The 288,358-nt window shown below is 37.4% G+C and overlaps 2 protein-coding genes across 8 annotated transcripts; one reads left to right on the top strand and one right to left on the bottom strand.

The window, feature by feature from the left end:
- Window positions 1-55,570: 55,570 nt before the first annotated feature.
- Purg (purine rich element binding protein G) lies at window positions 55,571-89,988 on the bottom strand. Of its 7 annotated transcripts, none has more exons than XR_006151127.1 (5): window positions 89,912-89,988; window positions 88,749-89,630; window positions 65,052-65,115; window positions 59,345-59,449; window positions 56,361-56,792 (listed from the first exon to the last, which is right to left on the bottom strand). XR_006151127.1 is itself a non-coding variant. In XM_042701952.1 (4 exons), exons 2-3 carry the CDS (start codon window positions 89,622-89,624, stop codon window positions 65,095-65,097), a joined length of 897 nt encoding a protein of 298 aa, XP_042557886.1. In that variant the 5' UTR covers window positions 89,625-89,630; window positions 89,912-89,988; the 3' UTR covers window positions 56,372-56,455; window positions 65,052-65,094. The 7 variants fall into 7 exon arrangements, 3 of the variants coding, with proteins under 3 accessions (XP_042557871.1, XP_042557886.1, XP_042557858.1); XR_006151131.1 differs by lacking the exon at window positions 59,345-59,449 and having other exon boundaries at window positions 56,361-56,455; window positions 56,721-56,792; XM_042701952.1 differs by lacking the exon at window positions 59,345-59,449 and having other exon boundaries at window positions 56,372-56,455.
- A 628-nt stretch (window positions 89,989-90,616) lies between these two features.
- On the top strand, window positions 90,617-224,362 carry Wrn (WRN RecQ like helicase). Its single transcript, XM_042701966.1, has 35 exons — window positions 90,617-90,789; window positions 116,478-116,592; window positions 117,639-117,751; window positions 120,937-121,082; window positions 121,633-121,781; window positions 122,726-122,875; window positions 124,618-124,687; window positions 133,977-134,091; window positions 143,404-143,821; window positions 146,913-146,993; window positions 149,169-149,307; window positions 150,770-150,848; window positions 152,719-152,786; window positions 153,643-153,751; window positions 155,559-155,627; window positions 158,397-158,479; window positions 161,722-161,828; window positions 171,615-171,802; window positions 175,186-175,360; window positions 178,990-179,171; window positions 182,975-183,076; window positions 184,679-184,771; window positions 189,657-189,798; window positions 194,513-194,683; window positions 194,760-194,857; window positions 195,356-195,428; window positions 196,244-196,329; window positions 199,172-199,247; window positions 199,488-199,600; window positions 200,905-201,019; window positions 209,489-209,596; window positions 211,892-212,054; window positions 218,096-218,310; window positions 219,166-219,297; window positions 222,150-224,362. Exons 2-35 carry the CDS (start codon window positions 116,494-116,496, stop codon window positions 222,267-222,269), a joined length of 4,347 nt encoding a protein of 1,448 aa, XP_042557900.1. The 5' UTR covers window positions 90,617-90,789; window positions 116,478-116,493; the 3' UTR covers window positions 222,270-224,362.
- The last annotated feature ends 63,996 nt before the right edge of the window (window positions 224,363-288,358 follow it).

Below are 288,358 nucleotides of genomic sequence, written 5' to 3'. Positions count from 1 at the left end.
TGATCCACAGCTCCTTTAATTGGAGGTAAGAGTCACGTGGACTTTCCTGCCCAGGCTGGCTTTGAACTATAATTCTCAGATCTCAGTCTCTTGAGCAGCTAGGATTACAGGCATGAGCTACCAACATCTAGTTTGGCCTTTCATGTTATGTTTTATGTTTGTCTTTTTTCCCCCTTGCAATCTGTGGAATCTTTTCAAGATTTTTCTGTATGCCCTCAATTCGTTCTATTTAAAAAAAACATTTTTCAAAACTCAGTCTCAAGAAGACCAAGAATTTTTTTGTTGTTTTGTGGGTATTGGGGCTTGAATTCAGGGCCTCTTTCTTGCTTGGCTCTTTTGCTCAAGGCTGGTGCTCTACCACTTGAGCTATACCGTCATTTCCAGTTAACTGTATATAAGAGTCTCATGGGCTTTTCTGCTAGAGCTGGCTTTGAACCACAATTATCAGATGTTAGCCTATTGAGTAGCTAAGATTATAGACATGTGTTACCAATGCTTAGCTAATACCAAGAATTTTTTGTGTACTCTCATTGGACTTAACAATTGTTATAGTTTGACACACTGGCTTAATCAGATTATGGACACATCATTATCATAATGCATGTTGTTATAACTTGTATTCCTTTTTTTCATTGCTATGATAAAGATCTGGCATAATCTTACTTTAGCTTACAGTTTGCAAGGTTTTTATATAATGATGGTAGGGAGGATATGTAGAGGGCAAAACTGTTCACTTCATGGCAAAAAGCAGAGAGAGAGACCAGAGAATATATAGACTCCAAGGACACGCCCACTGACCTAATCCCTCTGATTAGGCTCTACCTCCTAAAGTTCCATACATCCCAAAATAGCACCATCAGCTGGGGACCAAGCTTCTAATATGAGCAAACTATATAACATTGTGCATCCAAACTACATAACATAGTGCCCTTGTCTCCAAAAGGCTTGTGTCTATCTTACAAATGCAAAATGTCCATAACCAAGAGCGCCCATAGTCTTCACAGTTCTAGTATCATTGATAAGATCAAGTTTAGTAGGGTGAAATGGCTCAGCCTTGCAATCCTAGGCGTTTAGGAGGCAGAGATCAGAAGATTGCAGCTTGAGGCCAGTCTGGGCACAAAAGTTCAAGAGACTTCATCTCACTGAATGGTTGGATACAGAAGTGTACACCTGTTATCCAAGCTACAGGGGAAGCCCAGTAGCTGGATGTAGCAGTACAAGCCTGTCATTTCCACTAACATGGGGAAGCAGAAGTAGGAGAGTCACAGCCCAAGCCAGTGTGGGCATAAAGGAAGAAAGGAGAGATGAGACCAAAACAAGACTAAAATACAGCAAGGCAAATATTAAATTCTGTAGCATCATGTCTGGAAGCTGGGGCAAGTGGTATCTTGATGTGAACTACAGCAGGCTTGGGAAGTCCTACCCCTATGGCCTTGCCATTTACAGCCCACACGACATACTCTTGGGCTTTGCAGCTTTTCTCTGCAGATGTCCCATGTTCTTGGCATCTCCAACATCCTAGCATCTCTATTATGCTTAGGTTTTACCCTGTGCTTAGATATCAGCCTGTTAGGGGAGGTCTTTCATCCAGCCTGGATGTGATCCTCCTACTTCCTTCATCTCCTTAGGAGTTCCTACTTCCTTTACCTCCTGAGGAGTTGGGACCACGGGCATGCAGTGCTTGCTATGCCTGGCTTAATTTTGAGATAGAGTCTCACTAACTTTTCTCCTAGGCTGGCCAGAAACTTTGATCTTTCTTTCTCTGTTCCCTAAGTAGCTGGGATTACAGGTATCACCATACCTCCTCCTCATCTTCCATCCCTTCTTCTTGCTCTTACTTCTCTCAAGTGCTTATTCTTTTTCTTCTTTTTCAGTGATTCTGGTATTTGCACATAGGGCCTTGTATTTGGTAGGCAAGTGTCCTATCACTTGAGCCAGGCTTGCAACTCTTGGCTTCTTTTTTAATGGCGTTAACTCTTCAGAAACCCTGATTTCCTTACCCTCAATTTTAAATGTTCTCTTTTTCTGACTAGACTACATGCTGTTCAAGTCCTTCCACTCTGATTTTTTTTTCTCTCAATGTTCATTAATGCTTAGATAAAAGCATCCAGAATAACCATGTCATGGGTTGCCTTGTATATTCTTCCTCCATATTTATTAATCATCTTTACATTCAGTCTCATGGGAAGTCTGAGGACACAGTCAAAATGTAGACAAATTCTCTGCAGAATGGACACAAATGGCTTCTAGCCCAGTTCTCAATACACTTATCATTTCTTCCTGAAAACTCACGAACCTGGTCTTCACTTTCTGCATTTATATCAGCATGCTGTTTCTCTAAGTTCCAGAATTCTCCACTCAGGCATGCTTATACCATTTTAGGTTTTTGCTAGCTTGCATTACCAAACTTTTGAAAATTCTCCTTAGTTCTGAAGGCCTAAGAACCATGTAGTCAGGTTTAGTTGAACCACAAAGTTCACTTCTCTGGCACCAATTTTCTGGGCTAGTCAGTTTTTCATTGCTATGACAAAATATGTGACATAAACAGTTTACGGGAAGAAAACGTATTTTTCCTCACAGTTTCCAAGGTTCAGTCCATCCTGGAGGTATGTATGTGTGGAAGAGGAGACTGTTCTCATGGCTGACAGGAAACAGGGAGGACACACCGAGTCTCCAGACAAGGACACAGACTCCAATGACCTGCTTCCTTTGATTAGGTTCTACCTCCTAAGTTCCAAGAACCTCCCAGAATAGCACTACCATCTGGGGACCAAGCCTTCAGTACATGCATCTTTTAAAGGAACATTTCATATCAAATTGTAACATCAGCTGGGTATGCATGGCTCATGCCTGTAATCTTAGCCACTTAGGTGGTTGAGACTTGAAGATCATGATTTAAAGCCAGACCAGGCAGGAAAGTCTATGAGACTTGTATCTCCAGTTAACCACCAGAAAAATGGTAGAGCCTTGAGCAAAAGAGCTCAGGGAAAGTGCTCAGGCCCTGAATTCAAGCCCTATGAATGACAAAAAAAAGTCATAATGCTAATATTGCAGAAACATGTGTATCCTGGCACTTTATCCCTTCAAATTCTATCTTTGGAAAGCAAGGCTATTTTCTTATATATTCATACTACCAAACTATAATATTATATTGTAGTATAACCCATATTCACAGTTCACCAGTGGCATCAATAATGCATAAATCATTTGCATTTCTAATGCAAGAACAAATCCGTAGCCACATTTCCTTAGTTTCCTTAAGCCTAGAATACTTCCTTAGCCTTGCTTTATTTTTCAAGGCTTTAATATTTTAAAATATTTATACCACAGCTAACATCAGACTTAATGGTGAGAAACCTTCTAAGTGGTGAGAAGCTTTTAAGATCAGGGAAAGGCAAAGACGCGCCCATCCTCTTACCTCTGCTTTTCAGTTTATACTGACAATTCTAGTTAAGGTGGTAAGAATGACTATGCTGACTAAATAACATCTCTGAGCCAGGTGTGATGTCTCCCAGTTATAATTCCAACGTTCAGGAAGCTGGGATCCAAGGATTAAGTGTTCAAGGATAGTATGGGCTACATATAGCACAACCATGGCAAAAAGGCAAATATGCATCTAATTCTCTAATTGATGACTTAAAAATCAATGCATCTCTTAACAACCTCTTGATGTGAGAATCTTCACACTCTGGAGTAAATGTGCAGACCTATTTCAGAAACAGTAGCATTCTGAAAGCAAAGAAAGGGAGATACTTTAGGGTCAAAATTATTGAAGCTTCTTTGATGAACTCAGATGATCCTCACAAGGATGTGGTGGCAGAATGTTTCCCAGGATGACCTTCCCTCCAAAGTATAGACAGCATTAAGAAAGGAAGTGTGTGGATATGAAATCTAGCATCAATACTTAGCTTACATTGGGCTGAAAACTCTTCCTGAACCAACTACTGCTGTCTGAGCTGCCGCGGACCGGCTCTGTCGGGACGACGGAGGATACCTAGGGGAGGAACCTGGAATAGGGGGGGAGATGGCAAACAGACAACTCACACACATTAGGAGTGGATGCTGAGTGCGATTTAATGCAGAGGATAACAAACTTTTATAGCAAAAATCTCCAGGAGAAAGGGCAAAAGGTTACACAATCTTGCTGCATGGCTTCATTCTTGGGTGGTCACCAGTTGGTCGCCTGATAGGCACTTGTTTCCGGCTTATCTCTAAGAAATACAATGGGTTTCGATGTTTGTCACCAATTAACCATTACCTATTTTTATAGAGGCCTTAACTGTCCCATAAGATCTTTCCTGTTTCTTCTTTAATAGTAAGTGCCATGGAGGCCTAGATCTAACAAGTCTCTTAGTAAACAAAAGAGAGTAACAGGAAGTTTTTTCTCCTAAGTAGTTATCTCAGCAATTGCCATACATTCTTTCTGTTCTAGCCGAGCCTACAGCTTCTTGTAAATCTCTTACAAACAATTCCTTCTGCTGAAGTGACTTCATGAAACCCCCGATACTTTTATATTTACTTATATTTGTCTACTAGCCTCCATAAGAGGGGCTTTCAGGGTAGCACTTAACTCTGGTGAGTTAGTCATATTTTTAAGACACTCATCAAATGTTGGAGTCGTCAACACTCTTAAGAAAGAGCTTTGAATAAGGGAACATTGACAATGAGTAAGTACAATGAACAGCAGAAACAGTAAAAGATTAATAGGCACTCTTATACAGTGAAGAAAAGAAAAGCAGAAACACATCTTTCCCAGGGGCTTGCCAGCCTTTCCAGGAGGTAGGCCTCTTTGAAGCCCCATTCTCTGAGGTAGACTTTGGTGAAGTCCCATTCTCAGAGATAGGTCTCTGTGAAGCCTCCATTCTCAGGTCTGAAAGCTGGTTTCCCATGCTAAGCAGACTCCACCGGCGTAGGCGTGGCACTGAGCAATCCAGGGTTCTACCAACATGAGCTTGGAACACATAATTTGAGAAACTGAGTCTTCTTACATTGGGACTGTTGTCCCAGTGACAAGATGGTGCAATCAGTTGTAGTAACTGATACATTGGTTCAGAAAAGAATACACTATTAGACTGATCATTCTCCTCTTTCTCCACAAAGCATTTGGAACATAATTTGTTCCATTGGTACTCACTAAGCCTACCTGCAGGCTTGGACAATTCATAATTATAGATACAGACTTCAAATAGGGCTGTCAGATTTACATTATGAATAATTTTAAAAATCTAGGTATATTCTATGTATTTTTTTTATCAGAACTTTTTTTTTTTTGGGTCCGGTCGTGGGGCCTGAACTCTGGGCCTGGGCGCTGTTCCTCAGCTCTTCAGCTCAAGGCTAGCGCTCTACCACTTGAGCCACAGTGCCACTTCCGGCTTTTTTCTTATGTAGTGATGAGGAATCGAACCCAGGGCCTCAGGCATGCAATGCAAGCGCTCTACCACTGAGCCACCTTCCCAGCTCCTTTATCAGAACTTTATCTCAAGGTAAAGTTAGTGAGTTCTTTGAGCATTTTGTTAGAAGAAATCTCAAATAGGGCTCATACCAGTTAACAAATCAAAGTAGGTCATAAATAGTATTTTCTCAGTAATCTTCTGTATATGTGCCTACCACTGTTAAGGCACCCAATGCTTACTATGATCATTGATTTTATTATGAGTTTTCCACAACTTTTTATGAGCTATTTTAAGACAGGCAACATGGGTTTTCTCTACATTTGCATCCCAAAGCTCAAAATAATGTCTGAGATAAGTATTTGTTGGAAGCTTGGGCAAATTAATTCTGGTTTCAATGAATTGGGTAAATGGTTCTTCCATCCAGCAGAGGGCAGTTGTGCACACAGAACTGCAGAAAGCAAGTCGTATTTTAAGCTGAGCCAAGCAGGCCTTTGAAAAAATTGGCACCTGCTGCTCTGTACTCAACAGCCCTTTTGCTCCCCTCCACCATGCCCCAAGTCTGTGCGGATACAGGCAGAATCAAGATCAGAGAGCCAGTGTAAATTATTTTTACTGCTCTATTGAAAAACTCACTCAAAAATCCCATTTCATCCCTTAGAAATGCACAATTCTCTTAATGTGAGAACATTTGAAAAACAGATCCATTAAGGTGAATCTTTTTTAAACATTAGCAGATAATCTGATGCTTTTATAGAGAATTTGGAATATTCTAGCCATTGCCATACACCTTTAATAAATTCCATAAATATTATCTTTAAAAATTATTTCCATATGATTTTGTGGGTCATATTACATACTAACCTGTCTCTCAGGAAAATAAAACCAAAACAAGTTTGCAGATGAGGAAGACATGATTATTTCTTTTGAGTGTCTTTCTCATTAGGGCAAAGAAATTCTTATGAGCTATAGTAATTTTATGAATATAAAAGGTAGTATTCCTGTATGGTTGGACCTCTATAAGGTATTCTATAAAACCAGGCCAGGTGTGTTTACACATACCTGTCAGTATGTCTACACAAAGATTACATATGAATATTCATGATGGAATTATTCATAATAGCCAAACAGCAAAAACAATCCAAATGTATATGAGCTGATAACTGAATAAAGAAATGCGTATAGTCATACAATGGACTTACTAGTTAAGCCTAAAAATAGACTGAAGTTCTGATTCACTGGGACAATATGGATGGACATGGAGAGAGACAGATAATTGATTAGTGGTTGTCAGAGACTGTGGGGGAAGGGAAGATAGTGAATGATTGCTAGTGGATATGGATTTCTTTTAGTGGTGATGAAAAATATTCTGAAATTAGGTAGTGCTCCTACTTGGAAAACATAGTGACTATACCAAAAGCCACTGATGTGTATATTTAAAGGAACATATTATATAGTAGGTGGGTTGGATCTCAAAAATGTAGTCAAAAAAGTTAATTGTTTTTGGATGCGGTATTGATCATGGGGCTTGAATTCAGGGCCTGGGCACTCTGTCGGAGCTTTTTCACTCAAGGCCAACACTCTACCACTTGAGCCACAATATCACTTCTGGTTTTCTGGTAGTTAATTGGAGATTCTTATCTCACTGACTTTCCTACCAGGGCTGGCTTCAAACTGCAATCTTCAGATGTCAGCCTCCTGAGTAGCTAGGATTACAGGTGTTAGCCATTAGTACCTGGCTCAAAAACATTAATTTTTAAAATCTTGAAGGTATGTATCCTTTTACCTAAAACCATGATAAAATAGTACAAAAACCCCAAGATTTTAGCATGTCTTTATCCATAGGGTTGTTTCTCACCAGTTTGAAAAGAAGCCTGCTTTTATTATTGCTGCTAACCAAATAATGTGGGTGGTTTGTTATTTGTTTTTGGTTTTGTTTTGTTTTTTGCTATATCACAAAGTTTGGAGCACACACACATACATATATCACAATGAAAGGTCTATGTAAAACTACTTCATGCTGCTAAAAAGTTAAAAACTAATTTCATGCACAATTCACATATTCAATTGATCAGAATAAATAAGTGTATTTTACTTTTACACCAAGGTATAAAGTGAGTGTTAACATAGCTCCTACCTTATTGAGTAGAGACTATACCATTTCTATGCACACATGGATAAATATGAAAAAAAAAAAAACCTCAGAGCCTAGCACAAAGTAAGCCCCCAATAAATACTTTGAGTTAATGCATGAGCAACTGAATAAATTAACTGCAGTGTAATTTGTGAGAGAGAAAAGAGGGGGAGGAAAGAAACAAAACACTCATTAGCAGGAACATAGAAAGCATTTCTATTCATTGTAATGCTACAGAATCATGAAATGAGAAAGAAATTTTTTTATTGTATTCACTCACATAGAAGGATGTTATGATATTCTGAAACTTAGAAATAAAAAGAACTACCAGATCTCCACATATCCATTTTCAACTTAAACAATTATTAATATTCTTCAATTCTTATTTATCTCTTTTACTTTTGTTTATGTTTATATGTGTGGAGTAAATTATATATATTCATACACATAACATGGTAAAATTTTTGTTAAAGAGTAATAAAAGCTTTGTGTGTATGTACTCTTTGTACAACATCTGGATGAATACGCTGAGTATCCTCAGTATTGGAGAAAGGCAAGTAAGTATAGGTAGGTAAGTTTTAATTTTTCACTTTCTATTTTTGGATTATTGAAATTATTTTTCTTTGTGTAGTACTTAAACTTGTACTCTGCTTCCCATTCTCCCTTTACTTTTTACTCAAGGCTGGCTCTCTACCACTCAAGCCACACTTCTATTTCTGTCTTTTTGCTAGTCAATTGGAGATAATAATCTCAAGGGCATTCCTTCTTGGCCTAGCTTCAAACATGGTCTTCAACTGAGATCCTCAGATCTCAGCCTCCTGAACAGCTAGGATTACAGGTGTGAGCCTGTAATCCAGAGCCTGGCTTGGAATCTTTTTTTTAGAATATCATATTCTACTTTTGCAACTATAGAAAATCAAAACATTGCTTCTACTCTCTGAGAATTATGTTGATATAAGACATGTTAACAGAAGAAAAGTCCTTCTTAAATTTTTTTTTACATGTAGAAGTCTGCACAAGAAAATGAGGACCCAGAGAAATTCCAAAACCCAAATATTTATATATGGTATATTGAATTATGAAGTAACTAAAACATTTGGGAAGGAAAAGGAAATGTTATTATTTATTTATCTATTTATTTTTGTTGATCATGGGGCCTGAACTCTGGGCCTGGGCGCTGTCCCTCAGCTCTTCAGCTCAAGGCTAGCGCTCTACCACTTGATCCATAGCACTACTTCCAGCTTTTTCTGCTGAGGAATTGAATCCAGGCCCTTATGCATGCAAGGTAAGCACTCTACCACTGAGCCACCTTCCCAGCCCGGAAATGTAATAAGATTTGACTGTATATATTTTTCTTGGCCTGGGATCCCTGTCTCTGGTGATAAAAATGTTTCTTTTATCCTCGTATAGGGAGAAAAAAAAGCCAAGTGTCCATTTTATATGTGTTCATTTTGATAGTGTTTTTAATTAATTAATGACATCAATGGAGTTGAACTTAGTGCCTTGCACTTGCTAGACAAGTTAATCCACTAGACCACTAGCTAGACCACTTAATCCACGTTTACAGTCCTTCTTGCTCCAGTTATATTTCAGATATGGTCTCATATACTTTTTCCCATTAGCCTGGACCATTATTCTTCTCCTTAAGCCATCGGTGTAGCCAGGATCACAGATACGCATCAATATACTCAGCAACTTTTTTAAAAATCTGAGATAGAGTTTTGCTAATTTTTTGCCTGAGCTGGACTCAAACTATGACTCTTCCCATTTCTGCCTCCCAAGTAGCTGGGATTACAGATACAGCCTTTAAGTGCTGTTAGCTCAAAATAACCTGTATGCCAAAGAAGTATATTCTGGGGTAGCCTATTTTGCTTTCCTGCATAGCTAAAATTTTTTAAATAAAAGCATACAAAAAGCTTAGTAAAACTAGCACAGTCACTGCTATTAACTTTAGTGTCCAGAGGAGATATTTCAAAGGAGATATTACTTTTATAATCTTTTCATTTTTCTTTTTTTTTTTTTTGGGTCCGGTCGTGGGGCCTGAACTCTGGGCCTGGATGCTGTCCCTCAGCTCTTCAGGTCAAGGCTAGTGCTCTACCACTTGAGCCACAACGCCACTTCTGGTTTTTTCTTTTTGCTTATGTGGTGCTGAGGAATCGAACCCAGGGCCTCATGCATGCAAGGCAAGCGCTCTACCACTGAGCCACCTTCTCAGCCCCTCATTTTTCTTTTATATCAGAGATCAACACGCCATCAATCTAGTTTGAGTATTTATGCCATTAATGTAACCATATGTAGAAAACTTACAACATTGCCAAAAAAGAGAATAATACCAATCCATGACAGCAGGGCCTCAACAAAATTATGAGTAAGATTGGAAGTTGTTAATAATTGATTTGGTCAATGCAGGGTGAGTTGACAGAAGAAGATGAAGAGGCCAAATCCTCTGGGCTGCATTTGGTATAGACTGGGAGGTGAACTCAGGTTCTGCTTTCTCCCTAGAGACTGGTCAACTTATTGCTCACACAGAGCACATTGTATCACAGAGGCCCTGACAAATACTAATTCTTTGTTGTCTCTCTCTTGTGAATACAGAACAATTTTTGAGCTAAGAAGAAATTGAAGGAGTGCTTATTAAGAGCTGAATCATGTCCTACATTCATAAATTAAACCTCTCAGGTACAATATGACTATTTAGAGACAGGGACTTTGAAGAGGTGGTTAAGTTTAAATAAGATCAGAAGGAAGGGACCTTAATTATATATGCAAATCAATTTGAAAACCGGTGATACTCCTTACTGGTTTATTGAGATTGTCCTCTATATTCAAGCAGAATTGATAAAGCTGTTATATTTTACCAATCTTAGTAATTTTAACCTATAGATGATATATGATATGTATGATACATGACAGAGATCAACACATACTAATGAATTATACACCTACTTACTGGATGTATACATATTAATTCTCAAATTTCTCTTAGGTTGTTATCCAAGATAACAGAATAAATGTGACTTAATAATCATACACAAATTTTATACTATATGTGAAATAAATATGTTTTTGTGGAGGAGGGGAGAAAAAAGGTACTAGGGCTTGAATTCAGGCTTTCTTCTAGCTAGCTAAGTGTCCTTTCTCTAAGTAATTAATCATAACTGCATAAGACTTTTGACAGACTTTTTAACCTCTGGGTTTTTTTCCCTATCTATAAGAATGAACTTTACAACTTTGGAGGGTAGATGGGAGGAAAGTATGAGAAAAACGAGGGAAGGGATAACGTTTGACAAGAAATGTGCTCATTATCTTAATTGTAAATCCTTTGTACATCACCTTGACAATAAAATTAAATTAAAAAAGAAGAAAACATCACTATTTGTATGCTACTTGTGTTTTCCCCTCAGATGTACTCAAACAGTTGAGAACCATAGGACAAAATAATCTCTAGGTAGAAATAAACTATGCTAATACATTTTTTAAATGATCTTTATGACTCCTTCAAGTTGTGACAGTTCCTCATTTGTCTGTCACAACTCACAATGTGAGCTGCCTGGCATGCTAGGATATTCCAAATAGGAGATCCATGAGCCAGAACCGGAGAATGGCAGTGCCACGGAAAATTCTCCAAACATATTAACTCCTCTGGGAAAGGTGTGCTGATGAGTTAGTAAATTCATGGGGATGTCACAAACTCCAGGTGAATCTAGGTCAGCAGGTCAACAGTACTCTAGGAGGGAGTGTGATTCTGAGAGCCATGGATATAGCAATAGTGGGCAATAGTGGATCTTAGTGTCAGGCAGGTTTCCAGTCTCATAAACTGGAGAGGACTCAAGGCAGAGAATTGCAAGGAATACTAAAACTCCTGGAAGGAAGAGAGTGGAACAAACTCAGTGAAGGAAATGTGAAAAATACTATCCTAAGCTGGCATTCAGGGACAAAGTTTACTTCCAGTGGGTAAGTTGCATAGAGGCCAAGAATGATGGTAGAAGGAAGGTAGATTGCTTTTCAGTGTTTACTCACAACATCTAGGGCTCTCTTCATTTCTGGTAAGCCATTTATGAAAATGTGAGTTTAGTATTTCTTGTCAAACTGAGTTCTCATGGGTTTCAGAAATGAGCAGGATTGATTCTGTAAGGCTAGACTATGAGCATGTACTGACTGGCACTTGGACATGAAAAGGAAGCAAATTTTTTCAAGTCCATTTCAGAGATGGAAACCAAGGAAGACGGAATAGAAGTCATAAGAGATAGACTCTTTACTACAGAGGACTTGTATTAATTAGAATTGTCCCTAAAAGAATCTATTTCCACTTGAGTATTGAATTAGAATTGTCTGAAGACCAGTAAGAGGAACACGAGAGAATGTCTATGTTGAGTGACAAATAAAGGTAGAAAATCAGAAAAAGATAAGTCAACTGTATTCTCTTTTTTTTGCCATTTAACAAAGTATTTTATGAATATAATGCATCTTGATCTCTGTCACTTTCAAAAATTTCACCCCCCTTAGGCCCACTCCTTCCCTTGATTTTCTTAATTTGGTGGCATGTACAATGAATTCTTGACTGTGTTCTCCCTGCCTTCCCTATTCCCTTGGCCCTATCCTCCTCTTGTGAGTGCCAATGCTTATTTCCCAGTGCTTATTTTGTTAGGCTGTGACTTTATCTTTCTAAAGAATTATACTATTTGAGTTCTCCATGGAGTCTATTATATATACTTCAGTTAATTCATTTGTAGCCACTGCATATTGTATTTTTAATTTTTACCCCAGTCTAGTTCTTTTTATTCAACGAATCAACTAATCCTCTGAGGATGAACCAGGAATAGGCAAAAAAAAAAAAAATGCTTTTGCTGTTAACAAGAATACAAATATAAAAATGTAATTCACTCATTTGGGGGTTTTTTGTTTGTTTTTTGCTGAAAACACTTTCTTTCCAAGATCAAATTTTACGATAGGACATTTACATATGTTTATTAAAAATGCAGCAGTTGAATGTATAGTTCAGAGGCTTCCTTGAGTTTGGGCCTTCTATCACTGGTGAGCTGGTGTCTTCAAAAGACTCTCTAGCCCATCTGTCCCATGATAACTTGGCTTTTGCTTGGCCCATTTTCAATTTCTTTCTTTCTTTCTTTCTTTCTTTCTTTCTTTCTTTCTTTCTTTCTTTCTTTCTTTCTTTCTTTCTTTCTTTCTTTCTTTCTTTCTTTCTTTCTTTCTTTCTTCCTTTCTTTCTTTCTTTCTTTTTTCTTTTGTCAGTCGTGGAGCCTAAACTCTAGGCCTGGGCACTGTCCTTCAGCTCTTGAGCCTAAGGCTAGTGCTTTATCACTTGAGCCCAATGCCACTTCTGACTTTTTCTGCTTATGTGGAATCAAACCCAGGGCCTCATGCATGCAAAGCAAGTTCTCTACCACTGAGTCACCTTCCTAGCCCCTCCCCCCCAATTTTCAGTTTCTTCAAACACCTTCCAGTAGTTTGCCTTCTTCTTTGTTCAGTTCCTACAATTATGATTTTTAAATTTTTTGCTACATGTCTTAGTGATCTGATACCCCATATTTTATATATATATATATATATATATATATATATATATATATCTTATTATTTATGAGATATGATGCTAGGGACTAAATCCAGGGCCCTGCATAGATAAGCACTCTACCACTGAGCTACATCCTCAGCCTACTTGATCTCAGCCCAAGCTGAAAATCTCCCTAGATACAATTCTAATGTTCATATTCTGCCCCTCAGAGTATTATCTAATGGGACTCTGCCTGTGTCCCCTGTGGTATATGAGACAAGTCTGTTTTCCATTCAGCCTTACTGCTGAGAGAGCAAAATTGGAAATAGTTCTCCATTATCATGCTCTCCTTTTGTGCAGATTGTAAATGAGGCAGGAAGGGACCTGAGCTAACTATGCTTCCGAAGCTACATTTTTCAAGAAGGAGTATTTAAGGGCAAAAAATTAAATTAGAGGCATAGAGAGAAGAAAATGAGATGAGGCTATTTTTGAGCAGTGTCTGGGGAAAGGAGATGACTGTCATAAGTTTGAGTTCCCAGAAGCAGGCCTTGTGTCAGGGCTTCATAGGCAAGTGATTTATTGAAGAAGTGCTTCCAGACAAACTCACAAGGGAATAGGAGGTGGAGGAGAGAGAAAGAAGCTAAGCAAAATTAGGAATTTAGTACTATGCTAAGTGATCATTGCTGTAGATCACAAACCTGTGAGTCCCACAGTGATTTGTTATCTGACATATTTTTAATGTCAGAAGACACAAGTGGCTGGTTCTCCATTCAGTCTCACAGTGCCATCTGAAGCTACATCCTTCCCTGAGGCTGAGTTTTCGTCTAAGTTCATGTGGTAGATGGCAGAATTTCCTCACAGCTGCAGGACTTGCTTCTTCATGGTATATAACAGAACACCTCTTTAATCTCTGGAAATTCATGAGCCAACTTAAAATTTTTACCTAGTTAGCTGGGTACCGTGGGCTACATATGTGATTTTATTAGCTGCTTTGGAGGCTGGCATTGGAAGAATAGCAATTTAAGGTTAGTCTGGGAAAAAAGTTACAAATAAAAACTCATAAAGCAATAAAAATCTGGACCCGATGGCATGTGCTTACCAATACAGCTATATGAAAAGCAAAAGTACTAAGATCACTTCCAGACCAGTGGGCATAACTGCAACATCCTACTTTTAAAAAATAACAAAACCAAAAAAGGACTCAGGTGTGACTCAAGTGGTAGAGCATCAACTAGCAAACACACACAAAAAAATTCACCTAATTTGGATCAGGGTCATCCTGGATAATCCTCCCCCCAGCTTTTTTTTTTTTTTTTTGGTTGGTTGTGGGTCTTGAACTCTGGGCCTGGGTGCTGTCCCTGAGCTCTTCAGCTTAAGGTACGTGCTCTACCACTTGCGCCACAAAACCACTTCTGGTTTTCTGATGGCTAAGTGGAGATAAGGGTCTCATGGACTTTCCTGCCCAGGCTGGCTTTAAACCATAATCTCAGCCTCTTGAGTATCTAGGATTACAGGCATTGAGCCACTGGTACCAGCTTCACTCCAACTATTTTATGAATCAGTTTTTATGATTAATGACTTTAGTTATATCTGCAAATCCTCTCACCTTTTCCAAATAATGTAACATAATTATGAGAGTGCTATTCCATTATAACAGGGGAATGATAGAGACCATTAGTTGCCATCTTAGTATTTACTCTACCACAGGTATATCATGAGCCTCACTCAGCATGACCCCATAGGAAGTTTGAGTGTAGAAATGACACCGCAGAAATTATGGAAACTTGAGTTAAGGTAGCTTGACTTCCATATCAGCACTTGCTGGTTAAAAAAGTTCAGGCACTTTGCTCTCTAAAGCCATAATCAGAGGATCTAAAAGTTCTCAGACAGTTGTACAAAGTTACAAGTGTAAGTTATTTCTAAAAGACAGAAGAGCACACCTTCTTGGCTGGGATTGGTTGCATGACAGTTTTAAGCCAGCTCAGGAAAATAGTTTGCGAAAACCCTTTCTCAAGCAGTAGCTGGATACGGTGGTATGTACCTATAATCTCAGCAATTTGGGAGGCTCTGACCAGGAGCATTGTGGTTCCAGGCTAGTCCAAGCAAAAAAAAAGTTAATGAGACTCCATCTCAATGGAAGAAGATGCGTATGGTGATGTGCATCTGTCATCTCAGTTATGGTAGGAAGATGAAATAGGAGAATTCCTCCTCAGGTGTGGGTATGGAAAAAAAATGAGATCCATCTCAAAATAAGCAGCATGAAAAAAGGGGGGAAAGAGGCTCAGTGGTAAAGGTCTGCTTAGAGAAAGAAGACCCTGAATCCAAAGCCCAGTAACACCAAACAACAAAACAAACATACAAATAAGCAAACAAAATAACCCCCTCAAAGAACATAAAAGATAGAGGTAGAAGACACTGAAAGATAGAAGGTATTATAGGGGACCCAAGTAAAGTACCAACAATAGCAACTAGCCATTCATTCTCCCAGATCTACTGGAATCTCACGTTAAGTTCACTCCATCCTGTCAAGGCTCCTCCCAGGTTTGTCACATTTGATTTGTCACATTTTGCAGGGAGGAAAACTTATCAGAGGGATGTTGGTGCGATCAGCTAAAACTTCCATTACAGAAGTTGGTCTTGAGGGCATAACTGATCCTCCTTCATAAAGCTTTTCTTGTGCTATCCCTCTAGTTTTTCTCACCCTCATCTGCCGGTTTACCAGGTGATCTGAGGCCCTGGCCACCAGGCTCTTATATGTCATTTCTGCTATAATTGTGCATTTAGAGCTACAAGTGGGCACAAGAACACAGGAAGTATCCTTGTGGGTCCTTTGAGGCCTCAAGACACTTTTCTCTGTGCCCTGTTTTGCAGCAGTATACTCTATCTCATGATGAGCAGAGTCAGTTGCTCCTTTCTTTCCTTTTCCTTTTCCTTGGCATGGAGAAAACTGTATGACCAGGTGACAGCTATAGCTTAACACTAATTAAGACTCATGTAATGTCCTCATAATGCCTAAACTTGTAGAGATAGGAGGGATATGTTCCCCAGGTGAGCCACTAGAAGTGTCAGTAGCACTACTTGAATTTCTTCTTCTTGGCTTTTGGGCTCTTGTGCTATTTCTCTGTGTCGAGGGGCATAGCACCTTGTAATGTCCATCAGTTTCAAGTACATAGCCCTTTCTGAAGGACTGTGGCCTGATCTTTCAGGATGCTGTCTTTAAACTCATAAGACAATCTTTGAGAGTATTCCAATTCTCTCTCAGACTAGTCATGCCTGAATTATGCAGTCTCTGGAATGACCAATGAACTTATGGCTATGGGTTCATACTATAGACTCATGCCTGTAATCCTAGCTACTCAGGGGGCTGAGATCTGACAATTGCAGTTTGAAGCCAGTCCAAGCAGGAAAGTCCATGAGAGTCTTATCTCCAATTAATTACCAGAAAGCCAGAAGTGCAGTATGGCTCAAATGATAAGAGTGTTAGCCTTGAGCAAAAAAGCTCAGAGACAGTGTCCAGGTCCTGAATACAAGCACTAGAATCTGCAAAAAAAAATCCTCCATCAGATTAATAGGCCCATTACCTTAAAACTTGGCCTCCCATAAAGTCTCATGACAGGAATAAAATGTAGGCAAATTCTTTGTCGCAATGTAACTACCTTAGTCTCTCTTCTAATTGCCCAAAGAGTCATTTTTCTTATCTGAAACCTGGCCTTTGCTATCTCTATTTCTGTTGGCTTTCTATTCTTCTGAGCTCCCACCAGAATCACTCACCAAACTCTGCCTACAGCTTTGTAGGGCTTCTCTGATCTGCTTCACCAAACTCTTGCACCAAATTCCTCTTGCAAACCAGTACCAAAGTCTTCAGAATCATATGTGCAGATTTAGTCACAGCATGGTCTTAGGTACCAATTTTCAGTATTAGTTATGTTTGTATAGATGAGACCAAAACTCCAGTAGAAACAACTTAGAGGAGGAAAGATTTATTTTGGCTCAGAGTTTTAGTGCTGTCAATCCATCATGGTGAGGAAAGCATGGTATGGGATACCAATTTACCTCATTCATAACAGACAAGAAACAGAGCGAAAGGAGAATATGAGAAGGGGCCAAGGCAAGATATAACCCCCAAGGACACATCCTGTATAACCTGCTTCCTCTGGCTGGGTCTAAAGTTTCTACCACCAAACAAATATTGTGACCAATTGGGGACCAAATGTTTGACATAGAGCCTGTTGGGGACACTTTATATTCAAACCATAACAGCCACAGTGAGACTTGTCCTTTGTTATTTAGCCAGGTGCTCAGGAGGGGATGAAGCTGCTGAATTCTAGGAGAACAAACATTGTCTGAATAACACAGTGCACCTGCCTCTTTTTGTTTGTGTATTTTATCGTTAATGTAAAGGTGATACACAGAGGGGTTACAGTTACATGTCAAGTAATGAATATTTTTCTTTTTGAACAGTGTCACCTCTTCCCTTCTTCTCTCTCAGTTTTCCCCTCCTGATCCCCCTCCCTCACAAAGTTGTGTAGTTCATTTTCAACATAGTGTCTAGTGAGTATCACTGCTGCATTTGTTCACCCCATGTCCCACTATTTTTGTGTTCCCCTTTACCCTCCTCAAAACAGATAAACTTACATACAAGACAAAACTTACAGAAATAAAAAACAGTGACAAAGGGGCTGGGAAGGTGGCTCAGTGGTAGAGCGCTTGCCTTGCATGCAAGAGGCCCTGGGTTCGATTCCTTAGCACCACATAAGCAGGAAAAAAAAAAAGCCAGAAGTGGCACTGTGGCTCAAGTGGTAGATTGCTGGCCTTGAGCTGAAGAGCTGAGGGACAGTGCCCAGGCCCAGAGTTCAGGCCCCACGACTGGACCCGCCCCCCCAAAACAAAAAACAGTGACAAAGGAGAAACAAACAAAACAACAACAAAACCCCCCAAAGCAAAATAACCTCGTTTCCATTTCTTCGAGTTCATTTCAATAAACATCATTTTATATGATTATATGCATGTAGTTATTGAGCCTTTGTGATCCTTTCCTTAGAATATCCTCCTTTGGTTTCACCATATGAATGTTCTAGAGTACTGTCTGATTTATCATGTCCAAGTTTATTTTTCTGTCTTTTGCCATCTATTGTGTTTACTTGTAGATTAATAGGCACTGCACCTCTTTTGAAGCCTCTATGTCATCTTCCAGGGAGGGGTGGAACTCCTGTAGTCCAGAAGTTCAAGGATCTCAAGTGCATCTACCAGAAGTTGTTCTCCAAAGTCTCAGGCTCGTAGTCCCTCCTCACTAGGCCCTATCTCTAATCTACAAGATATGATGAGGCTAAAAATGGTGCCTTTTCTGAAGTTGTACTACTGTTAAAACAAACAATGCATTTGTCCTTATCACACTAATGCCTCTGGTTTCTGGGTGTGAATGTGTCTTCAAATGGTGCTCAGGAAACTTGTTGACTTTTATATTTAAGCACACCATTTTCTTTTCAGTGAATCAGTGATGCCCAGGAATAACCCACCAGTTCCACAGTCTTCATAATAATTTTTCTCATCCTTCTCAAACAACAGAGAAATCACAAAAGTCAGTGCATTTCCTTCTGCTGTGTTCAATCCTAATTCAACAAATGGAAGTTGCAGTGGTTGCAATGATATGGTAGGGAGTGTCTTCTTTTCCACTTAACCACTAGTAAGGGAGTCCTATCTGTCTGGCAAGTGATCAAATATCAGCCCCTTATCTTAAAGTCAGTTTCCATATGGCCCTTTTCAGACCCTACTGCCTTAGGTTCAATTTCCATTAAAGCAGACTGAGACAAGGAATTGTAAGCTAGTGACCTGATAAAGTGTACCAGGAAAAACTTATCAGGAAATGGGGAAGCAGGGAGGAATAGGAGAAGTGAAACAAATGTGCAATTCTAAAGTCTCAGCTTCACCACATCTGTATTGGCAATTCTGGGTGTAAATTTTCCCAAAGGTAGATTCATATAAGATAAAGGAGATGGGCCTTCACATGCATGAATGTGCACATGCACATGTGCACATCATCTGATGTATATAATATGTAGTTGCATTGTGTGCTACATATATGTATATATGTGCACACATTCCTGTTCAAATGAGATTACATAGTTACTTGGAGGATACCTTAGTACAACCAAGAATACTTGGTGGAAATGTGGTTATGAATGATAGACAGAAGACTCCTGGGTCTCTGGTTTTTCCTCCGTTAGAGTTGGGCTGGAAGTATTGAGTTGTACCTACCACACAGTGCTTCATTATGATCATGGAGAAGACAACTTAATCACAGTATCTGATAAATTATTGTTAACTCTTGAAAGGGCAATCACTACGACCACCTGCAAGCATTTATTTACTGTGACATACTCTGTGTGTGTGTGTGTGTGTGTGTTGCAGATGAAAGGAGCTTAAAGGCTGCTTCCTCTACAAAGCTTTTACTGCTCTCTTCAGCTATTTTTTCCTGCACTTTCTACCTCTTCTATAGCATTTATTACTCTATATATTATATTGCAATATCTACTATTTCTCTAACTCAAGTGTCAGAATGTTGGATGTAGAACTTATGCATCATTTATCTTGGGTTCTGTCGCTGGTATTAAGATTGACATGTAAATACCTTTTACTAAATGGATGAATAAATAAGTGTCAAAACCTTCCTATGGATTTGAGGTGATAAATTATGTGCTCATGAAAAGTAATTGCAATATCACAAGTTCAAGTCCCCAGTATATTTAGAATAATAATGGAATGCTTTGTAGTTATACCATCAAATATAGACAGAATAGAAAAAATAAGGATAACATTTCAGAATGATGCATGAATGAATTGAGCATCAACTGCCCTCAAGATACTGTATCAGGGTTCGAGGATGCAAGTGTAAATAAGACTGATAAAGTACTGCCCCTCATGTATATACAAAAGAAGTAAAGACAAAATTATAAGATAAAAATTATACTTTTACAAAGAAAAAGTATACTGAAAAGTCTGTTTTATATTAGAATGATCTAATTTGGGGGACCTCTGTTGATATGACATTTGGGCAGAGACCTGTAGAGTGAGTTGAATAATTTTCTGTAACTGGTATAAGAAATGACCACAAATATGATGGCTTAAAATAATAGAATTTCTTCTCTCACAATTTTGAAGTTTAAGATCAAGGTGTTGGTAGATGAGCTTTCTCTAAAGACCCAAGAAGAAAATCTTTCCATGCTTCACTCAGCTACTGAAAAATGTCATTATCCTTTGACTCTGTAGAGACTAAAACTGAAAAGCAACTCAGAGGAAGCAAATATTGCAAGGAAGAAATGAGAACTTTATAATTATTACCCTAAGAGAAATCAGAGAAGATTCTCCATCTATAAAACAGTAACAGGGTCCTATAAAAACAGTATCAGAGATAAGAAAGAATATTTAGAAACTAAATATGCATAATAACTATCTAGAAGTTAGAAAATAGAATCAAGAAAATCTCCTAAACTATACAACATAAAGATAAAACATGGCATAATTAATCTGATCTAATCTAAAGAAGTTTCAGGGCTGGGAAGTTGGTTCAGTGATAGAGCGCTTGCCCTGCATGCATGAGGCCCTGGGTTCGATTCCTCAGCACCACATAAGCAGGAAAAAAAAAGCTGGAAGTAGCGCTGTGGCTCAAGTGGTAGAGTGCTAGCCTTGAGCTGAAGAGCTGAGGGACAGTGCCCAGGCCCAGAGTTCAGGCCCACGACCCCAAAAAAAAAGAAAAGAAAAAGAAGTTTCAGAAAGAAAATAAAATTTGAATTAACTCTCAAGATTGAACCCATTTTCTGAATCCCCAGGAAAAAAATGAATGAAGAAATATGTGCCAAAAAGTCTAGGTGTGGTGGCTCCTGTCTGTTATCCCATATATATTTTGGAGGTGGAGATCAGGAAGATCACAGTTTGAGGCCAGCCCAGGCAGAAAGTTGACAAAGATCTCATCTCAGCCAATAAAAGTTGGGTATGTTGGCACAAGCCTGTTATCTCAATTATGCAGGAGGGGAAAGTAGGAGGATCAGAGTCTGTGCTAGCCTAGACCTTATTTGAAAAATGACCAAAGAAAAAAGTACTGGGGTTCTTGCTCAAATGGTAGAGTGCCTCTTGCTTAGCAAATACAACACTGAATTCAAACCCCAGCACTGCCAAATAAAAAGAACAGAAAAAAAAAAGGTGGAAAAATACTTGCATCCAAAGTATAGTGTGTTAGTTATCTTTGGACGCTGTCACAAAATGCCTGAGAAAATCAGCTTAAAAGTAGGAGAGAACTTCTTTTGGCTCATGGTTTTAGAAGTCCCAGCTCGTTGGTGATTGGCTCTGTGGCTTTTGGGCCTGTGGTGAGGTAAAACATTGTCGCTGGGAGTGTGTGATGGAGCAAAGTTGACAGGAAGCAAAAAGAGGGCAAAGGACTAGGGTCTTTATGGTCCCATTAAGCTTGCTTGCTTTATTTATTTAGTTAGTTAGTACTGGGGCTTAAACCAGGGCCTGGATGATGGTGCTAAGCTTTTTCATTCAAGGCTGGAGACTACCACTTGAACCACAGCAACACTTCCAGCTTTAGGGCAGTTTATTGGAGATAAAAGCCCTGCAGACTTTTTTTTTTAAACCACTATTCTCAGATCTCAGCCTCCTCAGTAGCTAGGATTATAGGCATGAGTCTATAGGATAGGCTTTACTTTAAAAGTTCTACCACCTCCCAATAGTAACAAGCAGGTGGTCTTCAACAGACCATCTTCAACACATGGCCTCAGGGGAACTTTTAAGAACTAGTCCAGGGCTGAGAAGGTGGCTCAGTGGTAGAGTGCTTGCCTTGCATGCCTGAGGCCCTGGGTTTGATTCTTCAGTACCACATGAGCAAAAAAGAAAAAGCCGGAAGTGGCGCCGTGGCTCAAGTGGTAGAGCGCTAGCCTTGAGCTGAAGAGCTGAGGGACAGCACCCAGGCCCAGAGTTCAAGGCCCCACGACCGGACCCCCCCCCTCCCCCCAAAAAAAGAACTAGTCCATAGCCAACAGCATCAGCATCTGAGGTTCTTCACACAGATTCCATCTGTCTAGAGATTCTATCTCTATTTATGCTGACAGTTTGATGCGTGCTCTCCGGTAGAACCTGTAAGAAGAACCAAGGGGAAAATATGAAAAAAAAAAGCCTCTGAGTTTTTATGTGTTAATAATTGTTTGCCTCTCTTCCTTCATACTTGAAAGTAAGTTTTATCAGATATAAAATCCTTGATTCACATTTTCTTTCCTTGAAATTTTCTCTTTAAAGTCTTGCAATTTGGAGGGGGGCAGGTTGTGGATAGAAACTAGAGTCTCATGTGTGCTAGGCAAACTCTCAACACTGACTTACACCCAACGCTTAGAGATGATATTTTTAGCCTTGGTGTTGATGATTCTCAAATTGATATAGTTGGGAACATTGACTGCTGTGGGTGGGATTGGGAATGGGCTGGGTACAGTTGTTAGGTTAAATGGTGTGGATATCATCCTGCAGCTCATAGGAATTATCTGAGTTGCACAGAATAATTAGTAGGGTTTCTGCTTTTGTGTTTTGACCACTATCTGGAATCTACCCATTTATTCGGCCATGAATGATTTAGGAAAGAGGGGATGTCTTCACCAGTTTGAGCTATTATTACAAAATATCACAGAAACAACAGAAATTGATTTCTTATAGCTCTGAAGTCTAAGAGGTCCAGGAGGGAGCAGATTGGCCAGGAGATCTGGTGTCTCATGAGGACTCTCCGCCTCTTGTTGCCAAGTCAGGGACCAGGGCACAGAAGCTTAGGGGTACACGGGTATACACACGACCACCTGGCAATTACAAGACAGAGAGGAAGTTTCTAGGAAAAAAGCACCCATTCCTGCCTACACTTCAGATTGATTGCTTTTTCTCCTGGACACAATAATGAGGAAGCTGTGTTTAAATTAGAATTACTTCTCAGTATTATGGGGGAATAAAAGACACCTTAGAAACAAAAAGTCATTGCATTTTTACATGTAAGCCCAGCTGTAATGCAATGATTTGCATTTATATAGCAATATTCATCTAAGGCAGAAACGTGCTTCCCTAACATTAACTCATTAATCCTTACAATGTCCTTGTGGCGGGCATGATTATCCCTTCACAAGTAAGAAAAATGGAGCCATGGAGAGGGTAAGTGATTTGGGAGAGAATAGGTTGAATCTATGGAAGGAATTTCTGCTGGTATTAATACAAACCTCTTGGAAATGAGTTGTAAATGATTTGGTTCAACACTGTTTGGTGTTCAGAATCTTCAAAAATATCTAGTAAATGAATATCACACTTTGGCTTTTATAACCAACAAAATCTGATTATTAAGGTTTTTATTCATCCTGAATAATTAAATTTATCTCATGAGATTTCAAGTCACTTTTCTCCCTGACTAATATAATTTTACAGCCCAGGAGTCAAAGACTTCATGAAAGGAATGACAAGATCAGGGTAATGATAAAAGAAAGGATCTTGGTTTAAACAGGTTATTAGCAATTTGTTTTAGTTTCTTGAACTTCTAATAGCTAAGTTTATAATAAGGTTTGAGGCCAGAGGCAATGTAGTGGTGTGAGTCTTTACTCATAGCTACTTGGAAGGCTGAGACAGAGGATGACTAAACCCAGGAGTTGCAGTAAGACGCAATCTCTAAGTAAATGAACAAATAAAAATTAATAACGACAATGATGATTTGGGAGATAGTAGTCTATTTAGAAATTATCTCAAGAAGCGTGTTGAAAAACTGGAGAAATAGAAGAAAGTTGATGAAGGCTCCTTAATGAGCAGGTAATCGTTGTGAATAATAAGTTCTATTTGCCTCAGATCTTCTGTGAGTCTCTAGAATAACCTTTAGAACTGTCTCATGGGTTGAAGATTTTTGTTTTGTTTTAGGACATGGCCTTGGTATCTATTTGAAGTTGGTCTGAAACTTGTGATCCTCCCGCTTCAGCCTCTCCAATGGTAGGATTATAGGAATGTACTACTGTAACTGGCAATTGTTGATTTCCTCCAGATTCACCTTCAGGAGTTCAGATATGTTTCAACTGCTATAAGAGGAGAAGAGATGCACAGAACCTTGTAAGCTGGAGACAGCAAAATATGGAGCAATCTGTCTTAGCATGTTCTTCTTAACTTAGTTTGACTAAAGCCATAATTCCCCAGCTGGCTTCTCAGTTTCTTCCATGGTAGAACAGGGTAGAGTTTCCTTGCTTTATGAACTATCTTTAGACATATTTCTATGATTTCCCCCTAATTAACTATTTCAGAAACCTATTTGGCTTTAGTTTCCTTTGATCATAAATTGACTTACAAATATATACTTTATTATTTTTAACTACTTTTCTTGCCTTTTCTCTTTTGACCTAATTTTGCTTTAAAAAAAATAACCAAAACTTTCCAGTGACTGTGAATCCATGTGCCATCGCCTTCCCTCATAATAAATTTCTCTTCCTGACAATTTCTCACTTCAAGATTTACCACAGATCTGGGCATGGTGACACACACCTGTAATCTTTGCACTTGGGAAGTATAGACAGGAGGATTGAGAGTTTCGGATCAGCCTTGGCCACACAGCAAGACCCTATCTCAGAAAGAAAAAGAAAAGATAAGGAAAAAAGAAAAAAGAAAAAAAGATTGACCACTATTGTTAAATAATCTTGTTCCTTTCTGATTTCCAAGGTAAAGTGAGGTGAATTTTTCCTCTGGTCAGTAAGTTGTTAATGAGAAAATACAAATCACTTTTGGTTTTATACTATAAATGTAACCCAGGTAGCATTTATGTTTTTGAAGTAGGACTCTCAGTAGCCAGCTTTCTCATTCCTGATTATTGTTTGTCCTGATGGGTAGTTTATATAGTAAAAGACATGATTTGCCATCTAGACAGGCGAGTTTTCTGCTTGGCACTTACATCATGTGAATTGTACTTCTAATATGTTTTGTGAAGAAAGAAAATAACGAGGGGTGGTGAGTATTCAAGTGGGGTCTCTGTTAACTATGTACTTAGTGTCTGCTTACTGTTGTACAGCTCTCTTGGGAACCTATGTGCTTTATGATCAGCACCAGACCTCAGTATGTGTGTGTGTGTGTGTGTGTGTGTGTGTGTGACCAAGTGAAATGGACTCAGCTTATTAGTCATCTTAAATTATTGCTACATTTAGGAATTCAAAAGATTAAGATTTAATTGCATATCTGCTTGGCATGCTCACTTTCTTCTAACATGAATAGAAACATCAAGAAAAGATGCAGATGAACTGGGAATTAATCACAGTAAGTAGAGTGTGGCCTAGCATGCTTGGGGACTTGGGTTCCATTCTCAGCACAAACACATGCACGCACGTGCACGCACACACGCACACACACATACACACACACTGCATGCATAGACATATGCATGTGGAGATCGTGAGGCATTGGTAGCTCACATCTATAGTCTTAGATACTCGGTTCAAAGCCAGACGAGGTACAAAAGACTGCAAGATTCTATCTCAGTCAGCAAAAAGCCAGCTTAAGTGTCATAGTGACATCAGTATGAGGAAAAAGATGAGCAAAAGCACAAGACCTGGAGCTCTAACCAGTGAAATTCAACTTCCTTCTTCTCCCATGGTCACAATCTGAGGAAATGATGAAGAATGAGTTCAAAGACATAGACTCAGTCAATAACAAATACAGAATATTGTCATTCTGGCAACATTTGGTAGTTCCTCATCTGAGTTAATGAGGAAAGAAGAAAGGGATTGTAACTTTCTCACCTGTGAAAACAAGTCTAAATGAAAATCACAAGAGTTTATTACTTTTTTGAGAATCTTATGGAAAAAGGAAAGGAAAGAAACGGAATGGTAGCTATTGGATCTAAAAAGGATAGCAAAATGATCGAATCTAGAATACTTTATTTATGTCTTTAGTTCTACATAGTTTCTTTGTTTCATGTTCTGACAAGAACTCTCCAGTTCTTTTATTCTGAATCTTTCGCTCTTGTTCCCTGTGGGTAGATGAGTCTATCCCTCTAGAGGTGAGAACACATCCCTTGCATGAATAACCACAGCATTTTATGCTCCTAGTCATGGAAATTGATCTAACCCAAGCCAAGCCAAGGCAAGTCAGCTTCAGGAATCTTTTTAGGAGTGCATGGATATGGGGACTTGAATTTAGGACCTCAACAATAGCTACACTGGCACTTTGCCACTTAAGTTATACCACTAGCCCTGTTTTTCACTCATTATTTTTGAGATAGGGTCTCACTTGCCATTGGGGGCACATGCATGGATTGTAATCCACCTATTTTAGACTTCCCTTAGGTGTATGGGATCATACCACTGTGTCTGCTTCCCTCAGTTGAGAAATGCTTTCATGAACTTTTCTGTCTGGCCTGGCCTCAAACTGTAATGCTTTTATTTATTTATTTTAATTTAATTTTATTTTATTTTTGTGAACATACTGTACAGAGGGGTTACAATTACATGGGCAGGATAATGCGTACATTTCTTATCAAGCATTGCAGCCTCCTCCTTTGTTTACCCTTCACATCCCTTCCCTACCTCCCTCCTACCACCCCCCACCCAATCCTCCCCCCCTCCCCCCCCACCAACGTTGTAAAGCTCCTAAAACTGTAATGCTTTTAATCTCAGTCTCTCAAGTAGCTAGGCGGGCATCGGCCAATGGCAGCAGGCTCAGCTTTAGGATATTTATTGGAACTGCTGGAAGAGAGTTGGTCTCTTTCTTAGTGGTTGCTAAGGTGATAGGAAGTCATCAGAGATGACCTGGAGCTGCAGGTAGCCATTTTTAGCATCATCTAGGGGAAAATCTGCATGAGAACGAAATTAGCCTAGAGGAAAGAATGGCCAATAGCAATAAAAATTATGATGATATTAAATATCTGAGTTCAGCCTTGTCAAATATAAAATTTATTCTTTGACTTTGTGATTACATTTGCCAGTATGCTCATTTTTTGTATCAGATACCAGGATATTACTGCATTTTGATTAATATAATTTTTTTATTTTTCTTTTTTACTTCTTTCCATTGTCTTGCTTTTAAAAAATATAGCATGAGGGGTTGGGAAGGTGGCTCAGTGGTAGAGTGCTTGCCTTGCATGCATGAGGCCCTGGATTTGATTCCTCAGCACCACATAAACAGAAAAAGCCGGAAGTGGGGCTGAGGCTCAAGTGGTAGAGCACTAGTCTACAGCAGAAGAGCTGAGGAACAGTGCCCAGGCCCAGAGTTCAGACCCCACAACTGACCAAAAAAAAAAAAAATATATATATATATATATAGCATGATAGTTCCCATTTTAACCTCTTATTTTATTTTTTCACTTATCCATTTATTTATTATTTACTGGTCCTAAGGCTTGAACTCAATGTCTGGGAGCTATCCCCGAACTTTTTTTTCCCCTTTAAAGCTATTGCTCTACCACTTGAGACATAACTCCACTTCCTGGTTTTTGGTTTTGGGTGGTTAATTTGTGGTATGAATCTGATGGACTTTCTTGCCTGGGCTGGCTTCAAATTGTGATCCTCAGATCTTAGCTTCCCTTATAGCTTAGATAACAGGCATGAACAACTGGAGCCTAGCCCAATTTATTCTTTGTAAGTGTTCGATCTAATGGCATTAAGTGCTTTGACAAAGTTGTACGCCCCTCCACCACTATTCATTTAGCTCAACTTCTCAAAGAAAGCAATAGTTCAGTTAATTTTTTTCTTTCTTATCTGCTTCCTAAGAGGTCTAGTCAATTACAGTATTGGTGGATCAAAACCATTATATGAAATTAACTTATAAAAGCAATAGTTGTGAGGGCAAAGAAATAATCTACCCACAGATCACAAAGGAGCTGTTTCTCCTGATACATATTGAATGGACATACTTTTATATCCTGAATATCCTTTAGTTTAATATTAGTACTGTACCTGAGCCACATACAAAGAAAATCTCAATAGGTAGTTAAGCTAGTTTGAGACTCCAAGTTAGAGACACAAATGGATGTATAAACACCATTGGGTTCCCACTGGTAAGTTAAACCACTCTAATTACTTGCTCCTCTGATCTGTTATTTTCTCACCCTTCAGTTTAAAAAATAATTTTGAAAGCATTTAAAACTTGAAGCAATGGAGGATACAAAGCACTGCAGTGAATTGTTGATGGAAAATATATATGCTAGTAATATGGCCTTTTGGGATGTGTAATTGGGGGTATCATTTGGAAGAGTGAGGGAAGAGTATATAAAAGAGATTGATAAGGGCACTAGCTCTAGTTTTATCTTGGTTAGACCAGTGATAGTTTTCATTTAGAAGACTAAGGGAGATACTGGAGATGATCGCTTCTTCACAGAATTCTAATAGGTCTCTTTCCTTTTCCTCTAATGTCCTTATCCTTGTAGTGTTTATTTTTTTCCCTTTATTTGGTAGTGCTGGGGATCAAACCTAGGACTTTGTGCATCTGGGCATGTGTTCTATCATGTGTTAAAACTCTAACCCTTTCCTTATATCCTGATTGATTTCACTTCTCAATATGCCCCTCTCTCTCTCTCTCTCTCTCTCTCTCCCCTCTCTCTCTCCTTCCCTCTACCACCCCCCCCATTCTATCTCAGCCCCAGAGACATCAGCAGGCACCACTTATGCCTGTTCCTAAAGCTCCTTACAACTCAAGTGGATACAATTTGCTTAGGAATTGTCTTAATTTTTCCCAAGGAGATTCAAGACTTGCCTTGAATAAGGCTAACTGCATGGGAGTTTTGAAGTCAGATTTCCTCTTCCATATGCATATGCATGAATTTCCTTGTAGGTATTGGATTGCTGTGATTTCAACAGTTCAAGCCCTTCGTTATCTTCCTCTTAAAAATATAATTTTATTGCTTTCTTTTTTACCCTCTTTTTAGTAGCATATATTAGCTGAATAAAGAAGTTAAAGCGATATGTCCAAACAGGCATACAGTGCCCAATTTTAATGGGTTTCATGTTCTATTTTCAAACACACACACACATACACACACACACATTCAACCAGATTCATCCTTTTTTACCCTCTCCATTCTCCTTTTCTCCTTTCTCCCTTCCACTCATCTCCCAACAGAACCAATTTTACATTCCTGTCATTCATTTCCTTTAGTGTATACTGATTGTACAAATGGCATTTCACATGCACATATTTTATGTTGCTCAAATTAGCACCTGGAGACATGACTTAGTGCTATAATGACGGCCTCACAAAATAAGAGCAGGGATTTCACAGTACCCTTTTATCAGTCAGGAGAGGTAATACTACCTAATATACTAGACATCACCCAGTGGTGCAATGGATACTTTTCACTGGTTTAATAGAAGTTTACTTCTAATGCATAGCACCCTGAGATGCATAAGTACCAGTTGAGTTCTCTGGGTTATTGTGGGGCCTACTACTTATTTATTCATTGACCTGAGGTCCTTCCCTTGAGCTCTGGCTTACTTACAATAATATGTTTTAATATTGGTTATTGTATTATTTATAGGAAGCTATGATCTGTAACAAAAAATCCTCAAACCCAGTGGCTTACAAAAGCAGTAATTTACTGTTTGTTCACAAAAAGCCCAGTTTAAGATTTTGATTGGAGAGCAGCTGTCCATGTGGTTAGTTTGGAATCCAGAATCCTTATATTTCAGGTTCTACCTTCCAGCCCCCTACATAGCCTCCCTAATTGCTCTACTAAAGGAGTCAAAAGGGGACAGAGAAGAGAATTAGATACAGGTGAGTTCTATGAGTTAGGATTTCAAAGAGGGAATGTTGTGCTGCATTGCACAGTGAAGAGCTCATCACTGGGTCACAGCTAACTACAAAGGGAAGCTGAGGATGTAGCTTGCCCGTGTTCATAAGAGGTAGAGAAGGTGGTTGGAGAGCATCTAGCTGATCTTTATTACCAATTCCAGTATTTTCTACTTTCTTTTCTTTTTTTGGGGGGGGGGGGCCTCCGGTCGTGGGGCCTGAACTCTGAGCCTGGGCGCTGTCCCTCAGCTCTTCAGCTCAAGGCTAATGCTCTACCACTTGAGCCACAGTGCCACTTCCGGCTTTTTTCTTTTTGTTTGTGTGGTGCTGAGGAATCGAACCCAGGGCCTCATGCATTCAAAGCAAGCGCTCTACCACTGACCCACCTTCCTAGCCCCTCTACTTTCTTTTCTTGCATAACATTTTTTCCTCTTTTTTATTGGTACCAGGGCTAGAGCTCAAGGCCTTTCTCCCTCCCTCCTTCCCTCTCCCTCTCTTCCTCCTTCTCTCTCTCTCTCTTTCTCTCTCTCTCCCTCCCTCCCTCCTTCCCTCTCCCTCCCTCCTTCCCTCTCCCTTCTTTCCTCCTTCTCTCTCTCTCTCCTTCTCTCTCTCTCTTTCTCTCTCTCTCCCTCCCTCCCTCCTTTCCTCTCCCTCTCCCTCCTTCCCTCTCTCTCTCTCTCTCTCTCAGCTTTTTTTTTTTGCTCATGGTTGGTGCCCTAACATTTGAGCCATACTACCAGTCTGGTGTTTTTCTGGACATGGAATCTCATGGACTTTTCTGCTCTGGCTGGCTTCAAACCTCAATCCTCCAGGTTTCAGTGTCCTGAGTAGCTAGGATTTATAGGTGTGAGACACAAATACCTTGCTTTTTGTAAAACACTTAACATCATGTAATTTACTATATATTTCACTTGTTTATTTTGTTTATTGTATATTTCTACTACTATAATGTAAATTCTGTAAGTAAAAAACAAGTTTCGCCGGGCACCTGGTGGCTCACGCCTATAATCCTAGCTACTCAGGAGGCTGAGATCTGAGAATCTCGGTTCAAAGCCAGCCCAGGCAGGAAAGTCCGTGAAACTCTTATCTCCAATTAACCACCAGAAAACCGGAAGTGGCGCTGTAGCTGAAGTGGTAGAGTTCCTCACCTTGAGGTGAAGAGCTGAGGGACAGTGCCCAGAGTTCAAGCCCCATGACAGACAAAAAAAAAAAAAAAAACCAACAAAAAATAAAAACAAGTTTCTTTAATTGTGCATGGTGAGTGACATGCTGTAATTTCAGCACTGGAGAGTAGGAGTAGAGGCTGAGGAGATGGGACGATTATACCCAGTTGTGTGTGTGTGTGTGTGTGTGTGTGTTACTCGTGATTGAACCCATGGACTTGTGCTTGTTATGCAAGCACTTTACCACTAGATTTATATTTCAGGACTCCCCCCCCCCCCCCCCCCCCCCGTTTCTTTCTTTTTATATCTCAGCTTTCCCAGGCTGGTCTTGGCTGAAAGATCTTCCTGCCTGTACCTCATAAGTACCTGGGATTACAGGTGTGTTCCACCATATCTGATTTGATTTTGTTCTATTTAAAAAACAAATAGGTAAAATAATTTTTACTGTCTTCTGAGCCTTTTGGAATTTTTAAACATTTTGCTATAATTTAGTTAAGAGAACCAAATTTAGAGCTAGGCTTAAAATACATATTCATATATACCTGTGTACATAATTACATATATGGCTAAGCAGAGTATGATTCTAAATAAGGGACTGCTTAGGAAGAAAGTAAAAGGGGAAAAGGAAAGAGAGAGTGAAAATCTGGGTGCTAGTGGCTGACTACTGTGATCCTAGCTACTCAGGTGGCTGAGATATGAAGATTGCAGTTCAAAGCCTGCATGGGCAGAAAAGTCCTTGAGACACTTATCTCCACTTGACCACCAAAAAGCTGAATGTAGAGCTATGGTTCAATTGGTAGAATGTTAACCTTGAGTAAAAAAGCTCAGGCTCCATCCAGGCCCTAGTTCAAGCCCCATGACCTGGGATGGGGGCAGGGAAGGAAGGAGGGAGAGTGGGAGGGAAGGAGGAAGAGGGAGAGGAAGAGAGAGAGGGAGGGAGCGAGAGGGGGAATGGGGATGGGGAGAGGGAGAGGGGAGAGGGAGAAGGGAAGGGAAGAGAGGGAGGGGAGGGGGAGGGGGAAAGGGGGAGTGGGAGAGGAAGGGGGAAGGGGAAGAGAAAGGGGGAGGAGGAGCGAGGAAGGGGGAGGGGAGAGAGGAAGGGGGAAAGGGAGAGGGAGGGGGAGAGGGAAAGAAAGGGGGAGAAGGAGAGGGAGAGGGAAAGAGGGAGAGGGGGAGAGAGGGAGAAAGGGAAGGAGAGAGGGAGAGATATGTATATTTTCCAAATAGATCACCAGTAAGTCTGAAAATAGAACAATGAAACCTCTTGAAGTTATACTAAGAAGGGGGCAGGTGGGTAAAGGAGAGTGATAGAGGAGGATTGATTGGAGTTTATTGTATACTTACGTGTAAATGTCACAATAAAATCCTCCTGTAGAGCTAATGGTGTTAACCAAAAAATGTAATAAAACAAGGAACCCAAATTAGGCATAAGCATCAAAATGGGAGTCACTTTTGATCAAAAGTGTAGCTTGAATTTTGTAAAAGAGCAAAGACGGTGGTGGCTGTGGCTTATGTGGTAAATGGAGGCGCTGAGTTCAACTCCCCCCACTCTCCTCCCCGTTCATAGAATTTACAGGTCAAAGAGCAAAACCAATCTACTTTATCTTTATAGAAAGAGTGAATGTTGTTTAAAATAATCCTTTCAAGGTAATACTGGACAGAGTTTCAAGCTTGGATAAAGGCTTTTAAAAAAAATTTCTTAATGAATGAATTTTCTTTAACAACCCTCCACTGTTTAGTGAGGGAGCAGTGAACCAAAGCAAGCCTCAAAGGCAGCCTCTAAACCCATACACTGACCTGTTTCCAATGCTACCTAATCAGCAGGCTATTAATGCTCAGAACAAGATTTGCCTGAAAGACCAGAGCCATCCCTTGCTGTTTGGAAGACTATTCATGCTGGCAGCAATTTTAACAAAGAAAAAAAAAACAACACTGTCTAGAAGGGACAAAAAATCCCTACCCCCTGTGTCTATTCTTCTATAATACCAAAACTAATCTGCTGAAAAGTAGGAGTTAGGAGGCTAGGGAAACCTAACAGACAACTGGTTCTTTGGCTGTTTAAAAACACATTTTTTTAAAAAAAGACTTTTGTGAATAATTGTGTTGCATTGGGTAAGATAGTAATTTAAGATTTACCCACTCTCAGACTCTTTTAGTGCAGTGACAATAATGGTGGCAGTGGTGAAGGGAGCTGTGACTTGTTCAGTGTTTGCCATGTGTCATCAAATCCCACCACATTGTAATGAAATAGGCACTATCATTGGCTTTGTTCTACAATGAAGACCTGAATCTGGGAAAAACTCCAAAACCACATACTTTGACATCAAGACAGATCTGAAATATGAACCTGGAGCTGGCAAGTTTCAAAGTTATGTAGAAAACATACCACAACGGAGCTCAGTCGGGGCTGGGTGTAACAGGCAACAGTGTGGAACACAAGTAATCCTAGCTATTCAGGAAGTGGAGGCAGGAGGATAGTGAATTTGAGGCTAGTCTGGGCAAAGTTAGTGAGACCAATATCTTTAAAACGAAATATAACTGAGAGAGAGCGAGGGAAGGAAGGGTTACGTTGTCCAAAAAGAAATGTACTTTTTACCTGACTTATGTAACTGTAATTCCTCTGTACATCACTTTTATAATAATAATAAAAAATTTAAAGTGGAAACAGAAAGGGGGGGCATTGAGGAGTAGTGATTAAGTGCGTGTCCTGGAATTAAATCCTCAAATTGAAAGGTGAAGGAAAGAAAGAAAAAGAGAAAGAAAGGAAGGTAGGAAGGAAGGAAGAAAGAAAGGAAGGAAGGAAGGGAGAAAGGAAGAAAAAGGAAGGAAGAGCAAAAGAAAGAAAAAGGAAGGAAGGGAGGGAGAGAGGAAGGAAGGAAGGAAGGAAGGAAGGAAGGAAGGAAGGAAGGAAGGAAAAAGAAAGTTCAATTTTGTTAAAATTAGAATTTGTAAACACTAAACGTTTCTCTTTCCTCCTCCTTTTCCTCCTCTTCCTCCTCATCTTCTTCTTCCCCTTCTTCTTCCTCTACTTCTTCCTCCTCTTCTTCCAGTTCTGAGTTGCTAAAGCCTCACTCAGGGCTTATTGTGCTTGTTGCTATGGACCTAATGTTTGTTTGTGTCTCCATCAAATTCATCTGTTGAAATCTTATCACCAATGTGAAGGAATTTGAAAAGTAGAGCCTTTATAAAGTGATTAGGCCATGAGAGTATAGCCTTCAGAAATGGAATTAGTGCCTTTATAAGAAGAATATTATAAGAAAGCTAACCAGCACCCTTTGCATTGTGTGAGGATGCAATAACCAGACTTGGACTTTCAGCCACTACATTTCTGGGAAATACATTTCTGTTGTTTATAAGCCATTCAGTTTATGGTACTTTGCTATAGTAATCTGAACTGAGAAATCTGTTGTATACCCCAGAAAATCCTACAAGGAGGCTGTTATTATTATAGGTTTCTGAAGAAGCCTAGAGAAAAAAAATCAATATTTTGTGCCTGGTTTATTGTGTTATCTCTCCCTGGGCATGATGCGTGTGATAATAAGAGAATAATTTAAGGATAGGGAGAAATATCAAATGAAAGTCAAAGAAGTTAAGAGCAAAGAATTTTAAGGGACCTATAGGACACTGAGAAGAGTTAGGAGAGAATTTCAGAAAGACATTCCTGCCAGGGACTCTGAGGGGAACTGATAACCATATCATTTTCATATCCGTTAGCGTAGTGGAAAACCCACAGCATTGCTTTAGGTATCATGCAGCTGCATATTTTTTTTTCTAAAATGAATTTTCAGACCTTGATTTATATTTGATTAGAGAAAACCATTAAATCTATTAACTTGCCATGATTACCTATGTATTTGCAGAAATGAAGAAACACACACACACAAAACTTTTTATATAAATGAGGCAATGATTTCATGCTGCATGAATGAGTATTGATTCCACTTTAATGAAATATCTAGAATTGACAACCTAAGAAGGTAGAAAGTAGATTTAGGACTATGAAGTAAAGAAAGAGGAACTGAAGTATTGATGCTAATGACTCTGGAGCCTCTGTGTGTGTGTGTGTGTGTGTGTGTGTTAAAAATGTTCTGAGGTTAAATTCTAGTGGTATTTGTGATCTACCCTTTTGTTTCCATTTAAACCCTAACAAGTTTATGCAAGTACCTGCCAATATAAGTATTGGCATGACAAGTTCTCATGGTTGCATTTTGAGTGGTTCAGTGGTAAGACAAGCTACAATTAAAAATCCATTTTGTACAAAATTGGAGTGTGGCCAGTGATTCAAATGAAAACACAGAATGCATCATTTTCTAGTATAATTAACATGTAAGGATGTAATGACTGATGCTCTGTATCTAAGTTTGGCTCAATCTCAATCATAAAACTGTGTTTTGAAATCAGGAACTACAACATAAGGAAGGAAATTATATTTAAATAACAATGCTCCATCAAAGCAAAATCAAAGCCAATTACACGAATCCTTCATTTTCTCTATCTCCTCATTGTTGGTGACTCAGGCACACAAAGAGACCAATCCTTTAGTCTTTTCTCCAGTTTCCAGTTGGACCAGGAATGAATAAATGCACAAGAAAGATACATTAAGGAGATCCCATATGTGAAAGAAAATAACAGAGTGTCTAGCATATGGTGAGTATGTGATAAATAAATGATACAGTAGTTTCTTAATAAATGGGAAGGAGTTGGTTCCTGGGAACTAGAACACAGTCTTCAGCTTGAAGCTTTTCACTAATGCATAATTACTATTTCACTCAATGAGAGATTTGGCTTATAATTAGTGATTTTTCAGTGGTTAGGCTTTTGCTTATTGGGGGAGGAGCAAGAAAGTGCAATGTGGAAAGAGGATGATCTATCTTTTGTTAGACCCTACACTTTGTTAGCAGGGGGAAAAATGCTCCATCTACTTGGTGAGCGTTGGTGTTTTCACTCTTTCATCCTCTCATCCCCTTAGAGAATTGTCAGGGAAATTTTTAATTCTCACTCTCTGCTGTGAGACTTACTCCTGAAGATGTAGAAATGTCCTGGGAGACAAAGACACTTTCGAACTTAGCAGCACCAGCCTTCATGCTGATTTGAGAGAGGTGTCGCGTGCTTACATAGCATGGCAAATTGCTTTGAACTGCAGCAGTAATGGGACACTGAAAGATTAGAGAATTCCAAAACCTAAATCCATGAAACACGGCAAACCCACCTCTGCAATTTTATTAAATATTCCCCTAGTGGGCAAGTGTCTAACACATGTGTTCCTCCATTCAGGAGGGACACCACCTCCAGTCACCTTTTGGGGAGTCCTGAAGGCAGACACACGGTCTGTCACTTTCCTAAAATCAGATAGTGATAGTCTTTGTTTTTAAGATTGCTCACCTTCTTTGGGCAAAGTATCACTCATTCATTTATTTGCTAATTCCATCCATTCATTTAGCTAGAGCTCCATGTATATGCCAGGCCCTATAGGGATCAGAAATAATGTATTAAATTAAGGTATTTAAAATTAATAGTGATACTGAAAAGGAGGTGCAGAGAGAAGGAAAGAAGATACATTGAATTACAGCTGTTCAACTCTTCTCTCACTTCAGCTTCTAAGAAGTCTACATTGTTACTTGTTCAAGTTAATAGAGACAATGGTGAAAGTAACAATAAGCAAACAATCTGGAAACACAGAGAGATTAGTGGGCTTGAATCAGAAAATAGAAAGCTTTATTGAAAAATAAGAAAGAATAGCATTGGAATAGCACTGGGTGCCAGTGGTTCATGCCTACAATCCTAGCTACTCAGGATACTGAGATCTGAGTATCATGGGTCAAAGTTGGCCTGGGTAGGAAAGTCTGTGAGACTCTTATTTCCAATTAATCACCAAAAAACTGGAAGTGGAAGTGTGGTTCAAGTAGTAGAGCACCCACTTTGAGCAAAAAGCTAAGAGACCACTATCCCTTAGCTGTCTAGACCCACTCTTGGGCATTGGAAAGAGGATAAAGGAAATAGGAAACTGAAACTAATTCTGAAAATCCTGAAGGAGGATGAACATTTCTGTGGAAATTTCAGTGAGTGTAGAACTGAAAAAAGAAAATGCGATAAGGAGGAAAATTGTCAAAGAATAAGTGACTTCCTTTTTTGGAAGTACTAGGGATTGAACTCAGAGCTTCAGGCTTATGAAGCAGGGGCCCTACCACTAGAGCCACACCTCCAGTCCCTGTTGTCTTGGTTATTTTTAAGATAGAATCTTGTTGTATACTTGGGCTAGCCTGGGCTTCTATCTTCCCATGTTCTCCTTCCTACTGTTGAGGGAAGACAAGCCGTTGCACTCAGCCATACTACTTCCCAAGTGGTTAGGATGATAGGCCTTTGCCACCCCACCCAGCCATTGATTGACATGGAGTCTCATGAACTTTCGTGTTTGGGCTGGCCTTGAATTTCGATCATCTTGTCTCTACTTCTCAAGTAACTAGGATTACGGACTTGAGCCACCATGCGTTGCTTTATATTCTTTTATGAGTTGATAACATAGTACATAGTTTTAGGCAAAAGTGAGAGCCCATTAAGTAAAATCCACTCTTTCCTAATCTACCACAGTTTTTCTTCCACAAGGCACCAATTATCATTTATTTCTTGTATGTCCTTCCAGGAATATTTTGTGCATTAAAATATAATAATAAATATAAATTCATAATGCTTTGCTTTTTCACACAAAATGGTATTTACAATGGAGGGGAAATACAACTCAGTTCTGAGGTCAGAATTACATTGTTGGGTGAAATTCACAGTTTGATCATTTATATGATCAGTTAACAAATCAAAGACTGCGTTTATCATATAGTTCAGTTTCTTAAAGGATGGCTCCGAGACTCTGAAACGGGTGTAGGTTATTGTAGCCTCTTACTTGGTTGGTATATTCTGTAAGCTATTACAAGCAATACAAATCTATTCAAATCTCATGATTCCTACCTTTTATCCATCCACCAAAGTCTTCCTCAGACCTCTTTTTCCTCAGTGCTCCACTCTTTTCCAACTCTTGACTAAGAAACCCAACCATTTGCCACTATCTGTGAGCCTTTGTAATCTTACCTCTAGCCACTTTTCTTTGACCCAAAGGGGATGATGAGTGCAACCCATTTTCACTGCTGATCTCCACAGCCATTGTTGAAAGTTTGTGAGGCAGAAAGAGTCCATTGTTGACTTGGACCCACACACTCAGGTGATCTTGTCTTTTACCTCCCCGGCTAACTATTCATTAGGGCCTTCATGTCACCATCAGTGTGAGCTGAGATGGTGCTTTGTGACAAATGACATGGGTGTAGAGCCTCTTCCTGTGCAGCTTGCATTTGCTCTTTGGTCTTATTTGTGGCCAATCCCAATGGCATCCATCATCTGTCTTAGGACAGATGCTGATGGACTTATCCAACCTTGCAATATTGTGGACCTCACAGAATCCAGTTCATGATGGCAGGTCTAGATCCATGATCACTTCATGTCTGTGGTCAAGTATCTTATCTGTAGCAGAGCCTAATAGTATTCTAGGAGCTGTTTTCCGAATGGCCTGCAATTTACTTGTTGCATATAGCATGATCTAGCTTTAGAACCTTAAAGGCACCTGGGCTTTGTTCTTTTCTTTGGCCTTGCTATCAAATCCATCTGGTGTCTTCCTATCATAGGTACTTGTTACACTAAAGGCTTGGCTGGGCCAAATGGCAAAGTGACAAATCTGCTTCCACAGTAGCTATTTGTGAGCAAAATACACAAATGTCAATTGCGTTTTTCAACTAAATATTGATGAGGAAGGGAGGAATTGCAAGTGGGAACAGAAAATTAAACAACTACTCTGGAGAAGAGTAAAGCCTATGTTTACCATATGATCTACTTGTTCTATTTTCTAGATATTTCACAAAGAAAAAAGAAAGCAAATGTATATAACAGTATTTGAATGCAGTTGTTCTTTGCGTTTGTTGGCTAACAACAGCTGGCTCTATAAACCTTTTCTTCCCTCTCAATTACAGATAGAATCTCAGAGGTTTTGTTTTTGTTTTTTTGTCTTTGGTTTTTGTTTTTTGCCTAGGCTGGCTTTGAACAGTGAGCCTCTTATTTGATGGAAAATACAACACTATACTCAGTTATCTGAGTATAAATAGGATTGTCAGAGAGGGAAGGATAGTGTGTGTGTGGCCTTGGGGAAGGAACTAAACTGAACTTTCATGCATGATAGAACATTACTGTACCACTGGGACCAACAATTAATAGGTACAGAGTTATTTTTGGAGGAGATGAAAGTACTCGGGATGTGTGATAATGGATACATAGTTCATCTATTAGTAGTACTGAGTTCACATGTTCAAATAGTGAATTTTATGTTACATGCAATATATCTCAAATTGATTTGCTTTGTTTTTCTGAGAATTAATCTTGCGATGCATACAGTCTGGTCTCAGACTTATTTTTCTATTGCTTCTGACTTCTTGGTTCTGAAATGACAGGTATTTACAGCTGTAATCTCACATGCAAGCTTTATCTCAATTTCTAAAAAGAGTACTAAAAAGTTAACTGAGCATAAGGCATAGTTCAAACGTATAATTCCAGCTACTTCGGATATGGAGATTAGGAGGATCACAGTTCAAAGTCAATGTGGGCAAAAAGTTGAGACAGTATCTCAACAAACAAGCTGGTATGGTCATTCATGTTTACAATACAGCTACACAGAAAGAATAGATAGGAGGATCATCACTATCTCAGACCAACCAAGTTAATTTTCAGAATCTATTAATTAAAGAAAGAATATGGCTAAAGAGGTAAGCACTTGCCTAGTATGTTTGAGGCCCTGATTCAAATCCTAGTATTGCCAAAAACTAAAAAACAAACAAAAACTGAAAAGAATCCATTGTCATGAAAATACTTAAAAAAATAGAGATATAGTATCATCAGGTGTAGTAGAATACTGCTTTTGTTCAAAAATCATGAATGTATTTACATACGGATTAGAGCACTGTTCACTCAACTCTACAACATAGTTATGTTTGAGGAGTGAGATTGAGGGAATACTAAATGATACATTTAAGTATTGTTTACATTATTTATTTAAAAACATATATTACTTTTGTGATTAAGTAAAATAAAAAAAACTTTTGAACAATGAAAGAAACAAATTAACAGAGTTTGCCATTAAATTCTCCAAATAGGAAATCATTTTCTTAACAATCCCTCTCCTTTTTTTTTTTTTATGGTCCTGGGGCTTGAACACAAGGTCTCATATATGCTAGGTCCTCTGCAACCTAAGCCATACTTCTAGCCTTTTATGCTTTGTAAGTCATCATTTTTCCAGATAGGGTTTCATGGTTTGTCCAGGGCCAGCCTCCGACACCAACCTATTTATGCCTCCTGCAGAGTTGGGATTACAGGTAGGTCCCACCATGCCTGGTTTACTGTCTGAGATGGAAGTGTGCTGACATTTTTTGACTTTGAACAAAGATCTGTGCCTCCAGAGAAACTAGGATTCTAGGATTCTAGGCCCGAGTCACTGGTGCTCAGCAAAACAATGTTGGATACAAATTTAGGGTTTTTATATATTCAAAGAAATATTTTTTTGTTTTAATACATGTTTAATACATAAGAAATATTTGTATATTGATTTTTTAAAAATAGTGGACCAAGTATTGATTTTATGCAGAACAGCCTGAATCTTCATGACCTGACAATCTAGAGTTTATAGTGTGTCCATCACAACAGTGTGGTTCTGGAACATTGGGAATCATGGAGAGCCAAGAAAGAGTGTTTTTTTAGTATATATATTTTTATTGTAAAGATACTGTACAGAGGGGTTACAGTTAAGGTAATGACATTTCCTATTGAGCATTATTATTGCCTCCTTTGTTTTCCCCCCTACTATCCCTTCCCTCTCAACATCCCAAACTCTTCCCCCTCCTCCCCTCACCACCCCCCCTCAGCAAAGTTGTAAAGTTCATTTCCAACATAATGTCTTATACATCTCATTGTTACAATGGGTCAACCTGTATCCTTGTTTCAGCGTTTTGTTATTTCCCTTCCCCTCCCCAAATTAGAAAAATGTATATACAAGATGCAGGGCACTGGAATTAAATACAATGAAAATGGGTTATACCATGGGGAAGAACATACAAGAGAAACAAAATAATCACATAGGACATTATAAAACAACAGCAAGAAAGATAAAACCTATTGTGTTCCTATCATGGGGTTCATTTCACTTAAAATCATCTTATATGGTCATTATGTACATAGCTTTTGACCTTTTCTGCTTGTTCTAAACATACATTAGTTATTGCAAATAAGGGAAACCATGGGACTTATGTTTCTTAGGGCCTGGCTTACTTCACTTAATATAATTTTTTCCAAGTCTTTTCATTTCCTAACAAATGGGGCAATAACATTCTTTCTGATGGAAGCATAGAATTCCACTTTGTGTGTGTGTGTGTGTGTGTGTGTGTGTGTATCACATTTTCTTTATCCATTCATCTACTGAGGGTCATCTGGGTTGGTTCCATCTTAGCTATGGTAAATAATGCTTCAACAAACATAGTTGTGCTGGTAGCTTTAGTATGGTCTTGTTTGTGACCATTTGAGTAAATGCCCAAAAGTGGGATTCCTGGGTCATAGGGGAGCTCTATGTGGAGTCTTTTGAGGAACCTCCATACTGCTTTCCAGAGTGGTTGAACAAGTTTACACTTCCACCAACAATGCAGTAGGGTTCCCTTTTGGCCACATCACTCCAGCATCTGTTGTTATTAGAGTTCTTGATTATAGCCATTCTAACTGGGGTGAGGTGGTATCTCAATGTTGTTTTGATTTGCATTTCTTTTATGGCTAGGGAGGTTGAGTGTTTCTTTATGTGTCTATTGGCCATCCTTTTTTCCTCTTCAGAGAAGTTTCTCTTTAAGTCTTTAGCCCATTTGTTGAAGGGGTGGTTGTTTCTTTGAGGATTTGTTGTTAGATTTAATTTTTTGAGTTCCAGGTATATTTTAGATATGAGACCCTTGTCTGTGGTATGGCTAGTGAAGATCTTCTCCCAATCTGTGGGCTTTCTATTGATCTTGCTAGCTATATCCTTTGCTATGCAGAAGCTCTGCAATTTCATGCAATCCCATTTGTCCAACCTTTCTTTGATTTGTTGTGTTTCTAGGTCTCTATTAAGAAAATTTCAGCCTGTGTCAAGGAGACCTAGTGTTTCTCCTATTCCATCCTGTAATGTTTTCAGAATGTCTGCTTTGACTCCAAGGTCTTTGATACATTTGGACTTGATTCTGGTACAGGGTGATATATATGGATCTAGCTTTAGTTTTCTACAAGTGATTAACCAATTTTGCCAGTACCATTTACTGAAGAGGCTGTCTTTCTTCCATTCTATTTTTTTAGCTCCCTTATCGAAGATTAGATGGCTATAGGTCTGTGGGTTCATTTCTGGGTTTTCAATTCCATTCCATTGGTCCTGAGGTCTCTTCTTGTGCCAGTACCAAGCTGTTTTGATTACTATGGCTTTGCAGTAGAGTTTGAAATTTAGTATTGATACTCCTCCAGCACTGTTCTTTCTGTGAAGGATCATTTTTGCTATTCGGGGTCTTTTATTGTTCCATATAAATTTTTGGATTGCCTCTTCTATTTCCCTGAAGAATGAGGTTGGGATATTGATAGGTATTGCATTGAATTTGTAGATAGCCTTGGGAAGCATTGCCATTTTCATGACGTTAATCCTTCCAATCCAGAAGCATGGGAGGGTTTTCCACTTTCTTAGTTCTTCTTTAATTTCCTTTTTCAAGTTTCTAAAGTTTTTATCATAGAGGTCCTTCACATCTTTAGTTAACTCTTAGGTATTTTATTTTTTATTTTTTGTCGGTCATAAATCTTGAACTCTGGGCCTGGGCACTGTCCCTCAGCTTTTCAGCTCAATGCTAGTGCTCTACCATTTGAGCCACAGGGCCACTTTTGGCTTTTTCTGTTTATGTGGTGTTGAGGAATCAAACCCAGGGCCTCATGCATGCAAGGCAAACACTCTTCCACTGAGCCACCTTCTCAGCCCCAGTATTTAATTTTTTTGTGGGACTATTACAAAAGAAGTTGCTTTCCTGATTTCAGCCATGCTCTTCTCCTTATTGGCATACAGAAAAGACATTGATTTTTGAGGGTTATTTTTTTTTTCTTTTTTTTCTTTCCGTTGTGGGGCCTGAACTCTGGGCCTGGGCACTGTCCCTCAGCTCTTCAGCTCAAGGCTAGCGCTCTACCACTTGAGCCACAGCACCACTTCTGGCTTTTTTTTTTTCTGCTTATGTGGTGCTGAGGAATCAAACCCAGGGTCTCATGCATGCAAGGCAAGCACTCTACCACTGATCCACCTTCCCAGCCTATGAGGGTTAATTTTATACTCTTCTACTTTGCCAAAGTTTTGGATCAGCTCGAGTAACTTGGGAGTGGAGTCCATGGGGTTCTTTAAATACAAGATCATGTCATCTGCAAAGAAGGAGAGTTTTACTTCATCTTTCCCAATTTGGATCCTCTTTATGTTTGTATCTTGACATCCTTGTCTCATTCCTGAATTTAGAGGAAATGGCTTTAGCTTTTCGTCATTAAGTATAATGCTGGCTGTAGGTTTGTCATACACAGCCTTTATTGTATTGAAGAATGTTCCCTGGATTCCTAGTTTTTCTGGAGCCTTCATCATAAAGGGGTGTTGGATCTTGTCAAATGTCTTTTCTGCATCTATTGAGATAACCATGTGGTTCTTATCCTTGCTCTTGTTGATGAGATGAATTATATTGATTAATTGAGATTGAACTAGCTTTACATCCCTGAAATGAATCCTGTTTGATTGTGGTGTATTTTTTTTTGTTTGGATGAGTTGTTGAAGTTGATTAGCCAAAATTTTGTTGAGAAGTTTTGCATAGATGTTCATCAAAGAAATGGGTCTCTAGTTCTTTTTATTTGATGAGCCCCTGCCTGCTTTTGGGATAAGGGTTATGATGCTTCATGGAAGCCTGAGAGATTTGGTAGTGAACTTTCACTTTCAATTTCATTGAAGAGTTGGAGGAGTATTGGTGTGAGTTCTGCTTTGAAGGCTGTAAATCCATCCTGTCCTGAGCTTTTCTTGGGTGGGAGGTATCTTACTGCTGTTTCTATTTTGACACTTGTTATGAGTCTGTTAAGTTGGTTTAAATCATCTTGCTTTAGTTTGGGCATGTCAATATTTACTAGAAAGTTGTCCATTTCTTCGAGATTCTCAAACTTATTAGTATAAAGGTTTAAGAAGTATTCCCTTATAATGTTCTGAATCTTGGTTGTTTCTGTGGTGATGTTTCCATTCTCATCTTTGAGTTTGTTTATTTGGGTGTGTTCTCTTCTTTTTCTGATAAGATTTGCTAGAGGTCTGTCAATTTTGTTAATCTTTTTGAAGAACCAACTCTTTGTTTTGTTGATTATTTCTTATTTTTTGGATTCTAATTAATGTAATTCTGATTTAATTTTAATTATTTCTTTCCATCTACTGGATTGGGGTTTAGCTTGTTGCTCGTTTTCAAGGAGGTTCAGGTGCTTCATTAAATTGTTGATTTGAGATCTCTCCAATTTGTTGATGTAGGAACTCAGAGCTATAAACTTGCCTCGAGTACTGCCTTTGCTGTTTCTCAGAGCTGCTGGTAATTTGTGTGTTCATTTTTGTTAAATACCAAGAAAGAGTTTTAAGAAAATAAGGAGTCAGAGAAGGGTTGCATCTAACCCTTTCTGAAGGAAAGGCAGTAAAAAATTTCAAGTTCCCCTTGCCTCCCAACCCAGGCAAATGGAATGTCTAAACACTGTCCCAGGAGCTTTTGGAGTAGGCACAAGAAACAGACATGGATAAATGGAAGAGCATTTTTGTTTCTAATTTAGTCATTTATTTTATTTTCATGTCCATTTGAACTTATTTTAACCTGATATATAAAAATAAAAATTAGGGCTGGGAATGTGGCTTAGTGGTGGAGTGCTTGCCTAGGATGCATGAAGCGCTGGGTTTGATTTCTCAGTACCATATACACAGAAAAAGCTGTAAGTGGTGCTGTGGCTCAAGTGGTAGAGTGCTAGCCTTGAGCAAAAGAAGCTCAGGGATAGTGCTGAGGCCCTGAGTTCAATCCCCGGGACTGGCAAAAAAATACAAATTAATAAATAAATTATTTATGTTAATGGGGAATCATGTAATGTGTTGGTTAGATATATACATTGTGAAATGCTGAAATTAGGCTAAACATAACCACCTCTCCCAATTCTTAACATTTCCTTATAGTGACAATTTTCTTTTTGTTTTTTCTTTATTCTTTTTTTTTTGTCGGTTGTGAGGGACTGAAATCTGGGCCTGGGCTCAGTCAGCTCTTCAGCTCAAGGCTAGTGCTTTACCACTTGAGCCACTGCACCACTTCCAGCTTTTTCTGCTTATGTGTTGTTGAGGAATCGAGCCCAAGAACTCGTGTATGTAAGGCAAGCACTGTACCACTGAGCTACCTTCCCAGCCCCTATAGTGATAATTTTCAAAGAGCATTTCTTCTGTGAAAACAATGCACAGCATGTAATTTATAATCTGTGGTCCCCTTTGTACAACAGCACATCTGAGCTTCTTGCTCCTACCTGTGACTTAGCCCCATTGGCCAGTCATCTTCCTTCTCTCCCTGCCCAGCCCATCTGCCCAGTCTTTTCCTCCAGCCTCTGGTAACCACCCTTCTGCTTCAACTTCTGTGTGATCCACTTGTGAGATACCACATGTGAGTGAGACCCTGAAACATTTGTCTTTCTGGGCCTGGTTTCTCTTAACACATGATCTCCAGTTTCACCTATGTGGTTGAGGAGTGTGTGTGTGTGTGTGTGTGTGTGTGTGTGTGTGTGTGTGCGTGTGTGTGTGTGTGTGTGTGTGTTAGTATTTTGAATGCTTCCTAGTGCCAGGACCTAATATTCAAAGGAAATCATGTCCAGTCGCATTATTTTTCCTGTTCTAAAAATAATTGGTGCTGGTATCTTTAGAACCTGAGCCCCCATGCATATTCAAAGGTGCTTGAGGTCCATGTATGTCTACAGCTTAGTTCACATTAAGTACTAATAAGTAGTTAATCTTAGGAAGATGACAATCAGATAGCACAACTGAAAGAGATGTCTACTAGAGACCATGAGGGTGAGGTCCAGAGCATCTTTGGCTTGAGGCACATCAGGCATACAAAACTGGATGGAAGGTGAATGCTAAAGTAATGGACAACAACACCATTGAAGCTTAGTTTTTTTGGAGTAATCCCCTTGCCCCTCACACTAAAGCCTGAACTCAAGGCCTCATACTTCCTCAGTTTACTTGCTAGGCTCACACTCTGATATTTTGCTGGCTATTTTTGGAGATAGAGTATCAGAGACTTTTCTGCCAGGGCTAGCTTTGAAATGTGATCTTCCAGATCTTAGCCTCCTGGGTAAATAGGATTACAGGCAAGAGCCACTAGCACATGGATAATGAGATCATTTACAAAAGAGAAATAAAATCAAACTCTGGTTATCACAGATGCCACGCCTTTGTAGTTAGTTCACCTAGTAGCAAAAAAATGATTGCTAAAGCATTTGTTCTAGCAATAAGCCTTGCTAGGGTGTGTTTGTGAGCATGAGAAGAACCATAGAGCCTGGCACGGCTGACAACACAACACAATTCCTACAGAAATAGAGGTCAGAGTCCTGCTTTACAGACCTATTGAGGGCTGGGCAGAGTAGAGGCAAAAGCTCCAGAGTGACTACAGCTTCTCTGCACCTAGCTTTAACCCAGGGAAAGAAGATCCAGTTTCTCATTGTGGAGCTAGTGAGTATCATACCTAGCTACCCAGCATGCATCAGGCCTTGACATCTCACAGTTCATGGGAAGTCTGTACCAAGCAGGGAAGGGGACTGGTTTCTTTTAATGTATTAATTTATATTTTAGCCTCAAAAATATTTTCAGTGTCTCAAATAAAATTTAAGAAGTATATAATGGCTCCCTAAAATAAGACCAAACTACATATACATACATATATATATATATATATATATATATATATATACACACAGACACACACACACACAAATGTAAACACCCATATATATATTCACATACATATAGGCATATATATATACATATGTGTACAGCTCCATTACTTTCTGGTGGTCATTTTCCTTCAAGTCTCCATTTTTACTGACTCAGAGTCCACAGCCTTCTTCAGTCCAGCTGTGGTCATGAGCTTGGATCTCTCTGGAGGGAGACCTAGGGCTTGGTTACAGTTGAGCTGAGATAGTGCCCCCAGAGCCTATGCTCTCTATCCAGCCATGGCTCTGAAACAGCTAGTTCCTTGCCCGAAGCCTCTACTCTGGGCTGAGGAGCATTGGTCTCACTTACTCTAAAAGGATGGTGGGCACAATCTTGTGCAGGTGGGCAAGCAGCATAGGCATGGGTCACCTGGGATTTTGGACCGGGGTTCGTTGGTACTGAGGCCTGGCCTGGCTTAGCCAATGCTGAGTGTGGCCTGGATGTAGTCTCCTCATACCTCTGCCCTCTTCCTTCTGTAGTTGTATTACCCAGACAAGCACTTCCTGATGTGTTAATTCTCCTACAGGTCCTGCTGCTCCTGTTCCTGGCTGCTGCAGAAGTCGTGTGAAGGTCTGGAAAGGTATTGTCCATTCTGTGGCTAGTACAGGTGCCGACATTGCTGCCCTCAGGGTCACTTTGACAGTGAGGTTCATGTGCATGAGCTCAGTGAGCTGAGTATCAGTGCAGCTTGCCATGCTGGTAAGCTTGTGGGAACCTTACAATTGAGGGTCTGTGGCCCCAATACTGCTATTCTCCTGGTCATAATTTCAGTAGATCTTTGATGATTGCTTTGTGATCAGATCCATTCAATCTTCATAGTTCAATTCCCAGTATGTGATTTGGTTACCATACAAGGTTATTTTCTCAGGGGAGAGTTATAATAGAGCCACTGGGCTGAGAGGTTGAGTATAGACTGGTGAAATGATGAAGTATGGTGACCACACGTAGAGACACAGCTGCCCTACTGTTTCCCTCCCACCATCTCTCCCTCCCTCTCTCTTTCTCTTTATTGATGGTGTCTTGGTATAACTCAGCCTTTGAACTCACAATCCTCCTTCCTCAGATTCCTAACTAGCTAGCTAGTATGCATCACAGTACCTAGCTTTTCCTACATTTTTTTTTTTTGAGAGCCAAGATATTTGTTCCTCTGTTGGGCTCTTTCCAGTTATCAACAGCCAAAATAAGCCCTCAGGCAGGGGATTCTTTCTGCTGCTTTGGGCAGCAGATTCCACATTCAGGGACCCTGTGGCCGGGGTAACAGATGCCCTCCTCAAGATTAAGAGCTGCTTGTCTTAGAGCAATTCCTGTATGCCTCCTGTGCCACCACTGATCATGTCCACAGCCAGCCAGCCCCTGGTGTCTTGCCTTGTTGCTGCCTACTAGACCGAAATTTGGCCTGCTCCTTTGGTATCAGGTCAGCCAACACGTCTTCCAAATTTGTGGAGGAAACACTGGCCTATGAAACAGAAAGAACAAGAGGGAAGCAACAGGGGCAAAGCCATGGTGTGTGAGCTCCAGGATTTGGTGGAGAGAGCACAAGGAGAGGAAGCTGTGGGCTTGAGTGAAAAAACTAAGGGACAGTGCCCAGGACTCAAGTTCAAGCCCCAGTAACAACACAAAAAAAAAAGAGAAAAAAGAATGAAAACTATGCAGATTGGTGGGCAGGCTTCTTGCAATATACATGTTTAAAAGTTTTAAAGTATTTATGTGTGTGTGTGCTGAGGATTGAGCTCAGGGTCCTCTCACTTGGCTTTGTTGCTCAAGGCTGACATTCTACCACTTGAGTCATACCTCCACTTCTGGCTTTTTGCTGGTTAATTGGAAATAAGAATCTCATAGACTTTGCTGCCTGGGTTGGCTTTGAATCTCAATTTTCAGATCTCAGCCTGATAAGCATGAGCTCCCAGGGCCTCATTAGCATTCGTTGTTTTTAAAATACAAATTGACTAAATTTTAAGTTCATTTCTAAAATCAGTCTAGATTTATAATAGTGTAATTCTTTACCCACCTCCCCACATTCTGCAAATCTGATTATTAGGATAAAATTATTCCCTTTTGAAACAGCAAAATAAGCCACCAGCATTTCAGCTGTCTCTCTATGTCAGAAATGCCTGCATGTCATGCCTGGAAGTACAGCATTGTGTCTCTCAGATCTGCCACTGAGGGGAGGATAACTGAGCCAAGGCATCAGAGGTTCTGCTGAATGTTGTCAGTGTCCAGTCCATCTGGACTGCTCCCATGGTGGGTTACAAAGGCAGGCCCATTCTAAACATCCTGGGTCTCTTCTGAGGGATAACATTAGCTTGAGCCACTTTCTGCTGGCTTTGCTGAAGCATCTTTAGCTCGGTGCTGGAGGATGAGATCTCCCTTCTCTCTTTCCTAGGGGTCAGCACAGTACATAGTCTGGTATCTCCTAGCCTCTTTAGCTCCCCATTTTCTCTCAGCATTTGCCCAACAAATACCTCATTTATCAGTCTGGGACTGATGCACTGCCATCTTGGGTGCAAAGGGGATGGGATGATTGCTTGGTTGGCAGTAGGGCATGGCCAGTCCCTATCTGCATGATGGTGAGTCAAATGTAAAAGCTCTCATGAATGGTGACCTGGGAAAATGCCATAGAAGAAAGCGTAAATGTGGTGGCTAAGAAATTTCAAAGCTGTGGAAAGAAAAAAAATATGTCCTCAAAGACAGCAGAGGTGGGTTGATTATTGCTAAAATCTATTGATGTTAGCAGAGGTTTTAAAGAAAGCAGTTAAACAGTTAATTGCTAACAGTGTGAGGCACATGATCTCCTTGGCAGATGGCACAGAAGTCTTTACCTTCTTCAGGGTGGCAGATCAGACAATTTGAGGGGCCTGAGGATCAAATGGTTAAAATGCAGAGACTTCTAGATGTATGAATGTTTGGCTAGGAGCAGAGTGCTGAGGAAGATGGAAATGTATATGGACTCAGGGACTTTGAAAACTGAGAGGCAGGCATGCAGATACTCTGGAACATGTGTTCTAGGCAGACTGATTCAGCCTCTCCCGAGCTTTTAGGCTTTCAAAAGTGTCTTGTCCTTCCTGGTAAAACCTTGTATGTTTATGGGCCAGAAGATACAGCAGGGGCCTCAATAAGCTCCCTTATCCCCTATCTCTTCACCTAACTGATAATTAAGATCAGTGCCAGGAAAACCTGGGCAGGGGAAGGAGGTATGTGCTAGGATTGAAAAGCTTGAAAAGCTTCAAGAACTAGCTGGCATATACTGGCAAAAGCCAGAGGATAAAAGTTGGGGCTGTATTTTGAGTGTCTAATCAAAAAGCCTGACATCCAACTATCTCAGGGCCTGAGATCTAATACTTAGGCAAGGAACTGGGAATCGGGAAAAAACAATGGCCAATGCTCAGTAACGATTTCCAAGTTGCTCCCAACAGAAAAGAATTCTGCAGGGGGGTCTAGACTGCGTTATAAATAAATATGATCATCAAAGAAAGGGGTAAGGTGGGGAAAGAAGGGGAAGTTCTAGAATGCACCCTATGAACATTCAGGCTCCTGACATTTCAGTGAGTTTTCAGGTGTGCAATACTTGGGAACAGGCCAGGACCTCTCCTCCAAAGTAAAAGACAAAAAAATGCACCTTGCATTCCACTTACCTAAAGGAAGATAGTCATTTTGATAAGCCTCTTTAACCGTAGGAATAGTATATTCTGCCGATGTTTTGAAATGCCCTTAGAAATTCACTGTGGTTATTTCCCCTGCTTTTTCTCCCCTCTCTCTGAAGCTTCTTTTGCTTTTTTGTTGTAGTTGGTCATGGGGCTTGAACACAGGGCCTGGGTGCTGTCCCTGAACTCAAGGCTAGCACTTTATCACTTTGAGCCACAGCACTACTTCTAGTTTTGTGGTGGTTAATTGGAGATGAGTCTCATGGACTTTCTTGCCTGGGCTGGCTTTGAATCACGATCCTAGATCTCAGCCTCCTGAGATCTCCTGGCTGAAACTTCTTTCTTCTCCTTCACAGAAGCGCATCATTGTTTGATGGCTTCTCTATTAGTTGCTCCTCCATTTTCATTGGCACTTCCTTTAAAAAATAAATGTCTTAAACATGTAATCTCTCCTGGGAGTCTGCTTGGAGGACCCAGACTAAGAGAGATGCTGGTGGCACCTAAGATAGAATGACAAATGCATCAATCTCGCATGGCAAGTAGTGGCTCCCAGGAGAGTGTTGTGTTGAGAAGGATCCTAGAGTGGTATCTGGTCCACCGTAATGAGTGCCATGGTCTATGAGGAAGGTCTAGGGAGGCAAGGGAGTGGGTTTTCTCTTATTTTTCATTAGTCACTAATGCTGAATTGAAAAGTTGTCCAGCTGGGCGCTGGTGGCTCACACTTGTAATCCTAGCTACTCAGAAGGCTGAGATCTGAGGATGATGGTTCAAAGCCAACCCTGGGCAGGAAAGTCTGTGAAACTCTTATCTCCAATAAACCACTAGAAAACCGGAAGTGGCGGTGTAGCTCAAGTGGTAGAGTGCTCGCCTTGAGCTGAAGAGCACAAGGACAGCGCCCAGGCCGAGAGTTCAAGCCCCACGACTGCCAAAAAAAAAAAAAGGAAAGTTGTCCAAATCTCTATTAAGAAAAGCCATGATCAAAAAGCTATTATATGTGAAACTTTTGTTGTGATATCCTTAATGATGATTAACTAATAATAATGATGGCAAATGAATAGTAACAATTATAAAATGATTATATAATTATACAATAGTATGTGGTTATCTAATCATGAATAATAATGCTTAATGATGAATGATAATTATAAATGGTATTTATCATTAAGGATCCTAACATGATACTACATGTTAAGAGACTGATATTTTCATAAGAGCAATGGTATTTTCATACAGAGAGATGGTGACATCAGAAAAAATCCAAGGCATAAGGATTTGCTAGTGTTCTTCATCTCTGGCTTGGGAAATTGTACTCTGGTGAGCTGAAGTGATTATTCCAGTTTCCTTGGCAGGCTTCCCTCCTGGAGCCCATTCTATCAGGATGCTATTCATGAATATGACTCCTTTTCCTTTATCTTATTTTATACTAGCTCACCGCATTCTGATATTCAGCAGACTTCAGAAGTAGATATTCCTGTTGAAAAATAATAAACTGACCTGTTGATTAAGGTATTCTAGACTATCTAGCATTTTTCCCCTTTAAAAAGCTGTTTTAAAATTATAAGAACAATAAAGCTTATCATTAAATAATTAACCAGCATAAAAGCAGAATTCAAAGTCTACTTTTTATACACCGCTTCTTGCCATCCTACTCCCTGGGAGTAACATTTTATTTCTTGCTGTAAATTAATTGGTTTCTCCATTGGACATCCGGCACCTAAGATGTTTGCTTTGTAACCTTGTTTAAAAGGAATCTCTTGTGAATCACCCAGAATGAACCAATAGAACTTAGTTTCAAAATACACAAACTGGGGGCTACTCCTTTTGTTCACATTCCTTTCTTTCTTCGTGTGCTAGTCTTTTGAGAAGCTAATGACAACAAAATTATGCTGTGCAAAAGTATAAGCCTTACCTACCATTCACAAACCAACTTGTAAGAATACATGTAGTGTCAACCTTGCTGCAGTTTGGCTTCTTCAGCCCTATTGTATTCACTCATTAAAAAAAAACAAACAATACCCAACTTATTTTCTAGAAGTATTTTCACTTTGGTTCGAGTGCAAATGAACCTACTATGTTTTCTTTTTCAGAAAAACATTGGAAGGGATGTGACACTGTGGCTTAATTGGTAGAACACTCACCTTGAGCTGAAGAGCTCAGGGACAATGACCAGGCCCAGTGTTCAAGCCTCATGACAGACAAAAAAAAAAATTAAAAAAAAAAAGAAATTTAAAAAAGGGCTGGGAAGGTGGCTCAGTGGAAGAGCGCTTGCCTTGCATGCATGAGGCCCTGGGTTCGATTCCTCAGCACCACATAAGCAAAAAGAAAAGAGCCGGAAGTGGCGCTGTGGCTCAAGTGTTAGAGTGCTAGCCTTGAGCTGAAAAGCTGAGGGACAGCGCCCAGGCCCAGAGTTCAGGCCCCACGACCAGACCCCCCCCAAAAAACAAAACAAAAACATTGGAAGATGAAGGTAAAACAATATTTAGTGCTTCATTCTGTTTGCTTCTTTATCAAATACATACATATTATACAAATATATATGTGTCTACACATGAATTATATATTATATAGAATGTTTTTGCAGTGTGGGAGTATATATGTGTGTATGTGTGTGTGGATATATATATATATATATTTATATTTATTTATTTTTTTGCATTATTGGAGTTTGAACTTAGGGCCATACTCTTGCTAGCCAGCTCTACCACATTATATTAAAACTACTGGCTATAGTCAAACTCCAAGTGAGACCTAGGTAAGAAAAAAATTAATTCTCTAAAACAAACAAGTTTAGGTTTTCAGTATTATTTGTGGAATCCTTTTTTTTTTTTGTCGGTCATGGGGCTTGAACTCTGGGCCTGGGCACTGTCCCTCAGCTCTTCAGCTCAAGGCTAGTGCTCTACCACGTGAGCCACAGCACCACTCCTGGCCTTTTCTGCTCATGTGGTGCTAAGGAATCAAACCCAGGGCCTCACGCATGGAAAGCAAGGATTCTACTACTGGGCCACCTTCCCAGTCCTTGTGGAGTATCTTTATCTTATTAAAAATACTTCTCTGGCAAGGGAAAACATTTTAAGTTTAAGATCCTTAAGAAAAATTACTGTTTTAGGATCAGTAGTTTACCAAAATAATGTTGATAAAAGTATAAAGATAGATATAATTGCATGACTTTATAAAAATTTAAATAAAAGAATGATTTAATAATTACAACATATACTCATTTTATAAGTCAGATGAGCTTTAAAAATAACTTAATACTCCAAAAATGCTATACATTTTTGAGCATTTTTTAGATGCACAGATGTTATGGTGGGCCTTAATGTGATATCTGGTTGTGTGATTAAAACAGAAGATCTTTTCCTCTTAAAAATATATCTATCTGAGTCAGGTGCCAATAGTTCATACTTATAATTCTAGCTACAGAAGCTCAGACCTGAGGATCATGATTCAAAGCCAGCCCAGGTTTCAAGGCTCTTATCTCTGGTTAACAGCAAAAAGCTGGAAGTGGAGGCAGGGCCCAAGTGGCAGAGCCCCAGTTGTGAGCAAAATAGAGGATCAAAAGCATGCAGCCCTGACATCAAGCCCTACTACTGGCAAAAAATAGATTAGTTTTCCAAAAGCAATACATTTCTTCTCTCATCCTTTCATGGAATCAGAATTAAGTACTCCTTATATAACAGACTAGTTATTACTACAGAAACAAAGATTCTATAAAACATTGATTTACTTTCTCTCTTTCATTAAAAAGCTGTGGAATTACTTTGTGGCACATTTATTTTTCATCAGTTTTTATAAAATGGAATATAAGTAATTTCAAAATACACTAGAAATGTTTCTGGGGAGAGCTGTGAGGATGTAAACATTGCATTTCTCAAGGTAGACAGAGAAAAGTGAGCCTGCTATCCGCAGATTCTATTCTCCAAACTTTCCTTTTCTGGTAGAAGTCAGACATGAGTTAATTAGTATTATGAATATGCCTTAAACTCTTTATGTAATCAAGAACCATAGCATTATGGGTATGTCATTTCAGTTATCAGGTCCACTCCATTAGACTGGTAATATGATACTCTACTATGTAAGGTCAATGATTTTTGCTTGAGGAGTACATTTAATACATTTGTTTCCATTTTTTCCTTTCTTTTTAAAATTTAATGTTGCCTGTGGTTAGGCAAGTCTGGAATGAAAATTTACACACTCCCTTGGTCTTGAATTTATCTCTGGCCTGGGAGAAACAGCCTCATGAAGATATTAGCAGCCTGGTTCATTCTGCTGCTGTGATTCTTATTATAGATGGTGAAGCTTGAATTTTCATAAAAAACATTGGCATGACTTTATTACACGATTCTTACACATGATGTTGGTTTGTTCTAGCAAATCACAATTTGAGTATTTATTTTTGTTCTTATTTTTGTTCAGGCAGAGTAAAACTTTTTTATTTTATTTTTGCATGGTGGAAATTGAATCTAAGGTCTCATGCATGCTAGAAAAGCATTTTACCACTGAACCACATCCCCATTCCAAAACTTTTATTTTGCATATGATCCTGTAGGAACAGCCTTTCCACAATAGTTTCAGCTGAAATAAAGTGTTTGAAAGTATACTTGCTTTCATGCAAATGTTATCTTATGGCTCAACCAGATGAATTAAATACTAAAATAGACAAAGGACCCTATCAGCACATCTTCTCAATTTACTTATTTTCAGGTCTGACAGAGCTAACTTATACATTTGATATAAACATGCCTTCAGAAGCTGGACGAACTGGGTTTAAATTCTTAAAGACATCACAAATGTGAAGTCCAAATGAAATCACAGAATAACATAGTAAGATCAACATGTGGGGCTCAGAAGAACTGAAATAATTTCTGAAAAATAAGAATCCAAACTAACGCCACATATAAACCAGTTTATTAGATTGTCAGTGATAATTTGAGACAAGTTCAAGTTATTTATTTTACTTCATAGAAACAGAAGGGAGGAAAGTTTTAAACTTCAAGCTTTGTTCAGCATGTGTGCAGTTAGCATCCACAAAAGCACCATTGGATATGGGAGAATTAGCACCACAGAATTTTAGGACCTAACTGTTAACATGCATCACTGAAAAACTTGGAACATGAAAACTGAAGTAGTACAATGTATGGTCCATTATAAACAATACAAGGCAATTTATAACTCTTTTTATACAGTACGATACAATCACAACCAGTGAGAAGCTTTTAAAGTACAATACAGGACAAAAAACACCTTGTACCCTGTTAACACTAAAGCAGTTACAGCTTTTAAAAAATGTTTCTTGTAAGAGGCAGTGGGTTAAAATGATCCCTCCCCTCCTCAAATTTTAAATTCAGACTAATATAGTTACATGATCTCTTAAGAAAGTATTTTCAAATCTATATGTCTTCTACTCAATGCTGACGAATGGTTGTTTGAAACTGAAATGTTTGATGAATTAAAACAACTCTTGCAAACTCAAACCCAGTAAGAGTGGAGAAGTGTTGCAGTGTGGTGGAAAGTGTTCCAGATAACATCAGTTAGAAAACGATGCCAATGGTGTTGATACTTGTCTTCCCTTCCATGGAGGAATATCAGGTACAGAAGCCTTGCATTCATGATGAACTTTGGCTCATTTCTTTCATCAAATCCCTTTATTCTGGAGTGTAACATAAGAGATTTATTCCTCAACTGTTTTTGAAGTATCATAGGGCTGTTCCTTATGGTTGATTTGATAATAGTGAAAAGGGTTGATATTCTCTCTGGATTTAGGGTAATTTGTGAGCTAAAGAAAAAATATTAATTTAAATTTAGCAAATATGAAATCTTAAAAAGAATTCCACTATTTTCATAGTACAAATCCGTAACTAATATTATTGAAAATCTTTCTATTGGAAAGCATGTAACAAACTCTCAATTTTTAGTTGTGCCTAAGCCAATTCTGGCATATGAGAAATTACTGTATAAGAAAATGTGTAATAAGAATCGATAGATACAGGTATATTCAGATCTCAATGCACTGATGCCAAGGAAAATATATTTTTACTCACCAAGAGAAGAATATACCTTGAAGCATCTATGCAGACACATGAACGGATCATGTATCTGCTCAACTTCTAATTCTGGAATAGTGATAACAGGGTCATTTAAGAAAAAGTCAATTATAGTACTCAGCAATTTTACGTTGTCTATATTTAACAGTGAAACAGTTTTGAAAATAGAATCAGTAATATACGTTTGTTTACATTTCATCATTTCTATACTTGTAATACATGCGTTGGTTTTCCAAGTTTTAAAAATCCCACTAGGACTGACGTCTTTCAGAATAACAATCTAACATCAAACAAAACTTTCTAAGGAAAATATTTAGCATCACAGAGATTTGAGAAAAGTCTATTACTCAGCATCACAAAATACTCAATAGATCTACATTTAAGATTGTTCATGCCTTGACATTAACACACCTTTGGATTAATATATTTTATTTAAAAAAGAAAATAGCAAAACAATTGACGTGGACTTTTGCTTTAGTCTCTCCTTGGTAAGGATCGACCTCCAATAAACTTGACTTTTTCTTACGTCATGTAATGATGACTGTTTAGGAAACCGCATTTACATTTACTAAAACACTTAAAACTAGAGAGAGATAAAAGGCTATACAGAGACTTAAATATAAGTAACACTATGGAAAAACGTTTTATTAAAATGTTTCCTCAAAGAATACTGCTTTCAAATAAAACAGGATAAAAGTTAGCCTATCCTTATATATGTCGGAAAGACATTTAACTTAAGATGACTGAATCCTTTTGTAAAATTTTTCTGCTGAACTAAATCCACTATGTAACTCAATCACCAGTTTCCTGAAAAGGAAACCCATCTCTGGATGATTTAAATTTGATCATTTCTTAGGCATGGCTGACTTGATCAAAGAATAAATAAAACTGATTTCTTACTGCTTGATGGTTATATAACACAAACAAAACATCCCTCAACTGAAACACAATTGAATTATGATATGCTAGCTTAATAGTTATGATTGAAAGACAAAATAGTAACAGCTAAAAAGAGACTGAAAAACAAAAACTAAAATTAAAAACTGTTTAATGAAAGTGTTCAAATTTGATGTTTTAAACTTCAAATTACAGGCTTAGTTTTCCCACTGTCACATATACCTTTGTTACTATTTAATTTCTGTATTGTTCATTGGTTATATTATATAATGCAATATTCTATTAAATTAAAATAACTTGATTTATCACATTATAGTCTAAGTGGCTTTAGAAAAACACACAAGCAGGATAAATTTATAAAAGGATAAGGAATTTATTAAGGGGTTTTAGACATTCTATACAGACAAATATCTAGTTCACGGTGATAAAGTGCCTTCTTTCCAAGTAACTAATTCTTCACTAAAATATGTTAAGGCTTTATAAGAAACCAAACATTATCATAAATTCGATAAGATATGAGGTTACATTATTAATTAGCATTTTTGTAGCTCTTATGTCTCTTTTAATCCATACAGTAACCATTAGCAGTTTAATTAGCATAAATTCTAGTTGTTAATTTACATTTACTTTGTAGGGAAAGGGAAAGATGCATAATTTCTAAGTGCTGTAGTTTGTATGGAAGACTCACATTTTGCTTGTGAGAACAGTTTGTATCATAATATACAACAGCCAATATCTCTCAAAAAGTTAACAGTACAGTGAGTCCCATGACAAACAGGGCTGTAATTCCATTCATTTAATCAATATTCTGTTGTTTTTACATTTAAATCAAATGTGAGGCCTTAAATTTAAAAAAAGGCCAGAAACAAAACCAATGGTAATTCTTAAGATATAGGCACAACGAATAGCTTTTATTGCAACAGTTTATGCATAAAGTGTATTGATGCCAATATGTGATGTTAAGCATTTCTATTCATTTTGCTTCTATTACTCAGGGCTGTATCATAGTAAAATACTGATAATCTCACAGAAGTTCTTTTATATAGTAGCCACACTATACAGGATTCTATTTATTATACATATTTTTTTTTATCATTTCTCTTTGGGAGACAGAGTGTGTTTTAAGCACATCTGTACCTAGTTGTCTAGGCAGGTCAGATTTTGGGATGAATTCTGACTACTTAGTTATCAACTACTCAGCCAATACAAACTAAATAAAATGTCTGAATATTTATTTTCAGGGATTTAGTGTTTCTTTTTCAAATGAGGAAAAACTATTTAATAATTAGGCACAAGATTAGATGGCCCATGATGCCTAAAATATCTTTCTGATTGCCAATGGATTAATCTAAAGTGTTCCTTAAGGTTAAAGATTTTGAGGTTTGATAGAGAAGGATAGGGAAAACTCACTGAAAAGAATGATTTATGAAATGATTAATGAAACATTGCACATAATTAGAAAGTTGGGAACTCCAGAAAGGAAAAAGTGCTCGTTTTAGGATTGAGTTTGGTTTTGAATCTAAAGCCTACTAAGAGTAATTCTAGGGTTCAAAAAAATAAGGTGGCATAAACTTTTATAATTGCACATTCTTTAATCAAAGTGCTACAAGTTACCACATTTTTCTAAAATGTACAGGATTCTACTTTTAAAAATCTAAATATATTTTTACCTTTTTTATTCTAGTATAGTACAATTTCACAAACAGCACAAATATAAGTTATACCTTTCTAAAATCAGCATCCAGTTTGTGTGTGTTTAAAATAACTGCGAAGAGCCTTTGATATTATCAAGAATCAAGTCCAAGTATAGTCAAAACATTCCATAAAACCTAGAAGCATCAGGAGAGCTTGTTTAGGCCAAATTTAATAATAGTCTGCCATGCAATGCACAGAACTCATATGCTTTAGAAACCTACTGGTTTAGTCATCTGGTTCTTTGACTGCACTACATATTATACTTACTCTCTCCAATTGCTGAAGTGACAGTATTATATAGAAATCAAGTTTTGAAGACAGTGTGACACACTGAAGGTTCTAGTCTTAACTGCTCATTCCTAAGAAGTATAGCAAAAATGTTTGATGCATGGGTTACTTATTTTCATGCTTTACCTCTTTAATCTAAGTGGAAATATCAACTGGAAATGTATAGAGGTAATAAAAGAAAAACAAAAAGACAATAAAGACCAAAGATGAAGACATGAAACAAACAAAAGCAACTGGAGTTTTCTACATTACCGATTTGATTAATCACGAGAAGATAAAAGATGGAAATCTCTTTACTATGTAAAAGCTACATTAATATATATTCAAAATCAATAGCATTCACATGAATTTGAATTTTGAATAATTTGATTTTTCTGAGTGTAATGAAACTGAAGTAGAAAGTGTCTCATTATAGACTGAGAAAAATTATACTACTCAGGGAAAGTGAAAATGTAAGACCAGCATTCTCGGATAATGGCAGGTCATCTGGGTTCTGCCATGACACAGGCTGCACAATGGGGTGCTGTGCCTCATTTCATTAGTTAAAAATACTGATACATAAAAGTACTCTCGTTGAACGGTAAACCAGTGTACAGTAACAGAACACTAAATGACTATTAAAAAAGTGTCATTTCCTTTTCCTATGGCTGGAGAATCTCAATCTTAGGTGCAAGAATATCTTGATAAAAGCATTGGAAAGAGACACCTAACTATAAAAACTCATTATCTTTTGGGAATGGATTAAAATCTATATACTAATCATCAAAAAAATTAACAAACTTTGAAAACATAAGAAAACCAGAAACAATCAGGTATTATAAACCATGGGTAGGAATAACTCCAGACTCAACATACTGAAGGTTAAGTGAAGGCTGCATAGATATGCATCTACAGAATCATCTCATAGTTTTTGAGTATAAAAACAAAATTCTATACTTTCAACCTTTAAAATGTTAAATACTTCAAATAAAGATTGAGATGGAAAAGATTCTATACTGTACATAATATTCCACCTATACTTAGCTGTGCAATTCCCCGAAGAATTTAATACTCCACAATCCCTCCTGTTAATTTACACAGATACTTTTGGCTTTGCAAAAGCTGGGCAATTTTATTTCCCTAAAATAGGCTTTGTTTTGTTTTAGCAGAATAGGCTTTGTTTTGTTGGCAGAAATGCTGAAGACACCTCCAAGAATCAAGTTCTACTACAGTATTTGATTCCCCCCTGCTCTCCCTTATTATTTGGCTGTTTCATAGAACTTAAAAAATTTACAAAGTGTCTCACAATAGTTTCAGCAGAGGAAGACAAAGTTAGGAAGTTGCCTGTGCACAGAGCCAGTCAGCTTTATGTGGCTTCTCTGTTCTGTAGGTTGTTTTCTGGTATTGCTCTACCCTGAACATACTGTATGCTCTAATACTCTGACTTAACAGCATTTAGCTCATGAAGTGTGCAAAAATAAATATCTGATTTAATGATATGAAATAGCACTGAGAAAAAAGACAGATAATATCGACATAATATTGGCAACCTAGCCCCAGTTCATTACCCAAAGTCATGCTGGCTTCCTTTTGCTTCTCTACTACAACATACTAGGTAGCATTACTTGGCTTAAATAATAGGTATTGCTCATTCTTTTCTCCTTATATTGTTGCAGTGCTGGTGACTGAACCCAGGGCACATGCTTTACCACAGAGCCACATCCCCAGCTTTGTTTTTCTGAGACAGGGTCTCAACCTGTAGCTCATTCTGTTTTTCTTTTTTGGTCAGTCTTGGGGTTTGAACTCAGGGCCTGGGCACTGTCTTTGAGCTCTTTTGCTCAAGGCTAGCGCTTTACCACTTTGAGCCACAGTTCTACTTCTGGTTTTGGGCTGGTTAATTGGAGATAGAGTCTTATAGACTTTCCTGCCTGGGCTGGCTTCAAACCCTCAATCTCAGCCTCCCAAGTAGCTAGGAAGACAGGTGTGAGCCCAGCGTTTTTTGTTTTTAAAGGCCAGAATAACCCAAAATTTGAAATCCTTCTGCTTCTGCCTCCCAAGTGCTAGATTACAGTTGTGTACTACCATGCTTGGTTATACTCATTATTGAGTCAACAAGGCACAGTCCATTAAAACGTATTCCCCAGACTACCAAGTACACCATGGATTGTTACTAGAACTGATCTCAAAAGTCTGAATTATTCATTATTGTCTTTGTCATTTGGTGCTGGAGTTAAAAGTTGTGCTTCTGCATACAGTATACAATTTCTTTTTTCATAAACTAATTCAGAAATAGTGAATCAAGGAAATATTCCATTCAGGTGCAGTCATGGAAAACATTAGAAGGGAATGAAAAGACAGGAATTGGAATCTGAAGACTAGTGGTTCTTCATTTATTTGGTAATTAAAGCAGGAAAGCCAAGACCCTTGAGGAAACAGGAATTTGATTGAACTGGGGCAATGCTGAGGAAGTTAGACTAGATATTAAGTCTTTTCTAGCTCTAAAATTATTGTTAATAAGTTCTTCCAGTGATAAGATAGGATGACTCAAAATCATCCCACAATATTTCCAATGTATTGTCTTTCCGAGAACGAAGAATAGTATGTTTTGGAACTCTTATCCAATTTTGAGCAGTAAATGTTTTCTCTAAATCACTGGTATTTCTTCGGTAACATGTCCATGCAAGTGTTTAAAATCCTGTGCCATCCACCTTAAACTAAATCAATATAACATGGATATCGTAATAACTTACACTGTCAGCCAAACTAATATGTGGGAATTTCTATTTATATCTGCCTAAAGAATTGCTTTGTTTCATCAACGAAGAACAATTCAAGACTCCATTTCTCATTTTAAAGTAGAAACTATTCCTTACAAAATTCAGTTACGCTTTTACATTCTCAGTGGGGAATTCCATGAGTCTGATATTAAGTTTTTGGATCTTTATTACTATACAGGAAATAAATACTACATTGGTAATAAAAATGGCACTGTTAATGATAATACAATATTTTAAGAAACAAGAAACATAATTGAATAAAAACTAGGAAACAAAATCTCTTTCTTTTTGATGCTGGGTTGGGCTAGGGTCTGTGCATGCTAAGCACATCTACCAAGGAGCTCTAGTCTCAAAAACCTAACTTTTATTATTCAGAACTCTAAGTAGATTAGAGGACAAAAGATGAGTTGGTGTCATCTTTAACTTCAGCTAAGGTACAACTTTTCAAAGCCTTGCAAGCAGTGTTTATGAATTATTTGACAATTTAAGGTCTCTTTACCTAACATCAAGCTGTTATCATTTCTCATGTTCAAATGGGAATGGGGGTCATGTTTTCATTTTTTTCCAGCTGGCAAGACTCAGTATTGGCAGCTAACTAAAATTAATTACAAAAAAATAATGATGGGCTGTTTATTCAATTTATGCATATGATTTAAATGAAGTTACCAATCTTAAGAGTTGAGAGCATATATCATTGAGGCTTAGTATGACAGTGCTGTAGGCTCTCCTTATGGGTTAAATAACTGATGGGGTTCTCTTGGTAATTCAAATCTAACTATCTTTTATTAGGAAGGCCAAATTTTACACTAAAGTAGGTCATATTAAAAAGAAGTTTCATTTCACCATTTTGGGAATGAAGCGTGAACAGAGTAAAATAACTTAGAAACCAGAGGGGAAAAATATGAGGAAGAAGGAAAGTAGGGGTTACTTAGCGATACGTAAGGAAGTGTAAGAAAAGAATAAACAAGTAGGCAAAAAATCTAGAAAATGAGAAAAAGAAACTTTGTTAATATTGCTAATATTCTTTTCATATTTCTGGCTAAATTTCTGACTTAGGTGCCTTTTCCAAACATGAAAAATGATATGTTAACTTTCCATAAAGTTAACAAAGGGGCTATTGTGTATGCTACTGATGTGTAACAATGTACTGGAATCCCTTTGTGTTCCTGCACAGTCTTGAAGGTGAAGGTGGTTAAGAATGTGGGCCTACTAGTCAAAGGCCAGCTCAATCCTTTGCTTTAGTTACATCAAATTTAGCCACCTTTTGTGTACGAATATAATTCTCTTGAAAAGAGAGCAAGAAATAAAAATTTACCCTTAAATCTATTGGGATACAGAAGATAGTACTAGGAACGCCCTGGAATAGCAGTATAAGCTCTGCTCAAATTTATTGCTGAGCCACAGGATCTCAATGAATCACTGTAGAAAACAACAAAAATTTAGGCAAATTCACAAATGTAATCTGAGTGATGTTCTTACTGTACATACTTATATTTGGTTTATATCTTTGTCAGGATTTGTGGGCCAAATTGAGCTTCTAACAAAATTACACATGAGATTCATATTGTATCATTTTAAGAGTACATGACAACTACTGAGACACTACCATTCTGATGAACAACTCAAGTATTCTGCCCAGAATGATCTGATAAGATGTATCTCTTCACCTCAGATTGTTCCATACTTAGGTTCTGAAGTCACAGTAGAACTATGAAGTGAAGGGAAAAGATGTTTTTTTTTCCTGGCAATTCCTGACCTTTCCTCATCTAGTGCCCATTTTTATTAGAAAAGTATTTCCCAAGAAAAGTGCCTAATCTCTATAACCCTGATTAAGTGTATGAGTATTTAGGAGGACTGTCACTTAATAGTAACATTTCAGAGTATTTTCTCCTCCAGCATTCTTGCTATCGGTTTGCTGCCATGATTTCAAAAGTAGTTATGTGTCAGTTCAGATTCTCAGTGAAGTTCTTTCTTTCCTATTTAAAAGTATCATCAGCATTAGCAGAAAACTATCTACTGTGAAACTCAACAAAATGGATAATTTAAGAGCCTGAAGAAATCAAATATAAATGAAATTAATGAAATCTCAGAATACATGAAACTAACCTGTGGTGATAAAAATCAGAGAAGTGGCTAGGAAGAGGTTCATGGGACCCCCTTCTGCTGCTTCATGTCAAATCAAGTGTATAGACTGTCTTTCACATTTTAAAATCACTTTGAATGCCATTGGTTGGGGTCTAATAAAATGGAACACATCACATGTTCATCAGCTTTCAAGAGCTTACCTTCAGTCATGTCCAACAAATATCTAGTTTCCTACAGAAATAACCTCATCACACTAACTGACAATTCTACAAAGTGAAAAAATTATATGGGTTCTGAGACAAACCATAGAATTTATTCATAAGTGATGCTAAGTATTCATCTGAAAGTTAAACATGTAATTAAAAGCCAGACAACTTTTTTAATGCATTTCTTTTTGTAATTTTAATTAAAACCTATCAAAGACTTGAATATCATACCAACATCTAAATATGTAATTTCACTATTTATTATTATCTCCACTTGAAATTAGAGGAAAAAACATGCAAAAGTAAAAACAACACTCTTGTAACAAGGCTTTGCCTATGAAAAGAACACTGTTAGTACTTGTTGAATAAATGGTCTCATTTCCCTTACATTTCTTTCTTACCTTGCATAGTGGCTTTTAACTCCACATTAAAAGTTCAGATTGATTAAAATGCAAAAGTGTAGACCTATAATTAATTAGTAAAAGAAAAAAGAAAAAAGAAAGTTATGAACCCTCTATAACACATTACTATCATGGCTACTGCTAATATTAAAAATTGTATAAATATAAACTGAAAACAATAAACTGATACAAGAGAACATGGATTTTCAAATAAAAATTTTTTCTTTTAAAGCTTTGTACTGATTCACAGGTTTGAACTCATGGTCTGAGTTTTTTTTTTTGCTCAAGGCTAGTGCTTTACCATTTGAGCCACACCTCCATTACTAACTTTTTGGATGGTTGAGATGAGTCCTATGGACTTTCCTGTCCAGGCTGGCTTCCAACTGTGACCTCAGACCTTAGCCTTCTGAGTAGACAGAATTACAGGTGTGAGCCCTGATGTCTAGCAAAACATCGTTGTTTAAAATGTACACAGCCAATAAAATGAATAGTCATGTGATATTTCATGTAAGCTTTTCTGAGAATGAGAAGTTTAAAGGTCCCAAAGAATAGAGGTTCATTGCCATAGACTGAAAAAAAATCATAGTTGAGATATGAAAAAGGAAAAAGTTGTTGATCTGCAAGATGTTCTTTATATCTGTTGCTGAGGTCTGAGTATAAGGTTATTTACTACTAGAAAGCCAAGAGGTTACAATTGTGCATCTGCTTTCAAAAGCATCCTTGAGTCAGAATTTCATGCAAACATAAACTTGTAATAATGTGTTTAATTTTAGAATACACAAGTGAGAAAACTCTTTTAGTTGATAGACAAAAACAGACCTATTACATATGAAGCCCAGGTACCACTGACTTTGAAGCAAGGTGGTAGAAGCAGACACTGGGTAGTAGAAGCAGCAGTAATGGTTTAGTTCAAGTTCGATAGTGAATAAATTAAATGATTTGGGAGCAGTCACATAGTATCTTTAAGAGTTAAGGTGACTCTTTTAGGAAAAAAAAGCAAAGTTGATTTAGACAAAAAAATCTTACACTGTCAACCCACTTTACCAAATAATTCTTTTAGCATTAAGCAAGTTAGGCCCAAATCACGCTAACTTCCTAATGGGCATTTTTTATAAAAAGGAGACAAAGTACTTCTCATTTTCTCCAGGAATAAACTATGCTTTGATGTTCTGCTGTTTGTAGATAACTTACTCAATTTCTTAGTGGTATCTTTGAGCAAATACAAAGTTTTAATTTTGGTGGGGTTTGCTTTAATGAATACTTTTTTTTTTTAGAGTAACTGCCTTTACTTTTCTTTTTTGTCGGTCATGGGACCTGAACTCTGGGCCTGGGTACTGTCCCTCAGCCCCTCAGCTCATGCCTTTTGTTTTTCATTTAAGCAATTTTCTCTTATGCATTTTTGTTCTTTTAGATTTGTCTGAAAAACACCTTCAAGATTACAACTAGCCTAATTCCTAAGCCACTGATATATTTGGGAGATTCCTTTCCATTTTGTTATACTTTCTGGGGAATTATCCACTTTATGGGTTGAAAAGAATTAATAATGATGTTAATCAGTAATTTTCTATTGCTATTATAAAGGTGATCTACAAAGAGTTATTGTTTCACAAGTCAGGTAATGAGTGCATTTCTTTTTGGACAATGTCATTCCTTCCCTTGCTCTCTCTGTTTCTCCCTCTTGTCCTCACTCACAAGTTGTATAGTTCATTTTCCTTCCTCCTTCCTTCCTTTCTTTGTCAGTTGTAGGGCTTGAACTCAGGGCCTGGGTGCTGTCCCTGAGCTATTTTGCTCAAGGCTAGGACTCTACCACTTTAAACCCAAGTTCCACTTCTGGTTTTAGAGTGGCTAATTGGAGGTAAGAGTCTCAGAGACCTTTCTGCCCAGGCTGGCTTTCAACGGTGATCCTTAGATCTCAGCCTCCTGAGTAGCTAGGATTACAGTCCTAAGTCACCAGAGCCTAGCTTATAGTTATTTTCAACACAGTGTTTAGTGAGTACCACTGCTGCATTTGTTCACCTTGTCCCTCCATTTCTATGCCCCCTTTTAATTAGTATTTCTTAAATGTTTATATTACGTGACAGATATTTTGCTTAGAGGCACACACGCACACACACACACACACACACACACACACACACACAAGGACATTTAATTTTCTTTAAGAGTGGGGGCAAAGAATCTATGCTTTGTTACTGGCACAATCCCCTGGACTTAGAAGATTTCTCAGCACATAGCATGTGATCCATAAATACAAAACTGAATGTTAACTGAACAAATTTTCTGAACAACACTATAAATTACCTCAAATTACTCAACTGATAGAATTTAGACTTGAACTCAGGACTGCTGACATCACAGTCTGTGATATTTACTACTCCATATGAGGCAAGAGATAACCTCATAAGTCTATTGTAGTCCAGAACCTAAAAATACAGTGGAAATTATGGCTACTGCTTAAGGGAAAGGAGGATGCGATTGTAATTATTACTGTGTTATTCCACATAGCAAAGACAAATGTAGAACTTCCTTTAACCTCTTCCTTAGGCATAATGATCTTTTTGAATCTATAAATATGATACTTTGGCAGATTAGGTCAAAGTGTCCGTGAAACTTCTAAGGACATATGAGGTTAGAATTATTCAATCTCCATGCAATAATTCCAACTTCTACTTTTAGGACAACCCAATTTTTTACATCCTGAATCTATTCCTGGTTTTGACATTTCTATATTGAGATTGTAACTGCTGATTTAGTAACACAAGCAGAGTAGAATCAGGCTTATTTCATTGTTTAAAACATTGGTGAGAGAGCTGAAAATAGTTAAGAACACCAATTGATTTTGTGCAACCCAACTGTTAGGAAAAAAGAAATCTACATATATTGCATGTACAGTGAATGCAATAAAATTAAAAGGAAGATGCATATAAAAGCCTAGGGCAGAGAAGGTAAATGTGATATGTACATTACTACTACAGAGCTACCTCATCTTCCTAACTGAACTTCTTCCTCCATTTCCACATCAGAAATCACATATGTGTTTTAGGTTGAACTGTGTGTTTTCTTAATCATCTCCAAACTGTGGGGACTTGGGAAGTCATTACATTTGAACAGTAGGCACAGGAGATGAAACAGAATAGGACATCACAAGAGATTTGGAATGGGGAAGACAAAATTACTGTTTAAAACAGAATCATTGTATCTCTCTAAATCTGCATCAATAAAACATACTTTGAAGACTATGAGAGAATACAGACAATCACATTTAAAGAATAGACAGCTAAAATAATATGGCTTTTTAAATAGCTTCAGACACACTTCTCAAATATACCAACACACTGCTTGGCACATGACAGATGAATGAAATCTGTTGACTGAAAAAAAATAGTTTGACCTGGCCCCACAAGCTGTTGAGAATAAAGTAATTTGGGCTTGGCACACTTAACGCTAATAACATTTATTTGTTTTTGCAAGTTACCTGTACCTCAGTATTTAACAATGGGCCTGGCCCAAAGTAGTCACTCTATGTCCACTGAATGAATAGAAAAACGGTGTCATTTATTAACTAGACAAAAATTTTGGAAGTAAAACTTAGAATGTACAAGAAACAAGATCTCAAACTGTACTGTAATTTGTAAGTATTCTCTGAAACAAAACTGAAATAGTGCTTGCCAATTTTTAATGATCACTTTCATCACGGCTTGTTTCATTTAAATTTGTCTGTTAAGTATTGTGATTCCAGGGGGACAAATAGAACAGGAAGAGGAAGAGTAATGTTAAGAAAGAGGTGATTTAAACAATCCACACATTGCATGTGCAGAGGTTAAAGCAAAGGAGGAAAAGTCTCTGGTTTTAAAGACAAATGGCTTCACATGATAAACTAAGTTTAAAATATATTTACTGAAGACTTAGGTTGCATATCTAAAATAATCTTTTAGAACTGGAAGAATCATGTATTTAAACCTTTTGTGCACAGGGTCAAAAGATAAGTCTTACTGAATGTGTGTGTGTGTGTGTGTGTGTGTGTATGTGTATGATCACCATGAGCTAGTTTGTTAGTTCCAAGACATAAACTACTTTCCATGGAAGGTAATAGCCAGGACTGGGTAACAATGTACTGATATGCTGTAAAACAGCCATAACTAATATAAAGGGTGACAAGGATAGGATGTCCAATAAATGTCAGATGAACTGAAGATCAGCTGCATAAAAAGGAGATAAGCCATAAAAATGGAAAATAACCTCAAGAAAGGGTTCTTAGATATCACTTTGATATCTAAGATAGCCAACTTGAAACTGGTAGATGAACAAGCCAGCAACTGAACCCTCAATGGACTTGCCCCAGCCCTTCTAACAGTGGCTTAATTTCCATTCTACACTGCCACACATCATGAGGTAAAGATAAGAGTGAAGGATGTTGTTGTTGTTGTTGGCTGCTTGACCTCAGGGCCTGGGTACTGTTCCTGAGTGCTTTTGCTCAAGGCTAAAGCTCTACCACTTTGAGCCATAGCATCACTTCCAGTTTTCTGGTGGTTAATTGGAGATGAGTCTCACAGACTTTTCTGCCTGGGTTGGCTTCAAACCACTATCCTCAGATCTTAGCCTCCTGAGTTGCTAGGATTACAGGGGTGAACCAGCACCTGGCTTGAAATTAAGTTGCGTGAATGCTTGAAATAATAAACACTTTTTAAATTAATTACAGCACAAAAGGTAATTTAGCACTCATATTCATACTTTGTAAACATCTTGTATTTATTTACTAAAAAATCTAGTGTAAGGGCCAGGCATGATGGCATATGCTTGTAATCCTATGTATTTAGGAGGCAGAGGCAGAAGGATCTGGAGCTTGAGGCCTGGGCAAGGGAAGAACATACCTCAAAACAAAATAACAACAAAAGGGCTACTTCAGTTCTCAAAACTGAAAAAAAAACTAGTGCACCAAATTCTGTGTTTACCTAAGATTAATTTTTTCCATATATAAAAATTTCTACCAATAGTATAGATTTTATAAAATGTTGCAAGTCAGATGTATACCACCATAAATGGAAGCTACTGCATGAATTATAGCATGTGTATCCTGAAATGTACTATTTAGACCTTTTATAAAGTACATCAAACAATGGTGACTACAAACCAAATTGCACTTCGTTAATCGAATGACTGAAGATTCTCCCATATGTAGCACAATTTACTAATGCTTGAAGGAAAATAATGAAAATATACTTTAATTATTGTAAATTCCACATTCTTCAGCTTAAGTAAACTTGATGTTAGAAATGATAAAATACTCAAATAATTATGAAATAAAGGCTTAGGATTTACAGAATTTTTCAGGCTGAAATTCACTATTACTGGTAGAATATAAGGGCCTACCTTATGTAAGAAACATAAGGCAGAGAAGATTAAGTTGTGGATGTTGGGGGCCTGTGCTGGGAAGAGTGCAGGTCACTAAATGAAATTCTGCGATTTAGGGACAATAATGGTGAATGATGAAGAAAAGCCTTAAGTAGTGAGAGAACTTTAAAGAAAAAAAGCAACTGTTCATTTTGTTACTGAACATGTCAGATTCCACTACAATTCTTCCATGCAATCTTTTCAATTCAAGGAATCCCTTCCCCTAACCAATTTTAAAAAGGAAAACAAAGGAGTAATGAAATTCACTTGTCAAGGATTTTCTGTGAAGCAAATGGCAGATCATTAAAGAAAAACTTGAGTGTTATAAAAGTTATGAAAACATTAAAATCATTTTAAATAAATACCATGTCTGAAAAACTCACAAGATAGCATTCACTGATACTATAAATTTTAACTTTATAAAATGATTGATTATAAAATGATGATTCAATTATCACTGTCAAATAAATTTGATCAACTAGATTTTGTGCTAGCTTTTAGATAATTTAAGACAAAAAATTATTTCCCCTATGACAAATTCATAAGCAGCACATCCATAACTCTATCACTGTGGGTTATTAAGATTATAGATTGCATGTCAGATTTTAAATGTCATTGATTTCTTTGAAAAAATTAAGGAAGTGATTTTTGAAGAAAAACTTTTAAATAATATTTTTTTAACTTTTTCTTGGCTTGAGCTTTTTTCTTACTACCAATAATTTTTGAAAAAAACTGTTTAAAAGAGATCCTTTGCAGAAAATTCATTTTAATATCAATTTCCTCCTAAATTATGTTTCCTTAGGCTGTCAAAAGCCTTTTGTAGTGAATTTAAACTAAGATTCTGAACATTAGTACTGTCAAGTTTCAGACAAATGTCCAGTCTACTAAACTGAATTATATTATGAGAAAATAAATCTGGAATGTATGTAGGGAAAAAACCATGGAAATTCTACTATTTTAACTTAATTCTAACCTGGAAATTCCAATCTTCAACCTGCAATAAACCAGCACAAAGCATCCATCAGGAGTTCTGTAGTCTCAGGAGAATAAATGCTTACTATTCTGTGTCCATCACTGGAAAAGCTTTCAGGATATAAGATCATACCGTGTCCATCACTGGAAAAGCTTCCAGGATATAAGATCTTTCCCTCATCATTACACAGATTATACACATTATCTTAAGTATAAACCTCTTTGTGTAAATCTTTCTGCATGTATAAATTATGAGTAATGGAGGTAAGGTGTATGTATAATCTAGAAGTGACATTACAATTGCAAATATTATTGCATATTTAAATAACAGCTAAGAAGTAGGACTTTTGTTATGGGGTGGAGGGATGGGAAAATGGGGGTACTTTAGTGGCTATAAAGTTCTAGTTTAACAAGATTAAAAACTTCTAGACTGGCTGTAAAGTAAGGCAAATAAAGCAACTAGAAACTAAAATGGTAAAATCTGTGTTATTTTTTATTGCTACAAAATAGACAACAACTAGAAGTTAGGCATTTTTCTTTAAGCTTTAGAGTCAATTCGTCAGAGACTCAAAAGACTAACCAGTTCACCTCAATAAAGGCTGTGTATGACAAACCAACAGTCAGCATCACACTTAATGGTCCAAAGTTAAAACCATTTCCTCTAAAGTCAGGAATGAGACAAGGATGTTTGCTCTCTCTACTCCACTTCAATTGTATTGGAATTCCAAGCAGTAGGGCAATAGACAAACTTAGAGGGGATCCAAATAGGGAAAGAAGTAAAACTCACTCTCTTTGCAGATGATGTGATCCTGTATATAAAGAAGCCCATAAACTCCTCTCCCAAGTTACCTGAGCTAACCCAAAACACTGGCAAAGTAGCAAGGTATAAAATTAACCCACATAAAACAGTAGCTTTTCTATATGCCAACAATGAGAAGCGTGAGACAAATCAGAAAAGCAACTCCATTTATAATGGCCTCAAACAAAAACAAAAACAAAAACCTAGGAATTGACTTAACCAAAGAGGTGAAGGATTTCGTTAAAACTTTAAAAACCTAAGAAAGGAAATGAAAGCAGATTTAAGGAAGTAGAAAAACCACCCATGCTCCAGGATTGGGAGGATTAACATCGTGAAAATGGCAATACTGCCAAAGCTACCTACAAATCAATGCAATACCCATCAATATCCCAACAATATTCTTTAATGAAATAGAAGCAATCCAAAAATCTATGTGGAATAACAGAGGACCCTGAATAACAAAAACAATCCTTAGCAGGAAGAACAATGATGGAGGAATATCAATACCATACTTCAAACTCTATTACAAAGGTGTAGTTATAAAAACAGCTTGGAACTGGCACATGGAAAGGCCTGAGGACCAATGGAACAGAATTAAAGACCCAGACATGATCCTACAGACCTATGCCACCTAATCTTTGATTAGAAAGCTAAAATCAGCAGATGGAAGAAAGACAGCCTCTTCAACAAATGGTGCTGGCAGAATTGATTGGTTATACAACATGTAGAAAACATGTAGATCCTTATATATCATCCTGCACCAGAATGAACTCCAAATGGATCAAAGACCTCAGGGTAAGAGTAGGAACCCGGAAAATATTACAGGAAGGGACAGGGGGTACACTAGGACTCCTTGGCACAGGTCGAAATTTCCTAAATAAAGATCCAGAAACACAACAAATCCAAGAAAGGCTTGATAAATGGGATTGCCTGAAACTGCAGAGCTTCTGCATGGATGGCAAAGCACACAACTAGCAAGATCTAGCCCACAGATTGGGAGAAAATCTTCACTAGTTATATAACAGACAAGGGCCTCGTATCAAAAATGTACCTAGAACTCCACAAATTAAATTCCCCAATAAATAAAATCCTCAAAGAAACAACCACTCCATTAATAAGTGGGCTAAAGAATTAGAAAAAGACTTCTCTGAAGAGGAAATCAGAATGGCCAAGACACATGAAGAAATGTTCAACATCTGGGCCATGAAAGAAATGCAAATCCAAACCACATTAAGATTCCATCTCACCTCAGTTAGAATGGCCATTATCAAGAAAACAAATAATAGGAGATGCTGGTGGGGATGTGGCCAATAGGAAACGCTACTACCCTGTTGGGGGATGTAAACTGGTTTAACCACTCTGGAAAGCTGTATGGAGGTTCCTCAGAAGGCTAAATATAGAACTACTCTATGATCCAGCAGCCACCAGCACATTGTGCTCACTGCAGCATTATTTATCATAGCTAAAATATGAAACAAACACAGATTGCACTCAGTAGATGAATGGATCAAAAAAAAATGTGGTATATATACACAATGGAATTCTATGCTTCCATCAGAAAGCATGACATCTCCCCATTTGTAAGGAAATGGAAAGACTTGGAAAAAAATCATATTAAGTGAAGTAAGCCAGACCCAAAGAAACATGGGCTCCAGGGTTTCCCTCATTTGTAATCATTAGTATATATCTAGGATAGTCTTAGCAGAGGATCACAATAGGTCAAGAGCTACGTACATATGACCATATAAAATGATCAAAATGAACTCCAAGATGTGGATACAAGAGTTTTTTTCCTTGTTGCTTTTAATGTACTGTGTGAAGTTATTTCTTTCTTTTTCCCTTTGGTTTATTCTCTGTTGTCACTGTTTTTGTTTTTGGTACTGTGTCCCCATATATGTTTATCTGACTTGGGGAAGGGAAAGGGAACAACAAAATGGTGAGACAAAGGGCAAAGGTTGAGCCAATGCAACAGCAATACTCACAAAACACTAAGTTGGAAATGAATTTTACAACTTGGGCAGGGGGAGTTAGAGGGGAGAGAAGGTGGGAGAAAATCAAGGGAGAGGGGTAACAATGTTCAACAAGAAATGTACTCATTATCTTATGTACATAACTAACTCCTCTTTACAACACTTTTTCAATGAAATAAAATTATTATTATTAATAGTAGTAGTAGTAAAAGACTAACCAGGTCAGGCTAGAGCCTTCAGTTTTTGTTATGATATCTTGGGTGCATGAAATCACTGCTCAGTTGTCAAGAAAGAATAGTTTGAACTTGAGTAGATTTGAACTTGAGTATAATGTGGGATACAAAATAACATTCTTAGTAATCATTGGCTGCTCAGAAAGTTAGAAAATATGATAGAAGAAAATCTTGGATGAAATACCTGGAATATACCTATGTTTAATGGGAGGCCTAAATTTTATACCTTCATTTTGTAATCAAGAAAACCCTAAACAAAACCCAAAACAAAGCAAATGAAAACCAAAACAAATCTCTTTCATACCACGGTGTCATGAGATGCTGATAGTATTAAATTTTAAAACAATTTCAGCTAGAAAAATGAGGGCAAAGTTTCATTGTTTAAACCCACAGCAAAAAGAGGCTTCTACATCACTTTTGACCAAGACAAAGATATGAGTTTCTGAATTCCACTCCAGACCAACCAGATCAGGGAATGAGGACTAGAACCTACATTTAAAATATGCCATATGCCTTAATGGCTGTACTTAATTTAAAGGGAGAAATATTTTATTTTTTATTAATTTTTTAATTTTTTGATTATGTAGTACTGAGGAATTGAACCCAGGGCCTCATGCATGCTAGGCAAGCCACATTCCCAGCCCAGGGAGAAATATTTTAATGGCAGTTAGTATTCATTAGGAACAATTTAATGCTTAAGTACCTTTGCTGGCCTGACTACAAGAAGTCTTTAGGAACATGCAGAGATTCTGTGTTTATCAGTTGGAAACAATCTCTTTGAAGTACCTAGGTGAGTCATATGGTAGTATGTTCTGCAAGCAGCAGCTAGTTGGTTAAACTTCATATTTTTAGAGCTAAAATGAAAGCTTTTATAGCTTTAAAACAGGGATGACGAACAGCAAATATGTGTCATGAATGATCTCTCCTATACAGATTTAAATTCTCAACACAATACTTTGGAACAAGCAATCAACTGTAGAGATAAGATGAAATCAGGTTGTTATTATATCAGGAATAAGAAAAGATGGGGCATGGGGCAGGGTCAGGCTGACTTTCTATCTAGCTGTCTGTCTGTCTGTCTGCCTGCCTGCCTGCCAACCTGCCTGTCAGTCTGTCTGTCTATCTATGGTGTATTACATTTGTGTGGATTAGTAAAATTTGCTTATTTGCGAATGTGTAATATGTTTTATAGAGCTTGGTGTAAAGCATTTCAACTACTCAGGTCTCTCCACAGAAAGTACTATTATTTGTTCATTTGAAATTTGGAAAAGCTAAAATCTCACAAAAAACAGAAATGAACTGAAGAAATAAAGGAACAGTGGACATTACCATGAAAAACAGAGTTCATATTGGATCAGACTACATCCTGGAATGAGATATGACAGCTAACTGTTTGTGCTTAACAAGACTTGACAATAATATATATATATATGTATATATATATATATATACACACACTTTGCAGTAATAATTACTTGGAAACATGTTCTCTGAATCAGAAAATTTAAAGCAAACTATTTGTTTTTCATCTTAATTACTATTGCAAGGAAAAGATGACGATGATATATGTGCTTAACCTTTAAGCAGAACTTCTACAAAGAAAAATTAGTTTGATAGTATTCGCTAATTTTGTCTTCCACTAATGTCTTTTCAAAATCCTTACAAAGGTACTCTTGAGATGGAAGATAAATACCAATTTCTTTCATGTAACACTTCCTAAAAAAATTAAAAGCGAAACTTTTAAAATATAAAAATTTACAGTTTTCATGAAAACATTTTTAGCTTAATTAGTAAAGCTTATGACAACTTGAAAAGTATTTCTTATGTTGTTGACAAGAGGTGGAAGAAAAGGATAAATTTGAAGTCATACTTCTTTATCCAATCTGGAAAATGAATAGGCTTGAATGTGAAAGATCCAAATATTATTCCTCATAAATTCTGAGTCTCTCAAAGAGTGGAAAAGAAACCTTGTGGTAGAAACAATTCTTTAAAAATTTTTTTATTGTAAAAATACTGTACAGAGGGGTTAGAAATATTTCTTTTCTGATTATTTTATGCATGTTATGTTGTGGGTCTTATTTCTGCATTAAATTATTGCAGAAAGAGTTGTATTCTTAAAATTTACCTTCGTGTTGAGCTGAAATCTATTATAAATTTACAAAGATTAAAATCTTGAAATTTTTAACCTGAAATCTATATTGTGAATTGGGCATTGTGATGCATTCCTGTAATTTCATTATTTGTGACACTGAGGCAGGACAAGTCAAGGCCAGCCTGGGTAAGTAAGAATCTGTCTGACAGAACAAACAAAACAACCACGTGGCTAAAATAAAAACAGAACAGCAAATTTTTTTTTAAAAAGTTACACTACCTATAGTGATTCTTTTGCGCTTACTTGTCGGCAACTAACCTTTCTTTCTATTTTAGGCAAAATGGTTGCATTCATTTTGATCAATATATTAATTATATTACAGAATGTCTACCAGGTAGGAAACATGATATAAACTGTGTCTAAATATTAGTTATATTTCAGACAACATGTTCAGTAAGTTCTCAAGGAAACTATCTTTCAATGGGTCCAGATGTTAACTAAGAAAATATTTTAGCATAATATATAGTTCCTTCATCCTGCACAGAGAAAATATGGAAAGATAGTATAAATATTGAATGCTTTTCAACATTTATCCATTTCAAGAGATAATCAACCTTTTAAGTCTTGGTATTAAGTTCTGTATACTTAAGACTACAAACCAGTTTCACTACATGATATAAGGAACTACTAAAGTAATTCAAAGGTCTCTTCAAGTCTGAATATTTAATATCTACCAGATTTGTTAATAATCCAAGTGGAGAAGTTGTTTCCTTTCCTTTATTAAGATTCATATGGCGGAACTGCTTACGAGGTTAAAATATATTTCTCATCTTGCTTACTTTGAAAGGTAAGTTTTTCAAGTCATTATAATTAACCATTTTGCCATTTATCTTGAGAGCTTTTGAAAATGGAGAGGAAATTAGAAATGTAATGATAGCTTATAGTTTTTTTAAAAGCCAAAACTCTAGACAATTTAAAATTTATTTTTTGCTTTGATTTGTAAATAGGGACTGGGAATGTGCCTTAGTAATAGACTAATTGCCTAGAATGCATGAAGCTCTGGAATCCATTTCTCAGTACCACATAAACAGAAAAAGCTGGAAGTGATGCTGTGACTCAAGTGGTAGAGTACTAACCTTGAGCACGAAGAGGCTCAGGGGCAGAGCTTAGGCCCTGAGTTCAAGTATCAGGACTGGCAAGAAAAAAAAAAGATTTGTAAATCAAGGCAGAATTTTTCTACCAAGATATTAAGAGTTATTTGACTAAATTTCCCTCTGTTATCTTTCCTAGCTCAGATAAAATCTTACTAGCATAGAACAGTGGTTCTTAAAGTGTGTTCCCCAGATATGTAACATCTACTCTCCTGGGAATATGCTAGAAATGCAAATCCTGCCAGTCTTACTGAAGAGAAACTCAAGCTAGAGCACAGCAATTTGTTGTTTAAGAAACTCTTAAAGTTTGAGTGACATTCAAAGTTTGAGAACTGTTGTCATAAAATCAGGATAAAGGTATAGAAAAATACCTGGTTGTAAGTGGAGCATTCCTCTTAGTTAAGGGAAAGAGGAAACCTGGTAATTAAATGTGAAGAATGATACAATGTAGGAAGCATATGGCAAAAGCTTGTAAGAAATCAAAAGGCAGAAAGAAGTTATGAGAAATTAATGAAACTCAAGAATATTGATAAGGTTTATTTCCAAACTAACAATGCAGATGCTTGTTTTTAGTTCATGAAAGTGAAACTGTAGACCCACAGTGACCAGTAATTTTCTTTTCTCTGTTCATGACAGAACAGGGGTCATCCAGCTTAATTCTACCATTTGAGCCTTTTGAAAAAGCACTGACAGTTACTTGAAACAGTTAATCAGGATTAAAAGTTCAATCCACAATCTATACAATAGATCAAAAAGTTGTGTTTATTAACAGCTAATTTAAACAAATAAATCAAAGCAATTATGCCATCTTGCTGAGACTACTCTCATTCAAGAGGATAGTCTGAGATACAATGATTCTTGGTAATTGAAGGCAGATTTGAGTGGCAGTGGTGGTGGGAATAGATTGGTGCTTGTCTAGGGATGGGGAAGGGTTGACGTAAGTGAATCAACACAATCTTTGGCCTGGGTATCAATTTGGTTCAAATATATTAGTTTAGAAATACTGAACCAGATTTAAATCTCTAGAAAATTATATAAAATGAGGATAGTAGAGTTACTGTGTGGATTAAAAACAATAAATATAAGAAGTTTTCTAATGCCCACTAAGGGGTACATATTTAATAAGTAAGTTATTTGTAGCAATAAATTTCAACTTTTTTCCTCATTACTACCTTTAAAAAATAGTCTTGGTGCAACTTTTCTAGAAGTGAAATTGACTTCTAAAATTATCTGCCAATCTGGGTAGCCAAATATATATTCTGAAGATCCAATGTATATTTAAAAAGTTAGAGCAAGTAAGTTTTCATTTTCAGTCTTTATCATCCCAAGTGGAATCTATGCTCTAGCCATCTAAACTGTTTCACAGAACCATGGCAAGTGTTCACATGAATTGAGCAAAGTAGTTGCCTTTTTTTCACGCTATCTACATCTAGCCCACAGAGCATGCTTTAGATATTCAAAGAGCAGCTCCAGTCTTCGTTTTGTTAACACCTTTGCCTACTTTTAATAGTGTACAGTGTATGGCGGGAGAGGGGGAAAATTATGATTAGATGGAATTTGAGGATCTTTCTTTTATATTTGATTATAGAATTGATAATTTGAAGAATTTTTACTAGGCAGCAAATAGATTTTATGCAGCTGACATTGTAGATTTTTAATTTATTGGTATAAATCTCAGCACTAGGTCGATGAATCTAGAAATACTATTTTTCATTCTCTGAAGTAAATTAGCAGATGATAAAGATGGTACAGGTTCCTGTACATATTTTCATTCTTTGTTTTTTTTTTTTTTTTGGGTCCAGTCGTGGGGCCTGAACTCTGGGCCTGGGCGCTGTCCCTCAGCTCTTCGGCTCAAGGCTAACGCTCTACCACTTGAGTCAAAGCGCCACTTCCAGCTTTTTTCTTTTTTGCTTATGTGGTGCTGAGGAATCGAACCCAGGGCCTCAAGCATGCAAGGCAAGCGCTCTACCACTGAGCCACCTTCCCAGCCCAACATATTTTCATTCTTAAGTCACTGTCTTACAATTCTGTTGCTGCAATATGTTGGGTAGTTTTTGCATATAGGTGTGTTCTTTTGGTGAAGTTGCTTGGAATGTTTGTTTGACTAGAAGGAAATTTCTACAAAATGAAAGTGCAAAAAACTAACAAAATATTTTCTCACATCTCACTTTGATTCCAAACATTGAAAAAAGAAGCACTCGAGAACCTAAAATGTCTTTGCTAATTTGAGGAGAAAAAATTTTCTATGATAGCCAATTCATTCTATAGAATTTGTCCAAAAACTGTGAATTATATAGAATGCTATAGTAATACATATTTTTTCTTTTTGTTGGTTATGAGGCTTGAACTCAGGGCCTGGGCGCTATCCCTTAGCCTCTTTGTGTTCAAGTCTGGCTCTCTACCACTTGAGCCACGGCATCACTTCCGGTTTTTGAGTAGTTAATTGGAAATAAGAGTCTCATGGGGACTTTCTGCCTGGGGGTGGAGCTCTGAACTGTGATCCTCAAATCTTAGCCTGCTAAGTTGCTAGGATCATGGTCATAAGCCACAGCACATGGAAGCAATGGAATTTTATGTATACTGATATTTTTTAAATTGTCAAAATACTATGTGCATATGCATTTGAAAATACACATGGTTAATAACGATTTTCTTTTTCTTTTTGTGCTGTCCTGGTCCTGGGGCTTGAATTTAGGAATTGGATACCGTCTCTTAGCTTTTTTTTTTCTTTCTCAAAGCTATGCTTTTCCTCTTGAGCCACAGCTTTACTTCTGGCTTTCTGTATTGGAGCTAAGGGGCTCATGGACTTGCCTGCCTGGGCTGGCTTCAAATTGTGATCCTCAGATTTCACAGGCAGGAGCCACTGGTGTCCAGCACGTGGGTTACTCTTAAACACTATCTGTGACTGAAAAAATAAACCCGTGGACACCAAGAAGGGTTGTGTTGAAAAAAGGTGTCACTCTAAAAACTCTTTTATTAGCAGAGGTTGTGACACTGTCGTGGAGGACTAGGGCACTTAAATAAATGCCCCCACCACAGAAGCTTGTGTGCTGCTTTTCTTCTCCAATCATTGACCATCATATTTCGTCAAGGTTTAAACAACAAACTAACCATTAGGATGTTTTATAGTTACACACTTTAGTAGTTACAGGTTGTATGAAACAGAACCATATATATTCACAGGTCAGTAGCCTTCCTGATGTTCTTTGTTAAAATTTGTAGAATACAATAATCACCATTACAAAGAAAAAGAGATCAAAAGCAGTAGTAGTTGATTACTGCTGCAATGACAGCAGTTGCAGTTACATCATTTAGTGCAATTTCTGGTTATTTGCAGAACAACAGCATTTGACAAAATGTTAGTTTAAAAAGTTTATGCCATGCAGAATATAAGGGATGATTATAGACTGTGTTGAAAAAAGTCATGTTCTTTCAAAAGAATGAAACTTGGCATAGGTCATAAAAATATGAACTTTAAAAATTAAAGAACAAGATGATTAAATACATAGTAGATAACATGGTTTTAATATGAGCCAATTATTTTTTTGGGATGTGGGAGGGACTGGTGCTATGCATTGAAATCAGGATACTACTTGAGCCACAACTCCAAACAGGTTTTTGGCTTGTTGGAAATAGTATTTACCTATTATTTTTTTTTCTTTTTCCACTGATGCAGAATTTTAAAAGCTTAGTAAGAATAGAGATACTTAGTTTCTAGCCTAGCATTGTCCTTTTTCATATGAGGAAACTATCCAACAGAAGCTACATACTTCCTCAGAACCTGGCCATAGATTGGTAGATAAGGTCTTTTTGTCCCTTACCTCTACATTTTTCACTCACGCACTTTAAGAGGATAAATAGAATATTCTAAGTTTTGAGTATGATTTCTCTTCATTTTTGTTAAGACTGATTTGTTATATCAGCTACTACCTTTCTCTTCTGTCTCTTCTTTTCTGTTTATTTCCATGCAACAATGTCATCAATCTATAACAAATAATAACATTTTCTATAAGTAAAATACCAACTATTTTCCAATAGGAGTTTGTAATATAAGAAATTCTGACTATAATCATATAAAAATCAGATTTATACTTTTAGTGTCATAAAGAGAAAAAAAAAACCAATAAAAGCCTTTCCTTATCTTACACTTTTGAACATCTTAAGTCAACAGTATTGAGACCATAAACTGGATTTAAAATTGTCTTACACAATAGCAGTACTGATTCAGTATGCTTTATTTATTTTATTTTTACTGGTGCATTCACTGTCTTCAAAAGAATAAGGGGTTTTTCTTAGGGGATACTCTTTAAGAAAGGTAAAATTTGAAAAACATAATTCACTAGAAAGGAACATGGGAAACTTTTGGTTAAGGATGGGAAATTATTAGTGTTTTGCAGCCTAGATTTAAGCAGAATTCTTGATTTTATTTTTGCCTGTATGAGGCCTTTCTTCCTCAGGGCTGCTATTTTACCATTTAAGTCATGCCTGTAGTCAAGCATTTTGCTGGTTAATTGGAGATGGAGTCTCTCATATTTTTCTGCCAAGGCTGGAGTCTATTTTCCACATCTCAGCCTCTCAAGCAGCTAAGAATACAGGTATGAGTCATTGGTGCCTGGCTGTAAAATTCATTTTTGGAATAAAATTCATTTTTTTCCCTTTCAATTCCTCCTTTTAAATAGAATTAAAACCTATATATACATCATTATAAGCTTATACAAGTTTATAGAAATCTTTCCCAATTTTATAGATTAAATAAGGACAATAAACTATTCATTATTAAAACAGAAAAACCAAAAGTCTTTTATGCTTTAAAAGTATGTTTAAGAGGACTTTCTCTGTTTATAAACTAAAATGGTGCCATAAATCATGGAGATTTGTAAAATTTAAATAACTAATTTTTAGGTATTTATATCATAACATTTTCATAAAATTTACAGATATTCTTCCTCAATCCATAAGTTCTTAATTATATTTCTAACTGAATTGGATCTTTTAATCTGGTTGCTTTAATTTATACAATTGAAGGATTCAGCGTGGGATCTTTCATTTTTCACGTCTTTTTTTCTTGGTAGGCAACAGAAAGATCTTAAAATGCACTCTTGATGAGTGGAAGATTTTGAGAATGGTTACCTCTTTATACAATTTAAGGATAATAAACACATAACTATAAAAGACTGATTTTTTTCTGGTGTCGTTGTGTGTGAACTATTAAGATAGTTTTGTTTATATTTCCAGGAATAGTGTTAATGCTAATTTCATTTAAAAATAATACATGGATATGATTCAGTTATATTGTAAATTCTTAGCATCCTAATTTTTACTCTTTCCACAAATCATCACCGTATCTTCTGCTCCCAAGGACTTCTAATAGGGTCTGAATCTTTCAAACAATGCTTTAAACAATTAAGACCAATGCAGTGTTACCTCTTTGCATAGATCTGAACTGGATGAAGTTTAAATAAGCCTTATACCTTTCTTATAATAAAAGCATTATGTTAATAAATGAAAAGATTCCAACCAGGTTGTAATGATCATTTACTACAGTTTTAATACTCATTGGCATGGTCTTAGGATAAAAAATAATAGCAACAGAATTAGTTAAAAATCAAGTTATACTTTGAATATTAGTGGTTTCATTAGAAACAGTTAACACTGAAATAAAAACTTGGTTAAATTCTTTGATATCTTGTGACTCCTGTGCTGTGTTACTTTAGGAAAAAAAAGGCTAGTATTTTGTGTGTGTGTGTGTGTGTGTGTATTTGAATACCGATAGGCAAGATGGCTAGGAATGGAGAAGGGAAACTAGTAGGATAAACTGTGCATTTTACATATTTAAAACTAATACACATGTCCATAATTTAAGAAAATGCCATTCAGAATTTCTTTGATATTTCCTTGGTGTAATAATATTGCATAAGGTAAATGACATTTTAACCAAGGTATGATATTTAAGAGGAAAAAATTCCCTTAAATACCAGATCTATGTTTTGAGATATGGACAGTGTATATGTTTTGATTTGGGAATTTGAAAATACATATGTACATGTTTGTATATTCACAGAAACTCTATGACACACAAGAAGCTGATAACATTGGTTACTACTTTTCATTCTCTATTCTGTAGCATTTAAATTTTGTGGTATATATGTATATTTTTCCCTATTTGGAAGTGTTAAAACTCAAATAAAATAAATTTAAATGATTTAATATATCAAATTAACAATGAAGACCAACTCTTTCCCATTATACAAGAAAATATACTAACACATTATTCTAAAGTCTACCTATAGACATTGGCATGTGTTTTAAGACAAGCATTACTGTGATTTAAAAATTCAATTTTCATCTGACTTTAAATTGGGAAACACATTTTCCCCATACTTCACGTTATAGTATTGTGGAGTGTGGATTGTCAACAGCATGTTAATATCTTTATCCTCTTCCTCTGCTGGGCTAGCCATTAGCTACCATTTCTCCTACGGAAGTCAAAAAATCTTAAAGGAAATTCCAGAAAGATTTTAAGAATCTTATGTGGCAAAGATAATATTATGTCCGAATTATTTTGTAGCAAGAGAGTCAATGTTAGTTTTTTTTTTAATATCCTGCCAAAAGATGTTTTGGTAAAGATTGCAAACTAAGTGGTGCTTAAGCAGAGCCCTTACATAAAGCTTGGAAGAGGATTTCATAAAGTTTCAATGAAAGCCATTTGGAAACAAACAGGAAAAAAAAAAAACTCACATGAAAAACCTTATTTTCAGACAATCAATTAAAATTTAAATTAAGCCATATTCATTTAAATAGTAAAATAAACTATAAACCAAAGTTTAAAGAAATGACAATACATACAACAACTTTCAGTGGTAGCTGCTTATTAAAAATGAGTATCTGAGGGTGCATTTCAATTTCATCTTCAAATTGTGCAGATAAATATTTATTTTACTGAAAATATCTGCAAAATTACAAGATAAATACATGATTATATTAAGATAGGATGATTATATAATATATTCTTATCTATAGCTATAAAATGAAGTAAATATAGCACACTCTTGATGAAATGTTAGTACACAGTGTTTCTCAGTAAAGTACATACAATCTGTTGGTAAGCAACAATTACTTAAGTTTCAAATGTACACCTTAGGAAATTTTTAGGATGGAAGGATATACTAAATCCCCCACTACCCTTTTTACTTGGTCAGGGTTAGTACTTCTGAAAATTTTGAAACATTATTGTTACTTTGGTAAAGTATTAGGCTCTTTGTATTTTAAGTTGAAATTTTATTTCTTTAGTCTGTGTGATTTTTCAAAATTACCTAACCATACTTTCAAGTCTGGTGCAGTATTATTACTGTTTATTAGTTACTTAAACATTTCAACAATAAAATAGAATCATTAATTCCTTAAAATCTGGACAAATTCTCAAAATTAACTTTCAGAGTATTATGGGGAGTCTCAAGTAGATATAGTCTCAACTGCAATACTAATATGGATCAAACATAGTTTTATATATATTCTAGTCCTTAGGAATACAAATATGAAGTCTACTTTAACTTCTTCTGTTAAATACATTGGAATTTGTTTTAAAAGCATCTTCTACCTTTCTCCATTACACTGATTTAATGGAAACCTGTTACAACAATTCAACACAAACATATACATGCAAGAGATCACCCTACAGATTCTAACTACACAGTTACTGAAACACATCCCACCTGTCAAGTGGCATAAATGTACATCTTCTATATACAAAAGGTAAAGTGCATTATTAAATTAGTGAACTGACAGATTGTCTGCCTGGACCATACAGCTTTCAAATAGACAAATGTGAAATTCTCCCATTAGAACCAACTATTTCAAGAGGTTCCAACTAGCTTTTCCACCCTGTCATTTATTATTTTTTTTGGCCATGCTCTTTAGTGCAAATATGCTTGTGTTTGACTCACGTTAAGGGACATGGCAGTTTGGGGCTTTACCGAGGATCATTAGAAAATGTGGCAGAACTTTAATACCTTTATAATACATTGCATCTTTTGCATATAAGCAACAGACTAGTGCTGCTTTTAATTGCTAGGAGCACACTGCCAACTACTATGAGAACCCGTTTCCAAATTTCATACAATTAGCTTATATTATTACAGTTTGATCTGTACCACATTACGCTTGTATTATTATGTGCAAACATCATCAATGTTTTAGCATTAGTGAACTAGTTATTTTGGTTACTAATATTAGTGCTCAGTTTTTACTTCTAACATCCATTTGCCTTAAGAGTTTAACGTCTGCAAGGCAAGGATCCGTTATTTTAAAGAATACCATGTGCACTTGTAGTTCCACTTATGTTACAAATGACAATAAATAAAATTTATATTGCACAGATAAAAATAGCTTATTTTATAAGATACATGGCAATTCATTTTCTAATACCAGAGGTTTGAACTGGATCATAATTATGGCTAATGAATTCTTGGGAATTTTAAGTATCAAAAAATCATAGAATCAATTCCATTTTTCAATGAATACATTAACTATGAAAAGGTAAAATAAAGAACTGAAAGAAGCTTGAATGATTCTATAGTCTATTCAATTGCCAGTATATAAGCATCTGCAGCTATGAGATGGTGATAACTTGGAAGTATACATACAAGGTAGAAAATTTGGCTTTTTAAGTAATTCTTAAATAATCAGTGCAAAACTAATAATATGTATATACAATGATATTTAAGTCTGACATAGTATTGTGTATATACATCTATATATAGGTGTATATACACACATGCTCAAATCTTATCAGACTAAATAAAAACCAGAAGATAAATCATTTAGTCTTAATGGATATAAATATTTTAAAAAGAAAGATTTTAAGAGAGCATTCACTCATAGCAATAGTGATAGGAACAATGGATGACTGGAATATTCACAGCTCTAGTGTGCCAAAATCTGACAGGTTGATTATTATTAATAGGCACTATGATGGGCAGCAATAGCAATCGGTAGTACAGTAATTCAAGTGCACATCACTCCTTCATATACCCAAAACTACTTTTTAGCAAGCCTACATAGTTATGTTATTTTACAGTAAGGACTGTTTAAAAATCCTTGCTACTTTTATAATGTTAACACCCACCATGTGCTATTAACTCAAGTACCAACATCATATTCATTCTATCCTTCATTTGTTCCATAGTGATCCAGATGGTCTACAATTACAATGAAATGAGATTCCTTTGTAATACTGGAGGAAATGTAAAATATAATCTGCAAATCAAGGCCAGTATAAATGTCTGGGTTACTGATAACTTGTTTGTAAGTAAAATTATTAGTCTTAATTCATTCTGTAAGGTTTTCTTTGTGACTTTACTGTATATGGGGTAAATTTCTAGAGGAAAGTTGTTAAAATGATTTTGAATTTCAAAAGAAGAGCTACAATCTGATCTCAATCCATGAATCCATCTCTCATCAATAAATTACCTTTGGGGGGCTGAAATCAGTAATCTGTAGATAGAACATAATTATATAGACTTAGAATGTGGGAGCTAAGATAAAAGACAATTAATTTCATTCAGAAAAAAATTTAGCCCAATAGTTGAAATTTCAGTCAGTTGATATAAGGTGAGTGGGTTGGTACACACATATACTACATCTACTTGTTTAAAAAATTACTTAGGTGTTAAAAAATTGATTTTGTTCTTCCTGGAGATTAATTCTGAATACAGGTAACCTTTAGTAAAGTAAATCTCTTTAAGTATCATAATGAGCACCTTGGAAAATGACTGAATTTTCCTTTCAAATGTCTATAGTCTTATTTCCGAATAATATTTTCCCCAGATTGAAAATCTAAATTATTTAGAAAAGTTTTTTCTTCTTTTGGAATTAAGGTATCTGTAAAAGTCAGGTTTATATTGGAAGTTTGACATAGTTTTACAAGCAGAATTGCAAAAGTGCTACTAAAACGTGTAATTACAGGCCTATTTTTATATCCATGACTTGGTGCACCAACCCTTCTGAAACACTGTTAAAGAATTATAATAAATAATACCTTGAGTCCATGATATTTTTAGGGAAAAACTTATCACAAGCTCCAAATTACCACAATATGCTGAAATACCAAGATTTCCATAGGAAAGCCATTGGATGAAGCCTTCCCCTCAAATGTGATGTCACTGTAACTCCTGAAACTTTGTAAAGTCAATAAAACCATATGGTACAACAGAGGTAACCAGCTTAGGATAACCAATGAAAACTTTCCCATGGCTTTGATACCACAACTATAAACTGTAGGGTTACCACAAAATTTGAAATTATAGAATACTATAGTAATTCTTAAGAAATATTTTGATACTGCATTTTGAACGGTTAGTTATCTAATAATATTTGCTCTTTTAGTGGCACTCTTTAAAAGTTACCCAATAGACAATGTATTTCTCCTTGTACTTTTATAAATACATACTTATAATGAGGTTAATTTCCGTTTCTGTGGTAACTGTCCTACAGGTATGCTTAGCAGACTGAATGAAGTAGAAATGGAGTACTTTTCTGGGGAATTTGTTAAAATAGAAATTCACTCTTCCATATTAAGTATATATGTATCTTTTTTTCAAGATTATTTCATAGTGCAATGTTATGATATTGAAAAGGTCAGAATGTCACATTTTGTGCTGATTTGCATACTTCAATAGTCTGGAGCAGTTGAAGCATCTAAACTATTTAGCTCTGGGAAGGTTGGAATTCCCATGAGAATTATAGTGAGCTATGTGTAACATAATATGGGAATCAGACTTCTTAAATTATAAACTACTAAAAGTATTACTAATAATGTAGGGCCAAAAGAGGAAATTTTCTTCAAATGATAATCGATCAGTACTTTTAGCCAATTTAGGATTATAAATTTTGCCTGGAGTTCAATTTCACTCTAGTCGAGGCATTCTTGTTCTTCACCACTGGCCCTTCTGCCATCCATTCTCTTTTCTTTATGGCTGTTGCAAATTTTCCTCATCTCTTCTTCATACTTGATAAAATTCTCCCCAAACCTTGTCCAAGCTTTGAATGGAACAGTAATAGTATTACGGTAAGGTGGCCTCACCTCACTTACCTTCAGGAAAATTCCATATTTATTAGAGCCCACATCAAAGTAGAACCTTTTATTGTCCACTCTGAAAGAGGTCCCCTCTGGGAGTTCAACTGGGTCATCATCTCCACCTCTTCTTTCTTCTATATCTCCTTCGCCATAGTCTTCAATCAGCTGAACCAAGGCATCTCGAAACTCAATCATTCCTTGTGCAGGGAGGACTATAGTCTGTTCTTGACCCAAACTGTGGCCAAAATAACCTATCATACCAGTCCCTCGCATCATGGTTTGTCTAATCCTCAGGAAGCGACCTCGTTGATTCTCTTTCAGGTCTAGGTAATATTTCCTGTTGTCCCTCTCTATATAGTCTGTTTTGAGGACACTGTGTGGATGCTCTTCTGACCCCACGGAGACTGGTGGGGAGGGTGCTGAGTGCTTCTGCCTCCTTCGGGAGGGGACTTGCTCTTTGCTGTGGCCATGCTCTGGCCTGTGGCCTTTCAGGCCCAGGTGGGCATAGTGCTCAATGAAGTCCCCTAGACAGTCCTTCAGCTCTGCTGCCACAGACAGGGAGAGGGTCAGTTTACTCTTTCTGATATTGTCCTGCCGGCCTCTTCCTATCCAGACTTCGGCTATCTTTAGGAACCGGCCCCGGGAGCTTTGCTTCACGTCTAGGTAAAACCTCTTTTTCTGGATGTCCACTCGTTTGGAGGCCAGCTCCTGGATCTCGGCTGCGCCCCCAGCCTGATTAGGGGTGGCCGAAGTGGCGTAGTGGGGGTAGTGAGAGTGCTGGGCCTGGGGATAGAGTCTAGTCTTGCTTAGGCCAGGGCCCCCTATATTCTTGCCTCCACGGCCGCGGCCGCCGCCGCCACCGCCGCCTCCCCTTCGCCTGGCTCTTTCCATCTTCAGCTGCAAGTGACAAACACACACGGGGCGGGGTGGGGGAGGGGGTTGAGAACAATCGTAGACGCTCCTCGGCCTGAGCCTCACCCCGCGGCCCGGAGCCCCGCACTCGAGCCGGGCTCGCTCGGCTCCGGCCCCGGCCCGGGGATCGCAGGTCCCGGGCTCGGCCCCGCGCACTCAGCATCCCTCCGCCGTCCCCCGGCCTCCCGCTCCGGTTCCCACACGGCGCCGCCGGGCCGCCCACCCGGGCTCAGCAGCCCCGGGGTCCCCAGTCAGCGGACACTCACATCATCTCTGCTCTCACAGCCGCCGCCGCCGCCGATGCCCTTCACGACCACCGCCGCCGCCAGCTCTCGGCCCCTCAGCAGCCGCCGCCCCCGCCGCCGCCCCCCGCCTCCTCCCCCGCCGCCGCCGCCGCCGCCGCCGCCGCGCGCACTGCCCCCCGCCGGAGCAGCGGGGCAGGGGCATCGCCTGCGGCGCCCACCGCCGCCGCCGCCCCTCCTGCGGCCGCTGCCTCGATCCCGGCACCGACACCCGCGGGGAGGGGAGGAGGGAGGCGGGAAGGCTGACGGTGAGGGGCGGGCGGCGGACCCCGCCTCCCCGGCGCAGCCGCCAAAAGGGAGGGAGGGTGTGGGGAGGGAGGAATGGAGGGAGGGTGTCTCCGGACTCTCCCTCCCGCCGACTCCTGACAGCAGCCCAGCGGGAGGACGCGTGCGAGGTGACTAGAGAGGGTGAAGTTGGGATGGGGACCGGTGCGGCGGGAGCGCTGTGACTTCGCGGGATTTCCGCAGGGATGCAGGACCCTGGCGGCTCGCCGGCACCTGCATGGAGACTACATTTCCCGAAAGCCTCTGCGGCCGCACACGCGCAATACGCCGCGCCCACCCTGCTACTTGAGCCCGGATGGGCGGGCCTAAGGGCTGGGAGCGGGAACCTGGAGCGGAGGGGGGCGGGGCCGGAAAGGTGAAAGGAGAACTTCCGTAGCGGAAGTGTGTGCCTTGTTACCCCGTAATGTTCTCTTCTGCCAATTAGAGCGCGGGAGCAAAGTTGGTTGGTTTTGATGGCTCGCTTGACTCTCGGTGCTGCAGTCCCTGGTGTATCTCTGTGTTGCAGGCCCTGGTGTAGGGTCGTTCCCCAAGTCATTCAGCTGAAGACCCGTTGAAGGGTAAGTCGCTCTTTTCATTTCTGCTAACCTTCTCGTGCACCCTTGACCCCCCACCCCAAGCTCGTTCTACCTTGGGCTTCTCGCCGCCGTGGAGTTGCTGGATCTCAGGGCTCTGGGAGATTGCTTAGAAACAAGGCTCCTTCGTGCCCCTGGTAGAAGACCAAGACAGAGACCCGGACGCAACCCCGCGGCCTGGCCTCTGAACTAACGTTTGTTAGAAAGTGGGCCTCCGCTTCCTAGTCTTGTGGAGCGCCCCTACCCAGGGTCTGTCCGATGTGACCCATTGCAGAAATGAGCCACTCTTAGTGTGCACAACAAAAACCAGGGAAGTAACTCGGTATCTATACTGGATTTATTGGGTCTAGATCACTCTATTAATGGTATTTTTTTTTTTTCCTAGTTGAATAGTACTCTGGATAGATATGATGTGTCTAAATACTACTACTACCTGTTGTAGAGTAATCAAATGGTTAGAATGCTTAGAGTCTGAAGAAAATCAGTAGTTTTTAGGCTTTATATGGTTTACTAGAGGGGGTTAGATTTTGATAATTTGATGTCTTTGAATGGTTGTCTATTGGTTGCTGTTGAGGATAGTACTCAAGACCTCTCTCATGCTAGGCAAGCACCCGTGCCTAGCACCCTATATCTCTATGTATTAATTCAACATGGACTTATTAAACCCTGATCCTTAACACTAGAGAAACAAGCAAGTGAATAAAACTAATCTAAGTTTAAATTTTAGTGGAAGGTGAAAGGAATCCTTCACATCCAACGCAGGGGACCACGCGGAGGCAATCAGGCACAGAAAAACAATTATAAGGCTTATTAGAAAGGCCCATATCTCTCCGGGAGAGCGAGCACATGGCAACCATCCCTATCCAAGTAGTTGGAGGTTCAGAGGTAGATGCGTGGGCAGGTGGGTCTGGGCGCAACTCCAGGGCTGGGAGGAGCTCAGGTATTGGTGGAGTTGAGGACCAAAGGTGTGGATAATACTAAAGAAAGAAATGTGTAAAAAATAAAAAAGTGTTATAAAGGTAAGAGGTGAAAATCCTATAGAGAATAAGAGAAAGAGGAACGACTAGGTCCCGGGAAGAGAAGGTTGAAGTTATAATTTGACAGTGCTGGAGAGTTGAATGCTATTAAAATGTACTGTACACTATGGGTCTGCTACACTCTTAGTGTGTATGTATGTGTGTGCTAATGTTTTTGTAATACTTGGGATTGAATCTAGAGCTTAGTGCATGATAGGCCAGCTTTCCACAATAGAGCTTCCTCAGCCTCCTCTTTCCTACTATTAAGATAATCAGCTTCCTTTTCCTCCTTTTGTCACCTGTGGGAGGTGAGATTTAGTGAAGTTTCCCTTTCAGTATAGTAACTCTTCACTTAAGGTTCTTGACTTTGATTGCAGAATAAGAATTTCTGGACAAATGACAATGTTAAGAAAACTTGGTAGAGCTTTATTGAGTAAGTAAACCAGCAGACAGACAGACAGGCACACTTCAGCAGAGGGCACTTCAGCAAGGGCACACTTCAGCAGATTGTGGGTACTCTCGTAGGGAGATAAAGACACAGAGAGAAAAACAGGCAGAGAGATACTCAGACCCAATGAGAGACACTCACAAACACCCACAAGGAGATACCCAGAGAGACACACAGTTCTTGGGCTGGTCAGTTATTTATAGGGTAAAGGCATTATGGCTTTAAAGTTTGCTTTGTCTTTGCTTTAACAAGTTTCCTGGTAAGATTGCATCCTGTCATGAGACACCTTGCTATCTGCATTTTGGGGCTGGTGGCTTAAGTTTGGGGAAGCATATTTCTCAGGAAGACATACGTAAATGCATCTCTCAAAAATGAATGCATCCTGTTGTCTCTTTGAAGCAAAGATAGCATTGCTAAATACCATATTTCTGAGTTGCCTTTACCAGGCCTCAGTTTCCTTAAATTATCCTGCTTCATTACTCCTAAAATGACTTTGTTCCTTTAATCGTTTTTTAAAATTTTAATTTTATTGTCAAGGTGATGTGCATAGGGGTTACAGTTACATAAATAAGGTAGCAAGTACATTTCTTGTCGAACTTGTTATCCCCTCCCTCATTTTCCTTAATCTTAAGAGAAGTACATGGAGGAATATCTACAGTAAGCTGACCATACCTCCTTTTCCTCTAGTCTATCCAGTTTCATTTCCCCTAAAATGACTTTGTTTCCTTAATCTTAGGGCAATATATGAAGGAATATCACCTGTATTTGCTGTAAGCTGACTATTCTTCCTTTTTTCCCAGTCTGTCAGGCTTCACTTTCATCCTTGATTTTGCTAAAACAATTGATATGCTTATATTTAACATTAGGAAATGGAGTCGTGAGGGTATTAGAAGTAAAGAAAGAGCAGTAAACAACCTCCATAGACCAGATCAACTTTAATGGAAAGTTATAGAGGCATATGTGTGGGGGTGGGGATGGGGTGAAGGGGGATTTCAGTAGGGTAATGGGTGAGGGCAGGGTCCCAGATCACTGCAGGTTCAAAGAGTTTCACAAGTCTCTGGTTCTGGTCTTGCCCAGAGCACCTATCCTTTGAGCAAGTCTCCTGCCCTGCCTCATCTCACAATCCCCAGTACCAGAGAGGGTGGGAGAGTGGGCTTTCATATTTAGATTAAGATTTGGAGCTGGAATATTTTGGGAAGATTCCCCTAGTGGGGAGGGGTAGTCAGTGGGCCACACTGTAGGAGCGATATTGAATTATGAGAACAAACATTCCCATCACTCACTATCCCAATTCAAAGAATATAGATCATTGCTTATTATTTACAGAGCCTCTTTCATGTTATTTTTGTATTTCAAGAAAGATGTGGACTGAGACGGTAGGGAGAGTAGAGAGAATTTGAATGAGAGAATGAATGTCATACTTTTTTGGAAACTATAGAATATAAAAACTCAGTCTCCGAAGATGACTCAGTGGTAGAGTGCTTGCCTTGCATGCATGAGGCCCTGGGTTTGATTCCTCAGCACCACATAAGCAGAAAAAGCTGGAAGTGGCACTGTGGGCTCAAGTGGTAGAGTGCTAGCCTTGAGCTGAAGAGCTGAGGGACAGCGCCCAGGCCCAGAGTTCAGGCCCCACGACTGACCAAAAAAAAAAAAAAGAATATTAAAACTCACGTTTCACATAATCTGATTTTGTTCCCTATAGGGGTGCCTGTTAACTGATAAGTGTCCCTCTTTGGATTGTTCCTTGTGTTTAGATATCCAGTCACCCCTCTATTTGTGTCCCTATGGGTCACCGTCTAACCATGGTGCTTTAACATGTGGAACGTGTCCTGGGGGCCGCGCTAACTCTTAACCTCCATCTGCATGAGCATGTGGTCTCCCTGTCCTCCCTGTCGGCCACCCTGTCCCAGCGACCCGGGGAGGCCTGGGGTGTGCTGCCGTTGCCCCTTTTGTGGCCCGGGCTGGTGGCACCAGCAGCTGGGAGAAGGTCAGATTGCCAAAACTCACGCCGCCAGCCCCATCCGGAGGTGGCTGTCCTGCCTCTGCCTCCCCTGCCTGGGCAGCACAGAGCTCCGGAGGGACAGACTGGCCGAGCCTTACCTGTCTCCCCCGGGCCTCGTGGCCCGGGCCTCCATGCCTGGCCTGTCAGTAGTTATTGCCTCCGCTGTGCCATCCTCTGGGCTGAGGACCTGCTGCCTCTCTCCGGCTTCCAGTGCCACCACGCCCAGGCAGCCCTCCCTGGCCTGCCAGGGCCAACGTGGGACCAAGTGCACACAGTTGGGAGCTGTCTCCTGTGCCTCCCCTCCTTCCCCACTCCCCATGTGGTGTCTGCCAGGTCCAGGCCTTGACCGGCAGACACACCTGTCCCTGCTTCTCTTCTGACTCGGAAATAAACGACCTGAAGGAGCACAAAATATCCACAGTCATTTTTGTTTTTTTTGGTGGGTGTATGTGTCTGTACTGACCTACTTAAAAAAATCATTATTTCTCAATACAGTATAATAACTATGTTACATTTACATTGTATTAGGCATAAGCAGAGTTGATTTAAATACGTGGGAGAATGTACGTAGATTATATGCAAGTATTATACCATTTAATGGGACTCGAGCGGATGCATTGGAATCTAAGTCCTGCAACCAATCCCCCATGAGTACAGAGGGAAATTGTACACGTTTTATCTTATATTCAAATTTAAAATGCAACTATAGTTGACACAGTTTTCCCTTTGTTTTACTTAGTGCATGTTTAAGAGAACTTGTTAATACATATAGGGTTTTGTTTTTTTTTTTCCCCAATGCTGGGATTGAACCCCCGGCCTTGTCAGTGCTCTACTAGTTAGCTACTTCCCTTAATACATGTTCTATTTTATTGATTTACTGACTACTTAGTATGTCATCTTAGGCTGTGCTATGTTTGACTATTAATTTCCCTATTGGCTTCTCTTATTACAAACTGTGTAATGAACAATTTGTAGGTTTTTGTGCATATATGCTGTATTTGCATAGGATAGCTATAATTGTTGATTCCAAGGTTATATTTTGATACTTTCTACAAAATGATAGGGCCAGTTTCTGCTCTCTTGCAATACTGTTGATCTGTTGAAATTTTACAGATAAAGTTATGTCAAAGTTGTGGCCAATTCGTTGCCTCACTTACTGAAATGTTTTCTTTCTCAGGGACTTTACATAACCTTTTGTCATATGTCAAATTTTTGTATTTCATCTACTTCTGTGCATAGTGTTTTAGAAATTATTGTATATACTTAATGAATACTAAACAATATTTTGAAATAACCTATACAATAGAAATGATTACTGCAGCAAAATAAGTTAATACCTACCACCTTCTATAAACATCTATCTATCTATCTATATTTTTTTTTTTTGGTAAGAGAATTGCTATGTAGCCCTGCCTGGCTTGTTTTGCTTCAGTGAACACACTTTGCTAGTCCCCATCCCATGTGGCATCTGCCTTGATATGGTTTTTGCTTTTTTAATACTTTTTATTGTAAAAATAATGTAATGTGTTTAATTTAATTTTTTTCTTTTTAAAAAATTATTATCTTTAAGTAGTTGTACAAACAAGTTCCTATTCTATAAAACAGCATATGAATACAAGGTGTCTGACAACATTGTCACCCATCACTCCTAACCCATCCCTTCTCATAACTATGGTCAAGAACTTGGAGTCATTCAGCAATATGACAAAATGTGTGGTTGTCCTTTGTTTCTTGAATCTTGTTTACTTTGTCATATCTCCTTGCATTTTAGCTTTAGCATCCACATATCAGGGAGACCATGTGCCATTTGTCTGTTTGTTCTTGGCTTACCTTGCTCAAAATGATTTGCTCTAGTTCCATCCATTTTCCTGCAAATGTCATTATTTTGTCCTTTTTAATGGCTGCATGATATTATATTGTATATAGGTATCAAAATTTTTGGATCCACTCATCAATAGTGGGGTATCTGGATTGTTTCCATATATTGTGAACAAAACTGCAATGAGCATGGATTTGCATGTGTCCTTGTATCCTGGTTCCTGTTGTCCAGGGTAGATGCCTAGAAGTGGTATGGCTGGGTCATAGAAGAGGTCTATATTTAGCTTTCTGAGGCACCTCCAGACTGCTTTCCACCATACATTCCCACCAGCAGTGCAGTAGGGTTCTCCTGTCTCCCTCCAGCATTTGTCGTTGGCTGCCTTTAGGATGTGGGCCATTCTCACTGGGGTAAGGTGGTATCCCAGTGTTGTTTTTATTTGCATTTCCTTTACAGCCAGGGACGATGAACATTTCCTCATGTGTTTCTTTGCCATTTTTCTCTCTTCTTCTGAGAAGTCTCTCTTTAGTTCCCTTGCCCATTTCATGATTGGTTTGTTAGATATGTGAGGGGTTAGTTTCTTGAGTTCCCTGTATATAATGGATATTAGGGCCTTGCCTGATATATTGCTGGTAAATATTCTTTCCCAATTAGTTGGCTTTCTTTCTAGTTTGGTTGGTTTTTGCCTTGTTAAGTCTCATGCTGATAACATTCAGCACTGCACTGAGACAGGAGTCTACCTTTCTAGTAAAGACTCCCTCCCTATTGAACCTCTCAAAATATAGCTTCTCTGTTTCTCCCTGATTGAGTTCCTGTATAACAGTATTGATACCACAATATTAGTTTTCCTAGTTTATGAACATATAATATCTTCATATATGTACTTTTTTAATATACCTTCATCAGTACTTTATAGATTTTAATGTATAAATTTTGCTTGATTTGACTGAATATTTTAATTATTATTATTATTTTTGTCAGTTGTGGGGACTGAACTCTTGGGCCTGGCACCGTCCCTCAGCTGTTCAGCTCAAGGCTAGCGCCCTACCACTTGAGCCACAGTGCCACTTCTGGCTTTTTTCTGCTTATGTGGTGCTGAGGAATTGAACCCAGGGCCTCATTCATGCTAGGCAAACTACCACTGAGCCAAATTCCCAGCCCTGAATATTTTAATTTTGATGCTATCACAAATGCATTTTCTTCTTCATTTTTTTAGTAGAATATTTTTAATGTAAAGAAATACAGCTGATTTTTGTATAATCTTTTAAGAGTTTTCTATTATATATATCTCCTGTCCTGGAGCTTGAACTCAGGGTCTGGGCACATGTCCCTGAGCTTCTTTTGCTCACTGCTAGCACTCTAACACTTGAGCCATAGTGCCACTTCCCATCTTTTTGAGCAGTTTATTGGAGGTAAGAGACTTTCCTGCCTGGGTTGTCTTGGAACTGCAATTCTCAGATCTCAGCTTCTTGAGTAGTTAGGATTACAGTTATCAGCTACCAGCACCCAGCTTAGACAAAATATTTTTATTGCATTGATTTTTTAAAATTTGTACATCAATTTCATATTTTTCATTACTATAGGTTTGTTTCCCCTTCCTTATTGTTTTCAAAATAATATTATGCTCTTAAATATTTTCTCTTTCTGGTGAAGTTTAATGTAAACTTGTTAGCTTCAATGGAAAGTGTTGACTATTTTTTGTACTGCTTCATGAGTGTATTGATTTAATTAATGTGTTTGAAGGTTTTTTTTTTTTGGGTTTGGTTGTGGGGCCTGAACTCTGGGCCTGGGCGCTGTCCCTCAGCTCTTCAGCTCAAGGCTAGCGCTCTACCACTTGAGCCACAGTGCCACTCCCAGCTTTTTTCTTTTAGCTTATGTGGTGCTGAGGAGTCTAACCCAGGGCCTCAGGCATGCAAAGCAAGTGCTCTACCACTGAGCCACCTTCCCAGCCCCATGTTTGAAGTTTTGAGTTGAGCTCTTTCTTTCCAGTCCTTTTCTCAAAACTCTAGTTATCTTTAAAATGGGCTTTTATATTTTATGTTTATTCCAGGTGAGTTGTAATTTTTGCTGTTAATTAATTTCAGACATAAAGTTTGGATATGATTATATAATTTGATTTGGGTATATATGTAACTGATTCTTCTATATAGAAAAGTGTTTAATTGAGATATGTTTATTCTGAATCTGATTATCTGTAAAATAAGTGAAATTATCTGCCCTTAGATGACTGGAGAAAAATTGTATTAAAAGACTTTAGTTTTTTTGATAAAAGTTAAGCCAATTTCTTGTAAGAATAGTGATCAGCCTGTAATTTTTTTTTTTTTTTTTTTTTGTTGGTCTTGAGGCTTGAATTTTGGGCCTAGGCACTGTCCCTCAGCTCTTCAGCTCAGGGCAAGTGCTCTACCACTTGAACCACGGCCCCACTTCTGATTTTCTGGTGGTTAATTGGAATTAAGAGTCTCATGGATTTTCCTGCCTGGGCTGGCTTTGAACCACAGTCCTCAGATCTCAGCCTCCTGAGTAGCTAGGATTACAGCCATGAGCCACTGTCATCCGGCCATCAGCCTTTTTTAAAGACAGGTTTTTTGGGGAATGGAGGTCTGTTTTTCTTTAGTTTAAGTGTTTAATATGAGGGAAGAGTAAGAAAACATTATTTGAACAATTCCTTCATGAGAACATAAGAAATTAGAATAGTTTCATATTCTTTCAAAAGTTATATAATATACATTGTATAAGAAATACAATATACTATAGTGAATACTATGTTATGCGTATTATAAACAAACATCAGAAAAATTCAAATTTGTATATTTATGTAAAGCATGAGACCTTTCCTATTGTTACCTGATCTGTTTTTGCTGTTCATTCACAAAACAGTGTTCCTGAACTATAGGGAAAATATAATGGGCCTGGAAGATAACATTTCTTTGTATGAGGCACACAATGACAAAATCCCTAATTTTCCTTCTTACTTATGTTATAAAAAGACTTGTCTGCTTGTTTGAGATGATATTTGGTGATCTTCAAAAAGTTTGGCATTAGATAAATATATGATGGCTTATACAATTGTGTGTTAATTTTTTGGTGTCTTTTTCACCCAGCTTCCACTTTTATCTTTCCCTCTTCCTACAAGAGTTAAATCAATCTTACAAAAATGTTTGCACAGCCGGGCTCTGGTGGCTCACGCCTGTAATCCTAGCTACTCAGGAGGCTGAGATTGCGGTTCAAAGCCAGCCCGGGCAGGAGAGACCGTGAGACTCCTATCTCCAATAAACCACCAGAAAACCGGAAGTGGCACTGTAGCTCAAGTGGTAGAGCCCTCGCCTTGAGCTGAAGAGCTGAGGGACAGCGCCCAGGACCAGAGTTCAAGCCCCACGACCGACAAAAAAAAAAAAAAAATGTTTGCACATTTCTTTCTACGGGGCATAGCTGAATTTTTGCCCATTGAAGAGCTTTAAGTGCTGTATTTCAGCATCATTTTCGTTTAGATAAGTTCAGAATTTCAGAAATTGTTGCTGAAGTGTTATTTCAATTCTTAGTATGATTTTAAAGTCTTTAAATTTATTTATTTGTGATGCTTGCGATTGAACCCAGGGTTGTGAATATTATACCTATTCTTCCCCTCTTTCCCCGCCCCTTTTTTGAGACAGGGTCTTGCTGTACAGTTCAATTGGCCTCAGACAAATAGGTGATCCTCTTGCTTCCATTTCCTGAGATTATCTTACCACACCTGACAGAACTTTCTCTTTTTGAATTTATGAAACTTGTTTTTCTTCATTTCATGTGGTGATTTTGTATATCCAAATAGTTTAAAATCAAGGACCAATAAAAGGATCCTATCATATTGTATTGATGTTTTAGAATGCAAATATGGGAAGTTTAATTCAAATAGGCTTAGAAAGTATTGGAAATGTATTATTAAAATGGGACTTCCTGTTGTGTACATTTTGGGGAACGTTTCTCTCAGGAAGGCATATATCCTGCCAAACAAATGTTAATTCTTGGAATGAAAAATGCAACTCTCAGAAAGGAATGCATCGTGTTGTCTCTCTTTGAAGCAGAGATAGTCTTTGTGTGTTCTGAATACCATGTTTCTGTGTTGCCTTCACAAGGCCTCATTTTCCTCAATTTATCCTGCCTCATTTTTCCCACATTTGATGGAGATAGGGGTCTTGTTAACATTTTGCCTGGGATAGCCTGGAACTATGATCTTCCTAATCTCCTATCTCTTGAGTAGCTGGGGTTACAGGCATAAATCACTGTACCTGGCTTCTGTAACTTTCTTACAAGAGTAAGACTTATTCTTAGAAATCATCCTGAAAATATCTTGTATCTCATTGGCTTGAATTAAATCATGCACTTTATTTGTTTATTTAATTTTTATTGTTATTTTAAAGGTGATGTATGTAAGGTCCGCTCTCTGACCTCTCCTAGATTGAAAAAAAAATGTCTGGGGTCTTTTAGTTTAATCCTTCCACCTACATTAAGGAATTACAGTGTGTGATCCAGTCCTATGACATGACCTGGCATGATGTTTATGTGATTTTAACTAACACCCTCTTACCTGAAGAACATCAAGGAGTCTGGGAAAATGCCTGGGTTTATGAAGAGGAAGTCCATCACTGCTGCCTACCCCCTTGGAGCTGCAGCTATCCTTGACCAGGAACCTCTCTGGGACTATAACGCTCAGGCAGGTCTACTCAGTCACGACCAGTATTCTCAAGGGGCTCAGGTGGACAGCACATAAAGCCATCAGTTATGACACATTGTCTGAAGTAATTCAGGACAAAAATGAAAATCTATCCCTTGTTTTTGGCAAGGTTTAATCGGCCTCTCTTACAGTTTACCAGCTGGGATCCTGAATCCACTGATGGAAAAAATTTACTAATGACTCATTTTTTAAAAAAAAAAATCAGGCCATTCCTGACATCTGAGCCTAGCTAAAGTGTTTAGAGAGGGGACCCTTGACTCCCCAGATCCAAGTTTTGGATGCTGCACTTATGGTTTAAAATGGTAAGGAGGACAAGGCCAAAAACTCAAGTACCAGATGCTGGTTAAGATCTACCAGCCTCAGCCTTAGAACCAGCCACTTCTCTACAGGGACCACCGGGTCCTGTTAAAAGTGTGGTCAGGAGGGCCATTGGAGGGAGTCCTTCCCTCTAAAAGAGAAAGGAGAGGTCTCAAAGATCTCCAAGCTGTGCCATCAGTGTTGCCAGCATGCTCATACAAGTGTATCCTTCCTGCAACTGTGGAAGCCGACCAGGCTGTGCTCCAAGTGCAGTGAGTGGGGGCACTGGGTGATGGACTGTCTATTGTACTCTAAGGATGATGGCCAACCACTAGAGCCCCATTGCCCTCCTTCGATCTTCTGGGACTCTCTGCTGAAGCCTGAGGAGGTCCTGGACTTCCAACTGCGACCACTCATAGCACCACACAGGAGCCCAGGGTAACAAGGTTGCAGGCGGGCTTATTTCATTTCTGGTGGATACAGGTGCCATGTATTCGGTGCTTGCTGAGTTCTGGGGCCTGATCTACCTAGCTGAGACCTCCGTAGTGGGGGTGGAGGGTTAAGCTTACAGAGCCCGGCAAATCTCCCCCATCGTGCCTTTTTTCTACAGTGACCTTTTGTCACTCCTTGTCCTTCCCCACTGTCCTGTCCCACTGCTGGGCAGAGACCTCCTGACCAAATTTGTGTCTCCATTACTTGGTACCCCTCCAAACTGTTGGAGTGTGAAAATACCATACAGAAGGGTTACAATGACATGAACAAGGTAATGAGTACATTTCTTATCAAGCATTGTTGTCTCCTCCTCTGTTTTTCCCCTACCATCCCTGCACTCCCATCTCCAGGATGTATTTTCTTTATTGATGGCTTTGGTGGATCCACCTAGCCTCCTGCTGCAGCTATAAATCTCAGTCCCACCACAGTGATCTTCCTCACTTTTACTTGTACTTCAAGCACTCCAGGATTCACATGAACCATGAACACAGATGCAGAGTACTTTGCCGCTCCCAGTGGACTTTCCTGCCTTTAGCTCCCTTGGCTCTGTGTGTTTGTCAGTCATGAGGCTTGAATTCTAGACCTGGGCTCTGTCTCTCTCAGCTCTTCAGCTCAAGGCGAACACTCTACCAGTTGAGCCACAATGCCACTTCCTGTTTTCTGGTGGTTTAGGAGATAAGAGTCTTACGAACTTTCCTGTCCAGGCTGGCTTTGAACTGTGATCCTCAAAGACATGCTGCTACTCTCTTTTCTGTGAGAGCTAGCCTGTCAGCTGACAATAAACTCCTTTTCCTGTATGTGACTGTGTGTCTGTGTGGTCTTCTGGGATGGTGCTTTCAGGGCCAGTGTAGACGCTGGTTAGGCAACATCAACATCCACTTAATAATGAGTCCTACAAAATTTCATTTCAGATCATATGTAAAGTAACAGTAATAAAAATAAAATGAAAAGTAGATAGCCTAGGTAAGTTTTAATTGACTTTTTTTGAAAACTTCCTCTGTAGTTGCTCAGTTTATAATGGTTGATTTTAGCTGACTGGCTGTAGTTACTTGAAGAATAGAAGAAATTCATTAAAAATAATGAATTATTCAGTTGCATTGTGAAATTCAGTTATAAAGCACTTGACTGTGGCATGAATTTAGTTCAGGTCAAGTCATGTTCCTGGTTTATGGATAGGCTTTAATCATTTTCCCCTGTTTCTAGCATTGTTATGGCATGCTATTTTATTTATTTTATCTGATTTATTCTATGTATTCTTTATTTCAACTGGCTTTATTAATACAAAACTGTGCTTTATATAATACAAAACTGTGCTTTATATAATATTTGACGGGTATGAAAATCTGTCGCTGAAAACAATTTTCCTACTACTTTTTACTGTTGACTTAATATAGTTGAACCTATACTAATAGGTAGTTTAATGTAACTTTTCTGGTTTGAATTTTGGAATATTTGGAGGGAAATTAAGATAAGTAGAAATCTAGTAATAGACTATAATGAAAGTCTTGACAGTCTCTTTAATTAGGGAGTTAAATGAGAGCATAGTCATAGATGCTTTATTTCCTTTTTCCCTTCATCTCTACTTTTTTATACTCACAAAAATTTTCAAAAATGACACAGGTGAATATCTTGTAAATTATAGTATATCTTTATAATAGATAATGCATTATTGACATGTGTATAAGTACATACATGTAAAGTAGTTGCTAATATATGGGTATGTATAGATAATTTATATCATCCCATTTCTGAAACAAGTATAATAAATGAGAAGAAATCAAGCCCAGATTTGTGTGTGTGTGTGTGTGTGTGTGTGTGTGTGTGTGTGTGTGTGTGTGTGTTGGTACTGGGGCTTGAATTCAGGACCAGGACAGGACATTCTCCTTTACTTTTTTTTTGCTTGCAGCTGGCACTTGAACTACATCTCCACTTTGGGCTTTTTGGGTGATTAATGGGAGATAAGAGTTTCAGGAACTTTTCTGCCTAGACTGGCTTCAAACCATGATCCTCAAACCTCACTTTACTGAGTAGCTACAATTACATGTATGAGACACTGTGCTTCCAAGCTAAGCATTTTTTAGGCTCAACAAATGGTTGATTTAATTTGAAAGTTTTTGGGGGTCAGTTGTGGGGCTTGAACTTGAGGGCTTGGGTGCTGTCCTTGAGCTTTTATGTTCCAAGCCAGTACTCTACCTCTTGAGCCACAGTGCCACTTCTGATTTTGTGGTGGCTAATTGGAGATCAGAGTCTTATAGGGCCTGGGAAGGTGGTAGAGTGGTAGAGTGCTTGCCTTGCATGCATGAGGCCCTGGGTTCGATTCCTCAGCACCACATAAGCAAAAAGAAAAAAGCCGGAAGTGGTGCTGTGGCTCAAGTGGTAGAGTGCTAGCCTTGAGCTAAAGCGCTGAGAGACAGCGCCCAGGCCCAGAGTTCAGGCCCCACAACTGGACCCCACCCCCCCAAAAAAAAGAGTCTTACAGTCTTGCCTGGGCTGGCTTTGAACCCTGATCCTCAGGTCTCAACTTCCTGAGTAGCTAGGATTTCAGCGAGAGCCACTGGCACATGGCCTTTGGAAGTTACTTCTGTAAAATAACATAGTGTGTGTGTGTGTGTGTGTGTGTGTGTGTGTGTGTGTGTGTGTGTGTGTGTGTGTGTGTGTGTGTGTGTGTGTGTGTGTGTGTGTGTGTGTGTGTGTGTGTGTGTGTGTGTGTGTGTGTGTGTGTGTGTCAGTCATGAGGCTTGAATTCTAGACCTGGGCACTGTCTCTCTCAGCTCTTCAGCTCAAGGCGAACACTCTACCAGTTGAGCCACAATGCCACTTCCTGTTTTCTGGTGGTTTAGGAGATAAGAGTCTTACGAACTTTCCTGTCCAGGCTGGCTTTGAACTGTGATCCTCAGATCTCAGCCTCCTGAATAGCTAGGATTATAAGCGTGAGCCACCGATGGCTAACATAATTCTTTTGATGAAATGCAAACCAAAACTGAATTGCTGTATTCTGCTGTTTTGGTTTCGTAAATTGTCTCTGTCTTTCTTTTTTTTTTGGGTCCGGTTGTGAGGCCTAAACTCTGGGCCTGGGCACTGTCCCTCAGCTTTTCAGCTCAAGGCTAGCACTCTACCACTTGAGCCACAGCACCACTTCTGGCTTTTTTCTTTTTGCTTATGTGGTGCTGAGGAATCGAAGCTAGGGCCTCACGCATGCAAGGCAAGCACTCTACCACTGAGCCACCTTCCCAGCCCCTTGTCTCTGTCTTTCTATATACGAAAGTGTGTAGAAAAGTTGGATGAGTGAATAGAAGTTATTGTCATTTAGATGTTGTTGGAAAACTCTTAAATATAGTTTATGTATAGGGAAAGAGAAAGAAGATATATGCATGGTGAAATTCAGTGATTGACCTGTTCACCTTGGTTCAGTTTTGGTAGGGTCAAGTGAAGGATTGGCCCCAGCTCTATTTTCCCAGGTGCTTCACAGACATCAGGGAAGCTACCAAAGATATGCGCACACTGCCTGATGCAGGCAGGGCACACTGGCCTAAGCCTTGCTGTAAGCATTCCATTGTGGGCCTAGCTTGTAAGACTGAGGCTGAGCTGTGAGGCCAGGGGAGGGTTAAGAGGTTGGAAGGCTGAGAACTGTGTCCTATGAAGGTCAAATCATCTAGGCAAGACAGATGTAGAGCTTTTTGAACATTAAAAAAGCTGGGCGCCAGTGGGTTCACGCCTGTAATCCTAGCTACTGAGGAGGCTGAGATCTGAGGATCACGGTTTAAAGCCAGCCCAGGCAATGAAAGTCAGTGAGACTCTTATCTCTAATAAACACTAGAAAACCAGAAGTGGTGCTGTGGCTCAAGGGGTAGAGTGCTCACCTTGAGCTGAAGAGCTGAGGAACAGCACCCAAGCCCAGAGTTCAAGCCCCGTGACCGACAAAAAAAAAAAAAAAAGCTTGAGATCATTCTTACAGACTTTACCACCTGGACTGGCTTCAAACTAGTCCTCAGATCTCAGCTTCTTCAGTAGTTAGGATTACAGGTGTGAGCCACTAGTACCCAGCCTCGCTCTGAGTTTTTTTTTTTTCAGTATAAATACTATATTTATTAAATATCTTTACAGTTTATTTAAATGTATTTATGGAACTATTCCTGCATAAGTTATGTTTCAGACATCCAATTCAGGTAACTGCCTCTTGGGTAAGACAAATAATGATAGTCTCAACAGAAAAAAAGCAGCTTGTTAGTACACACAGACTCAATTTTACTCATTTCCTACCTAGGCATCTTGCCACGCACTACCTGCGAAGTTACATTTTCACGTGGACACTGGTTTTAGTTGAGAAGTTCAATTTTGCAACTGACTGAATTAAAAAAAAACAGACTCCAAATGTTTTCTGCTTCATATTTTGTTTTCTAAGCAGGTTTTGTTTTCTGTGGTATTGTAAAATTTGTTAAATGCAAAAATGTGACTCAGTTTCCAGAGAAACAATGCAGCAGCTCCATCAGCAGAAGCTGGAGTAGGGTGACAAGGGAGCTGGTGCTAGGTTCTCCAGTGACCACACACGGTCCTGCCTTATAACTGATGTGGCAGGCTGGCAGGCGGTGCTGCAGTGATGCCTTTGCAGGCTACACTGCCTGAAGAAGGGCAGCTGCAGGAGAGGTCGGAACTGAGTTTCTCATCTAGGCACAGCCCAGCCCCAGACACACACAGGGAATAAATGCTTACCGCCAGTCTCACACCACAGGCATGAGTTCAGTGACTTAGGACAAACTACTTGCTCTCCCTCACTTCCTTTCTCCTTTCAGTGTTTTAATTAAGAGCCTGTCCGCTCTCCCCACCTTCTCTCCCTTTGATAATTCTTTTTTTTTTTCTTTTTTGTTGTGCGCAGGCAGCTTAAGTTCACAGGAAGAAATAAGTTTCTGATATGTTTAGAGTGCACATTTTAAAACAACAAAATAAAAGTTTCAAGCATGTGATAAAAATATTGATTTGTATAGTACAGTATTGCTTTATAAATATAGATGGAAAGCTATGAACTTTACGGGTCTTTGGTGCATCCAAAGAGGGATGTATAATTTGCCATTTGTGAATTAGAACTCCAAATTTTCTCTTTGTTATAAAAGTCCAGTACATGAGGCAAATGCATGTGTCTACACGGCTTGATTTAAAACAACAAACACACATGGGTGCAGAATTAATGGGGCCAAGTGACCCTGCTGGGCCGCACGCCTGAAGCCTGGGTGAGTGACTTGGAGCCACCAGGGCTGGCCAGGGCCTCGGCCCCTTGGAGGACACTCGCTCCGCTGGCCCGGGGCAGTCACAGTAAGTGCTTAACAAAAAGGACAGGGCTATGGAGAGAATTCCCCCTCATTAACCCACAGGCCAGGTCCAAAGTCAAGTCCACTGGGAAACCCAGTTCTTTGCCTCTGTTTTCAGTATCACTGGAACCACACTGTCAATTTCTAACAATCATTGCTCAGAAAATAAGTTGATTAAATAAGTTGTGTAAAACACCACTAATCTAGCTTTACAAAGATTGATGGGTTAAATGAGAGCAGTGAAAAGCCAGTAACTTGACCAGCTCTCTCTTACCAGAAACTAAATGTCAGCATTGGAAAATTAATGTAAAACATATCCAGATTGTAAGGCTACATACATCTGAGCAAAAATAATTACAAACCCAAACAAAAGAGGTGAAGTCACCAGTCCTAGTGTGAAGCTATTCCTTTTCACAAACCCCTCTGGATGCAACTTTCTTTTCCTTTGAAACACAGAGACTGCAAATAGTTTGTGCAAAACAAATGCCCCACCACTTGCCATGGAGGCCTGTCTGATAGAAGCAGTCTCCAGCCCTCCCCACCTCCTCACCAGCTCTGAGTTATTTTTAAGTAAGTACAAAACAAAACAAAAACAACCCACAAAACATTCCCACTCCAAGTCAAGTTTAGATTTAGTTACAGACTACTTTTCTGTTTGTCTTTTTTTTTTTTTTTTTGGTTGGTCGTGGGGCCTGAACTCTGAGCCTGGGCGCTGTCCCTCAGCTCTTCAGATCAAGGCTAACGCTCTACCACTTGAGTGACAGTGCTACTTCTGGTTTTCTGGTAGTTTTTTGGAGATAAGAGTTTCACAGACTTTACTGTCTGGATTGGATTTAAACTGTGATCCTCAGATCTCAGCCTCCTGAGTAGCTAGGATTACAGGCCTGAGTCACTAGCACCCAGCCCTTTTTGTTTCTTTCTACAGTAGTTTTTTTTTTTAAATAATTTTTTATTAAGATTAAGTGATTACATACATTTCACAAATTTCACAGAATTGTGAGATAGTGATACTTAAAGTCACAAACACATTTTAACCTTCACAAGGCAAATTGTCATTGTCATGGTCTATAATGTTTGTGAATTCTATGAGCTTTGACAATACAACTATTTCTTTCACATGGGGTGATATGTAATATACATATTTCTTTCCTTTTGCTTAGTGTAAGCTGTTCCCTCTTTCCTTCCCTTCAGTTGCTGCCCTTGAGTTGCTTAGTTCGTTTTCATCGATGGGCCCCTCTGTTGTATATTTTCCCCATTTCCCTCTGATTCTGTGCCTTCCTCCTAGCTTCTCTCAGATTCTACAGTAGTTTTTTTTTTAATTTTAATTTTTTGGTCCAGTCGTGGAGTCTGAACTCTGGGCCTGGGCGCTCTCCCTTAGCTCTTCAGCTCAAGGCTAGCACTCTACCACTTGAGCCACAGTGCCACTTCCGGCTTTTTTTCTTTTTGCTTTATGTGGGGCTAAGGAATCGAACCCAGGGCCTCATGCATGCAAGGCAAGCGTTCTACCACTGAGCCACCTTCCCAGCCCTCTACAGTAGTTTTTAATAATAAAACTACCTACTAACTTTCGCAATGTCAGCTAGACTTTGTTATTAGCTTACTTTTTTGCATAGTAAAGATGACTCAGATTCCTTCCTCAGAGAATCATTGTGAAAAAACAGGATATTTTAAACATTTGCATAAATATACAAAGTTGCAACTTGAAAGTATGGTATAAATATTGAGAGTACTTCTGTATGACGTTTTATTAGTAAGTTTTCAAGTAGTTGTAGAGATTCTTGCATTATTAAGAAATTAGTACTTAAAAAATAGTGTATTTCATCAAGGTAGCCTTTATTTGTAACAAGATGAAATTAAGGCATTTTAGGTAAATAGTGAAATTAATGAAATAGTTTAATTAGTGAAAACTAATTACATATGAGAGTTAGATGTTCAGTTATTTAATAATAATTTTGTCCTGAATTTGAAATGGTTGTCTGTATGTGCATTTAACTTAACAGTGATTTTTCAATCTGTTTAAAACTATTAGGATACTTTGCTCAGTTTAGCCCTCAAGCAGTTATGCACAGTAGTTATAGTAACTCTAGGTATTAATTTTCATACCTTAATTAGAGGTTTTAGGAACAAAGAAGTCTCTGAGCTACACTTGATCTTAGCCAAAAGGCCAAGAAGCGATAGTCTCTGAGCTAATCTATTGGAACTATACTTTCTCTTGATACCAGTGATAAGAATGTCCATTCTCTAGATGACTACTCTAAGTGGCAAATATACTTTTTTTTTTAATTGTAAAGCTACTATACAGAGGGTTACAGTTACATGAGTGAGGTTATGAGTACACTTCCTCTTGAACATTGTTACCCCCTCCATTGTTTTCCCCCTACCATCCCCTCCCTCCCTCCCTTCCCCGAGGTTCTTTTTTTTTTTTTTTTTTGATTGTGATTAAATGATTACATAATTTCAAAGTCACAAGTTCATTCTAACTTCCCTGGAGCAAATTGTCTACCACAGTCTGTAATATATAACAGTGTTCACATGTTATATACCATATTTGTGATCAGCAGCATGAGGATATTTAGTAGTGGTTCAACCAGATGAGCGGGAGTTCTTTGTTTCTTAAGTCCTGTTAGTTTTGTCGTATCACCTAACCTTTTGGATTTAGCATCCACTTATGAGGGAGACCATGTACCGTTTGTCTCTTCGTTCTTGGCTTACCTCGCTCAACATGATTCCTTCTAGCTCCATCCATTTCCCTGCAAATGCCATTATTTTGTCATTTCTAATGGCTGCATAATATTCCATTGTGTATAGATACCACAATTTTTGGATCCATTCATCTGTGGTGGGGCACCTAGGTTGTTTCCATATCCTAGCTATTGCGAACAGTGCTGCAATAAACATGGAGGTGCACGTGTCCTTGTATATTGGTTCCTGTTGTTCAGGGTAGATGCCTAGAAGTGGTATGACTGGGTCGTAAGGGAGGTCAATCTTTAGCTTTCTAAGGACCCTCCAGACTGCTTTCCAAAGTGGTTGTATAAGTGTACATTCCCACCAGCAGTGTAATAGGGTTCCTCTTTCTCCACATCCCCTCCAGCATTTGTCGTTGGCTGATTTGTGGATGTGGGACATTCTGACTGGGGTAAGGTGGTATCTCAGGGTTGTCTTTAGCAAATATACTTTTGAGATGTCTCTTTTCTGTTAGGTTTCTGGCTATAGTTTTTAAAACTAGGTCATTCAAAAGCTATCTAATTGGAAATGTGATCTTACTTTTTAAAAATTTGTTCTGATTTAATTTGAAGGTTTATTGATTTCATATCTATTGGTAGAAATTAGAAATGGGTTCAACAGACAACTTGTCCTACCATCTCAATACTTTCCAATAGAATCATGTAAAAATTTCTTCAAATCATAATTCATAATGTTGATAGATTGGCTAATGCTATCAGCCCCATATAGAAAATCAGCTCATTTGTCCATCATATTTCACAACACATTTATCTAAAGATTTTACCAAGATAGGCATGGTAGCCCTGTAGTTCTTGCTAGGGAGACTCAGGTGGGAAAGATTGACTTCAGACCCAGACTGGGCTACAAAGGAAGTTAGAGGCTAGCCTTGACTAGATACACAGACCTTGTCTCAAACACTCCCCAGCCCCTCCAGACAAAATACCCAAACCAAACCAAATTAAAAGCAAACAACAATGAAACAAACTTAAATGAGCGCCCACCCTGTCCAGCTTTACCAAGAAATTGTATTGTTATTAGGTATTTTATGAATGAGTTATAAAGTAGCCCTAGTGGGTTGTTAATAACTAGCACTAGGTATTTTCCAGGGTTAAAACATCTTGTCTGTGTTCTGAGGTAGTGGTTGGGAAATAGCCTGTGGGCCACATTTGATTCACTGCGTATCTTTTGTATTACAAGCTGGCTGTTATTTTTATATATTATTAAGTGGATGAAAAGAAATCAAAAGAAGATTTTGTGAAATTGGTTTAAATTCAGATTTCAGTGTCTATTAATTTTTTTTTTTTTTGCCTTGCCATACATATTTGCCCAAGTATTGTTTATAGCTTTTGTGTTATCAGGGCAAACTGAGTAGTTGTAAGAGAACCTATTTCATTCATGAAGCCTAGAGTATTTACTGTATGCCCTTTAGAAAAGAAAGTTTACTGATCCTTGTTTTATACTATTAAAACATGTAGCCCTCATTGTAAATTGTTCACTTTGTTTTCCTTTTTCTTTCTTTATCTTTTATCTCGTGTGTGTGTGTGTGTGTGTGTGTGTGTGTGTGTGTGTGTGTGTGTGCATGCGCGCGCGCGCACACAGTACTAGAGTTGGAGCCTTATGTTTGCTAAAAAGGCACTCTACCACTTTAGCCATAGTTTTAGTCTTACGTATTTATTTGTCAGATAGGATACTATATTTCAACTGGGCTAGCCTTGGACTATTATTCTCCTATCTATAACCTCCCACATAGCTGGCATGACAGGATTGCACTACTACTTTCTGCATGTTGATTGAGATAGGATCTGTTAACTTTTGCTCAGGTTAGTCTTGAGTCTAGACTTCTCTATCTCTGCTACCTACCTCCCAAGCAGCTGAAATTACAGACATGAACCACTGTGCCCATTCTTTCTTGTTTATTTTTAAAAAAAATCCTATATGCCTTTTATTGGTAAATTCTTATAGGATATTAATAACTGGCATTAGTTATTAGGAAAATATAAAGAAGAAAAGTAAAGGCCATTAGTAATTGGAGATAACCACTACTATTTGGCATGTTTTTGTATACGTGCATAAAAATACATGAAATTAAAATTAAGTTTTGTTTTTGGTCAGTTGTGGGGCTTGAACTCTGGGCCTGGGCACTGTCCCTCAGCTCTTCAGCTCAAGGTGAGTGCTCTTGAGCCACAGTGCCACTTCCGGTTTTCTGGTGGTTAATTGGAGATAAGAGTCTCAACAGACTTTCCTGCCTGGGCTGGTTTTGAGCTTCGATCCTTAGATCTCAGCCTCCTGAGTAGTTAGGATTACAGGCGGGAGCCACTGGTGCCCAGCTGAAATAAAAAAAATTAAAAAAAAAATTTTTGAGGCGGGGAGTTCTTGGGCTTGAACTCAGGGCTGACAATTGCTAAGCAGGTGTTCTGCTCACTTGAACTATACTTCCAACCTTTTTTGCTTCAGGTCATTTTTAAGATATGGTATTCTGTTTTTGCTCTGAGCTGGTCTATACTTTATTCTCCTGTCTGTGGCCTCCCAAATATCTGCAGGCACGCACAGACAGGTGTGTACCACCACACTTAGCTTATTGGGTGAAAGGGAATCTACTAACTCCCTTCCCCACTGTGGGCCTCCTGGTCTCTTGAGTGAAAAAGCTATGTAAGATAGGAGAGGCCCAGGAAGCTGAGATGTGAAGATCTGATTGTTTGAAGCCAGCCTTGGCAGGAAAGTCTGTGAGACTCTCTGTCTCCAATTAACCACCAAAAAGTTGGAAATGGAAGTATCGCTCAAGTGGTAGAACAGTAGACATGAGTGAAAAAGCTTAGTGACAGTGCCCAGGTCCTGGGTTCAAGCCCCAGGATGGGGGTCAGGGGTGAAAGAATGGGAGGCCCTGAGTTGATCCTTCAGTACCAGCACACAGACAGACACAAACTGAAAGACATGTGCACGTCACCGCCCCTCCCAACATACTCACACACCCACACACCCACCCCAAAATGAAGAAGAAACAGATCCCTCAAACTGTACAGTATTGTTTTATTGATGTAACCTAATTTACTATTTACCCATAATAATTGATAAATGTGATGAACTCTAGAATCAAGTTAATAAGGTCTCAATGTAAAGTACAGCATCAGGGCTGCACTTTTGCTGAGTCTGTGCCTTCTTGTTTTTATGGAGCACTATGTTCAGGAGGAGTAAGGTACAGGAAATTTGGTATTTTCACAGATATATTTTACTTTTCTGCCCAGGTTGGCTTCAAACCTCAATCCTCAGAGTCTCAGCAGTCTTTGTAAACTTATTGAAGTATAGTTTTTGCTCAGCAAAATGGCATCTTGAACTGGCATTTGAGAATTGAATTAACTCAGTTAAAAATGTAGTGATTAGGCTGAGTATGGTGGTACAGGTCTGTAATCCCAGCACTGAAGAGTCAGGAGGATCAGGACTTTGAGTTGAACCTGGGCAACATATTAAGACCCTGTCTCAACACACACATAGAAATGTAAGGAGAAAGCATATTGACATGTACTAACAGTTTATAAATTTAGAGTAAACGACTAGCTTTGGAAGTAGGAAGTGGAAGTATTTTGAGAATATTCAATTAAAGTTATATGAATCCTACAGAAGATGAGTGGTAGAAATATCGGTTATAAAATTTCAATTGTTTTCAAAATTTTGCTTCTATCATCTGAAGAATTGAACTTTTTTTTTTTTTTTTTCCAGTCATGGGGCTTGAACTCAGGGCCTGGCCACTGTTCCTGAGCTTTCGCTCAGGAAACTCACTCTACCACTTGAGCCACAGCACCACTTCCGGCTTTTTCTGTGTATGTGGTGCTAAGGAATTGAACCCAGGGCTTCATGAATGCTAGGCGAGCACTGTACCACTGAACCACTTTCCCAGCCCTGAACTTCTTAAAGAAAGGAGAAGCTACTATATTTGAAGATTCTTTGAACCCTTGAAGATTGGTTAAGGAGCTGAGTTGCTGGAATACTGGCTAGTGGCTGGAAAAGGAGTTTTTCAGTCTTGTGAGGCAGAAGCTCTGACCCTTTGCTTCCTCTTGTGCAGTTAAGCTTATTTGTGATAGTTTGAAAAAAAATATTAAGTCTTTATTACAAATAGAGTATAATTTAAAGTCTTGAATTTATCTTAAATAAAGGTCAGTAAAGGAATTGCTGAAAATTTCAGCAAGTTAGAAAAAAGGAAGCAAAGAAAGTAAGATGCATACGAAGAGTGAAAGGTAAACTTATTTTTGTCCCATTTGTGAATGAGATGAGTGTCCCTACTGAAAGGCAAATGTTCAGGTTGGGCTGTTCATAATTTAAAAAATCACAGAAAAATGAAAAGTAACAGTAAAAATCCTAGATAGTTTAAAAAAATCTAGATGAAGTTTGGAAAGCGATAGTAGGTAAAGGATACCCAAGATAATTTCAGAAAAGTTCAAAGCAAAGCAAAGCAAAACATACTTTTTTCAATGGAGGGAGGAGTGTGTGATACAAGTTCCCTTAATGGTGCAATAGAAAACTATGAAATGATAATGTGCTTTTAGAAAAAGATGTGTCAAAGTTGTTTGTATTCAAAACATAGCTAAACGTGCAAATAAAAATTCCTTTATACTATGACTGATCCTTTCCCAAAATAGCTTTTGTCTCTCCAGGAAAAAAAATTCTTACTATGTGGTTAGAAGATTTCCCTATTGCAGATATTCTAAGACTTAAATTTTCTGTGTGTTTCCATTTACCCTATGTCTAAGTAAACTTGACCAAATTTAGTTCTGAAAAAAAAAAATTAGCTTTCAAATGTTTTGCCTGGAAGCATCCAGATCAAATTTTGTTTTCAAAAGAGCCTTTTTATATCTTAAGAATTAGATATTTCAAATTAAAATGAGCTTAGTGTTACAGTATCTCAGATGAGAGCTAGGGTTTATTTTTGTTTTATCATTGTAAGTAAACTACAAAATTCCAAGATTCTGTAGTTCTTTTTTATAGAATTTGCATTATTTGTTGAAATCATAGTTTTAAAATTTCTTTTGCATTTTGCTTGTGATCTACTCTTGATATTACACAAGCTTGTGATACACACACACACACGCACGCACGCACGCACGCACGCACGCACATTTTTTTTTGTTTAACCAGTCCTGGGTCTTGAACTCAAGGTCTAGATGCTGTTCCTGAGCCTTTTTGTGTTCAAGGCTAGTGCTCTACCACTTGGCTACTTCTGGCTTTTTCTGAGTTGTTTATTGGAGATAGGAGTCTCATGGACTTTCTTGCCTAGGGTGGAACTGTACTGCAATCCTCAGATCTCAGCCTTCTGAGTAGCTAGTGTTACAGGCCTGAGCCACCAGCATCCAGCTTACAAAATATATTTTAAGATTAACATATTATATATATTATACATACATACATGTATATACCTACCTACATATATATATATATATATATACACTATACATACATAATTTGGAATCAACTTTGGCTTAGGTCATGTTTTGAATTGGTGGCAAAATAGAGTATAATAACCACTGACATTTGTAAAATGCCTTATTTCATAAAGCATACATATATTTACAAATTTTTATGTTACTAACTAATGCATGTGGTGCAGCAACAGTTGGATTATCAGTTCTCATTTTGTGAATCATGGATCTAGTCCAACAACAAAATACAGGCAAACAAGTGCAGATGGAACATTCTTTTTTTTCCCTTCAAACTGAGAAACACACTCCAAAGATGTCCCATTTTTCTACATTAGGAAGCATATGGCTGTATAATAACTGTTTTATGAGTGATATATACAAAGTCATTGGTTAAAGCAAGTTGTTTAGATTTTGGGTTCCTGTAGTGTGATCTAATATTTGCACTGTTTATGTGACCCCAGCCTCCATTTCTGGCTTTAAATTAATCCATAATCGTAGGCTTACAGTAAAAAGTTTATATAAAATGTTCGATAAGAAATGTACTCGTTGCCTTACTCATGCAATTGTAACCCCTCTGTACAGCATCTTTACAATAAAATAAAATAAAAAAAATGTATATAGTTGAATTCTGTTTTGCTAATTTTTTTGTCTAGATAGCAGACTAGCATTTTTTCGTCTAGTAAAATGTATTAATCTTAATAGTTGGTGGGATGATTTTTATAGTGTCAACATCTTTTATCATGTGAATTTTCTATATGTTAAAAGCTCTATTCTCTTGAGATAATGGGAACTAAAGTTTGAGGTGTGAGGAACTTGCCAGGAACTTTACACTGCTTCAATGTATGCTATGCCAAGGTGTAGATCTATTTTGTCAGTAACAAAATGTTATCATTTTTTCACTCACTATTTATCCATACTTGAAGTTTGGTTTACATTGTAGAAAATGTTAATTGGTTTATGTTTCCATTACAGAGTAAAAAGAAAGTGGTATATATATATATTTTTTTTTGTTGTTGGTCCTGGGGCCTGAACTCTGGGCTTGGGCACTGGCCCTCAGCTCTTCAACTCAAGGCTAGCACTCTACCACTTGAGCCACAGCGCCACTTCTGGCTTTTTTCTTATTCAGGATATTCTATGAAAGAATCAATACCATAGAATAATAAAAGTTTGAATTGCTAGAAGCTTAGAACTCAATTTTAATAGGCCAAATAGTGTTAAAAGGAAGAGATACTTATTGTATAATTAATAAATCTAGAGTATTATATCTGTGTCTTTGAGACATTTTCTTTTTTCTTTGGGATTTCACATCTTCTACTTGAGCTTACATGTTATTGCTTACTTTGAATATGTGTTTGTTTTTCAATCATATTGAAATGACTGAGTTTCTTTTCAAATATTTGCTGTAGTTGCTTCTCAGGCCATTATTATCATTGTTGTTGTTACTATTATTTTGCAGCTGGGACATTTTAGAGATGAATGGCAAAAAATTGGAAACACCACCACCACAGCGTAAATTTCCTGAATGGATGGTGTCTATGCAGAATAAAGGATGTACTGAAGAGGAAAGAAAGGTATATTTATTGATTATTCTTTAAACTGGGAAGTTTAATTTAAATTTTAGTGTATAATGAGTTATTCCTTACTTTTAAACTTCAGGTCCTTATTTAGGTAAGACCCTTTCTGTTATGTGAGTGAACCAGGATGCAGTTATTGAATGAGTCAATAGAACAAAGTATTATTTAGTTTACACAATGAGAATTCTTACAGTATACTTTCTCTGTATCCAGTTTTCATGATTCACTTTACTAATTCTAGTTAATAATTTAAACGTTAATATTGGTGAAGCTTTTGGTTGAGTTTAAGTCCTGTACAGACTTAAGATTTGGTACCAGGAGTCAGGCGCCGGTCGCTCCCGCCTGTAATCCTAGCTACAGAGGAGGCTGAGATCTGAGGATCACTGTTCAAAGCCAGACTGGGCAGAAAAGTCCATGAGACTCTTATCTCCAATTAACCACTAGAAAACCAGAAGTGGTGCTGTGGCTCAAGTGGTAGAGCACTTATCTTGAGCTGAAGAGCGCAGGGACAGCTCCCAGGCCCAGAGTTCAAGCCACACGACCGACAAAAAAAGAAAAAAAAAAAGATTTGGTACCGGGAATCAGCATACGAAGGCCACATTAAGGCTGGAAATCTGGCTTACTGTTAGAGTGCTTGCCTCGCATATATGAAGCCCTGCTCTGGGTTCTATTCCTCAGTACCACATAAACAGAAAAAGCCAGTAGTGGCGCTGTGGCTCAAGTGGTAGTGCTAGTAAGCAAAAGAAGCTCAGAGACAATGTGCAGGCCCTGAGTTCAAGCCCCTAGAATAGTAATATCCTTTTCAGAAAAAAATCAGTAAATTAAATGGCTTCATAAAATAAGATTAGAAATTGGAAAACAGAATGACTGGGAATAATTTTGTAATTGGATAGCTTTATTATTGTTAATCGACCATTCGTTTATAAAGTATTAACTGGTAAAACTTAGACGTATAAATTAAATGCTTCAATGGTCTTTATTTCAGTGAACATTTATTATTTTATATGAACTTTACAACTATTCTAAATTTTACTTAACTCAAGGCATATATTCAGAAGAGTGTTTTTGAAGATGACCTCCCCTTCTTAGAATTCACTGGATCCATTGTTTATAGTTATGAAGCTAGTGATTGCTCTTTTCTATCAGAAAATATTAGGTAAGCGGTTTGAATTTCTTAATTTCACTGAATCTGAGCCCTTCAAAGATATAATCTTCTAGGATTTGCAAGAATCCTGAGTAATAATTGTAAGAATACTGATTTTACAGTTGCATACATACAGAGAAAATTATTTGTACACATAGTACACAAAACTTTGTACACAAAGTTTTTCAAATTAAAAAAATGAGTTAAATTTGTAATGTACTTTTGTTCATTGATAAACTTTTCTATTGCTTTAGATATATATATATATATATATATTTACTTTTAAACTTAGGATGTGATATATAGAACTGTTAGACATATTGTGTGTATTTTAGCAGTTTAGAAAAAATGCAAAGTATAACATGCCTATTTATAACTAAAAATATAACTAAAAATACCAACATAATGTATTAATTAATGTTTATGATTAGATCTATTTTATTTGATTTGTGGCAGTTAACACCAAATAATTCTTTAAAAAAATACTAGAAATTACACTTAGTACTTTCAGTATTTCTCTCGTTTGTTTTCTGCTACCGTAACAAAATTTCCTCAGAAGAAATCATTTATGAAATATACAAATTTATTTCTCAGTTTTGAAGTCTAGGATCTCCTCACTATATTGGTACTTGCCTTTGTGATATATTATAAAAAGGTGTCCATACTCTTACAGTAACCAACTTATCTCTGAGATAGGAATGTTAACCCATCCAGGGGGCAGAGAGCCCTCATGACCTCTTTACCTCTTTCTTATTAGGCCCCATCTCCTAACAGTATTAATAGTATTTGCAGTTAGGATTAAATTTTGACATGAGTTTTGGAAGGAACAGCCAAGGTACCTTGTTATAATGAAAAGTAAGACTTCTGAAGTATTTTATAATAACAAGTAGTAAGATCTTTGAAATAAAACTGTCCTTTTATTTTTAAACTGTTTCACATTGTGTTAAAATAGTAGAAGTAAATAAAGTTATTTATTAATGTTCTCCTAGTGGTAGATCTAATCTAGAAATAGTATGCAGTCGTTCTTGCTTTCCCTCCTGTTAATTGGCTACTTTTGGGTCTCATAGTGACTCAAATTTGACTCACAGAAAAGGTCAAGGCTACTTGTCAGCTGAGATGAATGGCAGATTCTTGGTCTCAGCAAAAAATTCAGGAGCATACATACAAAAGAGTTCTAGTAGCAAGATGTATATAAGCAGAAGCAAATGCTTCTGGGCCCATGGCTTGTGCCTGTAATCCTAGCTACCCAGGAGGCTGAGATCTAAGGATAGTGGTTCTGAAGCTGGCCAGGGGAAGAAAGTCTGTGAGATTCTTACCTCCAATTAACCACCAGAAACCTAGAAGTAGTAGTGGTAGAGCACCAGGCTTGAGTGCAAAAGCTCTGGGACATGACCCCCCCCCCCAAAAAAAAAAAATAAAAAAGAATTTGAGGGGAAACAAATTGACCAAGCAATCAAGCAGTGTCCTCAGGGCTTAGGCACTTTTATGAGCTGTAGATGATATGATAACATTGATAGGATGTACATAATTATTTAGTTTTCCAAGAAATGGGAGGACACTTTAAGAACTGGGAGATGAAGAGTGGTTTGCTTACTTAGGTGTCCTCTAAGTAAAGATGATGGATGATTTGAGGGAAGGTGCATGCATGAAAGTACATCTATATAGTTAAGACCTCTCGCCCACCTTTAGGGTCTAGAAAGTTCTTGTTGGTATTTGTAGAACTGAGCAGAGAGGAGAGGAGGTGAGGGAAGAGGAGAGGTCTAGAGAGATAGAGGGAGAGGCAAAGGCGAGTTAGTAATAAGAGAAGAGAGGAAAAAAGGAGGCAATGGAGAGGAAAGAGAGGAGAAAGAGAGAAGGATAGGAAAATGAGAGGGAGTGGGAGAGGGAGGGAGAGGAGATAGGGATAGGGAAAGGGAAGGAGGAGGGAGAGCAGGGAAGCGGTTTTCAGCTGTAACTCCAGGGCAGTGCTGGGACATAGAGATGGTGCTACACCTCCTCCCTGCCTCCTTGGTGTATTTTTCTTTTTCTTTTTTTTTTAATATTTTTTATTGTAAAGAAACTGTACAGAGGGGTTACAGTTACATGAGTAAGGTAAAGAGTACAATTCCTATCCAGCATTGTTACCCCCTCTTTTATTTTTCCCCTACCATCCCTTCCCTCCCCACTTCCCCAGCTTCCCCCCCCCCCCCCCAGTATTGTTTTTCTTTTTGCCTACTCCATATAATTTACATGATGATATCAGCTTCACCATGTTACCCTTGGCATTGATCTAGTATGTGATATATGGAGGCAGTAAACTTGAAGAATTGTAGTTTTGATGAATATATTTTATAAAAGGCTTTGTTTTTTGTTTTGAATCCATCCATATCTATTTAAAAATTTTTCCATCATAGATGTTTTTAAACGATTTGATTGTAATATGCCTTTGTGTAGTATAGCTTTTGTTCATCTTGCTTGTGATTAAGTTTTATTTCTTCAAATAAATTTTTTCTTTCTCTGGGACTGTAAATACTCACCAGTTAGTTTGTTTGATACTATTTTCATTATGTCTCTTTTTTCTTGCTCTGCTTCTTTGCGATTGTTTCTTTGCTATGTCTTCAAGGTCATAATATTTTTCATCTGTTGTGTCAGGTCTGCTGTTTATCCTTTGAATATTTGTAGGAATTTTTCATTTCTAGAAGTTCCAAATTAAAAAAAATGATTTCCATTTTGGTTGTCATTCTAGTTATTCTACTTTAAAATTCTTGAGCATATTTATCATTATTTACTCATTTACTTGCTTTTACTTTTAGTGGTACTGGGTTTGAACCCAGGCCTTAGGTTGGGTAGGCAGGTTTATATCTGTTGCCAGTCATATAGGGTGAAATTGTGTAGGGAGAATTAGTATGTATACATATTTATTTGGATTTATTACCATTTTAATTTTTTTCAGAATTGCTTATTCTGGATTTTTTTTTCATTTATGTGCTGAATTATTTCTCTTTTTGTCTTAATGATTTTTCAAGGAACTTTTAATACTTGCTGGATGTACTTATAAAAGTTATGTGTATCACAGATACCTTTTACCACTCTTTGATTTGTGCGTTAGTTTTCAAGTGATATCATCAGTTATGCAGAAGTTTAAATTCTTTTTTGTATTTTTCTAAAAAAGATTAAAGTTTTAATGCAGTTACTTTACACTGTTTTTCTTCCTTTAGCGTAAATCTGTCTGATGGGGAAGTGGTAGGATTTGACATGGAATGGCCACCCATTAATAGAAAAGGGAAACCAAGCAGAGTTGCACTAATTCAGTTATGTGTGTCTGAGAACAAATGTTATTTGTTTCACATTTCTTCTATGTCAGGTGGGTGTCTGTTTCATTTTTATATAATTGATAATTGTATAAACATTTTCTCTGAAAAATTAGGATTTTTTTTCTTTTCATCTATTTATGTTCTATGATTCATTCATGTTCCATGTGTTATTTAATTTTTATAATAATACTGTGAAGCCTGTTATAGAAAAAAGAAAATAAAAGTTCAAGGTTCATGGTGAATATCTAGCAGAGGTGCCATTCAAACTTAATTTTTTGTTGTTGTTGTTGTCAGTTGTCTGAACTTTTTGCTCTAGGTTAGGATAGAATTATTAAGGTGGATGTGATTCTAAATTGAAATGTAATATATATACAAATTAAAAAATCCATGTGGTATGTATAAGAAGTAGAGCTAGGCTGGTGGTACACATCATAATCCCCAGCACTCAGGATCTTCCTGAGACAGGATAAGAGTTCTAGGCCTCCTAAACAGCCTGGAGAGACCCTGTTTCAACAAACAAAAGAAACCAACAAATAGAAGTATAGAGAATATGCTTTATATTCAGCACATATTTTGGAAATAATAATTTAATGTTAACAGTTTTTCCCCAGGGATTAAAACGATTACTTGAAAATACAGCAATTAAAAAGGTGGGGGTAGGAATTGAAGGAGATCAATGGAAACTTCTGCATGACTTTGATGTCAAGTTGACAAGTTTCGTGGAGTTGAAAGATGTTGCCAATGAAAAGGTAGAAGTAATACATGTATTATTTTCATAAGCAAGGTAATTTTGTTTTACAAAATGTTTTTCTTTATCAGTGTTGTTTTATCTTATGTTTAAAGAAAATAGCTTTAAGCAAAAACCTTGCTGGTTTTGTGCCAGTATACATGTTCATAGTGGATTTCCATAATGAAAACCTTCATTTCTAATTCATTATCTTTATGATTAGTTTTTCTAAGCAAACATTTTTGCTCCTATCCCTGTGATTCTTGGACTATTTTCTTTTATTTCATATATTTGCAGTCTAAATATATTTGATTTTTTTCAATGCATTATATTAAATACTCTTAAAGGAAGAAAATAATGCTGCCATTGTGATATAGTGCTCTTAGTGGAAATTTGACCATTTAATTTTTCAAATTTCGCATATTTTATTAATGAACTCATTAAGTTTTCATATTTAGTCAGGTATTCATTTGACTGGGAAATAGAAAGCATGCTAACCCATTTGACTTTTTCACGAATAATACTTTCAAAGCCTGGATGTTTTAATTTCTATATGAGAGAAATTTCAGACTTAAATCCTACAATATAGACTACAGATGAAGTTTGTTTATTTATTTATTTATTTACTTATATATGTATTTTTTTGTTGTGAAAATACTGTACAGAGGGGTTACAATTACATGGGCAAGATAATGAGTACATTTCTTATCAAGCATTGTAGCCTCCTCCTTTGTTTTCCCTTCCCATCGCTTCCCATCTTCCCCACCCTCCCCCCATCAAAGTTGTAAAGTTCTTTTTCGTCATAACTACAGATGAAGTTTTTAAGACAGGAAATTATTCAGGACCATCCCTCAGTTGTATTTTAGTAGATTTTGAATTTTGTTTTTGGCCTTGCCATTTGATGGTATTTAAGAATATATAATAATGGAAGTAATGTTTGTTATGTTGCTTTTTCATTACTTACAGCTGAAATGTTCAGAGACCTGGAGCCTTAATGGCCTGGTTAAACACCTCTTATATAAACAGCTTCTGAAAGACAAAGCTATTCGCTGTAGCAACTGGAGTAACTTTCCCCTCTCTGAAGACCAGAAGCTGTATGCAGCTACTGATGCTTATGTATGTACTAAAAAGATCTTTAGGTTGTGATTTATTTTTTAAACTCATATATTACTTTACAAATTTTATGATAGTGGCATCATGTTGGCTTTGCATAAAAAATGCTTAGGAAGATATGAAGTGAAATAATTCTTGATGTTAATGAGTAAATACAAATGAACAGATTGTTTAATGCTAGTTATTTCATTTTTAGAAAGTCAAAATGATACCCAATTTGAGTGTAAAATAAATGTGAACTTGACTGAGACACAAAAGGCTCAGAGTCGGCATGCATACATGGCATATAAGCAATTTAATATAAACCTGTCTATTGAAACTGGCTTTATTCCTTATATTTATATTTAAAATGTGATGAAAATTTAGAAAATTGCTTCCAAGCTTAGTTGGCTTCTGTTTTTACATATGTTTCATATTTATATGAAAAATGTGCTTTTAATGTACTTTTATTTTTTTTTGGTTCCGGTCGTGGGGCCTGAACTCTGGGCCTGGGCGCTGTCCCTCAGCTCTTCAGCTCAAGGCTAGCATTCTACCACTTGAGCCATAGCCCCGCTTTCCGGCTTTTTTCTTTTTGCTTATGTGGTGCTGAGGAATCGAACCCAGGCCCTCATGCATGCAAGGCAAGTGCTCTGCCACTGAGCCACCTTCCCAGCCCCTTTTAATGTACTTTTAAATTTAATTTTGTAATTTTTAGCTTAGTCTGACCTTAAACTTAGCTTTCGGAGCGCTGGGAATACATGCATGTGCTATCACACCAGGCTTGGGCTTATCTTTTTAAATAGCATTTTGTATATGTGTATGACTAAATTTAAGAAATATATTTTATTCCACAGTGCATTTCTTTTCTGCTAATTCATACGCGTGTGTCTGTGTGTGCGCATGTGCGTGTGTGCGTGTGTTTGTGTGTGCGCGCGTGCGCACGTGCGTGCATGTGCTGCTCTCAGAACTTGAACTCGGCCTGGCTATTGTCCCAGAGCTTTTTTTTCCTCAAGGCTAATACTCTACTACTTGAGCCACAACTCTACTTCTGTTTTTTCTGGTGGTTAATTTAATAAGACTATCAAGGATTTTCCTGCCCAGACTGGCTTTGAACTGAGAGCTTCAGATCTCAGCCTTCTGAGTAGCAGCAGGATTACAGGCATGGTACTTTGCCATACTTTTATTTCTTGAGTATCTTGTCATTTCCAATTTTACATCATGTTTTGGAGTAGATACTCCTATGCTTTGTGCCAGGAAGAAGTTTATTTTTGTCAGGGAAAGAGAGTGATAGTTTTCCTTTTTTGAAAAAAAATATAGTACTGTTTTAGACTAGCACAGCTTTATAGCATCTGTGTTCGTGAGGGTTCAGTGTAATGTGATAACTCCTGTTCACAATACTTAATTAAAATGACTATTCAGACACTAGCTGACATTCTCAATGCATTTAATGAAATGTCGGAAGTTAATATCTGTAAGTAAATATTTCTCTCACTAGATTTTATTTTGGTAAAATTCCATTTAAAAGCTATTTGGTTTGGATACTTGATTTTAATATTATGCTAATAGATAAAAACTTCAACTTTTAATTCTCACAACTGGAATGGTGATTAAATGAAGACATGGTCTTTGTGTAACATAATAGTTTGAACTCAATTGTTTGGGTGCTTTGTGGATTATTCTTTTTACATTCCTCTAGAAGTGGGATGTATAGTTTTTATTTTAGTTATTCTACTATATTCTTTGTTTCTATGTTTATTTTTTTTTAGGCTGGACTCATCATTTATAAAAAATTAGAAATCCTGGGTGGTGCCATGCAAACATTTGCTAGAAATAAAGGTATGTTATGATCTAAAAATAATAGACAAAATGTAAATTTGGACTTTTGTGAGGTTTAGCTCCAAAATTAATATTTGCCTACTTATAATATGTATCACTAGGATTTCTTGAATGTTTGAAAAGTGTTGATTTTAAAGTATAATCCATCAGGGTTAACAGTAAAAGCAAAATTTTTTGCTTTTCTTTTGTAACATTGCTATTTTGTAGACTTCTAGAGTTGGGTTTGATATCCTTTAGAGTGAGTTAGCTCAGTTTCTCTCAGGCTTATACGCCTCCCATGATTATACATCTTTGTATTAAATATTTAAAATGCTATATATGTAATATGTTGAAATGTATAACATCCTTTATAGTGTTCTGATTTAAATCACTGAATACTACTTACTGTTTTTCTTTATCAACTTTGATGGGCTTGTCAAATGTCTTGATGAGTTAGTGATTTTGTGAGTCAGTAGAGTGGATGAATATGAACTGGGTGTTTCTTAGACAAGGGGTGGAATCCCAGTTGTGTTACTTGGGGTATATCTATTTTTCTATGTTTGGAAAAATGCATACTAGGTTAAAATTCATATTATAGAATAGTATGCATACTAAATGGGACAGACATTCTTTTTTTCAAACATTTTTAGTGCATCAATGAGTTATATAAGGGGTTATATTTGACATGTCTATATATGCATACTGTATACTTTCATACTTTGGGACAGAATATTCTAAACAGCTAGCTGTGTTAAGATATGGAAAGGGTTGTTAATGCAGGTTGAGCATTACTAATCTCTAATATGAAATGATCTGAAACTTTTGGAGTATACATGTGATGTACCTATTTGTTGATATTGAAGAATGCTTCCTGGAGAAAGTGATTCTTTAAGATCTGAAATAAGAACAGACATTACCTGGCTGAAAAGTAAAGGAAAAGGGTAGTAGTACTAGAAACAGTAGGTGCAGTTTCAGAGGTAAGAGAAATCATGGTATTTATCCATAGGCAATTGAAAGTTGACCTGTACAGTGAGCCATTGCGTACGATGGAGTGAGTGATGTTGTCTGCCTTCAGGAGTTTACTTTTCCTCCTAACAAGTGAAGCTGTTGTAGGTATTAATCACGAGCATGAAATCTATTCTATTTAAAAATAAAGCCAAACAGAGTCTTTAAGCTATAGTGTAGAAAATGGTTTGTAGGAGGTCAAGAATCACTGTGGGAAGATTTTTTGGGAGCCTTTGACAGTCAACCAACTGAGATGTTATGGTAACTTGAATCAGTTATTTTATTGAACATGGAGAGACGTGAATAGCTTCAAAATACACTTAATACTGGCTGGGAGTGTTGCTTAGTGGTGCTTGCCTAGCATGCATGAAGCCCTGGGTTCCATTCTTCAGTATCACATAAATAGGAAAGGCTGGAAGTAATGTTGTGGCTCAAGTGGTAAGAGTGCTAGCCTTGAGCTGAAGAAGCCCAGGGACAGTGCCTAGACCCTGAGTTCAAGCACCAGGATAGGCAAACAAAACAGAAAGCAAAAGAACCCACTTAGTACCATTGTACAGCTAACAGAATTTGAGGTAACAATGCATCAAGATAATTCCTGTATTGTTCCCAACAGAATGAAAAGCACTGATGAGAAAGAACAAGTGTTTGAGTAGTAGGGCACATACAGCCAAGCTTTGGTATGGTTAAGGAGAGAAATTTCTAAGATAGCAAGTGAGGTGCCTCTAGGCACTTAAGTATATAAGCTGTGTCTAAGAGGAGTTTATGAGAGAAAGAATTAGGACAAAAGAATCCTGAGTAATTTAGTGTCTTATGTTCGTTTGGAGGAGGGGCTTTACCAAAGGAGTTGTCATAGACCTAGAAGGAAACTAGGAAGTGTAGCATATACAACGTTAATAAAGAGCATGTATGAAGTAGGAGGAGGGTATTACCTCATTTGTAATCTTTTACTATAGTAGCTTTAGTGTACTAGTGACAAAACAAATGTTTCAAAGGGAGAGTGGGGTTCTCAGGAATGTGCTATTAAAACAAAAAAGGTCCAGGACCTTTGGTGACATGAAGACATTATAGCTATAGCAAGAGTAGAATAGCAGAATGATGTGGGTAGAAATCAGATTAAGTTTAAAAATAATAAAGAGAAGTTGGCTTTTAAGGGATGTTATCTTAAGAGTTTATAAACCTTTTTTTTAAGCTTGTCTTGGAGAGGGAATATTCTTTAACCCATTTAATACCTATTTGTTTAGTATTATGTCTCAGAACTTGTTACAGCATGCTGAAGAAAATTTGCTGAACAAAACAGCCCTAGCAGTTTTACTTCATTTAAATAACTATGAGCAAGCTGTATGAATATCTGAAGGGTTTAGAGGAAGGCCTCTTAGGAGATGGCTTGGAGATTGCTTGCTTTGCTTAAGGGACTGTGAGTGTAATGGACAAGGAAGGAACAGGGGTAGGATTGGTGGAAAGCAAAGCTTAGGAAAAAAAACAACTTGGGTTGCATCGCTTATGGCATTGTATACCATGAAACTGACTTTGTATTGTATTTAAAAACTTTAAACAGTTACCTTTAGTTGTACAAAAATTTCAATTCAACATGTCAGTTTATGAGTACAGTGGATCTTTATGTTACACTTTCTGTCCTTCTGCTTCTCTTCCCACCTATCCTCTCTAGTTACCTGTTTCCATTTTCATATATGTACTTCAATATTGTGAACAGTCTTAATGTTCATATTTTATTAATGAAAATAAATATGATGATGGGTGATGGGAAGTCCTTAGAGCGTGTGGAGTAGAAGAACAATATGATTAAAATTTTATATGAGGATTTTTCTGGCTGTTGGAAGATAGAAAGGGTTTGGCAGGAATTAGCAGATTGTTTAGGCAAGAGATGATAATTGTTTGGATTAGGTTTGTTGGAAGAGGTGGTTCAGGAATTTATCTACTTGTGAAAGATTTGCAGATGAATTCACTGTTAAAGAGAAATATACACTGATAGAATAAGATACTGTGATTAAATTAGCTGCTGAACTGAAAATCAGAGATAGTTGATGACTATAAGATATATCAAGGTCTGGTAAAGAAAATATAGGTTTGTTTGTTTGTTTGTTTTTTTGGGTCCGGTCGTGGGGCCTGAACTCTGGGCCTGGACGCTGTCCCTCAGCTCTTCAGCTCAGGGCTAGCACTCTACCACTTGAGCCACAGCGCCACTTCCGGCTTTTTTCTTTTTGCTTATGTGGCGCTGAGGAATCGAACCCAGGGCCTCAGGCATGCAAGGCAAGCTCTCTACCACTGAGCCACCTTCCCAGCCCCTGAAAATATAGGTTTAAGTGTTGGTCATGCCAGATTTAAAATGTTTTCTGTTAGCTAAGAATGTGTCTTAGTTTAAAGGTAATTCTGGAATTAAAAGGACATGTGGAAGTTGGAAATCTAACTTTGGGAATCATATTGTATACAGATAATATTTTAAACATTGAAGCTACATGAAATGAAATTGGCAGCGAATGAAATAAAGAAGTATGACATCAAGGGCACACTAAGATTTAGAGGTTAGGAGGTTAGAGAGCAGCAAAGAAGACTAAGTGGAGATATTGCTGTTCACACAGCAAGACCTGAAAACACAGTATCTGGTAAGCAGAAAGTGGACTATACCATGTGCTACGGACAAAGTTTATTTTGAAATATCACATGTTTATATACAGCCTACAGGCATAAAAAGTAAATCTTCATTCTGGGGACAGAAAGTTAAACAGTTTTATGGGAATACAGATAGTGAGAGTTAATTTTTAATAAGCAGGAAGAGTTAATAATCCTTGTCAACAAATATGAAGTAGCTCCAGTGATCAAGGTTGCAAAGAATAAGCGTAGTGCTGGTGGCCTTCCTTAGACACACAAAGGGAGTTTCAAGACATTGTTCTATGGGATTAATTGGAAGAGCCCGGATGGCACTTCCCTCAAAACCTTCATCTGAGACTTGTAGCTGGGCATTGGACTTTTGCCCTAACTTGGAAGGAGTTCCCCCCTCCCCTTTCCAGAGGGAATGCATACAAGCATATTGCACCCTCATGCATGCAAGACCTCAGATAGGGTCATGCAAGTCAGTGCCTCCGACATGGGGGCGCTAGTGAAGGAAGAAAGTCAGAAATGCAGTACACATAGAAGCCAGGTGAAGGTTCGGACATTGTGGCAAATGCCTATAATCCCAGCTGCTTGTAGAGTGGAAATGGTAAGGATTCTGATAGGGCCAGGTGCTGGTGGCTCACACCTGTAATACTAGCTACTCAGGAGGCTGAGATCTGAGGATTGCAGTTCCATATCTGCCTAGGCAGGAAGGTCTGTGTGACTCATATCTAATTAACCTCCAGAAAACTGGAACTGGTGCTGTGGCTGAAAGTGGTAGAGTGTTAGCCTTGAGTAAAAAGAGTTCAGTGACAGTCCCCAGGCCCTGAGTTCAAGCCCCCACAACTGACCAAAAAAAAAAAAGCAAGACACTATCTCAACAGACAAGCTAGGTATGATGACCCAACTACATGGGGAGATGTAGGTTGTAAGATTTCCATTTGAGGCTCCCCAGGGGAAAATCAAGAGTTTTTATCTGAAAAACAACTAAAAGCAAAAGAGCTGTTGGTGTAGGTCTAGTGGATACGGCCCTGAATTCAAACCCAGTATTGCCACATAAAACAAAACAAAACTGCAAACCCAAAGAATAAAACACGGTAGAAGAAAAAAATGAAGTAGAGGACAATCTCAGAAATTGTAAATCTCTGAGTATTTGAGATGTTGATCTATGTTTGGTAATGTGGAGGACAGTAGTACCTTTCTAAAAGACAGCTTTGCTGTTATATTTGTGGAGAGTAGATGGGGTAGGCAAGCAGAAAGGAAATAATAAAAGAAGCCAAGGAATAGGTGCAGTTCTACATCTGGGTACATTTTACCAAACATAATTGCTTCCCAAAAAGTTCAGAGGCTGCTGTTTGGAGCAACACTTAATGATCTTTAGTTGGTTCTTTGTCCCAAAGCTAAAGGTTTCATCTACATGTGTTTCCATCTACATCTCATTATACTTGTATTTTAATGCATGTTTTTCCTCTACCTTATTATATAAAGCCACTCCCTGTCCTCTAGTTTATGGCAGGAACCAGCTGTCTTTTTTCTTAGGAAGACCTCATAAAGAAGACCTCATATGTATAAAAAAAAATTGACATATCTAATTTCTCCCTACATAAAAATAAGACTGGTGAGCTAGAGACACTTGACTGCTTGGTTAGGTTGTTGGCTCACATCCTATCTTGACAATGTATTCTCACTTTTCCTTCAATAAATCTTGCTTTTAAAAAAATACTCCTGTACATCTGCCCCTGAATTCTTTCTTTGGCAAGGCCAAGAATCTTCTGGATCACAGATTGTTGGATTGCTCAGATCTGGTGACATCTTTTGTCAACAGTGGCAAGAACCACTTGAGGAGTTGCCAGATTCTACCAAGGTGATTGCCTCCCCCAAGGACCTGGTAGGCCAATTTCCAATTTCCTGCTACTCTTTCCCTCTGCCCAATCATTTTCTTCTGAGATTGAAATCAAAGTGATGCACACTGCAGGCACACAGGTCAAACAAATATCACCAGGATGTTCACTGCTTAAAGACATTATGACAGGATAAATGGAGCACAGAGTTAGCCCTCCTTGTAAATCTCCATGCAACAGTGTAAGGGCATTAAATGTCATCAACATCTAATCCTTTGAGCTTATACCTGTTAAGATTTTGTCAGTTCTAATTGTTTCTTAGTTCTTAAAGTTTTTTTTACCCTGTCTTGTCGTACTGTATCTTAACTATTTTGCTACTCTTTTCCATGATGATAGAGGAAACCTTATTTTTGCTGTGGAGTGGTCAGATATTTCACTGCAGGACAGTAGTTGATTTATGCATGTCCCAATCATTTTGTTTGCTGTTAGAAAAATCAGGACATAGTAACATACTCTTAGGGAATTATCTGTATCACTTGATCTCTTGCTATCATGTACAAAAATGTGGGAGTTGGATTAACTAAAATTCTGAAAGATCCAAGCCTACTAAGATACCAGAAGCGGAGCTGTTAATGGTCAGATTCTTTCTCTAGTGATGCTACTTGTTTTCAGGTGTCACAGGTGAGCTTCCAGTGAGGATTGTGGGGCCATATGAGATTATGGGTCAGGAAGCATGCTAAATTCTACCCTGTGCTTTCTAGGTTAATAATTGGCTCTGGAAGACTTGAGAAACTTTTGCAGCTTAGCCATTGCCAGGTTTGGGTATAGCCTCTGGGATGCTAGAGCATCCATCTCTGGGGTTTTTTTCTCCTACTAAAACAAAGGTAAGGCAGAAAGAGGGCCTCATGACACTTCTTCCATTGCCTTCGAAGTTTCATCCACGAGGAATCAGTAAATGCTCTATTATCTTCCTTTTTTTTCTTTCTGTCTTTTACAGACCATAGGAGGTTCCAAATCAATTCTGACTCCCTTCTGGGATGCATTCTCAAACACTAAAAGCATCTTTCTTCACACTCCCTTAAAAGAAACATCTTAATCCATTTTTTATTTTTTATTGTGAAAATACTCTACAGAGGGGTTACAATTACATGGGCAAGATAATGAGTACATTTCTTATAAAGCATTGTTGCCTCCTCCTTTGTTTCCCCTTCCCATCCCTTCCCATTCCTGCCAATCCCTTCCAATCCCCTCCCTCCCCCCAGCAAAGTTGAAAAGTTCGTTTTTTGACATAATATCTTGTACATCTCATTGTTGCAATGGGTCCACCTGTATCCCTATTTAAACAATTTGTTTTTTCCCTTCCCCTCTACAAAGTGTACCAACATCAAATACAGTGAAAACAGGGGTTATATCATGGGGGAGGGACATATAAAGCAACAAGAAATCATCCTATGAAAGTGTTAGAAACAATTGCAAGAAAGAAAAAAACATTTGAATCATTATCTTGGGGTTCATTTCACCTAACATCAACTTATCTGACAGTTTCTGCTTGTCTCAGACATAAACTAGTAATTGCAAATAAGGGAAACCATGGGGCCTATGTTTCTTTGGACCTGGCTTACTTCATTTAATATAATTTTTTCCAAGTCTTTCCATTTCCTAACAAATGGGGCAATGTCATTCTTTCTGATGTAGGCATAGAATTCTATTGTGTATATATACCACATTTTCTTGATCCATTCATCTACTGAGGGACATCTGGGTTGGTTCCATATCTTAGCTATGGTAAATAATGCTGCAATAAACATAGGTGTGCTGGTAGCCTTAGTATGATCTTGTTTGTGATCATTTGGGTAAATGTTCAAAATGGGATTGCTGGGTCATAGGGAAGCTCTATGTGGAGTCTTCTGAGGAATCTCCATACTACTTTCCAAAGTGGTTGAACAAGTTTACACTCCCACCAACAATGCAGTAGGGTTCCCTTCTGGCCACATCCCCCTCCAGCATCTGTTGTTATTAGAGTTCTTGATTATAGCCATTCTAACAGGGGTAAGGTGGCATCTCAATGTTGTTTTGATTTGCATTTCTTTTATGGCTAGGGAGGTGAGCATTTTCTTCATGTGTCTATTGGCCATACTTCTTTCCTCTTCAGAGAAGTTTCTCTCTTAAGTCTTTAGCCCACTTATTTATTGGGTAGTTGTTTCTTTGAGGATTTGGCATAGATCAGTGCTGTAAAATTTCTAGGTACATTTTTCCAGACATCTTGATTGACATGCAGTTGTTGGCTGGCCCACCTTTTTTTTTTTTTAAATTGCAGTTAAGGGTCTCCAGCTGATATTTCTCCCAGTCTTAGAGAATAAAGATTACCTAGATGCCTTATCTCCATTTCATTGAAGTTGCAGTTTGATACATGTATTTCCCTCCAAATTACCAGCCTTGTCCTGAGGACATTGTTAGGTAAAACTACTCCCATTCTTCCAAATTCTGGAAAGCCCTCCTGGTTCTTAGGAAGAAATAATTATGTACATAAAATAACATTTCTGTTTTCCCCATTCTGAGAGCTAGATATGCTTGGCATCTTTATCTGGTGGTCTTTATTCATACTGTCTTGAGAGTGTACTTTGTTTTTTGCTTCAATAAACCTTGATTTGTTAAAACACTTCTGTGTACCTGTGAATTCTTTTGTTTTTCTTTTCTGATAATGCTGAGAACCTGCTGTGCCCTGATGACAGGTGATAACCATAGTTGGTTTAGAAGGAAATCAAGGCAGTATGTATGGGCAACTCTCTAATTTTACTGTAATTGCAGATGGAAATACAGTTTAGCAGATTGGAAGATAGGGAGATGAGTTAGTTCTTTTTATAATATCTTCTGAGTGAATTAGCAGTGAAGCTCTTGTTTCACAGTTTTTAGAGGCTCAAACAGAAAACTAAAGGTATGACAAGGTTGTATTATGGGTAAGTATGATCTATAAAATTAATAGTTCTAAGGAGTCATTTGAGATTTTTGTTATTTAAAGTTAGGGTATAGAATCCTTACAGTTAAAATTTCGAAATGGTTTTAACACTTACAATGTTAGTAGTATGATTATGGGGAATGAATGACTTAGGTGAGGAAAAGATGGTTTGAAATGGGAGAGGACAAGAAACACAGAGGGCACAGTTGGTTTTAGCATTTTGAAATTACTAGGGAGAAAAACTGGAATTGCAATGGAGGGGTAGATAATAAACTGGGCTCTAAAGTCATCAGTATGTTTAGATAATTTTGAGATAACTAGGAAACAGGAAGAAGAAAACACTATATGATCTTGGGTTACATGCGTCATTGGAGCTGGTCATTTTGAACAAGAAAAATGATGAAGAAATTTAAAGGTTTGGGGAAGGAAAGCAGATTTTTGTGCTGTTGATATAACGTGTCAGTTGAAATAAAATTGAGAATTTAGAATATAGCCTTATTAGGAAGACTTACATTTTGTTTTTCATTTTGTGAGGGCAATGAGGAGTAACTTTGGTAAGGTTGTATTTACCAAAACAGTTTAAATAACAGCTTTTATTTGTATTGGCTCATCAGGTAGTAGGGGGTAAAAGGGGTTAGATTTTCATTTCTGCATTGCCTTGATCAATTACAACTAGGTTTTAGTATATATGAATGTAGACCCATTTAGGATTTTTTAAATAAAATTTAAGAAGAAAAAGTGGTTGATGTGATGGGGAATTAAATAAAGAAGACTTAAACAATTCATTTAAGGAAAGAAAATGAAAACCTGAGCTATAATAGTGTTCAGTGAGATGGCTGAAAAAAAAAATCTCTTTTGTAAATTGAAAATTAATACTGATTTTCCCACTCCCCTCCAGAGGAGAAAATTCTACCTCTTGAAATGAAGAAACAGTTGACTTCAATCTCTGAAGAAGTGATGGATCTGGCTAATCATTTTCCTGACACTTGCAGAAAATTAGAAAATCCAGAGAGGTTAAATATTATGTTTTTTTTCTTTTTCTTTTTGTTAAATAATTCTATTATTCTCATTCTTGTATATGAAGAGTTGACGTTCCTCAGTGTAGACTCTTATAAACTTGCTTTAATAATTATACACACAACAGGTGAATAAGCTTGAGAAATACCTCTCATATTTCATATGATATTTCAAATACCTCTCATAAAATTTCATATCCAAATTCTAAGTCTTATTGTTTTTTGCTCTATTTTGTACTTTTTTTGTTGTTGTTGTTTTGTTTTGGTGGGATGGTGCTAGGGATTGAATTGGGGCCTTGGCTTACCCTTTGAGCCATGCCCTAGTTCGTTGCTTTTAATTTGTTTTCCAGGTGGAGTATTGTGCTTTTGGCCAGGTTTCTATGGTTATAAATGTAGGTTACCATGTCCAGTTAAATTATATATATATGTATATTTTATTTTATTTATTTTTTCGGGTCGTGGGGCTTGAACTCTGGGCCTGGGCACTGTCCCTCAGCTCTTCAGCTCAAGGCTAGTGCTCTACCACTTGAGCTACAGTGCCACTTCTTGTTTTTTTCTGTTTATATAGTGCTGAGGAATCGAACTGAGGGCCTTATGCATGCAAGACAAGCGCTCTAACACTGATCCACCTTCCTAGCCATATATGTATATTTTAAATTATATCCTATTGTCTTTTAAGTAGTTGTACAAAGCAGTTAGCATTCAACAAATTAGTTCATGAATACAGTTCATCTTGATTGATATCACCCCTTTGATCATTCTCCCTGATCCCTCCAACCCAATCCCTCCCCCTCAATTTTCTTAATTTCATAGGGTACACAAGTGATATTTTGAAAACACATGTTGTAATTTTTATCAAAGCAAAATAGTGTACATTTATGAAAATATTTTCGGCTGGGCCCTGATGGCTCATGCCTGTAATCCTAGCTACTCAGGAGGCTGAGATCTGAGAATTTTCATTCAAAGCCATTGAAGGCAGGATAGTCCCTGAGACCCTTATTTAACCACCAAACAAGCCAGAAGTGGAGCTATGGCTTAGGTGTAGAGTACTATCTTTGAGTACAAAGAGCTTAGAGATAGCACCTAGGCTTTGAGATCAAGCCCCAGGATTGGCACACATGCACAATAAAGAAAATAAGAAGTAGAGTTGTTTTTTGTTTATGGTGTATTTCATTTACTTACATTTGTATTTTGATCAGTTACAATTTACAAATGAAGACAGTCTTCATGTTTAGTATTTTTTTTTTTTTTTTTTTTGCTATCGTAAGACTCTTAGCTGATTAATAACCCATCTACTACAATAGAACAAATGGTACTCATACCTAAAGACTTTTAAAAACCAAAAGCACTAGATAACACACTTAAGACTTTTCTAGCGACAGCACTGGGATGTTTTGATCAAATATTCTATATAAATATGTAGACCTTCAACCAAAGGTGCTGTGTATGTAGTTTACTTACTTTGGAACTAGACCTTGCTATGATTTATTCCTGAATGACTCCTTTGTTAAAATCTCTTAAAATATTATTGCAGAACTGCAAGTAGTTATATAATTTTGTAGAAATGTGAGGCAGTTAATTGGAATTTTGACTCTGAGAAAGTACAGTATTAATCTTTCTTTTTTGGATAAGATTTGTGATAGGTTTTGAAGGATAAACTTAACTATGTGGCCAGGCACTGGTGGCTAGCTATTCAGGAGACTTGAGATCTGAAGCCAATATATCTGATACAGCAAAAGGCTGGAAATAGTCGTATGGCTCAAGTGGTGAAGTTCTAGCCTTGAGTGAAAAGCTACACAAGAACTTGAAGCCTTGAGTTCAAGTGTATTTTTTTCATTGTGGTATAGAAAAAATGTGATAGAGAGCTTGAATGATGGAGCAAGTGTTGAGGCCTTGAGGTTAATCCTTAGTACCATAGAAAAAGAAAAAAGAATGTGGAGTAGAAATTCAGCTTTTTTAGAAATTTTCTCCCTAGCAGTTTAATGTTTAATAATGTCTAAAAGATGTTGACTTTAAATTATGGAAGGTACAGTAAACTCACTTCTCACTTGATTTTACATGATTTCACATATATTTCCACATTTTGTAAATATACTTACTTCGTGTCAATTAACTATTTTATAGTTTGGTTTATAATATCAACTAAGTGTTTTCTTAAAACTTAGGAATGGGAAATAATGACAAGAAGCCAAAGTTGTGTGTGTGTACATGTGTATGTACGTGTAACATACACATGCCATTGTTCTGAGCGCTTGAACTCAGGACCTCTTATTTTTGCTTTACTTCCCTTGTCACAACTGGTACTCCACCACTTGAGGCACACTTCTACTTTTGGCTTTTGGCTGCTTAATTGGACATAATGGTCTCTGGGGTGACTTTAAATACCAATCCTAAGATCTCAATCTCCTCAGGTGCTAGAATTAGAGGCCACCAGTGCCTAGCTCTTACTTTCTGTATTTTGTACTGGTGTACATACAGTAAAACCTGATTTATTTAGATTATAACTCAGAAGTAGGAGGGAACAAAAATGACCACAAGTATCCAATTACCTAAAGTAAGCATGCATTATTTTTTATGCTCACTTTCCATATTTCCATTTTGCATAAAGAGACATTCAAAGTAACTTTTCCTTATAGTTTGATAAGCTTGTGGTATGAATAAAAATGACATGATTATGCACCTGATTACAGCTGGAAGATATAATATCCTGTTTACGGAATGGATAAAACTATAAAAGCTAGTACAAAGGACTTTTTTGTTTTCTTTTTTAGAAGGAAACATTTTATTCCTCAGTGAACACAAAGTATTGCTATTACTTAGTATTCATCATTGATCTGATTTTTTATTTTATTGTTTTCATGTACTTGACATTCTGTCGACTGTTGATGCAATATATATGTATTATAACTACCCTAATAAGAAAAGAAAAGTACATAATGTCTTAGAAGACAGGACAGCCTTTAGCATTTGTTAAACAGTGATCTTAAATTAAACATATGCTACTCTGATGTTTATCTGTTAAAGCATTCTCTGGTTATTTAGCAATTAAAAGGTATCACATTATTTACATACAGTTCTTACATATGAAGTGTTTTGTATAAATATTTTTTTGTAAGATTTATAGTACTAGCACACTAGATGTGGAAAGATGAGATTAGAAGGATTACAAATCTGAAGCTATTTTGGACGACATAATGAGACATTTATATCAAAGGTAAAAGATCTATAAAGCTTTAGGATACTAAAATTGTGTGGTTTTAGTTGGGGAATTTAATTTTCTTCTTGATTTTGTGCTAATGGTTAATACAGACTTTGCTAACTTAAGCTTGAGCTCAACTTTGGGTGCTATTTGGTGCAAAAGTTAGTGCTGAAGAAGCTCAGCACTTTATACTTTATTCTTTGAAAGAAGTTATATTGAATTGTTAATACAAAACTTTTATAAAGTATTGATTTTAAACACTGAAAAATTAGAAGACCTAAGGAAAAACAGTAATTATATAGTAAAACATGTTTCTCTGCTCCAGATACTTTTGTTATTGTGTAATTCCTGTATTATCATGTATTTCTGCTTTTAGGAAGTACCTAAAAAACTGATTTAGTGAAATACCAAGTAATAAACAGATGATGTGCCTCATTTTATCCAAACAATGGTTTTCCATTTCAATTAATAAGTTTTGGTGTTAATATATCCATTTAAGGTTTCTTAGTGAAAATTGTTATATACATTAGCAACTACCATTGTGTTAAATTTAGTTCAGATCTGTGTTTATAAATCTTATCCATGTTTTTTACTCATATTTATCTAATAAATAGGAAGCTTTCTTTTTTGTTTCAAAAAATGTGAGTTCACAGGAAGCTATCAAAAGTCTTCCAACAAAAAAAAGCCCAGGACCAGATGGATTCACAGCAGAATTCTATAAGACCTTTAAAGAAGAACTAATACCCATACTCCTCAAGCTCTTCAGAGAAACAGAGAAGGAGGGAGCTATCCCAAACTCATTCTACGAAGCCAATATCACACTCATCCCCAAACCAGGCAAAGACCCAACCAAAAAGGAGAATTACAGGCCAATCTCCTTGATGAACACAGATGCAAAGATCCTTAACAAGATTCTAGCTAACAGAATCCAGAAACACATTAAAAAAATAATACACTATGATCAGGTAGGCTTCATCCCAGAGACACAGGGATGGTTTAACATACGTAAGTCAATAAATGTAATCCAGCATATCAACAGAGCAAAGGTCAAGAATCACATGATTATCGCCACAGATGCAGAAAAGGCCTTTGATAAAATTCAACATTCATTCATGCTAAAAGCTCTGGAGAAAATAGGAATAGAAGGAACATTTCTAAAAACAATAAAAGCCATTTATGACAGACCAATAGCCAATATTATACTTAATGGGGAAAAGCTACAACCAATCCTCCTAAAAACAGGAACAAGGCAAGGATGTCCACTGTCTCCACTCCTCTTCAACATAGTCCTAGAACCCTTAGCCAGGGCAATAAGGCAAGAAAAAGACATTAAAGGGATCCGCATAGGGAAAGAAGAAGTGAAACTATCCCTTTTTGCAGATGACATGATACTATACCTCCACGATCCCAAAAACTCCATCCCCAAACTTTTAGAAATCATAAGTCACTTCGGCAAAATAGCAGGATACAAAATAAACCCACAAAAATCAGTTGCCTTCCTATACACTGATAACGCACAGGAAGAGAGGGAAATAAAGGGAGCAACCCCATTCACAATAACCTCCCAAAAAATAAAATATTTAGGAATTAACCTAACCAAAGATGTAAAAGAACTATTTAATGAGAACTATAAAAAGTTAAAGAAAGAAAGACACTAGGAAATGGAAAGACCTCCCATGCTCCTGGATAGGCCGACTTAATATAGTAAAGATGGTGATACTTCCAAAACTAATATACAAATTCAATGCAATTCCTATTAAAATCCCAATGACGTACATCACTGAAATACAGAAAACAGTCCAAAAATTTATATGGAACAACAAAAGACCTAGAATAGCCAAAACAATTCTAGGGGATAAAGACAATATGGAAGGGCTATCCATGCCGAACTTCAAACTCTACTACAGAGCTATAATCACAAAGACAGCATGGTACTGGCACAAAAACAGACCCGAAGACCAATGGAACAGAATAGAAGATCCAGATATAAATCCACAGGCCTACAGCCAGCTGATATTCGACAAAGGAGCCAAAGACATACAATGGAAGAAACACAGCCTCTTCAACCGCTGGTGCTGGGAAAACTGGGCAGCCACATGCAGAAAACTAAAAGTGGACCCCAGCCTATCACCATGCACCAACATCAACTCAAAATGGATTAAAGACCTTAACATTAAACCTGAATCTCTGAAACTACTGCAGGATAGAGTAGGAGAGACACTTGAACTAATAGGCACAGGAAGGAACTTCCTGAACAGAGTCCCAGGGTAACAACAAGTTGGAGAGAGACTCGACAAATGGGACTACCTTACAATAAAAAGTTTCTGCACAGCTAAATCTATCGCAACTAAGCTAGAAAGACAACCAACTAATTGGGAAAAAATATTTACCAGCAATATATCAGACAAGGGGTTAACATCCTGTATATACAGGGAACTCAAGAAACTAATCCCTCCCAAACCTAACAAACCAATTACTAAATGGGCAAGGGAACTAAAGAGGGACTTCTCAAATGAAGAAATAAAAATGGCAAAGAAACACATGAGGAAATGTTCATCATCCCTGGTGGTGAAGGAAATGCAAATAAAGACAACCCTGAGATACCACCTTACCCCAGTCAGAATGTCCCACATCCACAAATCAGCCAACAACAAATGCTGGAGGGGATGTGGAGAAAGAGGAACCCTATTACACTGCTGGTGGGAATGTACACTTATACAACCACTTTGGAAAGCAGTCTGGAGGGTCCTTAGAAAGCTAAAGATTGACCTCCCTTACGACCCAGTCATACCACTTCTAGGCATCTACCCTGAACAACAGGAACCAATATACAAGGACACGTGCACCTCCATGTTTATTGTAGCACTGTTCGCAATAGCTAGGATATGGAAACAACCTAGGTGCCCCACCACAGGTGAATGGATCCAAAAATTGTGGTATCTATACACAATGGAATATTATGCAGCCATTAGAAATGACAAAATAATGGCATTTGCAGGGAAATGGATGGAGCTAGAAGGAATCATGTTGAGCGAGGTAAGCCAAGAATGAAGAGACAAACGGTACATGGTCTCCCTGATAAGTGGATGCTAAATCCAAAAGGTTAGGTGATACGACAAAACTAACAGGACTTAAGAAACAAAGAACTCCCGCTCATCTGGTTGAACCACTACTAAATATCCCCATGCTGCTGATCACAAATATGGTATATAACATGTGAACACTGTTATATATTACAGACTGTGGTAGATAATTTGCTCCAGGGAAGTTAGAATGAACTTGTGACTTTGAAATTATGTAATCATTTAATCACAATCAAAAAAAAAAAAAAGAACCTCGGGGAAGGGAGGGAGGGAGTGGATGGTAGGAGGAAAACAATGGAGGGGGTAACAATGTTCAAGAGGAAGTGTACTCATTACCTCACTCATGTAACTGTAACCCTCTGTATAGTAGCTTTACAATAAAAAAAAAAAAAAAAAAAAAAGGGAGCCGAGGTTTGTGGAGGAGTCCCATACAGAAGATGGGTGGGGCGAGGGCCAAGAGCATATTCAGAACCAGCGGCTTTTGCAGTCACGCAGCTAGGAAGCGCTACCTTTTCTGGCTCCCTGGGATGTCTCCCTGCCTAGGAGAGCCTCTAGTAAATGACAAGCACTGAGTACACTTTTGTGAGAGATGGGAACAAAAGCAAGATGCATCAGCCTCGCTTTCCAGGCCATATTTATTTATTTATTTATTTTTTAAATTTTATTTTATTTTATTTGAGAGCATCCTGTACAGAGGGGTTACAATTACATGGGCAGGATAATGCATACATTTCTTACCAAGCATTGCAGTCCAGGCCATATTTAAAGGCAAGAAATCAAAATAAACAAACACCAACCCCTAAAAAAAAAAAAAATGTGAGTTCAGATTTTGAGATCTTGAAGATGCAAAATAGTATTAAAAATAGCATTAGTACTCTTCTTTAAAAATTTTATTTTATTGTAAAGATGCTGTACAGAGGGGTTACAGTTACAGTGTAAGGTAATGAGTACATTTCTTGTAGAGCATTGTTACCTCTCCTTTGTTGTTCTTCCATTATCCCTTCCCTCCCCGCCTACCTTACACCCTCCCCCCCAAAGTTGTAAAGTTATTTCCAGTATAGAGTCTTATGGGTATCGTTGCAGTGGGTCATCCTGTGTCCTTGTTTCAGCTTTTTGTTATTCCTCTTTCCCTCTCCAAATTAGAGAAATGTATATACAAGATTCAGGGTACCAAAATCAAAGGGGGATATGCCAATTGCAGAAGAACATGCAAAAGAACAAAAAAAATCACATAGTACATTAAAAAGAATAACAATAGAGAAAGACCTCTTGTGTCTGTATCTTGGGGTTCATTTTGCTTAGTATTATCTTATATGGTCATGTACATAGCTTTTGAGCTTTTCTGCTTATCTGATAAAATTATTCTAAATGTATACTATAATTATTGCAACCATGGGACCTATATCACTTAATATGATTTTTTCCAGGTCTTTGCATTTCCTAATAACCGGGGTAGTATAGCATTAGGACTCTTATGTGTTAAATTTTCAATTGATCAGTGAGTTGAAAAGTTGGATCAGGGCTGGGAAGGTGGCTCAGTGATAGAGTGCTTGCCTCATGCATATGAGGCCCTGGGTTTGATTCCTCAGCACCAAGTAAACAGAAAAAGCTGGAAGTGGCGCTGTGGCTCAAGTGGTAGAGAGCTAGCCTTGAGCTGAAGAGCTAAGGGACAGTGCCAGACCCAGAGTTCAAGCCCCATAACGAAAAAAAAAAAAACAAAACTTGAATCAAACCATGAGATAAAATAATCAAAATGTGTCACCTACAATTTCAAATTGCATTTTCTTTGAGATGGAATGGAAATTTAAAATGTTCAAGAAATGTCAGTTTAGATTCCTTGAAATCTTTACTTTTCTTCTAGACTTTCACATTTATTTGTTTATTTATTTATTTATTTGTGGGTTGTGGGGCCTAAACTCTGGGCCTGGGCACTGTCCCTCAACTCTTCAGCTCAAGGCTAGCATTCTACCACTAGAGCCACAGCACCACTTCGGGTTTTCTGATGGTTTATTGGAGATAAGAATCTCACAGGCTTTCCTACCCTGGCTGGCTTTGAACTGTGATCCTCAGATCTCAACCTCCTGAGTAGCTAGGATTACAGGTGTGAGCCACCAGTGCCTGGCTTCATATTTATTTTGAATGTAGCTAACAACTTTATTTATTTATTTATTTATTGGTCATCAGGCCTGAACTCTGGGCCTGGGCGCACTGTCCCTCAGCTCTTCAGCTCAAGGTTAGTGCTGTACCACTTGAGCCACAGCACCACTTCTGGCTTTTTCTGCTTATGTGGTGCTGAGGAATTGGACCCAGGGCCTCATGCATGCAAGGCAAGCACTCTACCACTGAGCCCCTTCCCATCCTGTTAACAGAACTTTATTTTAATTTTTTTATTTATTATTATTATTTTTTTCACTTTTTATCTTTTTTTGTTTGTTTTTTTGGGTCCGGTCATGGTGCCTGAACTCTGGGCCTGGCCACTGTCCCTCAGCTCTTCAGCTCAAGGCTAGCGCTCTACCACTTGAGCCACAATGCCACTTCTGGCTTTTTTCTTTTTGCTCATGTGGTGCTGAGGAATCAAACCCAGGGCCTCTGGCATGCAAGGCAAGCACTCTACCACTGAACCACCTTCCCAGCCCCTAACTAAACATTTTAAAAAGAAATTTGTTAGGCTTTCTTCTTATGTTCAACTCAGAATTTACTGAGTTCTTTCCTTTTTGTGAATCATTGACTTAATTCCCATTGAATTAGATTAATTACCATTAAAAAGGTATAGCTGGAATAAATAATTTTGGAACCAAATACTGCCAACTCTTAGTGAGCAAATTAATCAGCTGTTGAATGTAGAAGTACATAGCTGTTTTAGTAGCCTAGTCTATCAGGTTCAATCATAGATAGGCATTAGGGAATGATGAATCTGTGATTCTTTAAGTAGAATTCAGTTTGTAAAATTTTATACAGGAGAAAGCTTTAAAACTTGTCCTGAGTTAATTCAATTGAAGTTGAATAATCTTTCTTATTTTTTTTAAGGGTTTCTATTTTATTGAAGAATATTTCAGAAAGTCTGTTTTCACTGAGGAAGATTCTGTTTGGTCCTACAAAAATCACCACCGAAGTGAGGCCCAGTAGTCATTTTAATGTATCGTTGGAGGATTCAACTGTTGGTAGAGAACAGCAGAAAGAAACTACAGAAAAAATTCTTACTGAAGATAAGGATGAGACATGGGATACATCACTGGATAATCTAGTTAAACATGGTGGACATGATGTACTTGTAAAAGTGAAACAAGAAGAAGAGTTGGAAGATGAATTCGAAAATAATAAGTTGAAAGAAAACATGGAAAGAACATGCCAAATGTCATTAGATATTACAGAGTATGAACTTCAAATATTGGAACAGCTGAATGAGAAACCAACTCTCAGTGATTTTTCCCACCAATGCACTGAGGTACTGAATAAAGTGCAAACACTTTTTTTCCTTTAGTGGGAGTTGGCTGACTTTGTTTTGTAAAAGGGCACATTGTAAATAGTTTAGGCTGTACGTGATATAATCAGTGTCCATTGCAACTTCTGTTTCTGCATCATATTGGTCCAAGTACCCAGGGACAGATATGAACAGATGTACTTTCTGTTTTTTATCTACAAATTTTACCTGTAAAGATAGAGGGCTGACTAGCTTGTGAGCCAGGCTTTACTGCTTCAGACATAATGCAATAAATGCATTGTCTAGTGGAAGTATTTTATAGTGCCAGTAGACACTATTGTACTTTTATAATTTGTTATTTTATTATTTCTATGTCTTCTACATAATAGTGCTTTTTTATGGATTCTTTATGTATGTTTGCTCTTCTAAACCTGATTTTTTGGTGCAATTTTTAATTTCCTCAAAAAGAATGTCTTCGTTGCTAGTATGAAATGTTTTTAATGAATACCTGCTTTGAACTCAGCCAGGCTGGTTCCAATACTGTTGAACTATGCACTCTAGCCCTATATTCATTTACTGGTTGTTTTTAGGGTAGGGTCTTATTTTTCTTCTGGGTTTGTACCTGAGTTCCTATCCCCATTTTCATGTTTCAGTTGACTCTGGATTCACAGGTTTGAGCCACACCACCTTCAGTTTTCCTTTGTGGAGATGAAGTCTCTTGGACTTTACTGCCCATGCCGGCCTGGTATCACAGTCTCCTTAAACTTACTGTTTCAGTGTAGTTTAGGATGATAGGCACAAGCCACTGTGGGTCCTGTGTGAATTTTTCTGCTCAAGCTCATCACTCACCTCAATTCTTCCATTTTCAGCCTCCCAGCTAATTAGGATTACATGTGTGAGCCAGTGGTGTCTGGCTGTGAAGATCAAAGCTGGCTTTGATCTGTTCCTCCAAGTTATCTAGGATTATAAGGTTGAGTCTATTTGTCTAACTAAAAACAGTTCTTTTCAATGCCAGTCCTAGGGCTTGAACTCAGGGCTTGTACAAAAATGTTTTTTTTTAAGTAACAGTTGTCATTACTGTCATCTACAAAGACCTCTTTTTTCTTAATTTTTCATTTCTTTTTTATTAGCATACTAATTACTTAAAATGACTATTTTTGCCCTGTGCCAGTGGCTCACATTTGTTATCCTAGCTAGTCAGGAGCCTGACTAAAATGTGTTGGGTTGCTAACTTTGAGCAAAAAAGATCAGGGACAGTGTTTGTGCCCTGAATTCAATCCCTAGCAATTGAGGAAAAAACCAACAAAAAAATGATGCCCATATTTCTTGGAATTTTGTGGTTTTTATTTCTTTTTACAATTAAACTTTTATATTTTGATGTCATTCATTAAGGGTATTTACTTCTCAGATTTTTGGAGGAGAAAGCCTTCAGTATTGGAGAAATTCTCTACACTGTTTTAGTAATAATTTTTATTGAATTTGTAAGTTCATTGTAAGCTCACTGTATATACTTAATTGTACTAAAATAATCTCACATCTATAATTCCAACCATTCAGGAGGCAGATTGGGTTTGAGGCCAACTCAGGCAAAATAGTTAAGAAACCTAATTTTAACCACCAGAAATAAGTGTGATGGTGTATGCCTGGTCATCCCAACTGTATGGGATGTGTAAATGGGAAGATCACAGTGTAGCCTAGCCTGAGTAAAAAACATGAGACCTGATTTGAAGATACTAAAAACCCCAGACAACTAAAAACCTAAAAAGGGTTGCAGATGTCATTCAAGTGGTATGGAGCCTGCTAAGGCTGAGTTCAAACCCCAGTACCTCCATAAAAAGCATTCTCAATCCACCATGTGTGACTTAGGTGCCCTTTTTAAGAAACAATATTTTTGTAACCTCCTTTATGCAACTAAAGATAATAAAAAAAACTGTCTTTATCTGCTGTTACTCAATTTCTAAAAAATTCTTATTAGGGCTGGGAAGGTGACTCAGCGGTAGAATGCTTGCCTTGCATGCACGAGGCCCTGGGTTCAATTCCTCAGCACCACATAAGCAGAAAAAGCTAAAGTGGCGCTGTGGCTCAAGTGGTAGAGCTAACCTTGAGCTGAAGACCTGAGGGACAGTATTCAGGCACAGAGTTCAGGCCCTATGACCGGAAAAAACAAAAACAAAAACAAAACAATAAAAATTCTTATTAGATATATTTAAGAATATGTTTTTATACAGCATCGTGATCATGATTCATACAATACAGCATTATGATCATAATTTCATACAGCAGTTTTTGCCATTGTTATTTTCTGATACTTATTAGTATAATTTTCTTTCAATTTAAAACTTTTTGAAAATGAGGACTTTTATAGTTAAAATCTTTTAAAAAATCTGTTTTAGTTTTAGATCTTGCATATTAATTAAGGCTTTTTCTCATTTCTTATTTCAATAGTAAGCATATTAGGGGCTCTGTTTTCTGTAAGCATCGATTGTGTGAATTCCTATTCTGTGGGGCACTTGCTTTTTAGTGATTACCAAGATATTGCAGAGTCCTCATAACCAAATTTCAGCAATAGACTAAGCAAATAACCTATCAGACATTTTTTCAAATGTATGTAAGTATTCTTTGCAAAATACAGATTCATTTGATATTACAAGTAATACCCCCCCCCCCTTTTTTCCAATCAGTGGGTGTAAAAGAAAAATTGGTTTTGATATTGCACAGAGGTTTTCTACATTCTGAAAAGGTTGCTTGCTATACTCAAAAAGTTTGGGAGACACAGTTTGCTTGACATTGTCAAACCATGAATGAACTTTTCACTTAGTATTTTCATTTTAAGTGGAGATTTTATAAAGTCTGTTTATCTAGTTTGTCTATAAATTTTTCATCCTCTTTGATTCTGTTGTTTATGTTCTCCTCTTCCTCTACTTTTCTATGTACCTGTTATATGAACAAATAAACATGCCTTATGCCGGGAGGAGGAATATGTCTAAAGGTATTTAGTGTATAGGAACTTTATTTTTTGGCAGAGACTATAAAATTAATTATATTTTATTTTGTAGAAATGTAAGTATAGAAGCAATTATACTGAAACTAATGTTTGAAATACTTTTTTAAAAAGCATTCTTCAGTCAACAATAATGAACATGATTCATCTTACATAATTGAAAGTGATGAAGATTTAGAAATGGAGATGCTGAAGGTATGTTGAAAATTATAGAAAACTTACTTCAAGTTCTTCCCAAAGGACACTTAATTAAAATATGACCTCATTTCCAATCATATCCCACTACAGTGAAATTGAATTGTTGTTGTTGTTTTTTGTCGGTTGTGGGGCTTGAACTCTGGGCCTGGGCACTGTCCCTCAGCTCTTCAGCTCAAGGCTAGCGCTCTACTACTTCACCACAATAAGCCACTGGTGGCTTATTGGAGATAAGAGTCTGGCAGACTTTCTTGTCCAGGCTGGCTTTAAACTATGATCCTCAGATCTCAGCCTTCTGAGTAGGATTACAGGTGTGAGCCACTGGCACCTAGCTGATACTAGTTATTTAGTGGTAGAGTTAATCCCAGTTCACATCTTTTTATTTGGTCTATTGAAATCATATGCTAATTTTTAAGTACATCTTCTATATGATTGTCTTTTGTCGAACAGTGTGTTAAGCAAGCACTCTGCTGCTTGTGCTATATTTCTCAGCCTGTTAATGCCACCATTCCCAGCTTTTATGTTCTTTTTTTCTTTGACTTTTAATCTTTTTCTAAAATTTGCTAGTGACTAAACTGTCCAGGATTGAAATTGATTTCCCTTTTTTCCATTCTCCTTTTATTTGGAAGTTCTCATTTTCTTGAGTGTTATTTATTATGGCTTTTGTTGTTATTATTGTTGTTCCTCTTATTGGGACTTGAACTCAGGGCCTTGTGCTCTTACTTGGCCTTTTTTGTTTATAAATAGTGTTCTGTCTTGGTGCTGGTGGCTGACTCCTGGAATCTTAGCTACTCAGGAGGCTGAGATCTGCGGATCACCATTCAAAGTCAGCCCAGGCAGTAATGTCCTCGAGACTCTCACCCACCAGAAAACTGGAAGTGGCACCATGGCTCAGAGTTGTACCTCACTAGCCTTGATGAAAAGAGCTCAAGGACAGCACCTGACACCCTGAGTTCACATCCCATAATTGACAAAAATAAATAGTACTCTATCACTTGAGACACACCTCTAGTTCTTTATTATGGCTTTTTAATATTGATTCTATATAACTTTTTAATAGTTCAACTTTACTATGTTTTACTAGTAAAGTTTTTTTTTGTGTGTGCAATTACCGTGATAATTAACATTGTAAATTTTGAATTAAGATGTAGATTTAAATCCCTCCACTTATTAACCATGTAACGTTGGGAGGCTATTTTATAATGTCTTTGAAATTCAGAGTTAATATTTGGGATTTTTATTTAAGCTACTGCATAAAGCTGAGTAAAGAATCTTGACGTTCACTCAAGTATTTAAGGAACATAAGCTAAAACATAATTTTCAGTGATTTCTGATTAATGCTGTATAAGTGGAGCATTTATAGGACGTTTGTAGACTTCTACAAGCAGATATATTAAGTCTCTTAGATGGTTACCTTAATGCTTGTATTAGAGAATCCTGTTTTTATAATGTTCTCTGAATATTTATCAGTTTGAAGAAAAATACTAGAAAGCGAATTGCTTTTTCCCCTAAAGTAAATATACTTTGTTGGTGAACTCTTCAGGTCAAAATACTAATTGGAAGGTTTGATAAGAAGAGAAAAGTGAGCATTTGGTTGAATATTCTACATCACTTCTTAGTAAAAATTTTTATAGATAAAGAGTTTTTTGGACATTCATCATCCTTATTTAGGGGATAAAATATCAAGGCAAATTGTTATTTTACATATGTAATATTTATTTCTTAAACTTACTTGATTTTGTTTTTATTTTTGACAATTTCCAAATTTTTTATTTGCTTTTAGTTGATGTTTTATCCTTACTTAAGAAGAGTGTGACTGAGTCACAGGAGATATAGAGAAACTCACTACAAAAATTCCATTAGAATACACACTTACCTCTTGGGAGAAATCATTGAAGTACAATAAAGAGAAATATTTTAAATTATGCAAATTTAAATTTTATGACTACTTTCCCCTGTTTTCCCTTGTTTATGTTGGTTAATTCCATCTTTAGCTTTGTGCTGTGAAAGTCATTCTTGAGCACAATTATAGAGGAGCTCACATTTTTTTTTTGTATTGTTGCTTGTACATCTGCCAACCTTGAGAAAATTGTTAATAATATCCCTTTTGTGATTGTTGAAAATGCTACTATACTAGCAGCAGTTTTACTTTTAAAATTTCTTTTATATTTTCAGTCTTTAGAAGATTTAAACAGTAGCCCTGTAGAGTCAGTTCATTCTCAGTGCTTAAAAATGGAAAGAAATTTGAGTTTTCCTACTGAAGAAGATAAAAATAAAGATGAAGTTGAAGAAGGAAAAGAAGAACAAGAAGAAGAAGAAGTTGAAGAAGCAGAAGAAGAAGATAATGAAGGTAATTACTGAACTATATCTGAAATTATTCAAATCTGTTACTTATCACTGACTTTAATTTAGGATTAAGGTGTTGTTTTAGAAGTTAGGTGGTTTTGTGGCAACTTGTTAAATTCTTTCATGCTTTTCACTGTCTATCTCAACCTTATTATAACAGTAAGTAATAAAATGTTATTAACTGGATATGGTGACGTGAAAATTTTTATCTGGAAATATATATTTTGTGTCTTAATGAAAGTAATAGAATAATTTACTATTTATCCATTGTAAATGACAGGTGGATACAGAGATTTTCTCTTTAGGATCTATTAGCTGTAGTTAATAAAGAAACAGCACAAGTTGGACCCCAGTGGCCTACAACTGTAACCACGACTGAGTTAGAGCTTAGATCTGAAGATTATAGTTTGAAGCCAGCCCAGGCAGTGAATGCAACTAACCAGGAAAAATCCACAAGTGGAGCTGTGGCTCCAGTGCTAACCTTGGGCAAAAAAGCTTAGTGACAGCACCCAGGCCCTGAGTTCAAACCCCAATACTGGCACAGGACATAAAAAGCACAGTATCATAGTAAAGAATGTATTAAATCAACTTTCTATTTAAATGTAAATAATAGTATCTATTATGTAAATAATAGTATCTATTATGACAAGTTATGGGGGTCTCTTTGTACAGTAGAACTCTCACTAGATTTAGACTTCATCATTGACATAATATTGACAATTTATAACATTTGTAGAGGGTTTATATGAATGTATTTATAGAACAGGCATATTGTCTAGATCTATATTTCTAGCTATAGTCATTAAGGCTGAGAACATAAATACCCATGTTTGACCTTATTTTATCTAGTGATAAATTATCTTGATTGTTGTTTTATCCTGTTTTGGCTACTCATGAGACAGTGATAGTCATTGTGTAGAGAAAACATGATTCCATTATGCTGTGCAGATTCAAAATTTAGTCACATTTAGGTAGCTAAAGTTAACTAATTAGATAACTAAATGAAACTATTTAGGTAAATAGTTTAGTTTTAGACAACTAAAATATATTATTTAAAACTGTAAAACAGATTGTGACAGTAAATTCTATTTATTATTAATTGAAAGTTGGTTATATTATAAAGTTTGAAGTGCTCTGTTGTTTGCTGAAGTGTTTATTATTGATGGTAGAGCTAGAACTGTAGCTGATTCTAAAATACAGGTTTTGACAGTGTTGGTAAGTGTGACCACCACAGCATTCTCATAGTTGAATAGTAATCACAGCATTCAACTAGAGTCATACCTGATACACAGAGGAACAAATTAATTGTACTAAAAGAAAATGGCAACCTTAGATACCTAACTCTGTTCTTTATGAGAAACCAGAAACTTTTCTTCCTCTTATCTGAAATATTTCTATATGAACATAAGTGCCCGTTGTATTTTATTTTTAAGATCATTTTTTGCCAGAACCCAGTGCAACGCAAATTATTTGCCTCAAGACCTATTTTGGCCATTGCAGTTTTAAACCGTGAGTATAATCTTAGTTAATGATATACTTAGTTATATCTTTAAACAGGACAAAAAAGTAAACTGCTTATTCATTTAAGAATAGGCACACACAACTTCATTATTGAAATATATATCACAATCCTATAAGTGATTACAAAACTATTTCAGGGTAATTTCATAAATTATTTCTGTAAATTATTTTTGTAAGCAAAGAAAAATGATTTTCCTTTGACTGAGTGGTTCTCTATAGAACCTAAATACATATATAATGAATTTTCATTTAAAACAGAATTTTTCCTTTCATGGATACCAAGGATTGAACTTAGGTCCTTGTACTTGCTAAATCGGGACTTTACCACTTGAGCCATCCCTCCAGCCTCATTTTGTTCACATTTGTTCTTTTTTTATAAAGTTAATTATTTTTTTCCAGTACTGGGGTTTGGATTCAGGGCCTCACCCTTATTCAGTTTGCTTGCTTGACTAGGGTTCTTTACTTGAGTTACATCTGCAGCCCATTTTTTCCATCTTATTTTGGAGATGTAATTTCTAGAACTTTTTTGCCTGAGCTTCCTTGGAACAACAATTTTCTGGATCTTGGCCTCATGAGTAGCTAATCCTCAGTGGAATTGCAGATGTGAACCACAGATACCTGGTTGTGTTGGTTATTTTTGTTGAAATATGTTTGGGACTGTCTTGGCTTTAATCTTCTGATTTGTGTTTTCCTGTGTCTCTGAGAATAACAAACATGGGCCACTCTGCCCAGCCATTATGCTTTCCCTGATCCTGGGTTCACTGACATGCTATTGGTTGAGATGCCAATCTCAAACTGAGATCCTCATATCTCCACCTCACAAGTAGTTAGGATTTCAGGCTTGAGCCACTGCAACCAGACAGTTATTTTTTTCCTTAAGTTCTTAAAAAAAATTAGCTTATATAAATTATATAGAAGGGGATTTCATTGTTACATTTCCACATACATTTGCGTTAGAGTCTAAGCAATCTCCTTCTTTGAGTTTTTTTTTCAAGTTTTATGTTTGTTTATTTTATATAGCATATTTTCAAAGTATACTTATAAAATAAAGGTTTATAAAACAATACTTTGAGACAGATAATTTTATTTACTTTATATACTCAGGATGTTTTAAAATCGAATGGGTACATATTTAAGTGTAAAAAGTAGATGAGTAGCATGTACATTTGAATGAAATTAGCTAGTAAAAATCTCAGTGGAGATTTTCTCAGTGGAGTTCAGAGAATTTAGGATAGACTTCATTGAAGCATTTCATTCCTTTTTCCAGTCTTAAAAGTTAAAATTGAAATATATCCTGTAAAGAAAAGCTCCTTGGTGTATAAGTTAATAAAATTTGATAAACTGAATGTAGTGTGTAGCTAGTATGTATATAAGACAAGGTTAGTATTAGTGTCGAAGACTACCTCTTCAATTGATTTTTCCCTTGACATTTTACTAAGAAACAATTTTAAGGAACAGTAAAGGTGAAAGGCTTTAAAAAGAATGGGTATCTGTGTACCCTTCACCTGAGTTCTTATTATTATCGTTTTATTCTACTGTTACCATTTAATATACCATCTTTCTACTGTATGTGCTTTTTATTTTACCAAAGTTTGTTTTTCTTATTTTTCTTGGTGCTTGGAATTTATTTTACACTTGAGATACATGTAATAAAATTTAATACATATACCAAATGAAAACTTCTCTTAGCCTGAATGAGAGGTTGATGAATTGCTGTCCTTTATTTTAAAATTCCTGGAATTGCTCTAGAGTATAAATAAAATTTTATTAGAGAAAGTGAGAAATTAAATAGGTTTTTACTTGTGCACTGGGCTTCTTATTAATAAAATGAAATAGCTTTTTGTTTTTTACATTCAAGGGTCCAGTGGAAAGTTATTTATTCTGTATTGGAAGAAAGAAGAGATAATGTTGTTGTCATGGCAACTGGTAAGTTTGCCTTAAATAAATACTTTCTTTTTCTTTTTTTTCCTTGTTGGTCATGGGGCTTAAACTCTGGGCCTGGGCACTGTCCCTCAGCTCTTCAGCTCAAGGCAAGCACTTTACTACTTTAGCCACAACGCCACTTTTGGTTTTCTGGTGGTTTATTGGAGATAAGAGTTGAACGGACTTTCTTGCCCGGGCTGGCTTTGAACCATGATCCTCAGATCTCAGCCTTCTGAGTAGCTAGGATCACAGGTGTGAGCTATCAGCACCCAGCAATACTTTTACTCTAAAAATACTTGCTAAATCGGGACTTTACAACTTGAGGCATCCCTCCAGCCTCATTTTGTTCACATTTGTTCTTTTTTTATAAAGTTAATTAATTTTTTTCCAGTACTAGTGTTTGGATTCAGGGCTCACCCTTATTCAGTTTGCTTGCTTGACTGGGGTTCTTTACTTGAGTTACATCTGCAGCCCATTTTTTCCATCTTATTTTGGAGATGTAATTTCTAGAACTTTTTTGCCTGAGCTTCCTTGGAACCACAATTTTCTGGATCTTGGCCTCATGAGTAGCTGATCCTCAGTGGAATTGCTGATATGAATTACAGATACCTGGCTGTGTTGGTTATTAGGTTTTAGGTACATAAACTTGCATTAAATTCTCAAAATATTTGCATTTACAAATGGTGTAAAATATAGAAGAGAATGAACAAGGAATAGGTGTTCAAGTTTATTCATGCATTTACTTTTCGGAAAATGGCATGCTAGTATTGTTTATTGTGTTACATAAGTACATTGCAAGAAGAAATTTGAGTATTAAGGGTTTGTTTTTATAGTTGTGAATGTGCTATTTTATTCTAAGGGTATGGAAAGAGTTTGTGCTTCCAGTATCCTCCTGTATATGTAGGCAAGATTGGCATTGTCATCTCACCTCTTATTTCTCTGATGGAAGACCAAGTGCTCCAGCTTCAGTAAGTAATGCTTGCAGTCCCATCTAATTGCTCTTTTTTTGTTTTTGCCTTTTTGAGGCAGTGTCCCTTTGTTGCTCAGTATGGCCTGGAGCTTGTGCTGCTCCTCTCTCAGCTTCCTGGTGCTAGCTTTATAAGTCTGTGTCATCACAACCGATTGCCATTTTTCTTTTCCTATGAATGAATCTTTTACTGTGAAATCTAGTTCACAGTAACATGTTTCTGGAAGTGGTGCTTTCTTTATTAGAGATAAATAATACTTTAATGGAAGAGCCTATCTTCTTCCTTAAGTTTTCTAAAAACATTTTTTTTTTTTTTTTATTTTTTTTATTTTTTTTTTTATTGTAAAGCTACTATACAGAGGGTTACAGTTACATGAGTGAGGTTATGAGTACACTTCCTCTTGAACATTGTTACCCCCTCCATTGTTTTCCCCCTACCATCCCCTCCCTCCCTCCCTTCCCCGAGGTTCTTTTTTTTTTTTTTTTTTTTTGATTGTGATTAAATGATTACATAATTTCAAAGTCACAAGTTCATTCTAACTTCCCTGGAGCAAATTGTCTACCACAGTCTGTAATATATAACAGTGTTCACATGTTATATACCATATTTGTGATCAGCAGCATGAGGATATTTAGTAGTGGTTCAACCAGATGAGCGGGAGTTCTTTGTTTCTTAAGTCCTGTTAGTTTTGTCGTATCACCTAACCTTTTGGATTTAGCATCCACTTATGAGGGAGACCATGTACCGTTTGTCTCTTCGTTCTTGGCTTACCTCGCTCAACATGATTCCTTCTAGCTCCATCCATTTCCCTGCAAATGCCATTATTTTGTCATTTCTAATGGCTGCATAATATTCCATTGTGTATAGATACCACAATTTTTGGATCCATTCATCTGTGGTGGGGCACCTAGGTTGTTTCCATATCCTAGCTATTGCGAACAGTGCTGCAATAAACATGGAGGTGCACGTGTCCTTGTATCTAAAAACATTTTTTAAAAGAGAATTGTTACTGTTTTTCAGTTTATATTAACTATTTCAAAATTTTTTCCTTTGGTTTACCTGTGCTTATTAGTGTATATGAAATTTATAAATAGAAATTTATTATTTCATTTATTTATCTATTTTTTAATTGGTGCCGGTCCTGGGGCTTGAACTCAGGGCTTAGGTGCTATCACTAAGCTTTTATGCTTAAAGCTAGCACTATACCAGAGCCACAGTTCTGCTTCCAGCATTTTGGTGATTAATTGGAGATTAGAGTTTCACAGACAATTTACTTCCTAGGTTGGCTTTGAACCACACAGATCTCTTTCTCCTGAGTAGCTAGGATTACAGGTGTTGGCAGTTAGTACCTAGAAGAAATTTATTTCTATTTTTCATTTTTTTCCCAATCCTAGGGCTTGAAGTCAGGCCCTAGGCACTGTCCTGAGCTTCTTTTGCTCAAGGCTAGCACTCTATCACTTGAGCACAGCACTCCTTCTGGCTTTGTTGATTTATGTGGTACTGAGGAATCAAACCTAGGACTTCATGCATGCTAGGCAAGAACTCTACTAAGCCACATTCCTAGCCCTATTTTTATTTTTTAATCTATGAAATACTCTAAAGTATCTTTTGATGCCATTTTGAAAGACTAACTGTAAAGCCAACTTTTCATTGGCTTTGAAGGGATTTATCAAACTAATAAGATACAAAATGAGGATTGCGAAGAGGACTACATGAAAGAACTGTATCTTTATTCCTTTTCATATAAGAGTAAAGTTGATATTTGTATTTTGTATAGAATGCCATAATACTTGTTTTCTTCGTATAGAATGTCCAACATTTCGGCCTGTTTCCTTGGATCTGCACAATCAAAAAATGTTTTGGAAGATATCAAATTGTGAGTAATTTATATGATTTCTGATCATACGGTCACGTGTCTATAAGGTATTAGAGAATTTTGTATGTGAAAAAATTTTCCTTAATGCATAGCGTAAAATGTTTATATTTGAAATGTACTTTCTTAATGGTGGTTTTTATAGCGTAGAAAATTTAAATATTTTAAACTTTAAAACATCTTGGGGCTGTAAAATTAGCATTGTAGTCATGGAATCTTCAAATTTTGCTAAGAAGAGAACTTGAAGAGTATTTACATACATAAGAAACTTTAAGTACAGAGACAAATAATTTGCCATTACTTGGAGAATTTGTAACTGATTGCAGAATGGATTCTGGATATCTTAGCTCATTAATCCTATCATGACACAATTCCTAAGAAAAATATCATCTCCTGTGAACACAAGATAGTTCTATATATTGATGTATGTAGATATGTATGTATATGTGAACATAATACATACAACCATTTACTGAGCTGTGAGAAATGCATACAAATGTGTAAATCAAATCCCTATCAAGATTATATTGCTCAGCTGGAAGTGTGGCTTAATAGTAGAGTGCTTGCCCTGTTATACATGAAGCTTTAGGTTTGATTACTTAGTACCATATGAATAGAAAAAGCCAGAAGTGGTACCGTGGCGTGGCTCAAGTGGTAGAGTGCTAGCCTTGAGCAAAAGAAACCCAGGGACAGTGCCCACGCCTTGAGTTCAAGGCCCAGGACTGGCAAAAAAAAAGAGATTATATTACTGTCACTCTACAAAGTTTCTTAATGTCTCTTTTATTATATTCCTTCCATCTTTTGTCCTGAGTCAAACCATCGCCCCATTTTTTTTTTTTTTTTTTACTATAGTTTTTATTTAGCTTTGTATGCTCTAGAATTTCATGTACAAGGGGCTAGGAAGGTGACTCAGTGGTAGAGCGCTTGCCTTGCAAGCATGAGGCCCTGGGTTCGATTCCTCAGCACCACATAAACATAAAAGAAAAAACCCGGAAGTGGCGCTGTGGCTCAAGTGGTAGAGCGCTAGCCCTGAGCTGAAGAGCTGAGGGACAGCGCCCAGGCCCAGAATTCAGACCCCATAACCGGACACACACACAAAAAAAGAATTTCATGTACTACTCTTTTATGTAAAAATTTTTCAGTCAACATAATGTTCTTGCAACTTTTACATGGTGTTTCATATATCACTGGTGTAGTTTTAAAATCTGAGTGATAATTTATTGTATGAATGTTGTATAGTATGGTTTTACATTTCTTTGCTGATATACATCTAGGTTATTTCTAGTTTTGCGGTACTCCCAGTAAGGTTGGTGTGAGGATTCCAGTAATCGTCTTTTTGTGAACATCTGTTTTGTTTTTTTTTTGACCATTTGCATCACCTTTGTTGACATATGATGTATTTTACAGAATGAAAATACCTAATTTAGTAGATGTTGATTTTTTTTTTAACCTATAAATCACGATCATAGTTTAGGGAATGAATATGTCCATCACTTTCAATGTTGCTTTTTGGGGGTTGGTACTAGGGCTTGAACTCAAGTCCTAGCTGCTGTCTTTTAGGTTTTTTTTTTTTGCCCTCAAGGCAAGCATTCTACCATTTGAGCCAAAGCTGCACTTCTGGCTTTTTTGGGTAATTTATTAGAGGTAAGATTCTGTGGATTTTCTGCCCCAGTTGGCTTTGAATCTTGATCTTCAGATCTCAGCCTCTTGAGTAGATAGTTAGATAGCTACTGGTCCCACTGGCAAATCAAACTTTCTTAATTCGATCCTATGCCACCATTAACTGTTGATTTACTTTCTGTCAGTATAAATTAGTTTGCATTTTATTTATTATGTGGTCATTTTTTGGTTTGGTTTAAGTACTGCAGCATAATTATTTTGAAATTCATTATGTTACTACATTTATTAATAACTCATTCTTTTTATTAGCAAGTAAATTTCATTATATGGCTATATTACAGTCTGTTTATTCATTTACTTGATGTTTATTTATATTTTGGGCTATTACAAATATAGCTACTGTGAACATTTTTACACAAGTCTTTGAATGGCAGACATTTCTTTCTCCCCTCCTTTCCTTCAGTCCCTCCTCCCTTCCACTCCCTTCTCTCCTGTCCTCCTCCCCTCCCCTCTCCTCTGTTTTTTGCCAATATTGAGGGTATGGACTCAGGACTCTTATGCTTGCTCAGATGCTCAGCTTTCACTCTGCCACTTGAGCCATGTATCCAACGTAGAGTTTTGAAGACAAACTGAGTTCAAATCTGGACAGTCTTACATTAAGATTATTTATAGTTTCCTATATAATTAGAATACTGTCTTAATTTCCTAAAGGCATATTTGTTTTGTACCTGCTTGATTGCTTCCCCACCCCCCCTTTTTCCCTATTATCTTTCTGTTTTTGTTTTTTGGTCAGTCATGGGACTTGAACTCTGGGCCTGGGCACTGTCCTTCAGGTCTTCAGCTCAAAACTAGCACTACCACTTTTCCAGTTTTCTGGTGGTTTATTGGAGATAAGAGTTTGATGGCTTTTCCTGCCTGGGCTGGCTTTGAACTGTGATCCTCAGACCTTTGCCCCCTGAGTAGTTAGGATTACAGGCATAAGCCACCGGCACCCAGCTTTTTCCCCATTTTTATTAATCTTTTCTTTCAGAACTAAGGGGTGGACTCAGGGATTCATGCATGCAAAGTACAAGTGTTGTACCACAGTGCAATGCCCTGTTTATATTATTATTTTTTTCCTATTTCTTTTTGTAAATTTGTTTGTCTTTACAGAGGCAAGTACCGGATTGTATATATAACTCCAGAATTCTGCTCAGGTAATTTGGACCTGCTTCGGCAACTTGAGGCTAAGATTGGTAAGTGATCAAATAAAACCTTCGTAAGTACTTACTGATTTATTTATTTATTTAGTTAGTTAGTTAGTTTCGATAGTCTTAGGACTTTAACTCAGGGCCTGGCTATTGCTCCTGAGCTTCTTTTGCTCAAATCTAGTGCTCTACCTCTTGAGCGACATCTCTACTTCTGCCTTTTTTGGCAGTTTATTGGAGATAAATTACCTGAGCTGGCTCAGAACTGTGATCCTCAGATAAGGTAGCTAGGCTTACAGGTATGAGTTTGAATTTTTGTTATTTTAAACCTGTGGAAGGATGCTTTGTTTTTTGTTTTTTGTTTTTATTGTGGGGAGGATTTTATTGATGTTTGAACTCAGAACACTTTAGCTTTGCTCTAAACATTTTTGCCTTAGTTATTTTTTGGATAAGATTTTAAATTTTTGTCAAGGCAACCTTGGCTCACAGTTTTCCAGCTCATTTTTTGTAGTTAAGATTGCAGTACATATCACTGATCTCATCTCTACTTTTGCCAGGGGTTAGTTTTCAACTGCCATCTTTTTCAACGTGGCCTCCTTAGATTATAGGTGTGCATTACCGTGCACAGTCCTAGATTTCACTTGTATTAAAGTTTATTTTAAATACTATCTTCCCGGGGGCTGGGAAGGTTGCTCAGTGGTAGAGTGCTTGCCTTGCATGAATGAGGCCCTGGGTTTGATTCCTCAGCATCACATAAGCAGAAAAAGCCAGAAGTGGTTCTGTGGCTCAAGTGGTAGAGCACTTGCCTTGAGCTAAAGAGCTGAGGGATAGCGCCCAGGCCCAGAGTTCAGGCCCCACGACCGGACCCCCCCAAAAAAACCATATATATATGTATATATATATATATACATATATATATGTATATGTATATATATATATGCATATATATGTATACATATATATATATACATATGTATATGTATATATACATATACATATATATATGTATACATATATATATACATATATATATATGTATACATATATATATATATTATCTTCAGGAAGTCTCTGTCTCTCCAACTTGGTATTTCTTCTGTTTTATCTCATCCTAAAATTCATTTTGCCATAGAAATTGTTCTTCTGTATTGTTGTCTCTTTATGTACCTATTTTCTTTGCATAACCAATAAACCATTTTGAGGGAAAAATTATATTATTTATTTAAATTTCTGTAGTGCAGTGTTTGGAATATACATTTCCACACGTATTTTATATATTGAATTTTATATTTTACAAAATTCATATTGTACAAAATTGTGTTACCGTTCATATTTTTAATATTACATCAGCATAGTAGTAGTTCTTTATCTTTGTTCATGAATGTCACACCTCAAGCTTTAGGAAACATGTAGTGAAACAGCTTCCCACCTTGAACATTCAGTTGTAACAGGCCTGTGAGGCCGAACATCTATAGCTTTTCATAGGAAACCATGCTACCTTTTATTACACGTATGACTGATTACAAGTAAAAAAAGGAAAAACAAATCAACAAAAACCCTAAACCTATATTAGAGGTTTTTTTTTTATCAGAAAATGTAAATATAGAAATAATCAAAAGCTGACATCACTTCTGTTTTGTACTGTACATTTCTCCTTCATTGTTTTCTTCTCTGTGGTCATATTCCACTATATGACAGTTGCATTCAAAGCTTTTATTGCAAATGCTTACTTACTTGACTGGTGTTCTACTACTTGAGCTATTTGTATCCAGACTAACATTTTGCTGGTTGTTTTAAAAATGACTTTTTAGCTTATACTACTTTGAATCTTGATCCTTAGATCTCACCTTCTTGGATAGCTAAACGCATGAATGAACCATCAACACCCAATTTGTTACTTTTTTTGTATCAGGCTTTATTTTCTTAGACAAATGAATGATCTCATTTATTTTTGATGTTATAAGAAATGTTAGGGGCTGGGAAGGTGGCTCAGTGGTAGAGCGCTTGCCTTGCATGCATAAGGCCTTGGGTTCGATTCCTCAGCACCAGATAAGGGAAAAGAAAAAAGCCGGAAGTGGTGTTGTGGCTCAAGTGGTAGAGTGCTAGCCTTGAGCTGAAGAGCTGAGGGACAGCGCCCAGGCCCAGAGTTCAGGCCCCATGACCAGACCCCCCCCCCCCCAAAAAAAAAAAATGTTAGGTGCGATAGACGAATACAAACATTTTTAAAACTGAGAAATGAAGAAAATTACTTTTGTCTTAGATATTAAACCTACTTTGTACATAAAAATATTAATTTTTCTCATCCCATTTTACACTAGGGTTGTGTGGTTGTCAGTTCTGTCTTCTAATACTATTATTGCAGAGGAACTTTCTGAACTTGATAAGATCAGTCTTAAAAAGTGATGTATTTAATCTCAGGAATGTACTCACTCTTTTTTTTTTGTTTGTTTGTTTCTCTTTTGTGCCAGTCCTGGGGCTTGAACTCAGGGCCTGGGCACTGTCCCTGAGCTTCTTTTGCTCAAGGCTGGTACTCTACCACTTGAGCCACAACGCTACTTCCTGTTTTTCCTGTGTATGTGACACTCTACTACTAAGCCATATTTCTAGTCCAGAATGTGCTAACTTCTGTTGCTTGATAGTCCATCTATGAGATAAAATTAAACATACTGCCAAAGAGAACAATTCTTTTTTTTTTCCTTTTTGTGGTGGGGCCCCTAAGTCTTGTGGCTAGGCTTTTTTTGCCCAAGGCCAGTGCTCTATCACTTGAACACAGCTACACTTGTGGCATTTTGCCACAAGATAAGAGTCCTGTATACTTTTCTGCCTGGGCTGCCTTCCAATGGCCATCCTTAGACTCAGCTTCCTGAGTAGTTAGGATTATAGATGTGAGCTATTGGTGCCCAATAGTCTCTTAAAGAGAGACTTTGTTGTAGGTGGTTCATAAGTGATATTTTGGAGAACAATTGGATAGTAATGAATTTTACTTTTCTAAGGAATAATGATGAAAACTGAAATAGATACATGATATTTAAGTTTATATACATATATATATATATTTAAATCTTAATGCCTTTATCCATTTATCTTCCCTACTCATCTTTTTAGTAACAACTTTTGGTGTTACTTGGTGTTGTGCTTATATTTTCACATGAACCAAATACTTTGATTTGGCTATTTTCCGTTTCTAAAGATTTATGTCATCTAAATCGAGAAGACAGTGTTGATTTAGGTGACCATTTTATCTTTTGGATTTTTTTTGTGTTTTTATGTGTATGTGTTTACTTTTGTAGGTATCTCGCTTATTGCTGTGGATGAGGCTCACTGTATTTCTGAGTGGGGGCATGAATTTAGAAGTTCTTTCAGGTCATTGGGCTCCCTGAAGGCAGCACTCCCATTGGTAAGTAAGCTTTCCCAAGTAAGCAAAACATCAAGAACTTGGACCTGATCAAAAATGGTAGATAGATTTTATAAACAGGGAGCCATGTTTTTAATTCTAATGAGGGCTTCTTTGAAGGTTGACATGAAATTTATTGAGGCATTCTTCTGAACAGGCTTGGCAACATCTTTCTGTTAAGTTGAGGTAATATAGGCACATCAGACCCTGAGGGGAATGAAACTTCATATATGATACTATTAAACTATATATGCTGTGTTTTTCTCATATACATACATACCCATGACAGTTGGAGGCTATGAACCACTATAAAACTAATAATAACTTACAACTGCTGTAGCTTGACTGCTGATCTGATAACCCAGATCACAAAGTGACTAACTGGTGGGTAGCACCTATAGTGTTGTTATGCTGGAGAAAGGGATTATTCGCTTTCTGGAGAGAATAGAGTGACTGTACAGATAGCAGAACAGCACAAGATTTCCTCACTTTACTCAGCATGCTGTTAAATTTAAAAATTATGTATTGTTTATTTCTGTAATTTTCCACTTAATACGTTCGCACTGTGGCTGACAATAGGCAACTGAAACTACAGAAAACCAAACTGCCCATAGGGAGAGGTAAGGGGAAGGCTAGTGTATTATTTCTTTGTCATATGTTTCTTTCCTTCTTCTCATAAATACTCCTTTAAAAATGTCAAGTTATGCTTAGAACTTAATGTGGTGGAGAACTCACCTAGCAAGTGCAAGGCTCTGAGTAAAAATCTTATTGTGAAAATTGACAACAACAAAAGCAAAGTTAATTATAGATTCTTTGGGCTGTGAGTCATAGTTAGTATACGGTTGCTTCTGAAGCATGTTTAGTCCCATGCCTCCTCTGTGATGTTTTCATCCCTCTGTGCTTTTACTTTGGGACATGGTAAAGGGTGCTGCCTCTTCTTACATTATACTGAATGATGTATTCTAATGGAAATTTGTATTCTAATGCAATTTTCCTACAATGCTAATTCCAGTTTGTTTCCCAATTTTAATGAGTAACTTTTTTAAAATTTTGGCCAGACTTAGGACTTGAACTCAGGGTTTGGGTACTGTTTGAGTGTCCCCCCCCCCCCCCTTAAGGCAAGCACTATACACTTGAGTGACAGCTCCACTTCTGGCTTCTTGGGGGTTAATTGGAGATAAGAATCTAACAGACTTTCCTGCTTAGTTTGGCTCAGATCTCATCCTCTTGAGTAGCTAGGATTAAAGGTATGAGTGACTGATGCCCAGTAAGAGTAACATTTTTACATGAATGAATACCAGAAATGATATATTTTTCACATATTGCTTAAAAACTCAAGATTGACAACATTTTTTATTTTGAAAAAATTAGAGATTCATAAAAAGTTGTTTGAAAAAAATACACTTTTTTCTACTGTCAGTTCTTGAATGTCTATACTATAATATCAAAAGTAGGAATGTGACATTTGTCCAATATTCCTGGATTATTCATATTTCAGTGTTTTCAAAGCACTTATTTCCATGTATGTGTATAATTCAGTACAGTCTTAGTTCATATAGATTTGTGTAACTGTTAGTATTGCAACCAAGACCAATTTCTACAAGGTTTCTTGGGGCTCCTCTTTTAGCCACACTACAGTTTTTCCCACCCCCAACCTTTGCACCTGATAATGCCCAGTCTTGTCTCCAGTGATGTCATTTTGTTATTTCAGCAATATTATATAAGTGGGATATACGATTTACTACCTTTGGAAGCTTATTGACTTAGCATTAAGCATTAATTCCTTGAATACCATCCAAATTATCACATAGTTAAAAAAATTGTTTCCTTTTGTTGCTGTATTACTATTCCACAATGTTGCTATACCAAAGTTTTTAACCATTCACCTGCTGAAGGACTTTTGGGTTACTTTTATTTTTTTTGTCAGTGGCGGGCCTGAACTCTGGGCCTGGGCGCTGTCCCTCAGTTCTTCAGCTCAAGGCTGGAGCTCTGCCCCTTGAACCACAGTGTCGCTTCTGGCTTTTTCTGCTTATGCTGTGCTGAGGAATCGAACCCAGGGTCTCATGCATGCAAGGCAAGCACTTCACCACCAAGCCGCCTTCCCAGCCCACTTTTGGGTTATTTTTAAGTGTGGGTTTTACTGTGATTGTTTGTATATACCTCATTTGTTAAGTAAACTGAACATTTTTCAGGGAAGTATCATGTGCAAACCAGAGCAATTTAAATAATTTGTAAATGAATTGCACTGATCTGAACTGTTCATATTAAGAGAACTAACATCTCTAAAAGAAAAGTTGGGAGCTTCACATAGTACACTGGAAGATACTCTGCTCATTTGTAAAGCAAGTGATTTGAAAAATGCGTGAAATGTAGTTTCTAGTTTTAGGTTACCCATGGTCCATCTGGCATATGGAGTGGTACAAATAAAACAGAAGGATTAATAGTGTTCACAGTGCATGTAGTGCAGACAGGATTTCCATGGTGTAAATCACTAGCCCATGCTCTGGAGGATTGATTTCCATTAATTTAGAATGGTTTAAAATAAGTTTTTGGAAACTAGGAAGATTGGTTTTTCTAATCCTTTCCTAGGCTTTTGATTTTAGAAGGATTGTATTAAAGGAGTTTTAAATATCTTCTTTTGTTCTTAAACACTTCTAAAATGGAATAAAGTCTTTTGTTATATCTGACTATGGATGTCATTGGATCTTTTTCATTTCTTGGGATGATTAAATATAGCTTGTTCCTTCTGTTGATCCTCTAGGGCAGAGTGTTTGTGGTGCAGTGATGGAGGAAACACATGCACACTCCCTCCCTCCCTCCCTCCCTTCTACACACACACACACACACACACACACACACACACACACACACACACACACACACACACACACGCACACTCCCTCCCTCCCTCCCTTCTACACACACACACACACACACACACACACACACACACACACACACACACACACACACACACACACACACACACACACGTTGCGCTGAAGAATCCTCTGTTGGCTAAGTGATGAGAAATGCCACCTAGTGGTTGTAGGACTATCATTTTTTTCTCACTGTTTTGGTGTAGTGGCTCTAATTCCAGTTACATTATTATGGACAGCTATTGTAAACCTAGAGGCAATTCATCATATTCAAACAGGAGAAACTGTGAGGTCCAAGAAAAATGGTTTTTGCTATTGCTTTCTCCCTACCCATTTAGAAAGAGGGAATCAATGCATAAATTATGTGTATTATAGAGAAAAGAGAGGAAGCAGCATGTCCTAAATTTTGCAGCAGATGGAATAGTTGTTCTCTCAACCTTTAAGTGTGTACTACTAAAACATAGGATTAAGATCAACCTTAATTTTGCACACTCAAAATATTCATATCTTATACAAAAATTGGCTCCTATTATCAAAGAAATGTAGGCTTGCAACTAGATGGTAGTGTAATTTAACATCCAACCAGTTACTAAACAGTTTAGACTACTAGTAATTATGCTGTGATTGATTACAAGTGGTCAGAGCATGACGGATATGCATATGTATAGATAGTCATCCTTCACATAATCTGCCTATGTTATTTTAAGCTTCATTCCTATCTCTAAATTTCTTTTTTGTGCATGTCCTAAAGTTTGAACATAAGGACTGGGTACTTTCCCTGGGTTTTTTTTGCTCAAGGTTAGCACTCTACCACTTGAGCCCAGAACTCTCCTTCCTGCTTTCTCTTTGTGTAGTTTATTGAGACAGGAGTCTCATGGACTTTTTTACCCTGGCTGGCTTTGAACTGTGATCCTCCGATCTCAGCCTCCTGAGCAGCTAGGATTATAGGTGTAAGCCAATGGTGTCTAGCTCCTTGTTTCTAAATTTTTGTTATACCACAAAGTTTAAAAGATAGGCTTAATTTATTTTTGAAGTGAACATTTATTGTTTCTGTAAGTATTCCATTTCTTTATTCTGTCTTTTAGTGTCAGGAGCAACATTCTTTTTTTTGTTTTTCCTTTTTTTGAAGCTTGCTTAGAACATCCATCTAGTCCTTCTGGCCCAACCTTCTATGTGCTGGGATTATAGATGTGTCCCACATGCTTGTGATTTTCTAGAATGTTGTATATGCAAAAGAATGAATTAAATGTGATTTTCACTGGCAATTTACCATTGAAGTGGGGAATTTCTAAGCAAAATGAAAAATTTTAATTCAAGGGACCTAACAAATCATGTAGCGCAGACCACCACATTTTTACCAAAGTTATTGACAAATCTGAGTAGTGCCTATGTCTCAGAACTTTTTGTACTGTCTTTTAAGTAGTTCCAGCAGCAATTTTAATTATTAATGTTAGTATTAATTGTTAACACTGTTACTGTTTCAATTAGTAATAATTAAAACTGAGTGCTTACTATATGCTACACATTATATTCAGCACATTTCCTATATTGATGCTTTGTCTCATTTAATCTTTCCAGTGACTTTCTTAGATTGATGCTGTTATTACAGCCAATTTATAGAGGAGGAAATGGCAGCTTAGAGAGTTAAACAGCTCTTTTCTTCATCTAGTAAGTGGTAAAGGCAAGATTTGAAGTGATCTGACTCAAGTTAATTTGTTTCAGTATTGTGTTACTTTTTTGAAAAATAGTATTGTAAAAATGAATTTTCTTACAGACTTAACACATCTGTGTATGTATACAATGTGTCTTGACCAGTCTCTCCTTCCATCATTCTCCCATCAGCTCTTTGGTCCTATCCCCATCGATCTTCTAATTTTTTTTTTTACTGTGTACATTAAGTATTATGACTGTGTTTGTACACCATTACTCTCCATTATCCATTCCCCTACCCTTAAGTCCCATCTCATATAGGTAAGACATGTCTCAACTTTCTTGTGTTCATTTTGTTAAACTGTCTGTTAATTATTCACAAGAGTTCACCATTCACCATGGAAATGCAACCTTGAATATACCAAACTTTAGTTAGTTTGTGTATATGTACATATGTTATTGTATATGTATTTTTTGTAAAAATCATTTGTAGGTAGTCGTTTGAAGGAGTTTCCATTTAACAAAGCTTATGAATACAATATCAGTGCCACCCCTTTCAACATTCTCACCTGTCTCTCCCATACCCACCCCCTTCCCTTATTCATCTTAATTTTGAAGGATATATATTGGATTCTTGACTGCATATTTCCCCTCTTCATTTGTTTATGTTTTTATATATGTTTATATTTTAAGCCTTAATTCTCCATGCCAGAAAACATGCACCCCTTCTCTCTGAGTTTGCTTTATTTCTCTCAATAGTTACTAAGAATTTTTATATCAGTTTGATTTGAGAGTTTCTGTTATTAATATGAAGTATCTTTCACTCTTCTAATTTTGATTTATAATATGTTTTCCTATATCTGAGCATAACTACTCCTGCCTACTTTTGGGATATGTATCCTTAGAAAATGCTTCTTCATTCTTTTACCCCAAAGTGGTATTTGTTTTTTTTTGTATTCAACAAAAAGTTACATCTTGCCTTTTTGTTGTTGGTTGTGGGGCTTGAACTCAGTGCCTAGGTGCTGTCCCTGAGCTTTTTTTTTTCTTTTTATTCAAGGTTAACGCTCTACCACTTTGAGCCATAGCGCCACCGGTTCTCTGGTGGTTAATTACAGATAAGAATCCCATGGACTTTTCTGACTGGCTGGCTTCCAACTGTGATCCTCAGATCTCAGCCTCCTGAATAGCCAGGATTATAGGCGTGAGTTACTGGGCCCAGCTGGGTCTTGCCTTTTTATCCAGCTTGCCATTCTATCTTTTGAATAGAGAACAGAGTCCCATTGATATTATGTTTCAGAATTGAGAGATAGGTAGTATTTCCTACTATTTCTACCCACAATTTTAATTTCATATTTCTTCCTGTTCCTATCTAGTCATCTAGATGAATATGTTTTCTCCACTTTTTCATTCTTATTGTGATCTTTTGTGAATCTTTTTTGAGTTTCTTCTGTTTTAGTTTTTATTATGGAATATTTTTATTTGCTCGTCAGTTAGGAATGAAAGCTTCACAGGATAGTATTCTGGGTTGGCAATCATTTACTTTTAGTTTATGAAATATATCATTTGAAGTCCTTCTTGTTTGCATGGTTTCTGTTGAGAAATCTACTGTTATTCTTCTCTCTTTTGCAAATTTTAGTATTCTTTATTTGTTCTCTGTGTTTGACTTCTTAAATATAATATGTTTGGATAGGTTCTTTTCTGGTCTGGTCTACTGGGTTTTTTAAAAGCTGCTTAAACCTGGCTGGACTTTTTCTTTCTCTTTTACTCTGTCAAATATATTTCCAGTGCCTTTGGCATCTTTTGTTTTCTTTCCTGAAATGATGTAAATTTGATCTTTTAATGGAACTTTTGCATATTATCATATTTTTTCCCTTTGATTTCTACTATGTTCTGACTTCCATATCTTCTACTCTTTTGGAAAGGATTTGTGCTTTATTTGTCATCTTTGGCCTTCAGTTTGTTTATTGTTCAAGTTTTCTATTTCTTTACTGAAATCCTTTTTCATTTCATTTCTTCATTTTCTTTTGTAATGAGTACATTTCTTTTTGGATAGTGTCATTCCCTTCTGTGTTCTCTCTCAGATTTTCCCTCCTGTCCCTACTCACAAGTTGTATAGTACAGTTCATTTTCAGCATAGTGGCTAGTGGGTACCGCTGCTGCATTTGTTTCTTTTTTAATATCTTGTATTGACTAACTTATTTCATTAATTTATCTGTGCCTCCTTTGGTTTCTTAGATGTTTAGCTGTATTCTTTTTGTGCTCATTCAACTATTTTGTATTCACTTGGGATTCATTCAGTGTTTTATCTCTGTTCTTGTTGATTTATTTCTTTATTTCTTAATGTATTTTTCTTTATTTCTTTGTGTATTTTTCTGTTTGTGTAGTTGCTTGTAAAGGTCCTCATTCATTTCATAGAATATATATTCTTAGCAACAGTCTTTTGAGCTCAGTTGATATAATATCCTCTACTTTGCTGTCATTCTTGACCTTTGCTGTATGATGGTTATTATCTAGAGTAGTTGTTTTCCCTACTTTCTCACATTTTCTGTATTTTTTTGTTGGGTTTTACTTAGTTGATGACTATTTGTCAATTGGCTTTTTAGTTGTCTGATGTATTCAATGATTTATTCTTTATATTCAAACTGAACCAGTTGTTAGTTGCTTTGTGTTACCTGTATTTGGTGCTGGCTGTCATACTCATTACTTCAGACATACTAGTCATGTACTCTGCCACTAAGCTAAATCCTTAGCCCCTTATCTGTGCTTTTTTTCATTTAATTTTTTAAAATTGTTATTATAAAGGTGATGCCTAAAGAGGTTATAGTTGAATAAGTCAGATAAAAAGTTCATTTCTATTTGGACAGTGTCAACCCTTCCCTTGTTCTCTACCAATTTTTTCTACCCCCCAAGCGATATATTTCATTTTTAACATTGTGTCTGCAGTGTCACTTATTTGTTCATGCTTTGTCCTCAATTTCTGTGCTTCCTCCTCCCAACGAGAGACAAATAAACAAAGAAGACTAAAAGAAAAGAAAACAAAAATAGCAGCAAAGAAGAAAACTTCATTTCCATTCCTGGATATCTTTTGTATGTGTCACTAAAAGTTAGATTTATTTTTCTAAGTTTCACAAAAATCAATCCGTGTTTGCACAGTACTTACCATTTTGTCTAAACATAAATTTTCTTTCTTTTTCTTTTTTGGTTGGTCATGGGTCTTGACCTAATTCAGGGCCTGGGCACTGTCCCTGAACTTTTTCACTCAAGGATAGCACTCTACCACTTTGAGCCACAGTGCCACTTCTGGTATTTTGATAGTTAATTAGAGACAAGAGTCTCACAAACTTTCCTTGCTGGGTTGGCTTTGAACTACGATCCTCAGATCTAAGCTTCTTGGCTAGCTAGGATTACAGGTGTGAGACATTTTCACCCAGCTAAATATGTTTTTATTGTAGGAATTTTTATTACATTCTTTAATTGTGTATATTATTGGTAGAAAATTACATGTTTTATTATAATATATTCATACATGTAATATATTTTTATCACACTTAACATACCCTCCCTGTCCCCACTAATTGTATCTTGTTATAATTTTTTGGAAGAAGCACTATAATTGCTTCTTTACAAATTGCCAATTGCACATAAATTTTCACCTACATATAATTGCTTAAGCTTGTTTATGAGGTATGTATATCTGAACAATTTTATGAATATATTCTAGCATCTAATGGGCCAGAAAGTATTCGTATGTGTGTGTGTGTGTGTGAGAGAGAGAGAGAGAAAGAGGGGGGGGGGAAGAAGAAGGGAGGGAGGAGAAGAGAGGAGAGGAGAGGAGAGGAGAAAGATGGCACTAGGACTTGAACTCAGAGCCTCAGGATTGCTCAGTTTGCATTCTCCGCTGATGTTCTAACCATTTTCTATGCCTCCTGCTCTGCTCTTTCCTTGTTGCTTTGGAATTAGAGTTTTGCAGACTTTTCTTAATGGCCTTTGGACCACATATTTAGGATCTCAGCCTGAGTAAGATTACAGATAAGAGTCACCAGCCTCTAGCTCCAACAGTTTTGTTTTTGTTTTTGTTTTTTTGTTAGGTCTAGGGCTTGAACTCTGAGCCTAGGTGCTGTCCCTGAGTCTTTTTATGCTCAAGGCTAGCACTCTACCACTTGAGCCATAGTACCACTTCTAGCTTTTTCTGAGAAGTTTATTGGTGATAAGGGTCTCACGGACTTTTCTGCCTGAGCTGGCTTTGAACCATGATCCTCAGATCTTATCCTCCCGAGTAGCTAGGTAAGCCACCAGTGCCTGATTTTCCAGTAGTTATTTTAAAAAAAATTGTGTTCTTGGCATTGGAACAGCTCATGATTAAAGATTAACTTGAAGATTACTAATGACTTAATTTTAACATTGTTACTCCATTTTTTTGATTATGAACTGTTAGCATAGTTAAGTACAACTCCTTATAATAAGGACTAAAATGTGAAATTTAGTTCTATAGAAGGCATCTTATTGAATTTCTGTAATACTTTATGATCTTTTTTCTGCTATGTCCTTTGGCTGCATATCTAGTTAATGTCTTTGCTAGTCTGAAACGAGAATCTAAATTTATTGCTTAAGGAATTAACTAATATTACCTGTTATTTATATATAATTGTACATAGAATGCTAGTGATTAATAAAACTGTATCTAGGTAATTAGGATCTTTGCTTAAAGATCTGAAAACCCAGAAGCCAAAATAATAACACACACATATACACAGAAAAAAAAAAGATAAGGTTTTTTTTTGTTAGATTTTCAGTGAATTGAAATTTGTAACTTCGGAATTAGAGAGTATTAAAAATCATATATAATATATCCCGTGTTTATATCAGCATTCTTGCACATGTAATTTTAAAGTAAACTATGTAGCTAGTAAGTAGGCTTAATTTAGTTAGGACAAGATAACTGACATGGGAGACTTCATATATTTAGTTTCTTTTATTCTTTTATTTTTTCCCAGTCCTGGGGTTTTAACTCTGGCCTGGGTTCTCTATGTTCAAGGCTAATGCTTTACTACTTGAGCCACAGTGCTATTTCTGGTTATTTCTGAATAGTTTATTGGAGACATAAGTCTCTTGGACCTTCTTGCTTGGTCTGGCTTTGAATTGTGATTCTCAGATCTCTATCACCACAAAGAAAAAAGAGTTTTAAAGTTTTTATTTTTGATATGGAACCTCCTTTAGTTTTAACAGTCTCTTTGTTAAAAATTAATTTTATTTCATTTAGGTTCCAGTAGTTGCACTCACAGCTACTGCCAGTTCTTCAATTCGAGAAGATATAGTACGTTGTTTAAACCTGAAAAACCCACGGATTACTTGTACTGGTTTTGATCGACCAAATCTGTATTTAGAAGTGGGACGAAAAACAGGGAATATCCTTCAGGATTTGAAGCCATTTCTTGTAAAAAAGACAAGGTAAGGATTTCATGGTTGATAGATTTTGGTAACTTTTCTTTTTTAAGAACTACATTATTTTTTGGTTTTTCCTTTATACATGTTGAATGTATTTTAAATTTTATCTTTGGTTTCAGGCAAGATGATTAATTCAGTGACTGAGCAAAGTGTGTTATTAGATGATTAATTCAGTGACTAAGGAAAAAGTTTTTTTTTTTTTTTTTTTTTTTTTGTCGGTTCTGGGGTTTGAACTCTGGGCCTGGGCGCTATCCCTGAGCTCTTCAGCTCAAGGCTAGCACTCTACCACTGAGCCACAGTGTCACTTCCAGTTTTCTGGTGGTTTATTAGGGATAAGAGTCTCACAGACTTTCCTGCCTGGGCTGGCTTTGAACCGTGATCCTCAGATCTCAGTCTCCTGATTAGCTAGGATTACAGGTGTAAGCCACTGGTGCCCAGTGAAAAAGCCTATTTTTGAAGCACATTCTGTGTTGTTGCTTAAATATGTACCAGCTGTAAGCTGTGGTTCATTGGTAAATTGTCAGCTTAGAAAGCACAAGGCCCTTAAAGCTCAGTACTGGAAAATAATAATATTAATAATTTCAGCCTTTCATTTGAGTTCTGTTTTACTAATTATACTACTACCTTCAATTTTAGGTTTCAAAAAGGTCATCCCTGGGCTTGTCGTGTGGCCAAAGTGATAAAACAACAAGACACACTTGAAGTCCTTAATTCAAATCCCAGTGCTTCCAAAAAATAAACCCTTAAAGTCATTCTATAAACATATTGGAGCTTTTCATGTCCCAAGGACTGTCCTATGCATTTAATTACAACTAAACTATTTAAATCCTTGTAACTCTTAGGTATTATTTTCATTTTACTGTTGAAGGAACTGTTACTAGAACTTTGCGGGTTTTTTATTTTTGGTCAGTAGTAGGGCTTGAACTCTGGGCCTGGGTGCTATCCCTGAGCTCTTCAGCTTAAGACAAGTGCTCTATCACTTGAGACACAGTGCCACTTCCAGTTTTCTGGTGATTTATTGGAGATAAGAGTCTCAAGGACTTTCCAGCTGGCTTTGAATAGATCCTTAGATCTCCACTTCCTGAATAGCAAGGATTATAGGCTGAGCCACCAGTGCTGGGCTGAACTTTTTTTGTTGAATGAATTTTTTATGTATGCTAGTAATTAGAAAAAAGAAACTCAACTTTATGCTTATAGAGCAGGTAAGTAAGAACTTTACTAAGTATTTCTTTGTCTGATAAGCATAAAGCTTAGAGTTTCACTTTCTGAAATGTGTTCTTTAGTTTTCATGTTAAAATGTTTTTCCTTCCAATATAAATGTAAAAATTCCTTGGCAAACAATTTTGAGATCATCATTAGTGTTTTACTCATCTAGAAAGGTATAAAATTAAGAAAAGATGAATCCTAGGTTAAAGGAAGCCCTTAATAAATGTAAATGTAGGACTTCTTCTAACTTAGTTGTAATATAATCAGAAAAACAAGTGTGTAATGAATATATACTTAATGGTCTAGCTCTTCTAGTGGCCTTTATTCTTATTTTTTCTTGAGATAAGGCCTCATTTGTAGCCCAGGATGGCTTCAAATTCATTGTCTCCTTCAAAGGCCAGGGTTACATGTGTATGTCATTGCAATCAGATTAGTTTTTCACTCTTATATATATTCTTTCCTTGGATAATTTTATTTATGTATCTTTTGTTAGATTTGCAGGTATATTTTTAAGATTCCTAAAATTGGGATTGAATCAAAGGGCACATGAATTTAAAATTTATAATACCTTTTAATGGATCTAAATACAGAGTTTTTACATTCTGTCAGCATGAATGAATGTATTCACATAGACAGATATATTGAGATATTAAATAAATGTATGAAAACCATTGTTTATGTTTTTTGTAACTTAAGAACAATTTTCTGCAGTAGACATTCTAACAAATATTTTCTTTTTTTTTTTTTTTGGGTCCGGTCGTGGGGCCTGAACTCTGGGCCTGGGCACTGTCCCTCAGCTCTTCAGCTCAAGGCTAGCACTCTACCACTTGAGCCACAGCGCCACTTCCGGCTTTTTTCTTTTTTGCTTATGTGGTGCTGAGGAATCGAACCCAGGGCCTCAGGCATGCAAGGCAAGCGCTTTACCACTGAGCCATCTTCCCAGCCCCACAAATATTTTCTAGAATCATAATCTCAAGATTATTAGTAAGTACTTATATGAGCTATAAAAGTAAACTTAAAAGTAATAAGACATTTTTTGTTTTAGTAATTAGAAAAAAGAAACTCAACTTTATGCTTATAGAGCAGGTAAGTAAGAATATTTGAAACTAATTTTATGCAGATTCTTAGATAACTATTCACTTAATTCTTAGGAAGTCAAGACTAAATTTTAATCTAGTGTGTTAATTTCCAAAAAGTATTTATATCAATAGTTTTGTTTTAAAAATCAGATTTTCTCAAAAAAATCAAATTTTCTTATCAAATAAATTTGTTTTTATATTAATTTTAATTTGAACCAATACTGAGTTATTTGGTAACAAAATTCATTTCCTCATTTGATTCACTGTGTTTTAGATTTTCATGTAGTTAAAGTGTAGTTTCTTATATGTTTTATTCTTTTAGTCCTTAGAAAATAGAAAGGGAAATTAGTAGATAAAATCCAAAATGAAGCCCGGTGCCAGTGGCTCATACTTGTAATCCTAGCTACTCAAGAGGCTGAGATATGAGGATCGCGGTTCAAAGCCAGCCCAGGCAGGAAAGTCCGTGCGACTCTTATTTCCAATAAACCACTCAGAAAACCGGAAATGGCGCAGTGGCTCAAATGGTAGAGCACTAGCCTTGAGCTGAAGAGCTGGGAGACAGAGTTCAGTCCCAGAGTTCAATCCCTATGACCAACAAAAACAAAACAAAACAAAAAAACCCCAAAGTGAGTTAGATTTATGCCTGTAATCCTAGCTAGGTGGCAGGCTGAGAGCATGAGGATTGTGGTTAGGGGCTTATCTGAGTGAAAAGTTCATGAGACACACTTCTTAAAAATAAGCAGAACAGCTGGGTACCAGTAGCTCACATCAGTAATCCTAGTTGTTTATGAGGCCCAGATATTCAGGATTCTGGTTTGAAGCAAACCCAGGCAGAAAGTCTGTGAGACTGCATCTAAAATAACTGGCAAAAAAGCAGAGCTGGAGACGTGGCTGAAGTGATAGAGTGCCAGCCAAGCAAGCAAGCAAGCCACATAAGACATGGATAGAGCCATGCTTAACAAACCTGAAGTTCTTAATTCAAACTTTATATCTTCTCAGAAAACCAAACTGATCTAAAGCATATATATATATATATATATATATATATATATATATATATATATAATACATGTTTGTGTTTTGTTCTTTTTCCCCCCATAGTTCTGCCTGGGAATTTGAAGGTCCAACTATCATCTATTGTCCTTCCAGAAAAATGACAGAACAAATTACTGCTGAACTTAGAAAACTGAAGTTAGCCTGTGGAACATACCATGCAGGCATGGATTTCAAAACGAGGAAGGATATTCATCATAAGTTCATGAGAGATGAAATTCAGGTGCGAAGATCATCAAATATTTCTCAAATACTTAGTTACCAAATATTTATTGAGTAATATTTTTTTGTGTTGAATATAATGTGGTTCCTCCACTAAAGGAAATCTATATACTGTGGAAAATAACATGTATGAATACATGATTACAGACTAGTGTTGATGAATTACTATTGGTTTTGTATATAGAGAAACATTATTTCTGGTAAGGTACAGTTCATAATGGGAATGGTCTTTCCCGGCAAAGGTAGTTGAGTAGAGCCTGAACATGAGTTTGTTAAATTCACCTGGCCTCTAGGTGATGAGAACAAGAAAACTGGTTATGGAACTACAAGAAGGACCAGCAAATACAAAGACATTGTGCTATAGAGGTCCTTCTGGGCTCAGGTGATTGTAAGAGGTTGTAGTAATTAGAAGGAGAGAAATTGAAGAGTAAATGTAACACAAAATATGACTAACAAGACAGTGAGAAATTCCTATTAGAGACTTATAGGAAAAAAATTGAAAGGGGTGGTGGTTGACCAGGCTATTGGAAACTTCCCCTTCTTGCAGAGTTTCCCCCTTATTTCCACAGATAGGGACAGCTGTTTAGAAGCTTTATCCAAATTATTGTATCTTTTCACTATATTGTTTCAGTAACTTGAAAACTGTCAGTAAAACTTGTTAGTCATTACTGGTGAATTTTAATGATCAATCTTTATGCCAGTTTAACAGAGTAATGATTTCTTCTAAGTTATTACTAGTTATAGTATTCATTTAGATTAAAATATCTCTCTAAGCACTGAAAGAGTACAAATTAGATCCATATTTCTTTTGTTTGATTCATCTGATTTGCTAGCTTCATTATAGCTTTGATTGTTTTGAAATATGGCTTAAAAATCTGTTGCAAGAGCTTTCATTGTATCTTAATTTCTAGAAGGTACATATGTGTATATGCATATATAAGCACATAGATGTGCGCGCGCACACACACACACACACACACACACACACACACACACACACACATATACACATACTGTATATATCCCTTTCTATGGCAGAATGTCTCAAATTTTTGTCCACATAATGAAGATTAATAAATTAGTATGGATTGTTGTCCTCTACTATGGCATCAGGTGTTTTAACAGGTAATCCCTTATAGTTGTTTTTTGTTATAAATACTTTAGAGGCTGCACATTTTCTTTTCTTTTTTGGGGGGGGGTCCGGTTGTGGGGCCTGAACTCTGGGCCTGAGCGCTGTCCCTCAGCTCTTCAGCTCCAGGCTAGCACTCTACCACTTGAGCCACAGCTTCACTTCCAGCTTTTTTCTTTTTGTTTATGTGGTGCTAAGGAATCGAACCCAGGGCCTCAGGCATGCAAGGCAAGCGCTCTACCACTGATCCAACTTCCCAGCCCGAGGCTGCACATTTTCATTGATAGTCCTCAAACTCTCACAATTATGAAACTAAATCATCTATTGATACTAGAAGGCCTAGGATTACTTCCATTGACCATTTATTGAGTGACTACTGAATGCACAAATGTATGAAATTATTCATCTCCTGTCTTCTTATAATAGACATAGTTTTGGTGGATCTAAAAGTAGAATTGATGTGACCACTATAGCTCTTAATATCTTAGATTACTACAACCTATTTTTTTTTTTTTTTTTTTTTTGTGTGTGTGCCTTTACTGGGGCTTGAACTCAGGGCCTCAAGCTCTTGCTTGGGTTTTTTGCTTGAAACTGGTGGTCTACCATTTGAACCACACCTTACTTCTGGCTTTTTGCTGGTTAATTGAAGAGTCTCATGGACTTTCTTCTTCAAATCACTATTCTTTTATCACTCCCCTGAGTAGCTAGGATTACAGTTGGAGCCACCAGTGACAAGTTCTTTTGATGGTTAGAGTCTTGGTCCTTTCTGTTTTATAGTTTTTTTCTTTACTATCATTATAATGAAATCCAACCACATTTGGGTATAGGTATGCATTTTTTTTTTTCTGTGCTTACCCTTAATCTTGACTTAGTTTTGTGTCTTTGTATTTTTATTTGCTCTTTCAAGGTGATGTAAGTTTCTTTCCTAGATTAAGGTTAATGTTATAAATAGTTCATTTTATTTTATTTTATTTTTTATATCTAAAAGCGTATAGAGATATTTAGAGAATAGAGTTGGTAGATTGCTGATTTCATATGAAAATAATATGATTAAAATTAGAATTATTGTGCTGCTTATTAACCTTTTCTTTTGTATAGGGGATTTCTTTCATTTATACTAATCCCTTTTCATTCAGATTTAATAATTTTTAAATATAGCAAGTTGTCTAATCTTTGCCCTAATCATGTATTTACCATATTCATTCCTGCATTGATTTGTCTCTTACCCTTCCCATGATTTTCTTTCTTCTGCCTTCTTTTTCTTATATCTTTTTCTTTTTCTGTCTCCTTTTCCTTCTCCCAATCCATCTTTAGCACGTCTTTTTTTCAAAATAGCACTTGAATTTTTAGCAGTTACACATACAAATAGTTCTGTCATGTTTTCAAAGAAAACCATCAGCCCCTCATGCCTTCTTATTTCCCACTTTCAGATCTTTTTAGATGAATTTTCGGTTTTACTGCTGCATCTTGCCTTAGTTGCTTATACTGTGAATACTGAATTCTTTGCTTGTTAGTTTTCTGCGTATGTATTAATTTCTCACTCTGCTTCCCTCTCATATGCTTCCCACTTTCCTTCCTTTCCTTGTCCATGCATTTCAAAACCACTTTTCCTCCCAACTTTATATCATAATTCTGGTTAAATATTATACAATTACAATTTTTACTCAAAATGTTTATCTTTATTCCAAGTAGTATATTATGGTTATTTTTCATGGTTATCTTTTTGTATTCTAATTTTTCATAATTTGAAAGACACTGTTTAATTTCCTGTATTCTTATCACCAATTCTTTCTGCAGCTTTCCCCAATCAAGTGATTCTACCTGTCTATCTTCCTTTTTTTTTTTTTGGGTCCGGTCGTAGGGCCTGAACTCTGGGCCTGGACGCTGTCCCTCAGCTCTTCAGCTCAAGGCTAGCGCTCTACCACTTGAGCCACAGCACCACTTCTGGCTTTTTTTTCTTATGTAGTGCTGAGGAATTGAACCCAGGACCTCAGGCATGTAAAGCAAGCACTCTACCACTGAGCCAACTTCCCAGCCCCTATCTGTCTATCTTAATAAGTTCATATACATTTAGTATTCTATCAGTTTTAATATCCTAAAGATGCAAAGGTTAATGTATGTTCCTGCTGTCTTTACTGAGAAACTTCCATCTTAGGATAATTTAATAATAATATTCTTGAAACCAGGTAAGGGCATTTAGAACTTAGAATAATGCAAAAGTTTTATTGAATATAATAGATATTGTAAGAGCCTCTGTGTATCTTATATTCACAAGTGTTAGGGAGACCAATTTATTTGCTACTTCTTATAGAGGGTGAACAGAAATCTTTTAGTTTCTGGTCTTTAATCTGTAAACTAAGCAGATAGTCTTTCCAACTATAGGTGATTCATTGAAATATTAAATTTAGTTTTATTTCAGGGACTTTAATGAATGAATTCTGTTTTCGTAACAAGTTTAAGTACTGTTAAATATGTCAAATTGTACTGTTATTTATTCTCAGTGTGTTATAGCTACTATAGCTTTTGGACTGGGCATTAATAAGGCTGACATTCGCAGAGTCATTCATTATGGTGCTCCTAAGGAAATGGAATCCTATTACCAGGAAATTGGTAGAGCAGGCCGCGATGGACTTCAAAGTTCTTGTCACTTACTCTGGACTCCAGCAGACTTTAACGTAACTAGGTAAACTTTATTTAAGGTTATTACTTTTACCTTGCAGATTTCTTTCTGTCTTTCCAAGAAATACATGTAAAGCCCCTCCCCCAAACAGAACCAAACCACCAAAACCAAAAAGCAACAGAGACCATTTATGAACATTTGTAGTAAGTGTTGCTACATAGAAGAGATGACTTACCAGCCATGCCTCAGGTAGAGTAGGAAATTAATTAAGTCAGGGCTCTAATTAGACACATTTTTTTCTTCCCATCTTCTCATCTGTTTCAGTCATTGTTACTTTGTATAGCATTTATATTGCACTGTACTGATAGATTGCCATGAAAGTGTTAGTCTGTACTGTTTAAATCCAGGGAAACTATTATGTAACTATGAAATAAATATTTTCTTGGCCCTTAAATTCTATGAGATTATATTGGAAAGGCAAAGTTCATCTTGCATAAACCCAAGGATATTCAAATCATAATATAAAATGGTGCAATACTTATTTATAATCTATGTATATCCTCCCATATACTTGAAGTCATCTTGACCTTGTTATAATGCTTATTATAAAATAAATAGTATGTAAATAGTTGTTATATTGTATTTTTAGGGAATAATACAAGAAAAGAATTTCAATGTGTTCAGGGTATTAGATGCAACCATTGTATGCCAGGATTATCACTTTATCTCTTTATGTAATAAAGGGATTCTTAGGGGGGGAAAATCCTACAGAGTAACTATTGAGTGCTTCAAAATATGCTTCTTTGTCAGTGAACAAATTGAGGTATTCCATGGACATATTAATTCATTTTATTAAAATGATGAGTGAAAGTATCTAATATTGTTTTGCATACTCATTCATCGGTGTTTCCTTAGTCCAATATATTCTAAGAACTGTGTGATATGTTCGAAATTCAGTGACAAAAAGAGACAGGGTACATGTCTCAGTGTTACAGGATTTTGGAGTGTAATGGAAAGATGCATCTTAATTAGAAAATCATACATCTATGGATACATAGATTTTCTTTCCCTGTTCTCTTTTTCCATGTGAAAATTTCAAGAATCAAGAGCTTTTTTTTTTTTTTTTTAAAGGTGCCATTTAATAGGTTCTATGTGTTAAATACTATAAAAAAGAACATATATAATGGCACTTGCATTTGCAATTAAAAAGTCAGGGAAGGTTTCCTTGAAGAAGTGAATCCTTAGTTGGCCCCTAAGAAGAATAACGGCTAACTAGGTAAAAAGTTTACTATAAATTTTTAATTTCAAAATAGATTTTGCATTATAACATACAGCCAATAAGGCCATCATTTTATAGAGAACAATACTTTTGATACCAGTGTCTATATGAAGCCTTTTGTGAATTAATTTCAAATCATTGGGAAAGATTACAGCTGTGTATGTTACTATTAAAGTTGGAATATATTAAATATAAGTTGATTGCTACCAATTTTTGTGTGCATTGTGCTAAAGTTCCTGAAAATTTATAGATTGTGTTTTGTATCATAACTTTATAGGTTCATCATTAGATATAAATTTGGTTTATCTGGGAAGGTGGCTCAGTGGTAGAGTGCTTGCCTCGCATGCATGAGGCCCTGGATTCAATTCCTCAGCACCTCATAAGCAGAAAAGGCCAGATGTGGAGATGTGGCTCTAGTAGTAGAGTGCTAGTCTTGAGCTGAAGAGCTCAGGGACAGCACCCAGGCCCAGAGTTCAGGCCCAATGACCGACCAAAAAAGAAAAAAAGATATATTAAATGATTATCACATTGGATTTAATAGAAAATCAAAGCAGTTTACTCAGACAGTGGTGCCAGGAAATCCATACAGAATCTATGCTGGCTCTTTACACTTGAACCTGGAAGAAGAAGAAAGATGGTTAACCTAGGAACTGGTGCATACATGATGATTGGTCTATTTAATGACAGATATTTCTGATTAAGAGATCATTTGTGCATTTTGAGTTTCCAGAACTCCTTGAGAAGTGTGCACAAGTATTTTGAACAAAATGTTACACAGTCAAACTTTAATTAGTAAGCTCAATTTTGGTGAGGTACAGAATTTTCACCTACATTAAATTACTGTTTTGTTATAATATATTAAATTATTCTACCTATACTTTTATTTCTCCTTGGAAAGATATGCTAATCTATTTTTGAAATTCTTGTAATACACAATCTCATAATATTTGATGAGTTATAGTATCAAATAATTGGGATGAATTATAGCAGCACTTTGTGTGTGTGCGCGCGTGCACATGGTAATTTGGCTTGAACTCAAAATTGATTTACTAAACAATTTTATTGTTAAATTGGTTTCCAATTATTTTCCTTTTAAAATACTTAAATAACAGTGGAATTCTATGCTTCCATCGGAAAGAATGACATCACTATTGGTAAGAAAATGGAAAGACTTGCAAACAATCATATTAAGTGAAGTAAGCCAGACCTAAAGAAACATAGACTCCGTGGTTTTGCTCATTTGTAACAATTAGTATATGTCTAGTATAGTCCTAGCAGAGGCTCACAATATGATCATATAAAATGATTCTAATTGAAATGAACTCCAAGATACAGAAACATGAGTTTTCTCTTTGTTGTCATTAATGGGCTGTGTGAAGTTATAACTTTTTTCTTTCATTTTTTTTACCCCTTTTGTTTTATCCCCTGTTGTGACTATATTTGATTTTGGTACCCTATGTCTTGTATATACATTAATCTGATTTGGGAAAGGGAAGGGAACAACAAAAGGATAAAGGACAAAGAGCAAACCAGTGCACAGTGATATTCACAAGGCAATATGTTGGAAATGAACTTTACAATGTGGGAGGGGGGAAAGAGGTGGGAGACGGGAAAATGGGAGAAAAATGAGGGAGAGAGTAACAATGTTTGACAAGAAATGTACTCATTGCCTTATGAATGCAACTGTAACCCCTCTGCATATCATCTTGACAATAAAATTAAATTTAAAAAAGCACACAAAAATAAAATATCTGTAAAAAGGGGAGATCTAGTTCATTACGATTAATTGTCTGAAATTGTAGTGATTTTCTGAACTAAGGGACTCTGTCCTTTAATTTTGTTCACTCAAGGTTGATATTCTATCATTTGTACAGCTCCACTTTTACTAGTGTTAGATTTCAGAGTCTTAAGGACTTTCCTTCCAGGGCTGCCTTTGAACCATGATCCTCAGATCTCAGCCTTCTGAGTAGTAAGGATTACAGATGCAAGCCGCTGGTACCCGACTAACATTCACATTTCTGTAAACCAGGAACAAATATTTTTAATGTTTTGAAAACTATTGTCAGTATCATGGCAAAAATACCAACTAAAGTCAGTTGAGAAAAAAACAGCATTTTGATACTTTCCTGGGGTTTCCAAATACCATAATACAAAGAGAAGACCAAACTGAAGAGTTGTAAGTGATGTTCTTCTTTCAGTATTCCTTATATAGTTTCTCACAGAAAATAACATAAAGAGCCAGCTTTTTTTTTGAAAACTTGGAAATTCCTGTGTAATGCTTACTAGAAACCAAAAAATGTGTGGCATGTAAATCAAAGCAAAACAAGTGTGAGGCATATAGTGTTTTTTTAGTAGCAGCTTAAAAAATACTGAGCATAGGTAGAATATTTTCAAAGGAAAATCACAAAAAGGTCAGCCTTCTATTGGGGATTATTGACTGAGAAGGAATACAGAAGAACTTCCTAAAGGAATAGAAATTTTTTATCCAGACAGGAATGTGTAGATTACGGAAATAATCCATATAAAATAAAGTTACCAAAGTAGCTGATGCAGTTATACACATTACTCTTATATTTTTAATTGACAGGCACCACTTGTTTGAGATACGTAACGAAAAGTTCCGACTGTATAAATTAAAGATGATGGCAAAAATGGAAAAGTATCTTCATTCCAGCAAATGTAGACGACAGTATGTATTATTTATTTCATATCACTTAAAAGGATGAATTTCTGCCTGGCATTTAAGAATATTTTACTAAATAGTATTTTGAAAGAATATTTTGCTATTGTTATGTATGTGTTGAAATTTTAGGGTGACTTTTTTAATACCAATTTTTTTATTGTGATTCAGTGATTACATAAATTTCCCAAATTTCATGGTATTGTGGGTTAGTGATACTTAGTTAAAGTCACAAACACATTCTAACCTTCATGGGACAAATTTTCTTTTTAGTGGTCTATAAGTTTATGAGTTCTTCTATGAGCTTTGACAATACAGTTATTTCTTCGACATTGGGTGATATGTTCAGTTCTTTCCTTTTGCTTAGTGTCAGCTGGTCCCTGTTTCCTGCTCATTCCATCCGTCCCCTCCCTCCCATCGTTGCCATTGAAATGCTTAGTTTGTTTTGATCAATGACCAGTGCAGCTGATGGGTCCCGCTGTTGTATCTTTTCCCATTTCCCTCTGTTTCTGTATCTTCCTCCTAGTTTCCTTCCAGTGTGCACATATATACCATATATGTAGTCAGCGGCATGGCGTTATTTAGTAGTGATTCGACCAGATGAGTGGAGGTCCTTTCTTTTCAAGACTTGTTTACTTAGTAGTATCTCCTTAGGTTTTGGATTAACATCCACTTATCAGGGAGAACATGTGCCATTTGTCTCTTGGCTTACCTCACTCAACATGATTTCTTCTAGCTCCATCCATTTCCCTGCGAATGCCATTATTTTGTCCTTTCTAATGGCTGCATAATATTACATTTTATATAGGTACCACAATTTTGGACCCATTCATCTGTAGTGGGGCATCTGGGTTGTTTCCATATCCTGGCTATTGTAAACAGTGCTGCAATAAGCATGGCGGTGCATGTGTCCTAGTATCCTGGTTCCTGTTCAGGATTGCCTAGGAGTGGTATGGCTGGTTCATAGGGGAGGTCAATAGCTTTCTAAGGACCCTCCAGACTACTTTCCAAAGTGGTTGTATAAGTGTATATTCCCACCAGCAGTGCAATAGGGTTCCTCTTTTTCCGCATCCCCTCCAGCATTTGTCGTTGGCTCACTTTCGGATGTGGGCCATTCTGAGTGGAGTAAGGTGGTATCTCAGGGTTGTCTTTATTTGCATTTCCTTTACAACCAGGGATGGTGAACATTTCCTCATGTGTTTCTTTGCCATTTTTATCTCTTCTTCTGAGAAGTCTCTCTTTAGTTCCCTTGCCCATTTGGTAATTGATTTGTTGGGTTTGGGAGGGATTAGTTTTTTGAGTTCCCTGTATATAATGGATATTAAGCCCTTGTCTGATATATTGCTGGTAAATATTTTTTCCTAATTAGTTGGCTGTCTTTCTAGTTTGGTTGCAATGTCTTCAGCTGTGCAGACACTTTATTTTAAGGTAATCCCATTTGTTGAGTCTCTCTTCAATTTGTAGGACAACTTTTATTGTATGAATAAACAAGTCATATAATGAGATCCCAGATAAATTAGTTACTGCCTTTTACATGTATTAGCAATTATCAATGCCTTTTATATGTATATATTTGTTCTTATATTTAATTAAGATTTTTCTTTTGGCCAGAATCATCTTGTCTCATTTTGAGGACAAAAAACTAAGAAAGGCTTCCTTGGGCATCATGGGAACTGAAAAATGCTGTGATAATTGCAGGTCCAGGTAAAGAGTTCTTTCTGATAGACATTCTAAATGTCTTTACTCTTTTTAAAAAAATCATTTGTATTTTTGATGGATGTTACATATTTTAGTTTTTAAAAAGAAAATTATTTATAATGAGCAAACAATTTCAAGTACTTTATATAGTGGATAAAGTAATAAAATGGTAGACCTAAATCTAAACACATCAGTAGTTATAAACTATTTAGTGTTCAGGAATACCACTTAAGATAAAAATTATCAGAATTGATTGTTTCAATTTATGGATCTAACATACCCATCTAACATGATGTCCTTAGAAGCCCACTGCAAGTATAATTCTGTGCAAAAGGAAGGAAGCATATTCCTTTAAAAATTTACATTAAAGAACAGTTGAATTATTATTTTAGTATTGAGCAATTAAGAGTTTGGAGCAAAAGAATATTACCAGGTCTAAAGAAAGACTTTGTGTGATATAAAAGTATTTCACTATTTTATCAGTTAAGAGTTCCCAGTGAAGGAGAATCAGTAATTAATGGATGGATAGAGGAAAGGAAGAAGCAAGGGAGAAGAGTGAAGAGTGATGTGATGAACTGATTTTAAGGAATTGGCTTACCTACTTGGATTGTGGCGATTGGCAGGTCTTACAGTTTATAGGTAATCTGGAAACTCATGTAAGACTTGGTATTAAAGTAGAATTTTTTGTTCCTTACATGTCACTTTTTACTGAAGCTTTCAATCGATTGGCTCAGACTTGAACAAAATTTTGGTGGTAATTTCTTTTTCTTGAAGTCAGATGACTATAAATGCTAATCATATGTATGTACAAAATACTTCTGAAGCAACTTCTAGCATCATAGCCTAGATAATTTAATACATAAAAGTAACCATCACAACTAAAAAGATGTAATTCTCAGTGTACATGTACTTAGGAGCATAAGAACTTAGAGTACTGAATGGGGAAATAGAGGAATCCACAAGTACAGTTGGTAACTTCAATATCTTTTTGAAGTTATTGTTAGACTAGCAATAAAATAGACAAAAAATAAATAGCAAGATAGATGAAATGAACAAGATTACCAACAAAATGGATGTAATTAATTTTTATGGAATGTTCTATACAATAGCATCAAAATACATTCTTTTCAAGGGCAGTTGAATTATGCATGGCCATATATCATTATTTGAGTAAAAATCATTTAAAAATGTAAAAATATTCTATATGGGTAATTTCTTTTACAATAATGGAATTGAATTAGCAAGCAATAAGAGGAACATAATGTTCCAAATCCTTGGAAATTAATTGGCATTTTTAATTTATCTTCCAGTCAAAGAGGAAATCTTTGAGCAAATTAGAAAGTATTTTGAATGAAATGAAATGAAAATGAAAATATAATATAAATATATATAAATGTAAATATTTATGAATAATAAAATATGGGAAGAAAATACATAGAACTAAATCTTAACAATATAAAAGACAACAGCTTCACATCAATAAGCTCTACCTTAGGAAGCAAACAAATGAGGAAAATAAACCAAAAGGAAGCATAAGGATAAAAATAATGAAGAGGGGCTGGGAAGGTGGCTCAGTGGTAGAGCACTTGCCTCGCATGCATGAGGCCCTGGGTTTGATTCCTCTGCACCATATAAGCAAAAAGAAAAAAGCCGGAAGTGGCGCTGTGGCTCAAGTGGTAGAGCGCTAGCCTTGAGCTGAAGAGCTGAGGGACAGCGCCCAGGCCCAGAGTTCAGGCCCCACAACCGGACCCTCCCCCCCAAAATAATGAAGATACAAGTATATGCAAATGAAATAAAAAGTAAAAGTAGTGAAAATCGTGAATCCAAAAACTTACTATGGATAAAAGTCAATGAAAATGATTTAAAAAAAAATCTAATAAGGCTGAGTGAAAAGGGACTCAAGTCACCAATATGAAAAACAAGGGAGATGGCTCGGTGCTGGTGGCTCACGCCTGTAATCCTAGCTGCTCAGGAGGCTGAAATCTGAGGATTGTGGTTCAAAGCCAGCCCGGGCAGGAGAGACCGTGAGACTCCTATCTCCAATAAACCACCAGAAAACCGGAAGTGGTGGTGTAGCTCAAGTGGTAGAACACTCGCCTTGAGCTGAAGAGCTGAGGGACAGCACCCAGGCCCAGAGTTCAAGCTCCACGACTGACCAAAAACAAAACAAAAAAAAACAAGAGAGACAATTTGCTATGGTCCTCATGAGCATTCATAAAGATGAGAAGAGCATACTATGAAAAATTCAATGTATTTAATAATGTAGATAAAATGAACCAATTCCTTAACCCCAAACTAACAATACATATATAATGAAACAGATAGTCTTATAACCATTAGAAGGATTTAATTCCTTGTTATAACCCTCTAAAAATAAAATTCTATGGCCCAGATGAATAACAAATTCTACCAAACATTTAAAAGAATAGCACTTTTTTTGCAGTATAGTATTATGGTGTTCCCTGAAATGTGAAGGTAAACTAGAGGGATGAAGAAATGAACAGTGGTTGCCAGGGACCAAGTGGAATGAAATAGTATCTTTACAAAAGGATAGTGCAAAGCAGGAATTTGGAGTGATGGATTTGTTGTGTTTTGATTGTGGTTAAGCTTTGATGACCCTGCATCTGAATATATGAATGTGTTAAAATTTGTAGAACTTTTTATATAAATATAGTCAATTTAACTATGTTAATTGAAAATTAAAATAAAAACAAATGATATGCCTATAGGATTACCTGTATATGTAGGTGTAGCTGTGTTACTATTAAACAATTTGAAGTATCATTAGGGACAGAGATATTCTGTATATACAGTTTTCTATTACCAAGAACACAAACTCGTTCTATACACACAAAGCAACAAAGCATGAACTGACAAAAAAGCTGAAATATATCTATAAATTCATAAAATTAGGAGAGTTCAATTATTTGTAATGCTAAGCAATCACAAATTAATGAAATAGAAAATTTGATCAAGTTAGTAATAAGTTTGATCTGTCAGATTCATACATATAGAACCTTATTCTAATTAACAAAAGCAGTGTATATCAAATATTTTTGCTTTATGATCCATTAGAGCAAATGATAATTATATTACAATACACTGGGGTAACTGTTAGAGTCCATTACCCTAAGATCTATCTGGGGTAATTAACTTCTTGGCATATATAAAATCAGTTTGTAGCACACTGATTGCAAAGCATTGAAGGAGGATTTACACATCTCAAACATAATGGAGTGAATATAGGTACTGATTATTAAAACTGGGGTTGCCAAACTATGGCTTCTGGGCCAAATTCATTTTTGCCTGCTTTTTTTGTAGATAAAATTTCCTTGGAACACAGCTATGTTCTTATAGCTGCTTGAGTTATTTGTCTATAAAGCTTTATCACAAAGCTTAAAATACTTACTATTTTGTCCTTTCGGAAAAGTTTTCTGACCCTTATATTAGACTATAGCTTATCTCAAAATCTGAGTGAGTTGGTACTCAAGTACTTTCTTACTATAATTCAATTGATTGATAGAAAGTTCTTACGTTTATAGAAATTGAAAATAACACTTTAGGACAAGTGCAGTGGCTCATATCTATTAATCCCAACTACTTGGTTGGTAGAGATCAAGAGAATTGTGGTTCTGGCAAACATTTGCAAGACACCATCTCAACAAACAAGCTGGGTAGTGTGATCCACAACTGTAATCCCAGACATGCTGGAGGCATAGGTAGGAGGCTTATGCCCAAGCCAGGCTGGACAAAAGTACAAGACCTTACCTGAAAAAAATAACCTAAAGCAAAAAGAGTTGGGCATGGCTCAAGTGGTAGAGCAAGGCACTGCTATTTTTATTTTGATAAATATTTTATATGATCAATTGCACATAGGCATTGCTACGAGTATCTCACTGTGTGTGTGGATGCCTAGACTCCTGTATAATTTACCATGTCCCCATGTATTTTAGGTCTAGCTTTCGAATATGAGAGAAAGCATGTACCATTTGTCTTGCTGAGCTTGGCGTACCTAACTTAGCATGATTTATTCTAGGTCCATCCATTTCCTTGCAGGCACTGGGTGTTTTTTTGTTTTCAGCAAAGCACAGAAGTTCAACAGGTATATAACTGATGAGCTGGAGCTTCCCTAGGTATAGTCCTGCAGCTCAGCTGTTTTTGAACTTTTTTTTAATCTTCTAAGGTTTGGGTACCTTCTATGAAATTTGGCTTCTGGCACACTAAAGGAAGTTACCACATCTTTCTGTAAGACTATATTGTTATTTATTCCCCATTTTAGATACTTATACACTTGTCTGTAATAAACTGCTTATTTCTGAATCACTTGTTGTGGGAGATATTTTTTTCTTGGCTAATTGTTACACTAAACCTCTTTTTAATTTTTTTCCTAGGGGCTGGGAAGGTGGCTCAGTAGTAGAGTGCTTGCCTTGCATGCATGAGGCTCTGGGTTCAATTCCTCAGCACCACAAGCAGAAAGGCCAGAAGTTGCGCTGTGGCTCAAGTGGTAGAGCGCTAGCCTTGAGCTGAAGAGCTGAGGGACAGCGCCCAAGCCCAGAGTTCTGGCCCCATGACTGTCCAAAAAAAATAATAATAATAACATTTTTTCTTCTGATGATACTGATTTTGGACACAGAGCCTTGTACTTGCCATTCTTGTACTTGCCTTGTACTTATCATTCTTGATACTTGAGCTACATCCCAAACCCTTGCTTTAGTTATTGTTTTCACATGGGGTCCATGGCTTAGCCAGCCAGCCAGGACTACAATCCTCCTTTATACTTCACACGTGGCTGGGGTTACAAGTACTAGTCACCTGGCTCAGCTTACATCTTTTTATTTCTAAAGATAAATGCCTTGTTTATACTTTCTTAGTATATGTTATTTTTATTTAGTTTAAGTCATTGCTACACTGTTAATGACTTGGATGAGACATCAAAGGACTTTGGTCGACAGGCATTCCTGCTACTATCTGCTGTAGACATCTTAGAGGAAAAATTTGGCATTGGGGTTCCAATTTTATTTCTCCGAGGATCTGTAAGTATAACTGTGAATAACCTTCACAGATCTTTTATTTTTCTGTCAACTCATACAGAGGTTTGCTGTGTACATGATTGTTGCTTTGGTTTCACATGAGCTGTTGAGCCATGGGAAGTTTTAGCTAAACTGTGCACTGAATACTTTGACAATGCTGTGTGTATTATGCATTGCTGTTTTGAACATCTGTCACTGCTGTTTAAGCTCTGCACCTCAGATGAGAATGAAGTGAGTGAATCCCCAGACTAACTTTAGGATAATTAAGGAAAGTTAACTCTCATTATACCAGGGGACTGGTAATACAAAGTTGTATCTTTTGGTGCCCAAAAACTAATAAATTCTTTGTGCAAAAGATTATTTCAGGAATTATTTTGTTAATGTCTATGTTCAGTAGTAATATATGACAGCATATTCTTTTTTTCTTCCTTTAATTTCCTATCAAAGTGTTTAACATTCTAAGAAAAGTTTTTCATTTCTGTTTTTGTGTGTGTTTTACTGGTGGATATTTATCAGTAAAATTCCAATTACTTTTTTTTATTGTGAAAATATCATACAGAGGGGTTACAATTACATGAGCAAGAACTTTCTTTTTTTGAATGATTATAGTGTGCCAGTTTTATGCTAAGAAATTGAAGCTATGAATATGAATTGATACTTGATGTTTATTTATAGTCTAAGAAGCTTTCTGTACTGTTTATTCTTGATTTAGAAATGTGAAGAACAAATTTAAGTATTGTATATTGTTATTAGTTTAATAAATCAAGAGTGGAAGATAGGCTATTTTACAAATATGTTTATATAGTATATAAAAACAGCTGTAAAACATAAAGATTAAAAATCTCATTTTGTATGTGGAATTAAAAAATTTTAGGTAAACATTCATTAAATACTCATGCTTTGTGTATTTTTTAATTTTCTGTAGAAAGGATCATCAGTTGTGACATTTTTTAATGATGTATGATGAAAATGTGTGTAAAACTCCTGTTGTTTGGTTCTTTCTCTTATATACTGAAAGGAGTTTAAGATTTTGTTCTTAAATCACATATTTGATTGGAAACTTAGTAGTAAAAGTATTTGTGTGATTCTGATACTTTTTATTGAGAAAATCTTAGGTTGCAGGGAACACCTTGAATATGCTTGAGATGTGTGAAAATTTCTTCTGTCCCCTTCAAAACCTGTGTATTCCATTTGTAAATGTGTCATTTATAAAATATTGTTTTAATTTGGTATAATCCCGCCATATTCAGTATCAACAAATAAGTTGAAGCAGGCTGGGAAACTTGAAGTGGTCACAAGGGGGATCAAATTTCACCTATTATTTGAAAACCAAGTTGCTTATACTGACATTGTCTTCTGGGAGTCTTCAAATTAAGAAGTTTATCCTTTGTGAAATTTTATACTACCCTTGCTAGACAAAGTATAAAACTTTTAAAAAAAGTGCCACTTAACTGTATGGAGAATAAGGTAAGTCCCCCTCCCATACTCCATTTCAGTGATCTTACCTATTGGGATATTGCTTCAAAAAATTATAATTGTAATTCTTTTGAGAATTTACCAAATTGTTCTCCTTAACCAATTTAGGACAAATTAATTTCTTTGTAAATAATTTTAATGTGTAAAATGATGTGTCTTAAACTGAGAACTATTGGAGTTTCTTTAAAAAGTTAAAATATATATGTACATAAAATATATATGTACATGATCGTATTTTCTTACACAAGATTTTTCTAAATAGTATGAATGTTTATGCAGCTTGTCCATAAATTGTGAGTAGATTTAAATTTTCTTTTAAAGCACGTTTGAGTAGAAATTAAGTAGTTAAAGTGTTGCCTAACGAACTTCATTTTAACTGACTAAACAACTCACCATATACAAATCTTTAAACACCCTGGGGTATATGATAAGCAATGACCTTAATATTATAGAGTAGAAAACAGAAACATAGACATTAATTTGCATAGCCAGGATTAAATGGAACATCTTCCTAAACATATAAACTCTGTTATGGCCCCAGCATAAGGTAATACTGTTAGGGTGTGAGAACCAGCTAGAAGATTGAGGGTGAAAGAGGAATCTGTAGAGTGTGAATAGGATCAAAGTACTCTCTCTATATGTTTGAAAATAGAGAAAATAGATTGATAAAACCTATGAAACATTATTTTAAAAGGAGAAGGGGGAATGAAAAGGTGGAGTGAATTTGAAGTACATTATATGCATGTATAGAAATATAATGAAACTCATTTGTACAATTAATACACTCTAATAAAAATATATATTAAAAAGATTATTTTTGTTATTGGAACTGATGCGCCTCTAGGGAGCTCTCCAAAATGGAAAGGTCTCCCTTAGGGTCCAAATTTGTAATGTTGTTTCAGAAAAGAATTTTAGGACACATTGGGAGTCACAATTTTTAAAAAAATGTTAAAAAAGAAGCTGAGAAGGAAAGGAAAGGGGAAAAAAGAAAGGAAAGTACATACCCAATCATGAGTGCAGCCATACCTGAGAAGATTGGAACTGAATATTCTAGTATCAGGGATATTTATGGTGAAAAAGTAGGATTGGGATTTTTGGACATCTGGAATATTCAATCATTGTTACTTTTACCCTATTATTGTCCTTATCAATTGGGTCCAGAGTTACCAAGTCTGGTTCATTTACTAAAGTTGGGTCATATCCATTTTTCTTGAATATCCCTTTAAACATATGGATTTTTATCAGATGCTCTTTGAAGACAGGTGGCTTTTCTTAGGATATTTTTTTGTAAGCACTTTTATGATAAAATGAGTTGTTTTAACAAATGTTTTATTCCAGTGTTAGTGTCTTTCTTTGAGAAGATATTCTTCCTCACCAGAACAGTAAGTCAGAGAGAGAGAGAGAGAGAGAGAGAGAGAGAGAGAGAGATTTGGTTCATTTTGTTTTGTGCTAGTACTGGGGCTTGAACCTGCTGGGTACCAGTGGCTCATGCCTGTAATCCTAGCTACTCAGGAGGCTGAGATCTGAGGATCACGGTTCAAAGCCAGCCCGGGCAGGAAAGTCCATGAGTCTCATTAACTCCAATAAACTGGAAGTGGTGCTGTGGCTCAAGGAGTAGATTACTTGCCTTAATCTGAAGAGCACAGGGACAGGGTTCCTTTTATTATTATTTATTATCTTTTTTTTTGTTGGCCGTGGGGCTTGAACTCTGGGCTTGGGCGCTATTTGAATAGTCTGTTTTTATTTTTAAGATTTAATAGAAAACTGGTTATAGAATATGTTAACCATTCCTATTGGAAGCCTACACATTTGTCCCGTACGCATGCTGCTCCTTGGTCTTGAACTCAGGGTTTGGTGCTGTCCAGAGCTTTTGTGCTCAAAGCTAATGCTCTACCACTTGAGCAACACTTCCACTGCTGACTCTTGAGTGGTTAGTTGGGAGTTAAGAGTCTCATGAAAAATTAAGTCATGAAAAAAAGAAAGAAAGAAAAAAAGGACCAAAGGGTCAAAAGAGATTTAAAAAACACACATACACATACCATACTAAAGCTACCAGCATAACAATGTTTATTGCAGCATTATTTACCATAGCTAAGATATGGAACCGGCCTAGATGCCACTCAGTAGATGAATGGATCAAGAAAATGTGGTATATATACATAATGGAATTCTATGCCTCCATCAGAAAGAATGACATTGCCCCATTTGTTAGAAAATGGAAACACTTGGAAAAAATTGTATTAAGTGAAGTAAGCCAGGCCCAAAGAAACATAGGTCCCGTGGTTTCCCTTATTTGCAATAACTAGTATATGTCTGGGACAAGTAGAAAAGGTCAAAAGCTATGTACATATGACCAGATAAGATGAAGTTAAGCAAAGTGAACTCCAAGATAGGGACATAAGTGGCTTTTTCTTTCTTGCTTGCTATTGTTTCTAACGTATTTATAAGGTACAATGTAATTACTTTTTTTTTTTTTTTTTGCTTTGTATGTCCCTCCCCCATGGTATAGGCCCTGTTTTCACTGTATTTGATGTTGGTATAATTTGGGGAGGGGAAGGGAAAAAACAAAATGTTTAAATAGGGATACAGGTTGACCCATTGCAACAATGAGATGTAGAAGACACTATGTTGAAAAATAAACTTTACAATTTAGGGCTGGGGGAGTGTAGTGGAGGTGGGAGGGAAGGGATGGTAGGGGAAAAACAAAGGAGGAAGCAACAATGCTTGATAAGAAATGTACTCATTATCTTGCTCATGTAACTATAACCCCTCTGTACAGTATTTTTACAATAAAAAACTCACTTAAAAAAAAAGAGTCTGAACTTTCCTGCTCAGGCTGGCTTCAGACCTTAATCTGATCCTCAGATCTCAGCCCTGTATATAGCTAGGATTATAGGCATGAGTCACTGGTGCCAGGTTTTAATATATGTTAATTTTTACTTATGTAATATACTTTGTTTTCAATTATATGCTCAGGAAGATTGTGAAATTCTAAGGTCGTATGTCTTTTCAGTGAAGTATATAATCTTGTTCTGCCTGTGTTAAACTATTTGCATCACAAATTTTTAGCTTTCCAAAATGAGAAATTTCAAACATGTGTTTTTCTATCATTATTTCTTTATTGCTCTTTTGAGTATTCAGAAGGTTATAAAAATTTTGTACAGCTTAAAGCCAAAATTTATTGTTTAAACTCAATAAAAACTGTTTTACCTATTTTGAAAGATTAACTTTATAATTTCAGAGTTCTCAGCGTCTTGCAGATAGATACCGCTCTCACAAGCTTTTTGGCACTGGCAAGGATGAAACAGAGAGTTGGTGGAAAGCCTTTTCCCGTCACCTTATGACAGAAGGATTCTTGGTAGAAGTTCCTGGGAGTAATAAATTTGTAAAGATTTGCATCCTTACAAAAAAGGTAAGCCCTATAGAAATCTACCTGTGAACTTCAACTTATTTTCACTATGCATTAAGATTCTTCTTGCTTTTGATAGGGTAGAAATTGGCTTGATAAAGCCAATAAAGGATCTCCTCAGAGACTTATTCTTGAACCTAATGAAGAACTGTGTCCAAAGAAGTTTCTTCTGCCAAGGTTCATTTTTCTGTTTACATTTGGGTTTCTATTGTTGTTTCAATGATTTAAGTTATACCAACTTGCAGACACCACTCAGATGAAGTTAGTTGCCTGTTTGAACATACTTTGTTAGAGAAAGGGAACCATGGGAAAAAGATAACATGTTTATGGTTGATGGGAAGTAAAGAACGTATTATTTAGAAACTACTTTTGTATTGATTAAGAAGCAATGAGGTGAATGAGAAGAATGCATGTACCCTGTCTGCTTCTTATGTGTAGAGAAGGCAAGAAGTTTTAGCAACTTCCTTACTTTTTAGTACCTTACATGTTATTAATCATGCATCCTTTTTTTTTCCAAACTTCTTCCTTTTTGGAAAACAGATATTAGTTTTAAAAATCATCAGTTTTAAAAGGGGATATAATCTTATCTACTTTCCTGAAAGTGCAGCATGATGATTTATGAATTAGATAATTGCATTTTGACTTTGGAGCTGATTTAATTTTACTCTTTTTCAGTTGGAAAGCTTTGTCTTCAGGCACTGAACAGCATTCCTCTAATCAAATACCAGTTGAATTAACTGCAGAGAAGAAGGTGTGTTTCGAAAAGATGGTCCTTATTTATTTCATCCTTTATTGATTCAGCTCCTGATTTAAAATGTTATATTTTAATTCATCTCCACCTAGAGAGAAAAGTGGTATAACTTGGAAATAAATGAAATGAACACAATGTGTGATATTATTTATAGAACATTAGTTCTGAAATATTTAAGAAAGGAATTAGATTATTTTAAGCTTTTTTTGTGACTCATTTGAATTGGAGTATTTTTTTTTTAGCTATTTAGAGAATGTTGTTTCTATAATTAGCCCTAGACAGGTAAGAGCACATACATATTAAAGATGGTGTATAACTGTTGTACAAATGGAAAAAAATAAGTTTTAAATATATTATAATGCTTGGCTAAAACTAGCCTCATTTCTAATTATTTTCATTAAAACTACACATAGACTTTTTGCTTTGTTGTGATGTAGATAACCCGTGGATAGTAAGAATTTCTGCAAAGGCAGATTTTTAGCTAATTAAAACATGGATAATGGACAAATATGATAGATTAAATTTTCTAGTGCCCTTTTTCTGCTTTATTAAAGTACACAGAATATATTTGAAGCAATTTTATAACAGGCTCTTGCTGTGTGTTGTAAGACTTTTTTTTTTGAGAAGAATGAGACATTGGGTTATATAGTAAACTGCCTCTAAGAATCTTAGAAGTTGCTAATTTAAGAGCTATTTTAAATTAATTTATTTGATGACCTGATTAGTCAGGGAAAATGTTCATTATGAGATTTTTTTTTGTTCACATTTAAATGCTTTTTAAACTTGTAATTTTCTTCAAATTGATTTTACGTGTTGGAAAGCAGTCTAACTTGGAGAAGATGTATTCTTACAAAGCACTTGAAAAAATTCCTTCTGGGAGTAACATTTCTGAAAAAAGGTACAGAGCTCTAAATGCTTATTTCCTATATTTACATAAATACTATTTACTTTTCTTTCCTAAAGACAAAGGATTTTCACATGTTGGACTGAATTGGCAAAAGGAAGTCAAAGTTAAATTGTAATCCTACTAATATTCTGATTATTAAAACAGCTTATACAATGATAATATTAGTTTAACATCTGACAGATTTTGAATATTAGTGTTTGCCATGTTTTGTATTAAATACGAGGCACTTTATATATGACATCTCATTTAATTCTTAAAATCAGCTACAGGTTAGTTACTACTATGTATACTCATTTACTTTTTAGAGCAACCTTTGGTTAGCTATATTTTTAAAAATCTTACCTGCTCAACACACCCAGTCCCTCACTTTTTTTTTTTTTTTTCCAGTTGTGGGGCTTGAACTCTGGGCTTGGGCACTGTCCCTGCACTCTTCAGCTCAAGGCAAGCGTTCTACTCCTTGAGCCACAATGCCACTTCTTTTTTCTAGTGGCTTATTGGGTTTATTTTGTTGCCCTTTAACTTGGTCTTTCTAAGGAGTTATACTATTCAAGATCTCCCTTGAATCTACCATCATTTCAGCTAATACATTTGCATGCTACCCGACATAATATGTTTATTAGCTAATTTTGGCTTCCACATGTGAGGGAAAACATGCAGCCTTTGTCTCTCTGGGCGTGACTTGCTGCACTGAGCATATTGTTTCCAGTTCTTCCATTTCTTTACAAATGATACAATATCATTATTCTAATGGATGAGTAAAATTGCTACCGCTGTTCTGTAGTTAAAGATATCAACACTTACGTAGTTTACTAACTTGATGAAGAGTATGTAGGCAAAACTGGCTTTCAGATATGTATTTTTCTGCCTCTAGTATCTAACACTGTTACTATATTTACAAGAAATATATTCTACCATATTAAAAAAAAGTACATTGTAGTCATAATATGGAAACTGAGCTAGAGAAAAATGAGATATCCTTTTTAAGGTTACTCTGTGACTGGCTGACTTTATGAAAATGTATATAGAATTCCAGAGACCTGAGAAACAGGGTTTGAAAAAGGTATCATGTCTTATATGTACACAAACTAAGTGGGTAATATTTACATTCATATCACATTATAGTAAATTTATATCTCATTCTAAAGCTTTGTCTATTTAAATAACACTCCTTTGGATCCACAGATGTTTTCCATATCCCTTTCCCCATCCTAAACAGCTTTTCTTTTTTGTTTTCAATATGTGGCATGTAATAACTAGTACAAGAAAAGTTTCGTAAGCATTTCTTCATGTAAATATTTACTATATTATGGCGAATTTATAATTTTCTCGATTAATATTATATTACCAATTCTTTGATCTGTCATTGTTCCTCACATTCAAGTTTATATAATATAAGTGGTAGGATTTTGATAAATGTGAAAATGAAAACTATCTTACTTCTTTATTATTTCTTTTTTTCCCTTTTTTTGGTCAGTCCTTTGAACTCAAAGTCTCGTACTCACTGAACTTGAGCCATGCCTCCAGCTTTTTGGTGTTTATTTTGGAAATCAAATCTCCTAGACTTTTCTGTCTGGGCTAGTTTTGAACTGTGACCCTGCCAATCTCAGCCTTCCAAAGAGCTAGAAATGCAATTGTTAGCCATCATGACCAGCTATTTTTGATTTTAAATTTTCATTACTGTAGAGTAATTGATCTAAGGGGTTTCATTATACTATTTTCATACATGTATATATTGTACTTTGAGCAGCTTTTTGAGATAGGGTGTCTCTGTGTAGCTCAGACCAGTCTGAAGTTTATCCTCTTGTCTCAGTGTCCTTGTTGGTGGTATTACAAATGTTTGACACTATGCCTAGCCTTGAAACCTTATTTTACACCATAGTTTTTCAATTCTTATAATAAAGACATTTGTCAACATTTCTTAAATATTAGATATATTTTCTCCCTTATCTCTAAGAAGCAAGAGTTTACTTGAATTCTAATTCATGTAGTTTATTGTACACAATTCCACTTTAATAACTTTTGCTGTTTCTAGTTAATCAGTGAAAGATGGCTCTTATAGAATATCTACTATTTTGCCTAGCACATTTTATTACAAGATTGCTAATTTGGTGCATATTCTTCTCTTGAGGGATCCAAAACTAAATCACTTAGTTTACTTTAGATTTACTTCATTGATTTTGAAAGAGTTCTGAATAATTTTATGTTTACTAATTTTTCCCACCAATCAAAAATTTAGTTTTTTTTAACAGTAGGAATCATAGATTATACTTCCATTCTCCTAAAATGTATTATATTTTGTTTGGATAAGAAGTATTTTCTTTCAGATGGGACAGATGCTCTTTTTTTTTGTTTGTTTTGTTTTGTTTTTTCTTGTCAGTCGTGGGGCTTGAAGTCAAGTCTTGGGCACTGTCTCTCAGCTCTTCAGCTCAAGGTGACACTCTACCACTTGAGTCACAGCACCACTTCTGGTATTCTGGTGGTTTATTGGAGATAAGAGTCTTACGGACTTGTCTGCCTGGGCTGGCTTTGAACCGAGATGCTCAGATCTCAGCCTCCTGAGTAGCGAGGATTATAGGTGTGAGCCACTGGTGACTGGTCAGATGCTCTTCTTAAGTTTCCCATTGTATAAAAAATTCAAATTGCAGTTTTAACTTTACCATTATATTAGTAAATAAGTTTGATTCAAAATGTTTAAGTAACAAATTATCTTTCTGGTGTTCTGAAGAACAACTGTCATTACTGACTTGGAAAGATATTTTCATTCTGTAGGCCAAAGAAAAGTTAAACTAGAAGAAAAAGTTTTATATTGCTTATTTTCTTTGAAATATTTTAGAATCATGATGCAGTCACCGGGAAAATGTGGCCATCTTGCAGAACCAGCTCTTTCAGCTCAAGAACAAGAGGCTCAGGTAAATCTTCTATAAAAAGTTGGTTAGTTTATAGGAATTTTGTTAGTATTCTTTGCATCCTTAAAATTCTGTTGACAGGATTTTAAAAGGTGTTCTTTAGGTAAGAATCTGTGATAGTGTTCAGATTATTTTCATGTTAAGGGAAAATGTGATAGCTGAAGCTCTAAAAATAAAAGCTGAAGTTGAAGTACATTTAAGAAAGTGTTGATTTCTTTCTTTCTTTTTGCTGTTGTTGTTTAGACTGTGTTATACGGCAAATTGGTAGAAGCTAGACAGAAATATGCAAATAAAATGGATGTTCCTCCAGCTATTCTGGCAACAAATAAGATACTGTTGGATATGGCCAAATTGAGGTAAAGGATTTGTTTATGTTCTGACACATGTTCTGTCATCCAGAAAGACAGTAGATAGGAAGGTTACAGTCTGAGGATAGTACTAGAAAGATAGTACTGAAAAGAGCCTAAAAAATACTAACAGGCTAAGATGTGGCTCAACTGGAAGAGTGCCTGCCTATCAAGTTTTTCTTTTTTCTGTACTGAAGATTGAACTCAGGACTTCATGCATGCTAGCAAGCATTTTATCATTTGAGCTATGACCTTGTTTTTATGTTGTTTTTGAGATAAGGTCTCAATAACTTCACCCTTGCTGTCCTCAAACTTGTGATCTTCTTGCCCTTACCTCCCAAGAAGCTGAGTTTATAGGCAAGCACCACCATGTCTAGCTTGTTTCTGCTTCAACATTTTATTCAATGGAAACTACTTTAGTGTGGGATATTCTAATGCTATTACAAATTGAACATACCTTACAATAAGTAATTTGTTAAAAATGAAATATATTAGGAGTACATTTTTATATTCTCAGCATGTGTTTAAGGAAAATGAAATTAATCATCATACAGTCTTGAATGTTGAACACAATAAAAATTATTGAGCCTACATCATTCAAGAAGTCATTGTTTAAGTATTAAAAATTACCAACAAGCCAAGCACCGACTCACTTCTGTAATCCTAGCTACTGAGATCTGTGGATATTGGTTCATAGCTAGGTCAGGCAGACAATCCCGTTAACTAACAAAAAGTTCGAAGTGGAGAGTGGCTCAAGTGGTAGAGTGCTAGCTTTGAGCTAAAAAAAGCTAAATAAGAGTACCAGTCCCTGAGTTTAAGACCCAGTACTGGCACGCACACACAAATGTTTGTGCGTGTGCACATATATATACACACACAAATTCATCATGCAGTTTCTATTATGATATAACCATTAAAAGTGTAAACGCACTAGTGATATAGACTTAAAAGCACAATCTAAAATTTTAAAAAATGGAGCAAAATTCGTGATTCTTACAGATAAACATTTTGTAGAAAGTGAAACAATGAATGAGACATTTTTTTCTGGAAGTTTTTAACTTTCCTCAAACTTAGTAGTTTATTTCTGTGAATAATAATAATAATATTAATACTAATAATAATATCCAGTAATAATGTAGAACATTAGGTGTTATCCTGTTTCTTTCTGGTAATAGCCTGTTTATCAGTTAATACCTAAATAATGTTGTGAAAGAGGACATTATGGTTTTTTTTTCACTGATTGTTAAATCTTTTTTTTTTTTTTTGCTGCATAGCACCTTGGTTTCCTGATTTTCCTTTTTTTTCAATGACAGACCAACTACTGTTGAAGATGTAAAACAGATCGATGGTGTTTCTGAAGGAAAAGCTACTATGCTGGCTCCACTGTTGGAAGTTGTCAAGCATTTCTGCCATGAAAATAGTGCTAAGGTAAAACACTGTTTTTCAGAAGCTCTTAGGGTATACTTTTTTATTTTTTTGAGCATTTTAGAAACAGTAATGTTCTTCAAAAGTAATGTTTTTTTTCCCCTCTGTATTTGCATTTCCATACGGATACTTTGGCAATGAATTAAGATTGTTTTTACAGTAAATAATTGTTAAAGCATGCTAGTTAATTTTATCTATCTGTCTACAGAGTTTTACTATGTAGCCAAAGCTGGACTTTGATTCTTATGTCTTCCTTCAAGGTGCTAGGATTACTGGCATGTGCTACTAGAACTAACATTGCTTACATTTGAAGAGGATAATAAAAGTTGTCTAGACTGTTCTTGTGTATTGGGATGTTTCTATTTTTAAATTTAAGTATCAAATTTTAGGTTGATAAATTCTTTTTTCAACAGCTGGGTGCTGTCCCTGAGCTTTTTCACTCCAGGATAGTGCTGTACCACTTTGAACTACAACTGTACTTCAGGCTTTCTGCTGGTTAACTGGAGATAAAAAAGTATCATGTAATTTCTTGCCAGAGCTGGCTTTGAACTGTGATCCTCAGATCTCAGTAGCTAGGTATATAGGTACAAGTCAGCAGCGTCCATGTTAAATTCTTTTATTTTCAATTATGGTAGATAGGAATTATAGCTGATTTTCAGTTGGTAAGGGACGTCTTTTCAAGTTATTGTATCCTTATCAGCAAGAAAACAAAGGCTGCCTAATTAATAAGCCAAATTGTAGGAGTCTGTATTGTCACCTCCAAAGGCCAGCAGCTGCATGGGGTATAGGCTTACCAAATCAAGGAGTACCAAGACAGCTCAGTTAGTCTTTTAAAGACACAAACCGCATTTTTTTTCTTTGTGTTGCAAAGCTTATACAGAAGCAAAATTAAGCAGTGGTAGTAAAATTAGATGTCCTAAAATACTGGGCAGCTAGAACATTTTGGGGGATTTTTTTTTTTTTTTCAGAACTTGCTGAAAAACAGTTCTGTTTGTAAAACCTACTTGAGCAAGCAACAGTTCTAGGGTCAAGGGTCTGTCTTTTTCCTTGGGGACAAAATGATGTTACTTCTGTCAGACTTCAGACCTAAGGACATAACTTACTTCATTACCTTCCCCTTCAAGTAATGCTGACTTTAAGTAGATTTCATATGAGCTTTACAATTTGAACATGGAGATTAAAAAATAATGTGTCACATCCAAATGATCAGGGTATTAGAGAAAAGAAAGAGACTATGAGTGGATGGGGATTAGCAGGAGGAGGGTGTGCTGCTTGGGAAATAAAAGAAGTTAAGTAATTCCAAAATAGGTTATTTTTTTAAAGTTAATTTGATTGCAAAGGGGTTGTACAGAGGGGTTACAGTTATATAAGAAAGATAATAAGTACATTTCTTGTCGAACATTGTTACCCCCCTCATTTTTTTCTCCCACTTTTCCTCCTCCCCAAGTTGTAAAGTTCATTTCCAACATAGTGTCTTGTGAGTATCACGGTTGCATTGGTTCACCCCCTGTCCTTTGTCTTACCATTTTGCTGTTCCTTTCCCTTCCCCAAATCAGATAAATATATAAACAAGTCACAGGGTACTCAAATCAAAAACAGTGACATCAGGGGATAAACCGAAGGGGAAAAAATGAAAGAAAAAAGGAGTAACCTAACATAGTACATTAAAAATTAACAACCCAAAAAACCAAGACACCTCTTGTTTACATACTTTGGAATTCATTTCGATTAGCATCATCTTATATGGTCATATGTACATACCTATTGAACTATTATGATCCTGTGCTAAGACTATCCTAGACATATCCTAATTATTACAAATGAGGGAAACCATGGAACCTATGTTTCTTTGGGTCTGGCTCACATTACTTAATATGATTTTTCCAAGTCTTCCATTTTCTGATGGAAGCATAGAATTCCATTGTGTATACATACCATATTTCTTGATCCATTCATTCACTGAGGGGCATCTAGGTTGGTTTCACATCTTAACTATGGTAAATAATGCTGCAATGAACATAGTTGTGCTGATGGCTTTAGTGTTGTCTTGTTTGTGATCATTTGGGTAAATGCCCATGAGTGGGATGACTGGATCCTAGGGTAGTTCTGTATTTAGCTTCTAAGGAACCTCCACACAGCTTCCCAGAGTGGTTGAACCAGTTTACATCCCCTTTCCCTTTTGGCCACATCCCCACCTGTACCTACTATTAATAATGGCCATTCTAACTGGGGTGAGGTGGAATCTTAATGAGTTTCTGATATGCATTTCTTTTATGGCAGGAGATGTTGAACAATTCTTCATGTGTCTATTGGCCAGTATTATTTCTTCTCCAGAGAAGTCTCTTTTTAATTCTTCAGTCCAGTATTTAATGAGGTGGTAGCTTTTTTGAGGATTTATTTATTGGGAAGTTTAATTTTTTTTTTTGAGCTCTAGGTGCATTTTTTATACGAGGCCCTTGTCTGTTATATAACTAGTGAAGATTTTCTCCCAATCTGTGGGCTATTGATCTTGCTAGGTATGTGCTTTGCCATGCAGAAGCTCTACAGTTTGAGGCAATCCCATTTATCAAGCCTTTCTTGGATTTGTTGTGTTTCTGGATCTTTATTTAGGAAATTTCGACCTGTGCCAAGGAGTCCTAGTGTACTCCTTATCCCTTCCTGTAATATTTTCTGGGTTCCTACTTTTACCCTGAGATCTTTGATCTATTTTGAGTTCATTCAGGTGCAGAATGATATATAAGGATCTAACTTGAGTTTTCTACAAGTTGTATAACCAATTTTGTCAGCACCATTTGCTGAAGAGGCTGTCTTTCTTCCATCTGATGGTTTGGCTTTCTTATCAAAGATTAGGTAGGGAGCCATAGGTCTGTGGGATCATGTCTGGGTTTTTAATTCTATTCCACTGGTCCTCAGGCTTGTTCTTGTGCCAGTACCAATCTGTTTTATAACTACAACTTTATAATAGAGTTTGAAGTTTGATACTGATTTTCCTCCATCACTGTTCTTCCTGCTGAGGATTCTTGTTGCTATTCAAGGTTTTCTATTTTTCCATATGAATTTCTGGATTGCTTCTTCTATTTCATTAAAGAATGTTATTGGAATGATCACAAACAAAGCTATACTAAAGCTACCATCACAGCTGTGTTTATAGCAGCATTATTCATCATAGCTAAGATATGGCACCAACCCAGATGCTCCTTGGTGGATGAATGGATCAAGAAAATGTGATTGTGTGTGTGTGTGTGTGTGTGTGTGTGTGTGTGTGTATGTGTGTGAATTCTATGCTTCCATCAGAAAGAATGATACTGCCCCATTTGTTAGGAAATGGAAAGCCTTGGAAAAAAATCCTATTAAGTAAGCCAGACCCAAAGAAATATAGGTCCTATGGTTCCCTCATTTGCAATAATTAGTATACGCCTAGGATAATTGTTTTGTTTCTTTTTTATGTTCTTCCCCTTATGGTATATTCCCTGTTGTCGTTGTACTTGATTTTGGTACCCTGCACCTTGTATATACATTTGTCCAATTTGGGGAGGGGAAAAGGAATAACAAAACACTGAAACAAGGACACAGGATGACCCATTGTAACAATGGGGGGATAGTGGGAGCACAACAAAGGAGGGGGTAACAATGTTTGACACGAAATGTACTCATTACCTTACTCATGTAACTGTAACCCCTCTGTACAGCATATTTATCATAAAGTGAAATTTAAAAAGAAGAATGTTGTTGGGATATTGAAGGATATTGCTCTGAATTTGTAGATAGCTTTGGGCAGCATTGCTGTTTTCACGATGTTAATCCTCCCAATCCAGGAACATGGGAGGTTTCTCTACTTCCTTAGTTCTACCTTATTTTCCTTTTTTAGGTTTTTAAATTTTTCATCATAGAGGTCCTTCACCTCTGGTTAAGTTAATTCCTAGATTTTTTAGCAGGGGTGGGGGGGATGGGGGTGGGAAGGTCCGGTCGTGGGGCCTGAATTCTGGGCCTGGGCGCTGTCCCTCAGCTCTTTACCTCAAGGCTAGCGCTCCACCACTTGAACCACAGTGCCACTTCCGGCTTTTTTTTTCCTGCTTATGTGGTGCTGAGGAATTGAACCCAGGGCCTCATGAATGCAAGACAAGCATGAGCCTGAGCCACCTTTCCAGCTCCAGATTTTTTTTTTTGAAGCCATTACAAAAGGAGTTGCTTTTCTGATTTCAGCCTTGCTCTTCTTACTGTTAGCATACAGAAAAGCTACTGATTTTTGTGGTTTAATTTTATACCTTGTTACTTTGCCAAAGTTTTGGATCAGCTCAAGTAATTTGAGTGAGGAGTCTGTGGGGTTCTTCAAATACAAGATCAGGTCATTTGCAAAGTGGGAGAGTTTTACTTCTTTCCCAAAATAGGTTATTTTTAACTATGAAAATTGAAAACAAGGAAACCTGTTGGGTATGCTGTATTTTATGGAGAATGATGTAGTCAAGTGGGATAGAGGGCATAAAAATTGATTGAATAGAGGGTGAACATGTGTGGAGAAGGAAAAATGACATCCTGTTTTATAAACCATAAAAGCCAATAAAAAAAAACAAAAACAAAAAGAATAAATAGATTTTATTTTATAGGGTTTGTTCTTCATATTCTTTCATTGTTTCAAATTGCTCATTTCCACAAGCATCATATTTTAGTACAGAAAGTGAAAGATTGAAGGACTTTGGAGTCAGAAATCAGAATTTCAGTTCTTCCACATCTGGTAAACTTGAACATATTCTTTAACTTTCCTGAGTCTTCATTTTGTTACCTACACAATGGAAATAACACTTGCCCAAATCAAGGAAACAGTGGGTATCAGTAGAAGACCTAGACATAAAAAATTGAAAATATTAAAATATGTAAGGCAGTGGTCAGGAAATGTTTTTCCATAAGCTTTGGGCAGACACAGCTGGACATTGCTTTATAAGATAATCACTAATTATTATAAAATTATTATAAAATTTGCTCATTAGGAATCAAATACTTTTGGCAACTAAATTTCCTTGCATAACAGGTCATGTGAAAATCCATTATATTTCATACTAGATATTTTTAGAAATGAAATTACAGGTGTTTTAATGATTTGATAAAGAATATCAACTAGTGATAATTGAATAAGCTTTTACTTTAGACACTTGATGGCAATATCTTCTTTCGGGAATGAGTGGTATTAAGTAGTAAGACCTGAATTATCCCTTTACCACCACTTCAGGAGAGGAGGCTGAAGTAGGGCAAAATGTAAATGCTCCAAAAGGTGCATTTTAAAAGGTGCTTTTTAAACCCTCTTGTTAGGTTATTGACTGCTAGTTTCTTTAGTTAGGAATTATGCCTGGATAATGGCACAAATTGAAACCATTTATTAAAAGAATTAAAGCAATAGAAAACATTAATGTTCATTAAGCTATTCATCACTTTTGATTTGTTTTTAATATATTTCCTTCGAATTTTGAAGTAAAATATAAATATTATTATAATGCAAATCTCAAGTTACAAATATGAGCCAGGCATGGTGATGTGTACTTTTAGTTGTAGCTAGTTGGATGTCTAAGGCAAGAAGATCATGTAAGCCTACAAATTTGAAACTAGTGTAGACAACGGAAGCCTTGTCTCAAAATAAGAAAATTGAAAAACAAAGTTACATTTCAACAGCATGAACCATTTAGATGACCTCTTATGAAAAAATATGCTAGTCACTTTATAGTAATACTGTCAAAATTACCTTTTAAAGCTATCTACCCTTCTCTTTTTATGAGTTATACTAATAAATCTTTTAAAGGATTAGGATTTCTGGGGTAATAATAACTTTATAAATATGTCACAAAAGGATTTACCAGTATCCAAGACACTAAGCAAAATATTGCAAAGTAATAACTTGAAGAAGGTAAGGCTTCAATGATAATCTAAGCGAGTGCTTAAGACATTACCAGAGTTCTTGTGTTATAGTAGAAGCTTGCTAAAAAACTTTGGGGTAGGGCTGGGAAGATGGCTCAGTGGTAGAGCGCTTGCCTTGCATGCCTGAGGCCCTGGGTTCGATTCCTTAGCACCACATAAGCAAAAAGAAAGAAGCTGGAAGTGGCGCTGTGGCTCAAGTGGTAGAGTGCTAGCCTTGAGCTGAAGAGCTGAGGGACAGCACCCAGGTCCAGAGTTCAGGCCCCACAACCGAACTCCAAAAAAAAAAAAACACAAAAAAACTTTGGGGTAAGCTAGCTTCTTAAAAAGCTCTTCAGGGGGGCTGGGAAGGTGGCTCAGTGGTAGAGCACTTGCCTTGCATGCATGAAGCCCTGGGTTCGATTCCTCAGCACCACATAAACAAAAAGAAAAAAGCTGGAAGTGGTGCTGTGGCTCAAGTGGTAGAGCGCTAACCTTGAGCTGAAGAGCTGAGGGACAGTGCCCAGGCCCAGAGTTCAGGCCCCACGTCCAGACCTGCCCCCCCCCCCCAAAAAAAAAAAAAAAAACTCTTCAGGACAGAGCATGCTGGTTGGGACAAGTGAAACTTCCCAGTTGTATGCCTCACTTCTATATTAATGAAGTTACTTTCCATGAAACATTTATATAAACACACATGGATGTAAAAGAAAGTTCAAAGAGTTGAACAATGCCATTTATTCCCCACACAGCTCCTCAGTAACAAGACAAGGACTGAAACCACAGCCTGCAATGCAGCCAACATGGGGAAGTGCAACTGGTGGAGGAGCACACTCAGAGTGGCTGGCTAGCTGTCCCTGGGGAGTCCCCCCCCCCTTGTCTCTCTGTCTCTCTCCTCTCTCTCTCTCTGTCTCTCCTTCTCTCTCTCTCTCTCTCCCCTCCCTTCTCCCTCCCCTTTCTTTCCTCCCTTTCCCTTACCCTTTTTCCACCTCTTCCCTCTCTCCCTCTTCCCTTTCCACTCTCCCTTCATCCTTGCATGCTGGTGCTCAAGCATGAAATCAGGGCCTGGGCGCTATCCTTGAACTTCTTTTGTTAAAGGTTAGCACTCTGGCACTTGAACCATAACTACACTAATGGCTTTTGTTTAGGAGTTTACTGGAAATTAGAGTCTTGTGGACTTTCTTGCCCTGGGCAGTTCCAAACCCTGAATGTCAGTTCTCACCTCCTAAGCAGCTAAAATTAAGGCATGAGCCACCAGTGCCAGGTACATGCTCTGCTTTGATGCATTCTTTCTAACGCTTTGAAGTGTTATTCCAAAGCTTTAAAATGGAAACAAATGTAATGACTGACCCTAGAACAGAATCCTCACCCTTAAGGTTATTGGTTGGAATTTTTTCTTTCTTCTGTAAGAATATAGCTGAGATTTTTTTTTTTTGTACAGATACTGAAATTCTTCAGAGGGTTTGGAAAATACATTTTATTGCCTTTGGTCTAGTAATTCCAATTCTAAAGTTAGGCTTCATATATTTAACAAGGAAAAAAAAATTTTAATATATTTCTCACCAAATAATTAGCCAAAACCCACCTGACTCATCTGACTCTTTGGGAAGAGAGTTACTGAGGCTTAAACTCAAGGCCTCACACTTGTTAAACATGTACTCTAATACTTCTTGAGCCAAACTTCTATCCCTAAAAAATTGCTTTTTTAATTAAATTCCTTAAATGACAGGATAAGAAAACAAAAAGTAATTTTCTGTTTTTGTTTTTGTTTTTTTTTTGGTCCGGTCGTGGGGCCTGAACTCTGGGCCTGGGCGCTGTCCCTCAGCTCTTCAGCTCAAGGCTAGCGCTCTACCACTTGATCCACAGCGCCACTTCTGGCTTTTTTCTTATGTGGTGCTGAGGAATCAAACCCACGGCCTCTGGCATGCAAGGCAAGCGCTCTACCACTGAGCCACCCTCCCAGCCCCCAAAAGTAATTTTCTTTCCTGAAGACAAGTTTACAAAGTATTCTTCCTCCTTATCTGTACATAATATAGTAGATCACAATGATAAAGAAAAACCTTATCAGGATTAGGGTTAGGGTTAAGGTTAGATACCAGTATTAATTATCAAGGGACTAGGCTCTTTAAATGATTAAGCTGATTTTTGTAGGTTTTATTAAAGCAGGTATGCTCTACCAACTTTTTTTAGGCTTTACAAAAAGTTCCTGTATTTCTTCATTAATCTTACTTTTTAATCTTCCTCATTTAATATGCCTAAAGTTCAAGGCTCCAGTTGTGATGATACTTTATATATATATATATATATATATATATAAAATGTATGTATTGTACACATGCATGTATGAGTCTAAATATCTATATTTTTAGAGATCTCTGTAGACCTGTCGATAGCTAGATATAATTATGGCATATTTCCCATATTGTATACATCTCTATTATCTATATATCTATGATATAATTAACTTCTTTTTGAGCTTCAGTGAAAATACAGATTGTTACAGGTTCTACTTCTGTTACTTTTTTGTAACTCGTGATTATATATCAATCATTATATTGATGTTATTGACTATTTGTTCTGCGTTTAAAATTATAGACAGACCTCTTTTCAAGTACAAAGCCTCAAGAAGAACAGGAAAAAAGTTCACTCTCACAGTCTGCAGCTGTCACATATTCTTTATTCCAAGAAAAGAAGATGTCTTTAGTAAGTGCACTTTCAAAGAACTTTTTAGTTTATTAATATGTTTAATCAGCTTTGCAATATGAAAGCTGTGAGGTGGGGTCAATTCTAAATGTATAGCGTCTCATTTTTAATATAAAAACAGAACATTTTCCTTCAGTTAAGACTATCTCTTCATTAAGTAGCAGCAGTAAGAATAATTTGACCATGATTATCTTACAGAAGTTGTATCAGGTTACAGACCAATACATTTGTAGCTCAAGGGTAATACAGCAATATTTTAATACTAGTTTTTAGAAATGGGACTAAAAATAATACAAAAGTGAATAGTTTCTTAACTGTTTTGTAAACTTTTCATTCATGTATTGTTAAGAAAACATCCTCTGGGTCTAAGATGGTAGAGTGCTTGCCTAGCATGTGTGAGAACTTGGGTTCAGTTCTGAGCACTGCCATAAAAAGAAAAAAGAAGAGAAACAATCTCCAAGATATAAGATTTTTTTAAAAAAAAGATGTGAAACATTATGTAAAAGGTGTGTTTATATGAATGCTGTTAAATTCACATTATTCTTGTATGTGTTAAAAATGTTCTCTACAGTGGTGCCCAAAAAACTAGAAACAGCTTCAAACACAAATTTTTTTCTTTGTGTCTGCTAGCACTGATTTTTTTTCTCCTTTGTTTTTTAGACAATGTGGGTTTTTTGGGGGGAAAGAGGGGTGGAAATCTAATTACTGTTAAAATGACCATACTTGTTCTAACATAAATCCTTTAGGTTGTTGAGGTTTTTTGACATATAAATGGAGATTATATCTTGATAGTATAAGGCTTCCAGTTACATTTTATTGATTTGCATTAAATTGATTTGGAATAGATCAATGTTCTACTGCCTGTTTTACCTCTTCTCTGTGCCCCTATCCTATATTACTTTTCAATCAGCTTTAGGAAGAAAAAACAAGTCACATCTGATCTCACTCACTTAAATGATCTAATTAAATAATCAAGTTTCTTAATTAAAAGTATAAGGGCCATGTAATTCCATTGTATTATTTTTTAACTAAAACACATGGTAAATGGGAATTTCAAATTGAATTCTTATGTAAACAATAACTTACATGCACATGTTAAATATTCCTCTGTGTGCGTATATATGTGATTTAAATATATGGGTTTGGTGGAACTGAATATAGTTATTAAGAAAAATTGGTATGGGCTCCAAATTTTCTGAATAAAATATACTCTAATATTTAGTCATAATAAGAATTTCATATCTTTTCATGGTTAAATGTAAAGAATGGTTTATTTTCATTTATGTCTTTGTAATATTTTATTGTGCAGTATGATGGTTAGTTATCTATACCTCCCTGGAGTCTAAGAAGGTCTTGCCAGTTAACCACAAAATTAAACCTGCCTAAGGACTAATTAATCAAGAGCAATAATACAATTAGTTTTAGGTAACTTGATGCCCTGGATCAAATAACCCTGATATTATGCACACATGGTGCACACTTCTTAGTAGAAAAAGGTAGACATTTAATGAAAGTAACTTAATACCTATCTTTGAAAGATGATAATATTGCTTTAAATGGTCTATTCTGAGAAAATGTCAACATTCACAGAAATACAGTCTAAGTTTAGATTTTCAAACTATATTGAAAGTATCATCAAATGAGATGAAATTTAAAATTTTCTTTTTAAATGAATGTTTTAGCTAATCATATCTTAAATATATTTGAGTCATATCTATTTAAAAGCTTTATAAATACAAAACATTGCACTAAATTGAACATAATTCACATTAAGTTTAGTTGTTGGGTAGTGATGACAGCCCTTGTTTAAAATCATGGTTATTTTAAGAATTTAAAACATTAAGGGCCTTTTTTAGGGTGCATTTTGGAAAAGTATGTTATCACTGAGAATTTTAGAATTTGTCTTCTTGGAAGTTAATGTGACAGAATCACTATGTGTTTTTCAAGTGTATAGAATGTTAGAATAGTGTTTTCTACTTTTTCAAATAGACACTAGTGTACAGCTATTAGACTTGACTATAGAATGACTTTTCTTTCTCTTAGTAGCTTTTTATGGTGAATAGTTAGGGATGAGCATTGAATTCTTGGCTAAGGTTAGGTAATTGTGTTTTATCAGTGAAACATCTGTGTAAATCTTCAGTGATTTTTCTTTAAAAAAAAAATAGTTGAAATGAAAATTTAAGTAAAGGTTTAGGCCACTGTGAGCATTTGCCACTGGAAAGTTGGGAGTATTTCCTTTTCATGAAATACGGAAACATGGACACTCACTGGGTCTTTTTGCTGTTCTCTCTTTAGCACAGCATAGCTGAGAACAGGATTCTGCCTCTCACAGCAGTTGGTATGCACTTAGCCCAGGCAGTGAAAGCTGGCTACCCCCTGGATATGGAGCGAGCAGGCCTGACTCCAGAGGTTCAGAAGATTATTGCTGATGTTATCCGAAACCCTCCCATCAACTCAGGTGATAAACAGGGCTCTACCCTTCAGCCTTAATGACTTGAGTTACTGAAACCTAGATGAAGTAAACAAGTAGTCCACTTATATTTTCATTTTAACAACATCGATCTTTTTGCTACTGTGAAAACCTTACTTTTGTAATGCTTTTTCATAAGCAAAGGCAGTCTTTTTTAAAAGTTTTATTAATTGCTCATAAGAAAGTAATGAGAAATTCTTCCTTGCCTTTTTAGCTTCAGATTAATTTTTCCACACATTCCAAAACAGAGCACTTTGGTCTTTTTCTAATTTCCATGTTATCACCTGGAAAAAGAACAAACAATATTTTGAACTAAAAGAGGTAGTTCATCCCAGAACTCAAAAAGATGAGGCAGGAGGATTCTAAATTCCAGCCCAGCCTGGAGGTTAGCCAAATGGTGAGATCCTGTCTCAATTCCCTCCCCCCCAAATAACCATAACACATTTTTCCCCACATGCATTCAAGCCTCTCTGATTCTTTGTTGGTTGTACTTGAGAAGCCTCTCGAGTGAGTAGTGAGTGGTTTCAGACACTGTGGTGCTGCACAGATAGGCCAAACTCTGTAACCCATGTAGAAGGAATACCCTTGTCTCTGTGCTGCACAGCCTCAACTGTGCTCATAGAGGTCAAGCCCTGTAGACATTTTTAAGTAGTGATCCATTTTTTTATAGAAGTAACGTACGTTGTGTTAGAGGATTTTCCAGAATGTTACATAGAGCAGTGGCCATTCAAATAGTTTTATCTCCAGCCACCTGTCCCGTGGCGCAGGCCTGTACCCCTAGCTACTCAGGAGGCTGAGATCTGAGGATCATAGTTCAAAACCAGCCCTGGCAGGTAAGTCTGTGAGACTTATCTCCAGTTCACCACCACCAGAAAACCAGAAGTGGCTCTGTGGTAGAACGCTAGCCTTGAGTGAAAAAGCTCAGAGGTAATGCCCCAGGTCCTGAATGCAAGCCCCACAAGTGACCAAAAAAAAAAAAGGTTTATCTCCAAAGCTGTGTGAATCATGGAAGTGGTGCTGTGGCTCAACTGGTAGAGCGTTAGCCTTGAGCTGAAGAGTTGAAGGATAGCGCTCAGGCTGAGTTCAAACCCCACGACCGACAAAAAAAAAAAACAACCCAAAACAAAGCTGTGTGAATCACTACTTTTTATTATTCAAATTCTTTACAGAAACTACTACAAGCTTCTTCCTAAGAATTTGGAAGGGAATAATGGGAATGACTGCTTTGTCATAGCTCATTTGATTCTGTTCTTGATTTTATACTTAAAGTCAAAATTATTTCTAGGCTTATGTAAGACCTGATAATGGTATAAACAACAAATACCTTCATGAATCCCAGTACTGTATAGTGCCAACACAGGAAAATAGGCACAGGCAAGTTTGGTGGTATAAGATCCTGGATCAGGATTGGTGGTCAGTGAGATTTCTGCTATACTAATACCTGTTGATATGTTATATAAAGATTGTATTTGAGATAGACTCTGAACAAGTAATTCTGTTTCTATGTCAGTTCCTACCTTTCTGATTATAATTTGATTTCCCATGCATATCCCTCTGTAGGGAAACCATGCTCTAGTCCCGTTAATTTGTCTAAATCATAATTGTGCATTCTTAATTTTAAGTTAATAAATTATTTTATATAATAAATCAGTATATTATTAAATATATAACATATACACATAACAATAAATTTGTATAATAAAATAAGTTAATTTATGATCTTGGTCAGTATGAAACTAAGGTTAAATTAAGCTTTTAAATTTGAAAAGCTGAGGATCAAATCATGTGTGAGCGTAAAATAACCAACCAAAGTTAGCTGTAACTCACTCATAAAAAAGCTCACAAACTCTTTTGGTCACATTCCAGTCTTTCTAACACGAGCAACTATTTTGTCAGAAACTAAGGTAGTGGAAGGAAAATAGGAATTCTTTGTAGGTTAGATTATGCTGTATAAACTTTGTCTAGTGCAAAAATGATACAGTGTTTTAGAGAAATCCAAAAAGATAAAGGTCTTTTTACTTTTAACACTCAGGCGCTGTTGTTGTTGTTGTTTTTCTATTATCATTGTTTCTTAGGACTTGTCTTTTGAAAAGATAGTATGGCAGTATTGTCTTTTAAGGAGTTGTGCAGTTCTTTTCATTTCCTTTTTTTTTTTTAATATTGTTATTCATTTTTGCTGCCATCTGGTTTACATGAAGACTAAAAAATAGGACTAGTCTGGTCTAAAAAAAAAAAAAAAGCAAAGGCCCTGCATGCAGACATAGCTGTGTTGAGCTTTTGACTGCCATTTTGTGGCTATGTGACTATTGGCAACTTCCTCTATATCTTTGAGTTCTAGTTTTCTTATCTCTAAAATGGGGAGGGATAATACTGACCCTTTATAGAGTTGTGGAAAATAAGCTAGATACTACACAGAAAGCGCTCCTGTATCAAAAATTATTATTATTTTTGTCAGTCGGGCTTGAACTCTGGGCCTGGGCATTGTCCCTTAGCTCTTCAACACAAGGCAGGCACTCTACCACTTGAGCCACAGCGGTTTTGTGAGTGGCTTATTGGAGATAAGAGTCTCATGGACTTTCCTGCCTAGGCTGACTTTGAACTGTGATCCTCAGATCTCAGCCTCCTGAGTAGCTAGGATTACAGGTGTGAGCCACCAGCGCCTGGCTTGAAAAATGATTTTGATTGAGTAGTTGGTCAGATTTTAGAGCATCTTAAAAATAATCCTTTAAATTTGGGTACTTTTAAACTATCATTTTAAATAGCTAATTAAAAATATATGATGTTAGTAAGTATGCAAGACAAAATTTCAAAAACCTTTAATTGTCCCTCAGTATCTGTTAGTTTTCAGGATAACATGAATGTGAACGTATCTGAATACTCAAAGTCTTATATATAATTATGCAGTATTTGCATATGAGCTTCATACACTTTCTTGAATGCTTTTGTGTGTGTGTGTGTGTGTGTGTGTGTGTGTGTGTGTGTGTGTGTGTGTGTGTTCTGGTGCTGGCACTTAAACTCAGGACCTGAGTGCTGTCTGTGAGCTCCTTTGCTCAAGGCTAGAGCTCTGCCACTTGAGCTACAGTTCCACTTTTTTGTGGTTAATTGAAGGTAAGAGTGTCACAGACTTTTTCCTGTCTGAGGTGTTTTTGAACCATGATCCTCAATCTTAGTATCCTGAGTAGCTAGGGTTACAGGCATGGGCCACTGATGCTCAGCATTCATTTTTTTAATTAAAAGCTTTGGTTGAAATAAATTTTGCACACTCTCAAATTGAGAAAATTTCTGTATTTTATTAGAACATAATCTTAGGATATCTAAAATAGAGTATCTTAGGTATCTAAAATAGAGTATGAATTGAAATCTTATTTTTGTATAATCTTACCTGCCATATAGGTTTTGGCTAGGTTAACTCATCATATCATTCTGTCCCCTATTATTCTTGTTTTTCTCCATGTTTTTATAAGTTCAAACTTCTTTTCTGAGATACTTTGTTTAATAATAAGTGAGACATTTAATGAGGTATCTAGATAATATTTTTAATAATTTATTTGTCCCATTCTTTATGTGCATGTAACTGGAAAATTAAGAATTGCTTCCAAGGGACCTGCCTTGAAAGAAGGAGTAACATGATCTCCTTCAAAGCTCTGAAGGAGTATTGCTAATTTTGTCCCTTAATCCTCCAGTAAATATTTTTTTAGCACTTATTTACATACAGTTAGCATTATTGTGTTACATAATGACATAATTCTTTAAAGATCTTAAAAATAGCTGCTGCTTATTTGCAGATATATAAAATGTAAGATGGCTCTAATATAAAAATATAGAGGGTACTTACAAAAATGTGTAAAACTGAATTTTCTAATTATGTCTCAGTCATATTAACTTTAGACATTTAGACAGTGGATGGAGCCACAGCTGTTTGCTTATGTATCATTATTTTAAAAAGACATTCTGATTTTAGAAATAAAATTCAAAGTGAATAAAGTACCTTTGTTTTTCTTTGGTTGTAACTTTACAAGAATTTAAGGATATATATTTATCTAAATTTTAATAACCCACACAAAAAAATGAATATAGTATTGTGTAGCTGTGTTAATTGATTAAAGTGTGAGAAAACTTGGGGTTTTCTTAGAGTAACATTAACAATTTAGAATTTTCTCATAGCCACATTTAAAGTTAAGCAATGCAATTACCTTTAGTAATAGTAAGGCTCATTGTATCCAAAATTTTATCATTTCAACCTTTAATCAATATAAACATTACAAACAAGATACTTCACATATTCTGTAATTATACTTTGAAGTCAGGTATTTTATAATTATAACATATATTTGCCGCATGCTAATATTTAATTAGAAAATTTGATTTAGCTTTCCTAAAATTTCTAGTTGAATAAGTAGATTAGATTAGATTACAAAAACTTAAAAGTCTTTCAATAAGTGAATCAGGAGCCACATACCAAGTGCTCAGTAGCAACATGTGGTTGGTTATGGTTCCTATATTAGGCCACACAGTCCTAGAGATCTTTTAATATAAATTAAAGCACAATTAAAGAATGTGTCTGTTCTTTCCCATATCTAGGAACGGAAGTATGGGAAGGGCTAGGCTTTGTGGCTCAAGTGAAAGAGCACTTGACTAACAAGTATCAAGCCCTGAGTTCCATTTTCAGTACCACCAAAAAGTAAAAATAAAAATCAGAAATAGTGAGCTGGGAAGGTGGCTCAGTGGTAGAGTGCTTGCCTTGCATGCATGAGGCCCTGGGTTCGATTCCTCAGCACCACATAAGCAGAAAAACAAAAAGCTGGAAGTGGCGCTGTGGCTCAAGTAATAGAGCACTAGCCTTGAGCTGAAGAGCTGAGGGACAGTGCCCAGGTCCAGAGTTCAGGCCCGATGACTGGATCAAAAAAAAAAAAATCAGAAATAGTGAAAGACATATGTGGTAAGATGTTCATGAGAATGTTTTTAAAAGAAAAGTTGAAGACAAATGAAAGGCACTGGACACAAGATAAATCCTGATACACATATAGGACAAAATACTCCTCAGACATTAGCAATGGTTAGTAAAATTGATGGAGTTTCTGTGGTATTTAAGGTGATAGAATGCTCAAGGAACAATGTTAGTCACATTGCTGACTTTACTAGATGTAGAAGTAACTTTTTCCTTTTTAATTGGTTGTGGGGCTTGAACTCAAGGTGTATGTGCTGTCCCTGAGTTTTTTTGCTCTACTACTTTGAACCACAGCGCTACTTCCAGTTTTTGAGTGGTTAATTGTAGATAGAGTCTCACAGGGAATTTTCTGCCAGGGCTGGCTTCAAACTATGATTCTCAGCTCTCAGACTCCTGAGTAGCTAGGATTATAGGAGTGAGCCACCGGCACCCAGCTAGCAGTAACTTTTCCTAGACTATGTTTAGCCCTCATATTTTATAACTTTATTTAGACAACTGACTGTTTTGTTTTCTGTCAGTTATGTAACCTTCTTTACCTGCCTTCCAAACAAGCAAGCAAACCTGCAATGTTTTGGGGAAGTGCTAAAATAGCAAACTAAGATCTTTGAAAGAAAAGGGAACATGTACCTGAAAATTGTAATAATTTAAAGCCACTTTTTTGGATGGCATTTAAAAAATTGAGTTGAGTGTCAGAAATAGTTGTGTTTTTATAAATTATAGAAAGATGAGAGAAAGATTTAAGTTGCTTAGTTTTGCACTACAGATGAAGTCAAATCTGAAGTATAAATATTTGTGTGCAGTTCCTGCTTGATTTATAGAAGGTACGAAGGGATTGGGCCAATCTGAATTTCCAGTGGGAACTGTATTATCTCCAGCCCTGCTTGGCTGGCTTTGGGCTCAGGGTTGAGGCAATTCAGGAGGGACATGACTTTATTTCCCTTTAGTGGGGCTTTCAAAAAGATGAAAGTTTTCTTTGGCACCCTTCTTCCTTCTTTTATATGCAATATTTTACCATTTTCAGCACACAGATTTGATAAAAAGTTCTGTAAAACTTTCTAAATGCATTTTCAATCTCTTACAGATATGTACAATATAAAACTAATTAGAATGTTGGTTCCTGAAAACATTGATATGTACCTTATCCACATGGCAATTGAGATCCTTGAGAATGACCATGACTGCAGACCTTCTTCAAGCCAGTCTTCCTGGGATTCCAACAGAAAGCGATGTTTCCCCAACTCTGAAGAGCCTTGTTCAAGTTCTAAAAGGAGCAAGGAAGTACTCATGGATACGAAGGTGTTAATTATGTACAGAATTTTCACACAATTTCAGTTTGCTCAATTTGCATGTTTAATACTAGAATGCTATGTTTTTGGAACTGTTAATTCTGATATAAGGTTATGTCCTTATCTGTGTGATGTGTTCGCTTTTCAGAATATGAGAAAAGTAATTTAAAAAAATAGTGAAAGGATAATATAGTCCATTGATTCAGTTTATTGTGTATTATGTAAGCTTCAGTTTTCCCTGTGTTGCTTTTATGGCTGAAGTATACCTTCTTTCAGAGGATTAGTTAGTGGAGTTAAGCCTATGACAGCTAAATGGCTAATAAAAACAAACCTAGATCCTGTTATAAACATCTTCTCCCTAAATTTGTTGATCTGTTATTCATCATGGTCACTGTTATAATTACATTGAATATAGAGGGCGCAAGGATAATTATTGCTATGGTTCTGAGCATGCCATAGTGTTTTTTGAATAATTAGAAAAAGATTACATATTTTGAATTATTTTAGAAAGTATATTGTATTAAAATCAAATGCTTTGAAAATCATTGCTTAGTGCAGTATATAATTAAAATAGTGACTAGAGAATGACTTCTGACAAGGTGACACTTAAATGATTGTGTAAATTTGAAAATTTGATCTTCAGTTTTCTAGCCCTAAAATTATTGAGCTTTGCGATAAACTTCATTGAATTAGTAATTCACTAAGAGATTATTTTGGCTTTTAACCAGCCCAGGACAAGGTAGTCACAGGCCCCTTTCTAGTGTAAATAAGTTCGTTTATTATCTTAACCATGCCTTGATGGATTGTCTTGTACTTTAGAGGTTATAATTGTATAACTATTTTGTATTCCATGAAAAATTTAAAGGTTGATGAAACACATCTTGATAGCATTTCACTGGAAGACAAAGGCCACAGTAATTCAATAAGACTAGCTTCTTGGACTCAGCCATCCAGTGATCCAGAAATAGAAGATTCATTTTCACATTCTCATTCACAGGTAAAATTGACTCACAAAACTAGTTTTCATTATAAATAACATCAGGCTTGATAACTAATGTGCTTAGTTTTCTTCTTATAGATGAAAGTAACATACACATATAACATTTCTGTATTTGCTTATGTATGTATATGCACATATAATTTGCAAATGAGTGTTTTCTATTCACTAATAGCAATGTCTTGTTAATAGAATTTAGAGTATCAAAAAGAGGTAAATAGTTCCATACATTTTATTTTAATTTCTAAGAATTTTAGTATTTTGCTGGTATAAGAAATAAGAACTAGAAGACATAGGTCTCACAATTAAGTTTTCTTTAGATACTGATACAAAAACCACATTCAATGTATTTCCCCCTTTTCTCAGTAGAATAAGATGATTATTATTGTTGCATGAAAAACTTAACAGTCATTGTCTAAAGAAATACTATAGTAAAACTTCAAGTGATATTAGCTACAAGAATATTTTGTTATTAAAAAAAAGAATATTTTGTTGTAATATTTTGCAGATAATCTCATTGAACTTCACATAATCCAGTAATTTATTTGCTATTACTTTTTGTATGAAGAATTTAAGATTTAAGTAACATACATAAGGTTATACAATTAGCATATGGCGCAATTAAAACTGAAAAAACTTTTGTTGTTGTTGTTGTTGTTTGTTATGCTTATCCTGTGGCTTTTGGCTACCAAAAGACTTAGGACTTTCTTTATCCTACTTTTGTGTTAATGGCTTGTTTTGGTTTTACTTTTTGGCCTTACTCACCTCCTCATACCACCTAACCCTTAGGTCTAGTGCACATAGGGGTTCAGCCTCTATTTACAGTAGTTTATTGTCAAAAGGGATTTTGAATTAATATCTTTTATGAAGAATAAATATTACTGTGTTCCCTGCCCTCCTCCTGTTCTCCTTTGGTGCTAGAGATTGAACATGTGTTCTGTTTCTGATCTCTGGGCCCAGCTTGTCTACTTCCAAAATGCCTTTTCTGTATTCCACTTTGCCTGATATGCCTTACTTCCTTTTATCTTTCACTGTACAACATTTTCTCTGTTCTTGTTCTTCTCTTCTCTCATTGGAAAGGAACAAAGTTGCCTTCCCTAACTGGTTAGGGTAATGAAACATTTGGGTTCCATGTAAGTGGTGGAAAAGAACATATAAAAGATTCCATTTGCACTAAACAATTTTGTATTTTTATTCATTCATTTATTTATTTATTTATTTATTTTTATTTTTGGTGGTGGTGATGGGCTTGAACTCTGGGCCTGGGCACTGTCCGTCATGTCAGCTCTTCAGCTCAAGGCTAGCATTCTATCACTTGAGCCACAGCGCCACTCTTGGTTTTCTGATGAGTAATTGTAGATAAGACTTTCCTGCCTGGTCTGGCTTTGAATCATGATGCTCAGATCTCAGCCTCTTGAGTAGCTAGGATTACAGGTGTGAACCACTTTGTATTTTTAAGCTATTTCTGTTATTTTTCAGATAATAAAACATAATGTATCCAAACTAAATATAATACAGTTAAATATTTTAAACTCATTTACTTAACTAATGACTCTTAAGTACCTTTAATATTTAAGATGTCAGAATTCAATGCTAGTATTATGTCAGTGACTGTTTTGTGCTATAAGGGAATTCTTTTTTTTAACGTTTATTTTATTGTAAAGGTGCTGTACAGACAGGTGATAGCTATGTGAGGAAGGGAATGAGTACATTTCTTGTCTAGCATTGTTACCCACTCCTTTGTTTTTCTCCTATCCCTTCTCTCTCCCCCAACATAGTATCTCTCACTTCCAACATAGTGTCTTGTGAGTATCATTGTTGCAATTGGTTTTGATGTGTCCTTGTTTCTGTATTTTGTTAATCCCTTTCCCCTCCCCAAATTAGATAAATGTATATACAAGATTCAGGATACCAAAATCAATTACAGTGACAACGGGATATACCATAAGGAGAAGAACATACAAAAGAAACAAAAAAATCATATAGTACATTAAAAACAACAACAAATAAAAACTTCTTTTGCCCATATATATTGGGGTTCATTTCCCTTAGCGTCATCTTATATGGTCATATATATATAGCTTTTGAGCTTTTCTGCTCATCTGATAAAATTATCCAAGATGTATACTAATTATTGCAAATAAGGGAAACCATGGGACCTATGTTTCTTTGGCTCTGGCTTACTTCACTTAATATGATTTTTTCCAAGTCTTTCCATGTCCTAACAAATGGGGTGGTGTCATTATTTCTGATGGAAGCATAGAATATCTATTTATCTATCTATCTATCACATTTTTTTGATCCATTCATCTACTGATGGGCGTCTGGATTGGTGCTAATAATGACTGATCATTCTTCTAGTAATTCTACCATTGTGGATATTAGAAGTTCCATTCTTTGTCGTGGTTCTGTGATACACTGTATATGTGTGCGTATGGGGATGTATGTGTGTACCTCACTCAGAACATTACATTCAACATCCTTGTCAACCCAAAGCAAGTAAGACATAGATTTGAAATACTAAGACATTTGAAAGCTAAGACATAGATTTGAAATACTAAGTTTTTCTTGACATATACATTGATGATGGCAAGTAATTGTCTAAAGAAATGGTAGTGTGATTTACTTTTTCTGTTATTTCTCAACTTTTTTATCTATAGAAATAAATTTTGACCTACAGAAACAAATTACATAGATTTCACTGCTTGTTTGATTTGATTTGGTGCTCTGTGTGTGTGTGTGTGTGTGTGTGTGTGTGTGTGTGTGCATGAAGAACCTCTGTTACTTTTTGGTTGTAGCTGATAAATATTTTCAGTAGTACAGATATTTCTTTTTCTTTATATTTCCTGTAGACTTCATCTGAGACCTCAAAGAGAAGATTGCCTGACTGGTTTGCCAAAGGAAATACGACCTTAGCTGTATGCAACAAGAAATCAACAACAAAAACAAAAAAGAAAGGTCTTTTTAGTTAAGATGACATTTAAAAAAAACAACTTGGCATGTCTCACTGTATGTTAAGAAGAGAGCTATAAGTCATTTCTGAAAAGAGTGAAGAGTATTTTAGCTTAAAAAGTATTCTGATTTTAAAGTAAAACTCATCTATTTAGAGCAGGACTGGCATTTTAAATTAACCTACATTTCAGAGTGGTGAGGCCTCCTGATAACTTAATAGAATAGAATGTTAAATTTGATTTCCTTTCAGATCTCTTCCAGAAGCCGTACTATCCTGTGATCTTATCTCTATTTGTAACAATTGCATACTTGGAAAACGTAAAGTGTGGTGATTTAATAGAAAGAACAGATTTGTATTATATTGATTTACATAAAAGGGTCATACCAAAATGGTCTTGTAATATAAAACAGCTATTTTATGTTATCCTTTCTATCTTTTGATGAAGCTTTGATTTGCATTATTATATAATATTAGTTGACCAGATTTATGAATGAAACATTTGGGTTTCATGTTAGTGGGGGAAAAGAACATATAAAAGATTCCAGTTGCACTAGACAACTATATACTTTGTATTTCATGCTATTTTTATTATTTTTCAGATAATAAAAAATAATGTACTCCAAACTAAATAAAAAAAGTTAAATATTTTAATCTCATTTACTTAACTAATGACTCCAGGTACCTTTAATATTTGAGATGTCAGAATTCATTTCTAGTATTACGTTTTACAAATAACTTAAATATCTACAGCCGTACTCTGACACATAGTGGGGTCAACTGTGGTTGTGGTTTATATAACTTTTAAGCAATTATATATACCATACAGTGTATAATTTCATTCCAAAGCCTCTGATTAACTTTTAGTAAGTAAAAACAATTGTTTTTGATGAAGAAGGAATACATGCTTATGGTATTTATGGTAGAAGAACTAAAAAAAACCCAGAATATTTTTTAAGGTCCACTAGAAGGTCATCAGTCCACTCCTTCAGTGTGTCCTGCTAGACTTTCTATGGTCACCTTGTTTCCTTAGTTTACAGGAATAATGCATGAATCCATTTCCATTATATAACATTCAAACTAGACTAAAAACATGAAAGTCCCTCATCATCTCATTCATTCGTATCCAGCTACCAGAAGGTAGCTTGTGTTGAATTTATCATAGCTCTCTAGTTGTGTCTTTGGCATTTCTGTGCCTTTGTATTTGTCTCTGAAGTGGCAAGTGTGTTCTGAAGCACTTCTGCATGCTGGGGCATGGTGGTCGTCGGGAATAGCACTCCTCTGAATAGCACTCCTCTGATTGTTTAGTTATAAATTAAATTGGAATACCATTTGTAGTGGTTAGCAAATGCCAACCATAGTGACTGACACTGTGGTGGTTATTCACCCTTGGCTTTGGGTCAACATTTTCTCAAGACTGAATAAATTCAGCTTTGCACTTGAAGAAAAGTAACATGGTATTTGTTGCCAATGCTAAAATTTATAATTTGCAGCAATATCTGTAATTTTGGGGAACCTTGTGTCGTTCACTGAGAACTTCAGCCTCCTTTCACTGAAAAACTTTTCTGATATTTTGTAAAGATTATTTAGAACATCTGTGTAATTCAGTGAATCAGTATTTTCTGGATGAAAAATACATGATGTTACATAACTAGGCATAGATAAAAAGATCTGTTGGATGTAAAAAATGAACCAATGGACTTTAATATAGCAGAGTTTGAAGAAGTTGAAGGTGTAGTTTCAGATTACACACTGCAACTAATCCCTAAGAGACAACACTTGTTCAGTTTTAGTATACATTCAAAGAAGACTGATCACCATTATCTGGAAAGGCTGTTAAAATATTCTTCCCTTTTCCATCGGTGCACCTGTGCACATTCACATTTCTTCCTGGATTTTAGCCAAAACAATATGTCAAGGTAGGTTGAATACAGAAGCAAATCTAGAGTCTAGAATTCTAGCTACTTCAGTTAAGGAGATTTGCAAAAATGAAACAATGCCATCTCTATTGCTGTTTTAAAATATGATCATTTTGTAAAAATCACACCCATGGTACCATGTGATGGCATTCCTACTGCTGTTCTTACACAAATTATTAAGTATTTTCAAATGTCTTGGTTTTAATGTCTGAAATAATAAATACTGACAGATATAATGTACATTAAAACTCTCGGGACCCTCAAGCTCCTGTTTAAAACCAACTAATGTACCTCCAAAGAGAGCCAATATGTGAGTACCTGTCTCATACTGAATGGCTACCACTTAGGCATTGAAGCTCTTCTAACATTTGGGAGCTGTCATTATTGCCTGGGACTTACCTTGCTCTCACTTCATGGCTCTGTGTTATAGTGATGATATTGACTGTTCTTTTCTTGCAAGGCTCTTCTGTTAATCTTAGCAAACTACTCATGTTCCAGTCTGTTCAAATGAATCGGGACTGGGGAATATAGTTCAATGGCAGAGCACTTGTCTAGTATGGTTAAAGTACTGGGTTCTATTCCCAGCAACCAGATGAACTCCTGACTAATCAACTTAAAACCTCAGTACCTTGTCCTGTTCTCTCATGTGTTCTGATTCTATCCACAGTACACATATCTTCCAGCATAGAAAATTTACTTATTTAGTGTGTTCATGTATGACATTGTCCATTAAAATAAAAACTCCATACAGGAAGGGGACTTTGTCTCCTTTTTTTCACAACTGTGTCCCTAGCCTGGCACAAAATAAAACAGCTATTTTATGAGTGAGTGAGTAGCCAAGCACTGCATATTTCAGGTCAGAGCTCCAGCTGAAGAGGTTTGTGCATCCTTGGTCCTCTCCAAGATCATCGAGATCAACAATCCTGTCTGGTCCCATCTTCCCTGTTCTGTTATGGTGTATACATGTGGTACACATTCAAAATCTCATCACCTAGCAGGCTGAAGAGGACAGACCTCATTTAGAAACCAGACTTGGCTACATAGTGAGACATAATCTCACTACAAAAACAAAAAAAAGTGCCTTAGTTACTAATTTTCATCTGTCAGTTGTGTGGACCGCAAAGCCTCCCTTTCTAACTGTCTGTGCCCCACCAGTCATCCACACATTCGATAAAGTCCATGGCTATGCCAGCTACCAGCTGAGTGACAGATCACTTAGACACTCAAAATTCATTGCACTTAGAGATTCCAGGATTAGAAACCAGGTGTGTAGACCATTTAGCAATTGTAGCTCTAGAAATACTATTAGAAAAGACAGCATCAGCAGCTGGTGTCAGAGTGAAGCAGCCTGTCTCCCAGACATTGCTTGACGGAGCTACTTGATGAAATCACAGCGATCTTCCATATGCTTATTGTGCTTGTCGGAAGTTTCAGTGTCAGCAGCAGAAATAGATATGTGCCTGGCACTTTTTTAAAAATCATTTTTTCATGTTGTTTTTATTTTTTAAAAAAGTGATGTGCAGAGGGGTTGCGGTTATGTAAGTCGAAAAGTGCATTTCTTTTTTAACAAGGCCCCCCCTTCCCTTGCTCTCCCCCAGTCGCCATCCCCACAGTTGTACAGTTCATTTGCAATAACCACTACTACATTTGTTCTAGTTGTAGCAAACAGTATGCTACCTCTTAGCTGGAGCTTAGTGGAAGGAGAGAATGAGGAAGGAGGGTGTGAGAACTGAGCTCTGGAATTAGCCTGAGTATGAAAACTTGAAATCACAACCCTGAGCAAGTCACTCCATGGTAAGTCTTGTTTGTTTTTTAAATTAAATCCACAATTAAAAAAGAGCATTTGAAGAACTGAATCCACAGATTTAAGTGTCTGGCACAAATCTTACTGCTCTGAAGCAATAATAAACTGGCTAGTCTGATTCTGGAGGAAGCTATAGAGGGAGTGATATTATACTCAGAAGGTTGTCTAGTGGTTTGGTCTTTGAAAGTGAAGTTAGATAAACTTGGTATTTTGAGACAATAGGCTAAATTTCTTGAGGTTGAAAACTGCTAGCAAAAAGTGCCTGGCAAAGCGAGGCGCAGGTGGCTCACACCTGTAACCCTAGCTACTCAGGAGGCTGAGATCTGAGGATCACGGTTCAAAGCCAGCCCCGGCAGGAAAGTCCAGGAGACTCTTATCTCCAATAAAAACCACTAGAAAACCGGAAGTGGCACTGTGGCTCAAGTGGTAGAGTGCTCGCCTTGAGCTGAAGAGCACAGGGACAGTGCTCAGGCCCAGAGTTAAGCCCATGACCGATCAAAAAAAAAAAAAAAAAAAAGCCTGGCAATCTGGACAAAGACCTCTCAAAGCTAATGCATCCTTCACCATGGCCTTGAGCAGCTGGCATGTGAGCCCCTGGCTATCATGTCATTGGCCATTGACCCTGGGAGATATAGTTGCATGAGTAGATTATCTTTCATTCCTAAAAGGCTTAGTGTAGCTAAATTAATAGGAATATGTAAGCAGAAGGATCTGGGCACTTTCTGGAGCACTTAGAGAAGAGTAAAATTTGATAGGCTTGTTCCCCCATTTTTTTTCATAATAGGGGAAATGTATTATTTTTATTGACTCACTCGAATTTTATACAGTTTTTAAGCATCCTCCAAAATCTCTTGAGTTACCTTTTCTTGTGCTTTTGCTTATGACTTTCACACCAGTGGTAACTGAAGGACCATCTTATCTCAGTGGTTCAACACCGTCATCTGCTGGTCAAATCTGGTAATTTCTGGCAAAAACAACTTTTTTTTTTTTTTTTTTTTTTTTGTCAATCTACTTATCAAACCCATTTGTCAAACATCTTGTTTGGATCTTTGTTTTGACAATTTATCAAAGTCTCAGATACAAAGGAATATGAATATCAAGAGAACAAGATGGTTCACACGGTGCTTTCTCACATAAATGGTGGGGAACTCAAGCTTTTCTTAAGTTACAGTTTTATAACTATTATTTGATAGCTTACATTTAGTTTAAAATATGTACAAATGGATTACAATTCAACATGTCAGTTTGAGTTCAATGAATGTGGATCAGTATTACCCCTTTCATCATTCTTCCCCCATCTCTCCCAGCCTCAACCATCCAAGTTGGTTTGTTAGTTTTTTCCCCAGTACTGGTATTTGAATTGAGTGCCTCTCACTTGCTCAGCACTTCCACTCACTCAAACCATGCCTCCAGCCAAGAATATGATTAGTTACTGTGGAGATTAACAAACTTTTCTGCCCAGATTTGTCTCAAAGTGACGTGTGATAAGTCTCACAGACTTTCCTCCCTGGGCTGGCTTCGATTTGCAATCCTCTGATCTCAAACTCAAACTCTCAGACAGGTGGAGAAGATATTTCCAAGGCACAAACAGCCATGCCAGGGCAGGAAATACATGAGAGTGAGTGACATGATGTTTGAATTTGCCAAAGCGCAAAGTGGGATGTGTCGCCCTGGGAATCAGCAAGCAACCACTGGGAGCCTTGTGTGTTGGTCAGGAGACTGGCTCAGGCCTTCCAGCCACCCACATGCACACCTGGGTTTCCCTCATTTGTGCCTCTTAAAATTATGTTGAAACATGATGTGCAGTGTACCAGTATTGAGAGGTAGACTTGGGAGGCGATTAGCCCAGTTGGGTTCAGGTCATAGGCGAGAATTTAGGCCTTGGATTAGTGCGTTTGCCCCTCCATCTCAGTGTGGTGTGTCCCTTCAGGATTCAGCAACGGGTCCTCAAGGAAGCATTGAAAGTTGGGGAAACTGGTCTTTCAGGGACCTGGATGAGCTTTGGTTTGGAAGGACTGTTAGAATGAGTAAGTGCAATGCGTACTCCCCCTAGTGGCTGATTTATGCTAGTGATTCTCCTAAGGCTGTGTTGCAGGAGAGAAAGCTCAAGAGGGTTCCTTCCTTCTCTGGTAGTGGATTAAAGTGAAACTATAATTACGAAAGTATCAAGATGAATGTTTGGAACTCCGGATAGAATTCGTATCCCCTTGCTCTGGGGTAATGACCCCTTTTTATTCTTGAGCAAAAGCATTCTTTCTAAATTCCAGGGTTGTGATACTGAATTACTGTTCAAATTCATTGGATTTGAACAATTTATCCAGTGATCAGATATTACTGTCTGTGTACCTATACAAGCACATAGGAAAACTGCCTCCCCCCCTCTCTCCAGGCTTTTGAGGAATCAAATACCTACCTATGTTTATGTTATATCAAGGATTCTAACCCTGACTTTGCTGAGACTCTGTTGAGCTCTTCACATGCAGGAGTGCTAAGTCAGTTTACTGATTTATGGGGAAAGAGGAAAATGAATTTATCTTTATACTATAGATGCCTGGTAATTTTCCCTTCCTAAAGGCATTGGCTAGAACCATCAGAACAAGGCTGAATAATAGTAGTGAAATCAAATATACTTTTCTTGTTTCTGGTGATAATTTTTTAGGTGGCCCTCAGAGCCTCGTACTTTTGTTTTGAAGTTTTTTTTAGGTTTGAACTCTGAGTCTCATACTTGATAGACAAACATTCTACCACTTGAGCCGCCCCTCTAGCTCTATTCCTTTCGTTATTTTCATAGAGAGTCTGGAGATTTTGCTCAGGCCAGTCTAGGGTTGAGACCCTACTACTTATGCCCCTCACATATCTGGGATTACAGGCTTATGACACCATTGTCCAGCTTGTGAAGAGAAGGAGGTCTTACTAACTTTTTGTCCCACTTGGCCTTAAACCAAGATACTTCATATCTTTGCCTCCTGTGTAGCTGGAATTATAGATAGGAGCCACCACATTTGACCTCTGATAATAATTTTGTTTTACCATTAGTTGTATTTTAGTGATACTGTATCTTGGTAGTATCAGGGATTGAACCTAGCACCTTGTGCATATTAGGCAAGTACTACTACAATTCGAGCCACACTCCCAGTACAGAAAATGCTTTATCCTAGATTCAGAATTTCTTTCTGCTTATAATTTCTTAAGCTTTAAACTTTTGTTTCCAGAATGGATGTCATTTTAATGATATATGATATATTTATATGCATCTGTTTCAATGTTTCTTCTAATATTTTATTCAGGAAGATGATAAAATATATAGACACAATTATGACTATATTTCCTTTTAACCTGAGGAATACCATCTTAAATTGAAATATATTTATTTTCCTATTAGCATTTTCCAATGGACATTTAGAAATTATTGCCAAAAACTACATCTATCTATCTATCTATCTATCTATCTATCTATCTATCTATCTATCTACCTATCTATCTGTAAAGTGTCACATTCTTTTGGTATCAGTGTTTTTCTAGTTGAAGTAGAGAGTAAAAAGCTTACCTCTATTTAGGTTTCCTTACTCTTTCCTCTTTTAAAATATTTTTTGTTTCAAATATTTCCTCTATACCAGATGGTGTTATAAGTTTCACATGAGCTATCAAATATAGTTTAAGAAACTCTTGAGAAGTAGAATACTCTATTATTTTTACTTGCTCTGATTTTTTTTATTTTCTGAAATTTCAAGTATTTATCATATTCCCTCTGTCTAAAAACTTTTTAAAGCAAGGATAAATTTGTTAGAAACAAAATCTCAGTTTTTCTTTATCTGGCAATGTCTTTATTTTCCTTTTTCTTCTTATTCTCCTTCCCTCTTCCCCTCACTCTTCTTTCTCCTCTCCTCTCTACCTCCCCTCCTTCACTTTCTTTCTTCCTTCCTTTCTGCTGAGACCCAACCTCACCCCTGCTGAACATTTACTTCATCGCTGAGCTACTTCGCAGCTTCCATTACTTCTGGAACATATAGATACACAATTCATGAGGATTGTTTCCTATTTTTAAGTACAGATACCTGAAAAATGTCATGTCACTTCACTTTGTCCCTTAAAGTTTCAGGAGAGAAACCCACTTTCATTCTAATTGAGATTTCTCTGTAAGTAATGTGTCATTTCTCTCTGACTGATTCCAAATCTACCTTCAGTTTTTACAAGTTTAACTATGATGTCTTAGGCTTTCTTTGGAGTTATCCTACTTGTAATTTATTCATCTTTATAAATGGGTAGGTTTATGTATTCCCACTTTTAAGTACAGTTTTAGTCAAATTTCTTACATTAAAACCTCTACGTGTATTCTAACAGAAAAAGCAAATCACCCACAGAGAGTACATCAGCCTGGCCCATGATGTTCTCTGTGCACCCCCATACTTAATTCTAGAAGACAATGAAACACAAAACTCTTGAGAGAAAAATAAAAAAAAAATGATTTCCAATGGACACATAATAATTGCACATATTTATGGGGGTACAGGATGAGGTTTTCATACATGTATACAGTGTATAGCCACCGTGGGACCAGGGTGACTGGCATGCCCATCATCTCAAACATTTCTCATTTGTGTTAGGAACGTTCAAAAATCCCCTCTAGCTCTTTCAAAGTGTAAACTGCATTTTTCTCAACCAGTTACTCTACTGTGATGAGGGAGGAAAGGATGAATGACAGAGAAAGAGGGAGAGAGAGGGAGAGAGAGAAGAATATCAGGCTAGCAGATGGTGACGATGGTGAGAGAAGAAGGGAGGCAGCAAGAACCACACCTCTCCAGTGAGCCGTCACTTTCCACTATGCCTCCTGCTTATAGGCCCACCACTGTCCCCTGCATTGGGAGCCAAGGATCCAGCCATGAACCTTCGGGAGACAAGTCAAAGCAAGGGGTTTGAAACTGGCTCCGGATAGGGGAGACATAAGCTAGGAGAGTGAAGAGGGCAAGAGCACCACACACTCTCTGAGTAAAAGCCAGTAGACACTGAAAAGAGGAGTAATGATAAGATAAAATTAAGGTCTGGACCTTTCACTGTTACATGGGATGACACACCTTCAGTCTGGTGCTCAGATGCACTTGGCTGTTTATGAAGGCATCTTCTAGGAGTTCTTAACAGCCAAGTGCATTTGAGCACCAGACTAGCCATGTGTAGGTGGCAGTAGCTCACCTGTGTATCCTTTTCATGCATTGTCTTTCTAGAATGTTCTGTCAAGACCCAGTTCCTTCATACATCTGCTCCAGTGGGAACCTTAGCTGACTAAACTGCCAGGCACTTTGATTATAGGATAGGCTTTATAAAAACAAACCTGCCCAGGATTTCACCTAAGTCTACGCTAAGTATACAAGAAACAGTTTGCTAACAGTAAAATAAACCAGTTCTTTCTGTCTGTTCTCATGGTAGAAATGAAGCAATATTGTTTCAAAAGTTAATAGGAAAGAAAATTAAATTTTTAGCCCAAGGGCCTAAAGTCACAAACTGTCATCTTCAGGATGCCAACAAGGGCCCATACGTCTATGAGACTGGCATTTAGAGAGCAGGCCGTGCCAAGTGACAATTCTTTTTTCTTCCTTCCTGGGACAGAAGGCACATGTCATTTTTTCCCCCTGCTTTTTCGATGGAGCCTTGTTCTTGTGTCACATGAAAATAGCCCATTTTATCCCACAAATGTTTTGTTAACTCTTGATTATTCAGAGCAAATTACTTGAGAAGCAGATGATCCCTGTCCAAGTTTGACCTTGCTACAAAGCTTTGCTGCATTCTCCAGCGGCAGGATGCTGGGGTTGGAATGATGCTTTATTTTCCAGATAGGAAGCTAGCCATATGATCTTTGCAGAAAATGATTTGCAAAGCCAACTAATGCAGACTCAAGATGTAGGGATTATAGAATATCTTCTAGTCCATATTTTGTGTTCAAGTAGGACCCTGCATAAGTAACTTCCTACTTTGTGTTTTATTTTTTCTTTCCTTTTTTTCTACCCCCTCATGGAACTTTTTCAACCTCTTTCCTGGGTTATAGTTTGGGTGTGAAATGTCTCCCTAAAGACTCTTGTATTGAAGATTTGTCACTAGCCTGTGGAGGTGGGAAGGTAGCTCTAGGGGGAGGAAGTTAGCTCACTGGGGAGGTGCTCTTGAAGGGAATATAGAAGCCATGCACCGTCCCTTCCTGTCTCTCACTTCCTGCCTGTCATGAGGTGAGCAGCGTCAGTCACTGTGAACCACCACTGTGATGTACTATTTTTCATACTGGAAGGCAATGGAGCCAGGTTACGATGGTCTGAATCCTCTGAAGCAGAGGACCAAAATGACAACAACAACAACAAACCCTTTCCTCCTTTTGGGTCAGTTATCTTAGACGTTTTGTTAAAGTAACAGAAGGTTAACCTAGAAAACCTCAGAGTTAGTTCAAGGTTAAGAGAGGGGATGCTGACTCAGGGAATCATGAGAAATCACGAGATTGAAATCCAGAGCGTGTACAAAAGCTGCTCTGTGACTAAATTACAGACAAACTACACAAAATCCAAAGGAATTTAATTACTGCCTCATGCTGTAGTCTAATTCTTGTTCAGGAATCATCTCAAACACCTGTACTGATGTCATAAGAAAATTTCAGAGTTTGTGATATAAGTGAAGATCAAACAGAGAACTAATGCCCCTTTGGAACAGGCTGGGCCAGAAGCCAAATGGCAACCTCCTTGTCATTTCTGTCCCTTCTTATGGTGGGGTTTGTATTTCTATTGGTTCACTCAGATCAAAAGTTTCTGAGCCAGTGCTCAGAGATTGTTTCTCATGGAGCTCACTGTTTCTATCTTAGTGCAGCCAAGTATACCACTCTATTTTTTTTCTCACTTGATGTGGCCTGACTCTGTTCTGTATGAGTAGAAATGGTTTCTTAATTTCTTTCCCATATGGTCTGTGTGGCTACCCATCAGAAAACAGTAGCCTTGTTGCATTGAACCCACCCCATTGCCAATGAACTCAGCTTCCTATTGCCTTTAGAAGCTGCAGGCTACCTTTGGAGTTGGTACTTCCTGTTAGGGTGATCAAAGCAGCCAGCCTACTGGGTTTAGGGTGTATGCTGGCTTAAGAGGAACTTAGTATCTTGCATGAGCAGCTTAACAGCAGGCCAGCTGACATCAAGCTGACATCTGCAAATGAGGCAGTAGGACATGTCCTTTGCTCTCTGTGGTCAACCAGGTGGCCCTTCAGGAAAGGGTAATCCATGTTACTGAAGAGAGATTGAAAGTGAGGGAGAGAACTTTAGTAGTAAGTGGATAGCTGATAATTGAAAGAAAAGAAGGTGAAAGGAGCAAGTGTCCTAGTGGAAGAGAGCTAGCAGGAGGTTATTAAAAGTCATATAGTGGAGGTGGTAGTTTGGCTTGAACTTGCAGACTCAAGGGCTAGGGCTTAACAGTGAGGGAGTTTGGGCTCTAAGATGTAGCCCAAACTCTCTAAGAGCCACTACTCATGTGGAAATGAGCTCTTCCACCCAAAGGCCTGTTAATTCTCCACTCACATAGAATCAGCTTGTAGAATGGATCCTTCAAAGTAAGTTCTGCAGCAATTATAATGGTAATTTTAAGAGAAAGAATTATTGCTAGTGGCACTTTCCAGCACAGTTACAGATTGAGGACTATTTAACCTAACTAGGGACTCTGAGTTCTCAAAAAAAATCATAATGTACAAATGCTAAGAAAGAATTAGTTGGTGGGATGCATTTGCAGAGTTAGACTATTACAAACAACTCAAGTAATAATGATGTTAATAACCTAGAGAATTCGCTGACATGAAACACCATTCTTCAGTGTGATGAATTATTCAGGGATCAAGAGCATAATTCCACTAAATGAGATGAAAGGCAAAGGACTGGAAGGATTCTGGGCTTTCATAAGGTATCCTTATGGTTTATGAGGTTACGCAGGGATTCTGGTTTGAGAAATCGGGGGAGATTACTCACTTCTTTATTGCTTCATTTCTTTTCTCTTTATATATGCTTCATTAATCTTCCTGTTTTCAGATCAGCACTTTTTAGGTTAGCATGTACATGGCTTTCCCATACAATTTTATGTATCTTTCCAGATTAAGAATTCGAGAAAGGCCTGTCTAGAGTCCTTGTGCCTTTTGGGGCCAATTCTCTCAGAACATAATCTGATTGGCTAATGATAAACCAATGACTTGTCTCGACTTTGGTCACGTGTCCTGGCCCAATCAGGTATCGTCACAGGAGCAAAAGTTTTAGTCCTTGTTTCATAAATAATCATTGTGCACTAAAAAAGTGAAATGCTAGATGGCTGGAATTCAGTCATTAGCAAAACATACATGTACCCGTGTGTGGGATTAAGGTTAGTGAGGAAGCTGTGTATTAGTGAAATATTACCACAGATGTTAAAGGATGCTGAACTGGACATTGTTTTCCCAGTTTTATTACCAAGGCTCACCCCGAGGAAACAAAGCATGAAGCATTCTGCATTTTATGTTGGGAGGACTCCCAGCTTTTTTTTTTTTTTTATTAGCAGCACTGCTTAGAACTTCCTGAAGGGGATTCATTGACAGAATAGACCTGGCTACTTCCCACAACACCCATCTCTGCTTTGACATATGAAGGGGACTTGGGAAGAAGAAAGAGGATGCTTTATTTTGGAGGAGTGTAGTATTTATGATATGAAAGTATTCCTGTCCCTGTCTTCCGTAAAGAGGAAGAAATGTGGACATTTTTTTTTTTATTTTAAAGTCAAGACACGCAAGTCCTCAAGAGAAATCATTAGTAAAAGAACCATGTACAGTCTTACAAGCAATTGAATTAATAACAAGTTAAATAACCAAGACTAGAGCAGATGGCATTTTATTCTCTGATCAAGCATCTGTTTAGCTAGCAGAATTGTAGGCTGTTGCTGAATTGGTAGAGACAAGTGTGGGGTAGGTCTATCCAATGAAAATAGGTCAAAGTTGTTCTACCTTGAGTTTCAAGTTATTGCTGACTACAATAACTAGATACTACAAGCGCCTGCTTTCTGAAGAGTTGGGCATGAGGTAAGAAGACACTGGGGCAGCAGAAGAGCCCAGGACTGTCTTGTGTGGGACAAACTGAAGTAGGTACCAAGTCCAGCAGTGTTCTGTTGAGTGACATAATCAAATCCCCCTAACTGAAATCATCTGGTCAAGAATGAGTTCTCCCTCGTGGGGCTTGCTGGCATGTCTACTGTCTAGCTGAACCCAAAGAAAAGGCTCTAGAAAGATAATAATGGTCTTTGAGCAAGGACATTAAGTTCACGATTGCTTCATTTCTTTCTCCACACCAAAGGAACAAGTATAAGAAAGAGAAAGAGAGAAGTTGTGCAAGACCAGATTGCTGCTTAGAGTGCCTGCCATCTTCTTACCTTCATCTGTTGGAGCACAGTGGAGAGAAAGAGATTTGGTTGAATATTGACTCAACTTTTAAAATGAACTGAACTAAGCCTTTAAGAAATAGGATACTGATGTTCTGATAGTGAAACAGATGGATAATCCACCATTATATTCCGTTGAAACGTGATTTGAAATCAATACAGGGCAGAGAGGCTTTTAGAGGGGAAGGCAGTAAACAGGGAGACACATTGATTGTGTAAGGTCTACTTGTCTAGAAAGCTAGTGAAAAGAAACTAGACTGAACTGAGTTTCTTCCAGAGGGATACAGGAATCTGTCGTGAACATGAAATGGAAAATGATTTTGGTGTGTGGTTAGAAGAACTAGATCTCTTGGACAAGTTTCACTTTACAAAGAAGGATGGTCTCCCTGATCCCACATGGCTGAAAGTTGGAGAATGGCTGAAACTGGAACCCAGTACTTGGCGCTGAATTGTGTGGTCGGTCCTAAGTGTTTTCTCTTTGATACTCAGCATTATCCCACAATAGAGTGAAAAATAGAAAGGCCACCATTGCAACATTACACGTGGTGGGTCCCCAAGATTTGCTACTGTTGCTCAAAATTCTTGTGGAAAAAAATGTTGTCTATTCTCTGATCTGATCATTATGGTTACTAAGCTAAAATGAGTTTATGCTGAAAGCAATTTCCTAGTCATTTCCTCATGTTTCTGAATTTATAAAATAACAGAATGAATCCTAAGAAACACTTACCTAGTAAAATCACTTCAAGTTTTATGAATCTATCCTACTCACTTACTCGTTCATTCATCCATCCATTCAGCATAAATTGATTAAGTAACTTCTTGGTGCCAAACTTAGTGATGAGTAAAAATATGGTGTATTTGCTTCACTGACTAGTAGAGAAGAAAAGTTTGTAGATAAATAATAGCCAGTAGAATGTGATAGCTACTAGATTAGAGATAGAATGAAATGACAAAAGGTGGCTAAAAAATGTATTCAACGAGATTGTAAATCTTAAAGTTGGGAAAAATGAGAGGTGCTCCAGGGAGAGATATTATGGTGATAAACATGGACACATCTCCTCACACTGGCTAGAAAATGAAAATGTTCTTTCTTTGTGTGCTTGTGGATAAAGCAATCTTCAAAATTGGAAATGGCAATTGATAAGAGCTCAAAAGGAAGGAAGAGGAATTACAATGCCATATATAGCAATGATATCTTAAGGGGAACCATCCATCCATTGAACAACTTACTAGAAAATGTGCTTCTTGGGCTGGGAAGGTGGCTCAGTGGTAGAGCGCTTGCCTTGCATGCATGAGGCCCAGGGTTCGATTCCCCAGCACCACATAAGCAAAAAGAAAAAGAGCCGGAAGTGGCGCTGTGGCTCAAGTGGTAGAGCGCTAATCTTGAGCTGAAGAGCTGAGGGACAGCGCCCAGGCCCAGAGTTCAGGCCCCACGACCGGGCCCCCCACCCCCCCCCCCCCTAAAAAAAAAAGAAAAAAGAAAATGTGCTTCTTAGAAAATGTCACCCAGGTAGCTGTATGAAGAGTGGGTTGAAGATGACAAGACTGTAGGTAGTGTTTGCTGTTTGGTTTACTTAAAAATTATTTATCTTGGGGCTGGGAAGGTGGCTCAGTGGTAGAACACTTACCTTGCATGCTTGAGGCCCTGGGTTCAATTCCTCAGCACCACATAAGCAAAAAGAAAAAAAGCCAGAAGTGGCGCTGTGGCTCAAGTGGTAGAGTGCTAGCCTTGAGCTGAAGAGCTGAGGGACAGCACCCAGGCCCAGAGTTCAGGCTCCATGACCAGACCCCCCCCCAAAAAAAAAATTATTTATCTTCAGCTTCATTACCAAAAAACTTAAAATAATGTCTAAAATATAGAGGAAGAAAACAAATATTTTTTAAGAGAGTAATTTGAGGTAGACATAGGGAGAGAAAACAAATATGTAAAGAGTAATCTTTAATTAAAACTATAGCCTCAACTGCATGTCACCTCAATAGAGACCAGCTTGCCTAATTCTGGCATTGACAAAGCATGGAGTATGCTGACGTGGTGCATAATGTTCCTAGCAACACCCTTGACTGGAGGCTCATGGATCCAGTATTTCTCTGTGTTCACTAAACATCTGTGCTGCTCATCTTCCCTTCTAGACAAACCAGGGGCACTGTTGTGGAAGTGATGCAATCTACTTTAGTTTTGCCTGTTGTACCTCTCAGGTCTTTCTACCCTTATGCATAGGTCTTAGAAGCCATACATCCTCAATAGTGTGACACTTAGAATATTTAGGACTTCTTACGAAATGAGTTAACCCTCGTCTAACCTTAATTACTTCTTTAAAAGTTCCATTTCTAAATATAGTCAAACTTGGGTTTAAGGGTTCAACATATGAATTAGTCCATAACATCCTCCCAGACACCACACACACACACACACACAGACACACACAATTTGTACAAGTGTGTGTATCTCTATATTATCTGTCTTTTAGGTTAAAGATGTTTTTCCTTACAATTTTGAAGATCATGTTTATGACCTTCTACTATTCAGTATTTTTGAAGGTCTGGGACCATGTTCATTACAGATCCTTTGTTACTGAATTGTTTTGCTTTCCTGTAAACTTTTTTTTTTGCTAGTCCTGGGCCTTGAACTCAGGGTCCAAGGCTCTGTCCCTGAGCTTCTTTTGGTCAATGCTAGCAGTCTACCACTTGAGCCACAGCACTACTTCCAGCCTTTTTTGTTTATCTGGTACTGAGGAATCAAATCCAGCGTTTCATGCGTGCTAGACAAGCATTGTTCCACTAAGCCTCATTCCCAGCCCATTCGGTAAACTTTTAAGATCTCTTTATCCTTAGGATTTTGATGCATTTCAGATGCTTGATCATTTAGTGGATATTTCAACCGGGAAATTCGTAGTTTTTCCTCTGAAACATTAGAAAATATTTTAAAGATAATGCCTTCTCTTTGTTTTCAATCAAGTATTCCTCATTTTCTTACTGAGATCAGCATTTAGATCCTGATTGGATTTGATTCTTTAATTGTATTGCCCAAATTTCATTTCATTGTTTTTTTACTCTTAGCTTCTCTACTGAATTTTTATCTGTCTCTATAAATGCTTGAGGCAAGACAGGTATACTGTTCTTCTTACTACATAAGAGCGATTACCTCTGATTATATTTACTAATAGGAATGAAAAAAAAAGAGAAGCCCTGCTAAGTGCAGCCTAATCGCCAGGGGCTGTGTACATATAGTCCAGTGAAGATAGCCATGATTGGCATTACCATCTGCCACTCTCTGTGATATCTGTACTCATCTTTGTGTCCCGTCTGGCTATCACACTGAGAAAGCATATTCAATGAATGATGCCGTGTTATTCATTGAATGATGCCCTGGCATCCAACTCTTGGGAACAGACAAGTTTAGGGGCTGGGAAGAGGAGGGAATCAGGAGTTATCTAATGGCTGTAGAATGTCCTTTTTGCAAAATGAAAATGTTCTGGAGATCGGTTGCACAATGTGAATATATGGAATACTACTGAATGATGCAGTTAAAATTGGAAAAAAATGAGCAAATTATATATTACAGTGTTTTCATAAGAATATTTTTTAAAGACAGACTTCTAGAGGTAATTGCTACACCATTTCAGAGGCATGGAATGTGTTTGGATTACAGTCTTGCAAAGGGTGGAAGCAGATCTGTGCTACCTTTTCTACTCCAAGAGCCCCTCTCCACAGACCAGCAGCTGAAGTCTGAAGTGGGGATTCTACCAGTTACCAGATGTATTTGTTTCCCACCTATTTTGGGATTATGAAGACAAGAATAGATAAGATGGACCTCTGGTGTCATTGGACCTATTGAGGAGTCCACTTGGACCATTTATCCTTTGGCCTCTTAAACTCTTTCTTCTCTGACTAGTGACCGTGGTGGTTGAATTTCTGGAGAATAAGGTCACTTCAAAGCAGAATCCATTAAATCCAGAAGGTGTGGGCTTTCATTCCCTCCCCCCAAGTCCAGCTCTTCCCTTATATGGCTGTAATTACTTTGGACAATGCCTTGGGGATAATTTGGGATAAATGTCTATAGGTGCACAATAGTATTCTTCCCAAAGTTCTTGATTAACACTCAGACCTGGGTCCGTGAACTCACTTAGGTCTGGTGACTGGTTTTGACATTGTGGTTTTTCTCACTGTAGTAACTTGAGTTAAAACCTTCCTAGCAGATCTAGAAGTTTTCCATCTATAAATGCCAAAGAGCACATTTTGGAATCTGTCCCCCCACTTTATTCTCAGGGATTCCATGATCAATCAGGCAATCTCACAAGAATCCTGAGCATTGAAACCTTCTCCTGTAGTTTAGATTCCAAGTGTCCCTCAAAGGTCCCTGTGGTTAAGTCTTCTCCCCAGCACAGTGCTTCTGAGTGGTGCTGGAGCCTTCAAGTATTGAAGTCCTTGTAGGAAGCCTTCAGGTCACTGGAGGTGTGCTCCTGACCCCATTCCCTCCCTCTTTCTTTTGCCTCTTGGTTGTTATAACATGAGTGGTCTTGTTGTCCCACACAGAGTGGTCACGGGATCCACTTGTGTGTGGTGGTGAAGCTGCACTGCTCTGGGGTCCCATGTTCTCCACTGAAGCCAGGGAACATACTTTCATAGTAGTGTCTCCCCTGCCACTATTGGAAATGCTGCTTACCTTCTCTCCCACCAACAGTTTTCTTCTCTTAGCAATGAAGGATTTGAGTACCTATGTCTCAGTGAAAGCATTGGCTTCAGGTTCTTTTACAGGGAAGATTAGGTGTGATTGCAAAGGTCCCTTAGAATCTGTTTCTACATCTCCATCTCACTGAGCTTTTAGACTCCTTTCTATAGCAACTCTTCCCCTCTCCCCCAACACCTCCAATTTAAGTGTTCTAATCTCTTTGACTGCTTATCATCGTTGAGTCCAGGCTTCAGTTAACCAATCCAGTAGGCCAATTCACTCAATGCCATAGTGCAGTCCAAAGAAGCTTTGCATTTCAATTTCTCTGGTCTCATATCCTTCAAGTTACCTATATCTAGACTCTCAATAATCTTGTAGCAGACTTTGCATTTCTTTATGAGGGGCCAGGTCCTGAGGAGATTAAGTATCTATTTTTGAAACAATTCCTCTGGTATATACTCTGATTCTTTTTTCATCCCTCAGATAGAGATTGGTTCCACTTTTAAGAAAGATTCAGAAAGATTTGAATATTTAAGACTCTAGGTCTCATTTCTGGCTGTTTAAATGACCCGCTTCCAGTGTCAGTCTCTCCCTTTTTCCTCCTAGTGCATATCCTTACCTCAGCGAAGAGAGCAGAGCGAGTTGAGCACTCGCTCAGTTCTGTTGTTCTACATCTTCTAAATCAAGCTTGCTTTTATTTTTCAGCAATATCTTTCTGTTACTGTATAGTCGAAAGGGCTCTATAAGTTCTGCCTTTGAATTTTCCTAGTTTGCTGTGTGTGTTTTCAGTTGGATGGTTACAAACTCGAATTCCGTCTTTCCCTGGCTAGACTGTCTAGGGAAATTACAAGACACCAGTTGGCTCTACAATCTTTATCAACAACTCTGAAAATTTGATTGGAACTGTTGTTGCCATAGCAATGATGTGTCTCCGATGCTTTCCCAGCCCCTTGTCTTTTTGTCTGAAGTTAATTCTATGCCATCACTGAGGATTGTGATGCCAGCACATACCATGGATTACTAGAGCCTCACTTTCTCTTAATCAGGTGGATATCTGTGGACTCCTCAGTGATGTCATAACTTAAACCAGGAATCCTGGAAATCTATTTGGATGGTTTGTTCCCCCCTCCCCCCCAGAACCACTTTAGGCAGCAATTACTGTATTAGCCCGGGTTCTGCCAAGAACCAGATGGCATACTCAGGCTGGTTATTTTAAGAAGACTGAGTAGGATACTATTTATAAAGGTGTGGGTGAGGTTTCAGGAAACTGAGAGAATATGTAGTACTGTGGGTTTGTAATTGTGGGCAGCTGAGACAAGCCTGGCATGAAGGAGTGAGGAGGAAAGTTACTGGCACCTCTAGCATACACTTATCTCATAGGAGCAGTGAGAGAAGAGGGCAGGCACCTCAAAGCAGCGCATAGAGGATGGAGCAGAGGAAACGAGTCTCCTGACCTTAGTTCTTTCTGGTTTCTTCCTAGTGCTTTCCAATGACCAAGTCCTACCAGAAGCCAGGAAGCAAAGGATTTCACAAAATCTCCTTGGTCAATCTCCTAGGGTTCAAATTGGATTAGACAAAGGTTAAGAGTAGTGCAATAGGGCAAATGGAGGATATGTAGCCTCACAGCTAGGTACAGTGTGGCCTAATACACTGGCATTCCTGAAAGAAATCAGTGTGAAATCTCTGCTATGGTATATATGTTGTTTTGTACTTTCTGGATTAGCAGGTATATATAAGCTTCATCAGGCATTTCTGTTTAGGTTAATATATGTCCCTTGAAGAAAGATCATGAATAGTTGTCTCATGTCAAAATAGTTCTATGTAAAACTTCATTAATCCACCTTTGTGATAGAAATACTTCCAATGTAAAAATATTTAATCCCTTATTCTTCCCCCCAAATTGCAACTATTGATGGTTTCCAATTTATGAACTTAATAGTTTCTCAAGTGGTACTAAGTTTAGGATGTTTAGTAGGTTATACGTATTAAATGCATTTTCAACTTAAGGTGGGTGTATTGGGATGTAACCTCATTGTAAGTACAGCTATGAAAGCAATTACTTCCATTTTTTTGTTGTAATTTAATTGTATTGAGTCTACAATTTGTGAAGTTCTTTATTTCTTTTTTTGATTAAATATTTTTATTGTTATTATAAAGGTGATGTACGGAGGGTTACTATTTCATAAGTTAAGTAATGAGTACATTTCTTTTTGGACAATGTCAGTTCTTCACTTTCTCCCAATTTTTCCCTCCTGTCCCTGCTCACAAGTTATGTAGTTCATTTTCATCATAGTATCCACTGAGTACCACAGCTGCATTTGTTTACCCTTTGTCCTACAATTTCTATGCCCTCCCCTTGCCCTCCCAAGACAGATAAACAAGACAAAAACAAAAGAAAGGAAAACTCTTCTGTTTCCATATCCTGGAGTTCATTTAGATAAAAATTATTTTATATGAGAGGGAAGGGGTGACATGGTTCAAAAAGAAATGTACTCATTACCTGACTTATGTAATTATGTTCCCTTCTGTATATCACGTCTACACTAGCAACAAATATATTAAAAATGGCTGCAAATGTGGCTTATTGGTAGCTGACCTAGCATGCATGAAACCCTGGGTTCAATTCCTCAGTACCACATAAACAGAAAAAGCCAGAAGTGGCACTGTGGTTCAAGTGGTAGAGTGCTAGCCTTGAGTAAAAGAAGCTCAGGGACAGAGCCCAGGTCCTGAGTTCAAGCCCCGGGATTTTGGCGTATATATATATGTATATATATATAATGCATAATATTTATGTATACAATAAGACCCTGAGATACTGAGAATCTGAAAGCACTCTTAGACCATTCATCCAATCAGTTAAGGGTCTATAACTATACATTTCCAGAATATCATAATTTTTCTTTCTAAAGATAAATCAAAAAATTTATTTGGATCATATAAAAGAATACTTCAGTTTTTATAACCTTTTATAAAGAAGGAAGCTTCTTATTAATGGGGCGATGGGGTTGGAGGGAAAAGTTTTGGAGATGTTTAATGTTATAAATGCTATTAAGGCTTTGGGGACTAGACGGAGGGGAAAAGTCGAGGCTGGTAGGTGATTTCTCTCTTGGGTGATGCTTGAATGGTGGGGTATCACTGACATGAGGAGTATTGGGGGCATTGTAGGATGGGTTAGAGTATGCTCTGTTATCCATGCTGAGTCTGAGGTCTCTGAGACATCTTGATGGTGATGGACAGGAGGCTGCCTTTGGGATGTAAAAAGGAGCTTTTGAAATCCATGCTAGAGAAGGAGATGTGGGATCCTGGGCCTAGAACTGTTCTTGTGAAGTAGGTAGAAGTGCTAATTAGGGCAATTATCCCAGAAATAAGACAAACTAGAAGGATCACATATTTCAAATGAGGGGAGCTACTGTCCCACTTCTGTCCAGGAGCTGACAGAAGGAAAGGAAATTAACTTTGGGGGAACACCCAGGGGACACTTTGGGTCAAAGTTACACCCTAGGCTAGCCCAGATGGTGGCTTCTGAAGTAATTCATTTCTCAGGGGGTATGGAGCTCACTTCCAGGGTAGCTACAACTATGGGTCTGGAGTGTGACTCAGCTTGTGTTACAGCCTCGCAGAGAGGCAGAGGGGGACAGGCCACCTGCCTCCCTCCAGGGCTGTAATTAGCTCAGGCTTTTCTGCTGTTTGTCATGTTGAATGGTACCTGCCAGAGCTTTGCATGTGCTCACTCTGTGAGAGAAATGAGTGATTCACTCTCCCTTCCCAGGAAGGAACTCAAGTTTCTTAAGGGACCCCAGGGGGAAAAAAATCCCTTTTGGCTCCAAATGAAATTCATCTTTGTTTCTGAATTTGCTCACTCTTTTCAAATGAGTTCCCACTTTCTGGGAAAAGCAGCCCTCTGTTTAATGCTTGCTTCTTGGGGGTCTGGTATAGATTTCTCCTATTTGCAAGAACTCTTAAGTAGCTAATGTTCTGTCTTGGTTTGGTAAGTAGCCAACTTCCATGTCTTTCAAACCCAACCGTTGTTCAATAGTCTTCTTGTCTCAATCCAACCAAAGGCTCCTGGACAAAGAATCCACAGAAAGGGAATGAGAAGAGATTGAGTCTGCGGAGCACACATCCACTGGGGTGCTCACTTGGGATCACCAGAAGCTTCGACTTCCCAAGGGCTTTGGGTCTTTTCTTTCCTTGGATCTACACTTCAGTTTCTGAATTGATGTACTAGAAACGTCTTTACCAGATGTGATACGACTCAGGCCATCTGTTCTAAGGTTTAATAGGTTCCCTGCCTGGAAGAACCGGAATCTGTGCTCTGTAATAGCACATGGGCTGAGGTCACCTTCAACTACTTTCTTTGTTGCTCAGAGCAGCAGTAGTGAAAATAATACCTTTGGCCCTTAGGCAACTTCTCTACAGTAGCTAAAAATAATAATATCTCCTCTCTAAAAGCTCTATGTGGGACAAACTTTGTAAAGAGCTGCTTTTTAAGAGCTCACAGATGGGAATGAGGAAATGAGGGATCCACAACCTACCTTCCTTTTCTGATTTTTTTGTTAAATAGCAAGAAGGTGGTAGTCTAGTCTTCATGCTTGTCATGATTTTTCTTTGACTCAGAATGGCAGACATTTCTGCCTAGGGACTGTTACTTTCTTAGTACATTTTCTGTTCCTACTAACACAATACCAGAAGACTAGCCAACTTATATAGAAAAATGGTTTATTTTGGCTTATGATTCTGGTCTATAGTGGAGGGCCTGTACATGGTGATGACTTTTTTTTTCTTTTGTTGCTGGAGTTGTCAGGTGGCTCAAGGCCTCCTCTGGTAGAGACATTGAGCATGGGTGTGTATCTCACCTGGCCTTGCTACTTCTTCTCTTCAGTCCTTAACCATAAACCTCCACTCTGATGACCTTAAAAACTCCTGATTACCTCCTCCAAAAGCCACATCTCTGAAGATCATATTCAGATCAAGTTTCTAGCCCCTATCTTCTCGATAATTGGGATTAAACTTCAATATAAGTTTTGGAAGTGCAAACCATATCCCAGCCATGGCAGGTACAGTGATGGTGCTCTCCAGGAAAGTTCTTGTACTTTCTTATACCTAAAATCCATCAACATTTTCTCTGTGGAGGATGGTAGACATGGATTTTCATTATTTTTTTTAATGGCAATAAGCAAGTTTTACTTTAACAAAGTATCTTAGCAAATAAGCAGAGGAATTCACCAAAGGTGTCATCAATTAGAGGCATGACTATATTACCATGGTCTTTGATAAAGTTCCTCTTTGAGACTTCCTAAAATCACTTAATGATGTGGAATTTGATTTACATGCACTCAGGTATAACTAGTATATGTAAACCACATTTATTTTGTAAAAAAAAAAAAAAAAGGATGAAGTTTGTACTTATAAGTCCAAAGGCAAAAAGAAGTAGCCAAGCTACTTGTGATTATGACTCAGCAATCTCACTTTTGGGCATTTACCCAAATGATCACAAACAAGGCTATACTAAAGCTACCACCACAACTGTGCTTATTGCAGCATTAGTTGTGATTATAAAAGCTCATCTCAGGAGCCAGAAGGGGTCGCCCTTGAGTGGCTGGTGGATATTTCTGTTTCCATCAAGGAAATCATAGAAAAAACCCAGCTGTATAAAGATATCAGGCAGAAACAAATTGAGGACACTGAGTTGGAGAGAAATTGGTTACATGAGAAACAGCTAGTCCAATTTATTGATGAAGAATAGTAAACTATGATTTGAGCATTCAAGGTCATTAACAGAGCAATGTAGTCAATATTGCAAGAAGACACAGAATAAAAAATTAATTAAAAACAGTTTTGTGCATTTATCAGAGGCTAAACTGTCAATTGGTATGAGAACAAAACAGTTGTCAAGACAAATATTCCATAGTTATATGTGTATGTGAAAAGGGTCATGAGTGTCTGCATGTGTGTTTGTGCATATTAAATAGTGTGCAAAGACTTTGAGCTTCCAGGTTAGTAAAAGCTGCTGGATTTGCTCCCTAGGGTGTGATTGTGAAATTGTGGGTGTGATTGAAGAACTGACTTATTTTTTACTTGTCCGTAGCAATCCACAACTTTCCTTTTAAGTACGATCCAGTCTTTACTTATTTTAAACATTTTTTTATTTGAAAAATGTTAGTGTTATTATAAAGGTGATATACAGAGTGGTTGCAGTTACATAAGTCAGGTAAAGAGTACATTTCTTTTTGGACAATGTCACGCCTTTCCTTGCTTTCTCCCAGATTTTCCTCCCATTCCCAAACTCACATTGTATAGTTCATTTTCAACAGTGAGTCCAGTGAGTACCAGTGCTGCATTTGTTACTGACTTGTTTTCATAAAGTATTAAGGCTTAATTCCTGATTTCAGCCATTGGATAAATGTACCATTAACCCCGCTGTTTTATAGAATCAGGCCACCAGTACATGCTAGATCCCAGAACACACGCCAGTGTGTTGTGCATTGAAGACAAGCATTTTGAAATGTGGTGCACCGAGTTCTTTATTGTGGAGAGGATAGATACTCTCGCCAACTTAAGGGTGTGAGAGAGTTCAATGAATCAGCCTGTGACTGGGCAGCGCATGACATTACTGTGTCCATTTCAGTGAAATATGGGGAATCCAGCGGTGTGAAGACACCTGCTGTGGCTCAATTGTTGAGGGAAGGGAGGGGATTGTACCCAAAGTAGCAATTGGGTCCAATAAAGTGTCAGAACATAACGGGAAAGAATGGTTAGGATACAAGTGTTCTACCACTTGAAGCGTGGCCCCACATCTTTTTTTCCTTGTAGTTGTTTTCAGACAGGTTCTCATCCGTTTGCCCAGGCCAGCCTTTGACTATGATCTCTTACCTTTGTCTCCTAAGTAGCTGGGATTATGAGCATACACATCATGCTCAACCTTCTGAAATGTTTTAAATGCATAGTTTTGAGAAGACAACTTGCTTAGAGTAAATATGGTGTGTGTGTGGGGGGGTGGCTAGACTTCATGTTTTCTCAATTTTGTTTCAGGCTGTTAGTGTTTAGTATCTTACTTTCCCCATATACTTTGACTCTGGATAATGGCTTAAGGGGGGCATTTGAGTTTGGTTAGCTCAACTCAGAAGTTACTGAAGGAGTTTATTCTGCAATAGTTCATGCTATGGCTACCAAGCAAGGTAAGACTCTGTCTAAAACTAAGCGGGAGGAGAATTTTGAAGTGACTCAGAATTTTGGGATTACTTTTTCAGCTATAACACATAAGAAGATTTGATTTCTGGGGTCTTGTTTCTCTCAACACACTTATTTTGGTGCATTTTTATAGTGCTGTTGAAGGATTTGGGGATTTGAAAATGTCCTGTGTGTTCCTTGCACATTTTCTGTGAGGTATATTAGACAATGCCACTGGGCCTACTTTGAGATAGGAAATAGGCAGGAGTGAATGCTGGCTTAGGGTATAGTTTGGTTTCCAAGTTATTTTAGTCAATGTTCATGTTTGATCATTTCCAAGTGTTTACATGCAGAAACACACACACACATGCTCACACGCACACACATACTCTACAGTGGCATATGGCATCCACCCAGGTTCAGGAACTATTCAAAAGGAATAATAGTAAGTAAAGACGGAGATGTGTCATGGAAGAGGCAGCCAGACTATTCTGACATAATGCAGTTTTTTTTCTCCTGAGAAAGACAACATGCTTCCAGCTCATGGTGAACTTGGTTGTTAGAGCCCTGAGGTAAGAGTAAAGGGTGTGTGTGTGTGTGTGTGTGTGTGTGTGTGTGTGTGTGTGTGAGTGTGTGTGTGTGTGTACAGAAATATGGGGGTGGTTTGGTGGGAAGGTTGATGGAAGCCTTCTTCATGGTTATTTTTGCTATAACAACAGGAATTTCTCTTCCACGATATGGCCTTTCAAGGAGGATTTTATGGGTTAGTTGAATCATTCTTTCCTGTCAGGAGGGGGTTAAATCTGCTAAAGGTCACTGATCAGATGTGGTATGGTTTCTTGTGCCTGATTTCTGCAGACCATACTATTAAACTCTCAGCTTTACCCCCTGATTCTTGGTTTTTCTAACTTTTTCCATGTCTAGGTCATGGGTAGTGGAATCAGGTTAGACCCTGGTGGGAGCCTAGAAGGGTGGTGGAGAGATGATGATTGGAGCTGATAACTTGCTCAGGAGTCCCTTTCTAGAAAAGCACTGCACGGCTAAGTCTATATCCTTGCTTTATACTTTATGACTGACCATCTTTTTTAAAAAATTTTTAACTTAAAGAGAAAGAGAAGCTTTCTGTTTTAACCTGGAGAGAGGAGAGCCGTTTTTGTTCTTTGAGCAAGACTTGAGATGTTTTATTGACAAAAATGATTTCTACAAGGTGCAAGAAAAAGGATTCAGAACTTCCTAAGCCTTTTTTGCTCTTTGTATAGATTAATATACTACAGGAAAATAGAGCAAGTTCGGGGTTCTATTGTTGCTATGGTTGTATTGGGGTTTGAACTCAGGGTCTTGAATGTACTAGGGCAGGTGCTCTACATCCTGAGTCATAACTCCAAGCCTGAGGAAGGTCATTTTTAAGCGACCAAAGTAAGAACAATAACGATCTCATTCATGACTCTTCTGAACTTGGATAGAAAAGGGAAAGTGGTGGTTTCACTTTTGGGTGTGAGGAAGGAGTTGTCATTCTTGTGAATTGAATAGTATGCAGAGCTTTCCATCAATCCTTCCAAGCTGGGAGGATGGAGGTTCTGTGGCACAGACGTGGACAACTCATAGTCCGGATGTCTTAGTGAGGAGATCCCCTGTGGAGATCTGAGCAATGCAGCTCTTTGCGTAGTGGTAATGGTAATTGCTCAGTGGTAATCGAGTAGATGTTAATGATTTTTGAAGAAAAACTTGACTGCTGTCTGGCTTTGAATTCCCCCCCACCCCAATTGCCATGCAGTTGTATTTATTTAAGACATGTTAAAAGAAAGGGTATAGTTCCTGAACTTCTCTCTCTCTCTCCCTCTCCCTCCCCATCCTTCCCCCCTCTCTCTCTTGATACATGGATTTGAACTCAAAACCTGGGCATTCATTGCTGGTACTCTACCACTTGAGCCACAACTCTGCTTCCAATTTTTTGATGATTAATTAGAGTTGAGTCTCATAACCACAATCTTCAGATCTCAGCCTTTGGAGTAGCTAAGATTATGAACATAAACCACCTGTGCCTGGCTATTTCTCTTTTTTTTTTTTTAAATTTTAAAACTTGCCTTCTCAAGTCTGTTAATCTTCTTACAGCTTCTGTATTGATATTCTGTTTAGTGAGGTCTTTCCCTCTCGCATATACCTATGTGCATTGTGCATGCACACATACACACATACACATACCACACATATATTTCATCATGTACAGGTTTGCTCATCTAGATATTTGGTCCATCTTATTCTTGTTGTAAAGAAAGTTCGACATTTCATCTCAAATTATGACTAGGTGCAGTGGCAAATGTAGCTTTACCAGAAAATGCCCAAGGAGCACATATTTATTCAAAGTGTTTGGGGTAGTAACATAGAGAATGGCGTGGAGGGATACAGAGAGAACAGGAAGGGGGCTGAAAAACCAATCAGTCAGGGCCACAGAGGCAGAAGTAGTGGCCACAGAGAATGGAAATACTGGAAACCCAGTCCAGTGTGGCCTGGCTGGACTCACGGCTGCTGGATGTAAGTGCTGTGGGCTCAGGTGACTGCATAGTGGTAAAACTATTCCTCAGGAAACAAGCACCAGCAGTTTTTTGTAGAGAAGTGGAAATTTGAGTTCTGTATGTTTAAAGAAATAGGGAAAAGACCAAATGAGAAGAGAGATTGATTAGCAGGTCCACGGCAATGATGGTGGTGGAGGCTGGCAGAAGGAGGAAGGCTTTAACAGTCAGGCATCTGTCTATACCTTGGTGCGGAAGTTGTAACTCAAAGTGGTTGGGCTACTGCCTAGCAAGTATGCTGCCTTGAGTTCAAATCCCAATACAGAGAAGGTAGGAGGAAGAAGACATAGAGCAGAAGGAGAAAGAGGAGAAGGAGGAGGAGAAAGAATAGAAGAAGGAGGAGAAAGAACAGGTAGAGGAGGAGGAGGAGGAAGTGGAGGAGGAGGAGGAGGAGAAGGAGGAGGAAGAGGAGGAGGAAGAAGAAAGAAACGAGGGAAGACTTCTACAGGGAAGACTTGTAGTAGTAAAGATGCTAAGGCTGAGCATCAAGCTTTTCCAACTACACATGAATCCTAGTATCTTTTTCTATTTTCCTCCAAAGTAAGAAAGTTAAAGGTAAAATCATTTTAGGATTAAAGTAGCTATTTTCCCAAGATTAGTTTTTTGCTTGGAGGTGGAAGTCGTTCATAGCAGAAGCTACCTATTGAGTCTTGTTTGCTGGGCACCTCCTTGAAGTTTCTATATTAGCCACTAGATGGCAGATGCATATCACAGAAATGCGCAAATAGGTCAGCTGTTTGTAACATTGTTTAACAAAAGGCCATTAAAAAATACAGAAGTCAAGATCAGTTTTTATGTAGAAATGAGAGGAAAGAAACTTAAAATATGCTTTTACTGACTATTTATTTAGTCATTTACTATTTTATATATCTATGTCAAGCTAATTACCTTTTTATTTCCCATTCCTCCAGGACACTTGATTTAAGACAGCAATCAATAAAGATTAATTTAGGTGATAACAAACCATAATAACCACATTTTGTTTTTTAACTCAACAAGTAACTTTTTTTTTTATTCCAAGGTCCCAAAGAGCTAAATGAGTTAGTTTTGGAGTGAGATGAGGGGCAGGCTGTAGACTCATGAGTCAGAATCTCAACCTTAGGTCAAGACCAGTATTAATTTTGAACAGTTGATATACACTCCCAATATCTTATGTTCTTTACTGTAAAATGGGGTTACTAATAATTAGTTAGGTCTGCTGTGTGATGATTCCAGATTGTATGCATCAAACTGGGTACCCGTAGTCCTTATGCCTGTAATCCTAGCTAAAGAATTGCATTTTATTTACTTATATTTTTTGTTTTGGCATTATGGGGATTTGAACTCAGGACCTTGTGCTTGTTAAGCAGGCACTCTACCATGTAAGCCTGCATCAAGCGTGATAATTGCATGTTGAGGTCAGCCCAGGAAAAAATTTCATGAGACCTTCTCAATCCACAACTGAAAGCTGTGACACTCACCTGTCACACTTACGTGGGAGGGTGAGTTTCGGAGGATCACGGTGCCAGGCCAGCCCTGAGCAGAAAATTGGCTTGGAGACTCCATCTCCAAACTAATCAGCAAAAGCTTAGTCTGGAAACATAGCTCAAGTGGTAGAGTGTCAGCTGAACAAGCAAGCTGGGCCATGAATCCGATTTGGCCCACTCCCAACAAAAAAGGGAAAATGTTCTGGCAATTGTACTAGTTTACAAAACAGCGTAGGCTGAAGTTGTAGTGTCGTATCCAAATAAGTATGGCGGGTTGAAGATGGAAGAATAGAAGAATATTTTTGTCATTGTACCCAGCAGTCAGCAAAACGTGTCATGTATGCATATTAAAACTATTAGTCTGGCTCTGAGCTACTCAGGTGGAAAATTGGGCTTTGAAGCCAGCCTGCACAGGGAAGGCTGTGAGACTCGAATCTCCAATAATGTACTCAGAAAAAGCCAGAAATGGGGCTGTGGCTCAAGTGGTAGCGCTAGCCCTTGAACAAAGGAAGCTTAGGCCCTTACTTTAAGGCCCAGAACTGGCAAAAATAATCGACTTAAATTATCAAATATATAATTGCATAGTACCAATAACATATGAAAACATCTTTCTTTTTTTCTTTTTGGAGAATTGACTCATGTTATTATGGAGGCTGACTAGCTTAAATCCATAGCATAGGCTAGAAGGCTGGAGACCTAAAAAGGGCCAGTGTTGTAGTTCAAGCAAAGAAGGAAGTTTGAGAGTTCAGGCCCCATGACCGACAAAAAAAAAAAAAAAAAGGAAGTTTGTTGCAGGTTTCTCTATGGCTTCCTGGTAGTGATGTCAGACTTTTGTTCTGCTGAAATCTTCAGTTGATTGGATGAATCTCATTAATATTAGAGAGGATAATTTACTTGTCCAGTATTTAAATGTTAATTTTATGTGAGAAATGCCATCATGGAAGAATTCAGAATAATGCTGACCAAATATCTGGGTAGTGTGGTCCAGTCAAGTTGACACATAAGAGTAGCCATCATGGGGGCTGGGAAGGTGGCTCAGTGGTAGAGTGCTTGCCTTGCATGCATGAGGCCCTGGGTTTGATTACTCGGCACTTAAGCAGAAAAAGCTGGAAGTGATGCTGTCTCTCGAAGAGCTGATGGACAGCACCAAGGCCCAGAGTTTAGGCCCCATGACCGACAAAAGAAAAGTAGCCATCATGTTGGTGAAATCTTACATTTATCTCATATCTGTCTTCAAATTTAATATGAGTTACTTATAAGGTATACAGAACTAAGTTACTTATGTTTGCTTTTACAAGTATACCATATGTGCATCTTAGTTGGAATAGTCAAGGCAAATACAATGTTACTACTTAAATATTTGAAGTTTAAATCTATTATCCCATTTATTGCATATTTTTCTAATGCATTCTAAGTTTCCCTTTTTCATTCTAGCCTTTCGTGTGACTGAAGATACAATACTTCAGTTTTTGTTTGAACATGAGTTTATTAAATTTTCACGTGTGTGTGTGTGTGTGTGTGTGTTGGTCCTGGAATTGAACTCAGGTCAGATGCTGGATGCTGTCCCTGAGCTTTTTTATTTTATTTTATTTATTTTTATTTTTTTCAGTTGTGGGGCTTGAACTTAGGGCCTGGGCATTGTCCCTGAGCTCTTTCACTCAAAGATAGTGTTCTACCACTTTGAACCACATTTTGGTTGGTTAATTGAAGATAAGAGTTTGATGGACTTTCCTGCCTGGGCTGGAAGTGCGATCCTCAGATCTCAGCTTCCTGAGTAGCTAGGATTACAAGTGTGAGCCACTGGTGCCTGGGCTCCCTGAGCTTTTTTGCTCAAGGTTAGGACTTTACCTCTTGAGTCTCAGCTCCACTTCTGGCTTTTTGGTGCTTAATTGGAGATAAGAGTCTCACTGACTTTACTGTCTGGATTGGCTTCAAACTGAGATCCTCAGATCTCAGCCTCCTGAGTAGCCAGAATTACAGGTGCTGAGCCCCTGGTACCAACTGAATTTTCACTTTGAAAAGGTAAAAAAAACCCAAAAAATGAACATGTGTAGAATTTTAAGTTAAGGCTTCATGAAGATATTATCCTATCAACTTTGCTAACCATAATTTCTTTGGAGCGATGAGCCCAGATCTCATTATTTTTCTTTTTATTAACTTTGACTACTTTAGAAATATTCTCTTTATTTTTGATTTTGAGATACAAGTTTCTTGGCAGTTTTACTATGGGAGTTTGTATTTCTTTGAATTTATGCATTGATAATTTAAATTGTTTTTAGAAATTCTTAGAATTAAATTTTAAGTGTTACTTCATTCCCATGTCTTTTCTTCTGGGAACAACTAGGTTCCCAGAATATGTGTAACATGTACATATGTATACATGTTACACATTTTTTTTTTTTTTTTTTTTTAAAGTTCATTTTTTTTTTTTTTTTTATTTTTTTATTGTAAAGCTACTATACAGAGGGTCACAGTTACATGAGTGAGGTTATGAGTACACTTCCTCTTGAACATTGTTACCCCCTCCATTGTTTTCCCCCTACCATCCCCTCCCTCCCTCCCTTCCCCGAGGTTCTTTTTTTTTTTTTTTTTTTTTTGATTGTGATTAAATGATTACATAATTTCAAAGTCACAAGTTCATTCTAACTTCCCTGGAGCAAATTGTCTACCACAGTCTGTAATATATAACAGTGTTCACATGTTATATACCATATTTGTGATCAGCAGCATGAGGATATTTAGTAGTGGTTCAACCAGATGAGCGGGAGTTCTTTGTTTCTTAAGTCCTGTTAGTTTTGTCGTATCACTAACCTTTTGGATTTAGCATCCACTTATGAGGGAGACCATGTACCGTTTGTCTCTTCGTTCTTGGCTTACCTCGCTCAACATGATTCCTTCTAGCTCCATCCATTTCCCTGCAAATGCCATTATTTTGTCATTTCTAATGGCTGCATAATATTCCATTGTGTATAGATACCACAATTTTTGGATCCATTCATCTGTGGTGGGGCACCTAGGTTGTTTCCATATCCTAGCTATTGCGAACAGTGCTGCAATAAACATGGAGGTGCACGTGTCCTTGTATATTGGTTCCTGTTGTTCAGGGTAGATGCCTAGAAGTGGTATGACTGGGTCGTAAGGGAGGTCAATCTTTAGCTTTCTAAGGACCCTCCAGACTGCTTTCCAAAGTGGTTGTATAAGTGTACATTCCCACCAGCAGTGTAATAGGGTTCCTCTTTCTCCACATCCCCTCCAGCATTTGTCGTTGGCTGATTTGTGGATGTGGGACATTCTGACTGGGGTAAGGTGGTATCTCAGGGTTGTCTTTATTTGCATTTCCTTCACCACCAGGGATGATGAACATTTCCTCATGTGTTTCTTTGCCATTTTTATTTCTTCATTTGAGAAGTCCCTCTTTAGTTCCCTTGCCCATTTAGTAATTGGTTTGTTAGGTTTGGGAGGGATTAGTTTCTTGAGTTCCCTGTATATACAGGATGTTAACCCCTTGTCTGATATATTGCTGGTAAATATTTTTTCCCAATTAGTTGGTTGTCTTTCTAGCTTAGTTGCGATAGATTTAGCTGTGCAGAAGCTTTTTATTTTAAGGTAGTCCCATTTGTCGAGTCTCTCTCCAACTTGTTGTGACCCTGGGACTCTGTTCAGGAAGTTCCTTCCTGTGCCTATTAGTTCAAGTGTCTCTCCTACTCTGTCCTGCAGTAGTTTCAGAGATTCAGGTTTAATGTTAAGGTCTTTAATCCATTTTGAGTTGATGTTGGTGCATGGTGATAGGCTGGGGTCCACTTTTAGTTTTCTGCATGTGGCTGCCCAGTTTTCCCAGCACCAGCGGTTGAAGAGGCTGTGTTTCTTCCATTGTATGTCTTTGGCTCCTTTGTCGAATATCAGCTGGCTGTAGGCCTGTGGATTTATATCTGGATCTTCTATTCTGTTCCATTGGTCTTCGGGTCTGTTTTTGTGCCAGTACCATGCTGTCTTTGTGATTATAGCTCTGTAGTAGAGTTTGAAGTTCGGCATGGATAGCCCTCCCATATTGTCTTTATCCCCTAGAATTGTTTTGGCTATTCTAGGTCTTTTGTTGTTCCATATAAATTTTTGGACTGTTTTCTGTATTTCAGTGATGTATGTCATTGGGATTTTAATAGGAATTGCATTGAATTTGTATATTAATTTTGGAAGTATCACCATCTTTACTATATTAAGTCGGCCTATCCAGGAGCATGGGAGGTCTTTCCATTTCCTAGTGTCTTCTGCAATTTCTTTCTTTAACTTTTTATAGTTCTCATTAAATAGTTCTTTTACATCTTTGGTTAGGTTAATTCCTAAATATTTTATTTTTTGGGAGGTTATTGTGAATGGGGTTGCTCCCTTTATTTCCCTCTCTTCCTGTGCGTTATCAGTGTATAGGAAGGCAACTGATTTTTGTGGGTTTATTTTGTATCCTGCTATTTTGCCGAAGTGACTTATGATTTCTAAAAGTTTGGGGATGGAGTTTTTGGGATCGTGGAGGTATAGTATCATGTCGTCTGCAAAAAGGGATAGTTTCACTTCTTCTTTCCCTATGCGGATCCCTTTAATGTCTTTTTCTTGCCTTATTGCCCTGGCTAAGGGTTCTAGGACTATGTTGAAGAGGAGTGGAGACAGTGGACATCCTTGCCTTGTTCCTGTTTTTAGGAGGATTGGTTGTAGCTTTTCCCCATTAAGTATAATATTGGCTATTGGTCTGTCATAAATGGCTTTTATTGTTTTTAGAAATGTTCCTTCTATTCCTATTTTCTCCAGAGCTTTTAGCATGAATGAATGTTGAATTTTATCAAAGGCCTTTTCTGCATCTGTGGCGATAATCATGTGATTCTTGACCTTGGCTCTGTTGATATGCTGGATTACATTTATTGACTTACGTATGTTAAACCATCCCTGTGTCTCTGGGATGAAGCCTACCTGATCATAGTGTATTATTTTTTTTATGTGTTTCTGGATTCTGTTAGCTAGAATCTTGTTAAGGATCTTTGCATCTGTGTTCATCAAGGAGATTGGCCTGTAATTCTCCTTTTTGGTTGGGTCTTTGCCTGGTTTGGGGATGAGTGTGATATTGGCTTCGTAGAATGAGTTTGGGATAGCTCCCTCCTTCTCTGTTTCTCTGAAGAGCTTGAGGAGTATGGGTATTAGTTCTTCTTTAAAGGTCTTATAGAATTCTGCTGTGAATCCATCTGGTCCTGGGCTTTTTTTTGTTGGAAGACTTTTGATAGCTTCCTGTATCTCATTATAGGATATTGGCTTATTTAATTGGTTAACTTCTTCTTTGCTCAGTTTGGGTAACTTGTATTTCTCTAAAAATGCATCCATTTCCGCCAGATTTTCTTCCTTTAGAGAGTATAGCTTTTGAAAGTAGTCTGTTAGAATTGTTTGGATATCTTGGGTACGTGTTGTGATGTTTCCCGTGGCATCCCTAATCCTATTAATATGGGTTTCCTCTCTTCTTTTTTTAATTAATCTTGCCAACGGGCCATCAATTTTGTTTATTTTTTCAAAGAACCAGCTTTTTGTTTGGTTTATTTTGGTTATGGTTTTCTGATTTTCTAATTGGTTAATCTCTGCTCTCAATTTGGTTATCTGGCTTCGTCTAGTAGCTTTAGGTCCCATTTTTTCTTGTTTTTCTAGCTGTTTTAGTTGCAACATGAGATTATTTACTTGGTCTGTCTCCATTCTCTTGATGTGGGCACTGAGGGCAATAAATTTGCCCCTCAGGACTGCTTTTGCTGTGTCCCACAAGTTTCTTTGTGAGGTGTTTTCATTTTCATTGAGTTCTAGGAAATGCTTTATTTCTTCTCTGATCTCTTCTGTTACCCAGGCCTTGTTAAGGAGTGTGCTGTTCAATTTTCATGTATTAGAGAAATTTCTGCGGTATGCTTTGTTATTGAGAGCTAGCTTGATTCCACTGTGGTCAGATAGGATACAGGGGATTATGTCGATCCCTTTGTATTTGCTTAAGTTCCTTGAATGAACTATGATATGGTCTATTTTGGAGAAAGTTCCATGAGCTGCTGAGAAGAATGTGTACTGTGTTGTTTTAGGGTGAAATACTCGGTAGATGTCAGTTAATTCCGCTTGAAGTATGGCCTCACTTAATTCGGTAGCTTCTTTGCCAATCCTCTGGTTGGTAGACCTGTCCTTTGGTGAGAGTGGCGTGTTAAAGTCTCCTAGTATTATCGTATTGGGATCTATTTTATTCTGTAAGTTTGAGAGCATTTGTTTAACATATCTGGGTGCACCGATATTTGGGGCATATAAGTTGATGATGGTTATATCCTCCTCTTGGATTGTTCCCTTTATTAATATGTAATGTCCGTCCTTGTCTTTCTGTACTGATTTTAATGAAAAGTTTATTTTGTCAGATATCAGGATAGCTACACCTGCTTTCTTATTGGGGGAATTTGATTGGTAGATCCTTTTCCACCCCTTCACTCTGAGTTTGTTTGTATGTTTGGCTGAGAGGTGGGTCTCCTGAAGGCAACAGATGGATGGGTCTTGTTTTCTGATCCAGTCCTCAGTTCGTTTTCTTTTAATTGGCGAATTCAGCCCATTTATATTAAGTGAAAGTATAGAGAGATGCATTGTTGTCCCTGCCATTCCGTTTTCCTAAGTTTTTCTTCTTTCCTTTCCTCCTGTGCTTGCTCAGTTAGACTTTGAGTAATGCCTGTTTGGGGCAGGTCCCAGTTCCTGGTTGCTTTCTTCAGGTTGTGTCCCCCCTCTTAGAATTCTTTGTAATGCTGGCTTAATGTTTATGTATTCATTTAGTTTTTCTTTGCTATTAAAAGTTTTCAGTTCTCCATCGAATGTGAATGCTAGCTTTGCCGGGTATATCAGTCTGGGTTGGCAGTTATTGGCTCTCAGGGCTCGTATGGTGCTTTCCCAGGCTTTTCTTGCATTCATTGTTTGTGTGGAGAGATCTGCAGTGATTCTAATTTTTTTCCCGTTGTAGTATAGCTCCTTCTTCATTTTTGCTGCATGCAGGATTGTTTCCTTATTATTCAGATCCATCATTGTTACTATTATGTGCCTAGAAGTGTTTCTCCTGGGATCTTGCTTGTTGGGTGTTCGATAAGCTTTTGTGATGTAGTTAAGGTGGTCGTTTTTGAGGTGGGGAAAATTTTCATTGACTATCTTGTTAAATAGGTGTTGCATTCCCTTGCTCTGGAATTCCTCACCTTCGTCCACTCCGATTATGCGAAGGTTAAATTTTTTAGCATTATCTGCTTGCTCTTGAATTTCCCTTTGGTTTAATTTGAGTGATTTTTCCATATCTGTCACTTTTTGGTCCAGTTGGTGTATTCTGTCTTCTGTATCTGACACTCTACCTTCCATTTCATTCACTCTGTTGACCGTGGCTTCTATTGTGGTTTGCATGGTGGAAATGGATCCCTTTATGGATTCAATGTTGGTTCTCAGAGTACTGATCTCACCTCTCAATGAGGTGATATCAGTATGCATTACCTCTAATTTGGCGTTTATCTCACTTCTTACTGAGGTTTGTGCAGCTTCTATTTTTGCATCCAATTTTTGTTTGATATCCTGTATATCTTTTGATAGTTCATCCTTGTGCTCTTTCAATTTCTGATCCATTTCTCGCTTTATTTCTTGAGTCATTGCCTCCAGCAACCCTTGGATGTAGTTTTTGTCTTCCATTCCTGCTTTGCTCCCACTGGGGCTCTCCCCTGCGTGGCTGCTGGCTTTTGAGGTGAGCTTGCTGTCCTGGGTAGTGGTAAACCTTGTGATTTTTCTCTGTGATTTTCGCATGGGGGTTCAGGAGACTGCTCTTCAATCTTGTTTTGGTGTGTCTGTCTTTGCTTGGTTGCTGATTCTCTATTGGTAGAGAGAGTCTGTGTCTGATCTGGATTCTGTTGGGAGCCTATTTCCAGCTGCTATTCACTTAGTATTCTCAGCTCTCTGCTGTAGCAATTCCCGCCTTTGGAAGGGTTGAGCAGCCTAGACTGCTTGTGTTTGCTCCTGCGGGTGCTCTTGGGAAGATCAGATGCTCTGGATGCACTCTCCCAAATACTGGAGTCTGCTATGGGCTCCTGATGTGTTTTTGTTTGTTTTGGGCTGGTTGTGGGCTTGAACTCTAGGTTTGGGTGCTGTCCCTCAGCTCTTCAGCTCAGGGCTGGCACCCTACCATTTGAGCCACAGCCCCACTTCTGACCCTTTTTGCTTTGTTCAGGCGCCGGTCCCCTGGCCTGGTTCCGGCCCCAGCCTGGAGCGCGCTCGTTAGGCCTGTGCTAATGTGTATACCACCTTGGTTATGCAGCCTGGAGGACACAGTTCAAATTTCTTCTACTGTTGGTAGTCTTGACCCAGGGGCACTGTTCCTGGCTTGAGCATTTAAGCTCCCTTCCCGGGGCGCTCTTGCTCTGGCCTGGCCAGCAGAGTGTGCTCCACCGGCTGGTGGGGCTCTCGAACAGTTCCCAGTTTTAGTGGGTCCTGTGGTCCGGGTGTTGGGGTAGGGAGTCTAGGTCAGGGTCTGGGGATTCCCTCCAGCTCTGGTCTCCCTTGATGGATTCCCTGTCCCCTGATGGGTACTCACCCTGTAGGTCGTCAGTTGTTGTTGCAGTCCGTCAGTTGTTGTTGCAGTCCGAGTTCAGTTGGGGTGGTTGCGGGCTGGGTTGGGCGGCCCCCCGCCGGGTCGTTGCGATCGCGATTGGGCGGGTGGTCTGCGGACAGGTCCCTTTGTGGCGCTGCTGGTGCCCGGCGGCTTTGGCGGGATGGAGCCTCTCCGCTCCGGTGGAGAGTGATGGGTGGGGTGGGATCCTCCTGGAGACTCCCGGCTGGTAGGTTTCTCTGTTCCTGGCGATCCGCTGTTCTGCAATCCGGTACCTGGTGATCTGCAAGCAGCCCCCTGTGTCTCTGTGGCTCCGGCAGCCCCTGCCGGGCCGGCTGGCCGGCGGCTTGGCGCACTGCCGCGCGGCCAGTAAAGGTTGGGGGAGGGGTCTTCGCTCTTCTCTGTTCTGAAATTCTTCTTTTCCTCTCTTTCTTTTTTTGTTATTTTCCACCTCTGGTTTTTCTCTGAGTGTTCGTCTTTTTGTTGTTGTCGGTCTCTTGGGGAGATTAAAGGTTGGAACTCGAACTCTCTTTTTGGTTGGAGAGAGCTGTGGCGTTTCCCTACTGCCCCGTCGCCATCTTGAGAACTCCCATGTTACACATTTTAATTACATTAATTTTTGGTCCTGATCTTGGGACTTGAACTCAGGCGTGGGTGATGTTTTCCTGAGCATTTTTTGCTTAAGGCTCATGTTCTAACCACTTGAGCCACAGCCCCACTTCTGACTTTTCGATGGTTAATTGGAGATAAAATCTTGCTAGGCTGGCTTTCATCTCCTGAGTAGCTAAGATGCTAAGTATGAGCCACTGTTGTTTGTCCAACAATCTTGTGAATTTATATTTCTGAATAGCTGGAGGAAAATTGAGAGAGAACTCTAGCTGCTAAATATGTTGGCTGGAGAGAATGTCAAGGCTGGGGAAATCTGAGTTCAAGACTTGGCTTTACCATTGGCTTGTAGGACCAGACAAAACATACCCTTGTGTGTGACTTGCAAGTCACAGTGCAGGGAAAGGGTGGATAAAGTGATTTCCAGACCAAGCCCACCCAGGGCATGCATTTACTGTGAGCCACATGGGTCTCTACTTCCCTTCAGCAGAAGAACCTCATTATTATTTGGGATTCTGGATAAAATTTCACTCAATTATGGCATTCCTTGTCTAAAGAAAGTATTTAAAAACTAGAGGGTTAAATGATTTTAAATCCTCTGTTTTATTCTTTTACAGATGAAAATTAGTAGTTCAAATGTATTTTTCTTGAAATTTTTTTGAGAAAAGACATTAATCACCACTCTGTAACTTCTTTAATAAGAAAACAAAACAACCTCAAACTTCACGTGTAGAAGAAAGACATAAGACTAGGAACTTTATAATGGTACAAGGTACTATGCCCAGCTTTGCCAAGAATCTGACATTCTAAATAAAAAGAAAAAAGTGAGCAAGTGAGCAAAGAACTTTCATACATCACAATGTTTATAAAACATTAGTACTGAGTTGATCTTGGAAAGGGCTGTAGTAAGAGAATTATAATATGTCCTCAAATTTCCTGGACCACTGTGTTACATGTACCTTCTCCTAGTTGTTTAATCAAACATTAAAGTAGGTTTAGAGATAGCTTTCATAAGCAATTAAGGACCTCAGAGTGTTGAGATGCTCTGTGTGGGCCTTACCTAGTAACCTAAGCCCAACTAGTAACCTAGTAACCCAAGCCCAAAGGTACAGGAGGACACAGAGTTGAAGCGTGAGGAGGATTGGATGAATGAGGACTTCTCCATTGCAGTGTGGAAGATACAAGAAACACACTATAAGGAGGGGGGTTGGCTTTCAGGAGCTGAGCACTTCCCAGGCTGACAGCTGTGGAGAGATAGGGGCCTTGGTCTTCCAACTACAAGGAACTGCATTCTACCACAACCATTGGAGGGCTTGGGAGATGTCTGCTTGGCCTGCTGTAACAAGATATGGCAGGGCAGAGACATTTCACTTCTCACTTCAAGACATTTCTAGAAGTCCAAGATGAAGGTGCTGGCAGGCTGGTTTCTGGTAAGGCCTGTCTTCTAGCTTGTAGTCAGTCAGGTGCCTTCTTTCTGCACACACATGTTTGTAGTATGTATAAATATGTGTGTGTGTGTGTGTGTGTGTGTGTGTGTGTGTGTGTGTGTGTGATGGCCTTGGGGCTTGAACTCAGGGTCTGGGTGTTTTATTTTGTTTTGTTGTTCAAGGCTAGAACTCTACCACTTGAGCCACAGCTTCACTCTGGCTTTTTGGTGATTATTTGGAAATAAGAGTCTCACAGACTTTTCTTCCCCTGACTGGCTTCAAACCACAATCTTCAGATCTCAGGATTAAAACAGCGGCTCCTTCCTCCTCCTCCTGCTGCCTCCTCCTCCTCCTCCTCCTCCTCCTCCTCCTCCTCCTCCTCCTCCTCCTCCTCCTCCTCCTCCTCCTCCTCCTCCTCCTCCTCCTCCTCCTCCTCCTCCTCCTCCCTTTTTCCTCTTCTTCCTTTTCCTCTTCTTCTAGCGCACTACCACTACCACTTTGAGGCGCAGTGCCACTTCTGGGTTTCTGGTGGTTAATTAGAGATAAGAGTCTCACAGACTTTCCTGTCTGGGCTGGCTTTGAATTGTGATCTTCAGATCTCAGCCTCTTGAGTAGCTAGTATTATAAGCGTGAGCCACCAGTGTCTGGCCACCTTATATATTCTTATTGCCATAATTTCAACAACTCTTGCTGGAGGGATATAATCACTCCATAAAGAAAAACACCCTAAAATCTAGACTAGATTTCAATCTGGACTGACACTTTCATACTATTCCCATGAGGCAGATCAGAGAGGTCAGCCTTGCCACGCCTGAGCTTCTAACTGAAAAGTTGTGTGGTCTCAGGACTTTAGTAATTTGTTATGTAGTGATAGAAAACCAAGACAGGGGGCATCTAGAAATTCTCAGCTAGTCTCATTTTGTTTATGAAGGAAATGATACTTGAAGAAGCACAAAGAGCCAGGTGACTTGCTGAAGAGTGGTCTGCCATTTAGAGCTGCAGGGAACCAAGTGCTCCAGCAGAATGCTCTCCGTCAGAACTCTTTCCACTCTCATTTTTACCTCATAGCCTCCTGCTGATGCAGACAGGTAGGTTTGATTCTAATAAAAGGGCCAATCTGTCTCAAAATCCCAGGCCTTCTGCTCAGGAATCAAGGAAAACAGGATTCTGAGACTCAGTACTTCTCACACTCTGAAGTTCTTCCTTTGGATTTATAGGGTTGCATACGAGGTTGGTGTAAGTGTGGTCCCCAGACTACTGCTACTTGAGTCACTTATGCTGTTGGTTAAAAATGCTCCGTGCTTGTCCTTCAGTCCCCCACCTGGATGACTGAGTAGGAGAGGCGAAGGTACACCTGGTTCATGTTGCAGATACTCGGCCTGCCTCTTGCTTCATGCCTCAGCCTGTGCCCTTTCCTACACTGGCTCCTCAGAGGAGAGCAAAAGCATCTGTTCATCATCTTCTGCATAATAGACCATAGCATCATTTTGATTACCTCACTCCTCCAAGACTCCAGTGGGATGGTTTATCTTCTCATCGTTGGAGACTGTCCAATGTTAGGAACCTTAGATTCTGACCTCAGCACTTTGTCTGTTTTCCCCAGGCTCCCTCCATTTCTTTGTTCCATTTGCTTTGCCTGCTGCAGCCAAACCCTTTACTACCAAAGAAGAATGGTTACTAGGAAATACCTTTGAGGGTCTCAGTGGTGAAGACTCCTCTATTGATCATTTGGGGTTCATGCATAATGACCCTAATAGCTTTCTTCTTGAGTGCTGTTGATACCAAAAAATTTTTATTTCATATCAGGGTCAAGGACATGGACCCCATGTCTCTTACTTAGATATTAGGGTGAGGACTCTACATATTTTGTTAGAAATAACAGCTACCTCCATTTTCTACTACCAACTTTATTTTTTGTTAATTTTTATTTATTTTTTTATTATGAAAATATTGTACAGAGGGGTTACAATTACATGGGCAAGATAACGAGTACATTTCTTATCAAGCATTGTAGCCTCCTCCTTTGTTTCCCCTTCCCATCCCTTCCCAGCCTCCCCCCACCCCCCCATCCTCCCCCCCCAAAGTTGTAAAGTTCGTTTTCAACATGACAACTTGTACTTCTCATTGTTGCAACGGGTCCACCTGTATTCTTATTTAAACTACTTGTTTTTCCCCTTCCCCTCCACAAATTATACCAACGTCAAATACAGTGAAAGCAGGGTTATACTGTGGGGGAGGGACATACAAAGCAACAAAGAAATAATCTTATAAATTTGTTAGAAACAAATACATGAAAGAAAAAAAAACCATTTGAATACATATCTTAGGGTTTATTTTCCTAACATCACATTATCTGACCTTTTCTGCTTGGCTCATACATATACTAGATATTGCAAATAAGGGAAATCATGGGACCTATGTTTCTTTGGACTTGGCTTACTTTACTTAATATAATTTTTTCCAAGTCTTTCCATTTCCTAACAAATGGGGCAATGTCATTCTTTCTGATGGAGGCATAGCACTCCATTGTGTATATATACCACATTTTCTTGATCCATTCATCTACTGAGGGGCATCTGGGTTGGTTCCATATCTTAGCTATAGTAAATGTGTGCTGGTAGCTTTAGTGTGGTCTTGTTTGTAAACATTTGGGTAAATGCCCAAAAGTGGGATTGCTGGGTCATAGGGGAGCTCTATGTGGAATCTTTTGAGGAACCTCCATACTACTTTCCAAAGTGGTTGAACAAGTTTACACTCCCACCAACAATGAAGTAAGGTTCTCTTCTGACCACATCCCCTCCAGCATCTGTTGTTATTAGAGTTCTTGGTTATAGCCATTCTAACTGGGGTGAGGTGGTATCTCAATGTTGTTTTGACTTGCATTTCTTTTATGGCTAGGGAGGTCGAACATTTCTTTATGTGTCTATTGGCTATTCTTCTTTCCTCTTCAGAGAAGTTCCTCTCTTAAGTCTTTAGCCCACTTATTTTTGGGCAGTTGTTTCTTTGAGGATTTGTTGTTGGAGGATTTTTTGAGTTCCAAGTATATTTTAGATATGAGACCCTTATCCGTTGTATGGCTAGTGAAGATCTTCTCCCAATCCGTGGGCTTTCTATTGATCTTGCTAGCTATGTCCTTTACCATGCAGAAGCTCTGCAACTTCATGCAATCCCATTTGTCCAAACTTTCTTTGATTTGTTGTGTTTCTGGGTCTCTTTTAAGAAAATTTCAGCCTGTGCCAAGGAGACCTAGGGTTTCTCCTATTCCATCCTGTAATGTTTTCAGAGTGTCTGCTTTGACTCCAAGGTCTTTGATCCATTTGGAGTTGATTCTGGTACAGAGTGATATATAAGGATCTAGCTTTAGTTTTCTACAAGTAGTTAACCAATTTTGCCAACACCATTTACTGAAGAGGCTGTCTTTCTTTCATTCTATTTTTTTTAGCTCCCTTATCGAAGATTAGATGGCTATAGGTCTGTAGGTTCATTTCTGGGTTTTCAATTCTATTCCATTGGTCCTGAGGTCTGTTCTTGTGCCAGAACCAAGTTGTTTTGATTACTATGGCTTTATAGTAGAGTTTGAAATTTGGTATTGATATTCCTCCAGCAGTGTTCTTTCCGTTGAGGAGTGTTTTTGCTATTCCGGGTCTTTTATTGTTCCATATGAATTTTTGGATTTCCTCTTCTATTTCCTTGAAGAATGAGGTTGGAATATTGATAGGTATCGCATTGAATTTGTAGATAGCCTTGGGAAGTATTGCCATTTTCACGATGTTAATCTTTCCAATCCAGGAGCATGGGAGTTTTTGCCATTTTCTAAGTTCTGTTTTGATTTCCTTTTTCAAGTTTTTAAAGTTTTCATCATAGAGGTCCTTCACTTCTTTGGTTAAGTTAATTCCTAGGTATTTTATTTTTTATAGAGCTATTACAAATGGAGTTGCTTTCCTAATTTCAGCCACACTTTTCTCATTGTTGGCATACAGAAAAGCCATTGATTTTGGGGGTTTAATTTTATACCCTGCTACTTTGCCAAAGTTTTGAATCAGCTTGAATAATTTGGGAGTCGAGTCTATGGGATTCTTTAAATACAAGATCTTGTCATCTGCAAAGAGGGAGAGTTTTATTTCTTCTTTCCCTATTTGGATCCCCTTTATGTTTGCATCTTGTCTTAATGCTGTAGCTAGGCATTCTAATATTAGATTGAAGAGAAGTGGAGAGAGTGTACATCCTTGCCTCGTTCCTGAGTTAAGAGGAAATGGCTTTAGTTTTTCACCATTAAGTATAATGCTGGCTGTAGGTTTGTCATATACAGCCTTTATTGTCTTCAGGAATGTTCCATGGATTCCTAATTTTTCCAAAACCTTCATCATAAAGGAGTGTTGGATCTTGTTGAATGCTTTTTCTGTATCTATTGAGATAACCTGTGGTTCTTATCCTTGCTCCTGTTGATGTGATGAATAATATTAATTGATTTGCATATATTGAACCAGATTTGCATCCGTGAAATGAATCCTGTTTGATCGTGGTGTATGATTTTTTGGATGAATTGTTGAAGTCGATTGGCCAAAATTTTGTTGAGAAGTTTTGCATCAATGTTCATCAAAGAAATGGGTCTATAGTTCTCTTTCTTTGATGAGTCCCTGCCTGGTTTTCGGATGAGGGTTATGATGGCTTCATAGAATGTGTTCGGTAGTGAACTTTGAATTTCATTGAAGAGTTGGAGGAGTATTGTTGTGAGCTCTGCTTTGAAGGCCTTGTAGAATTCCGCTGTAAAACCATCTGGTCCTGTACTTTTCTTAGATGGGAGGTCTCTTATTGCTATTTCTATTTCAATGCTTGATATGGGCCTGTTAAGATGATTTAACTCATCTTGGTTTAGTTTTGGCTGTCAATATTTGCTAGGGAAAGGTCCATTTCTGCCAAGTTCTCAAACTTATTAGCATAAAGTTTTGAGAAGTATTCCCTTATAATGTTCTGAATCTTGGTTGTTTCTGTGGCGATGTTTCCATTCTCATCTCTGAGTTTATTTAATTGGGTGTGTTCCCTTCTTTTTCTGATAAGATTTGGTAAGGGTCTGTCAATTTTGTTAATTTTTTCGAAGAACCAACTCTTTGTTTTGTTGATTCTTTCTATGGTTTTTTTGGATTCTAGTTCATTTAATTCTGATTTAATTTTGATTATTTCTTTCCATCTACTGGATTGGGGTTTATCTTGCTGCTCTTTTTCAAGTAGGTTCAGATGTCTCATTAAATTTTTGGTTTCAGATCTCTCCAATTTGTTGATGTAGGAGCTCAGAGCTATAAACTTGCCTCTGAGTACTGCCTTTGCTGTGTCCCAGAGGAGCTGGTGATTTGTGTGCTCATTTTTGTTGAATAGCATGAACATTTGAATTTCCTTTCTAATCTCTTCCATGACCCACTCGTGATTCAGCAGTGTGTTGTTCAGCCTTCATGTGTTACCGAACTTTCTTTGGTGGCTTTTGGTATTGAGTTCTAATTTTATTCCCTTGTGGTCAGAGAGAATGCAAGGTATAACTTCAATGTTTCTGAATTTGGACAAGTTTGCTTTGTGGCCTAAAATGTGGTCTATTTTAGAAAACGTTCCATGTGCTGCTGAGAAAAACGTGTATTCTGATGCTGCTGGGTGAAATATTCGGTAGATGTCTGTTAAATCTAGTTGATCTATGCAGTTGTTTAGATCTGTGGTTTCTCTGTTGAGTTTTTGCCGAGTTGATCTATCTAGTGGGGAGAGTGGTGTGTTAAAATCCCCAACAATTAATGTCTTTGGATCTATGTGAGATTTGAGGGAAAATAGTGTTTCTTGGATAAATTTGGGTGCTCCATTGTTTGGCGAATAGATATTTAGAATTGTACTACCAACTTTAATAAGGAGGCGAGCTTGAAGTTGCACAGGTCTCTTTCTTCGGTTTCCCAATTACCTCATAGTGCTTGCTCTACAAATTTCGATTCCCTTTTATCAAGATGTGGTATTGTCTCTTTGGGCACATAGTCTTCCAAGCTAATTGGCCAATTTACCTGTCAATCAGCAATGTTCTGGATCTCATGGATCTGATTGTCACCCGATACTTTGGGCCAGGAGGGCCCTTTCCTTGAGGGGAAAGATTACTACGAGATATTGGTTTATGTGTATATATATATGTATAATACATGTATATACATAAAGATGTATACTCTTAAAGTGGACTTTACCGAAGGGCTCTAATACTAAAAAGGAAGGGTGGGAGATAATCTGGGGGGGATTTTAAAATAGTTTCTTGTGTGGAATCCAGCATTACTTTCATTTTTATTTATTATTACTTAAAAGTGAATTTTCAGGGCTGGCCAAAAATAGGACAGCTCCCCTATAGTCTGTGGCATATCTGTCTCAGATTCTGCCTGTTCACTCAGTTGGCTGTTGCCGATTAGAGGTCTTAAGGAACGAGGTGAATCCAAGGGCTGGCAAATTCTATTAGTGATGCTTTGCAATCCCAGAAAATCAAAATACACTCTAAGCTCTTCATTGCTCAGTGGTATTGACTCACTACAGTGCAAAGCTCTGCTAGTTCACCTCAGCTTTGGCTCAGGCAATCCAAAGAACTTTAACCACAAGGAACTGGCCAGTTTAGCAAGGGTTGTGGTGGTTAGAGATAGTGATGGGGAGAAGGCATGCTGGCTTGTGAAAATGCACCCCTGTTGGACCAGATTCCCTATCTACTCTTTTTGAAAAGAACTCAGCCGTTTGGTTTCAGGTGAGATCTATCATTTTAATTGCATACAGTGAATTCAATTTTCAGATGATGCTCTGTGTGTGTGTGTGTGTGTGTGTGTGTGTGTGTGTGTGTGTGCGCGCGCGTATGTGAGAGAGAGAGAGAGAGGGAGAGAGGGAGAGGGAGAGAGAGAGAATTTATGTTATCTCTGTGGTAAACTTTGGACTTTCAGGCCAAGAAGAATCCTAGGATTTGTTTGTTTGTTATTGTTGTTCTACAGGGGTTTATACACTCACAGCCTCATGCTTGCTAGGCAAGCATTCCACCACTTGAGCCATGCCTCAAACTCTTTTTCAGATAGTCTTGATTTTTCATCTAGGCTGACCTCAGACCATCATCCTTTTAGCTAGCTCTTCCTCACAGTAAGGATTACAGAGTATGCCTACATGCTTGGGTTGTTCATTAAGATGGAACTCTTGCTAAAATTTTTTTTTGCATGGGCTAGTCTTGATCCATAATCCTCCTGATTTTCACCTCCTAAAGAGTTTAGATAATAGATGTTAATCATCACGCCTGACCTAGAACCCATCCAAAGACTTAAAAAAGTTATATGATACTAAAGGTCTCTCCATTCAGTCTGCCAGTCTCGATCCAATTAGTTTCTGACAGATACAGAAGAATAGGTTGTATTTGTTATGCTAGATTTGCTTTTACTAGAGCAGATATACACTGCTTCAGAGGAAGGGCATACAGCCCTTGATACTTGGGAGGTATGGAAAACATGTAGAATTTCCCTCCTGCAAGAAGGAGAGTAAGCAGTATTTGTTCATGTGAACTTAGACAATGATATATGCACTTTTGGTCTAGTCCCTAGTATAGGATATCTTTCCTTGAGTCATAAGATGATCTGAAGGAATTTGGAGTGTCTGGACATTCTATAAAACTTCTTATTGACCTGTTGTATTCATGAGATCATATTAATCAGGGAGAATGAAGAGTGGCAAATCCATGGGATGATATAAGAGTTCCAAGATTAGAAGTAAATCCTGCTTATCACTATTGGAGAATAAAACCAATAAAAAGGAGGAGTCAAAAGAAGCATGTATGCAGATGATGAGTGGGAGAGACTTGAAGTGTGGCATGCCTCATCTTGGATATTTTAGTGATGGCCATGAGGCAATTCTTTCTTAGTAGAACAATAGTCTGTAGAGGCTTGGTGGGGCTTGGGGCGAGGATAGAGAGAGTGAGGATAGAGAAAGTGAGGCTGACGATGGCTACCCAGAATCAAGGAGAGAAGAGAAAGGGGTCATGTTCTATCGCACAGTAAGTTAGTTAACAACTGTAGTTAATAAATAGTTAATATAGTTAGTGTATAGTTAACAGCTATAGCTAACAATAGTTACATGTTTTATGGAGAGCCAGAAAAGAGGAATTTGAGGTTTCCTAACGCTGAGAAATGATGAAAGGTTTAGAGAATAGAAATGCTAATTGTCCTGATTTGATTGTCATACATGGCATATACATACAAGTGATCACACTGTTCTACATAACTATATATGACTAAAAAAATAAATATTGGGGCTGTGGTGTAACTCAGTGGCTAAGCATGTACCAGATCCTTGCTCACTCCCCAGCACCCCTTCCCAAAAGGGGTGGACATGCATGTGCTTGCTTTCTTCCCTTGAAACTTGCTTTGGAGATTACAAAATGAAGCATAGTTTCTCCTTCCTTCCTTCCTTCCTTCCTTCCTTCCTTCCTTCCTTCCTTCCTTCCTTCCTTCCTTCCTTCCTTCCTTCCTTCCTTCCTTCCTTCCTTCCTTCCTTCCTTCCTTCCTTCTCTCTCTCTCTCTCTCGTCCTGGGGCTTGAACTCTGGGTCTGGGTGCAGTCTTGAGCCTTTTTTGACTCAAGGCTAGTGTTCTACTACATGAACTACAGCTCCACTCTTGTTTTGTGTGTGTGTGTGTGTGTGTGTGTGTGTGGCTAATTGAAGGTAAGTCTCACAGATTTTTCTTGCCAGGGCTAGCATTGAACTTCAATGTTCCAATCTCAGACTGATGTAGCTAGGATTACAGGTATGAGCTATGGGCAAGCAGCAAAGCATTGTTCTTTATGCAGATCTAATAGTTTCATTATCATAGAACGACTTTGATAGACATTCTTATCTAATTGTTGGCAAAAATTATGTCAGATTGACTGTTACAACTATTAGCTTAAATAACTGAATAAATCAGCATAATTATGTAGGGTATATGAACTTTATGTTAAAAAGATTCTCTGACATGTACACCTCTTCAAGTTAGATGTATTATGAATACTCTACAGCACTTCCTTTATCTTCATGTTTGTGCTCACTTGGTGATACTTATTTTAAGAGTTTTCTGGGTCAAAATTATTATGGCCAATCTCTATGGTGGCACCCATTTAACAGTTACAATGAAAAGATTCTATTTATAATAGCAACAAAAAATGGGAAAATGGCTATGACTAACACTAAAATGAAGCATGAGACTCTATAGGGAAAAAAAATCACAAAATTCAACTGATGTATATATATATATATATATATATATGTATATTTGAATAATGAAGAGAAGCATGATAAATGTCAATTCTTACTAAATTATTTTATTGCTTCTGGTACAATTAATATCAGCATTTGAATATTCTACATATTTACATCAATATGAACATTTCAGTATATTTTATCTATCTTTGAGATACTGAAGGAAAGGATAGTATTGGGGGCATGACTCTTGATGAGTTTGTCACTCTTCTTCCCACTTAATTCTTCCTTCAGATCTGCCTGGCTCTTCTCATCTTCACATGCTATGTCAGCTTTTGAGGTTGCACCCACTTTCAGCTATGACTCAGAAAACCAACCAACCAACCAACCAACCAACCAACCAACTTTGTCCTTTCCTCTCCTCTCTTCCTCTCTCCTCCTCTCCTACCCCTCCCTCCCATTCTCCCCTTCGGTTTTCCTTCCTTCCTTCCTTCCTTCCTTCTTTCTTTTCTTTGGCAATACTGAATTTTGAGTGCACAGCCTCTTGCTTTCTAGGCAGACATGGAGCCATGTCTGCAGCCCTTTTTCTCGACTTATTTTTGATATAGGCTCTCACCTTTTTGCCCAGGTCAGCCTGGACTGTGATCCTCTCATTTAATGTATTCTGTGTAGTTGGGATGACAGGTGCATACCACTGCACCCAATTTTTTCTATTGAGATGGGAGTCTAGTAAACTTTTTTAAATGCCTGATTTGCTATGAAATGCTTCTTATCTCAGCCTCCTTCATAGATGGTATGAAAAATGCATATTACGTCTCCCAGTTATTGGTTGTGATGGTGTTTCATGAGCTTTTTGCCTAGGCTGGACTCGAACTTTTATCCTGGCTAAGTTCCAGTAAAACTTCATTCACAAAAACAAGTGGCAGGCAGATTTGCCCTGAGGCTTTGGATTGTCAACTCCCAACTTCAGCCCAATGACCTATCCTTTTAGATCATTCTAGTGTCATTACTCCCCTGTGCTCTGTGGTTTTAAAACACAGCAAACAACAACAGCAATAACAACAAAAGCATAGCTGTTCCCCAGTGTAAGGGTGTAACGTAATAGGAGTTTGTGAAGTTTCAGACCTCTTAATAGGTTAGGCCCTCTGATGAGGCTAAATGTTAGTTGTTGAATTATGTAGTTACTTCTAGGGCTGCGTTTCTAGTCCCTGAACAGGATTGCTGGAACCAGAATCAAGACATTTCAAAGAAGGACAAATGTCCCCAAATTGCAGCCACCATCTGCTCAAGCAGAGGGGCAATGGATTGTCTTTTGAGGGCAAGGTGTGAACACCTGTTCTTTCCTGTAGACTGTGGTGATGTAAGGAGGTCTATTTGCCCACAGCTATGAATGTTAAGGCTTATTTTTAAAGCTTGAGCAATCACATCCTCAAGTTGGGCCGTGGTGGGTTGATTTATGACTCAGGAATGCTAAATTCCCACATTGGAATCTGACCAACAGTTACATTGTTCTGGGCACTGCCTGCTGCTTCCTACACAGATAATTACCAGAGGCTAATTTACAGATGCCAGCGGGGACGGAAATGGAGTGAATGGCTGCCCACAGAGCCAGGAATTGGATTTTATCAGGAGTCATGGAGAAGCCTATTTGTTCTCAAGGCAAAGAAGTCCAGAAGAGTGACTAGTTAAGAAATATTATAGCAAAATGAATTATCCAAAGGGCATTGCAGTATTAAATTTTAAAGCATGTTTTAGAATTAGACAATCTGAATGAAGATCCCTATGTCACTTTCTGGGCAGAAAGCCTGGAATGACTTAACCTCTGTAAGGCAGAATTCCTCCTCCTTCTCCTCCTCCTCCTCTTTCTCTCCCTTGTCCTCCACCTCCTTACCATGATCATTGTCATAGTAGACTCTATGAAACATTGTGATGACCAAATAATGAAGCACTGTATCTGTCTCAGTATCTGCAACATAGTAAATGATCAATAAAAAATGTGATTGCATTCCAATTCATGACTCCAGTCTAGGGCTTATCCTAATTTTTGTTCTTTAAATATTTTCTTTCTTCATTTTCTCAAAGTTATTAAAGGTTTTTATTGTTATTATAAAGATGATGTACAAAAGGGTTCCAGTTACATAAGTCAGGTAAAGAGCACATTTCTTTTTGAACAATGTAGTTATAGAATTTTTGAGTATGTTTTTTCTTAGTGACATTGGGATTAAATTCAGGTCCTTATGCTTGCTAGGTAAGCACTCTGCCACTTGAGGCATGCCCTCAGTTCTTATTGTTTTAGTTTTTTTGGGGGGGTCCAGTCGTGGGGCCTGAACTCTGGGCGTTTGTCCCTCAGCTCTTCAGCTCAAGGCTAGCGCTCTACTACTTGAGCCACAGCGCCACTTCAGGCTTTTTTCTTTTTGCTTATGTGGTGCTGAGGAATCGAACCCAGGGCCTCAGGCATGCAAGGCAAGCGCTTTACCACTGAGCCACCTTCCCAGCCCATAGTTTTTTTTTTTTTTTTTTTTGAAAAGGATGTTGTATTTTGCCTAGCCTAGCTTGGGTGTTTATTCTCCTACCTTATTTCCACATAGCTGGGTTGGCAGGCAAGCCTCCCCTGGCCCAACTTACTGATTGAAATAAAGTCTCCTTAACTTTTTTCCACTGGGCTAGAATTCGTTCTTGATACTCTTGCTCTCTACCTCCCACATTGGATTTTTGAGAATTTGATTGCTTACCTTTCAGAATAGAAAATGGAAGTTCATGTGATTTAAGTGAATTTCTCAACGTTAGAGACTGATGAAACCAGAATTACAACCCCCCCCCCCCATTGGTGTTCTTATTTATAAAGAATTATAAGGGGCAAATTATATGCCCCTTGTCTCTGTCATTTACTTATAAAATGAACAACTTGCTGTATGAAGAGGATCCTTATAATTTCTAGAATTCTAAACCTAAAGACTTTGTAGAGAAAGTTATCGCTTGAGGTTAACAACTCCATCATGGAAATAGGTAGGCCATGGTGGTCCAGTGACACAGTTTTAATGAGGACATCAATAATTAGAAATAAAAACAGCAGGATTGCAGCTCTTACCAAGATCAAGTTCTCTGCCCTGTAAAACGTATTGTTACTTGGATTTAATGGCTGGTGGAGAATACTGTGTCATTTGCCTAATGCAATTGATAAGGACCAGGGCCTTAAGAACTTTTAGGAAAAGTTAAAAAGTTAAAAGTACAGAATCAATTAGCTACATAAGTAGCAAGGTATATGAATAGGTGCCTTCTTCCCATTTAATAAATTCTTAGGCAAAATTGTTCTTATTCGAAAATTACTAGTCATGTAGGTTCTTAAATTAACAATGTAATCTTGTTAAGTATTTAGTGAAACACACACAGTGTTTACTTATTTTGCCTCTTATATTTCCTGGTTGTTTTGAAAGAGATTCTTGATTTTTGGGGGGCGGGGCATGGGTTGTTCTAAAACTACAATTCCTGCCATCTCCACCAAGAACTGTGATTACATGTGTGACCCACTGATACCTGGCCCCATTTGTTTTTGTTTTTGTTCCTCAGTACGTAAGTTTGAACTCTGGGCCCTGCGTTTGTTTAGTTTGCTTGCCTGGCTGGCACTTTATTATTCAAGCTACAACTCCAGCTGGGCATTTTTACTGGTAATTTGGAGATGCAGTTTTTTAGGCTTTTCTGTCTGTGCTGGCTTTAAACTATGGTCTTCCAGATCTCAGCCTCTTGAGTAGCTATGATGACAGGCATGATCTACCTGCTCCAAATTTTTCTTTTCTTTTTTGTGCCTGTTCTGGGGCTTGAACTCAGGTCCTGTGTGCTGTCCTTGAGCTTTTGTGACTCAAGGATACATTTCAACCGGGTGAGCCACACATTGACTTCTGGCTTTTTGATGGTTAAAGAGTCTCATGCAAATAAGGGAAACCATGGGACTTATATTTCTTTGGGCCTGGCTTACTTCACTTAATATATTTTTCCCCAAGTTTTTCCATTTCTTAACAAATGGGGCAATGTCATTCTTTCTGATGGATGCATAGAATTCCACTGTGTGTGTGTGTGTATGTATGTGTATATATCTATATGTATATATATATATCACATTTTCTTGAACCGTTTACCTACTGAGGGGCATCTGGATTGGTATATCTTAGCTATGGTAAAGAATGCTGTGATAAACATAGTTGTGCTGGTAGCCTTAGTATGGCCTTGTTTTTGATTGTTTGGGTAAATGCCTAAAAGTGGGATTGTTGGGACATAGGGGAGCTTTCTGTAGAGTTTTCTGAGGAACCTCCATACTGCTTTCCAGAGTGTTTGAACAAGTTTACACTCCCACCAACAATGCAGTAGGGTTCCCTTCTGGCCACATCCCCTCCAGCATTTGTTGTTATTAGAGTTCTTGATTATAGCCATTCTAACTGGGGTGAGGTGATATCTCAATGTTATTTTGGTTAGCATTTCTTTTATGGCTAGAGGGGTTGATCATTTCTTCATGTGTCTATTGGCCATTCTTAGTTCCTCTTCAGAGAAGTTTCTCTTTAAGTCCTTAGCCCACTTATGTATTGGGCAGTTGTTTCTTTGAGGATTTGTTGTTGAGGGATTTAATTTTTTGAGTTCCAAGTATATTTTAGATATGAGACTTTTGTCCGTTGTAAAGCTAGTGAAGATCTTCTCCCAATCCATGGGCTTTCTATTGATCTTGCTAGCTATGTCCTTACATGTATAGGACAAACAGAAAAGGTCAAGAGCTATATACATATGACCACATAAGATAATGTTAAGCAAAATGAAAAATTATATCCCAAAATGTCCCAATATATGTCCCAATAGAGGGACATAATTTTTTGTCTTTCTTGCTATTGTTTCTAACATATTTATAATGTACCATGTGATTTGTTTTTTGTTTCTTTGTATGTTCCTCCCCCCACAGTATAACCCCTGTTTTTACTGTATTTGATGTTGGTTCCCTGCATCTTGTATCTATACTTCTCTAATTCGGGGAGGGGAAGGGAAAAAACAAAATGCTTAAATAAGGATACAGGTTGACCCATTGTAATAATGAGATGTACAAGACACTATGTTACACTATGTTGAAAACGAAATTTACAACTTCGGGGATGGGGAGTAGTGTGGAGGTTGGAGGGAAGGTGTGGTAGGGGAAAAACAAAGGAGGAGGCAACAATGCTCGATAGGAAATGTACTCATTACCTTGCTCATGTAACTGTAACCTCTCTGTACATTATTTTTACAACAAAAAAAGTACACACACAGAAAAAGAGTCTCATGAACCTTCCTGCCTGACTGGATTTGAACTGAACTCCTCAGGTCTCAGCCTTCTAAGTGGCTATGGTGAACCACCTGCAGCTGACCAAATTATTTTTTTTTTTGGTCAGTTGTGGGGCTTGAGCTCTGGGCTTGAGCTCTCTGTCCCTCAGCTCTTGAGCTCAAGGCAAGCGCTCTACCACTTGATCTATAGCGCTGCTTCCAGTTTTCTGGTGGTTTATTGGATATAGGAGTCTCACAGTCTTTCCTTCCTGGACTGGCTTTGAACCACGATCCTCAGATCTCAGCCTCCTGAGTAGCTAGAATTACAGGTGTGAGCCACCGGCGCCTGCCTGACCAAATTTTTATTTTTAACAAAATTCTTGATTTTGATATGTTTTAGGCACCTAAATAACAACACAAAGAAATTAAATTCATGATTTCTTCATTAATACCCCCAACCCCACTTTTCTTTTCTTTTCTTTTTTAACTCAATGGATGGTGCCATACAGTTGATCACAGCACAAGCATTGTAGTCAGTGTTTATCATCTCTCGCCACATACAGCTGCTTTTCCCTCTCAAATAGCTTACCTTACTCTGGCTGGCTACCACCCTCCCTAGTCCTTGCTAGCACAGGTCAGTGACTCCCAGAAACTAGGGGATATTTGGTAATACCTGAAGTAGTTCTTAAAAAATGATCTCTAATTGGAGGAGGATTGATAATGGTATTGAGTGTGCAGAGACTTAGGATGCTGCTAAATATCCAGGCAGTCCTACAGTTGTCTGCCCCACATTGTCTATGGTTCTGCTGTGGAGAAACTCTGGTGAAGGGATGCCTCTGTGTGTGTGTGTGTGTGTGTGTGTGTGTGTGAGAGAGAGAGAGAGAGAGAGAGAGAGAGAGAGAGAGAGAGAGACAGGAGAGAGAGAGAGGAGAGAGAGAGAGAGAGACAGAGAGACAGAGAGAGAGACAGAGAGAGAGACAGAGAGACAGAGAGAGAGAGAGAGAGAGAGAGATGGTTCTGGGGCTTGAACTCAGGGCTTTATGCTCTCACTTGGCTTTTTTGGCGGGGAAAGACTGGCTTCTTACTACTTGCACCACATTCCCACTTCTGGCTTTTAACTGGTTAATTGGGAGATAAAAGTCTCATGCACTTTTCTGCTTGGGCTGGCCTCAAACAATCCTTAGATCTCAGCTTCCTGAGTAGGATGACAGGTGGGAGCTACCTAGAAAAACATCTTTCTTGTTATTAAGGTGTTGAAAAGAGAGGCTATTTCTTTTTTTTTTTTTAAATTGTGAAAATACCTTACAGAGGGGTTACAATTACATGGGCAAGGTAATGAGTCTTGTAATGAGTACATTTATTTTTAGGATAATGCCACCCCTTCCTCCTGTCCCTGCCCATAAGTTACGGAGTTCATTTTCCATATAGTATCTACTGAATACCATGATTGCATTTATTCACCCTTCTTTTGTCCCTTTCTGTCCCTTTCCCTCCCCCCCAAAAGAAATAAAACCCCCAAAGTAAAACAAACACCACTACCACCACCACCACCAAACACATATTTCCATTTCCTAGAATTTGTTTTTGATAAATAGTATTATAAATATTCAAAGGAGTTACACCCTTGGGTTCTTCCCCTAAGGGTATCCTCCTTTAGTCCGACTGGGTATGAATGTCTAGAGACCTGTACACATTTCCGTGTCCAGTTATATTTTAGATCTGTCTTCCACATATGAGAGAACATACACTGTCTCTCTGAACTGGCTTACCTCCTTAACATAATTTGTTCTAGGTCCATCCATTTCTCTACAAATGACATTATCTTATTCTTTTTAATGGATGAGTAAAATTCCATTGCATTATGTACCATGTTTTATTGATCCATTAATCTATTATAGGGTATCTGGGCTGTTTCCATAACTTGGGTATTGTGAATAGTGCAGCAATGAACATAGATGTGCAAGTGTCTTTATCATATCCTGACTTGCTTGGGTAGATGCCCAGGAGTGGTATGGCTGGGTCATAGGCAAGTTCTATGTTTAGTTTTTTGTAGAACCTCCAAACTGGCTTCCAAAGTGGTTGTACTAGTTAACATTCCCACAAACAGTGCAATAGGGTCCCCTTTTCCCCACATGCCCACCAGTATTTGGTGTTGTTTGCATTCTTGATGGCATCCAATCTAACTAGAATGAGATGGAATCTCCATGTTGTTTTGATTTGTATTTCCTTTATGGCCAGGGATGTTGAGCATTTTCTCATGTATCTACTTGCCATTTTTACTTCTGAGAAGCCTCTCCTTTGCTCCTTTGCCCATATGTTGATTGGTTCATTAGTTTTAAGGGTGGTTAATTTTTTTGAGCTCCTTGTATATTTTGGATCTTAGGTTTTTGTTGGATATACTTCTTGTAAAGATCTCCCAGTCTGTTGGCTGTCTTTATGGTTTAGTATCTATGTGTTTGCTGTGAGGAAAAATTTAATTTTGATGTAATTCCATTTATCAGGTCTCTTTTGTTTTCTGTGCCCTTGGGACTCTTTTCAAAAAGTTCCTACCTATGCTTCTAAATTCTAATGTTTCTCCTACTTCATCTTGCAGTTTCAGGTCTGATGTTGAGGTCTTTGATTCATTTTGAGATGATTTTGGTGCATGGTGACGAACAAATGTCCACTTTTAGTTTTCTGCATATGAACGTCCAGTTTTCCCAACACCAATTATGAAAGAGGCTATCTTTTTTTCCACTACATGTTTTTGGCTCCCTTGTCAAATGTTAGATAACTGTAAGAGTATGGCTTTATTTCTTGGTCTTCTCGTCTGTTTTTGCCTAAAATTTCTTTGAGTATTCGAGATCTTTTGATGTTCCATATGAATTTTTGGATTGTATTCTTTATCTCAGTGAAGAATGATTTTGATGGGGATTGCATTACATATGTAGATTACCTTTGGCAGGAACATATACTCCCCCCCCATCTTATCTCACCTGATAAGCTTTCTCTTACAGTATTGATAAGCTAAAAAATAAACAGGTACAATAACTACCTTTGAATAAAGCATATTTCTATACACCACTGTAATGGGTATCTATTTTATACTAAAATGACAAATTTGAATTCAGTAATCCAATGATCGCAGTAGTTAATGGTTATCCCAAAATGACCTCAATAGTTAATATTAGGATAATATTGGCTGTCTTAACACATTGGCACATGTTTTTTTTTCTGTTCAATAATTACTCTAAATATGGCTATGAATCTTCTCTTATTTTTGTGCAAGAAATACTCTGAATATGGCTATGAATCTTCTCTTGTTTCTTTCATAGCAACTATGGTCTTTCTTTACATTTAAGAACATAGTCACTACCCAAACTCCCATATGATCTTCATTGTTTACTAATTAGAACTTTTAATTGTCCCTACAAAATAGTAAATAACACGGAAAACGTGATCACATTCACCAAAGGAATTGAAACCACGGAGGAACCACCAAAGGGAATTTTATGCTATTATCATTTCAAGTGAATTATTTCTATCCTTTAAAAGTGATACAATTAAACATTAAGAATTAACAGTGAGAAGCTGTGTAACTGTGAAGTTAGCACATCAGACTCTTCTCTCTCAAGGAGGGGATCTGCTCCCTCACACACTAGGGAAAATGCTGAGGTAGACTTTCTGTACAGCACCAGAGTTAGTTTCTCCTAATGAAGATGGATATAGTTAGGGCATGACTATATTAAATTTATGTTGCTTTCCTATCAAGCTAACAATAAACTTAATTGTGCCATGTCTCTGCTTGATATCCTTCTCTGACATTTGGATTCAATTCAAATTTTTTTTTTTGGTCCTGGGGATTGAACCAGGACCAAACTTCTCTGTATGTGTTGAGAACCAGGCTTCTTCATACTTGCTAAGTATTCTTTCACTGAACTACACCCTTAGCTTCAAAACCTGAACTTTTCTTTTTGTGAATTTTAAAAAATTACTTTAAGTAATTGCATTAAGGAGCTTTGATTTAACATATAGAAACCTAAAATCTTGACTAAACTTAAAAAAAGTTTATACGAGATCTAATATGTGCTACTCCTGTCTCTCTACAAATCTGGCCTTCCTGAACTTCCTTCAGATTGAGGTACGTGTAATCCTTATTTATCTTTATACCTCTACTACTTCATGTGTGCTATGTTCTCTGTTTGAAACATTCCCTCATACCTTCATCCCCAACTCTCTCAATTTTCTTTTCTTTCTTTCTTTCTTTTTTTTGGTCGGTTGTGGGCCTTGAACTCTGGGCTTGGGCATTGTCCCTCAGCTCTTCAGCTCAAGGCTAGCGCTCTACCGCTTGAGCCACAGCGACACTTCCGGTTTTCTGAGTGGTTAATTGAAGATAAGAGTCTCATGGACTTTCCTGCCCAGGCTGGCTTTGAACTGAGATCCTCAGATTTCAGCCTCCTGAGTAGCTAGGATTGAGCCACCGGCACCCGACTTCAATTTTCTTTGTTAGCTTTAACTTATATAGTTTGTTGTCTGGCTTACAGTGTTAAATTCCAAGCTGTTTCATTAAAGATTATTTAAGTTTCCAAATAAAGCCCCCTTACCCCCAAACAAAATGAACAATGCTATTAGTTGTAAGTATTGTAAGCATTGTATTGCATTTGTATTGTTTTTAGGGAGTAGACTGCTGTGCACCTCTGCCATCATAGACTTTCATTTATAGTTTGGCTTTTCTACAGGCAAGTATGCTAGTCTATAACCAAATGGAGTCCCTTCAAATGATAATAGCAAAGCAAATGGAATCAATAAGAAATGAAAACAGAATACGGGAGAATCCAGAACACCTTCAGACTTCTAGAACATTCCACATGACATACTTATGTGTCCTCCAAAATGTTCTTAGAGTAACTAAGGGGTAATCTCATCCAATGTGTGATACCCTATGCCATAAGTGAACAAGACTATACCATTATTATCTCAAAATGTATTATTTTGATCTTATTTTAAAAAACAACTTTTCAGAGGTAAAATATAATTTTTATCCTTAGGATAGTGCTTTGACCTTCTCTTTAGAAGGAAAAAAATGTAAAAATCATCTCAATGCCTCGTGGTTGGGGGCTATGTTACCTCCTCACCCTGTGATACCAGGAAGGCCATTTTGGCTCAGTTTGAATTCTGGTTTCCAACAGGGCCATGCCCTTGCTCAGTAAGTCCTCTGAATTTTTAGCCAGTACTTTGAGAGGGTAAAATATGCTAATATGTCAAACTGTCAGTGAATACTTTCCTTAAACAGAAGAAGAACTTTATGACAAAATGCCAACACTGTGTGAATTTTATTTCATTTGAACAGAAAGTCTGCATTATGCAAAAGGCTTTAGACAATGTAGATAAGTTATGGTGTCTAAATAGGGGCAGAAACATTGTAGAGGTTAGCAGTTTAAGAAGTAAATCTTTTACATGTTACAGCAATGCAGCTTATCTGGGGATGCTGAGAAATGTCAGTATTTGAGAGTAAAAGATGCAGTATCAGAGATAGTGTACATAATGGTGTGTGTGTGTGGGAAGATGACTATTGCAATAAAAATCATTAATGATGTTTATTGATAATTCTGCCCACCTCTGGGTACCTTGTGGGCAGGTACTGAAGTTAGACGTGGATATGGATTTGACTTGTCAGTAAGAGATCGACAGTGATAGAGATCTTTTCCAGGCAGAAGTGGAGTGGGATCATATAAGTGCCCTCTTGCACTGACTAGGGCGTGTCCCTCACTGAAAATGATGGAGATGTGTTGAATGAATCCTCTCTGTTTTTCAGTCTTATGCTTTGGGAAATATTTGTTACAGGAGCATAAACAAGACTATTTGATGTGTAGGGGGTTATTACCTTATTTATATAGAAAAAGGACCAGAATATCAGGGGACATCTGCGTCTCTGGAGTTGTTGCCATAGGGAGGTTTATTTTTCAAATTCTTTTAAAATTTATTTAAAAAATTATCCTTAAGTAGTTGTACAAAGGGGCTTCAATTCGACATGTCTGTTTGTGAGTATCACACATCTTGATCACTGTCACCCCCTCCCTCATCCTCCCCCATTTTCATGGGGGAAGTTTATAAAAGAACAAGTGAACATGTATAGTAGACTTATTATTCTGCACGTGACACTTTTATCTGATTAAGTTGAGTAAAAGTAGTTAAGATTAGGTTTTATAAGTTGCTCTTCTAGATAGGTGTATTCATAGTTGCCTAACACAATTAATTATACATTTACTATTCACTTAAAAATATACATATCACATTCCCATGTATTTGACTCCTAATAAATACTGAAAGCTCTCAGATAATTTGCTTAGAAGTACTCAATTTCTTGGAATAAGTATTAGTTCTTAGAGGATGATTGCTAGAAAACTTAAAAATATAAGTAATTAAAAAATTCACTCTAATTTGAAGCACATTTGAGTATTTTATACATCCTGACTTATTTTGAAAGTGCACCTGAATTTCCAAATGCACTGTGTATTTTCTTGTGGGTTTTAGGTGTTTATTTTTATTTATTTATTTGCAGTGCTGGGGATTAAATCCAGAGCCTTGTGCCTACTAAGGAAGTGTTCTACCATAGAGTTATATCCATATCTTGATATTTAAGAGTTTGAGTATTTAAGAGAAGCATTTAAAAGATTTTGTGGTCCATAATCTGAAATGTTTTGGATATTTGCATGTTAAGAATTAAATACATTATCAAGTGATAACAAATATATCATGTAAAAGATGATCCAGAACCTGCATTAAAATCAGTGTCAAGGAACTAAAGATTTGACTTTCTGTAAAGAGAGAGGGATAGCACTAATCCACACATGGGAAGGAGATAGCTTGTTGTTGGAAGCTCACTTAAAACAAGCTTTCATTTGATCCTAGAAACATAGTTTTATTTAATACTGTGATTTCATAAGCTTAGAGGAGCATAATGGTAGCCAGGAAGGCTGGAAGGGTGTCAGAATGGAGCCTACCAGCATAATTGTCTTTCAATTGTGGCAGTTGTTTAACTCAAAGAAAAAGAGTACTCAGTGTGAAACAAGAATCTCATATCATTAACTTAACATTAGACAGATGGTGAGCCCAAGAGAAATGCTTTAATGGTATCGCCTTGTGAGAGAAGCCAAAGAGAATTCCATTCTGATATATTTACTGTGAATAGAATTAGTTTAGTTGAGGCTAGAGTTGGGTGCTTTATTATTTTATTTTTCTTTTTTTTCTGCTTTAGTGAGATATAACTGACAAACAGTAATTGTTTATGTTTAATGTGCATGTGTTGATGTTTTTTGCAATATAGATGCATATATATAGATAGATAGATATAGTGAAATGATCAGTATCACCAAGCAATTAATGTATCTATCATCTCAGTTACTATTATGTGTTACTGTGTGTGTATGTATGTGTGTTGAAAACACTGAAGAGCTACACTCTTTGAAAATTTCAAGGATAAAATAGAGTAGTGTTAGTTATAGTCACCAAGCGGTACATTAGAGTACTCAAATTCATTCATCTTACATAGTTGAAGCTTGATGCCCTTTGACAAAAATGTCTCCATTCCTCCATGCCAGGCAACTACCACTCTACATTCTGCTACTATGAGGCTTTTTATATCCTATACAGAAGTGAGATCAAGCAGTACTTTATTTTACTTTTTGGCTTTGCTTATTTCAATTAATATAATGTCAATTCTCTTCTGTTCCATCTTAAAAATGGCAAGATTTTCATCTTTGCCAATACTTGTTATCTTTTGTTGTTTTGATAACAGTCATTTAGGCAGATGTGTCATTTTTATTTGAATCTACCTGATGATTAGTGATGTCAAAGGCCTTTTAATGTAACTGTTAATTTGTGTATCTTCTTCGGAAAAACATCAGTCTAGGTGCTTTGCTCATTTTAAAAATGGATTATTTATTTATTGCTCATGAGTTATATGAGTTATTCATATATTTAGGATATTCCTCCCTTATCTCTCTCCCTCTCTCTCTCTCTCTCTCTCTCTCGCTCTCACTCACACACACAAATATGATTTGAAAGTATTCTTTACTCTTTCACAGACTGTTTCTTTACTCTGTCAACTGTTTCCTATGATGTGCAGAAACTTTAAATTTGGTAAAGTCCCACTCACTCATCTACTTTGGCTTTCTTGTGCATGCTTTTGGTGTCATTCCTAAAAATATCTTTGCCTAGTTTTATGTCAAGAGTTTCTTCCCTATTTTCTTCTAGTAGTTTTATAGTTTCAGGCCTCACATTAAAGTCCTCCATCCCTTTCTGCATTAGGATTTGTGTATGGTGTAGATAAAATATAGGGGACCAATTGCATCTTTTTTTTGCATGTAGATCTACAGTTTTTCAAACATCTTAAAGAAGAGACTACTCTCTCCATTGTGTGTTCTTGGCACATTGGTGCAAGATTAGTTGATGGTAAATGTGTGAATTTATTTCTGGGTTTTCTATTCTGTCCCACTGGCCTAAGGTTTGCTTCTGTGCGCTTGATGCTTTAAAAATATTTTCTTTTAATATTGTTTATTCTAATCAATGAGTTCTAATGTTTATGTCATATATCTAAAAGTCTAAAGCTTAATAGGCTTACTTGTTTTTGGTTAATTTTTAAAAGTATCAGGTGATGCCATATACAAACAGGAGCAGCCAAGTTTTAGATAATTTATGTTTTAATCACTGAATCAGAAAATGTATTGTTATTTAGTATAATCCTTCCAACAAAGATAGAACATTTTTATTATTTTACTTAGTGAATATTTATCTGCCAAACAATGTTTTAGGCAAGCAATAATTAGCTCTGTTTGATAGTTGACTAAACTGAAACTAAGAAAATTTTAATTCTAACACTATGATATCCTCCTTCCTCTCACAAATATGCCCATATTGTAATCCCAAGAATCTCTGAATATGGTCCCTCACATGACAAAAGGGATTCTCCACATGTGAATAGGGTTAAAGATCTTGAGTTGGGGAAATCAACCTTCATTGTTCAGGTAGTTCCAGTCTAATTGTGAGTCCTTTGAGAGAGAGTTGTCAAGGCAGAAGAAAGGCCAGAAAGCTGATTATTGCTGGCTTTGAAAACAGAGAAAGAATGTAGTGGTATCCGAAGACTGGAAAGGTCAGGAAAAGGGATCTCTTCCAGAGACTCCAAAAATCAAAGCAGCCCTGTGGACAACATCTTGGTATTAGGTGAAACCTGTGTTAGATTTCTGGCCTACAGAGTTTTAGGTTGTAAATTTGTGTGGCTAAGTTCTGGGCTTTTATAATGAAAGCATTCATTGATAAAGCAGAACACATAAGATCCCACAGATGGAGAGAATGATCATCTATCTGCTTATCTATCATTAATCAATCTATCATCCATAATTTCATCCATCCATCTAAGCTTTGGCTCTGGACAAGCCAGAGAATATGAAACAAAATCTCAAGGGAGAATGGGGTTGGAATTCAGACCATCTGTATAGTACACAAAGCTTTAAATTGGATACTTAGTTCATATAGTCCCAGGTTGTTAGTATTTCCTGTACTTGTTAGAAATAAACACATATCTGTTCTGAAGGAATGTAACATCAGTCTAGATTGTGCAGATCACCAAGAATTTCTACAGAGGAGATTCCAAGAAACATAAGTTTAGGAAAAAAAATCTCTCAATAAACTGGGAAGAAGCCTACTTTCTAACCAGCAAAATAGAAAGCTACAGAAAAAACATGCAATGCTTGTAGAATCACAATTATACAATAGTTCTGTTAGGTATTTTTATAAAAGTAAAATATTGCATGGAATTATAATATGGAGAACAATGTTATTAGCAAAAAAAATCAAGCTTAGATTAACACAAAAATATAATAATTGAAGTAAAAAACTTAGTGGCTAGAATTTACAGTGCATTAGACATATAACTTAAGAATGAAGCAGTCAATTAGCAAATAAGCCTGAAGAAATTATCTAAATGTAATTGAGAATTTGAGAACATTAAGAAAAATGAAGAATAATGGCAAGATCCAACATAAAATATAATTAGTTTCATAACAAAATAGGACAGGAGATGAGAAGGATTATAAGGTGGTAAGTGGGAAGGCCCTATATATGGTCACACCATGCTCAGGACAACAGATGGTCTTAACATATAAGCTCCAAGATCACAGTGAATATCAAACTATTGCCAGTAGACAAGGGAAGAAAGTATGGAGGATCTCCTGGAGCATTTCTCTGAGGTAGGTTGACAGTGACTTCTTTCATTTCCATCTGTATTCATTTGCTAGAGCACAAACATATGTACCTCAAATGAGAAAGGTTGAGAAATACAAGCTTCTCTGGGTATAAGATCAACAGTAAAATAAAGACAACTTCAATTTTATATAGAACATTAAAAGAGTTAGAAAGTTCAATTAAAATGATGGTAGCATTTATAATAGTAACAAGAATGTGAAATGCCAGGAGTAATTCCAACACAAATGTACAATTTTGTTGGTTAATGTATAGAAAACTTGAGTAAATAGAAAGCTATATTATGTTTATAGAAGTTTCAGTCTACTCAAACTCATAAACAGATTCAAAACAATTGAATAAAAAATTTCCCACTGGGATTTTTTTTTTTGGCAGAGTTTGACAAACTGACTAAAATTTGTATGGAAGACCACAGAGTGAAGAATAGTCAAGATGTTCTTTAAGGAGATGAATGAGGTGGTATTGCTGGTGGGGTATGGTAGAAGGTAGTGAGAATTGTTCTTCCAGAAAGCAAGACTTAGTATAAAGCCACAGTGATTAAAATAGTATGATACTGGCACAGAACATACCACAGATTGATGGAACAGAATTAAAGTCCAGAAACAAATCCAAGTGTATTTGGAAATGTGATTTATGACAGAGCTGGTACTGCAGATCACTTGGCAAAGAGGAGCTATTCAATACATGGTGCTAGGAAGTTACTCATGAGGGAAGGTATGATGAGGATCTCTAAATACTGCCACAGAAAATGATTAGTCCTGGATGCATCAGAGACATAATTGTGAAATTAAGTATTTAAAATATTTAGGAGGAAATGTGGGAAAATATCTCTGTGAACTCAAAGTAGGACAGAACTTAATAAATCAATAAAGGGAACAAAACCTTAAGTCTGAATTACATGAAATAATAACTGAAGCAAAGTCTCTGTTCATAAAAAGATAACAAATGGAGATGAAAATACAAGGGATAAATTGGAAGAAGAAACTTTTTACACTCAGGAGTATCTGTTAATAGCCATACGTGTAGATCTTGTGTGTAGTTCTATAAAAAGATGAATGATCTGGGAGAAAAAATGCATTTTTTTCTGATCCATTTAGGAATTTTACAGAAGAGTAAATATAGGCATATGAAAACTGGTCATGGGGCTTGAACTCTGGGCCTGGGCGCTGTCCCTGAGCTCTTTTGCTCATGGCTAGTGCTCTGCCACCTGAGCTACAGCACCACTTCTGGTTTCCTGGTGGTTAATTGGAGATAAGAGTCTCATGGACTTTACTGTCTCATGGACTTTAATTGGAGATAAGAGTCTCATGGACTGGGCTGACTTTGAACTATGATCTCCAGATCTCAGCCTTTTGAATAGCTAGGATTACAGGCAAAATCATTTTATTCTTATGAGACATTTATTTCTATAGTTTGGACTTCAAGAGCTTAATTTTGGCTTTTTAAAAAAATAAACAAATTTACTCTTTCACAGCTGCACCCTTTTTTCTATTCTTCTTCACCATCTGTCTCCTTGCTGCCCCTCCATAGCTTGGGGTAAAAAGTTGGTAGGTGAAATGTGATTTTAAGTCTCAGGTGAGATTGTTCCTTTTCTTAAGGTACAGTATTGCTAAGATACCATTTGGGTCAATTTCCTAATTTTTGCCTTTATCTCATTGGAATGAGTCATGCTTGCTAGTTCAATGGAGCAAAAAAAGAGGAAATTGATCACTTTCCTTCACTTAGAACATCCTCGTTTAATTG

Source organism: Dipodomys spectabilis, unplaced genomic scaffold (assembly GCF_019054845.1).
Source record: "Dipodomys spectabilis isolate Male_0828 unplaced genomic scaffold, ASM1905484v1 ptg000009l, whole genome shotgun sequence".
NCBI lineage: Eukaryota > Metazoa > Chordata > Mammalia > Rodentia > Heteromyidae > Dipodomys > Dipodomys spectabilis.
The sequence above is the reverse complement of the archived record's forward strand: the minus strand, read 5'-3'. Positions and strand labels throughout refer to the sequence as shown.

Coding starts and splice junctions, on each gene's coding strand:
- Purg (XM_042701924.1), bottom strand. CDS start 89,624: ATGGAAAGAGCCAGGCGAAGGGGAGGCGGCGGTGGCGGCGGCGGCCGC.
- Wrn (XM_042701966.1), top strand. CDS start 116,494: ATGAATGGCAAAAAATTGGAAACACCACCACCACAGCGTAAATTTCCT. Junction 194,684..194,759: donor TTTGCATCCTTACAAAAAAG/GTAAGCCCTATA, acceptor TGCTTTTGATAG/GGTAGAAATTGGCTTGATAA. Junction 199,601..200,904: donor TTGGATATGGCCAAATTGAG/GTAAAGGATTTG, acceptor TTTCAATGACAG/ACCAACTACTGTTGAAGATG.